Source organism: Erythrolamprus reginae, chromosome 12 (assembly GCF_031021105.1).
Source record: "Erythrolamprus reginae isolate rEryReg1 chromosome 12, rEryReg1.hap1, whole genome shotgun sequence".
Taxonomy (NCBI): Eukaryota; Metazoa; Chordata; class Lepidosauria; order Squamata; family Dipsadidae; genus Erythrolamprus; species Erythrolamprus reginae.
The window spans coordinates 17,718,407-17,933,956 of NC_091961.1; the positions used below are offsets into that span (position 1 = coordinate 17,718,407).

Genomic DNA, 215,550 nt, shown 5'->3' on the forward strand with positions numbered 1-215,550 from the left:
TGAGGCTGCTAGTGACCTGGCTGCAAATCTTGATGATTGCAGGGTACCATCAGCTACATATTGGGCCGCTGCAAAAACTTTGTTGAAATGCTGTTGGCCTCGTAGATCATCAGGGGGGATGTACTGCTGGAGCTGTTGAAGCCATAAAAGCATAGCTCTAGAAAAGAAAGATGGTGCTGCTGCACTCTTGATAGCCCAGGTATCCGCGAAGAAACATCTTTTGAGCATTTGCTCTAGGCGTTTGTCTTCGGGTTTTAAAACCTCCTCTGCTTCACCAGCATAGCAGCAGCAGAGTGAAGAGTCTTAACCGTTTCATCAGGTTTAGGGCAGACAAGAAGATCTTCATAAGATGGGGAAAGCTTATATAATTTCTTGTCTTTGGTTGTGGAATTGAAACCAAAGGCTGGGTGGTCCCACTGCTTGAACAGAGCATCTTTAATAATAATAATAATAATTTATTAGATTTGTATGCCGCCCCTCTACGAAGACTGTGCATTGTGCATTGGAATGGCCTCTTTGTCTTCCTGTTCCTCCATGAAGTATGGTAGATTTTATTCAGGAGGATCTGTGGAAGAAGCAGACTGTTTATCTTGCCCGGCTAAGCATGTAGAACCTCTTGCTTTAAATAGAAGAGATTTGAAGAGTTGAAAAGGAAAAATCTCAGCCTGAGTTGGAATCTTGATTTGAGATTCCTCATCTTCTGACAGGCAATGAAAAGGGTCATCTTTATCCTCTACGTCCACATCATCGTTCTCCTCCTAAGAAGAATCCGGATCCTCATTAATTGGAACTCTGTAGGATGAGAGAGAACTCACGGGCCTAGGGGTGCGTGGAAGGAGACGAGAGTGAGATGGCACATTGATGGCCGAGAGCTTGGCATCAATGGCTTTAGATAAGGCAGAAAACATAGATTGAAACTCTGGAGGCAGATTAGTAATGGTTGCAGGTAAAGGTGGAGATTCCCTGTAGGCCTGGGATGGGTCTGGCTCGGAGGGATCTTCCATAATGTCTGGCTCCTCTGGACCTAAGCCCCATAAGTTAGGTTGGGGTCTGTTTAGGTTTGGCTCATCCAGAGAAAGCACAGGGACCCCAGAGGGAGACAGGTTAGAAGCCTCTGGGGGGTCATTGCTAATGTGCACTTGGCCCTGCACCTTTAAGCGTTTAGCTGATTTTTCATGGATTCTCTGCAATGCTTGGTCCCTTCTCTTCTCAGCTCTGGTGGGTCTAGCCATAGTAGGGGCTCCCGAGGAAGAGGAGGAAGAGGCCTGGGGGATATTATCAATTTCATCTCCAGTAGGCCTAACCTCTCTGGGACCTTTAGATGTGCCTCTCTTGGGAAACGAAGTCATGGCCTGAACAAATTACAGGGACAAGACTTGAGCCAAATCTGATAGAAGCTTCTAGGGCAACGTTCCCAAGAGGAAGGGTGTCCTGCTCCTAGGCCCAGGAGCGTCTGCAACTCACAGTCAATCTGGACGGTACCAGAGTTCATGCCAGAGAGTGCAGAAGGGCAGGCCTCACTAACCTTAATCAAAGTAAACCAAGGCACACTGGTTTGGAGGCCTAATCAGGGAGAAAAGGTCTGAGGGGCTCAAAGCTTACTCCAGGGCCAAGCGGTGGACTTACTGGAGCCAGACGGGAAGCACCTGGGCGATCCACAAGGGCCGACAATTACTGGGTACTGAGGACCTTCGCGCCAAAATAAACCGCTCCGATATTTTAAAAACGGAGGGGAGTCTAAAGTCCGGGGGACAATCAAGGGAAGCTTGCTAACAGTCCCACATCGCAGGAGGAAAAAGAGCCCTGTTTTGTTTTAAAATCAATCCTTAGCTTGCCAGTAAACCTCCTGGCCAAGTAGATTTACTTGTAAATGCAATCCGGCGGCAGCGCAAGCAGGGCGTTTTGGAAAAAACTGCAGTAGCTGCACCGCGGCTTCTCCCTTGGCGCCAAGCCCAGTAAGGCTGGCACGCAACCAAGGCAAGCTCTACTAAAAGACAGAATTACATTTTACTTATCTGAATAGAAAGAAGACGAAGGAAGGTGTTTTGCAAGAGGAATGAGCCACCACATGTCCTGCTGGATTGCAGGACCGAGCGAATTCCGGGGAAGGGGCGGATCCAGCAGGCTTTTTAAAGACTAGGCTCGGTCCTCGACGGATTGGACAGCGAGCAACCCACGTAACTGCTGGACCTGCTCTCTCAGTATGGAGAAATGGTCATAAGTAATTTTGTCATAACTTTGAACAGTCACTAAACAAACTTATTAAGTAATGCTTGGATTGAGTAATTTCAAATGAAATTTGTTCAGCCTCCTGCAGGAAATTGTATTTGTGGAGGATCTAAATACACTTTGGCCTACTCTGCCTCTGTGAGAAGAGAGGATTCCCAAGGATTCCTGGGCTAGCTGCACTAGATGCCATTAAACTCCACTGAGAACATAATACTGAATGTAGCAATTTAAGATATTGATTCTTCATTTAACTAAAGACTGATCATTTGACAGATTGCGAAGATCTGCTTGAGTGTCATTCAGCTTCAGGTTATGGTTTCCTTATTTATCACCTATGACCACTGAAAACACTTGGTGGGCATAGCATTGGAACAAGGTACTTTAAGGTTTACATGCTCTCTAAGCCTCCTCAGCTGGATTGGCACAATAAAATATTCAGCTAAAATAAGGTTGTTCCAGAGTTTGGGTGTTGGGGAACTGTATTATCTCATGTGGTGGGGGTGGGTGGGTGGCTCAGCAAGACAGATCTGTGTGCCTATGCAATGAGAGTGAGTTTCTGTCCTCGTCCCAGCTCCTGCCAACTTGCAGTTCAAAAGCATGTAGATGTGAATAGATTAACAGGTGCCACTTCAATGGGAAGGTAACAGTGTTCCGTGGTGTTATGCTGGTCACATAACAGCAGACAAGTCTTCAGATTTCACTGGCTCAATGGCCTTTCAACAGAGATGGCCACCATTCTGCCCCCTATAGTTTGCAACAACAGACTCCAATCTGCAGACTCCTTTACTTTTTACTTTATTGCCACATGAGGTCAGAATTTTTTGGTCATAATAGAAATGGTTGAAACATTGCTAAATACAATATACTTTAATCCACGCATGGAGTTCAAAAATACGCAAATGCATCCAGTTTTTCTGGAAGAATATATGGCAATATTGGAAGCATTTCTAACAATTATACCCTATGAGAAATATGATTCCAACTAAAGCCCTCCCAATAAGACACAACCAATTCTAGATGATCAAGTGACAGCTTTATAGATATATTCCAATAACCAATACATACATTAAGCAATATTTATTAAAATACAATCTTTAGTAAAAGCTTCCACATTAGAAAGGGGTTAGGAGGGGCAAAATAAAGTAATGCACGCAAGTTTCTACAATACTGTACATTTCAAATCGCAGAATGAGGAGAGAACAACCCATTTTCTGTTACAACAAGTAGTAGCGAACTCCCTGCAGTGTTCTATCTACCCTCTTAATCTTTTGGAGCAAAATTAGCAGTCCACAAGGAACTGACCACTGCAGAAATGGACTTTACAGAAAATATGACAGCCCTTAGGTTGGTGCATCTGAAGCAGACATTGGAGGAAGGAAAAGAATTAAGGCTGGTGAATTTCTGGCACCACAAGGGTGCTGCATCAGATCTGCAAATGCAGCCTCTGCACGAATCACTCTTCTTTCACCCAGATGTCTTCCCTCAACAAAAGGCTCAAACCAAGTGCGGCCAAGTTGCCAAGTCCCAGGACGCACCCATCACTCTTCAAGTCAAACAGAAACCCCAGATTTCTGACTTGCTTCACTTCACTGTACTGACCCTAGGTTGACAAATATATATAAACTGCAGGGAAGTTGGAAGTTGGCTCAAGAAGTAATCAAGACTGTTATGCACAGTCTATCAACGGTGCATGACAGACACAGTTTAAGAAAGGAACAATGCAAGCCAGAAATAAGATTTCTTGGAGTCGCATCAGGAACCTTCAACTGCCTTAAATTGCTCTTTGTCATTCTGTCAGTTTGTTGTCTTGGCACTAACTGCTTCTTACTAATGAGCAAGGATAGCTTCCTGGCTCTTTACATGTCTCTTCTGGAATAGAGACAGCTCAGCCAGTGATATCAGTTTATCAACGGGGTTAGGGAAGCTGTGCCCAAAATGTTACAGGTTACTTATCCCGAGCCTATGGACTTCTGTCCCTGTTGGATTAATATATCGGAGGAGTTATTATTCCACCATGGGTAGGTGTGCACAAACATGCCATTGATGGGCAAAAGCTCCAGGTGGCATGTTTTTCCTAGCTGAATTGCTTCACAAAGGACTCCTAGTTGGGGATCAGCTGACTTTAAGGGACATGGTGTGCAGACATGTCCAAACTAGTCACAATAAATCAAAACACTTGGGGAGGAAGGCAGAAATACAAGTAGAACGGTACCCCTGGCCCCCACCCTGCAAAAGACAGAATGAGCCTTAGAGCTGAGACACCACCGACAGAAAGACAAAAGCATTAACATTTCCTACATTTACACATAACCAGCGGAGACGATTTCTCCAACCATAGGAGAATGTAGTCTTGGCCGAGGACATCACAAGACAACACCAAGCTGCGTAGTTGCAGCAACTAACACACTTAGATCCGATACAGGATAGCTCATACTCTACAAGGCTCTGGCATAATGGCTAGTGTAAAACAGCAGCTTATTCTTTTGGGTGCAGTATGTTCAAGAAGGGCTGCTGGTTAAAACCAGGGCAAGTTCACTGTCAGGACAACAGCCATAATACAGAGGGTGACGAGGTATGCCCAGATTGCAATACAACTCCCCATTCATTCCACCTCCTCCTGAACAGTGTAGAAATGGCAATCCATCAGCTAGATGAGTTACCAATTATTGATCAGTAAACCCAACCTAAACGAACTGCAGTGTCCAAGAGCAGCCAAGGAGTTGTGCCACACAATCCCTTCTTAATGAAATCCTGGGTTTGATCAGTGGCAAACGATACCAGAAAAAGAGGGAGCTAAATGCTGCTGTTTATGTCCTTGACAAAAACAAAATTAAGTCTGACTCAGGTTGGAAAGAAATTTCCCACCTAGAATCGGGGAAAACTTAAAAACATATCCATATTAGTTCTAAAACCACATTCCCACCTCTTTGGAATATCTTCTATATTTCTAAGTATAATCAGTTCTCGGGCTGCCTTAGATATCTTTTTTCTTTCTTTCATGCAGAACGCAGAGATCCGTGTTCTCTGAATAATTCTGAATGAGCTCAAACCAGATTGGGTTTTGCTTCACTTCCATAAATCAGCACCCAACATTTTAAGACACAAGGACACTGTGCAATGCTGGAAAAAAGGTATTTTCCAGATGGCCAAACTGCTTATCTTACTCTTAAGTATGTACAATGAGTCTGTTTGTAGTTTTGGAAAGGAGAGCAGCAAATCCCCACACAGGTATCAGCCAATGACCAAAACAGGAATATATGTAAGCACCAGGATCCATTCTGAACTCCCTTTGGGTCATCAACCTAATATCCCAGATACCCTTTTGCCATGAAAGGTGTTTGTGGGGGTTTTTTCAAATAAGGTTTTAATTTCATGGATCTCCAACATGGTATTTCTTGCCTCCAGTGTGGCTCCGATGGCTGAATCTGGAAACAGCAGCTGCTGCTGTAGTTACAGGTAGACGTTGCTAACTCTTTTTCCAGGAGTCATGAAATCAGATCAAATCCAGATAGTCCAAAGCAGGTGGTGAAGGTACACGGTGGATGGAGTCACATGATGTCACAGCATGAATTCTGCTTCCGGGCCTTCCAGGTCAGGAGAGATGGGAAGAAATACACACTTATTACATGAAGTCCTCAACTTACAATAGTTCATTTAGAGACTGTTCGAAGTTACAATGACACTTTTAAAAAGTAATTTATGACAATTTTTCACACTTATGACTGTTGCAGTATCCCTATGGTCATGTGATTTACATTCAGGTGCTTGGAAAATGATTCATATTTATGATGGTTGCAGTGCCCTTGAGTCACGTGATCCCCTTTTGCGAACTTCTGACAAGCAAAATCAATGGGGAAGCCAGATTCACTTAACAACCGGATTATTAATTTAAGAACTGCAGTGATTCACTTAACAACTGTGGCAAGATCAGAAAATAGGCGTTGATTGCTTACCTGAACGCCTCTTCTTGTACGATGAGCGGGCACAACAGTTACGTGGGTTGCTCGCTGTCCAATCCGTTGAGGACCGAGCCTAGTCTTTAAAAAGCCTGCTGGATCCGCCCCTTCCCCAGAATTCGCGAATCCGTAGACTTAGGCTCAATTGTGGTGGCTCAATAATGTTCAACTCTCATGATAGAAGAAAACAGGTTAAAGGAATAACCATAGTTAAAAAAGAAATACAGGGAGGGAAGTGACTGCTGTACCCGCTCATCATACGAGAAGAGGCGTTCAGGTAAGCTATCAACGCCTATTCTCCGTACTGAGAGAGCGGGCCCAGCAGTCACGTGGGACATACCCAATAGATGAGTCCTAGGGAGAGATAACGGATGGAGGACTCTTCTGTCGAAGGCAGCATCCGCTGAAGCGTAAGAGTCAATTTTGTAATGCCTTATGAAAGAGTTTGGAGAGGCCCAAGTGGCTGCTTTGCAGACTTCCTCCAATGGAGCTTGAGTTGCCCATGCAGCAGATGTGGCTGCACTTCTTGTGGAATGTGCTGTGATACTTCTAGGTATGGTGAGGGAAGCTGACTCATAAGCCTTTGAGATAGTCCCTCGGATCCAACCACCTATTACGGTTGAGGATACCTTGGATCCCATGGACCTGGGATGGTAGGCCACGAATAGGGCTTCCAACCTTTGATTGGGTCTCATCTGTTGGATGTAGATTCTCAGCGCTCTAGTGAGATCTAAGGTGTGCCATCTGACCACTAGATGATGGTTCGGGTTGGAACAAAAGGAAGGCAACACAATGTCCTGGGATCTGTGAAACATGGAACTGACCTTGGGTAGAAAGGTGGGGTCCAGGCGCAGGACTACTTTGTCCGAATGGAACTGGCATAAATCCTGCCAAATGGAGGGAAGGTGTAAAGCAGCCCTCGAGGCCAAGGGATTCTGAGTGCATTTGTTGCCTCAGCTCCCGGGGATGGGAACTTGGGAGTAGAATCGAGGGAGTTGAGCATTGGCCTCGGTTGCAAATAGGTCTAGCAATGGGTGACCGAATCTGAGGCAGGTTTGCTAAAACAGAGCCGGATGAAGGCTTCACTCCCCTGGATCCAGAGTCGACTGGGAAAGCCAATCCGCCTGTACATTGAGGACTCCTGATATGTGATCGGCCCCTAAAGACTGTAGATGTCTCTCTGCCCAAAGACCCAACTTAAGGGCTTCTCTCATCAGGGCCTTGCCCCCTTGTCTGCAAATATGACTTTTTGTAGCTATATTGTCCGTGACAATCAGGACATGTTGATTGATGATGTGTGGTTTGAATTGTTTGAGGGCCAAAGACACTGCTCTCAATTCCAGCCAGTTGATAGGTCTGGAAGCCTCCTCTGCTAATCACGTGCCTTGGGCTATCAGGCCCTGGGCATGGGCTCCCCAGTCCGTTAAACTGGCATCCGTGGTGATGGTAAATTGATCTGGGCACCTGAAGGGAGATCCCTTGTCCAGAGCGGGGGAGGTCCACCACGTAAGGGCTCTTAAGACTGTGGTTGGAACGGTGATGAGGCATGCCGAGTTACTGTTCCCTGATCTCTGGAACGGTAACAGAAGCCATTGGAGATCCCTGGCATGAAGACAGGCCCAGGGGATGCCAATGCAGGACACCATCTTTCCCAGTAGGGAAGATAGGGTAATGATGGTAGTCCTTCTCTGAGATCGTTTCTGGGAAATGAGCTCCCTAGTACTGACTTTTCTCTCAGTAGAGAGAAAAACCTGAGAGATTTGAATTTATGATAGCCTCCAGGTGTTGAATAGAAGTAGACGGATGGAGCTGACTTTTCTTGAGATTGATGGAAAAACCATGATCCTGTAGGATAGACATGGTAATGTTGAGGTCTGAGCAGATGTCCTCTTTAGAGGCCCCATGAATTAATATGTCATCCAAATAGCATAAAATATGAATGGGCATGGATTGGGTGTGAGCCGCCAGGGCTCCTAGGAGCTTAGTAAAGATTCGAGGAGCCGAGGAGAGCCCGAAGGGCATGGCCCTATACTGATAGTGCTTGCCCTGGAAGGCAAAGCGAAGGAATTTTCTGTGACCCTTGGCAATAGGGATATGGAGACAGGCTTCCGTGAGATCCAAGGAGACTATAAAGTCCCCTGGATGGATAGCGGCTAAGATGGATGACAAGGAATGCATCTTAAATTTCCTATATTTAATGAACTGGTTTAATCTTTTAAGGTCTAAGATGGCTCTCCATCCTCCAGATGTCTTACGGACCATGAAGAGGATGGAGTAGAAGCCCAGACCTCTTTGGGAGGAGGGAACTGGTTGGATAGCCCTGATAGACAACAGGTGTTTAATAGCCTCCTCGATTCGGAGACGGGATGGAGAGGACCTGGGGGATGGACAAGAAATGAAACGTTTGGGAGGTAGGGAGCTGTTGAAGCCATAAAAGCATAGCTCTAGAAAAAAAGGATGCTGCTGCTGCACTCTTAATAGCCCAGGTATCCGTGAAGAAACATCTTTTGAGCATTTGCTCTAAGCGCTTGTCTTCGGGTTTTAATACCTCCTCTGCTTCACCAGGCATAGCATCCGCAGAATGTAGAGTCTTTACCAGTTCATCAGCTTTAGGACAGACAAGAAGGTCTTCATAAGATGGAGAAAGCTTATATAGTTTCTTGTCTTTAGCTGTGGGATTGAAGCCAAAGGTTGGGTGGTCCCACTGCTTAAGCAGAGCCTCTTTAAACAATTTGGGCATTGGGATGACCTCATTGTCTTCCTGTACCTCCATGAAGTATGGTAGATTTTCTTCAGGAGGATCTGTGGAAGGAACAGATTGTTTATCTTGCCTGGCTAAGCCTGTGGAAACTCTTGCCTTGAATAGAAGAGATTTGAACAGTTGAGATGGAAAAATCACAACCGGGGTTGGAATCTTGATTTGAGATTCCTCCTCTTCTCACAGGCAATGGAACAGGTCATCTTTATCCTCTACGTCCATATCATCGTTCTCATCCTGAGAAGGATCCGAATCCTCATTAATTGGAATTCTGTAGGATGAGAGAGAACTCACGGGCCGAGGGGCGCATGGAAGGGGACGAGAGTGAGAAGGCACATTGATAGCCGGGGGCTTGGCATCAATAGCTTTAGATAAGGCAGAGTACAAAGATTGAAACTCTGGAGGCAGGTTAGTAATGGTAGCAGGTAGAGATGGAGATTCCCTGAAGGCCTGAGATGAATCTGGCTCGGAGGGATCTTCCATAATGTCTGGCTCCTCTGAACCTAAGCCCTATAAGTTAGGTTGGGGGTCTGTTTAGGTTTGGCTCATCCAGAGAAAGCACAGGGACCCCAGAGGGAGGCAGGTTAGAAGCCTCTGGGGGGTCAGGGCTAATGTGCACTTGGGCCTGCACCTTTAAACGTTTAGCCGATTTTTCAAGTATTCTGTGCAGAGCTTGGTCCCTTCTCTTCTCAGCCCTGGTGGGTCTAGCCATTGTAGGGACTCTTGAGGAAGAGGCCTGGGGGATATTATCAATTTCATCTCCAGTAGGCCTAACCTCTCTGCAACCTTTAGATGTGCCTCTCTTGGGAAACGAAGTCATGGCCTGAACAAACTATAGGGACAAGACTTGAGCCAAAATTTGGTGGGAGAAGCTTCTAGGGCAACATTCCCAAGAGGAAGGGGGCCCTGCTCCTAGGCCCAGGAGTGTCTGCAACTCAGTCAATCTGGACGTTACCAGAGTTCGTGCCAGGAAGTGCAGAGGGGCAGGCCTCGCTAACCTTAATCAAAGTAAAACAAGGCACACTGGTTTGGAAGCCTAGGCAGGGTGAAAAGGCCTGAGGGTCTCACAGCTTACTCCAGGGCCAAGCGGTGGACTTAATGGCGCCAGGCGGGACGCGCATGGGCGATCCGCAAGTGCCGGAAAATTACTGGGTGCTGAGGGCCTTCGCACCAAAATAAACCACTCTGATGATTTTGCAAACAGAGGGAAGGCAAAGGTCCAGGGGACAATCAAGGGAAGCTTGCTAACAATCCCACACCGCAGGAGGAAAAAAGCCCTTTATGGAACAATCCTTAGCTTGCCGGTAAACCTCCTGGCCGATGAAATTAAAAAAAAATACAATCCGGCAGCAGCGCGAGCAGGGCGTTTTAGAAAAAAACCGCTTTAACCGCACCACGGCTTCTCCCTTGGCGCCAAGCCCAGTAAAGCTGGCGCGCAAACCAAGGCAAGCTCTAAGTAAAATACAATGTTAAATTTTACTTATCTGGATAGAAAGAAGACGAAGAGAAGGTGTTTTGCGAGAGGAACATGCTACCACGAGTCCTGCTGGATCGCAGGACCGAGCGAATTCTGGGGAAGGGGCGGAACCAGCAGGCTTTTTAAAGACTAGGCTTGGTCCTCGACGGATTGGACAGCAAGCAACCCACGTGACTGCTGGACCCGCTCTTCCAGTACGGAGAACGGGGCAAAACTCACTTAACAAATCACTTACCGTCACAAATTTTGGGCTCAATTGTGGTTGTAAATTGAGGACTACCTCTAGACATATGCTGGTTATGAATTGAGTCATGATTTCATGAACTTTTTGCAGCAGTTGTTAAGAAAATTAACTGTCCCCAATGGATCCTTTGCCAGATACTGAAAAGAAACATTGGTTTCTGACACAAAATAAATTGTACATTAATCATTTGATGATGGGATTCTACAAATGTCAATAAAAACAGCCCAATCATCAAACTTAAAATATGATCATGTGACACCACAGGATGAGGAATAGCTGTTAGAACTTCAACTCTGGGTTGTAAGTAGATCTGTTGTAACTTCTAAGGCTCACTAAGCAACCAGTTATAAGTTGAGGACTACCTGCACAATAAGGAAACTTTGCGTTCAGTAAGAATTGCATTCTACTCAAAGGCATCTTTTACCAATCTTTATGCACCTTCCCAATCAGTAACAGTTCTTTTTAAATGTACATTCATAAATAATAAGAGAAGCAGCAGCAGCAGCAACAATGACAACAATGACAACAACAACAACAACAACAACAACAACAACAACAACAACTGTATTTTGGCTCCAAATGTAATGTGTTACAATTACTATCTCCCTGCATTTGCCCCAAAGGTACTTTTCAAAAGGCAACTGAACTTTCTTAGGTTTTTTCCCTTAAATGTGTTTCTCTTATTATCCAAGAAGCTTCTTCAGTTCTGACTGAATGGTGAGGAATAGAAGGATTTATAATCTTTGCAGTCATCTGGTATCTGAAAGTCAGTTGTTAGCTTCTTTCTGAGGGTTGTTGAGGCCACTTGGGGGATTATCTGTATCTTCAGAGTCACTTGAATCAGAGTGCAAATGGGGGTGGAACTTTCTTGGGGTTGCTAAAAGGAGATAGATGGTGACATATCCCTTTCTGTTGAGGAGGGGGCTGTTCAATTTTAACCTAAGATGATCTCTCTGGCCCTTCTTTCAAACCAGTAGGAACAAAACCTTTTCAAGGGAAAAAACGGGAAAGCCTTTTGAAAAACAACTTTGGGACAACTGTGTCCCGAATAATTGAGAATCTCCTTTGATTCTAGTGGTATTTGATTTCTAGGCCAGTGTCCACTGACTAAAAATACTACATACATGTATTGCCTCATAGAGTAACTCATTGCAGGAAGATAGGAAGCACTGTCTTTATTACAGAACACTGGCCCAAAAATACTTACAGTTTTGTAAAAGGCTTTTGACTGATTTCCAAGAATTTCTGACTTGGCCACTAAGTCGTCCAGTTTCTCTCCTCGTTCTAACAAGGACTCCATTGTATTGTGCTAAATGGGAAAAAGACACAACTGAGAGAGAGATTCCTGATTTAGGAACCCAGCTGCAGAAGAGGCAACAAACATGAGAGCTTATGAAGTGGTGTGGCTATGATCGCTCTGCATTAGCAGAGCTTAATTTCCAAATTTTCCCTTCCCCCACCCCCTCAGCCCTCTTATCAAGCGTTTACAGTAGGGATCCTCAAATCTGTGGGCTTCAACTCCCAGAATTCTCCTGCCACTGTAGCTGGAAATTGAAGTCCACAAGTCTTAAAGTGGCCAAGTTTGAAGACCTCTGGTTTACAGTTTTCCCTTTCAGATTTGGAACAAAAACTTAGGAAGTACCATTGTACTTTTCACATCAGTTGGACCTTTGCCCACATTTGCCTCTTAAGGAGACCAACAGTGGCTTGGTCTAACACTACCATTAAATCCGTTCTTCCACTTAGTTTAGTCTCTGCCAGAATGCTACCAAAGAGTTTTTTAAAGAAATGTAACCCAAAACAAAAATGTTTGTCTCAAAAGGAACAGTTTTTGCCGTCTTACAACACCATCTTTAATACATTCTTCAGCTCCAACTTTGTAAATAGCAATGGCTCAAGCCCAATATTTCTTAGTCACATCCCAAACAATTGCAACTATCTAATACAAATTAATTTTACAGAAGATAATGTTGGAAAAGCATTTGCAACCTAAAACCATCTCTATCCATTGAACCTGATGGTCTATGCACATAGTTATTTCAAAAGCTCTCCACAACCATAACTGAACCTCTAAGTATAATTTTTGAAAAATCCTTCAGGACTAGCATCTTATTAACTTATGGTCACTAGCCACAGTCATCCCTATCTTCAAAAAAGGAGATCCAAGTAAAGTTGAAAATTGCAGACCAACTCTTTATGTTGCAGCACTTACAAAGTCATGGAATCAATCATAAATCAATCCATCACCCTTCACCTAGAAACTAGCAACCCACTCTCTAACAAACAATTGGTTTCAGAAAAAAAATATTCACTAACCTGCAACTCCTACACTGCAAAAAAGAATGGACTTCACAAAGCAATCAAGGTAAATCAAGAGATGCAATTTACATAGACTTTTGTAAAGCCTTTGATCCAGTGGTATACGACAAACTAATTCTAAAACTAAAACCTTATGGCATCTCTGGTCCCCTTCATGATTGGATAACTGCATTCTTGTCAAACAGACAACAAATGGTTAAAATAGGGAGTGCCCTATCAAATCCTGCACCTGTCATCGGTAGTGTCCCTCAAGGCAGCGTTCTAGGACCAACACTATTCATTATTTACATAAATGGCTTTTGTGATCAAGTAATTGTGTTCTCTTTGCTGATGATGTTAAACTATTTAACACCACCAACAATTCTTCTACCCTTCAAAAAGACCTAGATCTAATAACTGGCAACTTCGAATCTCAACCAATAAATGCTCTGTCTTACACATTGGCAAAAAGAATCAGAACACAAAATACAAACTTGGAGGACACAACCTTGTAGAGGACCCTCACTCTGTTAAGGACCTTAGAGTACTCATATCTAGTGATCTAAGTGCCAGTGCCCATTGTAACAACATTGCCAAACAGGCACTAAGAGTTGTTAACCTAATCTTGCGTAGCTTCTTCTCTGGCAATATTAAACTGCTAACCAGAGTATACAAAACATTTGCCAGACCAATCCTCGAATACAGCTCATCCGTCTGGAACCCGCACAGCATATCAGACATTAATACAATTGAGAGAGTCCAGAAATATTTCAGAAGAAGAATCCTCACTCCTCTGCTCACAACAGAATACTTTATTCCAGCAGACTTGAAACTTTGGGCTTAGAAAACTTAAGAGTTATGTTGCCTTCAATGTGATCTATATGTAGTTCATAAAATCATCACAATGTCCTATCAATCATTGAATACTTCAGCTTCAACTGCAACAACACATGCACACAAAATAAATTCAAACTCAATGTAAACCACTCGAAACTCAACTGCAGAAAATACAACTTCAGCAACAGAGTGATCAATGCATGGAATGCACTACCTGACCCTTAGACTGTCTACAGTTGACCTCACCCCATTCCTAAGAGGTCTGAAGGGGTGTGCATAAGCAAGCCATCATGCCTACCGTCACTGTTCTACTGTCCTATTGTCCACATCTTCCTAATATTTTAAAATTAGCAGCAAGAAACTGCTTTCTCTCCCCTAGTGCTAAAATTACAACTCTCTCTAGACAAAGACGATGGTGGGGAAAATGGTTTCCTTGAGGAAGGACACAAAGCGGGACATTCACTGTTTTACCCCACAATTCAAGAACCTATTCTGTAATATTTCATACACAGCACACCTTCTGATCTTAATGGTGGCCTATAAATGTTTGTTCACCTGGATATGGACTGTCTGTTGTTCTTGCATCACTTTCTTAAAAAATATATATTTTATTCCACTTTTAGCATTTGTGAGAAATATTTAATTTCCACTATCAATATCTTATAGTTAACCAGTGGGTCACTTTAAATTTCTAACAAGACAAAATGATTAGGATGTATTTCTGGTTGTGAGCCGCCTAGGGAGTTGGGTGGCATACAAATTGAATAAACAAACAAACAAATTTCAAAGTAACTGCAGTGTAGTAGAAACAATATTTATATTTGAATGTGTCTAATACAAGACACTTATCAAATGCTTACAATCCAATCAATATTTTGATGAAAATTACTCATAGCAATTCTCTCAACTAAATAACTCTATTGCTCCACAATAAATGAAGAATCTCAGGATTTCAGAGGGATTTTAGGACTGAACATGCTCCAAGAAGGTGGAGGACACACTATTGACCAACCACTGAAGATATGTTAACTAGCTACTCTTCTGCAAATATTGCTAGAATAAACAGGAAGAAAGAGTCTGAGCAACCTACTCTGTGCACCGTGTTATCTGCTCATTGAATGGAAATCCTGCAATTGCATTTAAAGCTGAGGAAGGACACAAAATGGGACATTCACTATTTTATTCCACTATTCAAGAAGCATTTTGTCCATTACTGGTATCTGAGCATCTAACCAACAAAAAGGAGGTCATAGATAAAATAAAAATTAGTCATGACCTACTTTTATCTGATTGCATCATGTTTTCATTTCAGCTTGAAAAATTACATGTGATCATTAAGGGATTGAATTAAGAGCTAACCAGTGTCAGGAACACCTAGACTTATATTCACATGTACAAAAAAGTAAAGGAAGTTTGGCTTTTATATAGCATTCACAGCCTCAAAAGCAAAGGATCCTGATGACTTTAAAATAGGATTTGTATTTACTGAGTCTGTACTCCGAATGCCATCCACAGACCCCCATGACAAATAAATCTCCTAAGATTTTTCCCTAGAGTTTGTTTTTTTATATTATGGTCTTGCTTCCAAATTTTACCAGAATCTAACAATCACCATATTAATAGCAAGATGCTGACCACTTACCAGGATAACTTTGGTCTCATCCAATTCGGCTTGCACTTTTGTCATTGCATCGGCATCACGAGGATTCTTAAAAAAAGATACAGATTTTTATTTGTGATGTTCTTGGCATGACACCAAAAATTGTCATTAAGGTGTTTATACAACATTACCATGTAATATTTAGGAAAGGCAATTTATTAATGTATACCAAAGCCATGTAAACTCATGCCCTATTGTGCCCTGAACATTAGTAGATTTTATTATGATAAATATTTATTCTTCCTGCTCACAGATTTTTTCTAATAATTTATATTAATTCCAACCATACCTGATATTTACTAAGGTGCCCATCCAATGCTGTATAGGTTATTGTTGTTGGAGATCCAGAAGGCCAGTCTATCCGATTAACTTGCCTAGAGAATTCATCAAGTACCTACATACAGAATACCAAGAGAAAGCTAAAATCTTTTTATGTAGATTTTCAAAGACATCTTACATTCCTTTGAAGGAATTCTACACAGTACTCCCCAAGAATAAAATTTTAAAAGTTCAGATAGAATATTGGAATTTATAAATTCTAGAATTATAAAGGGACTCTAGGAAATGAAAAGCAGAAAGAGCAAACAGTGATTAACAATATTTCTGACACAGACAGCAATGACTCAGACAATCTGATGCTAATTTATTTATTATTAGACTTCTATGCTGCTCATCTCATTGCGCTGATAATCTACACATAAGAGTTTATTTAAACCCAATTCAGGTAACAGAATTAAATTTCTGAATGCAGTTAGTGGAGTTCAAGTTATTGAAAGTATTCTTCTCTTAAAATTTTCTTCTCTGAGTTTTGTGTCATTTGGGTAGACTTTTTGGTCCTAAATTACTTTCACTGAAAGCAACCTTGAGCATACAAGACTAAAATGAATTTAAACATTCATTTTAATGTATTTTTTTTATTCCACCAACCTCCCCTGCATCATCATACACAGTCAGTCAGAGTGTGTTTATGTAGCAGTCCCAATGGGAGCCTTACTTTGTAAACAACTTTGTTGCTGCTGCTTTACATCTAGCTTATTTCATTTCCTAATTTTGCACAGTCTTCAGAAATTCTAAATGACATTTTACCCTAGGCTAGGCTTGGATTATAAAATATAGTTAATACAAATTACTTTAATGTGATGTCGGAACTGAGTCAGAACTTTATTTACAAGCAATTTTAACTATGAAAGCAACTACTCTGGTGTTATCTTGCAGTCCATCTGTAGATATTCAAATCCTCCCTTCACAAACTGGTATTTACCTTATCCAACAAAGTGAAACAAACCCGGGATGGATATTCATGATCTGCAATTACCACTCCAGCCAAACCATCATTCCGTACATAAACATGGCAGAGGTATTCTGAAATGAAGAATAACATGAAAAATGTATATTTTCCCCATATAAAATTCCACAGCATTGGTGAAAAAGAACCACAGTTATATAGATTCTCCCAACTCCTCAGACCCTTTGTTTGTTTGTTTTTAATTACAAGTTGGTTGAGCTCTTTAAGTCTCAGTCTGAATATAACATTCATTTTGGGAAAAAGAAGAATCCAGCTTCCAAGCAGAAGAAATAGAAAAATTACTGTGGTGTTTACCTATTCTTGGGACCCTGGACAACTGATAAGACTTAATAATCAGTGTGGTGAAGTCTTTGCTAGATTTTACCTTCTTTTCAAAAAGACTCAAACTGCATAAAATTTTTGTAACTAGTAAAACTTTTAGTATTTAATCCGTTGGTGGGACAGAACAATATTTTGCATTTTTTTCTAGTTTTCTTTCTTTCTTGAACTTTTAGTTCTGAATTCTTTTTTCTTCCTTATTCTATATTTGTTTTTACTAGTTTTTATTAGTTTTTACCTTTTTTTTTCAAAAAATATTTTTTTAAAGTAGCTATTTATAAAAAATATTAAACTTTTATGTAAGCTTTAACAGGATTCAAGGCTACACACAATTCATCTTCTATTATTACAATTTATCTTACAAAAATCAGAACATGTGACATGTTTGGATGAAGTAATTCTAACTCAAACTATTAGCAGTGTGTGATGGATTCTTTGACCAAGAGCATTTTTAGAAGGAACCTAACACAAAGGATCCTGTGATGCTGTCAACCAACTTTAATAGCAAACACCAGTTTGCCAGATACTAATATCATATTCACCAAATTCCTAAGAAATTCAATTATTTGATTCAGTTTGACCTAATCATTGAGAAGATTCCCTTAGATTACTTCCAACATGCTTTCCCCCCTTAGAGAGTAGTTGTTATCTACATCTTCTTTATGAGCATTACTCTCAATATTAAGTCCTCCCCGCCCTTATTTGTTTACTATAGTTCTGTCTAAGGCAAACCACTGTGTATGCCTACCTTGTTCTTTTACAGAAGCTCTGCTTCCAAGCTCTGAACGCTCTACTATCAGTTGACTTGTGAAGGTCATAAATTCTTGAACGCTGAAAGTTAATAATTAAAAAAAATATCACAGTCACCAAACTATCTACCGTATTTTTTGGATTATAAGACACACTGTTTAAAATGCACCAAAATTTCAAAAGAGGTTAAGTAAGAAAAAAGGTTTTTCTCCTCCCCGGCCCCCAGGAACACCCTGTAATTTCCCCAAACCATCTCTACACCCCATTTTTTGCAAAAACACCCAATTTTTCACCCATCTTTTTTTAAAAAACGGGACATGCAGAAGATTTGGGAATCTTGCAGGGTGCTCCTAGGGGCTGGGGGAAGACAAAAATGCCGATTTTATGAAAAACACCCATTCTCTCCTTTTTGCAAAAAATTGGGTGCACAGAGGGGTTGGGAGACCTGCAGAGTGCTCCTAGGGTTTTTGCAAAAATGGGTGTTTTTATCTTCCTTCAGCCACCAGGAGCACTCTGTAGTCCTCCCAAACCCTTTCTGCGCCCTATTTTTGCAAAAAATGGGCCCATTCTTCACAAAAATGGGATGCCATAGTGGGACTTTGATAGGCCAGCATTGGCTGTATTCTGTGTATAAGATTTATTTTTATTTATTTGTTTGTTTCATCAAGTGCGTATTAGTGGTATACAAAGATATAACAATGTTTATATGCATGATGCTAGTAAGAGAGAAACATTAGGGCAGGGGACAAAAGGCATGCTGGTCCACTTATGCATGCCTCTTTCTCTTAGGAATCGGGAGAGGTCAACAGTGGATAGTCTAAGGATTACGTTTTTGGGGGTTAGGTGATGATACTACAGAGTCAGGTAGTGAGTTCCATGCATCAACTACTCATCTACTAAAGTTGTATTTCCTGCAGTCACTTTTGGTGCTGTTTACTTTAAGTTTGTATCTATTGTATCTGGTACTGGACCAGAATATCTCCGGGACCGCCTTCTGCCGCACAAATCCCAGCAACCAGTTAGGTCCCACAGAGTTGGCCTTCTCCGGGTCCCGTCAACTAAACAATGTCGTTTAGCGGGACCCAGGGGAAGAGCCTTCTCTGTGGCGGCCCCAACCCTTTGGAACCAACTCCCCCCAGATATCAGAGTTGCCCCCACCCTCCTAGCCTTTCGTAAGCTCCTTAAAACCCACCTCTGTCGTCAGGCATGGGGGAATTGACATGTTCCTTCCCCCTAGGCTTATAAAATTTATGCATGGTACGCTAGTGTGTATGATTGGTTTTAATTTGTGGTGTTTTTTAAAGTAATTTAAATATTGGATTTGTCTTACATTGTATTGCTATTGCTGTGAGCCGCCCCGAGTCTGCGGAGAGGGGCGGCATACAAATCTGATTAAACTTGAAACTATTGTGTGCTCATGTGTTGTGGTTGAAGCTGAAGTAGTCGTTGACAGGAAGGACATTGTAGCAGATGATTTTATGGGCTATGCTTCGGTTGTGTTTAAGGGGACATAGTTCTAAATTTTCTAAACCTAGGATTGCAAGTCTAACTGTGTAGGGTATTCTGCTGGGAGTGGAGGGTTCTTCTAGTAAAGTATCTCAGGACATTTTCTAGAGTGTGTATGTCTGAAATGTGGTGCGGGTTCCAGACAGATGAGCTGTATTCAAAGATTGGTCTGGCGAAAGTTTTGTTTGCACTGGTTAGTAGTGTGAGATTACCAGAGCAGCAGCTACTGCTTCTGCTCCTACATAGCTTCACCAACATATCCACCCTTTTTAAGGGGGGAAAAGGTGTGTCTTATACTCTGAAAAATATGGTATATTCAAATGCACTGTAAAGAAAATACATTTTATTAGCAGCATTAGCCATAAAAATAGTAAAAGCACGTGGCATAGGAGTTGACAAGTCTAAGCTCAAGGGAGAGGTCAAATGCATCATCAGTCTGGAGTCCCTTCACACACAGATACCTAAGTCTAGCCGCCTTGAATTCCATTGATTCTTAGCTACCGCCAATTTGTTTTAAGTGTTGGTAGTTCAGATTTTTATGAGAGTGTTTGTATGCAATAAATCTGTATTCATTTGAACCATTCTGCTTCCTGATTTCTTACACTTGACACATGGATTATTTTTTAAAAGATACTAATTTTTAAAAGCAGCATACAAATCATTAAAGAAACAGTGTACAAATCCATCACAGTAAAATAAGGCCAAAGGGAAATGAGTAGAAAAAAACTAACCAATTCAAATAGGAATTGCAATCTATGTACATCTTGAATTCAATGCAACAAATTCAAAGGGAATGTCAAAGGGTGGTTACAGGAAAGCTTCAAAGGGAGAAAACAAACTGATCCTAAAATGGAGTGAAGTACCTACCTGGATCTCTGGAAGAAGCTAAATGATGAGACATCATAAGCAGCTTTTAGTAAGTGCACTTTGGGATCACCTTTGTAAAGAACACTTAGACTGTAAAGCTTCATCTTTTTATCTGCTCAACCTTTCTCAATAACCTGAGCAAAGGAAAAAAACTATCTTAATAAGTAATAAACTAAAATATTATAAATACAAATGCAAATATGAATTCCTAACCAGAGACCTATCAGCCTTTTACATGGATACAACAGAAAACAAAGGCTAGCAAAACAGACTTTTGTATTAAACACAATGTACTTATTTACCTGAAGGTTTATCTAGAACTTGGGGTGCATGATTGTCCTCTGAATTAAGAATGAAATTACGCAACTAATCTTGATATTAAAGCAGCTGATTCATTCTGGGAAAATAATAGGAAGCGGAGGCGAGTCAGAAATGGCACGACAAACTTGAAGGACAAGTTGCCCGATCTAGTTAGGTGATTTACTCCCAATTCAGGATTTGGCATTTATTCATTATTCAAAATTCATTCTGCCATCTTTGGACCATATTGGTAATCCTTGACTGGATTCCCTTTTATCTTATTTCAATTCCTCTGCATGATACAATCCAATTCTAAATGTAGATGACGGACGGCACTTTTCCATACCAATAGGCTTCCCTTCTGAATTTTCTAACCTGAGGCACCCTTGTCTATGATTTAAACATCACATTTCCTGACTGATTCCTGACTTCTCAGCTGAGTACAGGTAGTCCTTGACTTACAACAGTTTATTTAGTGACCGTTCAAACTTACATCACTGGGGAAAGTGACTTATGACTGGTTATCATAGTTATGACTATTGCAGATCCCCATGGTCCCATGATCAAAATTCAGCCACTTGGCAACTGACTCATATTTATGATGGTCGCCATGCCCAGGAGTCACATGATCACCTTTTGCAACCTTCTGACAAGCAAAATCAATGGGGAAACCAGGATTTAGAAGTTACATCAGGGAAAAAAGTATTAACAACAGTTAATGCAATGACACCTAACCAAGAAAATTTGTCAAATGGGGCAAAACTCATTTAACAAATGTTTCACTTAGCAACAGAAATGTTGGGCTCTGTGGTGGTGATAAGCTAAGGACTACCTGTATGTAAACAGTGACCGTATTTTTTTGGAAAAAAATAAAGAGCAACACTTCACACAAGGGGGGCTAATCCGAAAGAGGTTTGCAAAGTTAAAACCATGTAATTACCTTATAACTTGACTTTACCAAAGAAAATCCAAGAGCAAAAACCCAGAAAAACTCCCCATATTCCAACAGAAAGATGTCAATCAAATCATATACATAAATGTATTTCAACAAGACCATTCAATTTCCATTATTTTCCCCTCGAAGGGTTACCATTTCCTCAATACAGGTAATCCTCGACTTACAACTGTTCAAAGTTACAACTCAATTGAAAAAAGTGACTTAAAACCATTTTTCAGTTACAACATTTGCAGCATCCCCAGGATCAGGTGGATCAAAATTCAGATGCTTGGTAACCGGTTCAAATTTATAACCATTGCTGGTCATGCGATCCCCTTTTGGCAACCTTCTGACATGCAAAATCAACCAGGAAGCCAGATTCATTTTAACAACTAGGTCGCTAACTTATCAACCACAGTGATTCCCTGGCAAGAAAAGCCATAAAACGGGGCAAAAGTCACTGAACAAACGTCTCACTGAAGAGAAATTTGGGGCTCCGTTGTGGTCGTAAGTCGAGGATTACTGTAAAAGGGACCCACCCCCTTGTTGAAAAATGACTCCTTCTACGGGGCAGCTTTCTGAAATGAAGGGCCGTGTTTTACCATAAAATACGGGGATGATGGGCTACTAGTTCGTCTTAGGATTTGTTTTTTCCACGCTCCATTTTAAGGCCCCTCCCAGACCCAGTAGCCAAACCGAGAGGCCGCCATGCCGCCGCCCCCCTCCTCCCTGCCACTCGTCTCCTGCTGGGCCTGCAACACCACCACACCCTGGGCCGCCCTCAGTAAAACCTCCCTCGAATTCCCTCGGGCAGCTGGCTGGGGATAATGGGCGTGGGCGTCCAACCAGCCCGGGAGGTCTCCAAGGCAGCATAACAATACCGGGGTGGGATCCCCGCCACGCTCCCGCCCAGCAGGCCGCTTGGCTTCCCCCGCAAGAACCTACCTCACAACCCGAGGGGAGCCCAGCTCGGCCCCACGTCGCCTCGGAGACGGCTGAGTGACCTGAAGCAGTGATAGAAGCGGAAGCCGGCACGCCCTTTGACCCCGTGACAGAAGAGCCGGAAGAGCTGCCAACTCGACGGCCGGCTCTGAGCCATAGAGTTACGAAAAAGGTAGAGCTAGGAAAGGTAAAGAGTCGCCTCGCGCTGCCTGCTGCCGCGCACGCGTCTGGGTATTGCTCGGAGTTCTTGAAAGGGTAGTATGGTGTGTGTAGGTGGGGGGGATCTCTCGGGATCTCCCGTTGTCCTTTCCGTTACCTGAGAGTTGTAGTCAGTAATGGGCTGCTGCCCCCGGGGAAGGAGCGCAGTGGAGGTAGTAAGTTTATGCACTGTTTATTGAATACTTAATAGTTTTTTTATTGTCCTTCCTTCTCTAGTACTTCAGTATGATACAATTACTTTTAAAATAATCAAATAGTATGTTTTTACCCATAAACGCTTTAATAATCATTATCTAAAACTGAACTTTTATAGCAATTTAAAAAATTGAGCTATTTGCCTAATCTGTTATCATACTGAACCTTGTGGGTTCAGTACAAAACCTTAAAATGTGACTGTGTTGCTCAACAAATAATATTGTCTATCATTTGTCCTTTTTGTGGCTATTCAAATAATGTGACTTAATCAACTGAAAAAGAGTTGGAGGACCTATTGAAAAGTTACCTTGGTGGGTAAGCCACTCCCACTCCCACCTAGTCACATGACCTTTAAGCTATTTCCCCCCTCACATGATTGTCAAGCACGCCCACCTGGCCAGCAAGCCACTCCTACCCTGTCACATGACTATCAAGCCACACCCACAAAATAAACTACAGCCACAGTGTGGCAGTAACATTTTTGGCAGCCCATCACTGGTTGTAGTCCACCACAACAAGTGCCATGTGAATAGGATTTAGAAATGCACACAATTGAGTCCAAGCCACAAAGAAGGGGGTGGGGGTCAAATTATTCTCCAAAGCCACCAGAATTCAAGACAAGAAATAATGAATGGAAACTACTCAAGGAGAAAAGCAATCTGTGATTAAGAAGAGACTTCGTAACAGTGAGGACAATTAACCAACTTGCAACCACTGGAGGTGTTTAAGAAAAGCCTGGGCAGCCAGTTATCTGGTCTCCTGCTTGAGTAGAGGGCTGGACTAGGAGACCTCCATGATCAAGAATATAGAGCAATATTTCACCTCTATTCTTTAATATCTGGGGCTATCATGATCTGGCTGTTTTAAATGCTGTGTTAAGTGCCAAAACAACATGCCTTTTTCTAAATGTCAGAAAAAAGTGGCATTGTCGGTGTTGTACATACTCCTGGTCAGTTGGAGGATGATGAAGAAATTGAGGACTCTGATACAGATAGTGTTTATGAATTAGTGGTGGGCCCGGGGTTACAGGTAGTAGAACAGGTGGGAGGCCAGCCACAGGATGTGGCTATGAGCCCAGAATCTAGCGAGGAAGAATCAGACCTTCGCTGGGTCAATCCTAAATTCAGAAGGATCCAAAAACGTAAGGAACAGATGTTTGGAAGAAGATATTAAGGGAAGGAATGGGTTAAATACTGGAGTGATGTATTTGGTACGTCAGGGGATCAGTGGGGAAGAAGGGTGGAATTTCAATGTTGTAGGGCTAAAATGAAAGGTATTTCGTTCAGTTCCCAAGCAAGCAAATGCATTCTGTGTTATTTTACAGTCATTTCTGCTGTTTTTGAATCATGCTGTGAGTACATCTTGTTAAATGGAGAAGACTGGGAGGAATGTATGAGGAATGCAATTAAGAAAGATAACGGGAGGAAGAGGAATGTGCTAATATGAACTGTATTTTGAATACGGAAGGGAAGAGAAATTAAGATGGAGTTTCTTTGTTTATGAAATACTGCATTTAGTAAGAGTTATTTGTAATAGCTAAAATTCTACAAGAAACCAGAACAGTCAGGGAACAATTTCTGGGTTTGGTGCAAGTCCCATGCAATGAAAAATTTTACTCCTCCTTCCTTCTCCTCCTCCTCCTCCTCCTCCTCCTTGTTACCATAGTCCACCTTCTCCGCAGCAAAATGTGGCTCCAGCAATGTCTTTTGCCACGATTGCCAATTGAAAAGATGTTTGTACCTCTGTAAGCACGAGAATTGGACGATTACACACCAGTTCAGCCACCTAGTGGAAATATAGAAGAGCTATCATGCAAAGCTGACCAAATAGGGAGAAGCACAAAAAAATAGGAAACATTTTAGTGTAAATAAAAAAACCCCACTCAAATCTTTGATTGCATGTTTCTTGGAGATCCTTGGACATTTTGAGACTATTGGATTTTTTTATACTACTGAATCTTTTGTAGTTGTAGTATAAGAGCTAAGAATCCAGGAGATCCACATTTACCAACCAAGAGGTGTCACAAATAGCTCCAATTTAACATGGACACCTTCCCCCTCCATTCTATAACTCACAATAGGACTGGGTCTTTTTTATGCCTCCTAATTGTACTAATCTGTCAATAGTGGAACCTGGTCAGGTTATAATTCCAATCAAGCAGAATAAAGATGGAGGGAACCTTAGAGGTAGTCTAATACAGCTCCCTATTCAAGTAGTAAACCCTACTTAATTGTTCTTAATGTTAGGAAGTTACTCCTTAATTCCAGGTTGCTTCTCTCCTTGATTAGTTTCCATTCATTGTTTCTTGTCTAGCCTTCTGGTGCTATGGAAAATACAAATAGTGCTTGACTTATAACACAATTGAGCCTAAGATTTCTATTGCTAAGTAAAACATCAATTAAATGGATTTTGCCCCATATTATGATCGATCTTGTCACAGTTGTTAAGCGAATCACTGCACTTGTTAATTTAGTAATATGGTTGTTAAGTGAATCTGGCTTCTGCATTGTCCACGGAGAGGGGCGGCATAGAAATCTAATTAATTAAATTAATTAAATTAAATTAAATTGACTTTGCTTGTCAGTAAGTGCAGAAGAGAGCAATCAGGATGACAAGGGGACTATAAACTAAAACATACAAAGAGTGGTTGCAGGAACTGAGCATGGCCAGCCTGGCGAATAGAAGGACCAGGGGTGACATGACAGCAGTGTTCCAATACTTGAGGGGCTGCCACAGAGAGGAGGGGTCAGGCTATTCTCCAAATCACCAGAAAGCCAAACAAGGAATAATGGACGGAAGCAGACCAAAGAGACATTCAACCTGGAAATAAGGAGGGACTTTCTTTCTGACGGTGAGAGTGATCAACCAGTAGAACAGCTTGCCTGCAGAGGTTGTGAGAACTCCAACACTTGAGACTTTCAAAGGGAGATTGGACTGCCAGTGTAGGGACTCCCACTGTAGCAGAGGGGGGGGGGTAGACTAGATAACTTATAAGGCCCCTTTCCACTCTAATAATAATCTAATCTAAAGTGACAAAAAGTATTCAAAGGATTCCAGGACAGGGCAACCATCATAAATATGAGTCAGTTATCCAGCATCCAAACTTTGATCAGGTGACAATAGAGATGCTGCAAAAATTGTAAGTGGGGAAAACGGCCATAAGTCATATTTTTCAGTGTTGTTGTAACTTCAAACGGTCACTAAATAAACTCTTGTAAGTCGAGGATTCCCTCTATTGAGGGTAGATGTTGACTATCTGCAATGTTATTTCAAGATAAATGGGTGCTTCATTCTAGGAAATGTCCACTTGATGTTGCCAACTCCAGATGGGGTGTGGAAACGCCTTTCTCCTTTTCATAAATATATGCCCACTGACCTTCCGCCTCAGAGAAGGATGCTGATGACCTTACATCACTACAGGTTGCTAAGCTTGGAAATTAATTGGCAGAGGCGGCTGCAGCAGCAGCTAAAAAAATAATATGGTTGCTACGTCCATTTGAATGAAGCCCTATTTCCATGGTAGCTCTTCCGCATGGCAGCTTTAATAGCCAGGATGGAGAGAGTTGAAGTGCAGTGGAACTGCAAAAGGGTTTCACCCATCACTATGGCAATCCAGGGTTGAGACCCACCCACTCATCCCCGGAAGCAGCCCTTGTGGACCCCAGAAATGGGACGGCCTCTCCAAGCGCTAAAGGAAGTAAATGTAATGTGTCCAGAAGAGTAACTGAATCAAGAGGAGGTCCCAGGCTGCGTCACTCGGGAGGCAAGGAGTATTTTTCTCATTGTGAAAACTGTTCACGACTTTGTCTTCCACCAAAATGTTGATGGATAAAAGGGATCTTTGGACAATACCCCACAAAGTGACTCGCTAGAACCGAGGGAGGAAGTCAGAGAAAGCTCATCGCTTCAAACGTCGTTTCCCAAAGGAGATGAAGAAACCCTTTGCCTGACGTAAAGACACCAGAGAAAGTGGAATAACATCAAGAGGCAGAACAAGGAGAGCTGCCTTCTCTATTCAGGGCAAAGAAGGGAAAAGAGACAGAGAAGGAAAGTGTTTGGCCTTGTTTATTTCGGGGCCGTGGTTTAACCATTGTTTCCTGGCTGGCGCTGAGAGTGGCCCCCATGCTGGATCACAGAAATAGAATGGATAGCTCCCAGATGGAAAGGGTAAGGTCTTATCTTTGTTTTCTCAATCTGGAAACTCCAGGGTGGAGGTTTTCCATTTTGAAGAACACTCATCAAAAATTAATTTTTTTGGGGGGGGGGGGGCACTCTGTAAATGGAGGGGGATATAGCGCAAAGCCGTAACCAAATGCATCTAGGTTTATGTACCCCGGTGCAACAGTCTAAGGTTTGATGCAGCAAAGAGGCAAGGGAGATTTTGGAATCATTACAGGTAGTTCTCAACTTATGACTTCACAATTAAGACCAGAATTTCCATCGCTAAGCAAGCTGATTGTTAATTGAGTTCCTGTGGTCATTCAATGAATCATGTGGTTGCTAAGTGAATCCAGCTTCTTTCGTTGACGTTGCTTGTCAGAAGCAGGCTGGGATGGTTGTAAATGACGATCACATGACCATGGGACACTGTATCGGTCGTAAACACATGCCGGTTATCAAACATCCGAATGTTGATCATGTGACTGTGGAGATGCTATGAGGGTCAGAGCGATGGGAGGACCAGTCATAGGTTACTTTTTTCAGTACTATTGTAACTTTGAACTGTCACTAAATGAATGGATGTAAGATGAGGACTACATGTACCCCCACTTGATTGCATCTGATACTGTACTATGAGCAAACCCTCATCATGAATAGCAAAAGAGGCAGATTAGTGAGATACGAGGAAAATTCCATCCATTTCATTTGAAAAAATCGGGAAACTTTTTACTCTCTAAATGCAACTGGATAACCTTTATCGGTAGCCAATTATATAACAGCAAATGAGAGATATCTTTTCAAAGTAAGGTTCAGGCTACAGTACTGTCTTTCCAAGTTTATTGAACTACTGATTGTTCTGAAGTTGAAATGAGCATCCCAAAAGCTCAGGGATTTTGCTAGCCTTCAAAACGCCTTTTCCTGTTCTGTTCTGGTCGTATGTGACCCGAAGCCAAGTTTGAGTCCCTGTAAAAAAATTTCCCTGCATATCTGAAACTTGAAATTTCATGACTTTTCATCATTTCAGGGGTTCTCTCTATGAGAATTTTTTTGGGGGGTGGGGGGTTTCTTTCTTGCTGAAAACAAAAAAGTCACACTTGTTATGTTCCCGGGTCACCCTGACCCGGACCGAAAACTCTTCATTTGAAGTGCTTATGTTTGGTCAATTTGAATACTTTTTTCACTTGGAAAGTAGTCTGAACATTTCTGCACACAATGATATGAAAATTGAAATGAAAAAAGTAATTCTTATTGGTTTATTTTGCTGATAGAATGCATGCCCCCCCCCCCCGTTTTTGTGAAATATTTTTCAATTTATGGATAGTTTTGCTTGCAAAATGTGTTCAGTTTTACTAAAGTTGGTGTGGGATTGGTAGTTTGAACATTTCTGAATATAAGAAAAATATAAATGAACTGAAATAAATGTTTCTTAATGGTTGTTTACAATCATAAATAAGCCCTCCCCCCCCTTTGCTGCTTGCAAACATTTTCACTTTATATTTACGCAGGCTTCAAATCTCAAATATTTTTAATATCTTAGGCATTCATTTACTCATTTTAACATGCCTGATCATCATAAAAATATTTGTGGGGGTGGGGGCGAAATTTTTTTCTGGGCAAAAAAAAAATCACGTTGACTCTGTTTCGGGTCATATAGACCCGGACCAAAATGATTTTTTTTTAGGTACTTGAATTTGGTCTTTTTGAAAACTTTTTCCACTGGAAAACTAGTTTGAACATTTATGAACATAATGATATGAAAATTGAACTGAAAAAATTGTGGCTTATATTTTTATTTTGATCAAAAAGCCCCTCCCCCCATGCTTTCTGAATTATTTGTCAATGTTTTGATATACTAAATTGAACAATCCTAAACATAAGAAAAATAGAAATGAACTGAAAAAAATGATTCTTATTGGTTTATTTTTGAATATAAACCATATTGTCTTATACTCGAGTATAAGCCTACTCGAGTATAAGCCTATTTGAGTATATGCATGGGGGCCCATTTATGAGCAAAATAAACCAATAAGGATCATTTTTTTCAGTTCAATTTTCATATCATTATGTTCAGAAATGTTCAAGCTACCAATCCCACACCAACTTTAGTAAAATAGAATGCATTTTGCAGGCAAAATTATCAATAAACCTAAAAAAAATCACAAAAATGGGGGGAGGCACATTTATGTGCAAAATAAACCAATAAGGATTAATTTTTTCAGTTCAATTTTCATTCCATTGTGTGCAGAAATGTTCAAACTTGTTTCCAGGTGAAAAAAGCTTTCAAAAAGACCAAATATAAGTACCTAAAATGATCAATTTGCAGTCGGGGTCAAATAGACCCGGGAACATAACATTAGGGAGTTTTTTCAAACAGAACAGCAGGGTTAAAAAGTTAGATTCCCTTTCAAGGCATTTTGCTGTTGTTCCCATATTTTCTACTGAGCTCCCAAAAAGGGCTGATTCCATTTTGACTCATCCTTCTAGTTGCCTTGCAATACAATATTTCTAATATCAATCAGGTCTGAAGGTGAACTCATACAGTATGTTCAAGCAATACCCAATTATTCTTGTTCTCAAAAGATCCAGGGAAACCATCTAGGGATACTGCTGAAAAGTTGAATTATAGGTAACTAAAGCCTGTTTGTTCTTGGCCTCCATATGTAATAACTATACATAGAAGTAGTAGAACCATATGAAGATGTACTTCTATATAAGCTATAAGGAAGGGAATTGCCTAGTCCACGAATAAGATTTCAGGAAACCACAATTAGAAGCACACCAAGTTTCATACCTTTTAGATATTTTGCACTTTTCTCAATGCAATTTTAATGGCTGGGGCTTTAGTATTTGTTGTATTTTGGATTGATATAGACAGGTTCCTTGAATCTTCATGAAGTGGGTAAGCTAATTAAACAGTCAGAAATCATAGCAGGTGTTGCTGGGTTTTTGCATAGGCGTATTCCTTATTATCCCAGAAAATGCTTTGTGTCAGAAGGGATTTAGTCTAAATGCCCACAGGATTTTTAAGGGGTTTTGCTAATGTGCAGTACACTTCCTTGATCTAGTAATAACTTATGATGCGTTTGCAGTAACACAGGAAGGATGGTGTAGCTTTTCACTTAGGTCAGCAGAATATATAATGTTAACTCGGAGCAATTTGCTCTTGAATTAGGTTACTATGATAATGACAAACTGTTTAAAACATTTTTTTGCTTTTTATCTGAAGGCTAAAACATATGAAGAATGGTTGCAGGAATTTGGTATGTCTAGCTTAATGAAAAGAGGACTGGTAGTGACATGCTAGTAGTGTTCCAGTATTTGAGGGGCTGCCACAAAGAAGAGGGTGGGGTCAATCTATTCTCCAAAGCACCTGAAGGCAGGACAATAAACAATGGATGGAAACTAATCAAGGAGAGTCCTAACTTAGGCCCAACTAAAGAAGAATTTCTTGACAGAACTATTATTCACTGGAATGGCTTGCCTCCAGAAGTGGTGGAAGCTTCAGCACTGGAGCTTTTCAAGAAGAGACTGGACAAGCATACGTCTGAAATAATATAAGGTTTCCTGCCTAAAGAGAGGGTCAACCAGAAGACATTCCGGGCCTCTTCCAAGTCTGTTATTCTGTTATCTTTAAAAGAGAAGTTATTTTTCCTCTGTGTAGAAATGTTCTGATAAATGTTCTGGCATTGCAGAAATAAGTATAAATCTGACAAGCACCTTAAGAGGGGTGTTCCACCTTCTCTCCGGCAAGATAGAAACGCCTTTCCTATAATGAAGGGTCCTGATACCACTTGCAGAAACCATCTTTCTTTATTTTTTTTAAAAAACTTAAATTATTATTCAAAAGACAAACATTACAGACACAACACGTAACATGAAAAGGAGCTACATTCGCTCCGCTCAAAATAGAAGTCTTCATAGTACAAAAAGGAAAAACTTATTATTGTTTAGATCAATTCAAAGAATTATAAAAAATACCTGTTACATTTCTCTATTTGTAGACAAATCTAGTAATAAATTGAAATATATATATTTTCTAAAATCATTAAACATTTTTTAATTCAACCAGATATAAACCCTCTCCCAGATTTTATAAAATTCTGATTCTTCTTGATTATTTAACCGCCTCGTCATCATGTCCATCTCAGCACATTCAATAATTTTCTTAATTACCTCCTCTTCTTTAGGGGTTTCCATTTCTTTCCATCTTTGTGCAAAATCAATCCTGGCCGCTACCAAAATATGGGTTATTAAATAATAAATTTCTTTTTTATATTTATAATTTGTAATACCTAGTAAAAAAAATTCTGGGGTTTCCTTTATTTCTTGTGAGGTGATTTCTCTAATCCATCTTTCTACTTTGTTCCAGTAGAGTTTAGCTTTTTGGCAAGTCCACCATTGATGATAGTAAGAGCCAATTTCTTTTTTATATTTCCAACAATTTGGGGATGTATTTGGAAACATTTTTTAAGCCTCTTAGGGGGTAGATGCCATCTATAAAACATCTTAATCTGATTCTTTTTAAAGGAAACTGATTTCGTTATTTTCCAATTATATGTTCACACTCTTTCCCATGTATCTAATCTTTTTCTTTTTCAAAATTCTGACACCAACTTATCATGTTATCTTTTAAAATCAAACCATCAGTTTTTGAACTAATCAGATATTTATATGCTTTTCCAATCAATTTTCCTTGATTTTTGATTACTAATTTCCCAAAAACATTATTCTCTTCTCTGAATATATACATTCTTACATCTTTTTGATATCTAGACTGAATCTGGGCATATTGCCACAAATCTATTATTACTCCAACTTCCTGTAATTCTGGTCTAGTTTTCAATTTCATTTGCTCATCTAATAAACCCTTATGTTTCCATAACTTTCCTTCTTGTAATAAATTAGGGTGACATATTGCTTCGATTGGAGAAATCTAATGCACTTAGTTTTATTCTCACTTTTTTCCCTTGCCATATAAAATGTTTAAGAATCTTTGATAATTCTTTAAAAAAAATCCCCCCCGGGTTAATTGGAGTTACCTGGAATAAAAATAATACTTTGGGCAGGATATTCATCTTAATTGTCGAAATTCTTCCAAGTAGAGATAATTGTAGATTATTCCATATTTCTAAATCCTTTTTAATTTGACCTAACAGTTTTGTATAATTATCATTTTTTAAAGACATAGATTTTGCAGTAATCCAAATACAGTGGTACCTCGAGATACGAGTTTAATTCGTTCCGGACCTGCGCTCTTAAGTCGAGCAGCTCTTATCTCGAATGACTTTTCCCCATAGGAATTAATGTAAATAATTTTAATTGGTTCCAGCCCTCAAAAAACTCACAAAGTTAGTCTAAATTATGCAAAAAGACATTGCAAGAATAAATGTAACTTTACTTATTAATAAGATGATAAGCTGAGAGCTTTCCTTCCCTTCCTCTTTTTACCCAAAACAATCAACATGGCAAACTTTTATTTTTATTCATTAAACTGTAGTTATTTATTCAACTTCACTGCCACCCAATCCTGTAGAGGGAGGAAAGAAGGGAGGAAGGAAAAGGAAAGCAAGAAATGGAGGGAGGAAAGGAAGGAAGGAAAGAAAGAAAGGAAGGAAGAAAGAAAGGAAGAAAGAAAGAAAGAAAGGGTGAAGGGACAGGAACAGAGGAAGGAAGCAAGGAAACTTATGAAAGGGGAGAGTAACTTCACTGCCACCCAATCCTGTAGAGGGAGGAAAGAAGAGAGGAAGGAAAAGGAAAGCAAGAAATAGAGGAAGGGAAGGTAAAAGAGAGAAAGAAAAAGAGCAAGAAAGAAAGAAAGCAAGAGAGAAAGAAAGAAAATGAAAGAGAAATAAAAATAGAGAGGGAGAATGAAAGAAATGGAAGGAGGGAAGGAAGGAGAGAAAGCAAGAGAAAGAAAGCAAGAGAAAGAAAGAAAGAAAGAAAGAAAGAGAAAGAAAGAAAGAAAGAGAAAGAAAAAAGAATGAAAGAGCAAGAGAGCAAGAGAGAAAAAGAAAGAGAGAGAGAAAGAAAGAAAGAAAGAAAGGCAACTTCAAAGAAAGGCTCACTGAGCATCTCTCACTCTCTCTCTCTTTCTATCCCTCTCTCTTTCTCTCCCCCCTCTCCCCTCCTTTCCCTCTCTCTTTCTCTCTCTCCCTCTCTCTTTCTCTCTCTCCCTCTCTCTTTCTCTCCCCCCTCTCCCCCCTTTCCCTCTCCCCCCCCAGGCTGGCAGCAATGTTTTAAAACAGCCGCGCCGTTTGCGAGCTAACTCCTGAGGTGCGGAAGTTCGCCTTTGGCGTTTGGGCCACTCGGAATGTGAAATTTAAAACAGCGTTCGGATCCCCCCACCCCCAGCAGAAGCCAAGGACCCCCAGAGTGGGGTGGCAGGGGAGGCGACCTCCTCTCCACTCACCAAGTGCCGGGATACGAGCCGAGAAGAGCCGGGCTGGCTTACTTTCCTTCCTTCCCGCGCTGATGCAGAGCCACTCGAACAAAGCGTCACGCCCCCCTGACGCTTTTGGCGGCAAAAGAGCCCAGCGTCGCTTCGGAAGCCGCTGAAAGCATCAGAGGGGCGCGACGCTTTGTTCGAGTGGCTCTGCATCAGCGCGGGAAGGAAGGAAAGTAAGCCAGCCCGGCTCTTCTCGGCTCGTATCGCGGAGAGGGGCGGCATACAAATCCAAGTAATAAATAAAATAAAATAAAAAAATGTCTCTCCTCTCCCAGCTCTTATCTCGAGTAGCTCTTAAGTTGAGCAGCTCTTATGTCGGGGTTCCACTGTACCAAGATACTTCACTTTCTTTGTTATTTTCATATTTGTCAAGTTTTCCAATTGTTTTATCTGTAATTTTGTCATATTTTTGATTAACAATTGCGTCTTACTTCTGTTAATTTTTAAACCTGCTATACTCCCAAATTCTTCTATTTGATCTATTAAATTTTGTATTGAAGTCAGGGGGTTTTCTATAATAAAAACAACATCGTCAGCATATGCCTGGACTTTATAAGATTCTTTTTTAATCTCTAATCCTCTAATATTCTTATTTGCTCTTATTTTTAACAAAGTTTCCAATGTTAAAATAAATAACAGGGGTGAAAGGGAGCAACCCTATCTAACCCCTCTTTGTATCTCTACCCTTTCCGTTTGATCATTATTTAATATAATTTTGGCTGATTGATTCGAGTATATAGCATCAATTAAATTTATAAATTTAGTGCCAAATTTCATTTTGTTTAATTGTAATTTCATATAAATCCAGTCAAGGTTATCAAAGGCTTTCTTTGCGTCCAAAAATACCAATGCCATTTGTTTTTCTGGGTGATGTTCATAAAATTCCAATGTATTAATAATTGTCCTCAAATTGTTTTTTATTTGTCTGCCCAGCAAAAATCCATTCTGATCTTCATGAATTATTTCATTTTTAAAAAAAACTTAGTCTGAATGCATAAATGGAAACAAATATTTTATAATCAACATTTAATAAAGATATGGGTCTGCAATTTTGTATTTTATCTTTCTCTGTTCCTGGCTTAATAATTCTGAGCTCATTTTCTAAAATGTCGTTGGCAAAATTGTTTTCTTTTTCTTATCTTTCTTTTTGCCCGAATGTTCCATTAAACTATTACAAATTGCATTAAAATTGCCCACTGTAATCATATTCTCAATAGCCAATTCATTAATTTTATCATGTAATTTTTTATAAAATTCTTTTTTATTTTCATTCAGTGCATAGTTGGATACAATAATGATAGGCTCAGATTCTAATTTCAGTTGTATAATTAAAATTCTCCTGATCACTATATAATTGTTTTATATCTATTGTTTCATCTATATACATTGCAATACCTCTTTTTTTCTGATCAACTAAGATAGTAAAAATTTTCCCTAATTTTGGATTACATAATAGTTTTCTGTTAGATTTTTTAATATGCACTTCTTGCAATATAATTATTTGCACTCTTTGTTTTTTAAGTTTGGCAAATATTTGATTTCTTTTTCTTGAATTATTTAATCCATTCATACATTGACAGAAAAGATTTTCGTATCAGTCAACATGACTATTTGTAATATTTCTTGGTATCTTTGTGCTCTCGAAATCTACTACTTAAGATCAATTCTTGTTGTATTTGTGGTTGTTTTCTTCTGGCACCTAAGGATTCCCCCTTCTCCTGGCAGGTTGCCCCCAACTGCTCTCCTCTTTCTTGGATCACTTCCTTGCACGATTGGTCAGATTTATTCAGGCCACTTTCTTCAAAAAAAAGTCCCTGGCATCATCAACATTTTCAATCTTTACTCTTGCTCCTTGCCAGTAAAGAGAGAGACCTTCTGGAATAAGCCAGCAGAAGGTTATATTTTCTTTAATTAAAATTCTGGTCAAAAAGTAATACTCCCTCCTACTTTCCCTAACTCTTCTTGGAACCTGTTTTAAGATTATAATTTCTTTCCTTTGAAGTCCAGACTTTAGTTTCTTGTCCATTTTAAAATATCATCTCTTACAGTGTTTCTTATAAATTTTATATGGACCTCCTTTGGTAAATTATGTTTTCTGGCGAAGCTTGTCTGTACTCTATAAAGTTCATCAGTTTCTTTTATCAGTTCCTGGGGGTCAACCTGTAGGATCTCTCCTATAATCTCAGCCATTTTTGAACCTAAGTCCTCATCCTTTTCTTCTATGATATTTTGAAATCTTAATCCATACGAGGTGTGTTGTAATTCCAAATGGATTATTGCCTCATCGAATCCTCTGTTAATTGTACTGCTCCACTCCTCAAATTATTCCATTTTCTGCTCTATTTTCTCTACTTTGCCTTCTACTGTCTTAATTCTTTGATCATTCTCTTTTAAAGTTTGTTGTATATCTTCAATTTTTACATCCATTTCTTTCATTCTTTCCTTCATTTCTCCCATGTCAACTTTTAAATCTCCCATTTCAGCTTTCAAATCTTCATGTTGCTGTCTTGCTTCTGCTCTATTGGTATCAATAGAGATCTGAGTTTTCTGCATAAAATTTTGTATGAGAGACAGTGAATCTTGAATAGTTTGGAGATATTGTTGTGGTAATGCTTTTTCCTTCTCCTTCTCTTTCTCTTTTGTTAACATACTTGTTATTGTCTTTTGTTGAGATGGAGATGGAGTGGGAGATTCTTGTGAGGCCAGAGATGGAGTCAAAGTCTGTTTTTTAGAAGTTTTTATAATAGTGGATATATTCGACATCTTCAATGAATTTCTGAACTTCCTTTGGCCTATAGTAAAATGAAATTTTTTCCAAAATGACATCCACTTGGTGACTACAAACTTTTAAAATTCGCTTATACTTACTGTTTAACACCTGATTGACAATCAAAACCTTACTATTATATACTTAATTAATAATATACTTATTATATACTCAATTAATAGTATAAAAATATACAATGTAAAACTTGCTTATGCTAATCTTAAAACATGCAATTTACTTAGTTATTAGAATAATTATAGAAGAAAAAAAGAAACACTAAAGAAAAAACAAGAAAAATTAAAGAGTTAATCAGTTTTTAAAAACAATAATCAAAATCTTGTAAATGTAAGTAAATATAGATATTACACATTTAAACAATTAATCAAGCTTAATCTACTTAATCAAATCAGATAAAAATGGCAGTAAAGAGAAAAAATATAATGCAACCCACAGCAATACAAAAAGAGAAAAAACTTATTATGAGTTGGGGATATACCAAACCTGGAGGGAGGAAAGAAAAATTAGCAATTCATTCTTTTCTCAATATTATATCATGAAAAAGGAAAAGGAAAAAGGAAAACAAAAAAAATACAAGAATAGTAAAATTATGAAAAAATAACGAAATATACTTAAACTATGTTTCCTGTCCAGTCCTTTTTAGATCTGACAATATCAACTCAGTCCTTCTTTTCTTTTTCTTCCTTTATTTAATCCTTAGATCTCAAATTTATTCCAATAAATGGGCAAAGAGTCAAACCGTCTCCCGGTGATGAAAGAAAAAATCTTCAATTATAATTGTAATCCAATAGGAAAGTTCTGTCCAATTTTTATACTAGTAATCCAATACAGTAGTAGCTCTAGCTACGAGCTGCTCCACATGCGAGTATTCCAAGTTACGAGCCGCGACACGAGCAAAATTTCTGTTCAACACCCGAGCTCAAATTCGGGATACGAGCCGAGCTTCCACTAGGTGGCGCAAAAATCTCCTTGCTTCTGGTTATCTCGGCACGAAAAACAAAGTCTAAAGGCATTTGTTCAAGATGCCAGTTGATCGATTTACGAGCTCGGGTCTGGAACGAATTAAACTTGTATGTTGAGGTACCACTGTAATCATATTTTCATATACTGTAGTCCAATATAATCCAGATACGATTCAATCACTCTAAAATTAATCCTCTCTTCACTGATTACTCCAAAAACATAAATCCGATTGCAATGTCCAGTTTAATTCACCATAAAATCAATATATTCCAGATACGATTCAATCTCTCTCAATTTAATGCTCTGTAGTGTAGTCTTTACTTATTACTCCAAAAACATAAATTCAATTGCGATATCCAATTTAATTCATCATAAAATCAATTCTCAGAGTCAAATCTGTTGTTCCACTTTATTTATTTTAGCCCTTCGTTGTCATTATATTTCACATTGCAACTTCTTTCACACTTTATTTATTTTAGCCCTTCGTTGTCATTATATTTCACATTGCAACTTCTTTCACACTGTCTCTTTAAGGCCAAAATGATTTTAGCTGCATATATCTCGAAAAAAGAAAAACAACCAATCAAAATTTTCTTTGGTTTAGTTCATAAAGATTCAAATCCTAATCCCCTATATTTTGTATAAAGGTATATTCTTCATTCTTTCCAGGGTTAGGTTTATCAGAAAAAATTAATGCAATTTATATAACTCCTTTGTTGTCGCAGTGTGATCACAAGGAATCAAGTTCCGGTTAGTAATTTTCACTCGTGCTGGCTTTAAACTCTGACAACGTCTCTGTGTTCGCCTTATTTTCAAATTGACTTTCCTTATACAATTAATCTTGTGGAATCTGAAGTCTTTACTTATTCCCTTATTCTTTTACCTTGTCTTCTTCTCTGTTGATCTTCTTCGATTGACTTCTTTTTAAAACGTTTTCTCTTCCTTCTGTGTGGTCGCACTGCTATGGCTAGGTGCCTGCCATGGCTGAAGCCCGGTTCTTCTTTGCTGGAGCTGCGGGGCAATCCCTCCCATTTGGGGCAGTGGCGATCTGCCCCTCGGGATCCGGGAGACCCCCTGTTGTAGGATCAGACGGCCTCCAGGAAGAAAATAGGAGGTTCGGGGACGGAGCTCTGTCCCCTGCCTCCCGTCGCAGCGCCGCCACCACCCAGAAGTCGCAGAAACTGTCTTTCTTAATGTGGTTGCATTATAAGCTCCCTCATAGATTATTGTTACTCAGACTTGCCACGATTCAACTGGTAGCAATTTTATAGCAGGTTTTGCCAAAACAGGGATGCTGTAGCTATTACTTGACCTTCTCAGTCAGCAAAATGCAACGTAGCTGAAGGACATTGCATTAGGAAAAGTTATTTTAGAGGAATGACTTATGAGACTTTTAAAAAAAAAATATTTATTTTGTCAAGCATAAATAATCAGGGGTGGGTTCCATCCCTACCAGTTCTCATTGCAACAGAAGTGCATGTTTTGCATGCGTATTCCACTAGTGGTTCCTACCGGAATGGTAAAAGACACCACACCGGTAGCAAAAGTTGAGCTGTGCAAGCACATGCGCACCCCAGTGTGTTTTTGCTTCTGCGCATGCGTGGAAGCAAAAAGATCACTGAAATCTCTCGAGTGGGCATCCCCTTGCGAGGTTTTGCTTTGTGCACATGCGCAGAAGCAAAACCACACTGAGATGCGTGCACACACACACAGGAAAATCAAAGCTGCGTGCGCAGTGCACTGGTAATGGCAGGCATGTGAATCCGCTCCTGGTATGCGTTCATTTCACTTGTGCATGCACCCCCATCATATCGCGCAAAAGGCCCTCTGTGGTTTGCAGGCATGGTCAGCCAGCCATCGCTATCGGCTCAGCGACCTTGGCTTAATTTCCACCAACGGTATGCGTGAAGTGGTACAAACTGGCTGAATACCACCTCTGGTATACAGTATATGATTACAGAAAAAGTATGAACATGATTGTGAATGCATAAAATGTATAAACATGGAGTACATGAGATGGTTATGAATACATAGGGACATTAGGACAGAGACAGTAGGCACATTGGTGTAAGGCACGCACCTTACAGACTTCTTTGGAATGGGATGAGGTTGATGGTACACAGTCTAAGGTTAAAAGTTTAGTGGTTTGGGGAAGAAACTACAGAGTCAGGCAATGTATTCCAGCCATTCACCACTCTGTTGCTGAAGTCGTATTTTTTGCAATTAAGTTTGGAGTGTTTTACGTTGAATTTGACTTTGCCACCCTTCTTGGGGAGGTTGGAAACCTTCTGCATGGATAGCATCTGCTTAATTCCGCATTATAATCCTTTTCCAAATTCAGAGGTTTTGGCACAGCCAGAACATGTTCTCAAATGTCCACCCATCATCTGGATTCTCTGCTTTTTCATAGAATTACATTGGTGACAAAACAGATATGCAGTAATGGGCAGCCAAAATTTTTACTGCCACACTCTGGGTGTGACTTATTTTGTGAGTGTGGCTTGATGGTCATGTGACTGGGTAGGAGTGGCTTGCCGACCATGTGACCAGGTGGGAGTGGCTTGAACGATCATCATTGTTCAAGTGAACTGTTATTGCCGCACAATGCCTTTTCATCTCAGCTGTGGGCAGAGTGAGGACTTCAGGAGGGGGAAAAGACTGCAGCCCAGACTGCTTCGGTGCGGCACGGCTCTCCTGGCCTTGGGAGGTGGCCGTGTGTGGCTGGAGGGGAGCCGGGCAGGAGAGAGGGAAGCTCGTCAGAGGCCAGGAAGGAGGAAAGGAAAAAAAGCAGCTTCATTTCCACTGCGTTCCACCCCGTCCTGCCTGCTGCCCACCCCTGCAGATATGGATATGATACTGGGGAGAAGTAATTTGTTGGGTTGAGATACAAATTTATGAAAATGTGAACAATTACTGTACTGAACAGCATAAACTACTCAGGCTTCCACCATAAGAAAACATATTTGGGGATACGGCTAGTGGAGCACAACAGAATTTCAGTGGATGTATGTAGGCCTGCATCATAGGTTTTTATAAACTGGGTGGCTATCTTATAAATGTTGTATAACAAATCCTGCTCCTTAAAAAATAACCCATCAATGGTAAATCCCCACAGATTGAGTATGGAGTATACTGGTAGAATGATAGAGTACTAAATTTGAATTTGTGTGCAACATGCAAGAGGATTATTGTTGACTATGAAGAAGTAATTAAGTTGTGGAATGATGGTAGGTTTGTTCCAAATAACACACAGCAGTAGAGGGTGCTGCTGTACTATCCCACACTTCCAATTTCCCTTTCATAAGGGACCAAACAGCCTAATCAAGGAACTACCAAGAAGAAAACAACACTCTCATCACTACTGACAGGCATGTTACTTGTATATAAACAGAGAGCAAACCCCACTCCATTCTAGCACTGACGATGTTACCTAGTTGGGTAATGAAATGCCTGCAAACAAACAACCAAACTTTGAAAACAGTAAGGACCCCACAGTTCAACCCTGAACTGCAAATATTCTTTTCTATTAATTTGCTTTTTCCACAATATTTCTGCATTAAACAGAGAGGTTCTCCTTGGGGTAAGAGGCACTCCTATCCAAATAAATACTAGGATTCTATTTGTCCCTGGCTACTAATAAAAGCATCTGTCCTACTTTGCATATGGTCTGCGTTTTCTGAGGATAAGATGGTGTGGCACCAGGAACTTAGCCATTACATGTCGTTCCAACGTATCTCACTTTCTTCCTTAAATGGATGAATGTAGTTACAGGAAAATGAACTCACCAAGACCTGGACTTAGGGGTTCAGGGGGGCTTGTTACCCACGTATCTACATGTCAACATCCCTGCCTGTGCTGCTTGAGGAGGTAGCTGGGCTGGCGGTGGGGTACCCCAGACTTATTGTCTTGGGGAACTTTAACCTACCGTCGCTGGGTGAAACCCCTGGGCTAGCACAGGAGTTCATGGCCACCATGACAGCCATGGACCTGACTCAAGTAGTACAGCATCCGACTCATGAGGGGGGGCACGCACCCAACGTGATATTCCTCTCTGAGCAACTGAGTAATGGTCTGAGACTAAGGGGCTTAGAAGTGTTGCCTTTGCCATGATCAGACCAATTTCTACTGCGGCTTGACTTCCTGGCTGCAATCCTCCCCCGCAGGGAGGCGGAACCGACTAGGTGGTTCTGCCCCAGACGCCTGATGTACCCAGAGGGCTTTCAAAGGGCGCTTGGGGTTATACCAGATACACTTGCCCAGAGTTCGGCAGAACCTCTTGTCATGACCTAGAATAAGGCTGTGACGCAGGCTCTTGAACAGATTGCACCGTTGTAACCTTTCTATGGCACTAGACCCCGGAGAGCTCCTTGGTTTACTGAGGAGCTCCGGGAGTTGAAACGCCAAAAGAGATGTCTAGAGAAACGATGGAGGAAGAGTAAGTCTGAATCCGACCGAACACTTGTAAGAGCTCATATTAAGACTTACAAAGTGGCACTCAAGGTGGCAAGATGCGCATCTCATGCCACCTTGATTGCATCAGTGGAATCTCGCCCAGCCGCTCTGTTTAGGGTGATCCGCTCCCTTCTTAACCAGGGGGGAGTTGGGGAGCCCTTGCAGACCAGTGCTGAGGACTTTAACACATTTTTCGCTGATATAGTTGCTTGGATCCGGGTGAACCTCGACTCTGATTGGATAACAGAGTCGACTGACAACGAGTCAGTCGAGGTGACTGGGACCCATCCTTGTCCATCTGTCTAGGAAGGGTTTGACCTGGTGACACCTGATGAAGTGGACAAGGCCATTGGAGCTGTGAGTTCCGCCACCTGTTTGCTGAATCCGTGTCCCTCCTGGCTGGTTTTGGCCAGCAGGGAGGTGACACGGAGCTCGGTCCAGGAGATTGTCAATGCTTCTTTGGGGAGGGGGTCCTTTCCGGCTCCCTACAAGGAGGCACTTGTGCACCCCCTCCTCAAGAAGCCTTCCCCGGTCCTAGCCATTCTTATCATCCAGTCTCCAACCATCCCTTTATGGGGAAGGTTGTTGAGAAGGTGGTGGCGCTCCAGCTCCAGTGGTCCTTGGAGGAAGCTGATTATCTAGGCCCTCAACATTCGGGTTTCAGGCCCAGCTACAGCATGGAAACTGCTTTGGTCACGTTGATGGATGATCTCTGGCAGGCCTGGGACAGGGGTTTATCCTCTGTCCTGGTGCTTCTTGACCTCTCAGCGGCTTTCGATACCATCGACCATGGTATCCTTCTGCGCCGGCTGGAGGGTTTGGAAGTGGGAGGCACTGTCCTTCACTGGTTCTCCTCCTACCTCTCCGGTCAGTCACAGTTGGTGTTAGTGGGGGGTCAGAGGTCGACCTCTAGGTTTCTCTCTTGTGAGGTGTCTCAGGGGTCAGTCCTCTCCCACCTGCTATTCAATATCTACATGAAACCGGTGGGCGAGATCATCCAGGGGCATGGTGTGAGGTATCATCAGTAGGTTGATGATACCCAGCTGTACATCTCCACCCCATGTCCAGTCAACGAAGCAGTGGAAGTGATGTGCCGTTGCCTGGAGTCAACTCCCCCCGGAGATTAGGACTGCTCCCATCCTCCTTGCCTTTCACAAACTCCTCAAAACCCACCTCTGGCGTCAGGCATGGGGAACTTAATTCCCCTGGGCCGTTTCCACTTTATGTATGGTCTGCATGAGATGTATGATTGTTTTTTATATTAAGGGTTTTAATTTGTTTTAAGTATTGGATTTGTATTGTTTCTTGTTGTGAGCCGCTCCAAGTCCTCGGAGAGGGGCAGCATACAAATCTAATAAATAAATAAATACACAAATAAGATACTGAAACTTCAAACCAGGTTAAAACCAGGTGAATCCAGGCAAACACTTTTTTGTGAGAGCACACGGGACAGTCACAAAGCAGTGCAAGGTTGGACAAGAGAGATAGCATACAAAATAACACAAAGGAAAAATTGGGAGAAAAGGTATCAAAAGGGGAAAATATGACACCAGAAAAAGCATATATTATCTTTCAATTTTCTACAGTACAGATACAAATATATAACAAAGAGATCTTTTACTCTGAATGAAAACAAAACACAAATGTCTTATAAAAATATAAAAAATAGACGATCAAAATGACATCAGAATTATGTAGTAACAAAATCATCTATAAATTTAAACATACAAAATATATTATAATAATAATAAAATATACTACGTTTCCACAATCATCTGAGCTTTATCAAAGTTTTGGGGATGTCAAAAGTGGGTCATCATTTCCCACGTTTAGCAGGAACACAAGTTTCACATTTCTATCCAAGCCATTCCAAGTCTTGTTCATCTGGGTTTGAGCGGTGGGGAGATGGTGGGTCCGCCGCTCCCTTGAACAACGGTTTATCGTCGGAAAATGGTGGTCCAGGATGGAAAGTTGTCGGTTGTCGCTGTTGCTGCTGTGCCCCCAACTACAGAGCTCTGAACCTGGGGCCAGAGGCGCGTGGGTGACTGCGGAGCGACCAGCTGGGACGCGGAACCAGCTGGGACGCGGAAGATGGCGGCGGTGCCTGGCGCGGAGTTTTTGACATCGGAGGGAAGAGAGCCGAGAAGATTCAGAGCGACTGTCGGGCCGAGCCCCCCAATCCGGCCCGACAGATGGGAGCAGACGGTGCCGAGATGGTGGGGGCCGGGGGGGTGTTGTAGGCACCGGAAAAGACCGCAGCGTCGAGAGGTGGCTGACTGGGACGCGGAAGACGGCGGCGGTGCCTTGCGAAAAAGCTAAGAAACATTGGAGAAGGAGGAAAGGAGGAAAGGAGGAAAGTGGATGGTGCTAAAAGAACGTGGAGCGTGGTGTGTGGGGCTAATGATGAACTGACCCTCCCCCCCCCCGACCTGGTGAGTGAGAGTGACTGGCGTCGAGGCGGAGAGAGACCAGGGGAAATGGAGCGACCTGTTGCCAGTGAAGGATAATTGCAGGCGGGGTATATTTGGAAAGAACAACCCCCCCGCCCCCTCCCTCCTGCATGGCACCAGCGGGTGAGAGCTGCTGGTGCCAAGGGAAGATTAGGTGGGAAAGACTGTGGAGACGGGCTTGCTGGACGATGGAATCACTGAGGAGAGTGTGAAGGATGGGACTGGTTGCTTGGGACCAATATGGCCAATTGGCCAGGGACATTGCTTATATTAACTTTGCAAATGACTATCTTGGTTTGTCCCCCCCCCCCCTCCTGGCTTTCTGGCTTCTATGCACTTTACAGAAGATCCATGCCCCCTAGTGGACCGGCTGGAAAAAGCAACAGCAACTTTTTAAGACTTTTTAAGATCTAAGTTATATTGAAGACCTACAAAGACACTACACCTGGGCCGACTGATTAACCGATGATTAGCTAATAATTAATATTAAGAACTGATTTTATACCATTTTTACCATTTTATACTATTTTATACTATTAATTATTAATCTTGTGAAATTTTCTATTTTTATTTATATGTATTTATACTATGTCATATTTTATCAGTATTTTTATCTATTATTAATTTAATCCTTTTTTAACATTGGGGGGGTCTCTAATTAATGGATGATTGGAGCAGATTCAATGTTGTGCATGGAATGAATGATTGGTATGAGTGTGATGGTTGGGGTGGGTGGGAGTATGGTATGGATGGGAGGAGCGACAGTAGTATGAGTGATAGATTTGGCCCACCTGACGCTCGGGAGACAGGAGAGGAAGGGGCACTGATCTCTGGGGTGGCAGAGGGCCGGAATATCCCTGTGTTGCTGGGGAGAGGCAGATATGGCGGGGGTCACAGAGTTAGCCGTTCCAGGGGAACGAGAGACCGTTGCTTAATAACGGTCCCTTGTTCCGGCTCTGTGAGCCCAATCTTGGGTACTGGTGATGAGTGTAACTCTGGCCCTGGACTCAGGTTGCTGCTGCTTAATGCCAGGTCGGTGGTCAATAAAGCTCTCCTCATCCGGGATCTGATCCTGGATGAGGAGGCCGACCTGGCATGTATTACTGAAACCTGGCTGGGCCCAGAGGGAGGTGTTCCTCTCTCTGAAATTTGCCCAGCTGGGTTTCAGATATGGCACCAACCTCGACCCCAGGGAAGGGGGGGAGGAGTGGCTATTATAGCCAGGGAGAGCCTTTGCCTACGTGGACTCATTGCTCCGGAAATTGCGGGTTGCGAGTCACTCTTGATGAAGTTGGACTTAGGGGTTCAGGTGGGCTTATTTCTCACGTACCTGCCTCCCAGCTGCGTGTCAAAAGCCCTGCCTGTGCTACTCGAGGAAGTAGCCGGGTTGGCGGTGGAGTTCCCCAGACTTATTGTCTTGGGGGACTTCAACCTGCCATCACTCGGCGAAACCTCTGGGTTGGCACAGGAGTTCATGGCCACCATGACAGCCATGGACCTGACTCAAGTAGTACGGGGTCCGACTCATGAGGGGGGGCACGCACCTGACATGGTATTCCTTTCCAAGCAATTGAGTAATGGTCTGAGACTAAGGGGCTTAGAAGCAGTGCCTTTGTCATGGTCAGACCATTTTCTACTACGGCTTGACTTCCTGGCTCCAATCCTTCCCTGCAGGGAGGCGGAACCAATGAAGATGTTCCGCCCCAGACGCCTGATGGACCCAGAGGGCTTTCAGACGGCGCTTGGGGTTATTCCAGAGGCACTCATCCACAGTTCGGCGGAGTCTCTTGCGGAGTCCTGGAATACGGCTGCTGCGGAGGCTCTCGACTGGATTGCGCCTTTGCGACCTCTCCGTGGCGCTAGACCCCGTAGAGCCCCATGGTTCAACGAGGAGCTCCGGGAGTTGAAACGCCAAAAGAGACGTCTAGAGAAGCGATGGAGGAAGAGCAGGTCTGAATCTGATCGAACACTTGTAAGAGCCTTCATTAAGACTTACAAAGTGGCGCTCAAGGTGGCAAGATGCGCGTAGCATGCCGCCTTGATTGCATCAGCGGAATCCCGCCCGGCCGCTCTGTTTAGGGTGACCCGCTCCCTTCTTAACCAGGGGGGAGTTGGGGAGCCCTTGCAGAGTAGTGCCGAGGAGTTTAACACGTTTTTCGCTGATAAAGTCGCTCAGATCCGGGCCAACCTCGACTCCAATTGTAAAACAGAGTCGACTGACAATGAGTCAGTCGAGGTGACTGGGGCACGTACTTGTCCACCTGTCTGGGGAGAGTTTGATCTGGTGACACCTGATGAAGTGGACAAGGCCATTGGAGCTGTGAGTTCCGCCACCTGTCTACTGGATCCGTGTCCCTCCTGGTTGGTCTCGGCCAGCAGGGAGGTGACACGGAGCTGGGCCCAGGAGATTACCAACGCTTCCTTGGGGAGGGGAGTTTTTCCACCACTCTATAAAGAAGCGCTTGTGCGCCCCCTCCTCAAGAAGCCTTCCCTGGACCCAGCCGTACTCAACAACTATCGTCCAGTCTCCAACCTTCCCTTCATGGGGAAGGTTGTCGAGAAGGTGGTGGCACTCCAGCTGCAGCGGTCCTTGGAAGAAGCCGATTATCTAGGTCCCCAGCAGTCGGGCTTCAGGCCCGGTTACAGCACAGAAACCGCTTCGGTCGCGTTGATGGATGATCTCTGGCGGGCCCGGGACAGGGGTTTATCCTCTGTCCTGGTGCTACTCGATCTCTCAGCGGCTTTCGATACCATCGACCATGGTATCCTTCTGCACCGGTTGGAGGGGTTGGGGGTGGGAGGCACTGTGCTTCAGTGGTTCTCCTCCTACCTCTCTGGCCGGTCGCAGTCGGTGTTAGTGGGGGGTCAGAGGTCGACTCCGAGGTCTCTCCCTTGTGGGGTACCTCAGGGGTCGGTCCTCTCCCTCTTGCTATTTAACATCTACATGAAATGTAGATTTAACATCTACATGAAACATCTGGGTCAGATCATCCAAGGACATGGGGTGAGGTATCATTAACATCTACATGAAATGTAGATTTAACATCTACATGAAACATCTGGGTCAGATCATCCAAGGACATGGGGTGAGGTATCATCAATATGCCGATGATACCCAGCTTTACATCTCCACCCCATGCCCAGTCAACGAAGCGGTGGAAGTGATGTGCCGGTGCCTGGAGGCTGTTGGGGCCTGGATGGGTGTCAACAGACTCAAGCTCAACCCGGATAAGACGGAGTGGCTGTGGGTTTTGCCTCCCAAGGACAATTCCATCTGTCCGTCCATTACCCTGGGGGGGGAATTATTGACCCCCTCAGAGAGGGTCCGCAACTTGGGCGTCCTCCTCGATCCACAGCTCACATTAGAGAACCATCTTTCAGCTGTGGCGAGGGGGGCGTTTGCCCAGGTTCGCCTGGTGCACCAGTTGCGGCCCTACCTGGACCGGGACTCATTGCTCACAGTCACTCATGCCCTCATCACCTCGAGGTTCGACTACTGTAATGCTCTCTACATGGGGCTACCTTTGAAAAGTGTTCGGAAACTTCAGATCGTGCAGAATGCAGCTGCGAGAGCAGTCATGGGCTTACCCAGGTATGCCCATGTTTCACCATCACTCCGCAGTCTGCATTGGCTGCCGATCAGTTTCCGGTCACAATTCAAAGTGTTGGTTATGACCTTTAAAGCCCTTCATGGCACTGGACCAGAATATCTCCGAGACCGCCTTCTGCCGCACGAATCCCAGCGACCGATTAGGTCCCACAGAGTGGGCCTCCTCCGGGTCCCGTCAACTAAACAATGTCGGTTGGCGGGCCCCAGGGGGAGAGCCTTCTCTGTGGCGGCACCGGCTCTCTGGAACCAACTCCCCCCGGAGATCAGAACTGCCCCTACTCTTCCTGCCTTCCGTAAACTCCTCAAAACCCACCTTTGCCGTCAGGCATGGGGAAACTAAACATCTTCCCCTGGGCACTTTGAATTTATATATGGTATGCTTGTGTGTGTGTATGTTAGTATAGGGGTTTTTCTTAAATTTATAATATTTTAATTAATTGGATTATGTATTGGATTGTCTTTTCACTTGTTGTGAGCCGCCCCGAGTTTTCGGAGAGGGGCGGCATACAAATCCAAATAATAAATAAATAATAATAAATAAATAAACTCTACAACAGTCTAATGGCCTGAGCATCACAGAATCTGTTTGAACCATTGTATAAAATTCCCACAATGGCTTGAACTAAGGTTAAATTGGGGCATTGTGGGAAACTGAAATTCCTACTAGACCCAAAACACTCAGATGAGATTGAATGTTCCTTTTGCTGCCCAGGGCTATGTGGTGGTGTTATTGAACAGGCCTTTCAAATCCATCTTATCACAAGCACATTGTGGAAACTACGGTACGTGTGTATGTGTGGTGTGAGGACTGTACTCTGCATTACCTTCCCTTTCCCCACAATATCCAGTTTTGCAAATCACAAAGTCTTCTGTGATTTCTCATGCCAGTTCTAAGCAAATACTGCTTATCAAGTGCAAGATTTCCAGTCAGGAAAATTAGATTTTGCGTTTTACATTCTGAGTCTTCCTGCTTCAGCTCATACTGCCTGGATATTTCTGAGCAAATCAAACAAACCGAGACACAATTTCAAAGCATACGGCAATGGCTTGTCTCTGGCAGGTGACTCTGGCAGGTGAGTGCTAGACACTGAAAAAACATATACTGTTCATGCCACTGAGGAAATGGCAGGAATTCAAAAGAGGAAGAGAAATCTGTCCAAAAAAGAACTACCCACTTCTCTTTGGATCCTGTACAAGAAAGGAAATTCTAAGTCTGTACATAGTTTGTTCCATTGCCATAATACAGATGACTCCTTTCTTCCACAACCTTCCCCAACTTAATTTTAATGTGAATTTGGCCAGGTTTGTATATGGAGAAAATACATTAGAAAATACTTTTTGTATAAATTATGAAGCGGAAAACAAGATTGTTCATTGAAAAGGGTTACAATAAAAGAAGGAAGCTACAGTACAGTAGTCCCTCGCTATACCGCGCTTCACCTACTGCGGCTTCACTTCATCGCGGGTTTTCAAGAAATATTAATGAGAAAAATCATTCGCGGATCTTCGCTGGTTCGCGGGTTTCTGAGGAAGTCGATCGGCAGATTTAAACAGCCCGCCGAACTCGATCGGCAGGTTTTTCAAAAAATATATATCTAAAATTGTAAATACTGTACTTAAATACTGTATCTAAAATAAATACTGTGTGGGAAAGGTTTATAAACACTTAAAACAATGAAAACTTACCAAACAATTACGATATAAATACTTAAATAAGTACTATCAGTCGATAAATTCCCCATCACGGATTTCACCTATCGCGGCCGGGTCTGGAATGTAACACCAGCGATAGGTGAGGGACTACTGTACATTCATAAAACCAGCTGCTGTGGCTTAGAGGTGGAGCTCTTCCCTCACAATCAGGAGGTTGTAAGAGGTTGGACTAGATCAGGTCTCACCAACCTTTTGGAATTCAGAGACTACTAAATTCATAGTATTAAATCCTGTAGACCACTAATATGATTTTTTAAAAAGATAAATAGTATTTAGTGCAGAGGTCTTTAAACTTGGCAACTTTAAGACTTGTGGACTATGCTGGCTGAGAGTTGAAGTCCACAAGTCTTGAAGTTGCTAAGTTTGGGGACCCTGATTTAGTGCAATATAAAAATGCAAATAATTTTTCTGCAGACCACCAACATTTTCTCATGGACCACTAGTTGGCCACCACAGGACTAGATGACCTGCAAGGTCCCTTCCAACTCTGTAAATCTGATCTGGGGGAGGGGGAGATATCATGGGCAGCACAGGTAAATATCTGATATGAGCCTATCTGACGACAGCCATGGCATATGGAAGATTGTGATTAGAACATAAGAAGAAGAAATGAATGTAGAAGTGAAATGGAAGATAGAGAAATGAAGAGAAAGGAGAAATATGTAAAGGTCAGAATGAAAGTGGGTTGGTGATGGTGTTATTTTGGAGCAGTTGATGCAGAGAAATGAATTGACAAGTTCAGTTGGGAATGAAAGGATTAAAAATGACTGTTAGAAAGTTTGAACTGGTATCCTCAAGATCAGTGATTTTCAACCTTTTTTGAGCCGCGGCACATTTTTTACATTTACAAAACCATGGGGCACATTGAGGGGGGGGGGCGGCTAAAAAAAGCTTGGACAAAAAAATTCTCTCTTCCTTTCGCTGTATTTCTCTCTCTCCCTCTTTTTTCTCTCCATCCCTTTCTTTCTTCCTTCTTTCCTCTTTTTTGCTCTTTCTCTCTCCCTCACTACCTCCCTCTGTCTTTCTCCCACCTTCCCTCCCTCTCTTTCTCTCTCTTGCTTTCTTTCTCTTGCTTCCTCTCTTGTTTTCTTTCTCTCTTGCTTGCTTTCTCTCTCTTTTTCTTTCTCTCTCTCTCTCTTGCTTTCTTTCTCTCTTGTTTTCTCTCTCTCTTGCTTGCTTTCTCTTTTTATTTCTCTCTCTCTTGTTTTCTTTCTCTCTGAGCTTCGCGGCACACCTGACCATGTCTCGCGGCACACTAGTGTGCCACGGCACACTGGTTGAAAAACACTGCTCAAGATGACTGAAATTCATAGGAGATTGATAGCTGCAAAGTATGCTTTAGTGAATTGTGATTGTTAAGCAGTCCAAATCAGTCAACAAAAGGCTGATTTAACCAATGGGCAACATCCCAGCCATAGGACATAACAGTGATAAGAAAAGAACTAGATATGAGTTTCAAGAAAACTTCTGCAAGGTTCTGAGTGAATGAAATTCAGAAGAAAATGTTACTCTGTTAGATCACATAAATGGAGAAACAAGAAAGAGACAAAAGAATAAATAATAAGTACTTCTGCCATCTGTAGACTCGCAAAGGAAGGAAGGAACAACAATTGGTGGCGATTTATTTAGAAGAAAATCTGTTCATTTTGAATCATAATTTAAGTATTTGTAAGTCTCCTGATGTTGTCATAGCAACTATTCTGCAGAGAAATCTAACTGGGTATTCTTTCGCTTTTATTTTTATTCTCCATTTGAAAATGTACATTTCCAATAACATCTTTATTCTTGCTTAAACTCTGAGCAAACACAATCTCCTTTTGGCTCACCTCGCAAGGTTGATTGCAGGCAATCATTATGTTTACACTTGTTAATATAACCAGGGCTCCGGTTTCCTAGGAAAAGGACATTTCTATTTCTGGGCTTAATATTAATACTAGCTTAATTATCTGAAGATATGCATAGACACATCAAACCTTAAATTCAGATTATTAAACTATACTGTTCAAATGCTGTAGCATGCTATAAGCCCACAATTACTTTTTTGTGGCTTAATGAAGGGATATCCAACCTTGGTTACTTTACGACCTGTGGACTTTCAATTCCCAGAATTCCCCGGTCAGCATGTTAAAGTTGCCAAGGTTGGACACTCCTGGTTTAACATATCAGTCTGGTTCCATTAACAACAAAGGAGATGACATGAAACCTCATTATTTGAGGTACCTTTTGCCTTCCCATAACATTTTTCTGGCAGTTTTGATCCTGCAGGGTTGGCACCCTCAGGTTTCTTCATTTATACCATGTCGTCTCTCAGTGACATTGACCCTTGAAGTATACCTTCTCACTGGCAAGTTTCTTCCTGACAACCCTTCCCTTCCCTTCCTTTCCTTTCCTTCTTTTCCCTTCCCTTCCTTTCTTTTCCCTTCCTTTCCATCTCTTCCCTTCCCCTTCCTTTCTTTTCCCTTCATTTCTTTTCCCTTCCCTTCCCCTCCCCTTCCTTCCCTTCCCTACTTGTTAGCCTCCGAATTTGTTTAGAAGAGCTGTGAAGACTTGGTCCTTCACCCAGATTTTTACAGAGGGAGTGAGAATCCTCCTTTATCATGCTTGTTGCCTTTTTTTTCTTTGTTTTTTTAAAAAACATTTTATTGTAATTTATTATTATGAGCAACTCTGTGTCTGTTCCTCGAGAAAAAGCAAATGGGAGAAAGGCTGAGTCAATGAATGAGTCCATCCAACCTATTACTTTGGATGTACTGTACTCTATTTGTGTGACCTAAGTTGACCTAAGTTCCTGGCATAAATTTCCTTTCCAATACAGTACCAAGTATTGATTAAATAAATAGATAAATGAATGAATAGGATAGTAAGATTAGATGAGCCTGGGTTCCAATTCAGAGTCATGTGCCTGTTCCCTTTTTGGCATTTCCTTGACGATTTACCAGAAGAAACTGGTCACAGAAAGAATGATGATGATGATGAAAGAGCAGCTGGTGATCTGCAAATAACTGGAATGAAACTGATCCAAGTGAAAATCCATTAACACATAAAGTCTCACAGCTCGTTGATTTCTCTCCAACTCAGCTACGCAACCTTTAGAGAGAAGGGCAGAGAGAAGATTGCCCAACAACGTTCTGCCCTGGCCCAGGAAAAGGTTAGCTCATTAGCTTGAAAAAAATATGTGCAAGCTGTTAATGTATGAGCAGAGTAATCCTTGTTTACTAAGATTGTGCACACACCAAAACATTTAGATTGAGATTAGTTCTGAATAACTACTTACACAGATATACTAACTTGAATTAAAGTTACTTTGAGAAATAACATATTTTAACAAACAGTCTAAAGTCATACACATAATGTCAGAATAACAAGTACATAGTCTTTCTTACCAGTTGTCTTTGTCATAATCAGTAGACAAAGATATCAAGCCTAAACATATTTTAGTTATAATACATAACTACAATACAGAGAGATTGCAGAGACATTGCAGAGCATAACAAACAGTGAGTACCCATTAAAAATGAGCACCCAGACAAAGAAAAACAGAGAGGGTGACTCAGAGAAATAAGCTATGAACTTTAGCTCCCCCATGAGGCAGTTTGCAATACTACAGCAAATAGACATAGCTCAGTTATAACATATATTGTTGGTTTGTCATATTACCAACCCAACAATTATGGACAGAGTCCTGACTCCTAACATAAGCCACACGTGAGTACTCAAAAGAATGTGTTTGTGGGAAGTTTATAGGGGACCTACAGAAAATGCCAACGTATTATATGTTCCACATCTGCAGAAGTACGAATAAAATCAAAATGAACTTAAATGTTATAAGACAAATATCTTTATAAACCATATGGACCTCCAACAGAGATATTACATATTTCACGATATATGAAATAAGGTAAGAAATCATCTAGAATTAATAGACAGGCAGACGGACTCCTTTCTTAAGCAGTGTTTTTGCATTTGCAAAACAATTTGCCCAGTTACCTGTGTTTCTTTTTTGGCTGAAATTTGTAAATGTAGCAGATTTCCTGGCATGTTCTGCTCTGAGTAATATATAAAAAGGAACAATGGCAGAAGATGCATAGGAAGGCTCTAGCTGCAAAAAGAAATCAGTGGTGTGATAATTTTAGGGAGAAGACAAAGGGGCACTGAAAAGAGACAATAGCGTTGCGCAAGTTTTTGCAATTCTCTTTCTCACGTGAGACTCTCTCAGCAAACCTATCGCTGCTTAATTCCATAGCTACTGATTCAGTACCGCCCTGTATTGTATTGTCCTTTCTATTCTCCCGTTAAAGGACGTGCTCCATTAGAGGTTTTCAATAAAGGTAAATATTGCGCATCTTCAGTCCCAAATAACCAATTGTAAGATACTTGCTTTTAAGCAGCACACGAGGAAGATTGCACTAGCAAGAGGCTGTTGTGAGTGCTCCTCATCCAACTCTGGTAATGATAGATTCTGAGTTGGAAGAGCCAAGCCCATCTTGGTACCATGGGCCAGTGATGTTGCCAGGTGATGCAGAGAGTGAGAGAGAAATAGACCTGGATGAACCCGAAGGACCACCAGAGGTGGCAGAGATGCCAATGACAGTAGAGTCTGATCTAGAGGAGGAGGAGGAAGATCTGGAGCCTTTGCTAGATGCCCGTTTTAGAAGATTAACAAAAAGACGAGAATACTTGTATGGAAAAAGGAAGTCATCTGTAGTTTGTTAACTCTAGGGAATTGTTGACCACTTCCTATAGGTATTTAAGGGTGGTGTATGGATGATTCAGGATGGAGTTACAGCATTTTGCAATGGAATCGGATGATGGTTGAGGTCTCACTGGGTTACACTAGACAACTGTTATTTTCCTGCTAAAATCCTTTGAGAAAAAGTGTCCTTTCTGCTGAGATGCTGGGAAGCTGTAACAGTATGTGAAACTGGAGACTCCTTATCTCATAAAGGATTGCGAGCAGCTTTGATCTTTAGCAACAGCCTCGCTGCAAAACTGTTATATCTTAATTACCCTCACTGAGAAATTGCTAAGATTATCTCACATGCATGACTTTAGCTTGTAAAAATGAGACTTTATATATAAAAAGACTGTTTTGAAATATCAATGCGTGGATTCCTTCTTTGTTTTCAAGCTGCGTCGGCCCGGGATGGAACAGAGGCCAAGCAGAGAAAAGAGGAGCCTTGTCTCCAGGTCCAGCTCCATTCATTTGTGCCCCAACAGTTCTCATCTATAGCTGGTTTCTTACTATTACATAACAATTGTATGTGTCTCCTGCTCCATATAACAGTTCTGCCTGTTCCGTTTCCCTTTTCCATTCATCCTAAACTATGTACAAACAATTTCCCCCCCTGACAGAATATTGCATCACCTATTTGAGCTGAAAATGCATTAGCTATAAGGCATCATAAATGTCTTTTCTACTACAGTGACCTACTAAAATAGCTGCCTTCTTTGGAAATGTTAAAATCAGGCCTTGAAGCAAGTCTAGAACTGTTCACTTTTGTCTTTAGTCACAAAAAGGAAGACATGCACTATTCATAATAAAGAGGGGAGCTTTTGCATTAGAATTATGCTAAAAATCTGGTGAAAAGCCCACAGGGACTGGACAGATTTCCTAGCTACTAATTCTCACACCATAATATTAAAGATAAATTTATGTGATACAGTGCAATACTACTTGATACTACTGACTCTATTTGAATCAGAGTTAGAAGAAGCATCAAAGGAAATCTACATCACTACTCTTGATGAATAAGTCTACAGCTACAGAAAATTTAAATTATGATTTTAAAACATTCTTAGCATGGACATTCCTGGAATTGTGCATGTTCAGAATGTTTAAAGGTACTGTACTTCTAAAGATTCCTGTTGCATAGAATTGGATTTACAAATAACTGAACCCCAAAACCTTTACAGTTATAGGAAATCCAAGAAAAATATACTGATTAAATTTCTTCCAAACACAACTGCTCTTCTTCTTGATGTTAAATACCAGAAAGGGTATTTTTCTGAGTCTACCTCTGAAAAAAATACTGTACACATGAGTGAAAGGAAAGACTCATTCCAGATTATACAGTGAGAATTCCAGGACTAGAGGGGGAAAAAAACCCACCCAAGACACTACCCCCCCTTCCCCGGTTTGCTTAATCCTCCCTGCTACTGCCTTTCTTTGTGACTCTAGCCTCATCTGGGCTGCTGGAAAAGGAATTACACCACGGCCAAATGAATGCTATGGAAGGAGTATCTCAGACAAGTATCTTGAGGGGATGAATTTAATCAGCACAAGAAAGTTATAAGAACAACAGAGTACCCAACGATGAATACAAGTAGTCCTCCACTTAAAACAACAATCGTGCCCAAAATTTGGTTGTTAAGTGAGACATTTATTAAGTGAACTTTGCCCCAATTTATGACCATTCTTACTACAGCTGTTAAGTGAACCACTGCAGTTGTTACTTTAGTATCACAGTCCTTAAGTGAATCTAGCTTTCCCATTGACTTTGCTTGTCAGAAGCTCACAGAAGCTCCCAAAACGTAACCTGGAACAACGCAACCACCATAAATTTGAACCAGTTGACAAACATTTGAATTTTATTTATTTATTGGACTTTTATGCTGCCTCTCTCCAAGGACCCGGGGCAGCTTACAACATATAATAAACAATATACAGTATCTTAGATCCAATTAATTAATTTAAAGTCTAACCCCCCCCCCAAAAAAAAACCCATAAAAAACAATCATACCATTCACTCAGCATTTTCTCAACACATTCATTGGCCAGGAGGCAAGAATCTAATAGCCCCAAGCCTGGCAGCAGGGAAAGCTCTCCCCCTAGGTCCCACCAAATGACATTGTCTAGTTGATGGAACCTAGAGAAGGCCGACTTTGTGGGACCCGATCAGTTGCTGGATTCATGCGGTAGAAGGTGGTCCCGCAGGTTTTCTGGCCCGATGCCATGTACGGCTTTATAGGTCATAACCAACACTTTGAATTGAGCCTGGAAATCAGTGGGCAACCAGTGTAGATCGTGGAGTGTTGGAGAGGTAAGTATGTGTCTGGGCAAGCCCATGACTGCTCGGGCGGCTGCATTCTGCACAAAATGCAGTTTCCACATGTAATTTTGATCATATGATAAAGGTAAAGGTTCCCCTTGCACATATGTGCTAGTCATTCCTGACTGTAGGGGGTGATGCTCATCTCTATTTTGTTCTGTCGGGCTCTCTGGTAGACTCCTCCCTGAAATTCACAGGTACAAATTTCAGACACACACACGTTTGAAAATTCAAAACAATGTTCTTTATAATGAAAATTCACTTAAACTGAGCCCTCTTTTGGTATAGCCAAGAGCACTCATCTCCAAACAAACTGGTAATTGGTACAAGTCCCTTATCAGTTCTGTGATACTTAGCTTGTAGCTGTGAGGCAATTCACAGTCCTTCTTTCACAAAGTGAAACACACTTTTATTTTATTTATTTTTATTTATTTTATTACTTAGATTTGTATGCCGCCCCTCTCCGAAGACTTTGCTCTGGTTTAGTTTCAAAGCGGGGAAAAATCAGCACATAAAAGGTCAAACGCAGCAAAGCAGGCACAAAACACAACAATCAGATAATCCTCCTCAATGGCCAAACCCACAGGCTGCTATTTATAGCAGCCTCACTAATGACCACAGCCCCACCCAACCACAGGTGGCCTCATTTTCTTTGATAATAATCTCTCAGTTGTTGCTGCCTATGCATCGCTCTCCACATGCGTGGCTGTATCATTAACTCTTGTTCTGAATCCAAGGAGGAGCTAGATAATTGATCTCCTTCTGAGCTGTCTGCCACACTCTCCTCCTCCCTGTCACTCATGTCTTCTTGGTCAGAGGAGCCTTCATCATCAGATTCCACCGGGGGCTAAACAGGCCTGCAGCATGTGGATGTCTCCCCCACATCCACAGTCCTTGGGGCAGGAGCTGGGCCAGAGCTAACCACAACACATTTCAAAGCCAAAGAGCCAGCATTGGTCATGTGGCCGGCACAACTCAATGCCGAAGGCTCTTACCTTGCCTCCAAAGATGGTCCCTATTTTTTCTACTTGCATTTTTTACATGCTTTTGAACTGCTAGAGTGGTAGAAGCTGGGACAAGCTCCGGGAGCACACTCCATTACAACTGCTGAAATGCCGACCTGGTTGATTATGAACCATCCCGTTTTCAACTCCTAGCAAACACATAAGATAAAGGTAGCTCTGAACTTACAATAGTCCATTTAGTGACTGAAGTTACAATAGCAGTGAAAAAAGTAAGTTATGACTGTTTTTCACATTGATGATCATTGCAGCATCCCTTTGGTTCTGTGATCAAAATTCAGAGAATTGGCAGCTAATTCATACTGTATTTACAATGGTCTTTGAGTCAGTGGGGAAACCAGAATCACTTAACAATTGTGTGACTAACTTAAAATCTGCAGTGATTCACTTACCAACTCTGGCAATAAAGGTTGCATAACTCACTTAACAAATGTCTCACTTAGCAACAAATTTTGGACTCAATTGTGGTAAGTCAAGAACTATGTGCAGTTTTTCCCATGATAAATTGTCCCTAACCTGGTCTTCGTGCAACTGTATACACAAATGAAACAATTTTTTAAAAAAAATTGTTCCCAATTGTTAAGTGTGTTTTCCTGATTGTTTGTACCTTTAATGAATAGAAAAAAGTTGTTATTCCCTGTAAACTTTGCTTTTGTGGTCAGCACAATGATATTTTGAAATTGATCTATTTTTAAGGATAAGCTTCTGAAATTGTGAGAACTATCAAGAAGTTTCTAGAACTGTCCAGACTTATCTAGAACTTTCTGAGACTGTACAGAATTGTAGGTAGCTGTATAACTACAGTTATATAGGGCCACTATAGCCCTTCCTGAGAGACGGAGAGACAGGATCTAATTGATTGGGATTGCATAGTAAGTGGGCAATGGCCATCACAGACAAAGGGGAATTGACCTAGACAGACAGGTGTGGATTCAATATCTGTTAAGATTCTGATAACGACAGTATTCATACTTCACCCCATACCCATTACAGGAAGAGCTTAGGAATGTAAATGTATATATTGTGTGTTAGTCTGGTACCGGGTGATCAATGTTGCTCTGCTGAATCCTCAGTACACTCTTGTACTTTAATACTGCATAGAATAAACACCATTTTTATCAAATTTGGAGCGACATCCTTTTTCCTTACAGTATACAGCAACTTAGTCAATTTAAGAAGTTGCATACATCCAGAAGTTGCATACATCCAGAAGTTGCATACATCCAGAAGTTGCATACATCCAGCAGACACATTTTGCTACATATTGTTGTGGTTGGCTCTGGCCCAGCTCCTGCCCCAAGGAATGTGGAGGTGGGCGTGGGGGAAACATCCACACGCAACAGGCCTGTTTTGCTCCCAATAGAATCTCCTGATGAAGGCTCCTCTGACGAAGGAAGCATGAGTAGCAGGGAAGAGGGGAGTTTGGCAGCCAGCCCAGGAGGAGATCAATCATCCTTATCATCCCTGGATTCTGAACAAGAACGTATGACGGACCCACGCATGCATAGAATGATGCATAGGAGAGAACAACTGAAGGATTATTACAGGAGATAAGTGAGGCCACCTGTGGCTGGGTGGGGCTGCTGTAATTAGTGCTACAGATAAAAAGAGCAGCGTGCTGGTTTAGCCTTGTGGAAGTTTATCTGATTCATAGTTTTGTCAAGATCATGGTTTTGCTGTTTCCCTGTTCAAGACTGTGTGTGGACTTTCTGGACTTTGGAATTGGACTCAAGCTCCCAGTTACTGGGTGAGAAATTGGGTTGTATTTAACCTGTGCCTTGTGTGTACCAGAAAATCCCTTTGACATTTAAAAAGGGAGTTTTTTCTGCTTTTCTGTTGATAAAGACTTTTGGTTTTTCTTCTATCATGTGGTGTGTGTCTTTTTGGACTAATTACCCTGTAATTACGGGTGTTTGGGACATGCCGGCAGAACACATATGCGGCCAGTTTATAAAGACAAAAGCGAAAAAGTACTCTGTGGAAGCATCTGCTAAGATGTGTGAGGCCTACAAAGCATACTTTGGCATGCCTGTTGGTGACCAAGACAAACCATGGGCTCCTCATTTCACATGTGAGCACTGCAAGAAAACTCTTGAAGGTAAGTGGATAAATGCTACTCTCTTAAATAGCAGATTAACTGTGTTAATATTGTAAATATCACTAGTCATTAGTGTGAAATCGGCCTAAATCAAATTCTCAATCCAAATTTTATTTTATTTGCTTATAGGTTGGTACAGGAGAGAGAAGACAGCCATGCATTTTGCTATCCCAAGAATTTGGCCTGTACTGACTGATCACACAACAAATTGCTACTTCTGCATGATGGACCCTTCCAAACGTCGCACTGGCAAAAATGCACTGCCTGTAATGTATCCTGACATTCCTTCATCTATTGCCCCAGTACCACACTGCCCTGAACTTCCTGTACCAATACCTCCAGACAGAGCTACACCACCTTCAAAAGAAAGCCGCAGGGTCAGAAAACGAGGAAGACGTTGAAGATCACGATTTCTTTTCATATGCAGATGAGGAGCGGAAGCCATACTACCCTAACCAAAAAGACCTCAACGATCTGATCAAAGACATTGGTCTCACCAAGTCCAACGGCTGAGCTACTGACATCAAGGCTCAAGCAATGGAACTTATTAGATGAAAGCGTCCAAGTCACAGATCAGAGGAAACGAAAACATGTTGGGCGACTATATTTGGGGATTGATTCGTGAAACTGATTTGCAGTATAGTCGTAAATCTCAGAAAACCGCACACTTCTGAACAGTTTTTGGTAATCGGTGTAAGTTTGCAATGCATATAGTGTTCTTAGTCTAACTGTATAAATGAGAAGATGCAAAATCGTCTGTTTCTACAGTAAAAATGCATAATTTTCATTGCCGTGGTCACAAAAGCGAAGTTTATGATGAATGTAAGCAATTTTTAATTTTTTTAGACATAAGCAATTGGAATATAACATTTAAAAGCTGGGAACAAAATTTGTGTTACATAGTGAATCAATCTATTCTGCATTTCTAAATCCTATAGCAATATTCAGATTATTTGAAAAAAAGAAATTCAGTTAAATTTCCATTGGTTCATTTTTTTCCTGCCTTCTAACAGTTGTTTGCTCTTCCAAATCTAAAACCAACTCTTGTTTAATGCCAGTGACTAAGATTTTATAAGGAGCTAAATTGTGCCTGGATTAAAAATCAAAATGCAGGGTGCGGTTTGAGGGGAGATTATATAGGTTAAGGTGACTTTCAAGGTTGGAGGTCTCCTTTGGTCTCCTGTTTTCTCTCTTATCTATTTAAACAGTGCATGTAATTTAGAATGACTCTTTTTCATCAGGTAAATATTTTAGTGCAATATCCAGGTCTCTAGTCAACCATTAACTCCAAGACCTAGTTTCTCATTCAAACAATAAATCAACATCTAGCTTGAACCCTTCAGACACAATACATAATCCTTTTTTGTAGTTAGAAAGTTACCTTTACCTAGACAACTAGCACACTAGGACTGGAATAACAGAGCTGGAAAAGACCTTAGTGGTCTTCTAGTCCAACCCTCTACTTAGGCAGGAAACTTTATACCATTTCAGACAAATGGTTGTTCAATCTCTTCTTCAAAACCTCCAGTATTGGAGCATCCATAACTTGTGGAGGCAAGTCGCTCCACTGATTAATTGTTCCTAATTGTCAGGAAATCCCTCCTTAGTTCTTGACTGACATCTCCCCCCCCACTAATTATGGATCTGTTTTATGATCAGCATTCCCACTATTACTGTATTTCAAAGTATGAGTTTGGTTGTTCAAAAAGTATTACTCACATTCCCCAAATGTCAGCTCTAGTTGGCACTTAGACAGGAGATCTCATGCAATAAAGGGAAGTTGAAAAAAATACCTTGGCAGGAGGCATTGAATATCTCCTGAAGATATGAATTTCCTGGGTCCTTGGCTATGGAAAAAGGCCTAGGTTACGTTAAGGTCTAGCTGTTCCCATACAAATTGAATCATACTGGAAATATTTTTCAAGAGTCCTGTCCCAGGTCCTTCCTGTTGTAGGAAGAGGGGTACTGTTGAAACATACAAATATCCCTCCCCTGCTAACTCATTCTGCCTTTTCTCTGTTGACATTGAGACAACAGACAAAAACTGTGGTTTTCCAGCCAGTTTTGGGAACATTGAGTTTGAGATAACATTTCATAATGATCTGATAGGTTGTTCCTAGATAATGTATCTTTTTTCCTACTATTTTTCCCAATTGCTAAAGAAGTACATAAGTTTGGGAGAACATCAAAGTCGATCCAATAGCCCCATAATGTTAGATGGAAATCTTATCTAACACATGATATGATTTTTTCCCTCTATTATTCATGGATTTGATATGGGTGTGTGTAGGATAGGGTGAAAGGAAGAGGCTGATAGAAGTGGCTTCAAAACAACAGCTCTTTATTTGGCAACTACAGTGGTACCTCTACTTACGAACTTAATTCATTCCGTGACCAGGTTCTTAAGTAGAAACGTTCGTAAGCAGAAGCAATTTTTCCCATAGAAATCAATGTAAAAGCAAATAATGCGTGTGAACTCATCCCAAAAGTTTCTAAAGCACTCCCTTTCCTCTCCCTCCCCCCCAATCCCCCTGGACAGACACATACACATGCTTGCATTCACACACGCTCGGCCTGACACAGAACACACACACACACCTCCTCCTCCTCGTCTTCCCTCGGCTAGGAAGCACCCCTTCCCTTTTTTTGCAGAAAGCAGAGCCCATCAGCCAAGCAGACCTGAGTGACTCCAGAGTAAGGGGAAGGCTTGGAAGTTCGCGATGTATCTGTGGCACTTCCAGCTCTACCAGCGCTTTATCTGCCTCCTGCCGACCATCCGCTTCCCCGGCTCGCCACTCCATTCAGCTTCCCAGGTGCTGGCTTGAGCGAGCCGGGGAAGTGGACAGCGGGAGGCAAGCAAAGCACTGGGGCAAGCAACAGGAGGAGGGAGAGGAGGCGGAGAGGGGTACGCGTGTGCGGATTCTGACGACCCTGGCTCGTCAATCAAGGCTTCAACGGAGGCTCTGCAATGAATTGGAGCCCGGAGAAACCCACCCGGGAATTATGGAAGCAGTGAATTATGGAAGCAGCAAATTATGAAGCACCCTGCTCCGCTGTCCTTTGGAGGTGAGGGGTGCGTCCTGAGTTCAAGACCAGCTCTGGTTTGCAAAGAGGAATGGCTGCAGTTTGCCAGCTGTGCACCACGGGCGGGGGGGGGGGGGACGGGACCGAACGGTGCCTGGGCTCATTCATCCCTTCGCTCGCCCGCAGAGACAGTCCCAACCCAGGAAGGACGCCCCGTCCTAAGCTGGCCCATCTCCCTATTATGAGCGCTGCTTCCATAATTCCCAGGTGGGTTTCTCTGGGCTCCAGTTCCTTGCAGAGCCTCCGATGCCTGCCTCCCGCCAACCATCCGCTTCCCCGGCTCGCTGCTTCAGTCAGCTTCCCAGGTGCAGGCTTCAGCGAGCTACTTGCGATGTCCCTGTGGCATTCGGGACATGGAGAGATAGCCGGGCTGGGCAGGTCACGCCTCTCCCCGCTGGCTTCCACCCGCTCCTCCCAACCTCTTTAAAGCCGATCTGAGGGGGTGGGGGAAGTTCGGAAGTAGAAAATGGTTCGGAAGTAGAGGCAAAAAAAATCTTAAACACCAGGTTCGTATCTCGAAAAATTCATTAGTAGAGGCATTCGTAAGTAGAGGCACCACTGTATTTACAACCCAGCAAAGGCTCTGTCTGACAGCAGGCCCTTTTATAGGGAGTTGCCAGATAGTCTAGCCAGGGATAGGCAAAGTTGGCTCTTCTATGACATGTGGACTTCAACTCCCAGAATTTCTGAGCTAGCATGATTGGCTCAGGAATTCTGGAAATTGAAGTCCACAGGTCATAGAAGAGCCAACTTTGCCTACCCCGGACTATGAAGCGGCATCATGTCTAAATGCCATTGCTATCTCAATTACTAAACAATTGCTTTAGACAGGAAAAGTTTGTGCCTGGCCACAATCTTGGCTATTCCTATATTGATTTATTTAAGGAGCCATAAGTGTACCAATTCCTTGATTGTTTGAATGGGTTTCCAGCTTGTGCTGAGTCATGGCTTGTTTCAACACTGTTGGTGGGGTTTGCCCATAATGCTTAGGTATAAAAGCATGATTAACAATCACGTTGCCCAGAGCCACCTAGAAGCTGAATCTCTTCGAAATCTCTAGGAGGCTAAAGGATGAGTTGTCTGGAATGCTCTTTGCATCATTCTTGTTAGTGTTGCAACAACGGGTCTCCGTTTTCTGTGCTGCAGTAGTAGCTGGTACTCTTTTGCTTCTGCCTGATGAACCTTTAATCTTTGGGGGTCTAGAAACGTTTCCCCCAGATGTGGGCAACACTCAACCTGAAGTTTTAGCAAACAAAAGAAACAGACGGCTGAGCTGCATTTTCAGTTTCAAAGACCAGGTGGCTGAGCGTGTGACAGGAAGGGAACAGGTTCCAGTCTATCTCTTGCAGCACAGATCCCCTCTCCTGCTTGGAGAATTTTGAAGATTACCACCATCAGTGATGAAGAAGAAAGAGTTTGAGACCTTGAGACTGGTAAGGAGGATGCTCTTCTCCCTCCCTCCCCCCAAAAACCCTTTTCTCTTAGACTTTGAGACATTATTCCAAGGAAACTGCCTTATTGTTTCTAATTTCTGAGTGTGTAACCAAGGGATAGAGGTGGTAGGGTTTCAGTAAATGCAGTGTGTATCACTCCTTCTGAAGTTTGTTCTTCTTGTCTTCAGAACTGGATTTCTCTACTAATTTGGGGCCAATTTCCCTGGAGTTCAGTTGCAAGTGAGAGTGAAGCAGATGTTAAGGCAATCAGAATACGGACAACTGTTAGCTATACTCAAAGAAACTGAATAACCATAAAGCACAGGATGCTCTTAAGCATGTTTTTAAAGAGCCTTTTAGCATTCTGGTGTAGAAATCACACAGATATGAGGTTATGCAGTGAATGTCCAGTCTCTTCTTAAAAACCTCCAGTGACAGAGCTTCCAGGCTTTCTGAAGGCAAGCTGTTCCACTGGTTAATTGTCCTCACTGTCAGGAAGTTTCTGTTTAATTCCAGATTGATTCTCTTTCTGATTAGTTTCTGGTCCTGCTCTCTGATGCTTTGGAGAATAATTTGACCCCCTCTTCTTTGTGGCAGCCTCTCAAATACTGAAATACTGCTATCATGTCACCCCTAATTCTTTTCTTTAGACTAGCCAGACCCAAATCCTGCAGCCATTCTCCATATGGTTTAGTCTCCAGGCCTTTGACCATCTTAGTTGTTCTTCTTTGAACTTTTCCCAAAGTCTCATCATCCTTTTTATAGTATGGTGACCAAAATTAGCTGCAGTATTCCAGATGTGGTCTTACTAGAGTTTTATAAAGTGACACTAATACTTCACGTGATCTTGATTCTATGCATCTGTTTATACAACCCAGGATTATATCAGGTTTTTTGGCACACAGCTCATATTCAACTGATCATCCACTAGGACTCCAAGGTCTCTCTCAAAGTTACTGTTTTTGAGCCAGGTCTCACCATTTTTATCTGTAGTGTACACTAAATGCAACTCCTATGATTTATTAGCCAATTTGGGTTTATTAGGCTTGGATTATGCTTTGCAGTAAACCTAAACCAAAGTAAACAGTGGGGGGACCAAGTAATTTTGTTATGTCAGTATCAGCCATTCAATTCACAGTTGATGACAAAACATGTCTTTTACACATTGCTTCCTAAATGTCTGGAATCCTCTATTCCGAGATGGGTTTTACTGGTTTTGCTTTAGCATGTTACACAGACACCTGTGACTTATGGCTGAGTGTGATCTGTGCAAAAACTCTGGACTGGGATTAACCAAGCAATGATTGGATGGAGAGGTTCTCAAACTTTCCTGATTCATAGTACACTTAGTGTTCCCCTAATTTTTTCTTAGAGCTCTTATCCCAAAGCTGTAAACTATCTTTTATGGTAACTTTGGTTTGCTACAGCACCCTGTGGGTATCTTGTCACATAGTCTGGAAACATGAACTTAGTGCAAAATACAAACCCACCTGTGTGTGTGTGTGTGTGTGTGTGAGAGAGAGAGAGAGAGAGAGAGAGAAGTTTTTGCTGAATTTGAAAATTAAGGGAGACTAGGATAGATATCTTTTGGCCTTGTTCTGGCCTCATCAGCTAGTCATGCCCTCACTGGGATATGAACTTGCATCCTTTGCCTTGTAAGGCAGAGAATTAATCTCTAGGCTACAATATAATAATAATAATAATTATTATTATTATTATTATTATTATTATTATTATTAGTATTATTAGTATTAGTATTAGTATTATTTATTAAATTTGTATGCCGCCCCTCTCCGAAGACTCTCATCCATTCAGCTTTGTACCAGGGAAGTATTATTATTTTTTTTGTCAAATCACCCTGGTATACCCAAATATGGGAGGAGCAGAAAAAACAATAAATAAACATATACTGTACATGTATAATGCAATTCTTGTTAAATAATGCAATTCTTGTTAAAAGTTATGTTTCTCACTATTTCTCTATACTCAATAGACAGGACACTTTATCTCAGATGCTTGAACTAGCAGTAGTGAACAAACTCCTATTGCTTTCTGATGCCTTGTGGTTCTAAGATTTCTAGATTTCTAGACCTAACTGATCATGGCTGGAAACAGGATACTAGAGATGTGAAATGTGCCCACTAAGTTTTCTCCTGTCCTGTGTTTCTGAAACAAAGTCTCACTAATTCTATAGCAGAAATAGGTATTGCTATGAACCAGTAGACTATTATATTTAACTAATATTGTATAAACTGAGCTGTGTTGGCACAGTGGTTTGAATGCAGTACTGCAGGCTATTTTTGATGACTGCCTACAATTTGGCAGATTACTCACCAGGCTCAAGGTTGACTCAGCTTTCCATTCTGAGGTATTTAATTTTGTTGGCCCCAGTTTGTTGGGGGAAATATGCTGGCTTTGCAAACTGCTTAGAAAAGGCCGTACAGCACTGTGAAGTGGTATATAAGTCTAAGTACTATTGCTAAACTATTTGTTGAATCAGTGTAATATTAGTGTACTGTTACTTGAATCAGCATCCCTGGGTTTAGAAACACATGCAATTATCATTGCCCCATCACAGAGGTCAAGAAAGATCAGGGTTTAATGATGCAACAGTATTCCAACCTGACTCCAGTCTTCTTTGGTTGTCCAAAAGTGGAATTCTGAAAGACTGATGTAAATATTTACAGTTTGTACTATAGTTAGGCTAGACTTTGAAGATTTTAAAAAACAAACTGATAAGTAAAATGCCCTCTTATCTTAACCAGCAACTAAAAATAGAAATGTGGCAGGATTTTGACTGTGTGATCATTATTTAATTAGCCATCATTCCATAAATAAACTTACATAATCCAGTTTAAGTGGACTAGAAGGTGATTTTAAAATTGTGTATCTGAATTAGAATTCTAGAATTGTGGATTTGTGAAGTTCTTATATTCTTAATGTTTTTCTTTTCACTTACATTGACTAACAATCTTGGGAAGTGGCTGTAAATTGGAATCAGTGTGGGGAAAAGAGGAAGGTTCCTGTTGTATCCTGTAATGGCTACCTTGTATCTCTGTAAATAGTTTGTTCTTACTAAAGCGCTGTCTGAGCTGGAAATCAGGAAGTCGCTCCTGATTGGCTCAGACGCGCCCTGCTCTTGCTTTGGCGGGAACCGCAAATGTATAAAAGAAGCGGTTTCTCCCAAGCAGAGCAGACGGTACTCGCTGAAAGTCACTTACCTATGCTGAGCTGAATAAAAGTACCATTCTAACCAACCCTGCCTCTGGGTTTACTTCACTGGCGACGACGGACGAAAGAAACTACGCGTGCAACATGAACAATCTCCAAATCGGCCGGGCTCCTGAGTTCTTCGACCCAGAAAAGACTTCCTGGGACGACTACCTAGCCAGCTTCGAAATATTCCGATCGAAGACGGGCCATTTTCCTAAATTACTGCGGTCCAGAAATCCGCGCCCTCGCCCAGACTCTCACCGACCCGCTGCCGGCAAGATCCGTCGCTTGGGACGTCCTACAAGACAAGCTCGCGAGCCATTTCAGGCCAACAAAACCAGCCATGGTTTTCCGGCACCAGTTTTCGAGAATGGCTCAGCGCGAAGCGGAATCAATCAACCAATTTGCAACACGACTTCGAACGGTGCTTGCGAAATGCAAGTTTGACAACCCGGAAGCTCGCCTCACCGATGCCTTAGTCTTTGGCATGAGAAATGCCGCGGTCAGGAATAAACTCCTCACCGAAGACGAACCGACCCTACACACAGTGATTAAGCTAGCGCAAACCGCAGAGGTCGCCGACGCTGCTGCTAAAGAGCTGATAGATCACGAAAAGAAAGAAGTCATCGCCAAGATAGACTCCACGTTCTCCCGCGCCGAGGACCCAGATGACCGCAGCCCACCAGCTCGCAACGAGGATAGCTGTTTCCTGCTGCAAGACCAGCCGAGACAACACAGACTTCCTCACCCCGCCACCTCCTGCGCCGGCTGCCGAGGAAACCATCAGCGCCAACGTTGCCCCTTCCGGGACGCCATATGCCGCCGCTGCAACCGACGGGGCCACATCGCCGAAGCCTGTAGAGCATCTGCACCAGAGGAAACCTTCTCCACACCGCGCCAACAACGACCCCAGAATCAAACACCTCAACCATGAGAAAACCGACCTTTTCGTTTTTCGAGCCGTAAGAACTACTCAGCCGCTAACCGCGACTACTCAAGAGGTAACACTCAATTTTCCGTGAATACAGAAAATGGGGGCAAGATTGTTATTTCTTTACTTTTAAATAACAAGCCATGTTCTATGGAACTTGACACGGGGTCTAAATACACCATTATGCCATGGGAAAAGCTTAAATTGTACATGCCTAGCCTGTCTAAATCTGAGCTATTGCAAACCTCGTTGGTAATTAGAGATTTTCAAGGGGGGATAATCTCTGTTCTGGGCAAAGTGAATGTACCTATCGTATTTAAGAATGTTAAATGTACCCTACCCATGATTGTTGTTACAGGGGCTAAACACTCTCTCCTGGGGTTGGCTTGGATGGAACCTTTGGGAATTGAAATTTCTGGTATTTGCAATGTTAACTGTGATAGCATGCCTAACTTTTTACAAGAGTTCCCTGAAGTGTTTAGCCCCACCTTGGGGTCGTATAAAGGGCCCCCTATCTCGTTTTCCATCGATCCCAAGGTCCCACCTGTCCGGCTCAAACCTCGCAGGGTACCCCTTCTGCTACTCCCCAAACTTGACCTACAGCTGGATAAGCTCATAAGCCAGGGCATTTTAGTTCCTGTAGAGCAGGGACCATGGGAAACACCCATAGTCACCCCTCTAAAACCGGATGGTTCCTTAAGAGTTTGCGCTGACTACAAATCTATGCTAAATAAGGCCCTCCAACATCACCCTTACCCCATTCCAGTGGTACAACAACTCCTGCACTCCCTGGGGGAAGGGAAAAGGTTTGCAAAGATCGACCTCGCCCAGGCTTATCAGCAACTGCCGGTCGATGAAGCGACAGCAAACGCGCAAACGATTGTGACCCACAGGGGTGCCTTTAAATGTACCAGATTACAGTTTGGAGTAAGCATAGCCCCAGGGATATTCCAAAGCATAATGGAAAGATTGTTATCAGGGATTAAAGGGGCCATTCCCTATTTTGATGACATCTTAATTGCAGGGGAAAACCAAGAACAGCTCAACAAAAGCATTAGGGAAGTACTCCAGAGACTTCAAGACAAAGGGTTGAGAATTAAGCCTGATAAATGCGTATGGGGAACCAACAGTGTAGAATTCCTAGGGTACAAAATCGACAAGGAAGGTATCCACCCCACCACTGAGAAACTGAGAGCTATTAGAGAAGCCCCAGAGCCACAAAATAAGACTGAATTGCAAGCCTTTTTAGGCCTTCTTAACTTTTACTCCGTTTTTTTAAAACAGAAGGCAACAGCAGCAGAGCCTCTACACCGTTTGCTACAGAAAGAAACCCCTTGGACATGGGGGAGAACTGAACACGAAGCCTTTGTACAAATAAAACAATTATTGACCTCTAAAAGTGTGGTAGTCCAGTATAGTACTTCGCTACCTATCAGGCTTACGTGCGACGCCTCCCCGTACGGCGTGGGAGGAGTCTTGGCTCACGTTTTGCCTAACAAAACAGAGGCCCCAATTGCTTTCTTTTCCAGAACGATGACCAATACTGAAAGAAACTATAGCCAGCTAGATAAGGAGGCTCTAGCTCTAGTGGCAGGAGTAAAAACGTTTCATAATTACCTTTTTGGGAGGAATTTCAAATTGGTTACCGACCACAAGCCCTTATTAGGCCTTTTAGCCCCCAACAAGCCTACTCCTCCATTTATGTCCCCAAGATTAATCAGATGGGCCCTTTTCCTCTCAGGATACCAGTACGAGCTCATCCATAAAGGGGGTAAAACCATCAACCACGCAGATGGCCTCAGTAGGTGCCCCATGGCAGAGTTAGTGGAGGACCCTGCCCCTTCTGCGGATGTCTTAATGATAGAGCTCGAAGACAACCCACTAACTACTGCAAGGGAAGTGGCTGCACATACGCAGCAAGATCCAATCCTAAAACAGGTGGTTAACTGTGTACTAAAAGGATGGCAATATGACTCTGTGAAACCTGAATTGTGTGACTTCAAAACCAAAAGACTTGAATTGTCATATGTAAAAGGTTGTCTATTGTGGGGGGATAGAGTGATCGTTCCTAAAAGCCTAAGGGAAAAGGTACTTGAAATGTTACATGTGGGCCATCCTGGGATTGTCAGGATGAAAGGCCTAGCTAGAGGGCATTTATGGTGGCCGGGTTTGGATGCTGATATTGAAAATTGGGTAGCCAAATGTGACCCATGCCAAGAGTCACGGCCTAACCCCCCCCCAAAACAACTCCAGCAGAGTGGGAGCAACCTGCAGGACCTTGGTCACGGGTCCATATTGATTTTGCAGGGCCAGTGGGGTCACAATATTTCCTAATAGTGGTTGATGCATTTTCCAAATGGGTGCCCCGATATCCTAGTGTCTGACAATGGGCCTCAATTAACGGCCAGGCAGTTTGAATTATTTTTAGATAACCTAGGGGTCAGACATGCACTCATCTCACCTTACTCGCCCTGGGCTAATGGGTTGGCGGAACGTTACGTTCGCGTGGCAAAGGAAGCATTACGCAGGTCAGGCCCAGGAGATGTACAACAGAATTTGGACCAGTTCTTGTTAACCCAGCACATTACCCCAAACTCTCACAGACACGTGAGTCCTGCTCAGTTACTAATGGGAAGGAAATTAAGGTCCCCACTAGATAGGTTACACCCAAGGTTTTGTACTAATGACCCAATATATGTAAACCCGGAAAGACAAATGTATTTGGGACAAAATGTATTTGTAAAAATTTTTGATGGAGGTGTAAACTGGATGAAAGGAATTGTTGTTAAACAGACTGCTCCAAAAACATATTTGGTGAAACTGGAGGATGGCCGAATGTGGAAACGGCACATTGATCACATTCGGAAACGCTTGGGAAATCCCCTGGAGCAAACCGCTGACAAAAACTCTCCCATTCCAGCAGACTGTAACTCGCAACCCGATTTACTAGACATTCAAATGGACTTATCGGGTCAGGGGGAATCCTCCAGCGACGCCGAACCATCGTCCTCCTCCGAAGCCATCGTCGTGCCGACCAGGCCGAATCAAAAGGCCGGAGCCCAAACTAGGCCCCAGCCGCGCCGGGGGAGCAACAGCGAGCCAACCTCCACCGCCGATAGCGAGGACGCAACTGAACTGCGCAGGTCGGAGCGAGCCTCGCGGCGACCCAACAGATTGGACGATTTCGTCACATGGCTTTCGTGATGGATGCATCCAACTAAGGAGGGAGGGGTGTTGTATCCTGTAATGGCTACCTTGTATCTCTGTAAATAGTTTGTTCTTACTAAAGCGCTGTCTGAGCTGGAAATCAGGAAGTCGCTCCTGATTGGCTCAGACGCGCCCTGCTCTTGCTTTGGCGGGAACCGCAAATGTATAAAAGAAGCGGTTTCTCCCAAGCAGAGCAGACGGTACTCGCTGAAAGTCACTTACCTATGCTGAGCTGAATAAAAGTACCGTTCTAACCAACCCTGCCTCTGGGTTTACTTCAGTTCCCCCCCCCCCCCCCCAATACTCAGGAAATTTGAAATGCAGAAAAACACAATCAGATTTTCTCTATTGTTAGATCATCTGTTGGTTTAGATATTTTGTTGCCAGTTTATTTATTGCATTGATACCGGGTCCTTCAGTTAATCTAAAGCAGATAGTATTTAACCTTTTTAAAAATTTCACAAGGGAAGCTAGCCATAATTGTAGAAGAAGTCATGGATTGCCTAATAAACTCTGTAGCCATGGGAGAATTGGAAGATAATTTCCCTGAAAAGCACACAGTTGAGAAAGCAATTTATCAGATGCAGATACAAAAAAGAGAAGATGAGATCAAGGCTATCCACTTTCAAAGTACAAGTACAGTGCTCTTCTTTTTGAACCTTGCTTGTGTTTCTCCTTTCATAGGTGAAACAGATCCTATCTGAATTCCAGCTACGGGAAGAAGATTTGAAGAAAGTGATGCGTCGGATGCAGAAGGAAATGGACCGAGGCTTAAAACTGGAGACGCACGAGGAGGCCTCAGTGAAGATGCTACCCACATATGTACGGTCTACACCAGAAGGATCAGGTACTTGTTGCCCCATTAGAAATGGATGATGCAAACTTAAAACTCTTATTTTTTTAAATCTCCATTGCATTGTCCAAAGATTATCCTGGAATTGTAGTCCTGGGCAGGCGTAGGTTCTAAAATATTTTACTACCAGTTCTGTAGATGTGGCTTGTTTTGTGGGTGTGGCTTGATGGTCATGTGATTGGGCAGGCGTGACCATGGTCATGTAATTGGGTGAGCATGGCCAACTCAATGTCACTCACATCAAGGGGTCCCTCGCCTAGCCCCTCCCAGCCATTCCTTGTCTCACCCAGCCTCAACATACCCTTAGTTCTGTAAAAGTGTTGCTCACAGGGGTCGGTTTCACTTACCTTGTCCCAGTTCTCATTGATCATCTGGCATTCCCCTCTTAGGGCTCCATTGCTTAGTTTGAAGATAGCTTAGCAGCAATGGTGGGGTCCTATGGGTACGGTCAGATATACAGTACTGTACCGGTAGCAAAATTTTGATCCCCCCCCCCTCTTTTTTCCCCCTTCTGGGCTCTGAGTATGTTTTTCTTATCGCAGTAAATGAGGTTGAATGTGTATAATTTTAGAAGAGCTGTGTGTGCGTGTGTGTACATACACTTTATATAGCAGATAACCAGGAGTGGGCTACTGCCCAGACTGGGAGGCAAGGTGGTAGCAAAAATGGAGCTCCACACCAGAACACTCAATTTGCACTGAAAGATGTTGAAACAAAATGCATAAGCCCACAGTGTGGTAGTAAAAATTTTGGTAGCCCATCACTGCTTAGCAGCCACTTACAACTCAAACTCCATGCACATGGGAATCCCCCAAACCAGGGGTCCCCAAACATGGCCACTTGAAGACTTGCGGACTTCAACTCCCAGAATTCTCCAGCCAGAATCTGGGAGTTGAAGTCCACAAGTCTTCAAGTGGCCATGTTTGAGGACCTCTGCCCCAAACAATGAGGATTTCTTTCTTTCTTTCTTTCTTTCTTTCTTTCTTTCTTTCTTTCTTTCTTTCTTTCTCCCTTGAAGCCCCCACCCCACCCATTTGGGGCCTAGCAAGTTTCCTACAGCCCCGTGAAAGCCAAAAGGAGTGGTGGGGGATGTCCCCCCAGGCCCTGTTTTGGGCCTAGCAAGCTTCCTACAACCCCCTGGGAGCCAAAAGCGGCACAGGGGGATCCTGGAAGTAGAGCTGGATTCTAATTTACCTCGCTGCCAGTTTGCTTCTTCATGGTAAAAAAAAAAAAGCAGAAAAACGGACAGCGACAGTGCTGAAACTTTGCTTCTGCGCATGCTCAGAAGGAAAAAATAATATATTTTTTTAAAAAATTAAAAAGATGGCGGCACCCACAGACCGGAATGGACAGATCCAGTTTGGTGACATCCTTATGATGCCATCAGCAGGTTGCTACCGGTCCAGACTCCAGGCAAACTGGTCCTAACCAGGGAGAGCTCACTCCTGATCTTTGGTAGGAGGAAGAAAAGCCAGACGTTTTGAAACTGAGAATACGCCCATTGATCACCTGGCATTTTTAGAGCTCTACTGTTGATTAGCTTAGCCTGAGCAAGAATATCTAGTAGCCACTTAGTAACAGGGAGCACAATCTGAGGTTAGTTGGGGGAAAGATCAGAAGCAACGTGAGAAAATATTATTTTACTGAAAGAGTAGTAGATGCTTGGAACAAACTTCCAGCAGACATGGTTGGTAAATCCACAGTAACTGAATTTAAACATGCCTGGGATAAACCTATATCCATCCTGAGATAAAATACAGGAAATAGTATAAGGCCAGACTAGATGGACCATGAGGACTTTTTCTGCCATCAATCTTCTATGTTTCTATATTTCTATCTCAACTCAAGCTCAGTGCACATGGGGAATCCTCAAACAGTGAGGGTTTCTTTCTTTCTTCACCCCCCCCCCTCCGAAGGTCCCAGGGCGCCGCAGGAAGGCTTGCTAGGGACCCCCGCACTCTGTTTTGGGCCTAGCAAGCCTCCCTGCAGCCCCCTGGGATCAAAAACGGTGAACGTGGGGACTCCTGGAAGGGCCAGGGGATGATAAGTTCGTGAGCCCTGTGGGGATGGTGGGGGAGGGTCACAGCAAGCGCAGGGGGAGGCCAAGCATGATTTATCTGTAGGCAGGAGGAGGCAGCTCAGTTGGGGCACAGGGCAGCCACCAGGTGGGAAGGCAGCTTAGCCAGGCAAGTTGCCCAACAGGTGAGGAGGAAAATGAAGTGACTGGGTGGGGCAGCAGTACTTTAAAAAAGCTTATATGCATGTGCAGAAGCAAAAACCAAGCTGGCGTTGCCTATGGTGTTGCCAAGAGGACTGGCTCGGGGGCATGGCAGGCCTGGCTCACTGCTGGTTCCAGCGACCAGGCCGCCAAGTTACTAACGATTCTATAGAACCAGTTCGAACCAGTAAGGCCCCACCTCTGGTCCTACGCTAGAAATAGAGGCATGCTAATAATAGCCATCATCTTATTGAAAACCCCACTAAATCAGTCATGGGGTTCCTCTGGTGGCAACGATCCAGGTTGCTTTCAAAGACATAAATTGACATGTGTCACTCTCTGGAATTACAGAAGTTGGAGATTTCCTATCTTTGGATCTTGGAGGTACCAATTTCCGAGTGATGCTTGTCAAAGTGGGAAATGATGAGGAAGGGCAATGGAAGGTGAAGACAAAACATCAAATGTACTCCATTCCAGAAGATGCCATGACGGGAACTGCTGAAATGGTGAGTTGATCTTCAGGCCAAAGGAATCAAAGGAGAGGTGGGCTGGATTTCACAACGTGACAAGCAATTAAATTTATATGCTACTGATAAGGCACCTCTGTGTAGCAACTCAAAAGAGACATAATCTATGAACTTTATATATCAATCAAATGCCAAAAAAGCTTGAAGATCCTACTGCTACTAGAAAATTAGTGTGGTGTGGTGATTAAACTGGATGAACTAATATAGGGAAGATTCAAATTTGAGTTTCCCTCCAGTCATAGAAACTCACTGTGTTTTCTTGAATTAGTTTCTCTTAATCTGTTTAATCTACCTCATGGTTTGGTTGCTGTACCAATAAAACAAAGAGGTGTTCTTTGAAGCCATGCTTAAGTCAACAGTTAAGCCAAAGCTGTGTAGGAGATGATGTTTTAGCAGCTATTACATATTATGAAAATAGCACAATTATCAAAGTCCTACTTGGTTGCTGGAAGAATGAGGGTGCTTTGCTCTCACCCTGGGACGTTGGGCCTTGCTCATTGTCAGAGAACTTGGGTTCTTGAATAAGCATTTTGCAAGAAGTGAAAGAAAATATTCACTAAAGAGCAATAGAATTTTTCTGTCTCTCCCTCAGCTTTTTGATTATGTTTCGGAATGCATCTCCGACTTCCTGGATAAACATCAAATGAAGCATAAAAAGCTGCCACTGGGCTTTACATTTTCCTTCCCTGTTCGACATCAAGACATTGACAAGGTGAGAACTGAAACCAGGGATTTGGAATGATTTCTGCTTTTGACTGCATAACTTTCTCAATGGAGCTGATGAATCATTCATAATCATAAACCCCAAAACTATTGGAGGGTGCAATGTTCCTTCTGTCTCTACATGAGGGAAGCCTGGGAGGAAATATGCTAAATCAGAAAACAACCAAACAAATAAAATCCTATACCCTTGTGCTATGGAAACTCAGAAGATGATTCATTTCTATAGAAAATTTATTCTGTTTTAAGACAAAGTGAAGCACTTTGGTAGTGTCAGCCTTGAAATTCGGCATAAAACCTAGGTAAGTATACAGGTAATTGTTTTTATCTTACCATCATTTGTTAAATGACTGTCTGAAATTACAATGACATTGAGTTCCACTAATGTGCAAATCTGCCAAGGGAAATGTGTCACTCTACTAATGTAAGTGGATTCACTGTAGGTGAGTTTCCAAACAGATTCATCAGCATTGAATAGACCATGAACTATGGTATGATTTCTATCGGACTGCAAACATTTTGCAAAATTATAACAGCCTCACCCTGCATTGTTGCTTTAGGAATATTAAAGAGCAGTCAACAGAGTAGATAGGATGATGCTCGATGAGTAAGCCACCCAATGTGTTAGGCTGCTACAGTGTTACTACAGTGGCTGTTAATGAGAAGGTCATTTCATAACTTACGCTTTTTCTTGCTCTTCTTTCTCTTTATTCTTTTCTATCTTTTCTTTAGGTTTGCTTTTTTACCAGAGGCAAATTACTCAATAAATATAAAATTTAAGAATCTCTTACAGCAATGTGAAGAGTTTGTGGGAATGTCATAATTCTCATGTGAAATCTAGTCCAGGTTGATCAAAACCAGACAATCTGCTATTATTCTCCATTGCTGGTATATGGTTGCCTACATTTGCCGGCCTTTCCGATTACGATGCGGCCTTTTTCTTTGCTTGAGACAAATGTTGCCTTGATATATTGATCCGTATTGTTTGTTTCAGCCATGGAGTTGTGTTTCTTTTGCAAAGTTTGGTTTGATTCTTTCCATGCCTTGATTTGCAGGGTATTTTGTTGAACTGGACAAAAGGCTTCAAGGCTTCTGGAGCTGAAGGGAACGATATTGTGGAGCTTTTGAGAGACGCTATCAAACGAAGAGGGGTGAGAGGAATAATCATTTGATAATGTTTGGTGCCTGGCTTCTTTTCAGCTAATTCTCAAGGTCAGGAAAAGCAGCCTAACACATTGGGTGGCTTACTCATCGAGCATCATCCTATCTACTCGCTTTCTAAGAACTGTGAGACTAAAATAAGATGTTTTGATAAGGAACTGCAGAAAAATGTGGAAGAAGAGAACCATAGAAATGACTGAACCTTTCCGATGAAATTTACAGAATTCAAAAAAATTATGCTAAGAACCATAGATTACCCAGAGAAGTTCATGTAAAATTTACAAAAAAATCTATTAGGGATGAAATATACAAATCAACAAGAAATGAAAAAATTATGTATCAAGAAAAAGAAATAACAATCCTCAAACAGATTCCGAAAAGAATAAGGGAGAAAAGGAGAGAGTTCCACTACTTTACGGCGAAGTTATTGAGAAGGGGAATCCCATTCCGATGGCTAATCCTGGACGGCCTCCTGGTAACTTGGAATGGGAAAAAAATCAAAATAGACTCGTTCGAGAAAGCAGATTATTTCATACAAAAACATCTAGAACAAGACTTAGCCGACCGCCAAGCTGTAGAAGAACCACCACAAGAGGAGAGATGGGAAGGGGAGAGAAGAGAGGAGGAACAGGACAAAGGAGAACAACAAAAAGAACAAAGAGTTACAACAAGAGTGGCGGCTAAACGTCAATAAAGGAAAGGAAAGTAACCGGGAAAAGAAGAGAAGAAAATTACGTTAAAAACACTTGATTTAATCTCTGTAAACATCAATGGATTGAATTCACCGATAAAAAGAAAACAGATAATGATGAAACTATTAAAACAAAATTCAGATATATTATGCCTTCAAGAAGTACATATAAGAAATCAGGATCGTAAATTGTTAGAAAACAAAAAACTAGGTAAATTATTCACAGCTTTAACAGATTCAAAAAAGAGAGGGATTGCTCTTTATATCAGGGACACACTTCAACCGGAAAAAAATTATTCGGATGAAGAAAGAAGAATATTAATAGTAAGAATCAGAGAAATAGTGATAATCGCAATTTACGCTACAAACACAAAACAGAAACAATTCTACAAAAAATTAGCAGAACACATAGGACATATACAAAAAGGGGACATTTGTATCATTGGGGATTATAATGCGGTGAGCGACATTAAAAAAGATTTTAAAACTATGAGGAAAAAATTGAAAGATAGGAAAACATTACCATCAGAATTCCAGGAAATAGTGAGAGAATATAGATTAGTAGATATTTGGAGAGAAAGACACCCATCTGCCCGCGAATATACTTTTTATTCACACACACCCAGAAATCTTGGTCCCGAATAGACATGATTTGGGCAGACCAAAATATTGGAAAATTAATTTATGAGATTGAAATAGGCCCAAATCTATGGGCAGATCACCACCCAATATTGATGAAAATTAAAATGCCGACCTCAGGACAACACCGCTGGTCCATAAACCAAATGTTATTCCAAGATCAGGATTATATTAAACATATTAAACAAGAACTTAAGCTATTTTTGCGGGAGAACTGGAATACTGACACCACTATTCAGAATATCTGGGACACAATAAAAGCATTTATGAGGGGGATAACAATAGCTTATCTAGCAAAAAAGAAGAAACATAAAGATAAAAAAACTAGAGGAATACAAAAGTAAACTAAAATATCTAGAAATAGAAACCCAAAAAGACCTTCAAAATGAAAAAATAAGAGAAGAGATAGATATAATAAAACATAACATTAATCTAATAATACAAGACGAAATTGTTACAAAATTAAGGAAGACTAACCAATACCAATTTGAAAACGCGAATAAAATAGGCAGATGGCTTGCTTACAAATTAAAAAAACAGGAAGAAGAGCGACACATACAAGTCTTAGAGGATAAAAACGGAGAAATACAACATATAATGGGGGGAAAGAGAACATAGTAGTTGAATACTACGCCCATTTGTATCAAAAGGAAGAAACAAACCAACATCAATTAAATAAATACTTAGACGAAGCGAAAATACAAAAGAAAGCAGAATCAGATAAAATTACACTAAATGAAGAAATAACTTTATCAGAAGTTGAATACGCGATAGCTAAACAAAAGAACAACAAAACCCCAGGCCCAGATGGGATACCGGCCGAATTTTATAAAGAATTAAAGGAGTCTTTACCTGAAATTTTAGTAATAATATTTAATGAAGTACTAGAAAAAGGTTTGTTACCGGCATCTTGGACACGAGCCTTAATAAGCATAATTCCGAAAGACTCGGGGGGGAAAAACATATACAAAATTATAGGCCAATATCCCTTCTCAATGTTGACTACAAAATTTTCATGACAATAATGGCAGAAAGACTTAAACCAATCTTGAATAAAATAATAAAGGATGATCAAAATGGATTCCTCCCAGGTAGATACATACGAAACAACACAAGAACAATATTGAATATTTTAGAATATTATGAGGTACATTCAGAAAAACAATTAGCCCTAATATTTTTAGATGCCCAAAAGGCTTTCGATAATTTAAGATAATTTACCCTTGAATTAATTAAAAAAATGCAATTTGGTCCAAAAATGATAAAAATGATCCAAACTATATATAATACTCAGTCAGCCCAAATTATACTTAATGGTGAATTAACAAATTCCTTTTAAATCTCAAAAGGAGTCCGTCAAGGATGCCCCCTATCCCAGCTTCTATATATTTTAGCAGTAGAAACATTATTGAACCAAATAAGAACCAATGTAAGAATTACAGGCCTCAAGGTTAAAAAACAAGAATTTAAGGTCTAGGCTTACGCAGATGATCTGGCATTCATTTTGGATGACCCAACAGAAGCTGGGGAACATTTATTGAAAGAACTACAACAATATGGAGAGGTAGCAGGCCTAAAAATTAACAAACAAAAAACTAAAATCATAACTAAAAATATGGATACTAAACAAGAACAGGAGTTAGAAAGAATTCTATGAATCCAAATTGTCAAAAAAGTAAAATATTTGGGCATAGTATTAACTAAAAGATGCGGCACAATTGAAAAAGATAACTACGACCCACTTATCAAAAAAATAGAACAGCAGCTAATCAGATGGAATAAAATTCATATTTCGCTATCAGGGAGGATAGCTACAATCAAAATGTCTATCTTACCTAAATTTTTATATCTATTTCAGACCATCCCAGTAAAATTGAACAAAAACTTTTTTACCAAAATAAACACAACTATTTCTAAATTTATCTGGGAGGGGGAAAAACCAAGGGTAAGATTTAAATTTTTACAAGACAAAGTAACACAAGGTGGATTTGGCTTACCAAACTTTGAAAGCTATTACCAATCAGCGGTCCTCCTATGGGTAAAGGACTGGATAACGCTACAAAACCAGAGACTATTGGCATTAGAAGGGCACAATATCCTTCAGGGATGGCACAGTTTTTTATGGAATGAAAAAGAGAAGATTTCAGTTTACTTTAAAAACCACATGATTAGAGATTCTCTAATAAATACATGGTTAAAAATTAAAAAGGAGCACTACTCTAAAATTCCCAGGTGGTATTCCAGCCTCGAAGCCCTTAGACATCCTAATTTATTTCAAACACAAAAATTGCTGACCTATAATCATATACTGGATGAGAAGGGAATTATAAAAACCAGGCAACAACTACAAAATCAAAACATCAATATTGATTGGTGGTCTTATTCCCAAATTTCGACAAAATGGAACAAGGACAAAAAGAAAGAAGGAAGTCAAGAAAAAGATAGTTTAATTGACAAAATACTACTAGGACATGAAAAAAAATTTATAACCAAAATGTACAACTATATAATGGGGTATAACATGGAAACTGAAATAGTAAAAGAAAATATGATAAGCTGGGCTAAAAATATAGGTTACAATATTTACATAGAACAGTGGGAACAAATGTGGAAAAATTTGAAACTAACCAAATCAGTACCGTACAAGGAGAATTCACAAAAAATGTTCTATAGATGGCACCTTGCTCCAACTAGATTGGCTAAAATTTATCCCAATCTGAAACCAAACTGTTGGAGATGTAACAACAAAAGCGGATCCTTTTATCACTTATTTATTTATTTATTATTTATTTATTTATTACTTAGATTTGTATGCCGCCCCTCTCCGAAGACTCGGGGCGGCTCACAACATGAAAAAAACAAATCATAAGCAATCAGATAAATTTAAAATATTTAAATATTTAAAAAACCCCATATGCTAACAGTCACACACACAGACATACCATGCATAAATTAAACGTGCCCAGGGGGAGATGTTTCAGTTCCCCCATGCCTGACGGCAAAGGTGGGTTTTAAGGAGTTTACGGAAGGCAGGAAGAGTAGGGGCAGTCCTAATCTCCGGGGGGAGTTGGTTCCAGAGGGCCGGGGCCGCCACAGAGAAGGCTCTTCCCCTGGGGCCCGCCAACCGACATTGTTTAGTTGACGGGACCCGGAGAAGGCCCACTCTGTGGGACCTAATCGGTCGCTGGGATTCGTGCGGCAGGACATGGTGGACATGTCCACACATAAAAAAGTTGTGGAAAAAAAATTCAAATATGGATTCAAGAGATTACGGCAATCACATTAAAATTTAGGCCAGAAATTTTTCTTTTGGGCATAATAGATTTGAAAGGTAAAAAAGAGGACTTCTATTTAATACAACACATAATCACAGCTACGAGAATCACAGTTGCGCAGAATTGGAAAAAAGAGAACACACCAACGAAAGAGAGATTATTAAGAAAGTATATGATTGTGCAGAAATGGACAGGCTCACCCAAAAACTTAAAAATAAAGAGGATTCAAGATATTATGAGACTTGGGAAAAATTTTATGATTGGGTAAAAAATAGGAAAAAGAAAAAACAAAACAAAGAAACAGAAACAAGATAAAAGATAAACCAAATACAGACTAACAGACAGGAGAGAAGTTTTGACATTGACAAAATATAAAACTCTGAATATTTTTATCGGATTCTTATTAACATCTTTCTCAATTCAACTGGATCTTAATTCAAGTGTAAACTAAAAAGTTATTGGAAAAAAACCACGGCAACCATATGCCGCTCAATTAGCAACCTAAGATTTTCAGAACTGTTAGCAGCAGTTCACTGGGGGGGAGGGTGGGGGAAGGAAGAGTCAGAAGAGCTAGAAGATAATAAATTAGGGAGATAGAACATCCTAAAAATTTAATTCATAAATGGGTAATCTGTTTGGTACTGATATGTATATTGAACTAATAAAGTTTATTTGAACAGAACAATTATACTTTACAAATACAATAAGAACATGTGATTATATGTCGATATAATGATGTAAAACAAGATGTAGCCACTCTTCCTTCCTTTGTATATACTTTTGTAAATCTAATAAAAATTATTAAAAAAAGAAAAAAAGAAATGACTGAACCTTTCCTGTATTCCCTAAGCTTAGACCAGCAGTGGGTTGCTCCTGGTTTGGACTGGTTCTTAGAACCGGTAGCGCCAGTGGCGGAAGGCTCCGCCCACCCACCCAGGACACACATGCACATGCGCAAACTGGCAGCAAAATTATTTAGAACCCACCATTGGCTTAGACCACCTTTTTCAGGCACTGTCATGTAAGATGAAGAACTAGATTGACACAACATTGTGCTTTGCCTTTAGCAGCAGAATATTTAGGATTTTCCTGCCCCAGATGGCAGGCAGAAGACTGTTATATTAACTTTTATAAAGATTTTTAAATTGGAAGTGTCAAGGGTTAAATGTCCAGTTTTATATGTCTTAAAATCATCTCTGAAATGAATCCCTTATCCATCATTCCAAAGGAAGGACCCTAGGAGCAAGGGAGAACATTTAGGAGGAGCTAAGAACAATTTGGGAGGAGCTGCTGCAGCCTAGAGGTGGGGCTCTTGCCTCACAGTCAGGAAGTTGTGAGTGCGATCCTAGGCATAGGCAGATGTAGGGTCTCCTGCTTGGGGAGGGGATTAGATTAGATGGCCTGCAAGGTCCCTTCCAACCCTGTTTATCTGTTAGATAGAAGTAATCTTTTCTTGGTGACTGAAGGTGGGCCCAGCTATTGATTCTGGTTATTTTCTGATTAGTTTCAGTTCTGTGTAGGTACAGAACAATCCAGATAACGTCTCCTAGAGTAAGAGAAAGGGGATAGATATCTTCTCAAAGGAATTTATAGCCTTTTCTTCAACACAAGGGAGGTGGGAGCAAGTAGGGGAGGGATAGGAAGTTTAGGAAATTTGTTTCTCTTTTCCAATATTCAAAATGTGCAAGAGTGCTTATAGAATGGCCACCTTCAAGCCCAATGACACATAACAAAAGAAATATAGCATTTATTTTGTTAGTGTGGTGTGACAAATCCTCTTTTGGTTTTGTGCAGAATGTTAGGAAAATTCCAGAGAAATTTACTTCAATCTGTAGCCAACTTCAGAGACAACAACCTCCAACATCCTTGGAGTTATCTGATGGTATCTTTCTGAGTAGGTGGTTATAACATGTGTTATTTCTGGATATGTCCTTCTAGAAAGATAACAGTGCTTTTTTTCCCCACCCCACTGCAGGATTTTCAGATGGATGTTGTTGCAATGGTCAATGACACAGTAGCAACGATGGTCTCCTGCTATTATGAGGATCACAAATGTGAAGTTGGCATGATTGTGGGTAAGTGGACCTGCCATGTTCATATACTTCCCCTGGGCATAATCATTGTAATCTGAACAACTCCTTGTTGATTCAAACCCAGTTGTACAGGGAGGCTGCCTTAAAGCTTGCTAGCTTGATATTATCCCGGTGGCCTCCACTGAGTCAACATGGCCATAAAATGTATTGACTGGAGATGATGGGAATTATAGTTAAACATGTTTGGAAGAAAGCAATTCCAGCCAGTGATGCGATTTGTTGAACTAATAGTTCTCCAACAAATTCTGACTTCAGATGTTTGTATGGATGTTGTAGAAAACCCATGGACATTGCCCTTTTGAGTTATAGCCTCTCCCCAGAGCAAAAGCTTCTAAAAAGCTGGGTGATGGGATGGAAGGTTGTCCAGATTCCAGAGGACCAAGAGACACCACAGTTTAAATAGTTTGTGTGGGAGAAAGTGGGGGAAGACAGCTCCTTCCTTAATAGTTTCCAAAGCATATATTTTATGGTGCTTTAGTTTGCTTTAGTCTGTCAAACTGTTTTAGTCTGGCAAGATTTCTGCCTGTGGAACAGTGAAGGAAATTGTTTGGAAGAATCTCAACTGGTCTTTCTTGGGTTTTGGAGCCCGATAGCACACTTAGTTCATCTTTGCAATTGGTTCCATCCCCATCTGCTGCTGGTTCATTCTCCGCAGACAATGAAGCTCCAGCATTAATGTATGTTTAACATTCCTTGATGTTCCTGTTGGATTTTTGAAATAATACTATGGGAACAGAATGAACAGGTTTTTTCCTGTAACAGGCAGGTGCTGAAAAACTACAAAGTGAGGCAAGAGTTATGCTCCATTTATCTGAAGATGAGTAATACTATTTGCAGTATAGAGAGTTGGTTGCCTGGAAATTTGTGTTTGGGGTTGCTTTTTTTTTCTTTAGCTCAGGTGCGCAGTATGGCCAAATTCTTATGTGACTATTCTAGAAACAGCTGTTATATATCAAGTGGACATTGTCAAGCAATACTTTTTACTAGTAACAGAGAAGTTTCTGACATTCTAGATATATATTAGCTGCAGCAACCACAGTAATGACTCTACTTCACTTGATTAAATGCTAGCTAAGGTATTAGCAGGTGTTTTACAACACGGGAATCAGATGCTCTCTGCACAATCTCCTTCTCCAATTCTACATTGTTTTAAGTACGGGGAGTCCCTGACTTAGCCATTATTCAGTGCTCCAATGGATCTCCCCCAAGCTACTTACAATCCAGATTTGAAGTTCTGATGACTGCTACCTCTCCCCCTGTAGTCAGATGATTCTATTTTGAGTGCTTGACAACCAGCCCACATTTATGGCTGTTTGCAGCATCACATGAATATGATTTATGACCTTTTTTTTTGCAGGAAACCAGTATTTATTTCCAATTTCCAGCAACCCTCCCCCCCCCCAAACCCTAGCCATTATGAAAAATTGGTTCATCACTAATGATTGCAGTATTCGCTTTACACACATTGTATTTGCTTAATGACCATGCAAAAAAGTTGTGAAGTTGGGTGTGATCACATGGTGATCTACCTAACAACCAGCATGACGTACAACTACAATTATGGTCCTAAATCAAGCACTGCATACAGGTATATGTGTGTTGCATAATCTTCATCATGTAATTCTCTTACATTGAATGAAAATAAGGACTGGGGTGACATGATAGCAGTGTTCCAATATCTCAGGAAATGCCATAAAAAAGAGGGAGTCTAGCTGTTCTCCAAAGCACCTGAAGGTAGGACAAGAAACAATGGATGGAAACTAATCAAGAAGAGAAGCAACTTAGAACTAAGGAGAAATATCCTGATAGTTAGAACAATTAACCAGTGGACACATTTGACTCCAGAAGTTGTAAATGCTCCAACACTGAAGATCTTTAAGGAGAGATTGAGCTGGCGTGAGACTCAATTAAAAATTATACATAGAGCTATATATGAATTCAATCTCCCAATAACAACAAGAAGACCAGACAGATTAACAGCATGCCCAAAGTGTGGAATATCCAACACTGACTTATACCATGGATTGTGGGAATGTCCATATGTCATAAAATGCTGGCAACAAGTAGAAGAAATTATTTAAAAGACTTGGCCAAAAGAAAATAACCTTTCTTCTAAGTTATGTTTATTCCATTGTGGATGTGATGATTCCCTGAGTAAACCTAAACTAATGCATATTCTATTGCTAGTTAGCAAAAAATGTTTACTAAAATGCTGGCTGGAACTGCAGTCCCTATGGTAGGCATTGTGATATCAAATGAAACAGCTCTTTCATGTAGAACGCTTAGAAGCAGAAAAATCCGAAAGCAAATTCACAGCCCCATTTTTTAGAAAATGGAGGCGCTTTCTGAGTATATACTTTACACAGACAGAGTTGGACGTAGTGATATGTCTATTCATTCTGACAGAATGGTATTTACAAGAAAGGTTAAAAGGTTACTTGGGGATACTCCAAATAACTTAAAGAGCAGATGATGAAGGGAGGAAAAATAATATGTTTGCTTCAAAGGGTAGGAATACAGTTCGATATATTTTGTATGTTTGTAGAAATATATGAATCGTTATTTCTGATGAAAGGAATTCTTCATAAGGGCTTATAATCTCGTATTCATCCAATGACCTGAAAATCAAAAATGATTCATTACTGTGTAATTATTGTTTTGACACTTTGTCATGTTTTATTGTTGTTTGTAACATAAAGTTTGAAAATTAAAAAAAAAATTAAAAAGAGATTGAGCAACCATTTGTCTGAAATGGTATAGGGTTTTCTGCCTCAGCAGGGAGTTGGGCTTGAGGACCTCCAAGATCTTCCAGCTATGTTATTCTGTTATCAACATTAGCTTTTCTATGTTGCTTTAGTAATGAACTGAGATTAGATGGACCTGGAGTAAAATGTCAGCTTCCAAAAACCTTCAACGTGGACCAGGATAATAAAGACGCGTCAAGGGTCTCCCAATGATGCTTGAGCTGCCGTTGACTGGGGAAATCTCTTTGCCTCTCCTTCTCTTAGGCACAGGCTGCAATGCTTGCTACATGGAGGAGATGGAGAATGTGGAACTGGTAGAAGGCAATGAGGGACGAATGTGTGTCAACACTGAATGGGGGGCTTTCGGGGAGTCGGGAGAGTTGGACGAATTCCTCTTGGAGTACGACCATGTGGTGGACGAAACCTCACTTAACCCCGGTCAGCAGCTGTAAGGAATATGTCAGATAAAGTTAATCTAATTGTTTATTCTTCTCTGATGTGCTGGGGAACAGGAACAAGGCACCAAAGGTCATGAGTTTGGGTGGTCTCACTGTGATATCATTCCCTTCCATGGTGCTAATGTTAAGATCAATGTTTCTCAACCTTAGCAATTTTAAGATTCAGAATTGTGGATATTGAAGTCCAAGTTGAAGTTTGAATCTTGGAGATCCATCTGAAAATTGCCAAGGTTAAGAAACACTTGATTAGAGAGTAACTTCTGTTGTGCTTTTCTAAGTTTAAAGTTAAGGTGCACAATCTTAACTCTTGAAAATTGCTTTGTTTTAGAAGTAATTTGTTAGGGTTCATGTGCTGTGGTGAATGGGGCCTAATCCAGACATAATCTCTTCCTTGCTTCCTTCTTTCTTTTCCCTTCCCTTCCTCTTCCTCTTTTCTTTTATCTGACATCCAATTTTTCTCTCTCCCAAAATCCAGATTGCCAGGGAGAGCTATTATTATTGTTGTTGTTGTTGTTGTTGTTATTATTATTATTATTATTATTATTATTATTTATTAGATTTGTATGCAGCCCCTCTCCGTAGACTCTTATCAAAATCTGGAGTGATTATGTGCACATTTTAATTAGTACAAAAATTACATGACATTCCTTGGACTACATGTAGCCCATACTTTCTGTTGAGAAGCTTTATCTAATCTGGCCATTTTAAGATGTTTTGGGTTTGGAGGTCTAGGATATTGGGACTAAAAGGGCTATGACAGTGATGGCGAACCTATTGCATGGGTGCCACAGGTGGCATGCAGAGCCATATCTGCTGGCATACGAGCTGTTGCCCTAGCTCGTGCATGTGTGTGTGCTGGCCAGCTGATTTTTGGCTTGCACAGAGGCTCTGGGAGGGCATTTTTGGCAACCCGAGAGCCTCCGGGGAGATGGCAGAGGGAGTTTTTACCCTCCTCCAGCTCCAGGGAAGCCTTTGGAGCCTGGGGAGGGCGAAATATGAGCCTACTGGGCCTACTAGAAGTTGGGAAACAGGCCATTTCCAGCCTCCAGAGCGCCTCCTGTGGGTGGGGGAAGCTGTTTTCACCCTACCCAGGTATTGAATTATGGGTGTGGGCACTCATGCATGTGCAATAGCGTGCACACCCACACACTTTCGTCACCCGAGGAAAAAAAGGTTCGCCATCACTGAGGGAAAATTCCCTAGAATAGAGTTTTTAAACTCAGTATGTCCAAGTTTGTTGGCGTTATGGCTTCAAGATGTGGGAACTTTGAATCCCAGAATTTTCAGTAAAGGCCACGTTGGCTGAGATTTTGAGAATTGACATCCTCACATCAGGAGGATATTCAAGTTGAGAAAAACTGTTTTAGAATAGAGGTAATAACATTCATGGTTTCCTTTCTTGGCCTCATAGTAACAAGCAGGACTTGCAAAAAATCCCCCATCGTCTAATACTGAAAACATCAAAGAGCTGAGATTTAAACTGAAATGATTTGTGCACACATTGGCTCCTGAAAAAAAAGTCAAGCCAAGAGGGAAAGTGGTTGTTTTTCCTTCGTTCAGAGAAAACAACCTCTGTTGTTAGGCAATCAATCTTCCTACATGAGTGGGTTCTGTTCAAACAAACGGCAGTGATTTCATCTGACACACTAACACACTTAACCTTCCCTATTATACATATAGAAACAGTCATCATGCCTGGTGGGTGTTGATGCATCTGCCTTCCCCCCCCCAACCTTCCTGCACAGAACTTCTCTTTTTTATTATTATTATTATTATTATTAAATTTTAGAGATTTATTTACAGATATAATACAAAATACATAAAATACATAAAAAGGAAAGAGGAAAAAAAGTGAAAAATAAGGAAAAAAAGAAAAAAAATACATCCAAAAGTACATATTAAAACAATACATCCAATAAAAAGAAAAAACCCCACATATTAAAATAAAGCCGATTACAGGATCAGTATATATAATCTTCCGAAACTATGTAAATTTTCTTTAGATTCAGTTACAGTTTTTATCAAAAATCAGTTTGACTTTTTTAGATAACACTTATATTCAACTCATTTAATAAATCATAACTTTATCTTGTTTGCTCTTTTTGTTTTCATCAGGGATATATGTATGTCACATGTTTTTTTGCTTAATTTGAAAATTAAGGGAGACTAGGATAGTCAGCTAGCCATACCCACTGGGACTTGAACCTGCAACCTTTGCCTTGTAAGGCAGAGAATTATCCTCTAGGCTACAGTATCCAATCCCTTCAGCTCTGCACCAGGGAAGAGTTACATATTTTTGTGTCAGTATTTTTGTATTTTTTTATATATTTATATATATATATAAATTTGTATTTTTATATATATTTATATATATATTTACATGTTCGTATTGTACAGAACCTCTCCTGCGTGTGACTAAACTGTACCGTCTTTTCTCCAGGTTTGAGAAGATCATAGGGGGAAAGTACATAGGGGAGATTGTGCGACTGGTGCTGCTAAAACTGGTCAATGAAAACCTACTCTTCAGTGGAGAAGCTTCAGAAAAGCTGAAGACCAGGGGATCGTTTGAAAGTCGTTTTATCTCACAAATTGAAAGGTAGCTAATTCTGTGCAAAGTCTACTTGGGGCACTTTGAGTCATCGGGAAAGGCCTATTGGTTGCTTTGCTAATAGTGAAAATAAGTGGAAAGGTTGTTTTAATCACACGAGCAGGTTTTTGAACATGCTGGGGGGCGGGGGAGTTGGAAGGCAGACTGGTGATTCCTCCTCTTACAACCTACAATATATTGGGCATTTTAGTCCTTTGTTATTTAGTTTATTTTATCCCTTTTTCCTGCAGCAGTTTTATTTTGCTTTAGCTTTATGTTTCATATTAATAATAATTTGGTTTTCCAAAAAAGAAGGTGCTGATTTGACCAAAAAAAATCAACGTGTACATAAAATCTACCCTAGGGAGTGAATTTAAAATGCTGAAGGCTCTTCTAAAGTGGCTGAATCACGGAGTATAAAAATTCCAACAGAGTCTTGTCCTCATCAATTTTCTTCTGCAAATATTATAGACTCCTCTGTTAATCAGCCATGATAAATAACAAGTCTAAATTAGCTGTGGGTTTCTAATTCAGATTTTCCATTGAAGCTTGACGGATTTTTCACTGAACCATTCATGAAATTTTCATGATGTGAATGGTTATAAATGACTATCAGTTCCATGGCTTGAGAAGGAAGAGGGTTTTTAAAAATTTATTCTCACAGCAATAGATTTTCTGCTTTCCAAGGGAATAATGGGCTTCCTCCAATATAATCTCAAAAAAATTAGGAATGCCAAACATAGGTTTGCCCTGGAAATTGTTAGGGAGTAAGTTAGATTAGAAAGACAAAAAATGTTCAGTCAGAAAGCAATGACAAGCCATCAGCTTAATGCTACCGAGAAAGTTATCTGGATGTGTTCATAAAGTCGTTGGGGGCTAACCATGATTCAGAGGGAATTTTACTTTTTGGGGGAATGCAAAACAATCTCAAATCAGAATACTTCATCCTCATGTGGTCCTATTCCATGATTCCACAATGGCCATCCCAGTTATGCTGGAAATGGACCAACCCTCACATGGATTGTTCCAACCTTGAACCTCTTGGCACAGCTCTATTTACCATCACCACCTAACCCATTCTGTTTGTCTCTATACTCTATATTCTATATTCTATATACAGTGGTACCTCTACTTAAGAATGCCTCTACTTAAGAACTTTTCTAGATAACAACCGGGTGTTCAAGATTTTTTTTGCCTCTTCTTAAGAACAATTTCCTATTTAAGAACCCGAACCCAGAAAAATTTTCCCAGGAAATTTGAGAGTGGCACAAAGGCCCGACCAGTTTCCTGCCATTCCCCCTTTAATCCCAACCATCTTGGGCTTTTCTGGGCTGCCAGAGGAGCCTTTTGGTGGTGCTTAAGGAGGCTTTGGCAGTCCAGAGCGAACGGAGTGTTTTCCTTTCTTTGGATGCCTCTGGGAATCTCTGCCAGTTCCCAGAGAAAAGAAATGCTCCCTTCGCTTTGGGCAGCGACTGTCATCCTCCTCCTCTTCTTCCTCCTCCTCCTCCCACCCAAATTCCAAGCTTTTATTTCTTTCCTAATAGGTTTGCACGCATTATTTGCTTTTACATTGATTCCTATGGGGAAAATTGTTCTACTTACAAACTTTTCTACTTAAGAACCTGGTCTCGGAACGAATTAAGTTCTTAAGTAGAGGTACCACTGTACTCTATATTCTATATTCCTATCAGTACAGCCTTCCTTCTTGTTCCCCTACAACTGGGATTGCCCCCCCCCCCTGGCCTTGCTGTATCCATCTAAAAGACATGATTCAGAAAAAAAGAATAAAATTAACTTGCTGCCCTAAGTCTTTATATTTCCATTTTGCTTCCAGTGATACTGGTGACCGCAAGCAGATTTACAACATTCTAACCTCTTTTGAGCTGTTGCCCTCTGCAATGGACTGTGACATTGTCCGGATGGCTTGTGAGAGTGTCTCCACACGGGCTGCCCAAATGTGCTCAGCTGGGCTGGCTGGAGTTATCAACCGCATGAGGGACAGCAGAAACGAGGAGACGCTGAAGATTACAGTGGGTGTTGATGGGTCAGTCTACAAGCACCATCCTAGGTGAGCCCTTGACACCACCTTGGTTTCCTTTGATTAAAAAATATAATTTTTATTGAAGAAACAAAACAAAAACAATAGAAATGGAAAGAGAGGACAGATTGTAAAGAAGTAGCTTCCAATCTTTTTGACAGTGTTTATATTTTACGCTCTCTCTCCCTCTAAGGCAGTGTTTCCCAACCTTGGCAACTTGAAGATATTTGGACTTCAACTCCCAGAATTCCCCAGCCAGCGAATGCTGGCTGGGGAATTCTGGGAGTTGAAGTCCAAATATCTTCAAGTTGCCAAGGTTGGGAAACACTGCTCTAAGGTCACATCATAATTTCCTTCTTGCTAAGCTACTCTTTCTAATCTTCAGCAGACTCATAAATCACAAGTTCATTTCTCTCTTTTATTCAGCAAAAAATCCATAAGGGGTTTCCAATAAATGTTGCTGTTGATCTGTCTGTAATGAAACAAATTAATGTTGTTATCTCTGCTAGTTCTGTTATCTTCACCAGCGATTCCTCAATTGTTGGTATTTCAAAAATTATTTATTTATTTATTATTTGGATTTGTATGCCACCCAACTCCTTACGGACTCTGGGCAGCAAATAGTAAAAACAATTATTTAAAAAACCCCTTAACTGTAGAACATTCATCCATGCAGGTGGGACAAGATGGAGCCGTTCACAGGCTCCAAGCCTGCAGGAAAAGCCATATTTTTATGGCCTTTTGGAAAGCCAGGAGGGTGGGGATTGTGCAGATGTCAGGGGGATGGAGATTCTATAGAGCCAGAGTCTCCACAGAGAAGGCTTTCCCATGCGGTGTCACCAGCTGACACTGTCTGGCCAAAGGAACCGTGAGAAGAACAACTCTGTGGACCCTAACTGGCTGCTAGGAGGTATGTGGTAGAATGGGTCCCATACATAATCTGGTCCTAAGCGATGTAGGGCTTTAAAGGTAATAACCAACACCTCGAATTGTATCTGGAGACCTATTGGGAGCCAATGCAGCTCATGGAGTGTTGGTGTAACATGGGTGTACCTAGTTATATCCATAACAGCTTGCATGGCTGCGTTTTAGTCCAATTGTAGTCTCCAAACTCTTTTCAAGGGTAGCCCCATGTAGAGTGCATTGCAATAATTGAGACATGAGGTGATAAGGGTGTGAGTGACTGTGAGCAGAGAATCTTGATCCACATAGGATACGTAAGATGAACTTGTGTAAAAGCCGCCCTAGCCACAATTGAGAGATGGTGGTCCAGTCTCAGCCACGGATCTAGCAGGACACTCACATTGTGGATCTAGTCTGGGGGAGTTAGAATTTCCCCACCCCGCCAAGCCAAGGATGGAGAGATCGAACTGTCCTTTGGAGGCAATGCCCACAGCCATACAGTTTGGTTTGAGCTGAAGTCTGTTAATACCCATCTGGACACTCACAGCTTCCAGGCATTGGCTCATCATGGGGTGGAGATGTAAACCTATGTCGTTGGATGATTTCACCCAGCAGTTTCATGTAGATGTTAAATAGGAGGGGGGAGAGAAACGATTCCTACAGCACCCCACAAAGGAGTGGCCTAGGGGTTGACCTCTGTCTCCCAACCAACAATGACTGTGATTGGCCGGAGAGATAGGAGGATAACCACCGAAGAACGAGGCCTCCCATGCCCAACCTCTCCAATCATCACAGAAGGATACCATGGTCAACGGTATCAAAAGCTGCTGAGAGGTCAAGTAGCACCAAGATAGTGGAGTGACCACCATCTCAGGCTCACCAGAGATCATCTATTAGCATGACCAAAGTGGTTTCAGTGCTGTAGCTGGGCCTGAAACCTGATTGATATGGGTCGAGATAATTGGTCTCATCCAAGCACCATGGGAGCTGGAGTGCTCCACCTTCTTAACAACCTTACCCATGAAAGGCAGGTTGGAGACTGGTCAATAGTTTTTAAAATTGACTGGATCCAGGTAAGGATTTTCCCATTGTTTATATCAGAAACAATAATTGGAAGAAGAAACACCTCACGTCTATGTTTCAAACTCATTGTTGAGGCTTAAGCCAACAAACTGGACTCTTGAATGCCCCAAAGAGCCTGTCTATATGCTGGTTTCAACACAACCTGCTTCATCCTGGATAAAATAAAACCTGAAATATGGGATGGGTAGGAGGGATCCCTTGTAAGAAATGGGTGGTTTATCAGTTCATGTTGTTCAGAGTTCTGCAGATCTAGCAGAGTGTTGTTAAATTTATGCTCCAGAGTTTCCTGAAACCCAGACAACTGAGTTTTGGTTTTATAAACAGGATCATCGTATTGTGTGAAATGCAGCTGTAGAGTTGCAACACTGATATCTGCTTGGTGGAAGGACTCTGAAACCCCTGCTTGTCCAAGAGGTTTATTCTTGGGTTTGGAGAAGGCTAACTTAAAAGGGTGATCCTGGAAACACTGACTCTGTCAGGCCCAAAGTCATTATGTGAAGTTAGAGGTTTTGGCCTGACACAGTTAGCAGCAATAGGAAACCAGGAGGGGTGAGAGAGAGAGATACCACCATACGCAGAGTCCAAGGTCAACTGAACTAATGAAGAAGCCAGTAATCACTGCACCGGATTGGTCCACATGATTGCACTTGTGGGTGCGGGGATGTGAAATGAACCTTAACCTGGATGGGAACTGAAGAGAAATTCAGTGTTGGAATGATCAGCCACGAATCCAAAATGGCTTCGCTAATAAATCGAACCTTGTGTGAAGCACAGGAGTGGAATGTGATTTATTTCTCAGATGCTATTTGGTTGGCTGACAGACTCTTCCTTTCTCCTTCGTCTCTCCCTGTTTTTCTTCTGTTCACAGTTTCAAGGAGCGTTTCCATGCATCAGTCAGGCAACTCACTCCATGCTGCGACATCGCCTTTCTGCAGTCAGAAGAAGGCAGTGGCCGAGGAGCCGCTCTCATTTCTGCTGTAGCGTACAAAATGGCTTGTGTAATTGGCCAATGAGATGGACTATGTTAAGAAGGCTATTTTTTAGGAAAGCATCTCTTCTTCTCAGTGACTGAGGATGTGTTGTTTTGGGGTGTGCCAGGAGCAGCACTAGCAGGAGGAAATTATTCCTGGGGATTTGAATGACCACTGGACAGAACAACGGCTGGATCAACATTGGGTTCCTCCTAACTTCTATTTGTAGAGAATGCAATTATTCTTTCGAATGTCAACCTTTCCTTTGTCTTCAAATTGTTCTATAATGCATGAAGGTGGGAGAGGATATGGGTTAGAATTTAACTAATAAATTGAAGGGTGTTCAATTTATATATTAAAACAATTTGTGTAGTTCTATGGTGGTGTTGAAATGAACAGGGAGGAAGTTAATTTGTTTGGAGGGGGGAATTCCTCAACAAACAGATCTTGACCAATTGATCAATAAGAAGAGTAACCTAAAAATTGTTTTTCCCAGTGAAATGACAATTGGAGATTTTCTTTATAGAATGCAGAGACTTGCACTTAGAAGATAGCAAAAGAAGACACAGATATCAAGTCTAAAATGTAGAATCATCCAAAATGTGCCACTCGCTTCTTTAGAAAAGTTGATTCTAAGGAGATTAAAACAAGGATCCCTATCAACATATGGTGGCTGGATATGATCTCCATCGCAATGTTTCTAGGAAATGTTGATGCTGATTTTCTTCCCCAGGTAGCTCTCAATTCTGTTTTAATGTGACTCTGGTTATGTTATCTTCCCACTTGCTTTCAACCAAAGCACAAAGATCCCCTGCCATTAGAATCTCTTTTTTCCACTGGATTCACATCTTGTCATCTTGTCCTTAACCCATTTAAGACTGACTGGTTGGCCACAAATATTTTCTGCTTTCCTCTGACACAGGGGTGGGTTCTAACTTACCTCGCCACTGGTTCACTTCCTCCCAGCTGTGTGGCTGCAAGTGCATTACGCGCCACGTGGCCACTTTGTGTGGATGGGTGTGCATGTGCAGAAGCAAAAACCAGCAAAAATAGGGGGGAACCAAAAACAAAAAGGTGGCACACGCACAATGCCCAAAACTGCGCATGCGCAGAAGCAAAAACCAGCAAAAAGTAGCAAAAAAGTAAAATCCAAAAACACAATGATAGAACTCTATTAGAACTGGTAGGAACCCACCTCTGCTCTGACAGATACTTTGAAGCTGCTCCTGCTAAAAGCTGTTAGACTTTGTCATCCTTGTCTTGGAGACAACATAGGGCGATGACTGGGATCAAAGACATTAGAAGCAATAAAGGGATCACAAATGAGAACAGACAAATTCATATTCCTTATAGTTTTCTGCAACTCAACCATGGGTGGAACTCAGCTGATGACTAGAGAATGGCCCCTAAGTGAATGTGTCAAATCTGAACTTGAGATACTGTTTCCAGAAATAGCACAACCCAGATGTTTGAAGCTTCATTTGCTTTCATGACATTTCAGATCTAGGTCAAACACAAATCCAGGATGCCTGAGAACAAACAGATTATTCTCTATACCAACCGTGACGCTAGAAGAGTGGGAGAGAGGAAGAATGACAGGTTCACTGTGCATCTGGCTAAGTCCAGGGGTGACATTTTTTCCCAGTGAATGGGACTGTAGGTTTAGGTAGGATTCACTTGTGTTGGATTTTAACACCCAGGTTTAATCTATTTGCAGTAGAGGTTAATTGCCATTTCAGTGTGATTCATAAAACATTTGACCACTGCACTGCCTATGGTTAACCTGGCAGGGTATAAAAAGTCAGTTCTGGAGCCCCATATCCTTATCATTTCCTGATTCTCTTTTTAAGCTTTCTGGTTCTATTTTTAGAGACTGAGAAAAATAGAACCCGCAATACTTCCTCTAAGAACACAGATCCCAGATTGTCATTTGCTAACTATGAAAAGATTTTGCAATTTCCCTACATGGCTGAATTTGGGCTGAGCAATGATTTGTCGATACACAGATAATGAAGTGATTAATGTGGATGGGTTGCAGTTGGACAAAAAAGGCTGTTGGAAAAGACAAGGATGATACATGTTTCAGTGGCTGAAATTGACGATTGGGTGAATGCTATAAAGATTCTAGTTCAGATGGACTTGAGATAAAGTAAAGGAAGATTTATGGGTGATGAAAAATGTGGGAAGAGATCCTGGAGCAATTTGAAACACTGGCTAAGATAAAAAAACGTATATGCCCTTGTCATAAAATCAAAAAAGATATATCAGAAAGATAAATTGATGAGCCAGTCAGAAAGTGACAAACAAACCAGGGGTGGGAATCTAACTTTCTTTGCTGCCACTTTGCTTCCTTCCTGGGCACGTGGGCATTGTGCGCCCAGGCACAGTGCTGAAAACTCAGCTTCTGAGTGTGCGCAGAAGTAAAAAACAAGATAGGTGCCACCAAGAGAGCTGATTTGTGGGCGTGGCCAGCCAGCCATCACTCACAGTTCAGCAAGTGGGAGCAAATTCCTTCATACAGTTGCTTGGCTTAGGCACACTTGCTTTCTTATCACTGGCATAATATTATTTATTTTCCTGTTTTGTTTTATTCTGAATACTGCTATTTTTCATAGTTTTAGGGGGTCTTTTATATTAAAAGTAACCTACATCAAAATAAATTAAAACATGGCAAAAATTATCCCTGTGTCGTGTTTTCCATTGATTTTCTATGCATTAAATTGGAATATAATACAGTACATAACTGCAATATCTGTATGTAATATTCAGAGAAATCCCAGGCATGCAGACAGATATGAAAGTCAGCCTTACTCTTTAGTTTATTTTCAGGCTAATGTGTACATTAGATTCCATAAATGTTGATTGGAGTGGAGTAGGAAACATTCATGACAAACATTCACTTGTGGGGTATTTTTTAAAATATGAATATATATATAATAAAATGGCTTGCTAGTTATTAATATTCCTAAAGAACATAGCATATAAAAGCATCCAGGGAATACAACCAAAGAAAAAAAGGATAAGACTGCTTATAATGTACAAACACCAGGTTTTATGCTGCAATGGTGATCATTTAAATGAAACCAAAACACAACTCATCCCATAATAGTGACAACTGACATGGTAATCCTGCTAAAATGCATGGGGAAATCCCATGGGGGGGGGATGCAATTAAGGTTGGGGTAAGGTTTCCAGGTTTCTTCACTCAGATTCACTCAGGGACGCATTGTATGTTGCTTGGCCAAGCACACATGCACAGTGCTAAAACAAAGCTGCACATGTGCGGAAGCAAAAAATCAAGATGGTGACTGCCATAGGACCGCCGAGAGAACCAGCCTGGGGGGCATGGCAGACCTGAGTCGCTGCCAGCTACTACTGGCTCTATAGAACTGGCCCAAACTGGCAGGATCCCACCTCTGCTTAGGGTTAGTTCTCCATGAATTTGGAGAGCAAAATGGACATTGCCAATGGACTTAGAGTGCATCAGTATGCAGTATGCTCAGGAGGGTGCTGACTATTTAAGCTCACCTTATCTCTATTTCTTGCAAAATACATAGGAAAACTCCACTGGGAGTGGGGGTTGCAAATCCAATTATTATTATTATTATTATTATTATTATTATTATTATTATTATTATTATTATTTATTAGATTTGTATGCCGCCCCCTCCGTAGACTCGGGGCGGCTCAGAGAAATGATAAAAACAATATATAATGACAAATCTAATAGTTAGAATCTAAAATAACAATAATACATTTAAAAAGTCTAAAAAACAAAAAACCTCAAAATATAAAAACATACATACAGTCATATCATACACAAAAAACTACATAGGCAGGGATGTCTCAGTTCCCCCACGCTTGACAACAGAGGTGGGTTTTAAGGAGTTTACGAAAGGCAAGGAGGGTGGGGGCAGTTCTAATCTCTGGAGGGAGCTGATTCCAGAGGGTCAGAGCCACCACAGAGAAGGCTCTTCCCCTGGGTCCCACCAAACGACATTGTTTAGTTGACGGGACCCGGAGGAGACCAACTCTGTGGGACCTAACCAGTCACTGGGATTCGTGCAGCAGGAGGCGGTCTCGTAGGGTTAGGTCTCCATGAATTCAAGGAGCAAAACGGGCATTGCCAATGGACTTGGAGTGCATAGGGATGTTCAGGAGGGCGCTAACCCTTATCCACATTACCTGACAAAATACATGGAAAATCCCATTGGGGGGCAAAATCCATTTAGGGGATTAATCTATTAGTTTATTGGCAGGCTCCCTCCTGAATCTTGAAAGGAGCTTTCTTTACATATAATATGTACTGTACCTATCAATTTTCTGGAAGTCTGATGTTTTAAATTTTGGTTTTAACTTTAAAATTTCAGGTTTCTGATTTTAAAGACTGAAGGGATGAATGGCCAGTAAATTCTTCCCTCATTGTGGGCAAAAAGTGCAAATGAACTTTATTGCCGGGGAATGGGGGTGGGTGCTGGGCTGGCAGCTTACAATATTGTTTTTCTGCTCTTTGATAGTTTAGTGGGATTCTCACCAATATGTAATGAATGACTCTAAGCAAGTCAGTTTGCTTTAAGTAATAAATGCTAGTAGGTTTCCTTTAAATAATTTCATTGCTAAAAATTGTGGTAAGGTGGGTGTGTTCTACAATCAACTGTTAATATATACACCCCCGTTTGGGGTCAGCCAGGAAATCTCTGTTCAGAAAGGAATGCTTGCCCCATTGAACATCCAACATTTTTCCAGTGAAGGCTGTTAAATGCTATTCTCCAGCCCTTATCAATCGTTACAGTGTCAGAGCTAGAAGACAACCAAGTTTGGCTGTCTTCTGCAATGGAGTTCCTAATTTAGCTCACTAAGAGATAAGCTCTGAGATATAGGCTGAATTACCCTCAACACCAACTGGACAACCTTTGTTCTTCAGGAGGAACCAAGATGGTGAGTAAGACCTCATATCCATTGTTGCCCTGTTGAATTTCTGGCAGACAACACTCTGCCCCCTCCCTCCCCCACCCTCTCCCTCTCTCCCCTCTTCCACATTAACTTTAAGATGAGGAGCCTGTATAATTTTTTCAGTCCTTAGAGTGAACAAGCAAGCCGCAGTTGGGCATTTATGCATGCAAAAAAAATGAAGAATAAGCAAAAATGCATGCCCCAATTATGCTGGAAAGATCTCATATCTCAGGGTTGAACATAGTTTTTGTAGAAAGTCAAAAACAATTGCTGAATCAAAATAAAATTGTGGCATGCTTTAAGGCATACTGCACCTGTTTTTGATGCTTTACAAGAATGTTTGGTTGTTCTATACCAGGGCTTCTTAAAGTGTGGTCCTAAGACCCTTAACTGATCCCCCAAGACCCTTTCAGAGTTCCAAACAATATTTGATAGATATGGAAGGTATCTGCAAACTTTTAAAACCAGGGCACTCTTCTTATAGTATTTTTATTTGCTGAAAAATATAGGTTTCTTTGGGAACAATGTTAATCTCTAATGAGTCTATAGCTTGTGTTAACTGAATCAATAAATATAATCCATGGAGTCATTAATTTTAATTTTTAATATGGTTCATGTTGATAAATATAACCCGTGGAAGCAAAAGTATTTTGAAGAGTCCTCTATATTTTTTAAAAACAGGGAAAAGTTCTGAGAGTAAAAAGGTTTAAGAAACACTATTTTATGGGAATAACAAGAACAAGAAACTTTGTTTGTATTAGCTGGACCATAGCACTGTGGATTCTCTTTTTTCTTTTTCCAGGCTAGCAGAAAAGCTGGGACCCGAAGCAAAACTGCTGCTAAGCGGGCACAGAGAGGTTCTTCCAATGTCTTTTCAATGTTTGAGCAGTCACAGATCCAGGAGTTTAAGGAGGTGAGCAGATCCTAGGCTCCTGTAGCTAAGAAATTTTTAATTAAAACTCTCCTTGAATCCGATGCATGCTTTTTAAAAAAAACATTTCTTGTGTCACATTGTGCTGTTCTCTTTTAATGCCATTTCAGCAGCAGCTTTATGGCAATGATGGTTATACTGTACCTGTTTTTCCTTTAAAAGGGGATGTTTTTTCTTGCAGACTGCTTGATCTAGCTAAGGAAAGAATATAATAGATAAAATACAATTCTTTATTGGCCAAGTGTGCTTGGACACAAAGGAATTTGTCTTTGGTGCATATTCTCTCCGTGTACATAAAAAGACATGATACATATGTCAAGAATCATAAGATACAACACCTAATGATGGTCATAGGGTACAAATAAGCAATCAGGAAACAATCAGTATCAATATAAATTGTAAGGGTACAAGCAACAAGTTACAGTTCTGCAGTTATAAGTGGGAAGAGATGGGTAATAGGTACAATGAGAAGACTGATAGTAATAATAATGCACCCTTAGTGAATAGTTTTCGCTGGTTTCTCTTCACTCTCTATCTTTCCTTGCTATTCTTTTTGCTACTCTAGCTTCTCTTTACACATCTCCTCTATCCACTTTTTTCTCTCTCTTCACTCTTTTTCCCTCTTATGCTCTTTCCTCCCCTTTTCTTTAAGATTCCCTGATAGTTTAACACTGGTGAAGGGATTATTGGTTTAGCAGAGTGACGGCATTTGGGGGGGAAAATGTTATTTTGTCTAGATGTCATGGTGTGCAGTGCTCTAGTGTCATTTTGAGGATAGGAGTTGAAACAATTAATATCCAGGATGCGAGGAGTCAATAAATATTTTCATGTCCCTCTTTTTTATTCGTTTAGTGAATAGGTCCTCAATGGAAGGCAGGTTGGCAGTAATTATTTTTTCAGCAGTTCTGATTATCCTCTGAAATCCATGTCTGTCTTATTGGATTGCAGAACCAAACCATGTCTAATTATGGATAATGATGTCAAGTGCCATGTGAGTAATCAGATTTTAGCCACATGGTGATTTCAGAGAAAAAATAAGAGTGGAGGCAATACTTATCTTGAATGGAAGGATGTTTTGCCATATTTTATAGTCAGTTCCCTCATGACTACAAACAATAAAGGGGAGGTGTGAAGCATCTTGCAGGGATTTTTTTTTTTTTAAAGTACCTTCCAAATCCAGTTTTGGTGCAGCAGCTTTATTTTTCAGATTGGTGTTTATCACAAATTTCACCCATAGAGTCTAAGAAAAAATACACGGAAGATACTTCATTGCAAGTGAGGGAAGGAATAAAAATAACACTTGTGGCTTTTGTTAAGCATCAAGGATTTCTAGGTTCTTAAAAGAGCATACTGACAGGAGAGATAACAGTCTGAAGAATGTGAATAGAAGACAGGAGCATATTTATATGAATACTTGTGCTTAAGGAATCTGACCAAGTTTGCTTACTCTCCAAGGCATTCAGTTGCATTGACCAGAATCGAGATGGAATTATCAGCAAATCTGATTTGAAGGAGACATACAGTCAACTCGGTGAGTGACTTTACTATGGTTATGAAACAACAATCTGAGCAAGTTCAGAAATCTTTTCTTTACTAAAGATCTTAGCAGATAGAAATAAAAACAGCCTGGCACTTTCCGGCAGAATGTCACAAAATTCTGATCTCTTCCAAACTTGAAATCCAGATTCAGTCAGATAGTATGGTTATCTACTGCTTTATTCATGGACACAACTAGGACAACTTGTAATAAATTCATGGTAAGGATAGTAAGATGTAAAGGGTTACACTTATCAGATCCCGGAATAGTGGAAAATAAATTAAACCATCTAGCCATGCTGGGTGGAGAATTTTGGAAGTTAAAAGTCTGCAAGTCATTAAGTTGCTAACGTTGGGCACCCCTGAATTGGACTATTTATTTAATTTGTTCAGTATTGCTTACTCTGACCAGGAACAGCTTTGCAGGTCTGAGGTAAAGAGAAACATTTCTCATGTTTTCCTTTTCAGCTATCACTCCTGCTCTTGTTCTTTCCATGCTAGAGACAATAGGGATGTTTTCTTTAAAAAAGAGAGAGTGTGTGTGCATGTCTTTTAGGATTAAGTTCTGCTTCCCTCTGCTCTTAATTCTCTTCTTTTGAAGAATTAGTTGCATTTCTCTGGACTGAAATGAAAATGTTGCAGTGGTGTTTCAAGTGGAAGTACTGTATAGTGAAGGGGGGGGAGAGATGAGGAAAGATGGAATTTGCTTATCTGTAGCACTGGCAGTAGTTGTGTTATTTTTGGAGCTCTAAGTACTCCAATTCTGGACGGTGTTACTGTTAATAAACAGTTCATCAGTTTCATAAGATGGAATGAACTTTCCCTTTTTATTATGCATGCAATGGCTGGTATACTGTGCCTTAATTTGACATGGGAAGACCCATCAAAGGGCAGTCTTTTGTTTCAAAACATTCTTTCTTTAGAGGAGAGGAAGAAAATCTAAAGGTCCTAGGACTGGATGTGGCTCCTCAATTCTAAGATGCAAGATACCAAGATGTCAAAGTGTTGCTTCTAAAATTATAATGTTTAATATGCAGGAGAAAATGGTTACTGATAGAAAGAGAATATCTGTAGTTTGGGATTAAACAAACATTTTATTACCAAACTAGGTAACATAATCAGTGTTAGTGATTGTAAAATTGTATATGGACTTGGTTTACTGCTTTTTCCTGGTATTGCTTTGTTAAGGAAAAATATAAATTCAAGTGATGCCCTCTCTGAAAGGGAAGGTATTGGAAGTCTGTTGGTAAGTAGAAATGTTCCCCAAATCCTCCAAATCTGATATTCTCCCCAGATGTTGGGAATCTGGAATATTTCCACATGACCTAGAAGATCTCCAAGGTCTCTTCCAACTCTATTATTCTGTAGAAAAGTGAAACCAAAGCATTCAGGAATTGTGCCTTGTGCTGTTCAAACATTCCACATCTGCTAAATTCTGGAAGGTACTTTGGACTCACAATTGGACAAAGCAAATGATAGACAATATACCCAGCTAGGAATATTGACTGCAATCAGCTTTCTCTCTACAGGCAAACTGAATGTGAAGGATGAAGAGCTGGAAGAGATGCTGAAGGAAGGGAAAGGACCAATTAACTTCACTGTCTTCTTATCACTGTTTGGAGAGAAACTGAATGGTAAATTAGCATTATCTTATCTTGGAATTTGCTCATTAATCAAGATGAGGCTCAACATTTTCCTTCTGTTTTAACACTCCCAAATTTCCACTTCTTAGGACGTTAACATCTTCTGTCATTTCTCTCCCAAGACAAGAGGGAACATCTCCCACAAACAAGATTCACCCTTAAGCTACAGTGGGAAAGTTCTACTATTATCCTGTTTCCCAAAAATAAGACAGGGACTTATATTTTTTGAATCCCCAAAACTGCCCTTGGACTTATTATTGGGGATGGCTCATTTTTTGGGGAGTGCAGGAGACGAGGTGAGCCACGAGACATGCATCCTACCTGACACCTTCAGCGTTGTGTCCAGGGAAACCCGTTCTAAAAAGAAAAGTTTCACGAGTTCAATCAAACTTTTCAAACTCGCGAGATGTTTTCTTTTAGAATTGGCTGCGCTGGACACAATGCTGAGGAACACAACAGAGGTACAAATGTCAGGTAGGATGTGCGTCTCATGGTGGCGGGGTGAAATTTGGGGCTAGCAGAGCAGAACGGGCTGGGTGGGGCACGAGACGGACGTCCTACATGGGACTTGTAGCTCCATCGCATTCCTGGTGTTGTGTCCGCTGACCAGCCTCCGGCTCTTGATTGAAGCGGGAGGGGGAAAGTGTTGAGGGCTGCCTGAGGAAGAGCTCCCTCCCTTGCTGGATTGGCTTGGCTGCACCTTTTGAAAAGTGCTCCTGCCTGCAATTAAGGGATCGATGCTCGCCTCCTGTTCTTCTCAGGCAGGAGCACGTTTCAAACTGACGTAGGCAGAGCCCAGAGGAGCTGAGCTGGTCCTGAGAGATGTGTGCACACCTGCATAAATGGGAATACTTTTCTTATTTGAAATCCTAGAGCAGTGATGGCGAACCTATGGCACGGGTGCTACAGGTGGCATGTGAAGCCATATCTGCTGGCACGCGAGCCTTTGCCCTAGCTCAGCTCCAACATGCATGTGTGTGTCGGCTAGCTGATGTTTGACTCTCACAGAGGCTCTGGCAAGGTACTTTTGGCTTCCAGAGAGCCTCTGGGGGATGGGGGAGAGTGTTTTTTTCCCTCCCCTGGCTCCATGGAAGCCTTTGGAGCCTGGGGAAGGTGAAACACCAGCCTACTAGGCCCACCAGAAGTTGGGAAACAGGCCATTTCTGGCCTCCAGAGGGCCTATGGGGGGGTCAGAGGAAGCTGTTTTCAATCTCCACAGGCATTGAATTATGGGTGTGGGCACTCGCGCATACACGATAGCACCCACACATGCTCTTTCGGCACCCAAGGAAAAAAAGGTTTGCCATCACTGTCCTAGAGAGATGCTGGCAGTCAGGGGCTGCATTTGCCACCTTAATTTGGTTAGGTTTACACCTGTAAAATAAATAAAGAAACTTGGATAAGTGCATCTTTATTTACTAGTGGGAAAACATGTCCCAGAAAACCAGCCTGTTCCAGTGACTTTAAATTCAATGTACAGTACCAATCCAGGAAATCAATTAATTCCTGGGATTGTGGGGTGACAAACAGCATCCTAATGCCTTGGATGCATTTTCTGGAAACCTGACAATTGTTTTAATGCGATAGAAGAGGAGCAATATTAAATCCATGACAGTAAACAATATATTGTCTAATTTAATTCAATTTAAATAATATAAACTTTTATTTATTTATTTATTTATTTATTTATTTATTTATTTATTTATTTATTTATTTATTTATTTATTTATCAGATTTATATGCCGCCCCTCTCATAGGACTCAGGACAGCTTATAACATATTAAAAAACAACGTACATCAAAATCCAAATCATTAGGTTAAAAATCTAAAAAACTGAAAACCAATTAAAACGCAGTCATATCCATTCAGTCAATAAAGTACATTCATAGGCCAGGGGACAGGTTCTAATGACCCCAAGCCTGGTGGCCTAGATGAGTCTTTAGGCTCTTACGAAAGGCGAGGAGGGTGGTGGCAGTATAAATCTCTGGGGAGAACTGATTCCAGAGGGCCGGGGCCCTCACAGGGAAGGCTCTTCTCCTAGGTCCCGCCAAGCGACAATGCCTAGTTGATTGGACTTGGAGAAGGCCGACTCTGTGGGACCTAACTGGTCGCTGGGACTCATGCGGCAGGAGGCAGTCCTATAAGTAACCTGGTCCCATGCCTTGTAGGGCTTTATAGGTCATAACCAAAACTTTGAATTGAGTCTGCAAATCAATTGGCAGCCAGTGCAGACCGTGGAGTGTTGAAAATATATGGGCATGTTTGGGCAGGCCCATGACTGCTCGCGCAGCTGCATTCTCCACAATTTGTAGTTTCTGAACAATCTTCAAAGGTAGCCCCATGTAGAGAGTATTGCCGTAGTTGAGCCTCCAGGTGATAAGGGCATGAGTGACTGTGAGTAGAGACTCCCTGTCCAGATAAGGCCACAGCTGGTGCACCAGGCGAACCTATACAAACCCCCTACTCGCCACAGCCAACAGATGATGTTCCAAGATCAGCTTTGGATTGAGGAGGACGCCCAAGTTGTGGACCCTCTTTGAGTGGGTCAAAAGCCCCCCCCCTTCTGGTAATGGATGGCTGGATGGAAGTGTCCTTGGAAGGCAGAACCCACAGCCACTCCATCTTGTCGGGTTTGAGTTTGAGTCTGTTAGTACCCATCCAGACCCTAACAGCCTCCAGACACTGGCACATTATTTCCACTGCTTCACTGGAGTGGACACAGGGTGGAGATGCATAGCTGATTGTCATCAGCATACTGATGATAACTCAACCCGTGTCCTCGGATGATCTCACCCAGCGGTTTCATGTAGATGAAGTAGGGGGGAGAGGACCGACCCCTGAGGAACCCCACAAGGGAGGGGCCTCGGAGTCGACCTCTGATCCCCTGCTAACACCGACTGTGACCGACCAGAGAGGTAGGAGGAGAATCACCTTAAAATGGTGCCTCCCACACCCAACCCCTCTAGCCAGCACAGAGGTATGCCATGGTCGATGGTATCAAAAGCCACTGAAAGATCAAGGAGCACCAGGATACAGGCTAAACCCTTATCCTGGGCCTGCCGGAGATCACTCATCAGGTTGACCAAAGCAGTTTCCATGCTGCAATCGGGTCTGAATCCTGACTATTGAGGTCCCAGATAATTGGCTTCGTCCAAGGACCATTGGAACTGAAGCGACACTGTCTTCTCAACAACCTTCCCCCTGAAGAGAAGGTTGAAGACTAGATGATAGTTATTGAATACAGCTGAGTCCAGGGGGCTTCTTGAGGAGGGGGCACACAGAGCTGAAGCCAGCAAGGAGGTAGCAAATTTAGCTTTATGATACTAATTAATTAGAAGATTGCTTCTGGCCAAGTGCATCCTCTAACCTGGAAAACATTGTGCACATACCTGATTTAAACAATATTGAGAGCCATCCTTATCCAATGAAAAGAACTCTGAAAGACAGTTTTATCTGTTCCTAAGTAACCGTATCTTCTGTAGGTACTGATCCAGAGGAATCCATCCTGGCTGCCTTCAAACTCTTTGACCCAAATGGAACTGGCTTAGTGAACAAAGAGGAGTAAGTTCAAGAATTGTGTGTTTGTGTATGTGTTTTATTATACCTTCAGGTCTTCTATTGAACAACCAAAACCAGAATTCTGTAGGCAATGTTTTCAACAACACTGACTCTTTTTAACAACACTTTTAAAAATTTGTTTTCCAGGTTTAAACAACTTCTGATAACACAAGCTGACAAGTTTTCTCTCGAGGAGGTAAGATAATCCTATTATCAAAATCCCTTCAGCAAAACATAATTTCTCACAAGATCACCAAAGCTGGGAGATGTCTTTCTCTCCATATATCAATTGATCTCTGCTGGATACTGATAGAATTTGGTTCAAAATAAATTCCCTTGGCTACATGTTCAGACATGACAAATTGGATTTTAATTTTTGCTTTTCAGATCCTGAGATTTTGTATTTTAATCATTACATTAGATCTATTTGACATCTCTTTTCTTTTTTTGAAATACCTCACCAAATTTTAGAAGTTTGCTTTTGATTCTTGAAACCTTTATCTTGATGTTCTCAGGAAGTGTTAGAAAGACTGAGGACCCCGGTGTTTACCATTGGCCAGGGCTCTGATGAATCCTCAGGGATCTTACTGTAGACCTTCAAAAGTTGATTGACTGTGATTTCCCATACTTATTCTAGACTCTGTGTTTCTTCCTATCTAGGTAGAGCAAATGTTTTCTCTTGCACCCATGGATGTAGCTGGAAACATTGATTACAAATCCTTGTGTTATATCATCACACATGGAGATGAGAAGGAAGACTAAAGACTTGAATAGGGCAAGGACTGGAGGCGACTCCCATTCACACACCCTACTTTGTTGAAGATAACAATAAACAATTTCATGAAAAACAATGAGACCTTGTTTATGACAGGTGGGAGAAAAAGATGAAGAATGGAGAATAGAGTAGAAGTACTTCTTGGGTTTGTGTGGTAGTTATTGTAATGCATCTCATATGTTGGACACCAAATTGGGGCAAAGACATGGTTGCAGCTGATTTACTAAATATGTCTTGGTCTTGTCAGTGCCCAGCTTTGGCATATGCAAATCTAGGGCCAAGAAAAATATGGGTTGCTCACTTAATATGGACTTCTTGAGCTTTGCAATGAGGTAATAGTCTATTTCCAACTCCATTCTGGAGTGCTCAGAAGAAATGGTGATTAAGCTATGAGTGCTGTCCATCCCGCTCAGCAAATGCCACCCGAGGCTCCTCTTCCTCTCTGTATAATGACATAGCCTGTCCTACCTTCTGGTTTGGTTTATCTGAGCATATCCTAGGATAATACTGCCTTCTTTTAGGAGGCCATGTTTAACTTGAAATTAACCACTGCCAAAATAGCTCTTGGCTTATTTTTAGCTGAGTGGACTTGGGTTAAAATGATACTTTTTCAACTCTTACATTGCCTGCAAAAAAAAAAAAAAAGCTTGACTAGATTTGGTGTGGAATGGGCACACCAAATGGGCATGGGGAGAGCAATTGCAATAGCACTTAGACTTATATACTGCTTCATAGAGCTTTACAGCCCTGTCTCTTAGCAATTTACAGAGTCAGCATATTGCTCCCAATAATCTGAGCTCTCATTTTACTGACCTCAGAAGGATGGAAGGCTGAGCCAACCTTGAGCCAGTGAGAATCGAATTGCTGGCAATCTGCAGAATTAGCCTGCAATACTACATTCTAACCACTGAGCCATCCTGGCTGGTGAAGAGAAAAGGACACAAGGCACAAATGATTATCATAATTCTTTAGATTTCTTATTAGCTCAATCATCTATAAGTTACTAGCTCAATTGTCTTTCTAGTTCAATCCCCCTGAGCTGTCATTGAATCTGGCCTCATCCACTGAGCAGCATTTGTAGGAGAGAATAAAAGGGAAGCAAATGGCAAAACAGACATCTGAAAGTTGCAATGTAAACTCTGCTTGCTTCGTACTTGCACTATGGTGTAGTTATTTCCTCTTTGCTCTTGCCCACTATGATGATACGGTTGGTGTTATTGTGGTGTTATTATGTGCCTCATGCTGCACTCTAAACTTTCCCTTGTCTTTCAGTTCTTCAAATTGATTGCAAGTGAGCTTTACAAATACTGTTTCTGGGAAACCAGTATTTTAATTCAGTCTTTCTGGAAGGCTAAATTAGAGGTGAAGATAATAGTGTAAACAAAATTAAAACCATGCTATTTATCATATAAATATAAATAACACTGACAAGGAAGCTCAGAACTGAGTGGAGGGGATGAGAGACTTTAACTCTTTTCGACTCTGATTCACACCAAAATCACTTGGACTCACACAGGCTACAACCTGTATTTTAAAGGGAATGCAAGTCATTTGCTTAACTGAATGGAAGACAGCCCTGACACTCAGATGCTCAACTTAAGAAGAGGAGAAAAGATTAAAATTAAATATTCATCTTCTTTTAACAGATTCTTAATTAATTTAAGATCCATCAAATATTTTAATGTAAATATTTCATCTAATTGTCTTTTCAACTTGATAACATATATATCTAGGGTAGCAGAGAAGATTTTTACAACAGACTGTGGCATAAAAAACAATCAGCAGATTTGTTTAATCTCTGACAGAGGTCATATATTTGAAATGGGAAAGAACAAAATAAAAATTACTCCAATAGTACACTAAGAGTGTTACCATGTTATGTAGGTTGAGATTGGTCTTTGGCATCATACAAATTTTGTTGCATGGGTATACTGTGTATATACTACAATGACAATAAAGTATTTATTTATTTTATTTATTTATCTACATGAAACATGGAGTACTGATGGGTAAGAACAGAATGAGGAAGTACATGCATTTGAAGAATGTTGGTTCAACAGCCTTGTTGGATGCAGAGCCGGAGAGAAGCTTATCTATTTTACTTATTTATTACGTTTATATGGACCCATCTCACTCTGCAAAGCAACTTTGAGCAGCTTATAAATTTAAATAAATTATAATCATATCTAGTAGAGGGGCAATAACATGTTGCAACCTTTTCTTGCAATATCCATTGTAATAGCAGTTCCATAAAAAGTGAGTCCTAATATAAAAACAATGGCTTTAGAAGAATGTACCTTTTTGTCTATAAATTTTTAACATGTCATTTTTGATACTTTGAAGATATTGAAATATGTTATACGCTTTAAAGCAAACATTTATTCTGGATTTCTTTTTCAACTGGACTGCCTTTTCTACTCCAAGATATATGGCATGAATTCTCCACTTGAAGGGTGAAACTGGAGAGCTGTTCAGCAGGAAGAGCAACAAAAGTAATGGATGACTGGGATAAATATAATTGTGGTTATGAATGGAATGACTGGTATGATTGGGTGGGTGGGGGTGGGGGGGTTATGGTATGTATGAGTTTATTGATAGTAGTGTGAATGGTAGGTTTGGCCCACCTGACGCTCGGGAGACAGGAGAGGAAGGGGCACCGATCTCTGGGGGGGAAGGGGGTCGGAATATCCCTGTGTTGCTGGGGAGAGGCAGATATGGCGGGGGCCACAGAGTTAGCCATTCCAGGGGAACGAGGGATCGTTGCTTAATAACGGTCCCGTGTTCCGGCTCTGTGAGCCCAATCTTGGGTACTGGTGATGAGTGTAACTCTGGCCCTGGGCTCAGGTTGCTGCTGCTGAATGCCAGATCGGTTGTAAATAAAGCTCTCCTCATCCGGGATTTGATCCTGGATGAGGAGGCCGACCTGGCATGTATTACTGAAACCTGGCTGGGCCCAGAGGGAGGTGTTCCTCTCTCTGAAATTTGCCCAGCCGGGTTTCAGATATGGCATCAACCTCGACCCCAGGGAAGGGGGGGAGGAGTGGCTATTGTATCCAGGGAGAGCCTTTGCCTGCGTAGACTCATTGCTCCGGAAATTGCGGGTTGCGAGTCTCTCTTGATGAAGTTGGACTTAGGGGTTCAGGTGGGCTTATTTCTCACGTACCTGCATCCCAGCTGCATGTCAAAAGCCCTGCCTGTGCTACTCGAGGAGGTAGCCGGGTTGGCGGTGGAGTTCCCTGGACTTATTGTCCTGGGGGACTTCAACCTGCCGTCACTCGGCGAAACCTCTGGGTTGGCACAGGAGTTCATGGCCACCATGACAGCCGTGGACCTGACTCAAGTAGTACAGGGTCCGACTCACGAGGGAGGGCACGCACCTGACATGGTATTCCTTTCCGAGCAACTGAGTAATGGTCTGAGACTAAGGGGCTTAGAAGCATTGCCTTTGTCATGGTCAGACCATTTTCTACAACGGCTTGACTTCCTGGCTCCAATCCTCCCCCGTAGGGAGGCGGAACCAATGAAGATGTTCCGCCCCAGATGCCTGATGGACCCAGAGGGCTTTCAGACGGCGCTTGGGGTTATTCCAGAGGCACTCGTCCACAGTTCGGCGGAGTCCCTCGCGGAGGCCTGGAACAGGGCTGCGGCGGGGGCTCTTGACCAGATTGCGCCTTTGCGACCTCTCCGTGGCGTTAGACCCCGTAGAGCCCCATGGTTCAACGAGGAGCTCCGGGAGTTGAAATGCCAAAAGAGACGTCTAGAGAAGCGATGGAGGAAGAGTAGGTCTGAATCCGATCGAACACTTGTAAGAGCTTTTATTAAGACTTACAAAGTGGTGCTCAAGGCGGCAAGATGCCCGTACCATGCCGCCTTGATTGCATCAGCGGAATCCCGCCCGGCCGCTCTGTTTAGGGTGACCCACTCCCTTCTTAACCAGGGGGGAGTTGGGGAGCCCTTGCAGAGTAGTGCCGAGGATTTTAACACGTTTTTCGCTGATAAAGTCGCTCAGATCCGGGCCGACCTCGACTCCAATTGTAAAACAGAGTCGACTGACAACGAGTCAGTCGAGGTGACTGGGGCACGTACTTGTCCACCTGTCTGGGAAGAGTTTGATCTGGTGACACCTGATGGACAAGGCCATTGGAGCTGTGAGTTCCGCCACCTGTTCACTGGATCCGTGTCCCTCCTGGTTGGTTTCGGCCAGCAGGGAGGTGACACGGAGCTGGGCCCAGGAGATTACCAACGCTTCCTTGGGGAGGGGAGTTTTTCCATCACTCTATAAAGAAGCGCTCGTGCGCCCCCTCCTCAAGAAGCCCTCCCTGGACCCAGCCGTGCTTAATAACTATCGTCCAGTCTCCAACCTTCCCTTTATGGGGAAGGTTGTTGAGAAGGTGGTGGCACTCCAGCGGTCCTTGGAAGAAGCCGATTATCTAGGTCCCCGGCAGTCGGGTTTCAGGTCCGGTTACAGCACGGAAACCGCTTTGGTCGCGTTGATGGATGATCTCTGGCGGGCCCGGGACAGGGGTTTATCCTCTGTCCTGGTGCTCCTTGACCTCTCAGTGGCTTTCGATACCATCGACCATGGTATCCTTCTGCACCGGTTGGAGGGGTTGGGGGTGGGAGGCACTGTGCTTCAGTGGTTCTCCTCTTACCTCTCTGGCCGGTCGCAGTCGGTGTTAGTGGGGGGTCAGAGGTTGACTCCTAGGTCTCTCCCTTGTGGGGTGCCTCAGGGGTCGGTCCTCTCCCCCCTGCTATTTAACATCTACATGAAACCGCTGGGCGAGATCATCCAAGGACATGGGGTGAGGTATCATCAATATGTCGATGATACCCAGCTTTACATCTCCACCCCATGCCCAGTCAACGAAGCGGTGGAAGTGATGTGCCGGTGCCTGGAGGCTGTTGGGGCCTGGATGGGTGTCAACAGACTCAAGCTCAACCCGGATAAGACGGAGTGGCTGTGGGTTCTGCCTCCCAAGGACAATCCCATCTGTCCGTCCATTACCCTGGGGGGGGGAATTATTGACCCCCTCAGAGAGGGTCCGCAACTTGGGCGTCCTCCTCGATCCACAGCTCACATTAGAAAAACATCTCTCAGCTGTGGCGAGGGGGGTGTTTGCCCAGGTTCGCCTGGTGCACCAGTTGCGGCCCTATCTGGACCGGGACTCATTGCTCACAGTCACTCATGCCCTCATCACCTCGAGGCTCGACTACTGTAATGCTCTCTACATGGGGCTACCTTTGAAAAGTGTTCGGAAACTTCAGATCGTGCAGAATGCAGCTGCGAGAGCAGTCATGGGCTTACCTAGGTATGCCCATGTTTCACCATCATTCCGCAGTCTGCATTGGCTGCCGATCAGTTTCCGGTCACAATTCAAAGTGTTGGTTATGACCTTTAAAGCCCTTCATGGCATTGGACCAGAATATCTCCGAGACCGCCTCCTGCCACACGAATCCCAGTGACCGATTAGGTCCCACAGAGTGGGCCTTCTCCGGGTCCCGTCAACTAAACAATATCGGTTGGCGGGCCCCAGGGGAAGAGCCTTCTCTGTGGCGGCACCGGCCCTCTGGAACCAACTCCCCCCGGAGATTAGAACTGCCCCTACTCTTCCTGCCTTCCGTAAACTCCTTAAAACCCACCTTTGTCGTCAGGCATGGGGGAACTGAAACATCTCCCCCTGGGCACGTTTTAATTTATACATGGTATGCTTGTGTGTGTGTCTGTTAGCATATGGGGTTTTTTTAAATTTTTGAATATTTTAAATTGTCAGATTATTTATGATTTGTTCAACGTGCTGTGAGCAGCCCCGAGTCTTCGGAGAGGGGCGGCATACAAATCTAAGTAATAAATAAATAAATAAATAATAAATCCATAGGGAAAACTTGCTGAATCCTTAAGAGGAACTGTCCAGCTAAAATACAAGAGGCTGGGAAGAAGGAGATACTACATTGGCAGGAGACAGCAATGAAGTGTCACTTTTACCATTATCCTATGAACCTCGTATTTTACTAATTTCTCTAGCTGCTTCTCCTCAATTCTGCTGTCTCCTGGGATTACAATGTCGATGATCCATGCTTTCTTTTTCTCCACAATCAGGATGTCTGGTGTGTTATGCTTCAGAATTCGGTCAGTCTGAAGTTAGAAGTCCCACAGTAGTTTTGCTTGCTCATTTTCGACCACTTTTTTGGGCTTATGATCCCACCAGTTCTTTGCCACTGGTAGATGGTAGTTCTGGCACAAGTTCCAGTGGATCATCTGTGCCACAGTATCGTGTCTATGCTTGTAGTCAGTCTGTGCGATCTTTTTTGCAGCAGCTGAGTATGTGATCGATTATTTCATTTGTTTCTTTACAGAGTCTGCACTTTGGATCATCTGTTGATTTTTCAATTCTGGTTTTGACAGCATTTGTTCTAATGGCCAGTTCTTGTGCCGCCAGTATTAGTCCTTCTGTCTCCTTTTTGAGTGTTCCACTTGTAAGCCATGACCAGGTCTTTTCTTTTTTAAAATACAGTATTAATATTTTTATTGATTTTTATAATATAAAACACGCACACAACATATAACATATAACATGTGCTCAGTGATCCCACCACCAGACAATCAATCATACCCCACCACCAGTTGGGGGTATTTCTTGTATAAATCATTTAAATCCAAGAGTGAAATATTTATTTACATATTATAGAGTGATTCCAACTTGTTTCTTATAGCTTGGTCTCAGATACTACTCGCCATATATCGTCTTACCTTGTCCCATCGCCCCATCAGCTGTTGCAAATCAGTTTCATTAATCGAATTCATCCTTTTATCCATAATCTCGAATTGAATGTGGTCCACCATATACCTATACCAATTTTGCATTGTCCATTTTGTCACATCTTTCCACCCCAAGACTATTACCGCCTGAGTGCTTTCTATCGCTGCTTGTTTTATTTCTCTGTATTCTCCCATCTCACTACTTTTTACTAATACTGCCATTTCCTTAGTAATCGTCCATCTTATATTTAATATCCTATTAATATCCTCTTGCACTTTTTGCCAAAAGTTCTGCACCACTGGGCATTCCCAGAGCATATGCATAAACACTCCTTTATCTTGGCACCCATGCCAACAGATACCTTTAACGTTCTGCTGAAAGTGTGCCAGTTGAACGGGTGTGTAATACCACTTATGTAATATTTTCCTTCTCATTTCCCTAACTCTTGTATTCTATGACCAGGTCTTTTCTTGTCCACTTTGCCTTCAATCTTCTCTAAGAACTGGCCATGCAATGCTTTATTCCACCAACTGTCCATACGACATTGAGTTACAGTTTTTCTGTACTGGTCCTTAGTTTGCTTCACCTTGAGAAGCTTCCTATGGTTGACCTCCATCAACGCTGACTCTTTGCTCTCCTTCACATAGTCAGCTAATGCATGCTTCTCTTCTTCCACTGTCTGCTTCACTTGCAAAAGTCCTCTGCCACCTATTTTCCTTGGTAAATATTATTATTATTATTATTATTATTATTATTATTATTATTATTATTTGTATGCCGCGCTTCTCTGAAGACTCAGGGTGGCTACAAATGCTGATCACATGACCCCAAGCAGAACAATGGTAAATAAATGCCCAAATGTTATTCACATAACCATGGAGATGTTGCAACAGTCGTAAGTGTGAAGACTAGTAAATATTTTTAGTCCGGTTGTAACTTCAAAATTGTTAAATTGTTGTAAGTCTTCAGAAAATGAATTGAGTGGCGTGACCCTTAGAATTGAGTATTCCAACTGAATCTCTTAATAGTAAACACAATTTGAAATATGGAACCAATTACTTAAAGATGGGATAATTTTCTCTTGTTGGATGTGTCCAACCATCTGTCAGGTATGCTTTAATTTTAATTTATACACTGAACAGATGGTTGAAGTTGAGGGTGTAAAAAGCTCATTCCAGTCTATCATTCTTTGAGCTGGAAGATGAGTTTAAAATTGAGGTGAAGACTTTTAAATCCCAAAGGTTTCAGACATGAACTTTGCCGTCTTTTCTCCTGGCTTTTATCAAAGAAGTTGGTGCCTCAATTTTTGGCTTCTAAAATGAAGCCCAAGTATATGAGCAGAGCCAGCTATTCTCCAAACACTTGCAGTCAAACCTAACCATTCTGTATTTTGTTTTTGGACATTAGGACAATCTTCCCTCCCTTTGAAGGATAATACACATTTGGGATGATTTTCTATTTCAGGAGAATGTCAGAAAAGGGTTATTAGATGCTGTCTGATCTCTGTTGTGATGGAGTGAGTTTGCTCTATCATTTCTAAACATCAGAGCATGGGTATTTATCTCAGAATGAAATAAAACCCGTTTCAAGCTGCACTCAGGGCAGATTGTTCTGGTTACTTCTTTGTTAACAGAAATATTAGAAAACTTGGAATGCTATCACTTCCAACAGAATCAGCAATGCATGACTAATAAAATCAGGTTTTCTCTTCTAGTTTAAATTGACCTTCTGTGCATAGATATGAAGGAAATGCTAAACTTTTATAAAATGTCTTTTTATTTCCACCTCCAGTACGCATAAGGCAATAGTTAAAAGTCACAGCCACCAAGTATCAGATATTCCTTTTCTCCCCTCTAAAATCTGCAGGACTCTTAGAGTCACTCTTCCCTTCATCAGTAGATGGCGATCACGACTTACTTTTCAACATAGATCTGTAATTGTTTATTTTCACAGCTTAAACAATTACCATTTTAGACTCTCTTATCACAGTTTTTTTATTTTCCCTGGAGTTAATTTTTAAGTAGAAGAATAATAATCTCGCCCAGAAACAATTTCTGTTCACTGTTCTCTTTGCTCCTGCACTTTCTTAGGTGGTCTGGCTATCCCCAGCTTCATGGCAGCTATGTTGACTGCCACTGCTCCTCACCTTTGGAGGATTTTCCAAGTCAGAGAGGAGAGGTGCAGTTTTCCTCGACCTGCAAGGTGCCCCCCTTTTACTTCACCACTCCTACAGGGTGACTATGGCGCATTTCAGAGCCCTCTGACATGGAGAGCTCAGAGTGGGCCAAGGAGCTCCGAGTCCTTGCCTTGGGATGATGCCAGAAGCACAGCAGAAAGCCAACAGTTCATTGATCCTGAACTCCAAACCCAAATGACCTTAGAAACCAGAACCACGAAGAGAACTTCTCCGACACTGTAATTAAAAACACTGAAAGCAGGGTATGACCATGTTTCTTTGATAACCTCCGTTTTACACCAGACAAAGGCAACTGGTTCTCAGATCAGTTGTATCTTTCAGATGAATGAAAATATGCTGTAGTGCCAATAGAAATACTAATCTAAGACTGTCATTTAAAAAAAAAAAAAAAGCTATGTTGTACACTCAGGACCTTCCTTCCTTCCCTACTTGAATTATTGTAGAACGCACTCAAAGGCATCTGAGCACCTAAATGCAACTGTTTTTATAAGTTTTTTTAAACAACCTACAACTGTTAAATTTCTTGCGTTTCTTATCCCATCTGGAAAATGTTCTAGTTGTCCTGCCCTAATGTCTCTTCATGTTTATGTTTTACTAGCATCATGAATATGAACTCCATTATTCCAATGATTATTTCTTCTCTATTCTAATATTTTTCTAATATTTTATTCATGTATATTACTATGATTATTTCTACTCATCCCTACATTATGTACTAGACAAAACAGACAAATAAATAAAATACTAATTTCCTGGTTAAATGAAATGCACACTTGGTCATTAAAATTGTTGTTCTATTCACCATCTTATTTCCAGCATGGATGGCGTGACCCTTGGAATAACTTAGTATTTATCTTCCAGGCTTTCACTTAAGTTTTTCCCCTTTACTTTTTATAGATAAAAAGTAGATATTCAGTGCTTCTGAATTCAGTCTGCGTTGAGGTTCTAAAGGGTTTGCTTGTTTATCTATCTGTCTGTCTGTCCCTCCGTCTGCCTTTCAAACATGTAGTACAGTAGTTTGTATAAACGTAAGTAAACAGAAACGATAAAAAGACAATAGGACAAGGACGGAAGACACAGTGGTGCGCTTATGCATGGCCCTTTTAAGGGTACGATTTCCCCCTGCATAGAACCCACGTATGAATCCCACACGCAACACACCCATTAAATGGCTTACGCGCATGCGTCGTTGAGAGGAGCCCCCCCATACGACCAATCCTGCATGCTGCAGAGCCAGCCGTTCTAAAAGCGCCCTCTTGCGGTGCGGTGTTGAAGGAGAGCCCCCCTCCCTCCAAAAAAGGCGACCCGGAAACATCACTTCCCACGCCTTATCGCTCTACAGGCATGGATCTAGGAAAGGAGGAAAGACTGCGAGGAACTTTACGTCACTTCCCGTCGGCGTTTCTCTGTCCCCACATGATATCTGCCTTCGGATTGGGCGCGCTTTTCGTCTCCGCGCGCGGTCCTCTTGAGGCGGACTCGGTCGGCGCGAAGGGGCCGCTTACTGCTGGCTTTGACGGGGAGACTTTCTTTCTTTGCCTCCGGGTCAGCGCCTGAAGTGGGGGGAGGGCGCGAATGTATATGATAGGTGGAAATACGGCAGGTGAAGCTCCGAGTGAAGGAGGGGAAGGCGGGCGAAGGCGCTCCGCCGCCGATCGGGAGCCTTGGAGGGAAGAGCAGAGCCCAGCAGGCAGGAGCCTAACAAGGGAAGCCTTGGGAATATTGGGGGGGGGGGGGGTGTTGCACGGTTTCTGCCTATTCCTGTTGCTGTTGTTATTGTTATTTTATTCACAAAAACCAGTAATACAAAGCAAACGAGATTTATATACTGGATTTCGTGTTAGTATTTATTATTAGTATTATTTTGAATCTATTGACCCAATTCCAATGGACTCTTTGCAAAGTACTGGCATGCAGGCAACCGAAGATAATTGGCTTTTCTAATTATTGCATAATACAACATAAAACGATGTCCCACAAGCAGTAGTTTTTACATTGCCAACCTAAAATCCTGATATTTCAAGGGGCTCTTGAGAAAGCAGCCCCAGCTCAGGACAGGAGTCAAAGGACTGGCCAAGACCAACCATGACAGGGCAAGCCACTAGAATAAAATGGAAAGCAAATTCCATTTTTTAAAAAAGAAGAATTTTTATTAGATTTTTCCCTTTGAAAACAACATATAAAAAAGACATCTAAAACATACATCTAAAACAAAAAACAAAACAGTAAGAAATCTCTCTTACATCCTTTTCATATTATTTTCCTAAATATTTAGAAATTACAGTATTGCTCTACAGTGATCCCTCGATTTGCGCGTTCTCGATTAGCGCGAAACGCTGCAACGCGGTTTTTCAAAAAATATTAATTAAAAAAAAAATATTAAAAAAAAAAAAATAAGTCCACGCTAGTTCTCTCTCTCTTTCTCTCCCTGTTGCCGGCGTGGTATATGAGAGAGAAAGAGAGAGGCAGAGGTCGGGCGCATTACCGGGAGGTGGAGGCGGCGTGGGGACGCTGGGTGCCGGGGACTCCGAGGAGGGGGTGGACGTCTGTTCCCTGAATGGAGACCGCCGGCCGCTCAATCGGGCCGGCAGGGAACAGAATGGAGCCTTCCGCGGCGGGGCTGGTAAGGGGGGGAGCCGAGGGGGGAGCCGAGCCCAGCCCCGTGGCATTCGCTTTCCTCCCGCCCGCAGCCGACTGATCGTGGGCTCCTTCGCAACCTCGGAGAGCTTCCTGGTTTTCGTGAGCTTTCATGCCCTGGAAGCTCTCCGAGGTTGCGAAGGAGCCCACGATCAGTCTCGGCTGCGGGTGGGAGGAAGGCGAATCCCCCGTGGGCTCCGTTACATCTTCCGCTGCCAGCCAGGCCATGCTGGCGGCAGCGGAACAATCGCTGGCTGTCAACTTTTCTTTTTAAAACTGGGCAGGAGCTGACTTGCCTCCCCAGTGCTAAAAAGAAAAGTTGACAGCCAGCGCTGCGACTGACGGAATGCTGAGCCTCCCGTTTTCTCTCCCCCCCCCCTCGCCCCTTCGCCTCCCTGTGTTCCTAGGAGAAGTGCTGGGGATTGAGGCAAGACAGACCTTCTGCTCCTCACCAGCACTTCTCCTAGGAACACAGGGAGGCGAAGGGGCGAGGGGGGGGGGAGAGAAAACGGGAGGCTCAGCATTCCGTCAGTCGCATTCCGTCAGACTCTCCCCCACCTCGCCCCTTCCGGTTTCGGCGTTCGGAGTCCGGCGCTGGGGCCATGCGGGGCCGCTCATCCAGGGGGGCGTGGACTGGCAAGCGGCAAGTGATCTGGCGGGAAGACCAAGGGAAGGTTCCTTCAGCCGCCCAACACCTGATCCGCTCCGCAGCGCGGCAGCAGCGAGGAGCCGAAGATGGGGTTTCCCCTTTGCCTTTACCCCATCTTCGGCTCCTCGCTGCTTCCGCGCTGCGGAGCAGATCAGCTGTTGGGCGGCTGAAGGAATCTTCCCTTGGTCTTCCCCGCCGCCCACACGCAAACTCCACCATCTGCGCATGTGCGGCCATGAAAAAAATGGCGCACATGCGCAGATGGTGGTTTTTACTTCCGCATCCACTATAACGCGGAAATCGGTTAGCGCGGGAGGTCTTGGAACGTAACCCCCGCGCTAACCGAGAGATCACTGTATTTCTTATTAACGATCACTGATACAATATATCATTTTTTATTCCATAGATTGAGTCACCTATTTTGTTTTCAACAACTATTTCATTTTACTTACACATATCTTATTTATTTACATAGGGAGTACATAGAAAGTAAATGAGTAAAAGTCTAAAGAGTTTCTTCATTAGTAAGTCTATTTTATAAAAAGTTTTGATATTTCTTTTAACCAGTTATACCATTTATCCCATATCTTCATCTTTATCATGTATCTCTATTGTTAGTTTGCTCATTTCAGCTCATTCTAACATTTTTCAGACAACCATCCAGAAAGTTGGGGTACAATCAGATTTCCAACTCTGCATAAACAATCCTGGCTGTGGTAGTTATATGTTGTATTAAGTATCTCTATTCTTTTTAAATTTTTTCCCTAAAAATTTTTAAAAAAATCTCAGCAAGAACAACTCGGGCTTCAACTCAATCTCCTGCTGTATAATTTGTTCTAAACAGATTTTAATTTTGTTCCAGTATATTTTCAGTTTAAGACAGGTCCACCAGAGATGATAATAAGTCCCTTGTTCCTTCTCACATTTCCAACAAACCCTACTTCCTACTAGAATTGTGCCCCAAAAGATACTTTTTCAAGAGGCAACTGGACTTTCTTGTTTTTCTTTGAAGACGTTTCTCTTCTTCAGCTTCTTGGATGAGAAGCGAAACGTCTTCAAAGAAAAACAAAGTCCAGTTGCCTCCTGTAAAAGCACCTTTGAGACAATCTTGACCTGGAGGACTGAGAATCTTGACAGACTTTTAGCACTGATGATGTTACCTAGTTCGGGTAATGAAACATCTCCAAGAAAACAATCAACTCAGGAAGCACCAACGACCTTCAGCACCTTTTCCACCTAATTGTTCTTACTGGGGTGGATGATTATAAAAATCAATCAGCAAATAAATAAACATGTTCTTAAAGGTTTAATTTCTTGTGAGTTTTAGCTGCTTTTTGAGATACAAAAAAGTGGCAGCTGGGGAAGTAAGCTGCATCTCATGGAAGTTTATGCTTCTTAAGAAAAACATGTCAGAAAAGGTGATGCTAGATTCCTGAGCATTTCCCTAACCACTCATCTAATTTCTTTGTTTCCAACAGAAATCCACACAGCTGCTTAATTCTGCAACACAATGTTCTCAGAGCAGGGCATCCCATCTGCACAGGGCCTTTTGACCTCCCCATCTGCAGTGGCTTCCACCTTTCCCCGCGTGCCCATCTCAACCTATACCAATTGCTCCCAAAATTTCAGGCTTGGGGAGCGAACTTTCAATCGGCAATATGCTCATATCTATGCTACACGCCTTATCCAGATGAGACCGATATTGGTGGACAGAGCCCGGCGTAAATGGGGTGAGTTTATCCTAATGAAGTCTTGTTTTGAGGACACTATAAGACTTTGAGGATGTACGTAGTATCACTTTTTTTCTTTTTTCTTTTAATTTTGATACATGCTTTTATAATATGCTGGCTTGGAACTTCCCATGAAAAGTAATAAATAAAATATTACATTGTGAGCCCAGAAACTAGACAGATGTTGGACTTTCAGTAGGTTGACTAGAAGGAACCTTTCTAATTAATTCCACATCATAGGCTCTTAACTTTTTTTCACATTTAATCCATTATCTACTTTTCCTAAAGGGAGCAACATCACAGTGAAAAAACTATGTGAGTTACAGACCTCAGAGAAGTGTTGTGTGGTGGGAACACTCTTCAAGTGTATGCAGCTTCAGCCTTCCATCTTACGGGAAATCAGTGAAGAGGTATGAAAAAAGAACCTTACAGGTTTCATTCAAGAAGCATGGGAGATACCAAAGGCAGACTGAGGGATCTTCTGCATCTCGTCTGCAACTGAATTTCAGACCCTTTCAAGTTTTGCAGTGACCTTGCTGGACTCACAGTCCTAGTGCCTTGTATAACGCTGGGGTTATCAAAAAAAATTGGAAAGTGGAAAGAAGACATTCCTTGAATAAACTACTTGCATAATAATTGCTCAGAATTTATGAGCAAAAAGATAAATTTTCTCTCTGGCGGTCTGTAAAACAGACATTTTAAAAACTGCTCTCTTGCACAATTGGATTAATATTTAGCTTATTTTGGAAGGACAGTTGATGAGTAATATTTAGCTTTTCTCGGTAAGACATTCACTAGCATGCTATTGATTGCAAACATGTGTTAGAAATTTACCACCAAAGATTGGCTGTAAAAGCTGTTGACCAAACATCTATTATTCAAAATCATTATAGGATACTTTTTGATTTGCTTTTTTGTTTAATAAAACGGGCTTGCTGTGTTCCTGAGTGCCAACAAACATAAAATAGAAACATCTTAGGAATCATTATTAATCCATTAATCAGGACAGATTGGGAAATAAGTGTTATTTATTATAAGCTTGGTTTGACTTGTGGATCTGTTTTTGTTATGATTGTGTTGGCAATGTTAAGAGTCCTCAGTGATAAAAATGTGGGATGATTCAGCCATTTCAAATTGTCTGTCAGTACATAGGATTTTGGAGAAGAATTGTGGGACCAGGGGGGGTAACTTGTTTTTGCTAGCAAATGCCAAGCTCTCCCTGGGGAGGAAAAGGCTTCTGCCAGGGCTTCTTGAGTTAAATGCATAGTGGAAACATGGCTCTTTCCTGTTTATTGAACATGAGTTTCCAGATGTTCTGTTCATGGCCTCTCAGAGGGAAACCAATGACTCAAAATCCACTATACAGTATTTTATTTATTTATTTTGTCAAGTACGTATTGATAGTATACAAAGATATAATATTTAAATATATGATGTACTAGTAAAAGAGAAACATTAGGACGGGACGGAAGCCACTCTGGTGCACTTATGCATGCCTCTTACTGACCTCTTAGGAATTGGGAGAGGTCAACAGTGGATAGTCTAAGGGTAAAGTTTTGGGAGTAAGGTGATGATACTACAGAATCTGGTAGTGAGTTCCATGCATCAACCACTCGGTTATTAAAGTCATATTTCCTGCAGTTGAGTTTAAAGCAGTTTACTTTAGGTTTGTATCTATTGAGTGCTCGTGTTGTTGTGGTTGAAGCTGAAGTAGTCGTTGACAGGAAGAACGTTGTGGCAGATTATTTTATGGGCTATGCTTAGGTTGTATTTAAGATGATGTAGTTCTAAGCTTTCTAAACCTAGGATTGTAAGTGTTGCGAGTGGAGGAGTGGAGAGCTCTTCTAGTAAAGTATCTCTGGACATTTTCTAGAGTGCTTATGTCTGAAATGCAGTGTTGGTTCTAGACAGATGAGCTGTATTCAAGGATTGGTCTGGCGAAAGTTTTGTATGCTGGTTAGTAGTGTGAGATTATGGAAGCAGAAGCTGTTTAAGATTAGGTTAACAGTCTTGAAGCATTTTTGGCGATGTTGTTGCAGTGGGCTTTGGCATTTAAGTCATTTGATATTAGTATTCCAAGGTCTTTAATGGAGGGTTGTCTGCAAGGTCTTGTTTATTCAGTTTGTACTTGGTGTTCTGATTCTTTTTGCCAATGTATAAGACAGACAATTTTTGGTTACGATTTGGAGTTGCCAAATGTTTGACCATTCAGACAAAAAGTCAAGGTCTTTGGAGAGTAGCTGTGTTATTGGTGGTGTTGAAAAGTTTGACATTGTCGGCAAAGAGAACGCAGTTGCTTGTAATGTGATCGCAAAGGTCATTTATATAGAGTATGAAGAGTGTTGGTCCAAGTTCGCTGCCTTGGGGTATGCCGTTCTTAACCGGTGAGATCATCCAAGGGCATGGGGTGAGGTATCATCAGTACGCTGATGATACCCAGCTTTACATCTGCACCCATGTCCAGTCAGCAAAGCAGTGGAAGTGATGTGCTTCCACTTCCAGCATGGAGGCTGTTGGGGTCTGGATGGGTCAACAGACTCAAACTCAATCCTGACAAGATGGAATGGCTGTGGGTTTTGCCTCCCTGGGGGGGGGATTATTGACCCCTCAGAGAAGGTTCGCAACTTGGGCATCCTCCTCGATCCACAGCTAACATTAGAAAACCATCTTTCAGCTGTGGCGAGGGGGGCGTTTGCCCAGGTTCACCTGGCGCCCCAGTTGCGGCCCTATTTGGACCGGGAGTCACTGCTCACAGTCACTCATGTCCTCATCACCTCGAGGTTCAACTACTGTAACGCTCTCTACATGGGGCTACCTTTGAAGAGTGTTCGGAAACTTCAGATCAGGCAAAATGCAGCTGCGAGAGCAATCATGGGCTTCCCTAGGTATGCCCATGTTACACCCACACTCCGCAGTCTGCATTGGTTGCCAATCAGTTTCCGGTTACAAGTCAAAGTATTGGTCATGACCTATAAAGCCCTACATGGCATTGGGACAGAATATCTCTGAGACTGCCTTCTGCCACACAAATCCCAGCGACCGGTTAGGTCCCACAGAGTTGGTCTTTTCCTGGTCCCTTCGACTAAACAATGTCGTCTGGTGGGACCCAGGGGAAGAGCCTTCTCTGTAGTGGCCCCGACCCTCTCGAACCAGCTCCCCCTGTGGAACTGAGACATCTCCCCTAGGCCTATACAGTTTATGCATGGTATGCTTGTGTGTATGTTTTCTTTTTAATAAGGGGTTTTTAATGACTTTTAATTATTAGATTTGTTATATATTGTGTTATTTTTGTTGTTAGCCGCCCTGAGTCTACGGAGAGGGGCAGCATACAAATCTAATAAATTGAATTGAATTGAATGAGATATGGTGCTCCCTATTTTGACAACTTGTTGTCTGTTGATAGGAACACAGTTATTCAACTATGGAGGGAGGCTAAGATGCTGTAGGATTGAGTTTTAGAAGTACCGTATATACTCGAGTATAAGCCGACCCGAGTATAAGCCGAGGCACCAATTTTTGCCACAAAAACTGGGAAAACGTATTGACCCGAGTATAAGCCGAGGTTAAAAAATGCAGTGGCTACTGGTAACTTATAAAAATGGAAAACAATAAAATTACATTAATTGAGACATGTTTTAGAATATTTATTTTAAAGAAAACCAGTAAACTAGCTCTGTAAATTTAAAAGAGGGTAAACAAATTAACAATATTAACAATAAATTAAAAAGTAAAAAAAGTAGCTTGATCAGGAAGCTAAAACCTAAGAGTTAAAATCCTTCAAAACTGGATTCCTTCTCATCATTAATTGGATTTACATTATTGTTCTGTTTTTATATATGCTGTGAGCCACCCTGAGTCCTTGGAGAGGGATTGCATACAAATCCAATTAAATAAATAAACAAACAAACAAACAAATAAGTGTATCCAAAGAAGAGCTTCAGCATTAGCTGCTGTGAGGTTATCAGCATAGAAAACCAAATAGATAGATAGATAGATAGATAGATAGATAGATAGATAGATAGATAGATAGATAGATAGATAGATAGAAATAGATAGATAGATAGATAGATAGATATAGATAGAAAGATAGATAGACAGAAAGACAGACAGATAGAAAAATAGATAGATAGATAGAAATAGATACAGATAGATAGATAGATAGATAGATAGATAGATAGATAGATAGATAGAAAGAAAAATAGTTAGATAGAAATAGATACAGATAGATGATAGATAGATAGATAGATAGATAGATAGATATAGATAGATATAGATAGAAAGATAGACAGACAGACAGATAGAAAAATAGATAGATAGATAGATAGATAGATAGATAGATAGATAGAAAGAAATAGATACAGATAGATAGATAGATAGATAGAAAAATAGATAGATAGAAAAATAGATAGATAGAAAGATAGACAGATAGAAAAAGAATTCCTGTCTAGCTCTGCCTCATAACACATTATTATATCCTATCCAAGCAAGGACAGCAACTACCACAAAATACCATTTTTTAAACAGTTTAAATTCTTTCAAAGGAGGGGGAGGAGAATCTGACAGCAGGGGGCCTTTTTAATCCGACTCACCATTGCAAATGGCTGCCTTCTTTGCTTGAGCTAGGGAGAGGAGCTACGGCGTGCGAGAGGGGACAAAAGCTGGTGCCTCCTCGCTCTGGCTCAAGCAATGGCGCCCTCGTGTGGTGACTTTGTCAATGACCCGAGTATGAGCCGAGGCTATGTTTTCAGCCCATTTTTGGGGCTAAAAAACTCGGCTTATACTCGAGTATATACGGTAGTTTGTCATGAACCACTGAGTTGAAGGCTTTACAGAAGTCAATGTAAATTGTATGTATAGATTTGCCCTGATCGAGATGTGTAGTCCATATATTTTTGCAGTGAAGAAGTTGCAGATTGCAGGATAATTTTTTTCTGAAACCAAATTATTTGTTAGAGAGTAGGTTGTTAGTTTCTAGGTGGAGAGTAATTGATTGGTTTATGATTGATTCCCTGATTTTGCATGTGACACAGCATAATGAGATTAGTCTGTAGTTTTGATCTAGACTGGGATCCCCTTTTTTGAAGATGGGGATGACCATTGCTTGCGACCATAGCTTTAGAAGTGAGCTGGTCCTGAATGATTTTTCAAAGATTATGCCTAGTGGTCCAGCTATGGTTGTGGAGAGCTTTTTTTAGGAAATATGCACATAGACCATCAGGCCCAATTGATAAAGAAGGTTTAAGGTCGCCTAGTGCTTTTTCAACAATGTCTTCAGTGAAGTCTATTTAAGTTAAGCTGTTGTGAGTGTTTGAGGTGTGATTAGTGAATTTTGGAGGTGAGCCGTTGCTGTTTACAAAGACTGAGCCAAAGAATATGTTGAAGAGGTTAGCTTTGGTTGATTCATCATAGCATTCTTTGTTGTTGAGCCCTTTTAGTGGTGGGATGGGTCTTGAGTCCTTGAGTTTGTTATTGACAAAGTTGTAGAAGGCACGATTGGATTTGGTGCGCAGGAGGTTTTCCTCTTGTTTGCTGTGGTAGTTGAAGCATTCTGTCTTTATTTGGTGGCATATATTTTTGTAGCGGCTTTTGAAGTTGGCTACATGACCTTTTTTGTTTTTCCTCCAGAGATCTTTTTTGTTGTTGTTGTTTGTAGTTTTCTTATTGAGATGGTGGGTTGTTTTTCTTGCTTATTAGTTATTAGTGGTGCATGTAGTCTGATAACTCTTTTGACTTTGAGCAAGAATATGTTGTAGGGGTCATCAGCAGTGTTACAGCCAGAGAATAGAGTTTGCCAATCAAGAATTGAGAGATCAGCATATATGAGTTCATAGTTGGCTTTTTAAAAATTGTACTTGGATGTCGCATTATTAGGGTGAATCTTGGAGTGGCGTAGGTTGAGGCTGAAGTTTATCATGCTCTGGTCGCTGTTGGAAAAAGGTTCTTTTATTTATAGTCAATAAATTGTGCTTTTGCTGTTGCACAATACGAGGTCTAGGCAGCTGTTGAGTCTAGTATTGTTTGTTACTAGTTGGTCGAGTCCCAGATTAGTAACAGATAAGGGGGTATGGGCAGAAGGCTGCCCACATTAGTAGTGAAATTAATTTGTTTGCATGGGTGATGTTATAGTCAGGGGCGATGTAACAAAGTAGGAAGCGAAGTGTGGCATTTAGGGATAGATCACAGATGATCATTTCAGAGAGGGTAAGATCATGTGCAACTTGGATGTTTTTTAGGTTTAGTCACTTTTTGTAGAATATAGCTACTCCGCCTCTGCGGGATTCACGGTCGGACTGGAAGACAAGATAGTTTCTTGATGTGATGATGGAGTCGGGATAGGATGCATTTAGCCATGTTTCGCAGACAAAAATAATGTTGAAGGTGTCAGTGTCCAGTAGGATATATCATATCATATCATATATATAGCATATCATAGAAACATAGAAGACTGACGGCAGAAAAAGACCTCATGGTCCATCTCGTCTGCCCTTTTACTATTTCCTGTATTTTATCTTACAATGGATATATGTTTATCCCAGGCATGTTTAAATTCGGTTACTGTGGATTTACCAACCACGTCTGCTGGAAGTTTGTTCCAAGGATCTACTACTCTTTCAGTAAAATAATATTTTCTCATGTTGCCTTTGATCTTTCCCCCAACTAACTTCAGATTGTGTCCCCTTGTTCTTGTGTTCACTTTCCTGTTAAAAACACTTCCCTCCTGAACCCTATTTAACCCTTTTGTCATGTTTAACCATTTAATCATGTTAAAATGACACTCTTTATCATAAAAAGGCAACACAAGAAGACTGAATGGAAAGGCAGGGAGTATTTTTTCTCTCTGAGTTGAAAAGCAGATAAAGTCTGGGAAAGGCGCCAACTTCGGCCTAATTGCATTCCTTTGCCCGTAGCAGAGGGAAATTCATCTTAGAAGAGATAAATCTGCTCACTGGAGTCTAATATTCAAGCAGCGTCTGGCAAAGAGTTTTTAGCAAAGTAGGAACAAGGTTTGGGGGCACCGTTCCCTGTAGGCTGCGCGCGTGAGCGCACGTGCACCCCAAAATACCGCCCCGCGTGCCCTTTTCCATGGGCGCGCAGTCCCCATCCCCCTGCCAGCCCGCGGGGGGGCGGGGAGGCGCCGGCAGTAGAAGACGCTTCCCCCGCCCGATCCGCTCCCTCTCCTCTTCCGCCGAAAGGAACGCGCGGAAGCTGCCTGCTTAAGCCTCGCGTTGCTCCACCCTGCTTCGTCCTGCCTGTCATCCTCTGTTGTGTTTTCGGGGGAAAGCCCTGTGCCGGCCAGGAAAGCCGGGTTTCTTTCCTGCACCTCTTTCCTGGGGGGGGGGGGTGAGTGGCCTCCTCCCCCCCACCCAGGAAAGAGTTGCAAGAAAGCAGCGTGTTTAAAAGGCGTGCTGCTTTCACGGAAAGCAAACCCGGCTTTCCTGGACGGCACAGGGCTTTCCTGCCGCTCTCCCCCCAAAACACAACGGAGGTCCAGGATGACAGGCGAAGCGGGGTGGAGCAACGCGAGGCTTAAGCTGGTGGCGGAAGACCTCCGTTGTGGTTTCGGCTGGGGGGGGGCATGAGGACCTTCCTGGCTTTCCCGGGCAGCTGGCTTGAGCCTTGTGCCGGTCAGCAAAGCCGGAGACGTGGAAAGAAAGGAAAAAGAGGGAGGCAAAGAGGAGAGGAAAGAAGGAGGGAGGGAGGGAAGGGAGAGAAAAGTGAACGAGAGGGAGAGAGAAAGGGAGGAAGAGAGGAAGGAAGGAAGAGATAAATATAAAGGGAGAGAGGGAGAAAGAGAGGGAGGGGAAGGAAGGAAAAGAGAGAGAAAGAGAAAAAAGTGGAAGGAAGAGAGAAGGAAAGAAAGGGAGACAGAGAGAGAGAAGATAGGAAGGAAGAGAGAGTGAGAGAGGGAAAGAAAGAAAGAGTGAGAGAGGAGAGAGGAAGGAAGAGTGAGAGAGAGTGAGAGAGAGGAAGAAAGCAAGAGAGAGAGAGGAGTGGAAGGGAGAGAGAAATGATAGAAAAAAGGGGGGAAGAGAAATGAGAAAATGATTGAGGCAGAGAATGACAGGAAAGAGAGAGAAATAGAGAGAGAAGTGACTCTTGATTTAAAGCATATAGTAAAAGCACTTAAATAATAACAGAGAGAAAAAAACCCAGCCCTCACCTGTTTTTATTAATAGTTATGTTTTTGGATTTGCTGGTTGTTTTAGTTTTAATAGTAATAGAGTTTGGTTTTGTTTTATTATTAATTTCTTTTAATAAAAAAGTAGGGATTTTGTTTGTTTGTTTGTTTGTTTATTTATTTATTTATTTATACTTCTGTGCCGCCCAGTCCCAAGGGGACTGCCGCTCAGACACTATACTTTTCCGCCCACCCCGAAAAAAAATTAGAGGGAACATTGTTTGGGGGGGGGATTTTTCAAACACCCCACACTCTAAAACATCTTCCATGAACCCTAATTATCCAAAACCCTTTGCTTTACTGACTGGAAGTGACATCAAACCCCTAAGAGGTAAAGCTGTAAGCTTATTTCCTTTTACTATGCAAGTCCTGTTGTCTACTCTGAAACCTACAATATTTGGCATCTAAGAATGGATCATCCCTTCTAATGTCTGCTTCATCCTGGGACTGAGACCACTCCCCCATTGTTATATTAGCCCCCTCTAGTGGTTGCTCAGGTTCATCCAAGCCACTTCCTCCCTCTCTGCATCAGCTGGCAACCCCATGTCCCACAGTATCCAGAGGGGCCTGGCTCATCCTCCTCAGAATCTGACATTACCAGAGGTGGACAGGGAATGCTCATAACATCAGATATAGCATGTTTCAATCTTCTCTTTAACTCTGCAGTCTGAAATTACTTAGATATCTATTTACAGACTGCAGTAATTTTTTCTTAAAATGCTGCCAACATAAATCAGAACTTTTATTAGCTGTAAATCACTAGTGCCAGTGATGGAGAAGCCTCTGCTCTGCTTTACCATGGGAGAGCAATGGAATATGAGATAATTCCTAAAAATATTATTATCAGGCCTTTCTGAAGGTGGTACAGTAGTCCTCAACTTAGGACCACAAATGAGTCCAAATTTCTAGTTGCTTAGTGAGGCATTTGTTAAGCCAATCTTGCTCCTTTTTATGACCTTTCTTGCCCCGGTTGTTCAAGTGAATCACTTCACTTGTTCAATTAGTAACACGGTTCTTAAGTGAATCTGGTTTTCCCATTGACTTTGCTTGTCCAAAATCACAAAAAGTGGTCACATCATCCTGGGACACTGCAACTGTCATAAATAGTATCCAAATATAAATCATGTGACCCTGAGGATCCTGCAACAGCCGTAAGTGTGAAAAACAGTTCAGAAGTCGCTTTTTCAGTGTTGTAACTTTGAATGGTCACTATAATGAACTTTGTAAGTCAAAGACTATGTGCGGGCTGCAAGTTTGAACCCCTGTTGTATCCCATCCAAGTATTCTCCTAGACTTTTAGACAGATTTTATTTGTTCAGATTTTATCTAGTGGACATCTGAGGCTGTAGGACCCATATGTCCAGCTTCTATAATGGAGCAGCTGCTGACATATAAGCAGACGAAACTGATTTCAATATTCTCAGAAAAACTTGATAAGCAACTGTATCCATACATTGGTGCCCTCTTTGTAACAGCCAGTCTCCCTTCCTTATCTGATAGTTTTGGATTGTTGAATTTAAGAAAAATTGAAAGAAGGCTGACCCTGTATTCTAGAATTTTAGACATTCTTTTGACTGCACCCCACTACTTCATTTGGAAATTCACCCCTTATCCATGGGCAAGGGAAGTTAAGGAGGAGACGGAGGGATGAAGGCCATTGGGGGGAGATATAAGAGAGACTGGAAGAAACTTTGTACTCTGCTAAATTGTTCATGTTCACCATAGCAATCTTTTTGTGAGTCCCTGTCACACCGCAGAATGAAAAGATGCACCAAAGGAGGTCCTTAGGGCAAGAAAGGATTTAAAGTTAAGCAGCTTAAATTTGTGCTTTAGCTTCTGCCAAGTATATCAGAGATTTAGCATCAAAGCTCATGTGCATTGGCTTCTTCCTCACGGCAAGATGTTGTGTTCATCTTCACAGCACAATCTGCCTCCCCATCCTCCCCGCCTCAAATACATTCACGAGTCAGATGAACTGATCCTGGAAGATGAGCTGCAGCGAATCAAACTTGAGGGAGAGATACCGATCGACAAGCTGGTGACAGGTGGGCCGATGACCGTCTTTTCAGCTTCTTGTAATCGACATCTTTTGAATGTCTGGCTTTTGTGGAGGCAAACTTCCCACTCAATCGCTCACGTCTGCCCCTTTCTGCTCTTTCAGGGACCATCCTTGCCGTCTATGGTACAGAAAAGGATGATGGCACATTCCTTGTGGAAGATCATTGCTTTGCAGATATGCCAACCCAGCTGCCTATGATGGGGCCCAACACAGACAAGTGAGGCCCCCCTATAACCTTGTCCTATGATGACCTCTGCTGAAGCCACCCAGGGCTCTCTGTCACTCAGAATAGAGGTAGTCCTCAACTTATGGTCACAATTGAACCCAAACTTTCTGTTTTTCAGTGAGACATTTGTTTAGTTTTGCCCCATTTTACGACTTCTTGCCACAGTTGTTGAGTCACTAAAATCAATCAATTTATAACCTGGTTCTTAAGTGAATCTGACTTCCCCATTGACTGAGAGTCAAAAAGTTGCAAAAGGGGATCACATGACCTTGCAAAGGTCAAAAGCGTGGGCCACTTGCCAAACATCTGCATTTTGATCTCCTGATCATGAAGATGTTACAAACGTAACTGAAATATGGTCATTAGTCACTTTTTTCCAGTGTCGTTGTAACTTTGAACGGTCACTAACTGAATTGTTGTAAGTCAAGGACTACCTGTAGTCTTTCCACCAATTGCCAGCCTAGAACTGGAACGGGGAACAGGCTCCCAAGTTCTTGCAAGTCACCATCTTCAGAGATACCATTCCTCAGAGATTGCCCCTTAATGGTGGATCAATCAATAATTACTTAACAATTTTATACCTATGTAGAGGCCAACATTTGAGTTCCCCACCTTCCTTTGGCGCTATGGATCTTGGAGTACCTATGATGGCAGCATTGAAGCCTAGCAGCAAACTGACAAAATACCAGGCACCCTTTTTGGCAAAGAAAGTAAAATAGATACATAGATAAGCTTTATGCACATGTTATCCTTTTTCTTAAAGAACAAAACCCCAACCTCTTCCTCGGGGTAAATGGACCTAAAATTATTCTCCATCCACTGGTACCAGCATGGCATCATTTCCCCCTTCTGGCTGCTGGGTGCTCCTTTATAGGGACCTGAGAAAATGCCATTTTTGTGGCCGAGTGATCCTAGAAGTTTCTAGAAGCCCTGACACAAGCCATTTCCCAAATACAAAAGCCACTCTGTTCTCTGACTTCCATGGCTTGTATTTTACCTTGCAGGTTTGTCTTGCTGGTGTCAGGCCTGGGCCTTGGTGGCAAGAGTGGAGAGAGTCTCCTGGGCATGCAGCTTCTGGTGGACATGGTGACGGGACAGCTGGGCGCAGAGGGGGAGCAATCCAGCGCGGCCCTAATTTCTCGGGTCATTCTGGCAGGCAATTTGCTTAACCAGAATACTCAGAGCAGAGACAACATGAACAAGGTGAAGGTGTCAGAAATGTCTTTGTGAGACTCTCTTAGTTTATACATTGCATTTATATTGTGTCTTTCTTTCACTCTCCATTCCAAAGGCGATGAATTTATTTATTAGGTTTATTTTTATCACACCATAACAACAACAGAGTTGGAAGGGACCTTGGAGGTCTTCTAGTCCAATCCTCTGCTTGAGCAGGAGACCCTACACTATTTCAGACAAATGGTTATCCAACTTCTTATATAGTTATAGTATGAACAAGGTGGTGAACGTTGCTAATACTCCCTCCTATTTAACCCACAACAACCATCCTGTGTGGTGAGTTGGGCTGAGAATGATTAGCCCCCAAACCACCCAGGCAGCGTTAATTCTGCATTTCTTTCATTCCCTCTTAATTCATACTTTGCTCTCTCTTTTTTTGTGCACCTTGTTGCAATGCAGGCAAAATATCTCACCAAGAAGACTCAAGCAGCCAGTGTGGAAGCTGTAAAAATGCTGGATGAAATTCTGCTGCAGCTTTGTGTAAGTTTTGTTTTCAAGAAAGGATGAAGAAGCTATTCTGTTTTTCCTTTGGTGAGAAGTGTTCCCTGGACCTAAGGGCTTGCCCACTCTCCCCTTACAGAAGTCCATCCCTGTCGATGTGATGCCAGGCGAGTTTGATCCAACCAACTACGTGATGCCTCAGCAGCCCCTGCATCGCTGCATGTTTCCTCTCTCGAATGCATACACCACCCTGCAGCTAGTCACCAACCCATACCAGGCAAACATTGATGGAGTCAGGTAAAAGCCAGCATTTTTGTTCTATGTTCTATGTCCTCAACTTACAAGCAAAATTGGGACCAGAATTTCCATTGCTAAATAAGGTGGTTTTTAAGAGAGTCTTAAGTTAGGACTGCCTTGTATGTTACTCTAAGTTATTCTGAAAATATGTGTTGTAGCCCGCCAGTGGCCTTTGCAGCTGGTAGCTGATTCAGACAGCGAAGAGGCTGGTGTGGTGATTTGCCAGCAGTCTGTGCAGCTAGTACCAGAGTGAGACAGTGAGGAAGCTGGAGAAGGCTTGGTGCCAAATACCGGAATGCAGCCAGGGCCTTCAGAACCTCCAGAGGCTGCCATAAGTGAAAACGAAGAAGAGGAGGAGCCTGTTCTCCATGCATGAGCGCACAGAACTGCCAATAGGCAGGAATGGCTCCTGAGGAGGACTACTTGGCAGTAAGGTTTCGGGTTCATTGGCCACTCCAATAGCCTATTTAAGTGAGGAAAAGGACTGCAGGAAACAACTGCGTTCATTCCACATCTTGTCTTTGACTTCAAAACTCCTGTTTGGCTCTTGTTTGGTAGACTCCCCATTTCCTGCAAATTGCTCCTGGGCATTTTACCAAGAACAGTAAGTGTGCTGTTATCAGACAGACTCTTTGTCGGACTTTTGGTTCTTTTTGCTAGGACTATTGCTGGCTGTTAAGAAGGTTAATTAACAGATGTTGCAGCAAAAGGATTGATTTATCATTTCATTGACTTTAGAACAGTGATGGCGAACCTTTTTTTCCTTGAGTGTTGAAAGAGCGTGGACATGTGCTATTGTGCATGCGCGAGTGCCTACACCCATAATTCTATGGCCTGGGGAGGGCAAAAACACCTTCTGCTGCCCTCTGGAGGCCACAAACAGCCTGTTTCCCAACTTCTGGTGGGTCCAGTAGGCTCCTGCTTCGCCCTCCCTGGGCTCCAAAGGCTTCTCTGGAGCTGGGGGAGGATTAAAAACGCCCTCCTCCATCCCACTGGAGGCTCTCTGGAAGCCAAAAATGCCCTCCCAGAGCCTCCGTGTGAGCCAAAAATCAGCTGGCTAGCACACATGCACATTGGAGCTGAGCTAGGACAACAGCTCAGGTGCCAGCAGATATGGCTACGCATGCCACCTATGGCACCTGTGCCATAGATTCGCTATCACCTCTTTAGAATGACTGCTAGGGCAGAATTAGTAGTTTGTTAATATTAAAACAAGGTTTGTCCAGATGCTATTTGTGCTGGGTTCCTTGGTCTGGCAGCTGGGTCAGAACAATATGTAAGATAAAAATATAATGCATAAAACCCTTTCCTTGACATTCTACACCAGAGTTCCTTCTTATTCAAATATAAACACTTACCATTTTTCTCCGTAGATTTATGGGAACTTCAGGCCAAAACGTAAGTGATATTTTCAAGTACAGCAGCATGTCTGATTATCTGGAAATTCTGGAATGGACCTTAAGGATTGGGCATCTCAGCCCCACAGCTCCAGACACTCTGGGTAATATAACTAAGAGATACATTTGCTGGGCTTTGTTTGTTTTATTTTAGGCTTTGCAGATGGGCTAAACCAACTCTCAGGTTGTTTGACTTGGGGTGTATTATGGGGAATTAAAGTCTAGTTTCTAGCAAGACCACTCAGATGTACAGCTCGTGCATTTTGGGTAAAGGAGGAGGGGATAATTGTCTGTAGTGGAAGATAAGCATTTGCTTCCTCTTCCTTGTGTTAATTTCTGTAATATATTTTAAATATATGATTATGTTTAAATATCTGATTGCTCTATCATAAAACAATGTCCATAATATCTAGTAAGCCAGTGAGAATGCAATGCAGAAGCATTGCACATCTTTCAGCTGTGGCGAGGGGGGCGTTTGCCCAGGTTTGCCTGGTGCAACAGTTGCGGCTCTATTTGGACCGGGAGTCACTGCTCACAGTCACTCATGCCCTCATCACCTGGAGGCTCGACTACTGTAACGCTCTCTACATGGGGCTACCTTTGAAGAGTGTTCGGAAACTTCAGATCGTGCAGAATGCAGCTGCAAGAGCTATCATGGGCTTTCCTAAATATGCCCATGTCACACCAACACTCCGCAGTCTGCATTGGTTGCCAATTGGTTTCCGGTCACAATTCGAAGTGTTGGTTATGACCTATAAAGCCCTTCATGGCATCGGACCAGAATATCTCCGGGACCGTCTTCTGCCACACAAATCCCAGCGACCGGTTAGGTCCCACAGAGTTGGCCTTCTCCGGGTCCCATTGACTAAACAATGCCGTTTGGCGGGACTCAGGGGAAGGGCCTTCTCTGTGGTGGCCTCGACCCTCTGGAATCAACTCCCCCCAGATATCAGAGTTGCCCCCACCCTCCTTGCCTTTCGTAAACTCCTTAAAATCCACCTCTTGTCAGGCATAGGGGAACTGAGATATTCCCTTCCCCCTTGGCTTATAAAATTTATGCATGGTATGTCTGTATGTATGATTGGTCTCTTAAATTAGGGTTTTTAAAATTAATTTAAATTTTAGATTTGTTTATATTGTCTTATTGTTGTTGTTAGCCGCCCTGAGTCTACGGAGAGGGGCGGCATACTAATAATAATAATAATAATAATAATAATAATAATAATAATAATATGAAGATGGGGCCCAGTGAGCTGAGTGCAGATATGCTGCACTTGGATTCAACGCAAAGAGAGGTAGGAAGGTGCCAGAAAAATCACTGGGCAGAAACACTAGGGAGAAAAGGAGCAGCAGCAGAGTGAGGTGCACCAGCTGAACCCTACTTAGCCTTTCAAACTCCCATGGCTGTTGGCCCAAACCCAAATCAGTCTAAATGATCTGTGTTTTTATAGAGAGGTCAGAGCCTGCCTGGAACTATCCGTCTTCTGAGGTGTGTGGTCTTGGTTCCATGCAAGGAGCTGATCACATATTTTGCTTTAAGGCTGCCTACTGGTGGGCCATTTATTTAAAGACCCTGATGTGCCTTGTCTTTCAGGCTGCTATCCATTTTACAAGACAGACCCCTTCATCTTCAGTGACTGCCCTCATATCTATTTCTGTGGCAATGCGCCCTCCTTCAAATCCAAAGAAGTCAAAGGTAAGCCAGTATTGGCAATTGCATCGTCTGTAAGGCGGGCTTGGCTTCTTCCTGGCTGAAACTCAGTGGCTTTTTTCCTAATGGCCTAAGGAATAAATTATAAGCCAGTGTCCTGCAAAAGACAAAATTCCATCACCAGATAGAAAAGAATAAAAACAGGATGGAAAGCTCAGGGTACACCTCTTTCATTCTCCCAGCAAACAACTAGATTTTCACTTGGTGTGAAGACATTACTTAACCATGGTTGATTAAATGAACATATTTACTGAATTGCCCAACATGCTAAAGATGTTTGGCAAAGATGTAGATTAGAGAACAAAGAATTTTCTGGTGATTTTTCTGGTTAGAGGGGGGAGGCATTTTGAAAACTGCTTGGTTTAGTTGCTTTTAAAAATCAGTAACTGTTCAGATAGAGACCTGCTCTTTGGTCCCATCCAGCTGTAAAGCGGATTGCCCCATGATGGAATTTGTCTTTTATGGGGTTTGTGCAGAAAGGAGCCCGAACCATGCAAAAAAGGGAGGAAGGTGGCAGTCGTTGTCAAATCATAAAATATTCTCAATATACTATAGAAATTTCTCGCAGTGATTTTGATATAGTTCTTGCAGCTGTTGCCAGCAACCGGTTGAAAAAGCTCACCTTTATGTACTTGAGCCTACAATATTTTGCCGAAAAGTCTGGGGGGGGTGAATTAAACTAGGCTTTTGAAATATTGCTTGAAATGTTTGCAAACAACATCCAGATGCAGGATTATATAAATTTCTGCTCTTCAATGTAATTCTTAAATCACTCCAATAAATTGGATAGTTCAATGTTTTTGTAAATATTGAGACCCCTTTTCAATTGCACCAATTTTACAAGTTGGCTTATTTTTATTAGATATTTTTGTACTTAGAAGATCCCACAACAGCTACATCCCTGGAATCTGTGTTATACTAAGAGCTTTGTCCATCCAACCCACCATCACCTGTCCCAAGTGGTGCTTTTGTCTACTGAAAATTAAATAAAAATTGCTATGTCAGGTGCAGTGGTGGGTTGTAAAATATTTTTGCTGCCGGTTCACATGCGCAGAAGTGTCGTGAGTGGACAGTGCTTCCCACCGCTGGTGCTACCGGTTCTAAGAACTGGCCCAAACCGGGAGCAACCCATTGCTGGTCAGGTGTGAGAAACTCAAGGCCCAGGGGCCGGGTCTGGCCCACAGGGTGCTTAAATTTGGCCTGCAGGACCACCCTGGAAACAGCAAAGGACTGGCCTATGGAGTTTCTGCCAGCGAAAAGGGAGCTTGGGAGCCCATTTTCACTGGCAGAGTGCTCAGACCACCACAAGTGCCCCTGACATGAGTGATGCTGAGCTGCCATGCCCCCCCTTGTCGTCGTCCCCACCAAGTCAAACACGATCCTGATGTGGTCCTCAATGAAATTGAGTTTAACACTCCTGCTCTAGGTAGAAAAAGTGTCAATTCCCTGAATTGCAAGTTGTTTGCTAGAATCTTTTTTGTCCTTACCATCCCCTAATCCGTAATCCTTTCTGATGAGAGCAGGGTTTCAAATTGGGGACTTCTCTGTACAAATCACACACACTGTCATGGTGGTAGGGCAGGAATGAGCAATGTGAATACAGTCTGCAAACACAAGTGTTGTGGCCGGCCAGCAAAGCTGGTAGCAGATTTGCACAGTGAGGAGGTTAGGGAGGAACATGGGACAGTCCCGGAGTCTGGGGAAGGCTCCAACAAGGGCTTTGCGTCGGAGGCAGAGATGGGGCCAAGGCAGTCTGACAGTTATCAGTTGCCTTTGGAGTCAGACATCAGTGAGGCAGATGAACAGCTGGAGCCTGTTCCCAGTGTGCACATGCGCAGAGTTGCCAGATGAAGGGAACAGCTGAGGACCAAGGGTCGACTTGGTGGACAATGAATGGCCCCTCCCGTAGGGAATAAAAGAGGAGTGAATGGGGAAGGGGAGTTTACAGGAGGCAATTCGTTTACTTAATTGGTTTGTGATCCTCAGAGACTCCTTGCCAAGTTTTGAAGATATTGGCCTGGCAACTCCCCAAGCCAAATACGTTCTGGGACTAAATTTACCCTTAAAAGACTTTGCTGGATGTGAATGAGAAGAATTCACAGTAATTTAATAAAAAGGGATTTTTGTCAGGACAAGGAATCTGCTTCATGGTTTGGGAACGCCTAGGTCAGAACAACGGGTGAATCTGGCATCTCTCTTGGGGGCTCTAAAAGTCACAAACCCTGATCAGGAAAAGATTAGGAAATCTTTCTTAAAAAAACAGCATCAATCACGATTTTTTTCCCAACTTGGGAAGAGGGGGATAAAAGGAAAATTCTGGCCCTTTCCTTATTCTTGCCTGTCCCTTCCAAAGTTCTGATAGTTGTCTTCACTTGTCTTCCTTCTTCCTTTGCAGGGGAAGATGGCCAGAAGGTCTTGCTAGTGACACTTCCTGATTTCAGCTCAACACAGACTGCTTGCTTGATCAATTTGTGCGATCTCACTTGTCAGCCGGTTACTTTCTCAGCCTTTGGTGATGACGAAGAAGAAGAGACAGGGATGGAGACTGGTGACTGAGAGACATGAGCTTAGTTCTCCTTCTTTCTGGAACTTGGGAGTAATCCCTGTTCCTGCTTTTTACTGTAGAGTCTGACCTTTGATTCAGATAGATAGGCTTACAATAAAATATTCTGGTTCCTTTAGATGTGTTTGATCTTCACGACCAAGAACAAGGGGAATTTCTTGTATAATTCATTTTATTCAATGAATAAACTGTTGGAAAACCGAAAAGGCTCAATGTGACCCTGGACTGCCTCCTGGGCAGCAGCTGCTTCAAAGTCATTCATGAATTTAACAAATATCAATCTTCCTGCTTGACTGTTGCAATCAAGGCAACAGCTTTCCTTGATGTTAGGACCACAACAAAGTGATACTGACTTCGTAACTAGTAGACGATTAGGCTATCCCAGCTCCTCACTTGGGAAAATACCCAGAATCCTATGGGAATTCAAGCCGCATCAAGTGAACACAACTGAAAGAAAGCCATTTATGCCTTGGAAACTTAAGCTGGTTGGCCTTTTGAGAAGTCAAAAATAGATATTTTTTTAAAAATCATTTTTCAACTTAATCAGTTTTTTGCTCTGGTTCTTATTATATGCCTTAAGAATTCTTTCATTTCTTAAATAGAACTGGAAAGATATTTGAATTTTTCATACAGATCCCTTTCGTAAAAGTATTAAAACTGCAAATAGACATGGGGACACTTTGATAAAACTGTTGGGTTGTGCCCCAAATATGTTTCAGTGCTTGATGGGCTCCATTATTTCCATGAGTTTACATGGGGAAGCAACAGATGTGGGCCTCTGGATAAAGGCCTAGTCTGCGTCTCTTTCCCCATCACAAGAATCTTACACTATACTACAAAGCAGTGGCCCCCAACCTTTTGGACATCAGGGACTGATTTCATGGAGAAAGATTTTCCCATGGACCGGAGGAGGCATGGTTTTGCATGATGCCTGCATCCTGTGGATGAGCCTTTGCTTCTTTGTGCTGCCCAGTTGCTAGTATGCTGTGGACCAGTGCTGGCCCATGGACCGGGGGTTGGGGACTCCTGCTGTAAAGAACATCAAAAATAGAATGGAGTAAAAAAAAAAGATTAACATACCAGAATGTTAAAGATTTAGCCAGGTTATGTTCTTAACTTGTTCCCTATTCTGTAGCCAGCCTGAGATGTACAAGTTGTTCACCCCAAGTTTCCATTCAGCAGGGGTTTAGTATTCCACCCTTATAAAGAAAGTTGAGCCTTTATATCCAAATAAGAAAAAGAAAGTTGTTCATTGTGTGTGTGAAAAATAAATGATGCAAATGTGACGGCTCTTGGAGCCTGATTAAAGCAAGGGGTTCCTGGTGGGTCCTAAAACTAGGAGAACGTGCCTCCACAAACTACAGTGAGTAGATACCACTACCTGCTCCAGAAGAGGCGGAGTAGGCTTTAGGAATGTCTTTAGTGTTCCTGGCCTGCAGTCCTCACAAACCTGACAGGCTGATCTTAATCACCAAAGTTCACTGTGTACGTCTCTGCCGTGGTCATGGGAAAGGCAGTGCCAGTCATCTCTGCCTCGGTTACTTCTTCTGTTACTGTCTCCCATTCGGTCACCGTCTCAGTGTAGACATCAGCATCCCAAGAAGTGGCTATGGGAGGCTCTTGACTCCACGGTGGGAGTGTGGTGCTGCTGAACCAGAAGGGGAGGGCAGAACTTGGAGGAACAGTCGTGGGAATGGTGGTGCTGGCTTTCCGTAGCCGTTCGAGCATCCTCTGGCGCAAGCGAGCTCTTTGGCGCATCCTCAACCTCCAGCGCATGCGCTCCTTAGGTGTCATGGGCCGTCCCTGCATGGGCCTCCCAAGTGGGTGGTTGCCGTTCATGGCTATGATCTCTCGGATTCGTTTCCAGTTGGACCGTGACAAGATGAAGTTGCACTGGGTGGCTCCGATGTCATAATAGACGCTGCAGGTTTTGACACTCGGATTGTAGCCCTCAGCCTTGGCTATAACACGGTATTCGCCAGGATTCAGGATGCGCCAGTAATCTCCTCCACTTACTGGAACACAAGAGAAGCAATAACTGATGAGCCATTGTGGAACAGTGCTTAGAATGCAGTATCACAGGCTAATTCTGCTGACTGCCCACTGCCAGCAGTTCAGTAGTTTGAGTCTCACCAACCCAAAGTTGACTCAGCCTTTCATCTTTCCAAGATCAGTAAAATGAGGACCCAAAGTGTTGGGGGCAATATGCTGACTCTAAAATGCTTAGGGCTGTAAACACTACAAGTCTAAGTGCTATTGCTATGATGCTGAAACTGATTGCAGATAAGGAAATGTATTGCAGTATTTGAAAGGCTGCCACAAAGGGGGGTCAACCTGTTTTTCAAAGCACCAGAAGATGAAGACAAGAAACAATGGAAAATAAAGGAGAGAAACAAACTAGAACTAAGGAAAAATTCCTAACTGAAAACAATCAATGGTACAGTTTGCTCCATCACTGGATGCTTTTTGTCTGAAATGGTGTAAGGTCTCTGCTTGAGCATGGGGTGGAACTAGAAGACCTCCAAGGTCTTTTCCCACTCGGTCGTTCTTTGTGTGAAAAAAGGCACATGCTGTGCAAGCAAAAAGATCAAGGAGGTGCATGCACTAAGAAGGCTCAATGAAAGGACTTGTATATTTGTCTTCACTATTGTAGACATACCTGTTTGCACATCATGATTGATCCCTATCACAGAAATGGACGCATTTGCAATGGGATCTCCTTGTTGATCTGTCACTGTGCCCTTAATACCACGATGTACCTGCAAGACAAAGTTTTTAGGGTAGGAGAATTACAATTTTTATTTTAAATTGTTTAGATGTTGCCTTTCCTGTGGTCACCCACCTGAGCCTCCAGGACACACTTCTGAAAATTCCATTAAACTATTATGAAAAGTCGGGTGCCTGTTGAGAACTCTGATGGCTGACAGGATACATGACGTGTTTTCCAAGTTAGTGCACTGGACATATTTTGCATTGTATGCAATTAGGGGAAAAACTTGTTCTGGTAATCGCCACCCACCAAAATGTTTGAGGGTGCTCAGAGCAAGAACCGTACAGGAACTAACCCTGTAAATACTGTCCAACCATCCAATATTTCTACTGTCCTTGAGTAGCAGACAACAGAAGAACTAAGCAAGCTTTCAATGCTCCAGCGAGGTATATTAAAACAATGTCATTTAGCAGATGAGGCACCAACCTTGAACTAGAGATACTTAGATTTAAATCCAGCCAAACAGGGAAAGTAGAGACTTGGGAAAGTAAGTAGAGACTCTTCTCTAGACACCACCTTGAACTCCCAAGAAAAGATGGCTTATAAATGTAATTTTAAAATGTGCATTAATAATTTCCCTCTTTTCCACTAAAATTACTACTTGGAGACAACACATGAAAAGTACAACTGTTTTTCATCTACGCTATCCAGCCAATTGTGTGGATGAACAAGTTGTTCCCATCATGACTTGGTGAAGGACACTCACCTATATGCAAGTAAAGGTTTATTACTGGCTTAATCCTTACTGATGAGCAGGGTGTCAGGTGCACCCAATGTATGTTGAGATATTCTAAGCATTAGATCCGTGATGGAAAACGTATGGCGTGTGTGCTACAGGTGGCACGCGGAGCCCTATCTGAGGGCACACAAGGTCAGCTCTAGCGGCGTTTGCATGCCGGCCAACTGATTTTCTGCCTTCTGGAGGATGTGGGGAGGTCGTTTTTGCCTTCCCCAGGCTTCAGGAAAGCTTCCTGAAGCTTGAGGGTGGTGAAAAATAGCCCAATGGGAAGTTCATTTTCAAACTTCCAGTTGGGACATTGGATCAGTTTTTCTCCATCCACAGGCTCTGGAGGCTTTCCTGAAACCTGGGGAAGGCAAAAACGACCTCCCCTTGTACTCCATCTCAAGGCATAAATAGGCTGGAATCTTTTTTGCCATCCACAGGCTACACAGACATCAGTGAGGCCTGTGCACATGTGTGTGGGGGGGGGCACGTGAAGTTATGCACATGTGCACAACCCCACGTGGAGAGGGCATATTACATTATAGGCGTGCTATGGCACCCTCAAGCAAAAAAAGGTTCACTAGGTGCTACTTTGCTATATCTGCCCAGCCTAGCTGAAAATATATGTTCACTGCCACTCTGTGGACCAACTCTGCACCTCACCTGCTCCATGAATGTCAGCAGGGATTCCTTGTTGTTTTCCCACTCCTGTGGAAGTTCACTTTCATGGGGAAATTTGTCACACCCAGGATAGATGGAGAGTTCCAGACAGTTGGAATGTAGGTAGCTGAAGTCGTTCAGGGCTGAAAGAGTTAGCAGGAAAAGGACATCACCCTCCACTCTTCACTTAAGGCCTTAATTCCCTTAACAAACTCACTTCCAAAACTTGTACAAAGACTACAAAGTTGGGATGAAATGAAATTTAACAAACCTGATTGACGTTTAAACCTTTGAAGAGTGAATTTCATGAGAAACCAAACTTTACCAGAGAACTGCTTAAACCAGGGGTCCTCAAACTTTTTAAATGGGGCCAATTAATGTTCCTTCAGACAGTTGGGAGGTCAGATAAGTTGGGTGGGCATGGCTAGGTGGTCATGTGACTGGGCGGGCATGGCAAATTTAGCAGTCCAAACAATACACATAAATTAAACTTTAATTTGTTATGCTCCTGGGGGTGGAAAGCAGGTTAGTGAAAGGATGTGGCTGTCTTCTGTGTGCCCATTTTTGGCCTTCCAAGACCTCCGTGCATCCTGTTTTTGACCTTACCAGCCATCAGTAGCATTCTACCATCCAAAAACAGGAGTTTTTTTGGCCTCAGCCTCCAGTATCACTCTGCCAGCCAAAGATGGGATGCTTGAACACCCCGGGAGTCCAAAAACAGGCCCGTTTTTGGCCAGTAGAATACTTCTGGAGGCAGGGAGGCCAAAAATGGACCTTTTTTGGGAGGCAGAGTGGTACTGTAGGTCAGGGAAGCCAAAAATGTGACGTGGAGGCCTTGGGAGGTGGGAGCAGAGTGGTACTTAGAGGCTGGAAAGGCCAAAAATGGGATATGTGGAAGGTTAGGGGTGGGAGCAATGTGGGTAGGCAGGGTAATGTGGGCAGGGAAGCCTCATGGTCCCGTGTGGGCTGGATTAATGGCTTTGGTGGGCTGTATCTGGCCTGCGGGCTGTAGTTTGAGGACCTCTGGCTTAAACAATAAAGATCTCCTATTTAGCCCCATTTCCTATTGGAAATCACACAGACCCAGAAATCTATCTAAACCTAGTGTCACCTCTTCATACACGAACACGTACACACACAGAGAGATACCCACAAGATTACAATTCTGAAATTTCCTTATCTCATGCCTTTAAATTCTTTAGCTTGTTATTTCCTCCTTCCTTTTTGTGTTCTGCAAAATGAGAGGATATTTTGAACCAAAAATATCAGCATTGTAATGAAAAGACATAGAATTCCTCTCATGTGCTCTGTGCAAATTCAGAACCAAGCACGAGAGGACCAAAAAGGCTTTAGACAAATACAAGTTGAAAGCAAAAAGAGGCAGAAGAACTTGAAAGAATCTTGTTTCAAATGTGTACATCCACATGCAGCTGTGTATTATCAATAGTGGGCACCTCTAACAGACGGTTGAAATTCCTTCTGCTTGTCTTTCATGCTTCATACTTACTGCCTGCTTGTGATTTCCACTTGGCCCCGTTAACAATCCCCATTCCGTTGGTCACATCTTGATCGTGACAACCTCCACGAAATGTCTCGGTCATTGTGAGATGGGCCGATGCATAGGAAATGGCCAGCCAGCGGAAGATGGCATGGTCTGGGGTCTCTTTGACTTCTGGATTTTCCTCTTCATAGTCCTCCAGGGATGGTGGAGGACCTACTTCATTCTCATTGATCGGCCGAGCCATGTTAAAAGGATAGGTGATGAGTTTCTCGCCTCCTTGGAAGTTGGCACCAAGCACAAAAGGGATCTTCTCCATCCAGGCTAGGATAGCCCTCACCTCAACTGCCACCTGGGAGAAAAAGATTCCCAGGTAAAGTAATGGATATTGGAAGTAATGTGACCACCACAATATTCCAATGAAAAATAAGTATTTTTTTTCTTATAAGATATGATTTAGCTGCTTTTTTCCATTTAAAAAAGTAAAACTATTTAAGTTTTACTTCGGTTTCCATCTCAACTCCTGGCGATTTCACAATCAATTTAGTTTTCTTAGTAATAGCATAGCTCCAATTTCTTCTGGAATGCCTTTTCAACAACTAGCCTAAAGCCCTGGGATTATGTGGCGCACTTAACCAAATCCTCAGAAGGTCAAACCCTATTCATCTTTTCTAAAATCACCCAGCCCAAGCAGATGAAAACAAACAAACAAAAAGGTTGGGTCACTCTTTTTAACTGATGGAAGCTTATTAAAGTGAGTTAGTTCCAACTTAATTGGAATTGATCTGCACACTGTAGATTTCATCCAATCCATTAACTATTTCTTGTTTATCCTTTTATAATATATCTGCAATTATTTCTGTCATTATATCTCCCAAATCCTCATCTTTATTTTCTATTATATTTTGAAATCTGAGATAAATCTGTCAACAAGATTTATTATTGATTGTTCCAGCTCTCTATTAATAATCAATTTTTGGTCTACTATTTCCACTTTCTGTAAGAATAATTTTTTTGATAGGGACAATTAATAAATAAATAGCTTCCCAGAGTTGTGGGTGTTCCATCACTGGAGATGTTCAAAAATGAACTGGACAACTATTTGACTGGGTTGGTATAAGGCTGTGATGGAAAACCTATGGCACATGTGCCACAGATGGCCCACGGAGCGATATTTCTCGGGGGGGGGAGTGCACGTGAAACCCCATGATGCACACTGGTAGAAAAGGGTAAAAGGAACCCACCCCTGGCTCCAGTGCATGTGTGCACTGTCCAGCTGATTTTTGGCCTTGGGAAAGGCCGTTTCGCCCTGCAGAGGCTTCAGGAAAGCTTCCCTGAAGCCCTGGAGTGCAAAAAACCCCTCTCAATGGGCAAACGAAACATTTGGAAAAACAGACTTCTGGTTTGCCCATTGTGCTGTTTTTCGCATTCCAGAATGTCAGGAAGCCTCCTGGAATCCTCCATAGTGCAGAAACACCACCACGGGCAAACTAGAAGTCCATTTTACTGAATTTCCGGTTTGCCCACTGGGCTGTTTTTCCAGTGTTCCAGGCTTCAGTGAGGCCTGTGCACATGCATGGGGGAAGGGGCAGTGAAGGGCTATCAAAATCTTTACTGCCACACTGTGGGCGTGGCTTATGCAGAACTCCCTGCATTTTCTTTCAACATCTTTCAGTGCAAATTGGGTGCTCTGGGGTGGAGCTCCATTTTTGCTACCCCACTGCGTTCCCCCCCATCCAGGCAATAGCCCACCCCTGGGTAGGGGCGAAAGTGCGCATGTACTGGGGCAGTGCAGGGGGATACGCATGCGTGAGAGGAAGGAAAGGGTGTGGCCAGGTGCACACATGCTGGCACATGCAAACACACCCTTTTGGCACATGAACTAAAAAAGGTTCGACATCACTGGTATAAGGTTGAGCAGGTAGATGAACTCGAAGACTTCTGAAGTCCCTTCCATCCCCATGATGCTACATTCTATGTTTCTTGAACTGGATTATTTCTGGCTTTAAAAACTCACATACATGTATTAGGGGCTGCTGGGTTTTTCCTGCACCAGATGCTCACCCATCTTCTTCCATCTGTGTACTTACTGCAGCATCTTCTGCACGGTAATGGTCAGGAATTGGCATGTGGTGGTTGGGGACTCTGTGCGGTACCCATTTTCTCTCTTCCGCAGCCCAGAGGATGCTGTTGAGATCAGGGAAGTTCTCAAAGAGATCAAAGCCTTCTTCATTCCAGTGTCCCAGAGCCCAATTCCCTAATTCTGAGCCCTGAAAAAGAGATTGATGATGATGATGTTATTTACTTATTCGATTTTTATGTCGTCCTTCTCCTTAGGGCGGCTTACAACATGTTAGCAATACCACTTTTTAGCAGAGCCAACATATTGCCCCCACAATCCGGGTCTTCATTTTACCCACCTCGGAAGGATGGAAGGATGAGTCAACGTTGAGCCGATGATGAGATTTGAACCACTGACCTACAGATCTAGAGTCAGCTTCAGTGGCCTGCAGTACAGCACTCTACCTGCTGTCCCACCTTGGCTCATATTGTTATTCTCTGACTCTTGGCAACTGTATGACCCAGGTCTCTCCACATTTGCCAATCTTACACTACTTCTTCAAATTTTTCTGTTCTCTGGCTAGTGTCAACTTTGATGGTATCCAGCTACCACGTTTTTGGCAGCCTGGTTTCCTTGTACTGCTAACTCCGAGTCTACGGAGAGGGGCGGCATACAAATCTAATAAATAATAATAATAGCTTTCTCCAGTGAATTCCTGCACAAGACATGGCTGAAATGCGGAGGAAAGAGAGGGGCGGCATACAAATCTAATAAATGAATGAATGAATGAATGAATGAATGAATGAATGAATAATCATATTCATAGCTAGACCTTACTTTTATTTTTATTGATTTTTATTGCTTTTTCAGACAGCCTCAATCACAAGGAGGCTTCCCTATTTTTGTTTCCTATGCTGACGGTGCCAAAACAGCTGTCTAGGTGTGTATAAAACTAACATTGGCAGTTGTATATAAACACTAACTTCAAATGTGCAAGGCTGAAAATTGTTTGGATGCTTTGTGCTCAACTTGGGCAGAAGACTTGATTCTGAAATGGCTCAAGCAGCCAACTTTTTTGTTTTTCTAGTAAAGAAAGCAAGGCACAGCTGTGCAAAGCCAAGGCAGATCTTAGTGTGCATAAATTTAGAAAGTTAGCAAACTGGTGCATTTCCATCTTTTTTTGTTGTTGTTGGTAATAGCCGCCACTCTTCCAGTTTGGGGTTTCCTCCCTCTGCCTTTGGATCCCTTCAGCTTAATCTACCGAGTCAGACTCACCATTTGGCTGGCAATCTCATAGCCATCAGGATTGAGTGATGGGACAAGGTGGATGCGGGTCTCCGTCACCAGGTTCCGGATGCGTGGATTCCCATCCTTGAACTCCTTGCATATAAACTGCATCAGCATAAGCAGCAGCTCCCGACCCAAAACTTCATTGCCGTGGATGCCTGCTGTATAGCGGAATTCTGGCTCTCCTACAATAATCCAAAATGAAAAGTTGCATTAGAAAAGGCACCAAAGAGTCCATATTTACATCAATCGTGCTATTCCCTTCCCCTGGGAGAAGCAGAAAGAAAGGGTTCTGCTTGGGCCTACTTGAATCGGAACAAAGGAAGAATTCACGCGCAGAGATTTCAAATCAAACACTTTTATATGTAAAACAGAATTTGTACAAACAAAGCCAGGCATTTCGGTCCCTGTTGGCAGCTTTCCCGGTTAAATTGGCAAAGAGATAAGAAACGGGCTGCAGCCAGGAATCAAAGCTAATTAAAACACACACACACTCACGGATCTCCAGGTTTTCCTCAGACAGCTGCATCTCTGCTCAATGAATTTAGAAGAATAAGAGCAGTTTGCCAGTGAAGCATTTCTAGAACCTCGAATCTAGGACTTCTACCATTACAAACGTTGGAACTCCACACCCCATTACCCAGATACCCTCACTTATATAATGTCTGGGTGTAGTCAACTGTTTCCTAGCGATGTAACTGTCTAAACTTTCTTACATAGACTCACCTTTTGAAACTTTTCCCATAAAGATATTCCTGTCTGCTTCGTAACCTTCTGACACGGGCATCTAATAGGGGCTCCTGATCCCCTACGTCTCCCTTCTCCTGTGACTCAGACATTACCATCATTCGGGTTTCTACAGTCTGTGGAGGTTCCTCAGGTTCCCATTCTCCCTCACTCTCACTCTCTGACTCAGTTGTCAAGAACACTGGCCTAGGGTACCAAGATGGACCCGGTTCATCCTCCTCAGAATCTGTGACTAACTGAACTGTTCATTGACCACTCACAACAGAAAGTAGAGGGCAAATGAAATTAAAAGCACATTTTATAAGGCAATGAAAATCCACTACTTTGGTCTTTCTTTTCTTTTTATGATCCTCTACTCTCTGTATTCAGAATAGAGTTGGGGCAACTGAATGGAGCTGAGCATTTGCTGGCTGGATGTCCTTCCCGATGCCTATGTGGAGTTCACAGCAGATATTTTTTTCTCTCTGTGTCCTGAGAAACCGCTGTCACTGCCTAGGATTGAACTCTCAGCCTTCTGAGTGGGGGGGTAAGTGTCTTCACCTCTAGGGCACCATGCAGCTCATACTACTTGATCTAATATTATACTTTTTATGTATTGCTTCGCTTATTTATTACATTATCTCTATCAAGCATGACTATTGTCTTTAATATGATAATTTTTAGATCTGCAGGTAGTCCTTGACTTAAAACTATTTGTTTAGTAGCCATTTGAAATTACAACAGGACTTAAAAAAAATGACTTACAACCAGTGTTCACATTTATAACCATTACAGCATCACGACTGTCATATGATCAAATTTGGGTGCTTGGCAAACAGCCTGTATTTATGACAGTTCCATGTTATATGATTGTCATTTGCAACCTTCCCAGCAGGTGGGAAAGCCAATTGACTTAATGACTGCAAGATTTACTTAACAACCACACTTATTTGTTTAACAACCATGGCAAAAAAAAATCATACAATTGAATGCTATTAGCACTTAACAACTCTGCTGATAATAATAAGTAAAATGTGTATGTCGTATTGTGCATGTATATAATTCTTTTATGTCTATGTATACACCCATGCTCTTCTCTTGAACTAAGATGAAAAGATCTGTGATCTGATCTGCAGAATATTTTGGGATGTCTGTGTCTTTGGTGCCTGGCCTGCTGAAGGCAGTGGGATTCTTACCCAGTTCATGCTCGCCTGGATTATCAGATATTTCCATAGCGTAGATCTTAAGTCCTCGAAAGCTTTTGCCAATATTGTAGATGCGGGTGATGGTGGGACATTCTTCATTCACTACCTTCATTAGCTGCAGGGAAGGAAAACAATGGTACTCCCACCCAGAAAATCAAAGATAGAGATGGGATTAGAAATGGGTTCATGGAAGCTTTTGGAGCATTCACATTCTGCAGTGGTGCTGAGCTCCATCCAAGGAGAATCCATAGGACATACAATCCCCCTCAGACACACTGTTGTGCTCAAGTTAAAATTGAAACTGTGTTGGATATATCTCCTACTATTCTTTAACTCTTTATCTCTAACCCACTTAAATACAGTCTTCAAAGCAGCCTTTCTTGAAGAGTAAAGATCTTTTTCAACATGCATATTTACCTGTCTCATATCCTTGTAGTTGTGATGGCGAAAGTCCAGGTTGTCCACTGATGTCATCACTTCATTTTGCAAACTGTAATAGCTGTGGATGCCTGCAAAACAAGAGGGGGAGGGGGGGAGGGAAGAACAGATTAAACGTGGCAGGAACTTTAATACCAAATCTTCTCTCTCTGATACTGTTAGGACTCTGTCCAATCACTTGTGTTGGCAATATGTAAAACAGCAATGTATGTCTGTAGATTTAACTGTGTTAATGTATGTAGCTTTAACTGTATGCTATTTCTGATTGGTTGATTGTGTTGCAGGTTGCCACAAGAGGGAGATCATATCTCTCTCTCTGATATGCTTTCCTTGACATTCTGTTCTCTGTTGTATCTAAGCTGTGTTTATACTTTGGTATATTTGTTTACTGTGCATTCCTTCTTTGGGTCCCATCAGCCAAACAATGTCAACTGGCGGGGCCGTGGGGAAGAGCCTTCTCTGTGGCAGCTCCAGCTCTATGGAACCAACTACCTCTGGAGATCTGCATCCTCCCCACCTTACCGGCCTTCTGCAAAAGCTTTAAAGACCTGGCTTTTCTGGCAGGCCTGCAGCTGTTGGTTGAATGAAATATCGCTTAGATCCAGCCATGAGTGAAAGTGAGTGTTATGTATGTATTATTAGGGTTTTTAATTATGTATTTTAAATTATTTTAAAATATTGTTTATTTTTTCTTGGAGTCCTTCAAGTGTTGGGCAGCATACAAATTAGACTAATAAATAAATAAATAAATGACACAGACAACTGGTAAGAAGACTTTGTAACTGGATATTCTTTAGACTGTTAATCTGACTATGTGTATGACCTGGACTGTTTACTGGATTGTGCTATTTCCTAAAGTAAACTTTAATTCAAGTTAGTATATCTGTGTGTGGCTGAATAATTATTCATAACTACTCTCATAAATGTTTCCATTTGCATATCATTGTTACTCAAGGGTGACTTTGTGCATATATTAAGGGATAGCTGCTTATTATCCAGTCAGAATTTTAGCTCCACTTAGATCAGTTTTGCTAGCAGCAAATCCCTAAGAACTTAGTCTTCCCCATCACCTTCTACAAATTACCTTTAAAAAAAAAATGTCATTTTGAACTGGAGAACAGACCAAGGACCACTGTTTCTTCCATACTTACTGGAGAGTGGACATCCCAGGATTTCCACTCTCATACAGAGGCTGCCATTCCACGTCAATGGATAGAGCCGAATATAACGAGCTACCTTCGGTTCTGGAAATTCAGTCATCACAGGAGTGTCTCTGTCAACGTTTCCATAAAAAAGCTAGGAAAGGGAAAAGGAGAAACAGGGAAAGATTTTTATTATTTTTTAACCAGTCAAGAAGGTCTAGCTACAATAGAACTGTATGCTTGAGCCTCTCATTTTATCTGTCTTAAAGATCTTTCTAATGTACTTTAGCAGTTCAGAGTCCTTTGGACATATGCCCATTAAAATAAATATTGGAAGAAGGACTCCATACCTACTAATTTATTTATTTATTTATTTTTATTTATTGGATTTGTATGCCACCCCTCTCCGTAGACTTGGGGCGGCTAACAACAATGATAAAAACAGCATGTAACAATCCAATACTAAAATAACTAAAACAACCCTTATTATAAAAACCAAACATACATGCAGACATACCATGCGTAAATTGTAAAGGGCTAGTGGGAAAGAATATCTCAGTTCCCCCATGCCTGATGGCAGAGGTGGGTTTTAAGAAGTTTACGAAAGGCGAGGAGGGTGGGGGCAATTCTAATCTCTGGGGGGAGTTGGTTCCAAAGGGCCGGGGCCGCCAGAGAGAAGGCTCTTCCCCTGGGTCCCGCCAAATGACATTGTTTAGTTGACGGGACCCGGAGAAGGCCCACTCTGTGGGACCTAACTGGTCGCTGGGATTCGTGCAGCAGAAGGCGGTCCCTGAGATAATCTGGTCTGTTGCCATGAATAATGTACATATTATAAATAAAATAATGGAATTGGCTGAAATGAAGAGATTAACTATGCACATTTAAGAGAAAGAGGACACCGTTTTCTATAAAATTCGGGACAAATGGTATAATTGGCTACAAAAAAGATTTTAAAATGGGAATAACTAATTTATCTACTCTTCAAAGAGTGCTATGGTAAGACCGAAGATAAATAATTTTCTTCGTGGGTCAGGCATGCTACAATATACATAAATCTAAATTGAATTAAATCAGATCTCTGAGATCCAATAAGAGGTTTATTTTACAATCTGGAAAAAAATGTATTTGTAAAAATTAGAGGTGTTTTTTTATCTTTTATTTTTTTATTCACTTTGAACTGAATTATGTATGTTTATTTTCAAGAGACATAGAGTTAAATCAATAGAGCATGAGAATAACCGCAAATTATTTATTATGTAGCGTTATTTATAAAACACAATAAGGAAAGGAAGAGAGAGCAAGGCATCTCTCAATTTTTTTAAAAAATTGTATGTTTGGGGATTTTGTTTTCTTTTGTATTATGTATTGAATTTATATTGGTTAATAAAATCTTTAAAAATTAAAAAAATTAAAGAAACAAAAAATTAATTTCCAGAGGACTGCAGAGAAAATGATCAGACTTTATGGTGCAAACTCATAGGGCAATCAACATTCTTTTAAAAAATTGTTCAAGGGAGCACCTTGAACAATTTTTTAAAAGAATGTTGATTGCCCTATGAGTTTGCACCATAAAGTCTGATCATTTTCTCTGCAGTCCTCTGGAAATTAATCTTGAAATTGATCGACAGATTTGCAAATAAAGGTATTACCAAAGTAAAGACTGACTATGGTCCTTAGATTTTTGAAATCAACAGCACAATCCTGGCTAATCAGGATAAAGCTTTTAGTACCCTTGGCTGACATTTTCTACTTGGCAACCTTCAGATTGTGGGGATTAAAGCATCCATAATTCCCAGCCAGCAATTTTGGGAATTGCCATTTCAGCGCATCTGGACTCTTCAAGTCAGGTGAGGTGTGAATAAACAAACATTGTTAAAAAACAAATCACTTCACATCAGGCACCAGAAGGATTTTACAAGATCCAATACATACCATTTCTTCATAACCATTACTGTACATGAGCCAGTTCTGGCTATCGTTGCTAAAGCCAACGTAGAAAGTGGTGACAAAGTCCTCACTAGAACAGAGAAAAGAAAGGGAGGGATGATCAGTGGGAGCTGGGAAGCCAATTGGAGGCAACATCAGCACTGTCATCTCTTGCCCTTTTAAGAAAACCAGATTCCTAGTCTGGGTGAAGAGAGTCTGAATATATGGGAGTGATGCTTAGTAAATACTCAAAAGCCGGGTGAGGGTCCAGAAAGCTTCCACTAATCAGGAACTGGAATGCCCCAGTGCAACAATAATTATACGATAAACAACTTTTTTTTTTTTTTGCTTGATACAATACCCATCATGTAGAATTCATTTTCTTCTTTGGGTGCAGAATTGTAGAGCATGCAGAAATCCAGTACAGAGCAAACAGTATATTGTCATCCACTTTTCCCATCCGCCTCCCTTTATTTCATCCATTCAACTGACCCTCCAAGACCCAACACATACAGCAGACTTCCCCAGACCCTCACATACTGGAGCAGAGAATCCCGGCCTTGGATGATGACTCCCGTGAACTTGGTAATTCGTCTTGTATCCACCTGGATCCACTGTATGCTACTGTCATCTTCTGCACACCAAGCACCATCGAAGTAGTCATTCTCATTGGAGCCAGCCTGGAGGGGAAAAACATAATAAGGAAAGCATAGAAATACATATTTAAATCAACACTGAAGTGATTTAAAACATGCAGATTGTTCAACTTTCTGGAAAAAGATGTGATTTAACAGATTAAAAGATTAACAGAAGATTAACAGAGTTGGGGGGAACCTCGTAGGCAGCGGTGGGCTACGAGCCAGAATGCTAAATTGCGTTCACTGCCACAGCTTGTAAGTTCTTGCGGGGCCAGTGCGATTTTGCTTCCGCACCTGTGGAGGTAGCAAAATTGTGCATGGAGCCGCAGGTGCGCCTGTGTTTCGGTGAGGGTTTTTTGCTTCTGTGCATGCTGAAACACGGGCACACCTGTGGCTCTGAGTGCAATTTTGCAACCTCCACAGGTGCAGAAGCAAAATTGCTCTGGCCCCACAAGAACTTGCGAGCCGCGGCAGTGAGCACAATTTAGCATTCTGGCTCGTAGCCCACCACTGCTTGTAGGTCATCTAATCCAACACCCCCTTCCCACCCAAGCAGGAGACCCTACATCATTTCTGACAGATGGCAGCCCAGTTTCTTCTTGAAATCTTCCAGTCATGAAGCTCCCACAACCTCTGAAAGCAAACTGTTCTATTGGTTGATTGCTCTCACTGTCAGAAAAATTCTCCTTATTTCCTGGTTGAGTCTCTCCTTCATCTATTATTCCTTGTTTGGCCTTCAGGTGCTTTGAAAAATAGCTTGACCCCTTCCTCTCTGTGAAAGCCCCTTAAATATTGGAACGCTGCTCTCACGTCTCCCCTGGTCCTTCTCTTCACTAGACTAACCATGGTTAGTGAAAAGTATTGAGACGCCAGACGAAGTGCTAAACAGTGGTTCCCTTTATTCAGCTCTTTCCGCAAGTGACAATCAGCTGGGAACTCACCAGCCGGCAATGAGAAACTCGGCTCTATTTATACTCTTAAGGCTCGCGCCAAAAGAGCTGTCCTGCGTCTGAGCCAATCAGACGCCTCCTAGCCTTTCCAATCTGCCTGGTAACAGCATTCACCTCAGGCAACTATTTACATGGCATATTAACATACTCAACACCCCTCCCTCCTTAGTCAAGTGCCAACTGTCCATCAGTTGAGCCATGTGATGAAGTCCTCCAATCGAGTGGGTCTGCGCGAGGCTCGCTCAGACCTGCGCAGATCAGTTGAGTCTGGGACTTCGTTGGTGGAGGTTGGCTCTCTGTCGGATCCGGAGCCAGGCTGGGCCCGAGTGGGGGCTCCGGCCTGCAGTGAGGTCCGGATGGAAGCTGAATCGACGTCGGAGGAGGATGATGGTGGCTCGTTGGTGTCGCGGGAGCGTTCCAGCCTCGGTAAGCCCAATTCTACATCCAATAATTCTGGTAGTGCATAAGAGTCTGCTTTGGGGGAAGAGGTTACAATGGCGGTTTGCGTATTTTCAGAGTTAATCCGCCCTCTTAAGTAATCAATGTGCCGTTTCCAAATACGGCCATCTTCTAATTGTATTAAATATGTCTTAGGTCCCTTTTGTTGTAGGACTTTCCCTTTGGCCCATTGAACTCCCCCATCAAAATTCCGGGCAAATACATTTTGGCCTAGATACATACTTCTTTCAGGTAATACAGACATCTCACCTTGACCCATGGTATTTAAATAGCGAGGGTGTAACCTGTCTAAAGGAGACCTTAGTTTCCGCCCCATTAAGACTTCTGCAGGGCTTCTATGGGTGGCAGCATTTGGAGTAATATGTTGCATTAACAGGAATTGGTCTAATTTATTTTGTATTTCTCCAGGGCCTGCTCTGCGCAGCGCCTCTTTCGCCACCCGTACATAACGTTCAGCCAACCCATTAGCCCAGGGGGAGTAAGGGGAGATTAGCGCATGCCTGACCCCTAGATTACTCAAGAACACCTCAAACTGACGAGCGGTCAGTTGTGGCCCATTATCTGAAACAAGGACATCAGGACACCCATGGGTTGCAAATAAATGATACAGAGCCTTAATAGTGGCACATGTTGTTATATTTTGCATAGCCACTATCTCTACCCACTTAGAAAAAGCATCTACGACAACCAGGAAATACTGGGACCCTATGGGGCCAGCAAAGTCTATATGTATCCTGGACCAAGGTCCAGTGGGCTCTCCCCATTCTACTGGGGCCGTTCGAGGGGGATTTGGCCGTGACTCTTGACAGGGGTCACACCGGCCTACCCAATGCTCAATATCGAGGTCTAGGCCCGGACACCACAAGTATCCCCTCGCCAAACCCTTCATTCTGACAATGCCTGGGTGTCCCACATGTAACATAGTCAGTACCTTTTTCCTAAGTGTAGTTGGAATGACCACTCGATCCCCCCATAGTACACATCCTTTCATGTAGGACAATTCAAGTCGCTTCGTCTTAAAGTCTGCCAGTCCCCCCTCCTCTGGTCCCCCATGCCAGCCCCTGTGTATACAATTTATTACTGTTTGAAGAATGGAATCTGACTTAGTATGCTCAGCCACTTCCCTGGCTGAAGTTAGGGGGGTTTCTTCTATTTCTAATAGTAGTACATCATCAGAAGGAACTGGGTCTTCCCCTCTTTGTGCCAAAGGGCACCTACTTAGTCCATCAGCGTGGCTTATGGACTTCCCTCCCTTATGTATTAAGGTATACTGATAACTGGAGAGGAATAGAGCCCATCTAATTAGTCTAGGGGACATGAACGGAGGGGTAGGTTTATCTGAAGACAATAATCCCAAAAGGGGTTTGTGGTCTGTTACTAATTCAAACCTCCTTCCAAATAAGTAATTATGAAATTTCTTAATGCAAGCTATTAAAGCCAGGGCCTCCTTATCCAACTGGCTATAGTTTCTTTCAGAAGGGGTCAACGTTCTAGAGAAAAAAGCTATAGGTGCCTCAGTGTTGTCTGGCATTACGTGGGCCAATACTCCGCCCACCCCATAAGCCGAAGCATCGCATGTAAGCCTTATGGGCAAGACTGAACTGTACTGCACCACCACACTATTAGAAGTCAATAAGGTCTTTATTAGAGAAAATGCTTCGCGTTCAGGTTTGCCCCAGGTCCAGGGAATTCCCTTCTGAAGGAGTCGGTGGAGGGGTTCTGCGACCGTTGCCTTCTGTCTCAAAAAAATAGAATAAAAATTCAGAAGACCTAAAAAAGCTTGTAGTTCAGTCTTATTTGTTGGTTCAGGTGCTTCGGTAATTGCTTTTAATTTGTCAGTTGTGGGGTGGATGCCCTGACTGTCTATTCTATACCCTAGAAATTCAATGCTAGTGGTGCCCCATACACACTTGTCTGCTTTAACTCTGAGCCCCTTAGATTGGAGTCGTTGTAGCACAGCCCTGATTCTCTGGTTTAATTGGGGAATGGATTTAGCCGAAATTAGAATATCATCGAAGTAGGGTATGGTTCCTTCAAGACCCGTTAACACTCGCTCCATTAGGCTCTGAAATATCCCAGGGGCTATGCTTACCCCGAATTGCAATCTGGTGCATCTAAAAGCACCTCTGTGCGTGACAATTGTCTGAGCCAAAGAGGTAGGCTCATCGACCGGAAGCTGCAGGTATGCCTGAGCAAGATCGATCTTTGCAAAGACTTTTCCCTCTCCTAGGGAGTGTAGGAGGTGCTGAACTACTGGTATGGGATAGGGGTGATGCTGAAGGGCTTTATTAATAGTAGACTTATAGTCCGCACAGACTCTTAGTGACCCATCCGGTTTTAAGGGTGTGACAATTGGAGTCTCCCATGGCCCTTGCTCTACAGGGACTAGGATTCCTTGAGCAATAAGTTGATCTAGCTGGAGGTCTAGTTTAGGCAGTAAAGGTAAAGGAACCCTTCGTGGCTTCAGGCGAATGGGCGGAACCTTTGGGTCTATGGAGAAAGAGATAGGGTCCCCCTTATAAGTTCCCAAAGTGGGGCTGAATACTTCAGGAAACTCATGTACAAAATCTGGGGTATCAGAGGGGGACTGGACTAAACAGATGCCAGAGATCTCAATTCCTAAAGGGCCCATCCAGGTTAACCCAAGGAGGGAATGCCTAGCCCCATCCACAATTACCAAAGGTAGGGAACATTTAACAGATTTGAATTGTACAGGAATATCAACTTTACCCAATACAGGGATGACATGTCCCTGGAAATCCCTTATAATCAAAGCAGTTTGAGTTAACTTAGATTTACATACATTTGGCATATACATTTTGAATTTGTCCCAAGGCATAATAGAGTGCCTAGACCCGGTGTCCAGTTCTAAATCATAAGGCTTGTTATTTAAAAGTAGAGAAATAATGATTTTGGTGCCTTGCGTTGTATTTGCGCAATTTACGTAAGTTTGACAGTTACCTCTGTTGTAGTCGCGGTTAGCGGCTGAGTTGGTTTTCCGGGTAAAAGATCTTGGAGGCCGGTTTTCACGGGCTTGTGGAGCCTGGTAGGAGAAACGCTGTTGGCGAGGAGCGGAAAAGGTTTCTTCAGGCAGGGGAGCCCGGCAGGCCTCAGCAATGTGACCGCGCCGATTGCAGCGGCGACAGATGGCTTCCCGAAAAGGGCAGCGAAGTCGCGGATGATTTCCCCGGCAACCTGGGCATGGGGCTGGTGTGCGAGGGTATCTCGGTTGTCTTGAGGGGTCGCTCGGAAGCAGGAGGCATGAGTCGTCGGCGGCGGCTGGAGGGCTGAGGTCGTCGGCTGGATCAGCTGCGGAGGAGATTTTGGAGACGGTTTCTTTGTTGACGTGGCTTTGGAGGTCTTTGGCAGCCGCTTCGGCGACCTCGGCTGTCTGGGCGAGCTTGATGACGGTTTGCAATGTAGGTTCGTCCTCGGTGAGGAGTTTGCTGCGTACTGTGGCGTTTTTCATGCCGAATATGATTGCGTCTGTTAGTCGAGCTTCTGGGCTGTCAAAACGGCATTTTGACAGTACAGTTCGGAGTCTGGTGGCGAATTGGTTAATAGACTCAGCTTCGCGTTGGGCCATCCTGGAGAACTGATGGCGGTATACCACAGCCGGCTTCGTGGGTTTGAAGTGACCCGCAAGCTTGGATTGTAAGTCTGGCCACGGCACGTTCTTGGCAGGAAGCGGATCGGTGAGCGTTTGAACCAAATCGAAAATTTCGGGGCCGCAATAGTTAAGGAAGATGGCTTGCTTTCTGTCGTCTTCGGCGGTCCCCATACCGGCGGCTTCCAGGAAGATTTCGAAGCGGGTCATGTAGGCTTCCCAAGACGCCTTCTCGGGGTCGAAGTAGTCGGGTGCTCGGCCGATCTGCGAAGGATTCATCTTGCTTGTAGGTTCTCTCCGGTTCTCGTCGCCAGTGAAAAGTATTGAGACGCCAGACGAAGTGCTAAACAGTGGTTCCCTTTATTCAGCTCTTTCCGCAAGTGACAATCAGCTGGGAACTCACCAGCCGGCAATGAGAAACTCGGCTCTATTTATACTCTTAAGGCTCGCGCCAAAAGAGCTGTCCTGCGTCTGAGCCAATCAGACGCCTCCTAGCCTTTCCAATCTGCCTGGTAACAGCATTCACCTCAGGCAACTATTTACATGGCATATTAACATACTCAACAGTTAGTTCCTGCAACCGTTCTTCATATGTTTTAACCTCCAGTCCCCAAATCATCTTGGTCGTTGCTCTTCTCTGCATTCTTTCTAGAGTCTCGACATCTTTGTGGTAACCAAAACTGGACGCAATATTCTAAGTGTGGCTTAGAATATTGGAGAGTGGTATTAGTATTTCATTGGATCTTGATTGAATCACTCTGTTAATGTAATTTAGGATTGCATTGGCTTTTTTGACTGCCGCTGTACACTATTGGCTCATATTTAATTGGTTGTCCACTAAGACTCCAAACTCTTTCTCACAGTTACTACTTGTTCTGTTCTCTTTATAGCAGCCTCACTAATTACCACAGCCCCACCCAACCACAGGTGGCCTCATTTTCTTTGATAATAATCTCTCAGTTGTTGTTGCCTATGCATCGCTCTCCGCATGGGTGGCTGTATCATTAACTCTTGTTCCGAATCCAAGGAGGAGCTAGATAATTGATCTCCTTCTGAGCTGTCTGCCACACTCTCCTCCTCCTGGTCACTCATGTCTTCTTGGTCAGAGGAGCCTTCATCAGCAGATTCCACTGGGAGCAAAACAGGCCTGCGGCATGTGGATGTCTCCCCCACATCCACAGTCCTTGGGGCAGGAGCTGGGCCAGAGCTAACCACAACACCATGATTAATCCTGGTTTCACCCAATCTATATGTGTACTTTTGGGTTTTCTTACCTAAGTGTAAGATTTTACTTTTCTCTACATTAAATTTCATTCAGATGGATCTTGAGCCTATCATTTAGGGTGCTAGCTATTTCTGCTAGCTTAATATCATCCACAAATTTGGTAAGTTCCCCTTTTATTCCTTTATCTAAGTCATTTATGAAAATATTGAAGAGTACTGGGCCTAAGATAGAGCCCTGTACCGGTAGTACCCCACTGCTTACTTCCCTCCATGTAGCTGTAATACCGTTACGGACTATTCTTTGAGTGATTTGTCTGCTAGTTACCAGTCCACCTGATGCTGATGTTACCTAGCCCCCTTTTTTCCTAGCTTACCAAGATTGTCATCTACTTTGTTGAATGCCTTGTTGAATTCCAAGTATACTATGTCCATAGTATTTCACTGCTCCACTAATTTAGTTACCAGAATTGCTGGGAGTTTGGCAGCAAATAAATTTAAATTATGGGTGGTTACGCAGTCAGCTAGATGTTTAAACCAGATTTGACCTTTTGTCCAGCTATTAACCCCCATCCCAAGGATGTAGGGTAGGCAGATGTTGCTTAATAATATTTAATGATATTGTTGAAGGATGCAAGCTCTTCCTACTAAAACTGCATTTTGTAATCGACTGGTGGTGATTTTGTCAGTGCTAATGGTGTTCAAATGGTGTTCTAAATGCTTTGGAATTGCAACCAAGGTATCTATATTACTGCTGGTAGTATCTTTACTTTTTTCTGCCATAGGTATTCTACTTCTATTCTACTTCTATTTTGTGATTTTTCTCCATTCTTTCTCTTCTGCTTTCTCCAGATATTACAATATCCACTATTCAGACGTTTAATTTATATAATATCATTTCAGAGTCATAAATTTACTACTTGGGATATAAATTCCAGGAAATACCTGCATATTGAGACGTCCACGCTGAGCTCCTAAACCATGTCGCAGCATGGAAGAAGACAAGATCTGATCATCCTCAATTCGGTGAGATTCCATTCCAATGGGAGGACATTCTGAAAATCCAAAGACACGGGCAGGTCATACTTGCAGGCACTTTGACAAGCAGCTGCTGCATCGGTGGTCCAAAGAAACTGTCAAAGCAACACTTTTGAACAGTTATATGGTCAAGCAAAGACCTTCAGTACTCAAATCCACAGCTGCAATGATGCATCTCTTACTCCTATGTGCAGTTCTTATCTTACAATCAGAGTTTTTGCCTCCTCTTATACAAAACAGAATCAAGGTGAGGTTACTTTAAGTCTCTTTCTCCTACTTCCTTCTTTCCCAGAACTGAGATGCTCATTTCTTATTTATTTCCTCTCAGCGGTTCTTCTACCCACTCTTGCATTCCTTTGACAGTGTCATCTCCGCACTCCTTTACACTTACTTATTTTCTCTTCTGGAGTCCACACATTTTCATCGGTTTCCCATTTTTTCCCTCCTGTTTTTTTTGGCTTCCCTGCATGCAAGGAAGAGGCAAAGAAGTAGTTATTCAAGTAGGAAAGAAAGCAACCAAGCAGATAAAAGACAGTAATTGAGGATAAAAGAGGAACTGATGCATGAAGAGGAGGCACTGGATAGATAAATGTTAGAGGTCGCTTTCTCCAATCTTCTGAAGTCCATGATCCTAAATTCACTCACAGGGGCTGCTTGGAAGAGCCTAAGCACCAAATATTCTTCCTGAATATAACATATAACACCAAAGGAAATAATCTCTAAATTACAAGCTCAAGAAAATGCTTCTCTCTTCTTTCTGAAGCTTACCCACCTTTCTCCTTGCTTTTCTCCTCTGTCCACTGGCTCTCCTCTGTCTCACCCTCTTCTTCCTCCTTGCCTTTCTTAGGCTTCTCTGATCCGGAGCAAAGACAAAAAGCATTAATATCGGGCATTGAGATTCCCAAGAGTGCAGACTCAATCTCTCTCAAATTCTTGTTTGTTGGGGCAAATGAACAAATAAGAACGATAAGTGATGAGACTGTAAAGCAATCTGATGGAAATTCAAAGCCTACGTGGTGGTTTACAGTTGATGGAAAAGTGATGATCATGCAGCTACCTTCATAGAAGACATTATTGGGGCAGAGTGGCAGGAATGCCAGTGTTGACTCCCTTCCTTGCTTGAAATAGGATAGATTGGGAACTTAACTCTGCCACATCTTGGGGTCAACCAGTTCACCCAATTCACATTCCTTTCCAACAATGATCCCCTTCCTTCAGGCTCAGGCCAACCCAGTTTCCATGTCCTCACTTGGTTTGAGTTTCTCCTCATCTATCTTCATCTCACCTTCATCTGTTTCAGTGGGAAACTTTTTGGGCTCCTGGGGAGGCAGACCATAATCCACTACAGGGGAAAAGGAAATCAGAAATGCAGTTAAAGGAGCATTCAGGGTCTCCACAGTTTCACCATCCTTTCAAATTTCATGAAGTTGCCAAGTTTGAAGACCTCTGCCCTACAACACCATGGCCACTACAACTCTCAGTGAGAAACAGGGTGTTTGGCATTTCTAAGCAGACCATGATTGGGGCTCTTTTTCTGCTACCTACCTACCTATTTATTTATTTATTTATTTATTATATTTGTATGCCGCCCCTCTCCGCAGACTAGTCCCAAGATTAAGTGATATTAAGTGATTACAGTAGATTAAATTAAAAGCATGAAACATGTGACTGGCAGATGTAGTGGATTTTTCCAACATGATTCAAAGCTGTCTCCATACCTAGATGTTCTCCAGAAATATGGACTTTCCAGAACTCCTAGCCAACATAGTTACGAACTTTTGGAATGAGAAGTTTCAACATATTTGTACACTATTATTTTGGATAAGGCTGATTTAAAGATCATGGTGCAGCAATCACATCTGGACTTGGCCATTTCAGAAACTTATGTACATTGTTGTGTATTTCTGAGAAGGCAGAAAAAAAGTGGAGCAAATTGATATTCCACTATATAATCATTAATTTAACTTTTCTCAAATTCCTAAAATGTCCAGGCCTTTCTCACAGCTATCAGTTTATTTCGTGACTAAGCTAGCACAGCCCAGTATAAATAAAGAAATTTAAAACCTATAGTACTGTAGTCACTTGACTGGTCTTCAGAATGTGGAGGTGAAGAATATTGCCTTCTTCTAGCCCATGGTCCCAGCAAAATCAGTTACAGAGGGAATTTTTGCCAGCACGGAAAGAATTAACACAACATTCTCTCTTGCAATTGCTCAGCTGTTCCATATTAATAGTTTCATAATAAAGAAAAAAATTAGTATACATTAAAGAAAATTATTGGGCCCCTTTCCAACAGGAGGTTCAAGGATACCAAAATGGATGTGCATTTCTTGAAGACCAAGCTGACCCTTCAGATTTATCTCTTCTGACAAAGATCCACTATAAACTTGCGGAGTTGGAAGTCTACTGGTGTACATTAAACCAACATCATGACCCATTCCACCTTCCTAGCTGGAAGGGGGAAGTCAACTGAAGAACATCTCTGCATTGTTTCATCTATGCCATTCTTCCTCAGCCTGGTTCTTCCTGGAAGTGGCTCATGGGCAAGATAGCTGGTAATAAGAAACCCCACATAACAGTCAAGCACCAATAGGGTCCAAGCCATGTGCTTGCCTAAGAACTCCAGTGATTGCTCAGGAACAAACATTAGAGAAATTGCAAAAGAACCTATGTGAAGGAGACTCATCTTCAGAGAAAGAGATCAATCAGAAGAATAAGGATGATGATTCTTCTTTTATGACTCTTCCATAAAAAACATGAAATAGCACATACCATCTTCATAATCTGGCAGCTGTATCCCTCCATCATAGTGACTCTCGAAAGGACGAGTGGGAGGTTCCTCCACCTCTGCAAAACAAAAACAGTAGTTGAATTCCAAAAAGGCAATAACTCCTTGGCTAAAGGTCCTTTGGAAGAAGGCTGTCAACATCCAGCTTGAGTATTCCAATACAAGTCCAGGATCATATTCACTTATGAAAAAAACCTACTGGTTCATTGAATAATTAACATGATACTATTCACAATATTAAACAATGAATTTCCCAACCTAACCCCCAGGATCCCAAATAGAGTATGTAAACAAGTTCTCTTATTATGGGAACCACCCGCCTTTCTCTTCACACCTTGTTAAGATGTCCTTGAAAAGTTTCCACATTTTCACAAGCTTCTGTGGGATTGCAGGAGTTTCATTTCTCCAAATAATCAATTTATAATCAATATCTAAGTTTAAATGAAAGAGGCATGTAGCTGACAATGTTTGACTCTTGGCAAAGGCATTTCTAAGCAGTCCATGCTTGGGGCTCTTTTTCTGCTACCAATTGTCCCAAGATTAAGTGGTATTAAGTGATTAGATTAAATTAAAAGCATGAAATATGTGACCAGCAGACATAAAATTAGAGAATGAAAATTGAAATATCTTCTGCCTGTCTTGTAATTCATAGCAAGTGGGTGAAGATTCTCCCTTGCTCATTACATGAAGTTGATCGGGAAGAAATTACCCAGCAAACTGTGCAAGCCTGAGTGTGTGTATGCATACTCCTCTGATTTTGTGTTGACTCTTGGCAGCTGTGTAGACCAAGTCCCTGCAATTTTCTTTGCCATTGCTTCCTTCCTAGAGCTGAGAGAGAATGCCTGGCCCAAGGACCCCCAGGTACTAGAGCTTTTGGACTCCCAGTTTTCTAGCCTTAATCACTGCACGAATCTGGTTCTCTACTAATCAGAAGGTTGCATTATTTTTCTTTAAAAAATTGGTGGGCTCCGAAGGTCACCGTTTTCCATTTGCGTGTGAAACTAAACACCCAAGTGTTTTAAGCTTTATGACTTTCAATATGTACCTAGATTGGGAGGAAAAACTCTCCCAAAGGAAGTGGAAAGAAATAGGCTAAATATCACCCTAGAAGATTTCTGAACCTTGGCAACTTGGAGATGTATGAACTTCAATTCCCAGAACTGAATTGAATCCACACCTCTTAAACTTTTCCAGGTTGAAAAACATTGCTCTACAGCAGGGATCCTCAAACTTGGCAACTTTAAGATGTGTGGACCTTAACTTCCAGAATTCTCCAAACAGCTATGCTGGGGAATTCTGGGAGTTGAAGTCCACACGTCTTAAAGTTGCCAAGTTTGAAGACCTTTGCCCTACAGCAGCATGGTCACTACAATCCTCAGTGAGAAACAATAATAATAACAATAATATATTATAACATTTTGCCTTAGCCATCCACCAAAATGTGCAACTATTGTCGATGTTGTAAAAACAGTGGCTTTCCAAGGATTTAATAACCTTCCCCAGCATTATTTTAAAACCCCAAACCAATAAAATATATTTTTATTCCTTGAAACTCTGTGAAATGTTTCGTCACCATGGGGAGGAGAAACATTTCCTTGCCTGCCTCTGTCTCTCCACCTCCTTATATTTTCTAACCTTCTGGTAAAATGATAGGGAGCCCAAGCACTAGCAATAGTAATAGCACTTAGACTTACATACCGCTTCACAGTGCTTTACAGCCCTCTCTAAACAGTTTACAGAGTCAGCATATTGCCCCCAGTAATCCACCTCAGAAGGGTGGGAGGTTGAGTCAACTCTGAGCTTGGTGAGATCAGAACTTCCAAATTGCAGGCAACTGGCAGTCAGCAGAAGTAGCCTGCAGAACTACACTAGGCACTGCACCACCGAGACTACCTACTTGGTTTCTCTTCTGGTTCCAGCCTGGGTCTCTCAGGTTTCTTTTGTGATGGCTTTTTGGGTTTTTTCTCACGCCGGACATATTGATCTGTACAAAGAAAAAGGATTTCATCAGAATGAGACTGTGAGATTGCAAGGAAGGAGATTCCATCCATTCATTTCTCCTTACATTCTGTTTTGTTTGCTTAGAGCTATGGAAGCCACGGGTGTGTCTGCCCATGATTTTGCTACCTGCCCAGGCGCAGTAGCATAATTGTGCTGGACACTGCTAGCACTCAGAGCCACGAGGGCAAGCACACATCACTGTGATCTTTGTCAGCCTCAGGATATATCTGAAGTTGACAGTGATTTAGGAGTGCCTCAGGGAGCTAACGTTACAATGGAAAGTTGGTCCCTGTCAGATAGTGATCATGAGGTATTAGAAAATGAATGGTTAGATCCAAGATATAGAAGAAAAATAAGAAGAAGATAAAAGATTCAAGGTAAGAGATATTAATCCACATTTAGTAGCTCTGTGGTTCACAGATGTCTCTTCCAGGATTTACCCGGAAATGTAGGCATGGCCTGACAACTGCGCTGAAAGAGAATGGTGTAGATTTTAGTGCCATTCTTGAAAGAAATCAATAAAGATTTATGAGAGGCTTCTCAAAATGAATCCAAAGATGCTTTGCTGAACTGTCTGCTGTTGTCAGGTAAGTTTTTGCCTATCTCCAAGCTATTCAGAATGGAATGTTAACTATGCCAGAAGAGCCATTTGCTTCCCGCCAAGAGAGAATTCCCCAGCCGTGCTGTTTGCATTTTACCTGATTATATTTCCATGTATACAAACTTCTGTGAAGAACAATAAAAGAGATTGCTTCTTTGAACAGTGGATCTTTTGGAGAATTTGTGGAAAATGTAGCCATGCCTAGAACAAGGACTATGTCACTCATCTGGCTTTCATGGCTAAGGAAGGCAGGACTTGAACTCAGAGTCTCTTGCTTTCCAGCCTTGTGCCTTAAACACTAGATCAAACTGGCTCTCTCAGTTAGCAAGATGATACTGTTTGGATAAAACTAACCAACGGTCTATCAGATCTCTTGTCATAATTTTGTCCTCCAGATCAGAGATCTTAGTATCAAGAACCTTCCACAATGCTCTTGGAGGTGGAACTCAAGGAGCCAAAGCTCACCTGACTTGAGAGAATCTAGATTGGGGAAGAAAGTCACATCCAATAAGACAGACTTTTGATGGATAAATTGACCAGAGAGTTTTGAGGTCTTATTGCAACAGATTTAAGGCCAAATGTCATGCTCACAACATAAGTCAAGATCTGAACCAGACATTTTGGGCTGAGAACAATTGCAAATGCAGCTATCAAAGCATCAGAGAATCTGATTTTTCCAAATTCATCAACTACAAGAGTCTCCTGAATTATGAGATGGGCAGAAAATAAAATAAAGAAATTTATTGTGAATCCATTCTGGAGCCTAACACAACTCTAGCAAAATCCTACTTGCAACTGCATCTCTTTTTGATAGCAGCGCTGGGTATACAGTAGCCCTCTTTTGTCCACTCAGTCCTGGAGGGGCAGGAAAATATGTAAAAGGGGGGGGAGGCAAAACTACAGGACGTGCCAATGAGAATTGAGCATATATAAAGTCACAATTGTCTAACTGTGTAGGACATACATAGATGGACACATGCAAGTCCTGGGGCTTCCTAATTCAGGGACCAGCATAAAATAGGGAAATAAGAAAATGCTTTTCCAGCCAAGCCTGATGCCGGGTAGCTCTGCATTTGTTTTGGCAAAATCTCTCTCTTCTGTCAAGCATTATTCAGAAAATGCTGGGCCTTTTCCACTCATGTAGGCCAAAATAAAGCCAAAGCACATGCGGAGGAAATGAAGGGCAAGTCTGAAGGATGAGGGGGAGGGAAGATTTCTGTGGTGCTGAACTGCTTCCTTCTATGAATGTTGGCACAAATCTCAGTCAGATTCAAGGCACTGCAGCATTGTAAGCATGATTATTATTATTATTATTGCTATTCATCCATCATTTTTGCCATCTTGTGCAAAATGGACAGACTGTTTCAAGCCAGGAAGCACCTTCATTTCCAACTCATAGCATAGAGCTAACATTCTTCTGCAGCTCTGAAATCTTCTCTTTTTCTCAAATGCCCAGATGTGAGAAACAGTTTTCTGATGAAATGTGGCTTGAGGAGGTTCTGCCACACATGTCTGCAGGGCACTGAAACAGGCAACATAGTGCTCCCTTTATCCTTTCAAAAATTCAGCACAAACGGACCATAAGCCACTCTTGATAGAAGAGGCTCATAAAGGACCGTTTAGATTCTCACTGGGGTGGACATAAAGAGCAAGAAAGAAGAGGCCTCCTTGGTACAATGAGGTGAGGCATAGACAGCAAGCAATAGCACTTAGACTTATATACCGCTTCACAGCGCTTTTACAGCCCTAAATGGTTTTACATCATCCAAATTCAGGTGCTTGGAACCAGCAAGTATTTATGACTTTGCAGCATCCCAGAAAAATGTGATGGCTGTTTGTGATATTTCAGGCAGCTTAAAATCAATGGGAGAAATTGGATTCACTTAAGGATTATGTGATTCTTTTAAGAACTGCATTGATTCGCTTAACTGTGACAAAAATGGCCATAAAATTGGGTGTGACAGTGACTCGTGTAAGAACTGTCTTGCTTAACAATGGAAATTAGGGTCCTAATTGCCACCATAAATTGAGGACTACCTGAAGATAGTTTATAGCAGTGTTTCCCAACCTTGGCAACTTGAAGATATTTGGACTTCAACTCCCAGAATTCCCCAGCCAGCAAATGCTGGCTGGGGAATTCTGGGAGTTGAAGTCCAAATATCTTCAAGTTGCCAAGGTTGGGAAACACTGGTTTATAGAACAATGTTTCTTAATCTTGCCAACTTGAAGACGAGTGGGGCTGTCTAGGGAATTCTGGAGTTGAACGCCACATGTCTTAAAGTTGCTAAGGTTGATAAATATTGATGTAGAGCAAAGTTCAATTTATATGAAACACAGGTATGCGACCTGCAAAAACAATCAGAGTTGGGGCCTCTTTCATTGGGGGGGGGGGGGAGAGATTAGATCACCCAAAGATTGTCCTATAGTAAAAACCATTGATGGGACTGAGCATTGCAAACCCAGTTGGCCATGCCAACCCAAAAAGTCAACTTCTGATGAATCCATCAGAAGGTCACTTCCTAACCTTAACTCAATAAGATTCCAAAATCCCACTTAATCAAGCAATAAAATACTAGCCAGCATCTCTAGAAGTAGGGAGATGTCTATAGAGATTCTCAGTCACCCATGGTTTTATTATTTATTTATTTATTATTTAGATTTGTATGCCGCCCCTCTCCGCAGACTCGGTTCTCCCAAAAGTGTTTTTTCAAGAGGCAACTGACTGAACTGAACTGAAGAAGCTTCTTGGATGAGAAGCAAAACATCTTCTAAGAAAAGCAAGGAATGTCCAGTTGCTGCTTGGAAAAAAAAACACCTTTGGGATAGAAACAGGGAGGATTTCTGGAACAGCAAGTCCCTGTAGAACCTTCAGTACTAATTCAACATAGCCTCCACCAGTATCAACCCCTGCTTAGCTCCTAACCACCATAGCTAATATAGTTAGGATTCTGCAAGCTGGAAATCCCCACATCTGGAAAGCACTAGATAGGGGAAGGATATGATGAATCTTTTCCATTCATGGAGATGCTGGAAATTAAACCCAAGATCAGTTGCATAAACATATAAGTTTTATCACTCGGCCAAAAGGTTAAACTCTAAGTAGAGACTCTCCATAAATACAGTCCATATCAAAGCCAAGCACGGATTCTGTAAACTTGAATTAATTTTGCTGGTCACAGGGCATCAAAAAAGATATCAAGGATCCTCTGACCATGTGAATATCATTAGTCTTTCACACTGCCTTTTTTTGTCACAAAAAAGATCATCAGATGTTTCTACACAACCCAAGAAGCTTTGTGGCTAGGAAATGTAGGAAATGTTTGGCCATAGAAAATAATTAAAGAGTATGGGAACATCTGTTCACAGATCCTGAATTGCATATAACATCAGATCATGCTTGAATTAAAGAAACACAAAGAATCTGCTATCCTGAAGCCATGAACCCTTGCTACTCCTCCACCCACAACAGATGATGGCTACTCCCCAAGAAAGAGTATGATCCTTTGACAGGGTAAGTGAACAAAATGGCACCGTACAATCATCGTAGTCCTCACGCTCAATCTGTTCATTGTAGTCCAGTGTTGGCGGCTCTTGTTCTACAGGAAATTCTAGAGAACAAACAAGAAGCACAGACATTTCCTGAGTTTGGGGGTTGTATCCAAGACTTTTGAAGGCTATGGTCAGCTAAAAAGAGAATAGGTTTGATTCACTTCAACCATTCTTTTCCCAAACCAGCACTCTCCTTCCGGAATGGATTTTAATTTCCTCCATTCTCTGCACAGAAGGACAAAATATGTAAGACATAGATATATTCAGTTGTCTTCCATGCAGTAATACATCAGAGGTCTTATATTTTAGCTCTTTCAAAAACACTGCAAAAATGTTTTGACTACAACTTGTCAAGACACTTCAACAGCAAGCTGAATATAGAATGCATAACTTCTTCCAAAGTGATAGAGTACAAAAACGCAGGAAAGGAAGACACAAATCACAATTTGTCTCTCACACCAGCCCTGCTTCAGTAAAATAACAGTCATTTCTATTCCATGCATCACATTAACTATAGCAGATAGTTCTGGCTGGCTCTCAAATTCTTTTGAAATCCTGTCTTCAGCATGCTAGCTTTGTGCATAGATGACAGCAGTTGCATTCCACTCTGTCAGAAAATTTATAGTGAAGGTCTGGCAGACATAGAACCAGGAATGCATCTATGCAGAATTTTCTATGATAGCTAAGAAAAACTGATCTAATCTGGATGGCTTTAGAAGATAACTAAGAAGTTGTTTGCAAGAGGCATGAAGAAATATCTTCTTTAATCCACTTTGTGGGCTTGAAAAGATGATTTAAAAATAGCAAGAGGTCTGAGAAACAGCCAACTTTGGGAATTAGTGTCTATTTACCTGGCTGACCCTCCTGATCTTTGTCATCTGTGGCGGTCTCCTGTGGCTCCGTTGGAGATTCATAGACATCAGCTGAACAAAACGTACAATCAAATTAGTAGGGATTTAAACACATGCATATCTCCATAAAGGATTCATTGGGTTCTTGCTCTGTATATACAACTTTCTGATGTATCATTGTTGTATTGTTTTAGGGATAACTTGCAATCTGCATGCTGTAGATCTACCCAAAGCTTCTTGCATGCCACTGAATTCAGCCGGGGCAATTTGTTGTTAAATCCATTGCTTTGATTTTAAGGCATTTTAATGCTTGAAAACCCATTAAAATGGAAACATCACCTTCTGGATTAAATTTCATCCTTTTCTAGCATGGTCTTATCTACTGTAATCCTTCAGCACATCTGTCAGTTCCCAATGTTGTTGTTATCTTGAATTTAATCATTCTTTCTCTGTTCAAATGAAATCTCTTTGGCTTCTTTCTACCAGGATATTATGCAACTTCCTAAATATAGTACTGTATTCTATCGCAATCAATTGCATTCATGCCTTTTCCCTTTTTCTAATATGTAAACTCCTTTCCCATATAGCTTTAGAAGCAGCTCTTAAACACCTGTTGAGATGTTATTACTATACCCCATAATCTGATTATACTTACTGTGAAACCTGGATGGATCTTGTTTCTCAATTATCTTCTCAGGATAGAGAGCTGTAGGATAAAAACAGATGGAGTCAAAGATCAACACTCATGTTTCACATAACACTAAGCCTTGATTGTTTATGCTTTTTTTTTAATGTGACCAACTAACCCAGAAGAAAATACAGTATATTGCTTTAAGGTTAATGTGATGTGTGATATAATGAGTGTTTGCACAAAACACTAAACCCTGATTTTAAAAAAAACCTATGGCCCCCTGAACAAGCTAGGAACCATTCAGGGTCAATCTTGCAGATCTACAAAATAATTATGGTTGTTTGTCCAGTTTGTGTCTGAGGATGACACTTTTGCAGTGCAACCTTCAGTTGCATAAAATCAGTTTGGAGGTAGAAGAGTGAAGACAGAGAATTGCTAGGAGGGGACAGTTAACTGACTAAACAGTATAGAGAATTTAAAAAGGAAATTAAGAAGCAAAAGAGAATACTGAGTAGATCTTATGTATGTGACTGGTAACATTTCTGAAAAAAGAATAACAGAGCTGGAAGTCTTCTAGTTCAGCTCTCTGTTCAAGCAGGAGATTCTATACCAGTGATGGCGAACCTATGCCAAGGGTGCCACTGGTGGCATGCAGAGCCATATCTGCTGGCGCATGAGCCGTTGCCCTAGCTCAGCTCCAACATGCATGTGTGTGCTTGCCAACTGATTTTTGGCTCGCACAGAGGCTCTGGGAGGCCCTTTTTGGCTTCCAGAGAGCCTCCGGGGGGGATGGGAGAGGGCATTTTTACCCTTCCCCAGCTCCAGGGAAGCCTTTGGAGACTTGGGAGGGCAAAGCAGGAGCCTATCGGGCCCACCAGAAGTTGGGAAACAGGCCATTTCCAGCCTCCAGAGGGCCTTCAGGGGGATAGGGGAAGTGATTTTTGCCAGGCATTGAATTATGGGTGTGGGCACTCGTGCATGTGCAATAATGCGCGCACATGCTCTTTCGGCACCCGAGGGAAAAAAGGTTTGCCATCACTGTTCTATACCATTCCAGGCAAGTGGCTATCCAGTCTCCTCTTAAAAGCCTCCAGTGATGGAGCACCCATATTTCTGAAGGGCAAGCTCTTCCTCTGGTTAATTGTTCTCACTGTTAGGAAATTTCTTCTTAGTTCTAGCCTGCTTGTCTTTGGGATTTAAACAACTTAGAGGGGAAAAACCAGGAGTGCAAAGCTCCAAGTGAGGCTTCTTGGCTATGTGTGAGAGAACGTTTCTGCCTGGGCCTTTGCTTCCAAAATGCCTAGTCGTTACTTCCAACTAATGCCCTTCTCTAGGGATTCCCAATAAGCATTTTTGCCCCAGGGCGCTTTCTCGGATGAGAAAGTAGGAAACCCAGTAAGTCTGGGTTCACATATCAAGTCTTGACATTATGTGCAAGATAAGTCACTGTGGATGAAGACAAGAGGCTGTAGGATAGAGGAGAAATTCCCTGAACTTACATTCACCCCCTTCTTCATTGACTCGGGAGAGATCATCTTCTCGTCCATAGGGATAATGGGGTGAATCTGGCAATCCATAGCCATCTTCAACTCCTGTTGTGGGTGGGATGAGTGGTGTTTCTGGAAAGTGATACCTCTCTTCTTCTGGTGGAACTGGAGGAGAAGGTCTTTCCACCTTCTTTCCTGCTGCTGGTTTCTTGGTGGCCTTGGGACGTTTCTCCTTAGGTTTCTTGGTGGCTTTGGGACGCTTTTCCTTTGGCTTTTTGGTGGGTTTGGGAGGTTTCTCCTTTTTGGGAGGCTTCGGCTTTGGGGAGCTCCTGGGTGGTTTTTCCCTCGGCTTTTTTGTGGGCTTAGGTGGCTTCTCCTTCTTCCCTTTCTTGGGCTTCTCTGTCACTCTCTCCTGTGTTACTTTGGGAGAGAGAAGATTGTTAGTTCTCTACATTTCTAAATAAAATCCAAGAGTTGGAGAATTATTACACTGGACACATCCTAACTCTTCTTATTCAACCAAATTCTCCCTTATAGACCATGGGCTTACTTGCAAGCCACCCCAAATTTTTACCCAAACATCCCACAAAGAACTAGAATTACCATCAAGATAAAGATATGGTTACTGCCATTGGTCCTTTCTTTCTCATTCAGTAACAAATGGGTAACGCCATACTCTTGACACAAAACTAGATTTCATTCAGTATTTCATCATCATCATCATCATCATCATCATTTATTAGACTTTTATGCCGCCCCTCTCCGGGGACCCGGGGCGGCTCACAAAATACAATGCAAAAACAATACGTATACAAATCTAATAGTTAAAAACTATAAGCTAATTTCCCATTAACTTTAAAAACAGTCAATTTACTCAATCACATCCACACATAACATTTAATGGTCAGAAAGGGGGGGCATATACTAGTTGCCCCATACCTGGCAACATAGATGGATCTTAAGGCTCTTGCAAAAGGCAAGGAGGGTGGGGGCAGTACGAATCTCTGGAGGGAGCTGATGCCAGAGGGCCGGGGCCAACACAGAGAAGGCTCTTCCCCTAGGGCCCATCTGTCAACATTGTCTGGTTGATGGGACCTGGATAAGGCCAACTCTGTGGGACCTGATCGGCCACTGGGATTTGTGCGGCAGAAGGTGGTCCCATATGGAATTTGTCCAAAACCTTTCTTTCTGAAAAATACTGAAGATGAAGGCCTGAACTAGATCTGGGCAAAGGGACTGTCTCTATGAATCAGAGGATCTCCCTGGACAGACTGCTAGTGATTAATATCAACTCATAACCCCAAGAGAGCAACAGCCTTGTTCCTAAATTCTGAACAGCAGCATTTTCTACACCCCAGGCCAGTTTGGGCAACCTGCTATAAAACAACTTGGTATTTATGGTATACGAAGAGCAGAAGTCTTCCCCTGACATCTCTCTCTCCTTCTGCAGGGAGGTATCAAGTCCATGACTAAAGCAAGGTCAGGAAATTGCAGAAGATAAGTACAAGATCTAGCTGTCCAAACTCTTCCTGCTCTATCCAAGCCAAAAAAGAAATCATGGTTGGAATATCTACTGCAGTGTTTTTCAACCAGTGTGTCGTGGCACACTAGTGTGCCACGAGACATGGTCAGGTGTGCCGCGAAGCTCAGCAAGAGAGAGAAAGAGAGAGAAAAAGAAAGCAAGAGAGAGAGAAAGAGAGAGAGTGAGAAAGAGAGATAGAGAGAGAAAGCAAGAGAGAAAGAGAGAGAAAGAAAGAGAAAGAGAGGCAGAGAAGGAGGGAGAGATAGAAAGAGAGCAAAAAAGAGAGGAAGGAAGGAAGGAAGGAAGAGGGATGGACAGAGAGGGGAAGGAAGGAAGAGAGAGAAAGAGGGAGAGAAATAGAGCGAAAGGGAGGAAGAGAGATATATAATTTTTTCATCCAAACTTTTTTTAGACCCCCCCACCCCCACCCCCCGCTCAATGTGCCCCATAATTTTGTATATGTAAAAAATGTGCCGCAGCTCAAAAAAGGTTGAAAATCACTGATCTACTGTATCCAGCCCCAAACCAGGATGGAGAATGGCAAAGAAGAGCAAAGAGCTCTCTGGGGCCATTGTGCCTAAGAAAAGCTCTGCTTCCAGTTCCAATTGAATCATGTGATATCCTTCCACCCAGATCTTGACTGCATGGGCAAGTCCTACATGCCAAGGTAAGCAACTGCAGTTGAGATTCATCAGCAATAATCACATGGAACTGTCTAGCCAATTCATGGCTCCTGCAGGGCAGAAGACAATAATGTTCAGAAAGGCAAGCAAAACTATCAGCTAAGAAGGATTAAACGGATGGGAAAAAATTAGGAATGCAGTAAAATCACTTGAATGCATCATCAGAAAGATGTTTCCAAGAACCGACTGGGCTTTCTTCACCGATTAGAGCTCAGCTCTGCACACATTCCCCAATAAGATAATTTCTGTGTAATGAGGAAAAAACTGTGTAGACGGCCATATCAGCAACATAGCACAAGCTCCCCTTGTGTTGCCAGCACATACTCGGCAGCCAAAGCACATGGCTCCCACAAAATTATCCCCATTAGCAGAAAGCAAGTCAGTGCTCCTACCAAAGACTCTGCCCCCTTGTTTGGAGGGCAAACTTTGACACCCCCTGAAAAACAACAGAGCGCTTTCCTGACACTTGAAGAAAGTACAAAGCAACCAGTTTAAACCTTCAAACAGATGAAATGTATTTTTAAAGGAAGACGGCTTTTCAAGCTCTTGTCTTGCCTTCATTGAAAACAGGGGGAAAAGATTTCATCCTGAATTAGGTTTAGGTAGTTCTCAGCTTATGACTACAATTGAACCCAAAATTTGATGATGATTCAGTGAGTCTCACCCCATTTTGTTATCTTTTTTATCACAATTGTTAAGTGACTTGTGCAGTTGTTAAGTTAGGAACATGGTTGTTAAGTGAATCTGGCTTCTCTATTGACTTTGTTGGTTAAGAAGGTTGTAAGAGGGGAATCACATGATCCTGGGACATAGCAACCGTCATAAATAGGAACCAGTTTCTAAGCATCTGAATTTTGATCTTCAACAGTCGTACTTATGAAAACTGGTCATCACTTTTTCCAGTGACATTGTAACTTTGAACAGTCAATACATGAATGGCTGTAAGTCAAGGACTACCTGCATATGATACAACTCATTGTAATTTCGGTTCCTCCTAACTAGTGTTGGGTGAACCGAACTTGCAAAGTTCAAGTTCGTGCCAAACTTTGCAGTGTTCGACATGCTGAACCCGAACCTGAACTTTTTTAAATGTTCGGGTAAAGTTTGGGTTCGGTGTTCGCTTCAACACTGTGAAACATCGCCGCCTGGGAGGAGAGTGGGGAATCCCATCGTGGGATTTCCCATCTCCTTTTGCTTGCGGCACTGCAATCAAAAGTAGGTGGGGAATCCCACGATGGGATTCCGGGGGCGGGGCTTTGACATCACAGAGACTCCTTCCTCCCCGTTTCAGCTGGCCAGGAAGTAGTCTCCATGATGTCAAAGCCCCGCCCCCAGAATCCCATCGTGGGATTCCCCACCTACTTTTGTTTGCAGCACCGCTGCGGCATCCTTTTCTGTAAAAATAAAAGGAAGCAAAAGGAGGTGGGGAATTCCCCACCTCCTTGTTTATTTTTACAGAAAAGGACAGCGCAGCGGCTTGCTGCTGTTCGTGTTCGGGGAACTCACCCGAACTTCACGGCAAAGTTCGGGTGAGTTCACCGAACCCGAACTTCGTTGGGTTCGCCCAACACTACTCCTAACTTATGATGTCTGATCTCAGCCCTCCAGAGCCTAAAGTGAAACCAAAGATCTCCTGTTAAGAAACTGTCTCCCTTTCTGACCTTCAATTAATCATTTCTATTCAACATCCTGCCACATGGGGTTGTCATACAGATAACATGTGTTCTCCAGTCAGAAAGACCGGGTAGAAACTATATCATTTTTTTAAAGCAGGAGGAAAAATTGTATACAGGTAGTCCTCAACCTAGAACCACAATTGAGCCCAAAATTTATGTTGTTAAGTGAGAAATTTGTCAAGTGAGTTTTGCCCTATTTTACAACTTTTCTCACCACATTTTTAAGTGAATCACTGCAATTATTGAAATGAGTAACTTGGCTGTTAAGTGAATTTAGCTTCCCCATTGACTTTGCTTATCATAAGATTGCAAAAGGGGATCACTTGACCTTGGGATACAGCAATAGTCATAAATGTGGGTCAGTTGCCAACCATCTGAATGTAAATTACGTGACCATGGGGATGCTGCAATGGTCATAAGTGTGAAAAATGATGATCAGTCACTTTTTTCAGTGCCATTGTAACTTTGAACCATCACTAAATAAACTGTTGTAAGCCGAGGACTGCCTGTACACTGTCCTGTGCTTCTTTGAAGAATGGAAGGTGAAATGGGTAATAAATGAATATAATGTACTACTTACATTTTATAATAACACAATAAAGCACATTTTTGGAGAAGCACAATAACATCTACTTTTATCTATCATTCTGGCAGGATAGCTCCCATTGTAGAAGAAATGGAGCTGTGAGCCAGATTGCACAAAGCAAATTTAACTAGCTGAAATCCATTCATCAATCTTCCTTGTCAAGGGCTTCTGCAGGCAGAACTTGCAACAACTTGCATCCAAGAAAACAATCAGCCAGTTTAATGAGGATCAGATAAATAGTGCAGAGGTTTCTTGCAGATACAGATGCAAGAATTAAAACTATAACTCTACACAACTACAGATAGGGAGGTACCTTGGGATAGAGACTACCCCAAACATTTCCTCCCACAAAGTTGCAGGTGCACTATATAGTAACACTGTTGGAAAAGAAGCTGATCTAAGTTCAGTCAATGTCTATATGGAAGCTTCCTGATGCTAACCAATCTCACTAAATCGTGGTTTTACCAAGTTTATAACAGGACACACACAATTCTACTCTATAAAAAACTTTTTACAAAGCATATTAGCTAGGTTCCTAATCAATGGGAATCCAAAGCTAAACAAGGACAAATCTGCTGAATTCATACATTGCATTCAGCTAATAGTTACTGCTTATATTATATATAATATAGATTCAGGACACAAATACATCCATCTGTATCCTTCAATGCAGCTACAATTCTTCACCTTTCTTTAAAAACAAACAAGAGATCTGTGGCAGAAATGAAGCTTTTTCTGTCCTGAATTGTGAATGGCATGTCATGTGGTGAAAAATTAATAAATGCCAATATACTTAGTCATAAAAAATGATATGAGTAGTAGGCAATAACTATAAAAGGAGCGGCAGCTGTTCCATAAATATATGCTTTGAAAAGAAAGGAAAAAATCCCATATTGGTATGAACCACTTCCCTCCTGGGACATTTCTTGCTGGTTTCTGGGCTTTTTAGGGAAGGTTGAAAAAGAAATTGAACAGCAGCAGCTCTCTTGCGTAGGCATGATAGGACAGTTAACTGCATAGTTTGCTGATTTCTCAGCCCAAGTGCATGAACTGGAAAGGAAAAAATGCATTCACAATCCTTTTGTGCACAATTCTTGCCTTTTTTCCTAACAGTAACAATTTTATAACAGCCTCAGTTTTCATGATCTTCCTTAGATGGGTTGCTAAGTCTAATTGGTAACTAAAGACAGCAAATGAACCCCAACAGGAAGAATGGACAATGACTTCACTCCTAAAATTAGGAGTATGCTTTTTGCTTTTCAACAACTCAAATTTCTCTCCATAGGTAGATCAGCCAATGGAGGACAATGGGCTCTTGTTCATGAGAATATCTACCACAATAAATCTTTAGGATGCAAAGAAGCTATTCTGCTCTGTTCACAGATGTTACAAAAGCTGGTGTTCCTTGAGGGACCAACTTCTCCAACAAAATGTTGGGTCAAAAGATCCTGCACCTTGAACTATCTAGAAACCATGAAGGGCAACTAGATTGATTTATTTGCATTTATTTATTTGGGGTCCTCTTCTCCTGTCAACAGGGCACCTAAGAGGGTCTGTCTCATTGTGGGAAATAGGTTGGATTAAAATATGGTAGTCAGTTCAGTGTTAACTAGACTCAAGGGTTTCACAGATTGTAATCTAGCATCTTCAACATTAGACATATAAGCTTCCAGAAGCCCCAAATTCCTAGATAACAGTAACGTGTAGCATGTGTCACTCCTGGACCGAGATGGAGAAGAAATGAAAGACAAAAATTTCCTAATAAAATATTAGTACATCCAACTTTCAGCATCTTCCAGACTTAGTAAGAGAGCTTTGATTATCATAATTTGCTGTCACTGTATTTAGGGCAAGAGACGGCTGTGACACAAAACTTTTTTTACTTTTACCAATAGATACCGTTGTCTTCATGCATCTTGCTACATCATCTAAATGTGGTTTGCTGACTACGAGAGAATTGGCTGCGTTCACATATCATGCAAAACACAGGAAATGAGGATACTTTGGCTCTCCAGATGTTGTTGGATTACAACTCCAACTATCCCAGCCAGCAAAAAGAGATGCTGTGTGTTGCATTTCATAGCCTCAAGAAGGCCACAAGTTTTCCATGCCTCGATTAAAATGACAACATTGAGCTCAGAAGCTGCAGTGGCTGGATTCCCACAACAGATCAAGATAATCAAAATAGATTGTGGCTTAATAAAGGAAACTGTCAACAAGTCAAGCCACTGATCAACTGCATCTAATCAAAAGTTGCCATGTCCAGGGGGCAAAAATTGGATAATAATCTAAATCTAAAGATTTTTTGCAGCCCGAATATATGGGAAACCTAATCTAATCCACAGCATTCCGAATAGCAGTTATCTCCCAGCTGCAAGTTTTTCCTATTATTTCTCCACCCAAACAAAAGCTTAGGATTTACTTCAGGTAGAACAAGGAACATTTATCAAGCTTGTTTAAGTTTAAGATCAGAATTCCAGCTGGAGAATTCTGAGAGTTGAAGTCCACCCATCTTAAATTTGCCAAGGTTAAGAAATACTGATTGTAGAGGAGATCTTTGACCAATGAGATAGGATGACATATCGGGTCTCACCTTCTTCGACCTCCAATGGAACTTTCTCTCTTTCTGCAGGATTCAGGTTTCCTTGATTTTCAGGAAGTTCCTCAGCAACAGCCACCTTTCCTGTCTCTGGCCCTTCTAAGTCCTCGTCCACCTCTCCCAGGAAGCCTTTCAAGAACTCCTCGATTTCATGGTCGGTCAACACCGACTGGGTTTCCACGGGACTGGGGTTCCAGAGACACAAGATTCCCACCAGCAGAGAAAGAAGCAAGGGGACCCCTCGATGACCTTTCATCATGCAGATGCAGATAGATTGCAATGGAGGCAGAAGAAGCAAAGACAGATACCCAGCTGCTGTGGCCCAGAGGTGGAACTCTTGCCTCGCAATCAGGAGGTTGTGAGCTCTATCCTAAGTAGAGGCAGTTGTAGGGTCTCCTATTTGGGCAGGGGGTTGGACTAGATGACCTGTCAGGTCCCTTCGGACTCTGTTAATACGTTAACTTCCAGGGGATGCCTGGCCCCAGCTGAGTGGGGAAGAGGAGGCAAGAGGCAGCCTGGACGAGAGGGAAGGAGAGAAGCACCGGCCCCCCAAAAATGGGGCCCAGGAACTGACTTGCAGAAGGGAACGGCGGACGAGGAGGCTGAGTCGACTAGAAGCTCGTCGGAAGAACGGGGAAAGTCGGGGTAGTAGAAGAAACGCAGGCTCTCCTCCTCCTCCTCCTCCCAGCTCCCCTTTGAGCTCCAACCAAGCAGCTTCGAGGTTTCCGAGCTCCGCGGGCGACGGGCAGGACTCGCCAGCGGTGCGCGCCGTCCAATCTGGTGCCAAGCGGGCGAGGGCAAGCCGGAGCGCCGCTTCCTTCCTTCTTCGCCCGTCCCTTCGAGGGTCCCGCTTCCTCGCAGCCTCCGGCCAGTCCTTTGGCCCCGGGGCGCCTGCAGTCCTGCAGCGGGCAGGTCGGAAGGACGCCGATGCTCTCGCCCCGAGCTCGCTCCCTCGGCTCTTGGCCACCGAATGCGGGGAGGGGACCACGGGGCTGGGAGGGCAGGAGGGAGTTGCTGGCAGCCGCGGGGAACCTCCAGATCCAGTTCGGTCTCCTCCCCTAGCTGCGGTCGGTCCCCCTCCCCGAGACGATCCGAGCGAAGGGTGGGTCTGGGGCTGCTTCGCCACGTGTAGCCAGCACACTTCCAACTCCGCTCCTCCGTTGCTTTGCTGGGGCTGCGCGGTGGGTTTCCTCCTCTACCCCCCCCCGAAAGGGAGGGAGGGAGGGGTCGCTTAATTCGCGGTGGGGGGGAGAGGAAGAGGATCCGCCCCAGGCCTGGCATGTCTGGAGGGAGCGGTGGTTTTTTTGGAGGGGGGGCGATTATGTGATCGGGAGGGCCACATACATGAAGAATGAAGGAAGGTAGAGACGAGCAAGAGTTTTAGCCTTTGTTTGTTTGTTTGTTTGTTTGTTTGTTTGTTTGTTTATTTTTATTTTGTCCAATACACAATAGGTAATAGAGGATACCTTCAAGTAAAAAAAAAATAAAGGAAGAAAAGAGGAGAAGAGTATAGGAATAAAAAAATATATCAATTGAAGAATAGAAGAAAATATATAGGTATAGAAGAGAAAATATAGGAGATATAGGAGAGACAATAGGACAGGGGTTGGAAGCACATTAGTGCACTTATACACATCCCTTACTGACCTCTTGGGAATCTGGAGAAGTCAACCGTGGACAGTATAAGCTCTAAGGGGGGAATGTTGGGGGTTAGGGGATGGTATTACGGAGTCCGGTAATGAGTTCCACGCTTCAACGACTCTATTACTAAAGTCGTATTTTTTACAGTCCAGTTTGGAGCGGTTAATATTAAGCTTGAATCTGTTGTGTGCTCTTGTGTTATTGTGGTTGAAGCTGAAGTAGTCATTGACTGGCAGGATGTTGCAGCACAGAACCACCCACCTGAAGTTTCAAAGGAGCAGTGGGGATAGAATCAGCGGTGTGTGTGCATGTGGAGGGGGAAGCATTAAGAAACCTTATGCCGCTGGACTTGAAATTTTGGGCTCAGCTGCTTAGAACTTCGATCTGACCTGAATGTACTGTAGTTCATAAAATCATCTCCCACAATGTCCTACTGTCAGTGGTTTATTCAGCCTTAACCGCAACAATACACAAGCACAATCAATTCAAACTCAATGTAAATGGCTGCAAACTTAACTGCAGAAAATACGACTTCAGCAACAGAGTGATGAATGCCTGGAATGTACTACCTTCCCCAAACCCCAAAAACTTTAACCTTAGACTGTCTACAGTTCGACCTCACCCAGTGAAGGGCTACCAACATTTTTACTACCACACTGTAGGCGTCGCTTATGCAGGATGCCCTGCATTTTTCTTTCAACATCTTTCAAATTGGGTGCTCTGGGGTGGAGCTCCATTTTCGCTACCCCACTGCGTTCCCCTCCCCAGTCCAGGCAGTAGCCCACCCCTGACTTCACCCCATTGCTAAGAGGTCTGTACGGTGTGTGCATTAGCAAACCATTGTGCTGCCTACCATCCCTGTCCTACTGTTCTATTGCCTAATTTACCTTTGCTAATGTTTAGTTTATACCAATACCTACTATCTTGTTTAGGTTTAGGTTTAGGTTTATTGGATTTATATGCCGCCCCTCTCCGCAAACTCGGGGCGGCATATAAATCCGCAAACTCGGGACATGCTTGTACATGTCTCACAAACAAAACTGCCCTAGAGCAATTCAGGACATATGTCGGCCTAGCAGATAACTACGCCATGTGTGGCTTGCAAGGGGACTGACCCCTTATTTTCCATGCCCGTGAACTGTTTAGTTTACCCAATACTGTTTGCTCAAATTGGCAGCAATCCTGCCCTGTACAGAGGTCTTCCTCACCTGTTTGCTCAATCTCCTCTCTATAGAGACCTGCGTCTCATCTTTTCACTAGATATAGATTGTCCTCAACTTGCAACCACAATTGGTGAATAGAATTTCTGTTGCTAAGCAGGGTGTTGTTCAGTGAGCTATGTCTGATTGCATGACCTTTTTGCCATGGTTGTTAAGCAAATCACTGTACCGTGTTTCCCCGAAAATAAGACACTGTCTTATATTAATTTTTGCTCCAAAAGTTGTGCTACATCTTATTTTCGGGGGTGCCTTATATTTCTCAAATAAGACAAATTCACAGGCAGAAAAGCTGACACCCCCAAAGAAAGTGTACCATACGTACACTGATTACGGTATGGTACCTGTCAGTATGGCACCCACACACACAAAGGACGGCACTTATATGGTACAACAGTATACTCCCGCTATTGCAGTTTCTGGCCACCAGAGAAACTACAGTCTACGCACTGTAGTGGAGACTGTAATGGCGGTGAGACAGCAGCAGACTGTGTCTGCTGTACTGGACGGTACAAAGCGATGGAAGGAGCCAGCAGGGGCCGCCACATTATTACGGTACCGCTATGAACAGCTTTGAATGGTACCGTATGTTTTTCCACCGTACCGTATGTAAACTTGACTACGCCTTATTTTCGGGGGGTGCCTTATATTAGCAAATTCTGCAAAACCTCTGACATGCCTTACTTTCGGGGTACATCTTATTTTCGGGGAAACAGGGTAGTTGTTAAGTAAAGTACGGAGTTTGTTAAGCAAATCTGGCTTCCCCCATTCACTTTGCCTGTTGGAAGCCAGCTGGGAAGTTCACAAATGGTGATCAAATGGGATGCTACAACTATCTTGAATATATGCTGGTTGCCAAATGCCCAAATTCTGATCACATGACTGTGGGGCTGCTACAATGGTTGTAAGTATGAGGACCAATTGTAAGTCACTTTTTCAGTGCTATTGTAGCTTTGAATGGTCACAAAATGAATGGCTGCAAGTCAAGGGCTACCTGAATTGGTCATCAAATCCCAGGATCTCTCTGGGTCAAAGATGAGCTTTGCCACTGAGTGGTGAAAACTGGGATTCAGACATTGCTGCAACTTCTCAGGACCAACTTCTTTGGAATTCAGATATTGCTGCAACTTCTCTCAATTGAGAATCTGGATCAAGGGTCCCCAAACATGGCAACTTTAAGACTTGTGGACTTCAACTCCCAGAATTTTCCAGCGAGAATTGTGGGAGTTCGCATCCACAAGTCTTAAAGTTGCCAGGTTTGAAGACCTATGATCTGGATGGACCTCAGAACGTTCTTCTGTGCTTCCCCAGAGCCCCCTTGATGGCTTCAGATCCATTACACTGAAGTATTGTGCAAAAGAGGCTGTGTCCTTCCAAGAAGAAACCAGCCACAACGCTATAATTGTGGCGTCTTCGGTGCTATACTTTTCCATCCCACATTTGCAAAGACTTTGCTTTGCTGTGCATTTTTGCCACATGCAGACCACAGGCTGCCATTTTTTATTGCACAGAGCCTCATTAATGGCCTCAGCCTCAAAAGAGTGGGCGACTCACGCTGAAGGTTCCATGACTTGTCATTGCAGGACTGTAGCCACTGCCTGGAGAACATCACTAAATAGATTCTGGATCATGAAAAGATCCAGCAATGGCCAGCAATGATCCAGCTGACTCTAAATCTACACCTTCTGTTGTAGCAGAAAGGCAAAATCACTGCAATTATTTGCCAGAGATTTTCCTGCATAATTGTCCCTTATTGGGTTTCCAAAGTCATGTTTGGAAGAGAAAATGTCTCTGACATAGCTATGGGGGAAACTGAAGCAGAAATGGAGTGGACAATTAATGAGGTAAACATTCTTCTTTGCCTATAACAGTGATGGCAAACCTTTTTTCCCTCAGATGCCAAAAGAGCATGCATGTGCGCTATCAGCATGCATGAGTGCCCGCACCTACAGTTCAATGCCTGGAGAGGGCAAAAACAGCTTACCCTGCCCCCCGGAGGCCTGCTGGAGGCCAGAAATGGCCTGTTTCCCAACTTCTGGTGAACCACTAGGCTCGTGTTTCACGCTCCAAAGGCTTATCTGGAACCGGGGACGGGTAAAAATGCCCTCCCCAATCCTCCTGGAAGCCAAAAACACCTGCTCAGAGCCTCTGTGTGAGCCAAAAGTCAGTTGGCTGGCACACATGCACGTTGGAGCTGAACTAGAGCAATGGCTCACGTGCCAGCAGATGTGGCTCTGCGTGCCCCCTATGGTATCTGTGCCATAAGTTTGCCATCACTGGCCTATAACATGCACCCATTCTAGACTCTGTCATTTCAGGCAAAGAGCCGGCTAACGACCCTGGCTCGTATTGACACTTAACTCTTGAAGTACAACTCCTTGTAGAACGACGTACCCGGTATCTTGCAGCATCCCCGCTGCCCATTCTCTTTTCCCCCTACCTTTGGGAAGAGGCCACTGCCACTTGCTTGCTCCTTCACCCTCTTCTACGGTGTGGGGAGCAGGCCAGGCAGGCCAGCCGGAGCTCAGCGCCGCTGCAGCTGCTGCTGGCTGGAGCTCTCAAGCGTGCAGTGAAATTCAGCTGCTGTGCATGTGCATGTGCAGCAACCAAAATCTCATGCAAGCATCCTCGTGTGTGCAAGATTTGGGGGATTTTTTTTTTTATGGTGAAAATTTCTGGAATTTTGTTGGTTGCAACGGTGCACGGCTGCCAGTCAGCTGGAGCTGCACGCACAGCTCAATTTTTACTACCGGAAGGGCATCTGTCCCCCTCATTCCTGGAGCTTCCCACCCTGATACAGAGCTGCCAAAAGTCAGAAGTGGTTATTCCAAAGGAAGTCTCCTCAGGAGTAAGACCTGAGGCTAATTGGCCACTCTTTTAGTCTACTTAAGGAAAGCAGAGGCAGCTGAATCTCTGCAGGAAAGAACATTTGAAATTTGTGTGTTTGATGTGTTGCCTTGTGTCTGGAAAATCTCTGCTCTCCTTATCTGCTTCAGTTTGTTTATTGAAGACAACTTCTAGGCATTTTGCCAAACTTTGTGAGCTATCAAAGACAAATTGCTATTCTATGATTTAAGACTTTCTGAATTTATGCCGACTGTTAATGACGATTAATTAATAGTTGGGCTTTTGCAAGAAAAGACTGTCTTTAAGTTTGTGTGTGTGTGTGTATGTGTGTAGTGTGTGTATGTGTGTGTGTGAGAGAGAGAGAGAGAGAGAGAGACCTCTACAAGGCAGTTATAAGTAGTCAGTTATTGATTAAAATATATGTGGGTTTGCTACATTCTTAGCTGGGGCAGAAGACAGTCTATTTGTTCGAAATGGTACAGGGTTTCCTGCTTGAGCAGCAGGTTGGACTAGAAGGCCTCCAAGATCTCACCCAATTCTATTCTTCTATTCTGTTATTCTTCTGTTATTCTTCTGGAGAACAAAAAGCAGAGGCTAGAGAGCAACCATCTAACATTTAGGCTTACATCTTGGATTGAACTATAGTTTCCTTTAACCCCTCTTCATAAACAAGTTATAGTGGTCTCTTTCAAGCAGTAGGCATTATTATTTATATTCATCACATCTTCATACTGCATGCTAAGCCAAAACAAGTCACATTGGAATTAATCAGGTGTGAAATAATGAATTACTGTACTTGTCAGGTTCCCTATTGGCAGATTCAAGGAAAAGCTTCAGAATGAAAGTCTATGGAGATGTTCAGTCATCCAGGTCAGAGTTGTCCCAAAGATGCTTTTTTCAAAAGGCAACTGAGTTTCCTTTGTTTTTCCTCCAAGTTCAGAACTGAAGAATTTCCTTGGATGAGAAGCGAAATATCTTCAAGGAAAAACAAAGAAAATCCAGTTGCCTTTTGAAAGAAGCATTTTTGGGATTTCAGAATGAAATAACAACAACAACAAAAAGGAGACAGGGAATTGAAGAGACAGAGAATGTAGAGACAGAAGTCAGAAAAAATTGGTTAGAAGAGGAAAAGACATTGAGATGAGTTTTGGACTCTTGACAGTTTACAAACTTTTTCATCATAGAAGAAATTATTTTTATTGCTTTTGAAAACTCACACAAACAAGTTAACTTTAATATAAACAAAGAAGAATAGGAATACTGTGCAGTGTTTTGCAGTTATGAATGACATTTGGATCCATTTATAGTGACATCATGAAAGTCATTAAATGGATCCAGCCGCAGTTATAAATTGGAAGGAAATAAAATGGCACGACAACATTAATCGCGGGATGCAATGCCTTTTATCTGAGTAGGCATTGGTCCACCAGACATTTTTTAATGTAGTGGTAATCTCCTTGGATCACTGACATAATTCCTTGTGACTTGTACTAATCCTTTGCAAATAGAGCTGGACATGGTTTTGTTTATGTACAAACTTTAGTGCCATAGTAATGGCAAGAATAGGTTTAGGATCCACTGCATCTAGCATCAGGCTTCAACAGAGGCCTATTGCATGAGCCTGAAGATAACAGCAATGATTTCCCCTCACATTGGAACACCCATATAATAACAATAGACTTATATACCACTTTACAGCACTTTCTAAGTCATTTACAGAGACAGCATATTGCCCCCAACAATCTGGGCCCTCATTTTTACCCACCCTGGACAGATGGAAGGCTGAGTCAATCTTGAGCTGGTGAGAATCCAATTGCCAAACTGCTGGCAGTTGGCAGTCAGCAAAATTCACTTGCAATACTATATTCTAACCACTACACCACCACAGCTCTAAAATAAATAAAATATTACCTGCCACCTTAGGCAGAAACTCTCTAAATTCTCTCACTTTCTCATTCTGTCATTGTGAAATCAACAACCATAAACTAAATAGCAACAATTCCATTTCTTTTGAAAACAATCTTCTCAAATAGTCATCTCAAATTGCTTTGTGGCAGAATAGCCAACAGATAGCCAGTTCTGTGAACACCCATGAATGGACTGATTTTCCTCTTGGAGTTATGCTGTGGCTGAAGTATGTTTTTAATAAGCCAAAACTGACATATTCATGAAGTCATACAGTCAAAGGAGCCTCCTTGTTTGAAATGCACAATTAGGTGATGAACAGAAGCAAGCAAGCAATTGGTATTAACGGCTGAATTGGGGGTCTTTCCTCACAGAAGTCTTTGAAAACCATTTCCTTATAATCAAGAACAGAAGGAACAGCTACTTGGTCATTTGGGTTTCACCTCCATTCCACTTGGCTGCTTAAAAGCCCCAAAATATTAAAACTCAGCCCTGAGTTATTTCCCCTTTGTTTCCTTCTTCTATTTGAGATATTTCATTTTAAACTGCAAATCAAAAAGCATGGAGGATGGATAGACAGACAGGCAGACAGACAGGCAGACAGACAGACAGTAATCCACTGTCTGTAGCTAAAAATTAACTACCATTGAGTAGGGTTTGTTCCATGGTAGTGACTACATGAAAAATGCTGAAACTTTTATCTCAGTAATAACCTGTTGCTCTTCCAAGGACATTTCATAATCTCTTTCATCCTATCCATCTTTTTTATCCATTGTCTTCCCCACCTCCTATTTCCCTCCACCATACCAAAGGGCTTGGCCATTAATCTTTTTACAACACAAGTCCAACATATGAGCATTTCTGGCTGGAAAAAAATTGTTCCTCTGTGTTTTGATTTTTAAAAAATGACTAAATGAAGCTGTCCCACACAACAAATAGTTCTGGCCCTGAATGAAAGCACTCCTTCAACCTGCTCAGTGAATTCCAGTGCAACATCACAATGGAAAACTGTTTTGGACTCTTGACAGTTCAAGAAATGTGACTCTATTTTCCACAGATGCCCCATCTTTAGCATGATGTAGAACTATACCTTTGAGATGTCAATCAGCAGAAGGTTTGAACTGGAAGAATGCAGAAAATGGGATAGGACATGATAGACTGACCATTTATTTATTCATTCAATTTTTATGCCGCCCTTCTCCTTAGACTCAGGGTGACTTACAACGTGTTAGCAATAGCACTTTTTAAAACAGAGCCAGCCTATTGCCCCCACAATCCGCTCCTCATTTTACCCATCTCGGAAGGATGGAAGGCTGAGTCAACCTTGAGCCGGTGATGAGATTTGAACCGCTGACCTTCAGATCTACAGTCAGCTTTAGTGGCCTGCAGTACAGCACTCTACCTGCTGTGCCATCCCAGCTCTTTTGTCCTTTGTTGAGTTAGTTAAGTCCAATATAATTAAAAGAGATGTATTGACATGTAGCCACATTATTTCGCAGGATAGTATTTCCTAAGCTGGAGATCTCTCAGACAGCATACCGTAGTATTCTGGTATCTGTAGTTCTAAAACATCTGAAGGGCTCCTGGATGATTGAAAACTGCTCTAGAAGTGAAGAAGCATCTTGGATGAGAAGCGAAACATTTTCAAAGAAAAGACTAAGAAACTCTAGTTGCCTTTCAGAAAAAGCACCTTTGGGAAAAGCCTAAGTTATTGTAATTTGTAGATGTTTAACATTCAAAACTGTTGGCTAGTAAGGAGTTAACAGGAAGTCTTCTCTGAGGCTGGGGGTGGGTTGATTACTAATATTAACTGGGCTAATGATGAATAGCTCTGGCTTTAATTAGAAGCAAAGAGGATATTTCAGTCCAAGCATATCCTCCAAACTCAGAAGGAAATGAATCTAAATAATTTTTAGCTTTGTTTGATGATCTCATTGATGAAATAGTTTTGTCAAGGACAAACATGTCAACACATGGATGCCTTAAACTTTCCTTGCATGCAGAAGAGTCATCAAAATGTTGGTGATTCCAGAGTAACCCTTTGCTACAAGGAATTGAATACAAGTGGGAAGGTAAGGCAGCCCACACAGTCTTACTTCAAATGGCATAGGGGATTGGACTTGAAGGAAGACACTCAAGGTCCCTCCAGCTATGCTTCGCTACACTACACTACTCTACACTACGCTACTCTACTCTACGCTATGCTATGCTATGCTATGCTATGCTATGCTATGCTATGCTATTCCCATTCTACTTATGGGGTCTTGCTATTTTATCTTGTATTTTTGGGAAGTGTCTGTAGGACTCAGCTTACCAAGGCTTGAACATTGGCTGTGGAAGAAAAGCTGTAGATCTCAGTCTACTTTCTGATGTCTCCAGTTAAAAGAAACAAGGGCTGAATGTATTGCACATTCACATGCTAGAAAGTCATGCTTAAAATCCTACAAGCTAGGCTTCAGCAGTATGTGGATCAAGAATTACCAGAAGTACAGGCAGGATTTCGAAGAGGCAGAAGAACTAGAGATCAAATTGCCAACATACGCTGGATCATGGAGAAAGCTAGGGCATCCCAGAAAAACATCTACTATTGCTTCGTTGATCATGCTAAAGCAGTGATGGCGAACCTTTTTTTTCTTGGGTGCCGAAAAAGCGTGGGCATGTGCTATTGTGCATGCCCAAGTGCCCACACCCATAATTCAGGGCCTGGAGAGGGCAAAAATAGTTTCCCTTGCCCCCCAGAGGTCCTCTGGAGGCCAAAAACAACCTGTTTTCCAACTTCTGGTGGGCCCAGTAGGCTCGTGTTTCACCCTCCCCAGGCTCAAAGGCTTCCTTAGAGCTGAGGAAGGGTAAAATGCCCTCTCCCATTCCCCCAAAGGTTCTCTGGAAGCCAAAAACAACCTCCCAGGGCCTCTGTGGAAGTAAAAAATCAGCTGACCAGCACCCACATGCACAGTGGAGCTGAACTAGGGCAACAGCTTGCGTGCCAGCAGATATGGCTCTGCGTGCCACCTGTGGCACCTGTGCCATAGGTTCACCATCACTGTGCTAAAGCCTTTGATTGTGTGGACCACAACAAATTGTGGCAAGTTCCTCAAAGGATGGGAGTACCAGACCATCTTATTTGTCTCTTGAGAAACCTTTATGCAGATCAAGAAGCAACAGTAAGGGGGCACATGCCCAAACATCGCAGTGCCACGGGTGATTCCTCGCTCTGAGGGAAACCCTGAAATTTCCAACCATAGGGGACTCGAAATCAGAAGAAATCGAGCCAGATTTCTGTAGGAGAGATGAAGAGGAGAGGCGTGAATTGGTGTCCATGGGGGAAATCGCAGACCCCCCCCCCCCAGAAGCCAATAACAGCCTCCTGACCTACAGCTGAAAAGCTGTGACTTAGTCGCTATTAGCTGGGACAGCCATCGCTTGAAGAGTTGAAGTAAGGAAGCAAGGAAGTGGAGTTACCTGGGTGAGAGGATTTTTAAAGTGATCATTTTGGAGGTTTATGGAGAGAGGAAATAGCTGGCAATATGTATTAAAGTCAAAAAGCTTTTGAAGCCTTGCCACTGAGAGGAGGGAGTGGTTTTGTTTTTTAAACTGCTCTCTGGTTGGATTCCAGCAGTGGGGAAAATGGAAGAGTGGAAAAAAGAGATTTGGATAAACAGACGTGAAAGATGAGCCATAAATAATAATAATAATAATTTATTAGATTTGTATGCCGCCCCTCTCCAAAGACTCGGAGCCTTTTATTAATATAGATTTGGATTTGCAGAACTTAAGTGCCTGTGAAAGATATGTATGGTGGATGCTCCCACACTTATTCAGGCATTTTACATGCAATTTCTGCACAATCCTCTTCCCTTGCGCTGGAGTCAGGGGAGGGGCCTTCCAGGGGAGATGGTTTTATGGTTGGCTCTGGGCCAGCTCCTGCTCTAAGGACTGTGGGGGTTGATGTGGGAGAATCCTCACATTATCAGAGGCTGGTTTTACTGCCAACAGCTGGAAGTGAAGTAGGATTGATGGAGGAGGTAATTACAGGTAGCCCATTAATTACCCCGTTAGTGAACCATCATCATTATCATCGTTAGATTCTGAAGAGGAGGCATTCATATATGTTCGCAGACACAAGTTGATGTCAAGGAAGGAACAACTGCACAAGTATTATAGGAAATAAGGGAGAACACCTGTACCTGGGGCAATAAGGGAGAACACCTGTACCTGGGGCAATTAGGCTAATGGGGCTGCTGATAAATTTCCAGCATTCTTGCCTCTCAGCGTGGGAGTTTATCCATTTGGTGAGAGAGAGAGAGAACTGTGGTTTACGTCAGGACTCTTTGAACTGTTTCAGGATTTTACCAGGACTCTTGGACTAATTCACAGTTAAGTTTGGCTTGAGGACTCTTGAAAGGGGGGTGGCTGCGACGTCTTTACAGCTGCCTTTTATCTACTTTGCTTTTGTTTTATGTTTTTCACAGCATTCAAGACTTTTGGTTTGTGGGAGAGCACTTTGGCTGATTAAAAGTGCGTTTGGATCGTATTTTCCTTTTGATAAACCAACTTTATTTATTTTACAAACGTGTGTGTTTGAATTTCTATTTTGGACTTAATTGGAGGCTTGTAAGGTGAAGCCCGGCATAACAAATACTGTAGGTACAAAATGTTTTATAGATGGCACATGTCATTGGAAAGAATAGTCAAAATGGTTAAAGACAAATCAATGAAATGTTGAAAATGCCAACAAAGAGAGTGCAAAAGTTGACTTGAAACTTAACATTAAGAAAACTAAGATAATGGAGGTATTCACAGAATTTATTTTTATTTTCCTGGGCTCCAAGATCATCGCAGATGGGGACTGCAGCCAAGAAATTAAATGATGCTTCCTCCTGGGGAAGCAAACTATGACAAATCTAGACAGCATACTGAAAAGCAGAGACAACATCCTGCCAATAAAAGTGCACATAGTCAGGGCTATGGTTTTCCTAGTTGCAATGTATGGCTGTGAAAGTTGGACCATAAGAAAGACTGAGTGATCACCAAAGAATGGAGGCCTTTGAACTCTGGTGCTGGAGAAGACTCTTGTGAGTCCCCTGGACTGCAAGGCTATCAAACCAGTCAGTCCTAGAGTAGATCAACCCTGACTGCTCTTTAGAAGGCCAGATCCTGCAGATGAAACTCAAATATTTTGGCCACCAAATGCTAAGGAAGGACTCACTGGAGAAGAGCCTAATGCTGGGTACGATTGAGGGCAAAAGAAGAAGGGGACGGCAGAGAACGAGGTGGCTGGATGGAGTCATTGAAGCAGTCGGCATGGGGTTAAATGTATTCCAGAGGATATAAAGAAAAGGAAGGCTTGAAGGAATGTTGTCCATGGGGTCGCAATGAGTCAAACATGACTTCACAACTAACAGCAACAATGTGTTGCACAAATTTAATCTGTGTCTATGAAAATACAACCCGCACATTTACTGAATTAATCAACACCTGGGTTCCTGCAGTACACATTACCTAACCTAGCAAACTGTGCAAATCCAGCCCCTGGTGTGTTGCTTGAACATACACATCGAGAGCCCAGAGGAATTAGGCAGAAAGGAAATCTTGCTCTGATCAGATTGGGGACCCCAGGCCTCTTTTCCTGACAAGACCCTGAAGCAAAATACAAAACTTAACATCTGTTCCTGTAAGGCTCAGAGCAAAGGTGTCATCCGTTCTATATATTTCTGATGTTCTCCATACAGCAATGACAACCGGGACCCACATTTTCTGAAATTAAAAGCAGGTTGTATTAGGCTTGCCTGCATACAGACAATTCAAGGAGGATCAGCAGTCAGGTTTCTTGTGCAAAGGTTTTTGTTTCTTCCATTACTTCAGGATTGACACCCCCAACCTCTGCTAAGCAGATTTCTTGTATCAAATAGTTCATCTTAATACTCTTGAAGTGGCTGAAAAACCCAGGTACTGTTGAGAGAGAGACAGAGAGAGAGAGAGAGAGAGAGAGAGAGAGAGAGAGAGAGAGAGAGAGAGAGAGAGAGAGAGCTAGCTGCTAGAGCTCTTTCTATGGGCTTTAGAAGGAAATACCACCACCTTGTGCTGGCTGACAGCTATAACTTCCCATTTTATCCAATGCCAACAGCAAAGAGGGGAAAAAACATACCTTGTCTTCATCAGAATGTCATCTTCGGGTACAACAGTAGAAACTATCTGAGATTTGGGGAAATAATGCACACACAAAAACCCTTATGAGAGATAAAAATTAGTTGTAAAGGATAGAAGAGCTATAAGTTGAGAGTTGACGATACTGGATTTGAACCGAAGAGATTTTAGGAGCCTTATTGTGCTTTGGTATTGTGTAAGCTTTGGAAAATAACTGATTTGGCTTGATAAGAAGCATTGATGGGAATGCTAATGCTCAGAACCTGGGGTATACTTGCCAATTTACTTGCCAAAGTTGCTTGGAAATTACAAAACAACATGAGGTTTTTATTATATTATTCCAGTTGCTCAAAGTGGCTGTGGAAATATCACCATAATCCTGTGCCGTTTGGTAGGATTTTAGTAGATTCATCTGCTCAATGAAAATCTGTCTTAGGATGTGAATGGTCTTAGGGACATTAAGTGGATAGTTTAGACGTTATAAAAAGCAGCGAACTGTCACACATGATATTATAAAATGACGCCTGGCATGAATTTGTAAGGAATTCATGGATTCAGTTCCTAGACATTGGATTCATGGAAGCTGCTTGGAAAGACAGTTTAATGGAGGACAGCAGGACCACGTGGTCTGAGGTCCTGAGGAAACAGGGATCACTTGTCTGGAAGATGTTGAAGAAGACAAAAGGAGATGAAATGCTCAGAGTGCCCTAGCTTTCACCATCTATTTCAGGGTCACGTTCCTCCTACCTCCATAAGCTGCGTGTGCATTGTGATATTTTGCATGTTTGTGTCCCCACACACAATTATGCTTTTGCGCATGCACAAAAAATGCCAAAAATCATGCACGCAGAAGCATCCCCTCGCACAATTTTGCTTCCACGCATGTGCAGAAGCAACCTCCCTCAAAAGAATTAGTTTTAAAAAATGGCACCACGCATGAACCAGGAAAGGCAGCACCAGAGCTGTTGCGCACAAATTGCACAATCGGCAGGCCACTACCAGATTATTGCATTATGGCACACTGATAGGAACCACCTCTGCTCTCTTGGGCCCCATTTTGAGAGTTTCCAGTTGCTGGGTCAGAAATGTATTCCATTAGCTGCCAGACTGCCAGGAGGCAAAGGACAACTCTGTAGACTGTCTTGAATTCAGGTTAGCTTGACCCTTGCTGGATGATGCGATATTCCCAGGTGTTATGTGGTGAGATGGGTAGAGGGCTAATCCTATCATGTCCTAAGGGTGAGGTGACCAGATTTTAACATTGGTAAAGTGGGACACCATTGATGGGGGGGGGGTCCTTGATTAAAAATTCTCTCTCTTTCTCTCTCTTTCCCTCCCTCCTTCTTTCTTTCATTCATTCATTCTTTCTTTCTTTCTTTCTTTCTTTCTCTTCCTTCCTCTCTCTTTCTTTCTCTCTCTCCTTTTTCTTTCGCTCTTCCTTCCTTCCTCTCTCTTTTTTCTTTCCCTTTCTCTCTCTCTTGCTTCCTCCCTCCCTCTCTCCCTCCTTCCCTCCCTCTCTCTCTTTCTCACTCCCGTTCCATTTCTCTCTTTCTTTCTCTCTCCCTCTTTCTTTCTCTCTTTCTCTCTCTCTCTTCCTTCCTCTTTTACTCTCTCTCTTCTCCCTCCCTTTCTCTCTATTTCTCTCTCTTTCTTTCTCTCTCTCTCCCACCATCCCTCCTTCCTTCCCTCCCTCTCACTCTCTTTCTCTCTCTCGCTCTCTTCCTCCCTCCCTTCCCTGTCATTTCAGCGAGGCTGGGCTTGAAATTGAGAGTCCGTTTTAAGGTCACGCTGCATGCCATGGCTGAGTCGGGGGGGGGGGAGGATGGAGGAAGGAGGAGGGGGAAAGCAGAAGGGGCTCAGCAGCTGAGCCACCTGAGGCTTTCGCACCAAAGGAGCTGGCCAGAAGGATTGACACAGAGGAAGAAGAGAACTTCTTGAGCTGCTAAGGCCTGTCAAACACCCAGTTGTCACTGCTCTGTGCCGCTTCGACTTTCTCCTACCGGCCACCAGCTCTGCCTGCCTCTGCAGGGATTGGCCTGGAGCTTTGAGTCTGGCTCAGCTGGACTTGTAGGCTCCACCCATGGCAAATCCACCCAGATAATATCTGGGAGGGTGTTTAGGCTGGTGGGGTAGGCTTGATGGGAGACTACCTGGCCTGGAGTCACTGATGAAGACCAATGACTGCGGCAGTGACCGTTGTGCCGGCTACCTCTGCACTGCAGTTGGAAACTGCCACACGGAGTTCTGTTAACATGAAGGCCTGTTAAAATCAGGACAAATGATTAAAAATGGGATTGTCCCACCAAAAGTGGGATGTCTGGTCACCTTACCTAAGGGTGAAGGTCTTAATCCCATCACCCTGGAGCTGAAGGGGGGCCGGGAGCTGCAGGAAGTTCATGTTCTTTAGAGCATATTTCTCCTTTCCTCATCCAGGGAAACATATTCTTCCTTTTCAATATTTCCTAGGACATTTCATTTTTTTCTAGGAGAGAGGTAGGTGCTAACTTTCTTCACTACTCTGCTCTAGTGCAATAGACAATGTGGGCAATTAGATCTAAGTTCCTTTTACTGGCACTATGGGGAGTAATAAGAAGCAATGAAGGGGGAGCAGATCAATGATTGGCAATGGGTCTTGGAAGCTACCCAGATTTCCCAGGAGTTGAAAGCAGGTCCCTCTCAGATCAGGCTGCTGTGCCCCTTTTGCTTACAAAGCTGAGTTAGTGATCAGGAATGCAGAGGCCATCCAAAACGTGTGTTCTGCATAAGGAGGCCTAATAAAGGATCAGATGGGGATTGTTGTGTTTTGCATGAAGGAGTGCAGGCAGAGCTTCCAAGAGCAACATAACTCCTTAGTCAACACATTATGTAAACAGGTTGTGAAACAGGAAGAATCCAGAAGTGAAAAATCAAAGAAATATGAAATAAACAATGTATTCAGGGAACTGAACTTGTATGCCAGAGCGGGGCGACATACAAGTCTAATAAATAATAAATAATAATAAGAAGTACATAAGAACATAAGAATAGCCATGCTAAATCAGGCCAAAGCCCATCAAGTCCAGCATTTTGTGTCACAGAGTGGCCCAACAATTGTACACGGGGATCTTTAGTAGAAAGAGAAGGCAAGACCCTCCCTTTCCCCTGACCCCCAACAAATGGTACAAAGGGAATCCTGCCTGCCTCAACCAACATAGAGGCAGCACATGGACATCTGTTTCAATAACCACCGATACAATTGGCATCCATGAATCTGTCTAATCCTGCCTTGAAGCTATCCAGGCTGACAGCTGTCATGACCTTTTCTGGAAGTGAATTCCATAAACCAACGACTAGTGTTCAGCAAACTGAACTTGCATAGTTTGGGTCTGTGCCGAACTTTGCAGGGTTCGGCATACCGAACCCAAACCCGGACTTTGCTCAAACACCGTGGTGGGTGGGTGGGGGAGGCGGGGAGGGCTCTGAGGCTCAAGCCACCGACTCGCCTTGTGGGTGGCAGGAGGGGTGACTCCAGACCCGGAGCCTGACCTCCCCACCCAGCGCTTCGCCTCACACTGGGCCAGAGGGGTGGGGAGGCAGGTTCTGCCGGCCAGCTATTCAGGATCCTGTACGGCAGCATCAAGCGGGTGGGAGGGGGAGGGGGGAAGAGCTCTGACTCAGAGCCCTCCCCACCTCCCCCTCCCACCCACCACCCACTTGAAGCTGCCGGCCAGGATCCTGAAGCTCTGGGGGGGAGGCGTCAGGCTCCATCAAGTGGGCGATGGCCAGGAGCCACCAAAGTGAGAGAGAACTAGGGGCAGGGATTTTCGGTGGCTCCCGGCCATCGCTCACTTGATGGAGCCTGACACAACCCCCCTCCCGCACTTCGCCTCCCACCGGGCCAGAGGTGTTGGGTTGGGGTTCAGGTTGGGGTTGGGGTTCGGCGAACCTACCCGAACTCCGACGGAAAATTCATCTGAACCGGTCGAACCTGAAATTCAATAGGTTTGCCCAACACTACTAACGACCCAACTATAGAGAGGATTCTGGAGCAATCCTAATCTTCTCCAGTGAAGAACTCATTTTAAGAATCTTTTGCCCTTGGATTCATATTTGCATTAGATTACCCTCAATTTTCTGCTTAGTGCTGGACCTTCTGATATTCTCAGAAGAAGCTGGTTTTTCATCAATTTGTAAATCTGGAATGTAAATTTGTAAATCTAACCTTAGCCCTAACCCTCAAATTTTAATATCACCCATGTCATGACAATCCCACCTGCTTTGGGTCACTGCTCCTTCTATTGCAACCCTCCAGCAGCATAAAATTGCCTTCTTCTTGGACGGTCTAAAGCAGGGGTGGGCTGCTAGCCGGAACGCTAAATTGGGCTCGCCGCTGCGGCTCGTGAGTGCTAGTGGAGCCAGCACAATTTTGTTTCTGTACCTGTGTAGGTAGCAAAATTGCGCACAGAGTCGTAGGTGTGCCCATGTTTCAGCATGCGCAGAACCAAAAAATAACTCAGCAAAACACGGGTGCACCTGCAGCTCCGTGCACGATTTTGCTACCTACACAGGTGCAGAAGCAAAATCGCGTTGGCTCCGCTAGCACCCATGAGCCGCAATTTAGCGTTCTGGCTAGCAGCCCACCCTGGTCTTAAGTAATTTTTTCTTACTCATTTTTTCCCCAAGAATTGTTACCCACTTTGGAAGATTTGCCTTAACTCAGCCTTCCAGATGTGTTGGATGCAACATCTATCACATCTAATTAGTGATGCTGAAGAGAATGAGAGCTATAATAGTATCCATCTGAAAGTCAACAGGTCAGGGAAGGTAGCTTCGACACAGCCAGAATTCAGGGAAATAAACAAATGTCTTTCTCAGCTTTATTCTAAAATGATACTAAGCCTGAATGGATTCACAGGGCGCTGGAAACTGCTGACTTCATCAGTTCATTCATTCATTCCATGAATTATTATAGCAAACTGGACAATAGACCATTCTGCTGAGTTGTAAAGTTTGAAACGCAAGAGTTTATTTTGAAAGACTAATAGCTTTTCCCTTTGGAGAATCATTTATATTATTTCATTTGCCTCTCATAAAAACTAATTTGTCTTCTTCCAAATGTGCTTTTTCAAAAGGCAACTGGATTTTATTTTTTCCTTGAAGATGTTGCACTTCTCATCCAAGAAGCTTCTTCACCTCTAACTTCTGTTTTCTCATAACAGCCAAATCCATCTGTGCTGCATTTTCAGGCCTTTCTGCTGTCTCTCATAAATCGGTCTTTTTATATATACAATTTATAGGCCACACTAGGAGTCTCCAACCTTGGCAACTTTAAGACTTGTGGACTTCAAATCCCAGGATTCCTCAGCTAGCAAAAGCAAAAGTTTGGATCCCCTGGGCCACACAACTCCCAATAACCCTGGGCAGCTTATACTGAAAGAAGAAGGGGGGAAAAAGAGCACAAAACTCAAAGAAGAATCCTGAGCAGTCCTAGAAGTGACATAAAGCCAAAGAAGGTCCATCCAACTGGAACTCAACTTTTGTCCTGCTCTAGCGCCTGGGAAAATAAAGTCTTTAATGGCTTCCTGATCGTCATCAGGCTGGGAAGCCTCCCAGATCTCTCACAGAACACAAAATGTTATTCTAGACTTATTTATTTTATTTTATTTATTCATTTGTCCAATACACAAAAACATAGGAAGAAAAATAGACATGTAATAATATAAATGAGGGTGAAAGTGAACTTAGAGGAGAGGATATAGGAAAGGAAGAGAATATATAAGATAGGAGAAAGAGAGGAAAGACAATTGGACAGGGGACGAGAGGCACACCAGTGCACTTATGTATGCCCCTTACTGGTCTCTTAGGAACCTGGAGAGGTCAATCGTGGAGAGTCTAAGGGAGAAATGTTGGGGGTTAGGGGTTGACACAATTGAGTCCGGCAATGAGTTCCATGCTTCGATAACTCGATTGTTGAAATCATATTTTTTACAGTCAAGTTTGGAGCGGTTCGTACTAAGTTTGAATCTGTTGCGTGCTCTTGTGTTGTTGAGATTGAAGCTGAAGTAGTCATTGACCGGTAGGACGTTGCAGCATATGATCTTGTGGGCAATACTCAAATCGTGTTTTAGGCGCCGTAGTTCTAGGCTTTCTAGGCCCAGGATTGTTAGTCTATTTTCGTAGGATATTCTGTTTCGAGTGGAGGAGTGAAGGGCTCTTCTGGTGAAATATCTTTGGACATTTTCAAGGGTGTTGATGTCTGAGATGTGGTATGGGTTCCAGACAGATGAGCAGTAGTCTAGGATGGGTCTGGCAAAAGTTTTATAGGCTCTTGTGAGTAGTGTGAGATTGCCTGAGCAGAAGCTGCGTAGGATCAGGTTAACAACTCTAGAAGCTTTTTTGGCGATATTGTTGTAGTGGGCTTTAGCACTTAGGTCATTCGATATTAGTATTCCAAGGTCTTTTACTGAGTGTGGGTTGGCAGTGAGAGATTGTTTATTCAGTTCGTATGTGCGGTTTGGATTCTTTTTGCCGATGTGGAGGGTAGAGCATTTGTTGGTTGATATTTGAAGATGAACATTCACATCTACCAGTAAATGTCTATGCAGCTCGCTCGTTCTCCATGGAAAACACTTAACCCTTCTGTTTCAGCTCCTAATCAGCACCATCAGCCGCTCATTGGAGGATAATTGGCCAGCGAAGCTGCTTGGAAACAAGGATATGCTCCCAATTAGTTCTCTCAGTAGTTCTGAGTAGTCCAACACCGGAGGTCTGTGTGTACATTTCATTAAGATGCTGCTCTCTGTAAAGTGATCAACATTTTTTCTACCTTTTGTAGGAAAAAACAAATGATAAGATAACTTTTATACAAGTTAGGGGGGAGAGCATGATGAGAATTCTGCATTCTGGAATTCTTTTCCATCCCTTTATCACAGCTACCAGAGAAAGTGGCCTGTTCATTCTCCCGATGTGCCTCTTTGTGTTGATGTATAAGTGCACACACTGGGAAGCATTAAGTGGGATGCACATATCCTGCTCTGGGTCATGTGCTTGGGAAGGAGGAAGCAGCTACCTTTCCAGCCATTGCCCAGCTGTATCTCCCATAGGATGCATTGGTGGGTGTGTGGGTAGGTGGGTGGGTGTATTTCACAGCTCTCAGCCAAATCCATCCTATTTTCAAAATTGGTCTTATCTTTGCCAGCATTTCTCTGTGTAGCAAAGCTGTTCTCTTTTCCAAGACTGTTGCAAGAAATGTTCATCTGGGTTCAGTTCCAAGTGGGGAGAAAGACACTGGAAAATGCTGGCTGATTGGAAAAATGGGTTTTGATGGTGGACAGGACCACATGGTTTGAGGTCATGGGCCAAAAAGGGAAGAGATGCCGTCTTCTGCCGCACGAATCCCAGTCGATAAGGTCCCACAGAGTTGGCCTTCTCCGGGTCCTGTTGATTAAACAATGTCGTCTGGAGAGACCTAGGGGAAGAGCCTTCTCTGTGGCAACCCTGGCCCTCTGGACTCAACTCCCCCCAAAGATTAGAACCGACCCCACCTTCCTTGCCTTTACTGAAGACCCACCTATGTTGCCAGGCATGGGGTAATTGAGATATCCACAGGCTAATATATACTTTATGTATTGTTGTATCCTGTAATGGCTACCTTGTAACTCTGTAAATAGTTTGTTCCTCTTTCAGCGCTGTCTGAGCCCAAGCAGGAAGTCGCTCCTGATTGGCTCAGACGCGGCCGGCTCTGGCTTTGGCGGGAACCGCAAATATATAAAAGGAGCGGTTTCTCCAGCCAGAGTCAGTCGGTACTCGCTGAATTGTCACTTTACCTTGCTGAGCTGTCACTTATTCTCTGAGCTGAATAAAAGTACCGATTGCTCCAAACCCTGTCTCTGGGTCTACTTCACTGGCGACGAACGGACGGAAGAAACTTCGCGTGCAACATGGACAAAATCCAGATCGGCCAGGCTCCGGAACTCTTCGATCCCGAGAAATCGACATGGGACGAGTACATGGCCACCTTCGAGATCTTCCTCGAGGCGGCGGGAATGCAGGACGCCGAAGCCGATCGCAGACAGGCTATTTTCCTTAACCACTGCGGCGCAGAAATCCGCAGACTACCCCAAACTCTCACCGAACCAGAACAAGCAAGAGCCACAGCGTGGGACGTCCTACAACAAAAACTGGCGAGCCACTTCAAGCCGACCAAACCAGCCATGGTTTTTCGGCATCAATTCCACATGATGGTTCAGAGGGAAACCGAGTCGATCAGCCAGTTTACAACGCGGCTGCGAACGGTACTTGCTCAATGCAAGTTTAAAGACCCGGAAGCTCGCCTCACCGACGCCCTGGTTTTCGGCATGAAAAGCAACACGGTGAGAAATAAACTCCTCATCGAAGAAGAGCCGACTCTACAAACCGTAATTAAACTGGCGCAAACCGCAGAAGCAGCCGACGCGGCGGCGAGAGAATTGAAAGAGCACGGAAGGCGAGAACTCATTGCAAAAATCGACTCCGCGTCTCCCAGCGCCGTGGAAACAGACAACCCCAGCCAACAAAGTTCCAGCGGAGACAACTGCCTCCTGGTGCAAGACCAGCCGAGACACCTGAGAGCTACTCACCCAGCCCCCTGCGCGGGCTGCCGGGGAAATCACCAGCGCCATCGATGCCCCTTCCGAGACGCTACATGCCGCCGTTGCAACCGGAGAGGCCACATCGCCATCGCATGCAGAGCAACAGCGCCAGAGGACACATTTGCCACACCGCAATACCAGCGACCTCAAAACCAGACCCCCCAAGCGCGAGAAAGGAGACCATTCCGCAACGCGGGTCAAAGGAACTACTCAACCGCTAACCGCGACTACTATAGAGGTAACTCTCAATTTTCCGTGAATAACACGGCAACCAAAAAGGGGGCTAAAATTGTTATATCACTGTTACTCAATAACCAACCTTGCTCAATGGAGCTGGATACGGGCTCTAGATATACCATCATGCCCTGGGAAAAATTTAAACTGTATATGCCTAATGTATCTAAGGCTGACCTAAATCAAACCTCTTTGGTGATTAGAGACTTTCAGGGGGGAGTAATCTCGGTCTTGGGAACAGCAAATGTACCTATCGCATTCAAGAATGTTAAATGTACCCTTCCCATGCTTATTGTAACAGGGGCCAAGCACTCTCTTCTGGGTTTAGCATGGATGGAACCACTGGGAATCGAGATTTCGGGTGTGTGTAATGTAAACTGTTATGATATGCCTAACTTTGTGAAAGAGTTCCCTGAAGTGTTCAGCCCCACACTGGGATTGTATAAGGGGCCCCCTATATCTTTCTCTATTGACCCCAAGGTCCCACCGATCAGACTAAAACCTCGCAGGGTCCCCCTGCCGCTCCTCCCCAAACTAGACATACAGCTGGACAAACTCATTAGCCAAGGTATTTTGGTCCCTGTGGAGCAGGGGCCATGGGAAACTCCCATAGTTACCCCTCTGAAGCCAGATGGCTCGTTAAGAGTTTGCGCTGATTACAAATCGACCCTAAACAAGGCACTCCAACACCACCCCTACCCCATCCCGGTTGTGCAACAACTGCTACACTCCCTGGGGGAGGGGAAAAGGTTCGCAAAGATCGACCTGGCGCAGGCTTACCAGCAACTTCCGGTCGATGAACAAACAGCAAACGCTCAAACAATTGTAACGCACAGGGGGGCTTTCAAATGCACGAGGTTACAGTTTGGGGTAAGCATAGCCCCAGGAATATTCCAGAGCATTATGGAACGCCTATTGTCAGGGGTAAATGGGGCCATTCCATACTTTGATGACATCTTAATTGCAGGGGAAAACCAGGAACAAGTAAACAAAAGAATAAGGGAAGTACTTAAGAGGTTACAGGACAAAGGTTTAAGAATCAAGCCTGATAAATGTGTCTGGGGAACCAACAGTATAGAATTCCTAGGATATAAAATAGATAAGGAAGGTATCCACCCCACAACAGAGAAGCTGAGAGCAATTAGAGAAGCCCCAGAGCCACGAGATAAGAATGAGTTGCAGGCATTTTTGGGCCTCCTTAATTTTTATTCCGTTTTTTTAAAGCAGAAGGCAACAGTAGCAGAGCCTCTCCATCGTTTACTCCAGAAGGAAGCCCGCTGGACATGGGGGAAAACTGAACGTGAAGCTTTTCTCAAATTAAAAATTTATTAACCTCTAAAAGTGTAGTAGTCCAATATAGTGCTTCACTACCCATTAGGCTCACGTGCGACGCTTCGCCGTACGGCATAGGAGGAGTCCTAGCTCACGTTCTACCTAATAAGACAGAGGCCCCAATAGCATTTTTTTCTAGAACCATGACCAGCACAGAAAGGAATTATAGCCAGTTAGACAAGGAGGCTCTAGCATTAGTGGCAGGGGTAAAGAAGTTTCACAATTACATTTTTGGAAGAAGCTTTGAGCTAGTCACTGACCACAAACCCTTACTAGGCCTGCTAGCCCCCAACAAGCCCACTCCACCTTTCATGTCTCCAAGACTAATCAGATGGGCTCTTTTCCTCTCAGGGTATCAGTATGAGCTCACCCACAAGGGGGGGAAGGAAATCAATCATGCAGACGGCCTAAGCAGATGCCCCATAGCAGACTTAGTGGAAGACCCTGTTCCTTCCACAGATGTGTTAATGATAGAACTCGAGGAAAACCCACTAACCACAGCAAAAGAGGTAGCTGCACACACGCAGCAAGATCAAATCCTTAAACAAGTGGTGAACTGTGTTCTAAAGGGATGGCAAAATGATGTTGTGAAACCTGAATTGTGTGATTTTAAAAACAAAAGACTTGAATTATCGTATGTAAAAGGTTGTTTACTGTGGGGGGATAGAGTGATCATTCCCAAAAGCCTAAGGGGAAAGGTACTCAAAATGTTACATGTGGGTCATCCTGGGATTGTCAGGATGAAGAGCCTGGCAAGGGGGCATTTATGGTGGCCAGGGCTGGATGCTGATATTGAAAATTGGGTTTCAAAGTGTGATCCGTGCCAAGAGTCACGACCCAGTCCCCCCAAAACAACTCCGGCTGAGTGGGAACAGCCTGCTGGTCCTTGGTCTAGAATCCACATTGATTTTGCTGGCCCAGTGGGGTCTCAGTATTTTTTAATAGTGGTTGATGCTTTCTCCAAATGGTTGGAAATAATAGCAATGAACAACATAACCACAAGTGCCACTATCAAGGTATTGAGCAGACTGTTTGCATCCCATGGTTGCCCAGATCTCTTAGTGTCTGACAATGGGCCACAGCTAACAGCCAGGCAATTCGAATTGTTCCTAGATGGCCTAGGGGTCAGGCATGCCCTCATCTCGCCTTATTCGCCCTGGGCTAACGGATTGGCAGAACGTTACGTACGGGTGGCAAAGGAGGCATTGCGCAGATCAGGCCCTGGGGATGTGCAACAGAACTTGGACCAATTCTTACTCACCCAACACATTACCCCTAACTCGCACACACATGTAAGCCCTGCAGAGTTATTGATGGGAAGGAAGTTGAGGTCACCACTAGACAGGTTAAACCCAAGGTTCTGTGTTAATAATAACCAAATGTGTACAAAACCTGAAAGAGAAATGTATTTGGGACAAAATGTATATGTAAAAAGTTTTGATGGAAATGTAAACTGGATGAAGGGAATTATTGTTAAGCAAAATGCACCTAAGACCTATGTTGTTAAACTAGAGGATGGTCGTTTGTGGAAACGACACATAGACCACATTCGGAAGCGAACAGAAAATCAATTGCCACAAACCGCTGACATGGACTCTCCCCCTTCAACAGACTTTAGTACATTGCCCGAAATAAGAGACACGCAAAGAGACTTATCGGGCCAGGGGGAACCATCCAGCGACGCCGAACCATCCTCGTCCTCCGAAGCCTTCGTTGGGCCCGCCAGGCCAAGTCCTCAACACCGGGAGAACAGCGGCGAGCCATCCTCCACAGTCGGTGGCGAAGGAGAAATTGAACTGCGCAGGTCAGCGCGAGCTCCTCAGAGGCCCCACCGATTGGACGACTTTGTCACATGGCTTTCTTGATGGATGTGTCCAACTATGAGGGGAGGGGTGTTGTATCCTGTAATGGCTACCTTGTAACTCTGTAAATAGTTTGTTCCTCTTTCAGCGCTGTCTGAGCCCAAGCAGGAAGTCGCTCCTGATTGGCTCAGACGCGGCCGGCTCTGGCTTTGGCGGGAACCGCAAATATATAAAAGGAGCGGTTTCTCCAGCCAGAGTCAGTCGGTACTCGCTGAATTGTCACTTTACCTTGCTGAGCTGTCACTTATTCTCTGAGCTGAATAAAAGTACCGATTGCTCCAAACCCTGTCTCTGGGTCTACTTCATGTATGGTATGACTGAGTTGTACGGTTTTAATGATGTGGGTTTTTAGATGTTTTTAAGTATTGGATTTGTCATGTTGTTTGTCACTGTTGTGAGCCACTCCGAGTCGAAGGGCGGCATATAAATCTAATTAATAATGATAAGGATAAGGATGATGATGATGATGATGATGATGATGATGATGATAATAATAATAATAATAATAATAATAATAATAATAATAATAATAATGCCTTCTCTGGCCTTTTGAATTTGTATTCTGATTGTTTGTCAGATTGCCATGGGGCCATGCAGGGGAAACTTTGTAGGTTGTGCTTTGAGTCCCAAGATTGGTAGAATCTTGCTGTGTGATGTAACCTTCCCAGGTGCCCAGTGGTGAGTTAAGTAGAGGGCTAATCCTATCATGTCCTGGCTGAAGGCCATGTCTTACTCCCATCACCTGGAGTTGAAGCTGCTTTGCCTTTAAAAACATGTTTCTCCTTTTCTCATCCAGTGAAATACAATATTCTTAGTGATGGGCTGTTGCTGGAATGGCTAATTGCCTGCAGCTCTGCAGCTCTGGAACAGGAGTGCTTTCTACAGGAAGGAACATAGCACATCTCTAGCGATTTACTTAAGTTTCAGATGAAGATGGGGGCCAATCGGTCAGCACTTTTAAGCAAGAAGGAGTTATCTTGTCAGGGCCTGGAACTTTTCCTGGCTTTTGTTATTAGTCTTAGTTCAAAGGATTTAAAAAAGCAAACAAACATACAGGAATTAAGAACTGGGAGAAAAGAAGCCATGCAAATACAAAAATAATGCACAGATTGGAGGGCATTGGAAGCAGCATCCCAGACCACAAATGAGATGAGATGAGTTTCTGAAGCACTTTGCAAAGTATTAGAAGATTGGGGGGGGGGGGGGGGGCAGAGCTTTTTACTTTACTCCTTCTCTTGCTCCCACCTGTGTCCTTCCTTAGTTTTCAGGTGATCTTTGCTAGCTGTACCTCTATGTGCTGCTCACAAAGAACAAATGATGGGTGGAGGAACAGAAAAATATTTCATCTGACTCAATATATCTATGACAACTTGTTCTCTTCTTTCTTGATTTGCAACCACAAAAATGTATTATCAATCTTTTGATGTTACATGCCTATGAGTAGAACATATAGTTTGAAGGTTGGCCTCTTCAACTCTCAATAGCCTAGTCAAAAATGTCCATTCTGGACATTCTTGACTAGGGAAATTCTGAATCTGTATTCATCAAGTTCAGGAAAGCAACTGATCTTTTACCTTAGATAGTTAAACTCTCTTTCACTCTGATGAGAATCGATAGCATTGGATCAGGTTACTATCCTTTGTACAAGTATCAGATTGTTGTGTTATATGAGGAGGAAAATAAGTTGATCTAGACATTATCTGTATTCAGCAATAGTTGACAGTCTGGACTCACACATTGCACTAAGTCAAACTATATAGTTTGTCTGTTGGTGGTTTAGTATGTTGTGCAAATCCAGCTACTGTGGTTTGTAATGCTTTATGAGCTCAGCTAAGAAGCCACAAACAAATCTAATGAACTCTGTGGCATTTCCAAGAGCTACCATCTCTAAATTTCTGGATGGGTGGTGAAGAAGCATTCTAAAATGTAGCCAGGAACTGTTGCAGAATGGCCTATAAAATTGAATTGAATCTGATTCCTAGTGCAGTGCTTCTCAACTTCGACAACTTCAAGATGTGTGAACTTCAGTTCCCAGAATTCCCCTGGCTTCTGATTGGGGGATTCTGGGAATTGAAGCCCACACATTTGAAAATTGTCAAGGTTGAAATGCAGTCTAGTTTTCTCAGCAACTATAGAAAAGTGCTTTGACATCGGAATTTTTTTAACAAAGGATTTTCATTCAGTGCTCAAAATATGAAGGAGAGGAAGGGATCACAATGAAATCCCAAGTCCTACTTCCTTACTCTCTGAAGTTTGGCCCAAATACACTTCCTTGTATTGCTGCCTTAAAGCCATACCCCAGAGTGGAGCTACTTTCCTACTGTTTTCTATAAGTGGAAAATATACAATGACCATCACAAAGAGGAAGAAAATGGGATGATTTGCAGCTCTCACTCAACTCAGATCAACCCAACCCAGCCCACCTCCCAGACTAGAGCAGTGGTTGGGAAAAAAACAGATGTGTATATTGCCTTGAGGAAAAGTGAGGTAGAAATTTAAAACATTAATCCGTTAGATGCTAAGGATATGTGTTACAGATGGAAAAGAAGAAACAAATTGTTATATGTTAAATAGAAATGCAATTATCACTGCAGGGAAGACAGTGAAGATTGTGAATTGTATTTTTGCTAGACATTTTGAGGTTATCATAGACCTGATATGAATTGCCTAGCTGTAACATTGGCACACTGATATTGCAATGCACATGTCATGCACTTATTAAATGTGGCCTTGATGTACCTGCTATCCCGTTACCCTTTTTTGTTTTTCAAGATCATTTAGGACTGAACAACTTTTCAAACAGAAGCTGCTTTAACTAAAGGACTAGGGTTTGCGATACCCTGTCATCAAGATCTACAATTCAAGAGCTTTTTGATCATAGAGCAAGTTAGTTTCTATACAACATACATTTGCTTCATATATTGTGGCAAGTGGTTATGAGAGAGACAGGGGGAGCTGAAATTCTAGAATTTGGGGATCTGTAATGCAAAACTCCTCTCAAAATTAAACAGTGCATAGCAGCACTATATATACATTTTATTGCTGACACATGTAAGAAATGGGAAATGGCTGAAAATTAAAAATAGATTGTCATAATTGCATTTTATTGCTGGCAGCCAGATACCAGCCCCAAAAGTAATTTTAAAAGTGCAGTGCTTTTAAAAGAGTTTGGATCATAGCGAGAATGCTTTAAATCTTCATCAAGTTTTAGAATGATTTTATTTGCAAAGAGATGGTGTTTACTTATCCAGTTGGCAATTGCATTTAAGAATAAGACTGAGTTTCATAGATTTTTCATAACTCCAAAATCAGTGGTATTCAAACACTGGTTTATTGGTACCCAGTGAACAACCAACTCACAACCACACACACGGCAGCCTTCCCCAATTCATGTTCTCCCGATGCCACATCTGGAAGGCACCACATCTGGGAAGGCTTCCATATTGTGATCAATGCACTTGCACTGCAAATGATTCTTCGATCAAATATTTACTGCAAGACTACTTAAAATAAGATATATGTATTGGGGAAGTCAAAGGGAAAATATATATTATTTTTCCGTTGCATGATTAAAAAGATGAGTTTAACCTTTTATCTGGAAGAAAGTGTAATTTTGTGACTTCCACTCCAAAAATAGCTCCTTAAATTATTACTTCCTGCAGTTGTTTTTACTCCATAATAAAATCAGACAGGAGTCGTATTCTTATTTAATGCTTGACTGATACAACAACTCATTTGAAGCTCACGTTTTGCTCTTGGATATGTCTTCTGCTCTCTTTGTGGTTCAGATGATTCTAGAAAGCCACTAGCTTGTCTTCCATCAGTTGTATGATATGTAATAGGAGGCAGGGAGCAATTGTATGCTCTGCTCCTGGATGTTGAATGTTGTCGGCAATAGTGACAATAACAGAGAAGTAACTTTCTTCATCCAGCTCAAAGGGAGGATAAACTAACCAGCGAGAGGGAAGATCAAAGGCAAATTCAGTTCAACTATGGAAATAACCACAAGAAAAAAATAACAGACCATTCTTTAGAGAAGTGCTCCAAGTTAATTTCCAAAACCCCATACTGCTTCTCCTAGCCTCTAACATGATGGAACATTTTTTCATCTGATTCAATCAGGCTGATTATTTTTTCTTTAATAATGAACACATTGTTAGATTTGCTGGCAAGTCGTTCCTTTTTTTAAAGCAGAAGGCTAGTTTATGGGAGAATATCCTATAAAACAACTTATTCAATTGGGCACCTTCCATACATGCAGGACCAAATCTCCCCATAGACTAGAGCAGTGTTCCCCAAGCTTGGCAACTTGAAGATATCTGGACTTCAACTCCCAGAATTCCCCAGCCAGCATTCGCTGGCTGGGGAATTCTGGGAGTTGACGTCCAAATATCTTCAAGTTGCCAAGCTTGGGAAACACTGGACTAGAGGACACCAATGGGCAATAGAGAAATTCAATGTGTTTGAAGGGCATTTGATTAGAGAAGGCTGCTCCAAGGCCTCTTTTGCTGGCTATTAAAACAACTGCCCATTTTGCAAGAAGGTTGGGACTGGATCGACATACAGATAGTCCTTGATTTATGACCACAACTGAAACTAGAATTTCCACTGCTAAGTAAGATGGCGAAGTAAATCATGTCTGCTTTTATATTATTTTGCCAGAGTTGTTAATAGTTGTTTCCTCATCATCATCATCATCCTCTTTTTGCCACTGCTTCCTTTCTAGAATTCTGGGAGAGGGATTGCCTCAAAGTCACCTAGCTAGTTTCATGCCTAAGCGGAATTATAACTCTAGCTTATACCTTAACCACCACACCAAAGGGACTCTAAACCATGTTTATCTATCCCAATGGTTGGCTATCCCAACCATTTTCTATCTGAGTGTGTTATCTGCCTATAGTCATTCTGTGGCGCCATTACATAGTTATTTGTTTTGATTTAGCAGGTTCTTTACTAAGCACCCTCCTGTTTAGTAAACCATGGTTTCTGAATCACCGTTTAAGGTCCTAAAGCAGGTTTTAACCAGGTTTGATGTCCCAATACTGCAGTTCAGAAAAAAGAAGAGCATACGAATCCCAGCGACCAGTTAGGTCCCACAGAGTTGGCCTTCTCCGGGTCCCATCAACTAAACAATGTCGTCTGGCGGGACCCAGGGGAAGAGCCTTCTCTGTGGCGGCCCCGACCCTCTGGAACCAGCTCCCCCCAGAGATTAGGACTGCCCCCACCCTCCTTGCCTTTCGTAAACTTCTTAAAACCCACCTCTGCCGTCAGGCACAGGGGAACTGAGATAGCTTCCCCAGGCCTATATTGTTTATGTATGGTATGTTGTGTGCATGTTTTTTAAATTATGGGTTTTTAGTTTTTAAATATTAGATTTGTATTGTACATTGTTTTCTATTACTGCTGTGAGCCGCCCCGAGTCTACGGAGAGGGGCGGCATACAAATTTAATTATTAATAATAATAATAATAATAATAATAATAATAATAATAATAATTTAAAAAATGGGATGGTGAGGGACATGAGAGAGAAATGCTGCTTTTTCTAAATGTCTTCCAAGGCTGGAGACGTTTGGCTTTTATATTGGCAGGCAAAAAATAATAATTCCTGGTTTTCTAGCCAAGCTGCTGGAATGTGAATAAGAAGATATCAGCGCAATAGCAACTGATCTTAGTCCCTTCCAGACTCGGGAGGAGTTCTGGGCTAAAGGAGCACATCCGCTAAAGTGATCAGAGGGGCCGCCTGCCCTGATCCAGGACCTCTTTGCTGTAGAAGACAGGAGCAGTTCACACAAAGTAGGAGCAACAGCCCCGAAGGCTCTCTGGGTGTGAATGGCAGTGGTGCGATGCACAGAAGACCACTTGCTTCCCTCCCTGTGCAGTAGGGAAAGATTTGTTCTGGCTTGAGGCTGTGTGCCTGCCTCTCTATCTCTGTCTCTCTGTCTCTCTGTCTCTCTCTGTGTTTCTCATAAAACAGGAAAATGGGGCTCCAGCTTGCTTTTAATCTTCGGTTTTCTTGCAAATCCAACTTGGCAGCATTTCAAAAAGGACAAGATAAAGAGCAGATCCATTGGCAGGAAATCAGAGAACAAGCAAAGGGGAACCGTAATGGGTGCAGGAGTAAAATCTCTAAACTGCACAAGAGTCAGGGAGTTTTATTAGGTCTCTTTGAATTGCACTGGGTGACTGAGCAAGCTTTTAGGATCCTTTAGTGCATTTCAGCCATATAACCATCTGAGCCTGATTTACCAGGTCGACTGGTTTAACCATTGTTCACTTTGCCTTTTTGTGAACCCCACTGGTGTTTTCCATGAATAGACCAGTTGGGTTCACACAATACTCAAAGGCAAATTGAACAATGTGTGAACCTTGCCAGTGGGAATACACAGGCAGAGGTCCTAATGGAATAAAGGCCAGGGGAGACCTGTGTCCAAATTTTTATTAACTCATGATGCTCGGTTGTGTATCCTTAGTCCAGCTATTGTTCCTTCACTTCACCTGGCTTGTGGCTTTGCTGAGAAGATTACAAGAATCCAATATTGAAATCCAAATGGAGTTTTGCAATATGATGCTTATCTGATGTCCTCATCATTCCTAGCCAGTTGTTTTAGGCTCTAGTGTTTTCTGGAAAAAAAGTCCTGTTATTTGAAGGATGTTTTGCAGCATCTCAAAAAAGAAAAAGAAAGAAAAGAATAAAAGAAAAGAGAAAGAAAAGAGAAAGAAAGAAAGAAAGAAAGAAAGAAAGAAAGAAAGAAAGAAAGAAAGAAAGAAAGAAAGAAAAGCTAGCTTTGTTTATTGCAGGAAATTGCATGTTTGGCAGTAATATTTCTCATTTTTCTTTCAAAAGGTTGCAGTGTCACCGGAAACTTGACTGATTAGAAAAAAATAAAACAAACACACAGTTGTCTGTGTACAAATTGTGTGCGGTGGGTTTGCTTCAGTTAACATCTGGGCCAGTTTTTATTTATTCAGTGGAAGAAGGATAAAGACCAAGCTAAAGGAACAGAAAGGCAGGATTCAAAATATGTGTAAGAACCACAAAATGACCATCCCCGCTTTAGTCCATTTTTGTTCAAGCAACTGCTTGAATCATGCCCACAGACCTTGAAGTTCTCTGATCCTTTTCTACTGTGTATCACTGTGTTTTGGCTACTTGGGGATCCACCCTTCCTATTTACAGCTATTGTAAGAAAGTTAGCACCCACCCATCTCCTAGAAGAATGAAATATTCTAAGAAATATTAAAAAGGAAAAATATTATATTTCCAAGGGTGAGAAAAGGAAAAATATGTTTTTAAAGACAAAGCAGCTCCTTGCGGCTCCCTGCCCCCCATTTTAGCTCTAAGGTGATGGGATTAAGACCTTCACCCTCAGGACATGATAGGATTAGCTTCATTACTTCATCACCCAGCAAGATTCAACCAAGCCTGTGATTCAAGACAACCTACAAAGTTACCCCTGTGTGGCCCTATGGGAGTCTAACAACCAATCAGGATACCTGCCCTTACACAGGAACAGGAAGCTCCAAGGCCGGGCCCAAGAGAGGCCCCCTCTCTCTCCCCCTCTCCCTCTCTCCTCTCTCTCTCCCCCCATGTGCTCAGTTACACAGGACCTCAAACTATGTGATCCTATCCACCATTAAACAATCTTTCCAAATAGCCTCCATGTTTCCTGTGTCTTCCTCCCCAGTTGGAAATGAAGCCAGATGGACATTTCTTCCAACACTATGGAGTCAGACATCCCTGGATTTTATAGTTTGGTGCTTGGGACCAAAAAAAGATATGAACTCCGTAGGTAGATTGCATCTATTGTGCAAACATCATCATTAGTCTTGCTACGACATAATCTAGGTTTCTCTATCCTGATGTCTTGCAGGGGAGATGGTGCTACTGCAGAACATGATGTTAAAGAAGGATGAAGAAGAGCATCTCTTCAGGTGCAAAAGATCAGGACTCTTTGTAAGCTTGTAGCATAGAAGATTTATTCAAGCCTATACACAAGAATCTGGACAACTATTAAATTGGCATCAGATAAGGGTCAACAGAATTCAAGAGGGGTTGGACTTGGAGCACCACAACTCTAAACTAATGACATGCTTATTCCCTCCCCCCCCCCCCCCCGACACACAGATTTCTGTCTGGTCTTCTCTACTCATTAAAGAGCAAAGAAGTTTGCTCTTACATCCACCATAAAGTTCCATATTGTTGACTCCACTTGAATACCTTACTTGAGAAGAGGATGACATCTTGTGGTTGAGAAAAAATACAACATTGTGCATTAACTAACCTTTTCAGATCAGCTGCAGAGAGCACCAAATTGTGTGCTTTTTGCAAGTGTTCACTCTCGTTAGGTGCTCTTATATAGTGAAGAACAAAATATGCTAAGGAGTTAAGCTGGCACCTGGCTGTGGGATCAGCTTTTGTTACAATACTTTAAAGATTTATACTGGGAGTAGAATAAAACAGAACAAAAACATTATTGCGGACAATGATTGGTCCCTCTGGAAGGAGAAACAACTGAAATTCTAGAGCACGGAGGCTTTGTAGTATCCTTGGCCTAAATATCTGTAAATATTTTCATGTCA

The 215,550-nt window shown here is 42.4% G+C and overlaps 5 protein-coding genes across 13 annotated transcripts; 3 read left to right on the forward strand and 2 right to left on the reverse strand.

Moving 5' to 3' along the window:
* Positions 1-3,245: 3,245 nt before the first annotated feature.
* On the reverse strand, positions 3,246-22,556 carry YKT6 (YKT6 v-SNARE homolog). 2 transcript variants are annotated; one of them, XM_070765520.1, is made up of 9 exons: positions 22,389-22,499; positions 20,509-20,603; positions 20,207-20,340; positions 17,832-17,914; positions 16,721-16,821; positions 15,749-15,853; positions 15,442-15,507; positions 11,872-11,973; positions 3,246-5,813 (listed from the first exon to the last, which is right to left on the reverse strand). In XM_070765520.1, the coding sequence occupies exons 3-9, from the start codon at positions 20,308-20,310 to the stop codon at positions 5,778-5,780; spliced, it is 597 nt and encodes a 198-aa protein (XP_070621621.1). In that variant the 5' UTR covers positions 20,311-20,340; positions 20,509-20,603; positions 22,389-22,499; the 3' UTR covers positions 3,246-5,777. The 2 variants fall into 2 exon arrangements, with proteins under 2 accessions (XP_070621621.1, XP_070621620.1); XM_070765519.1 differs by lacking the exon at positions 20,509-20,603 and having other exon boundaries at positions 22,389-22,556.
* Positions 22,499-94,737, forward strand: GCK (glucokinase). Of its 6 annotated transcripts, none has more exons than XM_070765515.1 (10): positions 22,499-22,572; positions 72,100-72,262; positions 74,838-74,992; positions 75,606-75,725; positions 76,789-76,884; positions 83,475-83,574; positions 86,601-86,784; positions 89,235-89,390; positions 91,216-91,449; positions 94,274-94,737. In XM_070765515.1, exons 2-10 carry the CDS (start codon positions 72,154-72,156, stop codon positions 94,416-94,418), a joined length of 1,299 nt encoding a protein of 432 aa, XP_070621616.1. In that variant the 5' UTR covers positions 22,499-22,572; positions 72,100-72,153; the 3' UTR covers positions 94,419-94,737. The 6 variants fall into 6 exon arrangements, with proteins under 6 accessions (XP_070621616.1, XP_070621614.1, XP_070621615.1 ...); XM_070765513.1 differs by lacking the exon at positions 22,499-22,572 and adding an exon at positions 22,669-22,759; XM_070765514.1 differs by lacking the exon at positions 22,499-22,572 and adding an exon at positions 22,669-22,756.
* A 4,331-nt stretch (positions 94,738-99,068) lies between these two features.
* Positions 99,069-107,848, forward strand: MYL7 (myosin light chain 7). Its single transcript, XM_070765521.1, has 7 exons — positions 99,069-99,314; positions 100,132-100,242; positions 101,716-101,791; positions 103,326-103,430; positions 106,922-107,000; positions 107,145-107,193; positions 107,658-107,848. The coding sequence occupies exons 1-7, from the start codon at positions 99,312-99,314 to the stop codon at positions 107,757-107,759; spliced, it is 525 nt and encodes a 174-aa protein (XP_070621622.1). The 5' UTR covers positions 99,069-99,311; the 3' UTR covers positions 107,760-107,848.
* Positions 107,849-118,065: 10,217 nt separating this feature from the next.
* On the forward strand, positions 118,066-139,970 carry POLD2 (DNA polymerase delta 2, accessory subunit). Of its 3 annotated transcripts, none has more exons than XM_070765509.1 (11): positions 118,066-118,272; positions 121,492-121,743; positions 122,032-122,153; positions 131,844-131,967; positions 132,084-132,198; positions 133,212-133,410; positions 133,843-133,923; positions 134,024-134,181; positions 135,555-135,682; positions 137,173-137,274; positions 139,685-139,970. In XM_070765509.1, exons 2-11 carry the CDS (start codon positions 121,524-121,526, stop codon positions 139,843-139,845), a joined length of 1,410 nt encoding a protein of 469 aa, XP_070621610.1. In that variant the 5' UTR covers positions 118,066-118,272; positions 121,492-121,523; the 3' UTR covers positions 139,846-139,970. The 3 variants fall into 3 exon arrangements, with proteins under 3 accessions (XP_070621610.1, XP_070621611.1, XP_070621612.1); XM_070765510.1 differs by lacking the exon at positions 118,066-118,272 and adding an exon at positions 118,414-118,431 and having other exon boundaries at positions 121,490-121,743; XM_070765511.1 differs by lacking the exon at positions 118,066-118,272 and adding an exon at positions 120,437-120,537.
* On the reverse strand, positions 139,372-182,322 carry AEBP1 (AE binding protein 1). The gene is made up of 22 exons (XM_070765508.1): positions 181,172-182,322; positions 174,124-174,531; positions 172,649-172,699; positions 171,994-172,065; positions 171,130-171,201; positions 166,889-166,975; positions 164,976-165,050; positions 163,489-163,545; positions 162,976-163,056; positions 162,595-162,666; positions 162,111-162,220; positions 154,831-154,970; positions 154,297-154,381; positions 152,374-152,518; positions 151,202-151,293; positions 150,776-150,899; positions 148,842-149,038; positions 147,595-147,774; positions 145,514-145,856; positions 144,010-144,149; positions 142,512-142,611; positions 139,372-141,867 (listed from the first exon to the last, which is right to left on the reverse strand). The coding sequence occupies exons 1-22, from the start codon at positions 181,434-181,436 to the stop codon at positions 141,317-141,319; spliced, it is 3,447 nt and encodes a 1,148-aa protein (XP_070621609.1). The 5' UTR covers positions 181,437-182,322; the 3' UTR covers positions 139,372-141,316.
* Positions 182,323-215,550: the final 33,228 nt, after the last annotated feature.

What these genes read in the sequence shown, in the direction of transcription:
- YKT6 (XM_070765519.1), bottom strand. Translation starts at nt 20,310, where the DNA reads ATGAAGCTTTACAGTCTAAGTGTTCTTTACAAAGGTGATCCCAAAGTG. An exon ending in GTTTCACTTTGTTGGATAAG is followed by an intron (nt 15,854 to 16,720) that starts GTAAATACCAGT and finishes TTCTGTATGTAG; the next exon opens with GTACTTGATGAATTCTCTAG. An exon ending in ATGAGACCAAAGTTATCCTG is followed by an intron (nt 11,974 to 15,441) that starts GTAAGTGGTCAG and finishes TTTCCCATTTAG; the next exon opens with CACAATACAATGGAGTCCTT.
- GCK (XM_070765513.1), top strand. Translation starts at nt 22,721, where the DNA reads ATGGGCTGCTGCCCCCGGGGAAGGAGCGCAGTGGAGGTA. An exon ending in GACATCAAGACATTGACAAG is followed by an intron (nt 75,726 to 76,788) that starts GTGAGAACTGAA and finishes CTTGATTTGCAG; the next exon opens with GGTATTTTGTTGAACTGGAC. An exon ending in TGAAGTTGGCATGATTGTGG is followed by an intron (nt 83,575 to 86,600) that starts GTAAGTGGACCT and finishes TCCTTCTCTTAG; the next exon opens with GCACAGGCTGCAATGCTTGC.
- MYL7 (XM_070765521.1), top strand. An exon ending in AGATCCAGGAGTTTAAGGAG is followed by an intron (nt 100,243 to 101,715) that starts GTGAGCAGATCC and finishes TTACTCTCCAAG; the next exon opens with GCATTCAGTTGCATTGACCA. An exon ending in GTTTGGAGAGAAACTGAATG is followed by an intron (nt 103,431 to 106,921) that starts GTAAATTAGCAT and finishes TATCTTCTGTAG; the next exon opens with GTACTGATCCAGAGGAATCC.
- POLD2 (XM_070765509.1), top strand. Translation starts at nt 121,524, where the DNA reads ATGTTCTCAGAGCAGGGCATCCCATCTGCACAGGGCCTTTTGACCTCC. An exon ending in ATGGGGCCCAACACAGACAA is followed by an intron (nt 132,199 to 133,211) that starts GTGAGGCCCCCC and finishes TTTACCTTGCAG; the next exon opens with GTTTGTCTTGCTGGTGTCAG. An exon ending in AAATTCTGCTGCAGCTTTGT is followed by an intron (nt 133,924 to 134,023) that starts GTAAGTTTTGTT and finishes CTCCCCTTACAG; the next exon opens with AAGTCCATCCCTGTCGATGT.
- AEBP1 (XM_070765508.1), bottom strand. Translation starts at nt 181,436, where the DNA reads ATGATGAAAGGTCATCGAGGGGTCCCCTTGCTTCTTTCTCTGCTGGTG. An exon ending in TCCATTGGAGGTCGAAGAAG is followed by an intron (nt 174,532 to 181,171) that starts GTGAGACCCGAT and finishes TCTCTCCCAAAG; the next exon opens with TAACACAGGAGAGAGTGACA. An exon ending in TCCCACTGAAACAGATGAAG is followed by an intron (nt 163,057 to 163,488) that starts GTGAGATGAAGA and finishes GCTCCGGATCAG; the next exon opens with AGAAGCCTAAGAAAGGCAAG.